Source organism: Eumetopias jubatus, unplaced genomic scaffold (genome assembly GCF_037043125.1).
Source record: "Eumetopias jubatus isolate StellerSeaLion01/CBP00866 unplaced genomic scaffold, mEumJub1_p1.0 scaffold_2, whole genome shotgun sequence".
Classification (NCBI taxonomy): Eukaryota; Metazoa; Chordata; class Mammalia; order Carnivora; family Otariidae; genus Eumetopias; species Eumetopias jubatus.
In genome coordinates, this window is record NW_028274808.1 from 38,463,617 (window position 1) to 38,749,475 (window position 285,859).

The 285,859-nt window shown below is 49.0% G+C and overlaps 4 protein-coding genes and 1 long non-coding RNA gene across 13 annotated transcripts; 3 read left to right on the top strand and 2 right to left on the bottom strand.

Annotated features, from left to right (window-relative positions):
• The first annotated feature begins 6,583 nt into the window (after positions 1-6,583).
• Positions 6,584-8,849, top strand: LOC114224823 (uncharacterized). The gene is made up of 3 exons (XM_028124077.2): positions 6,584-6,674; positions 7,319-7,480; positions 7,710-8,849. Exons 1-3 carry the CDS (start codon positions 6,584-6,586, stop codon positions 8,180-8,182), a joined length of 726 nt encoding a protein of 241 aa, XP_027979878.2. The 3' UTR covers positions 8,183-8,849.
• Positions 8,850-15,424: 6,575 nt separating this feature from the next.
• GPAT4 (glycerol-3-phosphate acyltransferase 4) lies at positions 15,425-48,821 on the top strand. 4 transcript variants are annotated; one of them, XM_028124102.1, is made up of 14 exons: positions 15,425-15,505; positions 21,182-21,347; positions 28,078-29,079; positions 37,726-37,795; positions 38,180-38,480; positions 39,267-39,341; positions 40,222-40,311; positions 40,465-40,558; positions 41,179-41,294; positions 42,131-42,186; positions 42,370-42,455; positions 45,573-45,701; positions 45,789-45,868; positions 47,828-48,821. In XM_028124102.1, the coding sequence occupies exons 3-14, from the start codon at positions 28,915-28,917 to the stop codon at positions 47,934-47,936; spliced, it is 1,371 nt and encodes a 456-aa protein (XP_027979903.1). In that variant the 5' UTR covers positions 15,425-15,505; positions 21,182-21,347; positions 28,078-28,914; the 3' UTR covers positions 47,937-48,821. The 4 variants fall into 4 exon arrangements, with proteins under 4 accessions (XP_027979903.1, XP_027979902.1, XP_027979905.1 ...); XM_028124101.1 differs by having other exon boundaries at positions 21,182-21,276; XM_028124104.1 differs by having other exon boundaries at positions 21,182-21,276; positions 38,180-38,438.
• Positions 48,822-65,194: 16,373 nt separating this feature from the next.
• On the bottom strand, positions 65,195-69,282 carry NKX6-3 (NK6 homeobox 3). Its single transcript, XM_028124114.2, has 3 exons — positions 68,870-69,282; positions 66,761-66,930; positions 65,195-65,434 (listed from the first exon to the last, which is right to left on the bottom strand). Exons 1-3 carry the CDS (start codon positions 69,249-69,251, stop codon positions 65,195-65,197), a joined length of 792 nt encoding a protein of 263 aa, XP_027979915.1. The 5' UTR covers positions 69,252-69,282.
• A 3,400-nt stretch (positions 69,283-72,682) lies between these two features.
• Positions 72,683-208,693, bottom strand: ANK1 (ankyrin 1). Of its 6 annotated transcripts, none has more exons than XM_088020968.1 (42): positions 208,560-208,693; positions 165,921-166,022; positions 144,957-145,055; positions 141,019-141,117; positions 140,356-140,454; positions 139,263-139,448; positions 138,171-138,269; positions 137,607-137,705; positions 137,213-137,311; positions 134,994-135,191; positions 133,530-133,628; positions 133,008-133,106; positions 132,372-132,470; positions 131,107-131,304; positions 130,428-130,526; positions 129,884-129,982; positions 125,675-125,872; positions 123,462-123,560; positions 121,691-121,789; positions 121,356-121,454; positions 119,983-120,075; positions 119,475-119,547; positions 117,726-117,819; positions 116,504-116,582; positions 114,395-114,492; positions 114,068-114,292; positions 112,863-113,023; positions 112,407-112,618; positions 111,654-111,858; positions 111,210-111,306; positions 110,722-110,950; positions 109,614-109,739; positions 109,395-109,514; positions 108,058-108,136; positions 107,711-107,785; positions 105,794-105,925; positions 104,815-104,961; positions 89,386-89,944; positions 86,010-86,295; positions 81,823-81,906; positions 80,755-80,820; positions 72,683-74,628 (listed from the first exon to the last, which is right to left on the bottom strand). In XM_088020968.1, the coding sequence occupies exons 1-42, from the start codon at positions 208,584-208,586 to the stop codon at positions 74,602-74,604; spliced, it is 5,562 nt and encodes a 1,853-aa protein (XP_087877094.1). In that variant the 5' UTR covers positions 208,587-208,693; the 3' UTR covers positions 72,683-74,601. The 6 variants fall into 6 exon arrangements, with proteins under 6 accessions (XP_087877094.1, XP_087877093.1, XP_027979865.1 ...); XM_088020967.1 differs by having other exon boundaries at positions 80,680-80,820; XM_088020966.1 differs by lacking the exons at positions 72,683-74,628; positions 80,755-80,820; positions 81,823-81,906 and adding an exon at positions 85,129-85,600.
• A 536-nt stretch (positions 208,694-209,229) lies between these two features.
• Positions 209,230-222,553, top strand: LOC114224808 (uncharacterized). The gene is made up of 2 exons (XR_003612462.2): positions 209,230-209,306; positions 222,251-222,553. It is a non-coding gene; the product is annotated as an uncharacterized LOC114224808 (long non-coding RNA).
• Positions 222,554-285,859: the final 63,306 nt, after the last annotated feature.

A 285,859-nucleotide genomic window follows, 5' to 3' on the forward strand; every position in this document is an offset into this window, starting at 1 on the left:
GTGTGTGTGTGTGTGTGTGTGTGTGTGTGTGTGTGTGTGTGTGTGTGTGTGTGTGTGTGTGTGTGTGTGTGTACCAGTCTCTATCTTTTCTCCTGCGTCTCCATGTCTTTTGACCTTACTCTCTCCTGCAGATGGGGTTTCTCCTGAGCAGGAAATAGAGCGCAGGCAGCTTCATGGTTACTCCACTCCAGCGTAGTGAATTCACATGTTCAAGTCCCACCCCTCCAAGGTGATGCTATTTGGAAGTGGGGTCTTTGAGAGGTAATAAGGTTAGATGAGGTCATGAGGGTGAGACTGCAATGATGGTATTAGTGCCTTTATAAGAAGAGGAGGAGATCAGAGATACCTCCCTTTCCACCATGGGAGGACACTGCAAGGAGGTAAGGAGGTAACCAACTACAAGCCAAGAAGTAGGCTCTCACTAGAATCCAACCATGCTGGCATCTTGATCTCAGACTTCCAGCCTCCAGACCTATGAGAAATAGTTGTCTGTTTTTTAAGCCACCCAGATTATGGTATTTGTTTTGGCAGCCTGAACTAAAACAGCATACAAAAGTTCCATGGACGGGCGCCTGGGTGGCTCAGTTGGGCCTTCGGCTCAGGTCATGATCCTTGGAGTCCCAGGATCGAGTCCGGCATCAGGCCCCCTGCTCAGCAGGGAGTCTGCTTCTCCCCCTGACCCTCCTCCCTCTCATGCTCTCTCTCTGTCATTCTCTCTCCCTCTCAATAAATAAATAAAAATCTTTAAAAAAAAAAAGTTCCATGGAATTTCCATCCTGGGAGTCTCTGAGAAAGATGTAGCTGTGTCCTCTGTCAATGGGAAATTGGGACTTCCTTGCTGCTTGTGATTCACAGCCAACCAAGATTCTTTAGACTCCAGTGACCTTTAAAGTGAAACTGCTTAAAAATAAACTATTGGGACTACACCAAAATAAAAAAATTCTGCACAGCAAAGGAAATAATCAAAACTAAAAGACAACCTACAGAATGGAAGATATTTTCAAATGATATCTCCAAAAAAGGGTTAGTATTCAAAATGTATAAAGAACTTGTACAAAGCAACACCAAAAAACCCCAAATAATCCAATTTAAAAATGGTCAGAAGACATGAACAGATATTTTTCCAATAAAGACATAAATGCAAATCAAAAACACAATGAGATATGACCTCACACCTGTTAGAAAGGCTAAAATTAGAACCACAAGAAACAACAAGTGTTGGCAAGGATGTGGAGAAAAAGGAATCCTCATGCACTGTTGGTGGGAATGCACACTGCTGCAGCCACTGTGAAAAACAGTGTGGAGGTTCCTCAAAAAATTAAACATAGAACTACCATATGATCCAATAATTCCACTACTGAGTATTTTCCCAAAGAATACGAAAATGCTAATTTGAAAAGATACATCCATCTTTATATTTATGGCAGCATTATTTACAATAGCCAAATTATGGAAGCATCCCAAGTGTCCATCTATAGAGGAATGGATAAAGAAGATGCGGTATATATACACAATGGAATATTACTCAGCCATAAAAAAGAATGAAATCTTGCCATTTGCAACAAAATGGATAGATCTACAGGGTATAATGCTAAGTGAAATGGTAAGTCAGAGAAAGACAAATACCATATGCTTTCACTCATATGTGGAATTTAGGAAACCAAACAAACAAAGGAAAAAAACAGACTGTTAGGGCGCCTGGGTGGCTCAGTCATTGAGCGTCTGCCTTCAGCTCAGGTCATGATCCCAGGGTCCTGGGATCAAGCCCCGAATCAGGCTCCCTGCTCAGCGGGAAGCCTGCTTCTCCCTCTCCCACTCCCCCTGCTTGTGTTTCCTCTTTCCTGTCTCTCTCTGTCAAATAAATAAATAAATCTTTAAAAAAAAAAAAAACAGACTTTTAACTACAGAGAACAAACTGATGTTTACCAGAGTGTCGGTGGATGGCAGATGGGTGAAACAGGTGAAGGGGATTAAGAGCACACCTTGATGAGCACTAAACAGTGTATAGAATCATTGAATCACTATATTGTACACCTGAAACTAATATAACACTATATGCTAATTATACTAGTATTAAAATTTTTTAAAAATGAAACTGCTTAATTTTCATGAATTAAACAAAACAGACAGGAGTCTGGACATGATGACCAATGATGAAGCCATCAATTTGTATGTGGTAATTATCATAAACTAGATCTGATGACCAATTTGATCTTGGTTTTTAAGGGATAAATTAGTTTTATGGGATAAAAAAAGCAGGAAGAAATGGCTGGGAAATTATTTAATTGAAAGGAAGAAGGAAGGAATTAAGCAGCTTTTTAAAAAAAAATGAATGTTAAAAGGCCAAAATTCTCTCGTATTATGATTAGCAGGAGGAAAACAATGGAAAAGAAATGGAGACTCATAAAAATCAAGCCGCTTTTCTAAAGTATAAGTCCGCACACTCAGGAACATGTATAAAGAACAAAAGAATCAGAAAAATGACAAGCAACAAAGACAGAACTTTTTACCAAGAGGAAAGAGACTTATATGGTATCATGAAGAAAAGGCTGTTTGTCATAACACTGGATTGGTCTACCAAAGAAGTTTGTAGAAGCTAAGATCTTGGAGATGCAAAAAAAGTCATAAATACTTTTCTGTTCCTAAAAGCTTTCAACACTTGCTTGCCTAAACCTTGCAAAGGCTTGGACCAGAAAATCTCCCAAGTTCCCTGGCAGTTTTCAGTCTGCCAGCAGCCCAGCAGTCTTCTGAAGATTTATGCCCAGACCCACACATGCCTCTTTCAGAAAATTAACACTAAACCCTTACATTTGCAAGGTGCTTTTTGTTTATCAAAATGTTTTCCCAAGGAACAGGTTACCATGAAATGATGCTGGGATTTGGAGTCAAAACTAGGCTCAAGTCCTGAATCTGCATTTTTTTTTAAGATTTTATTTATTTATTTGACAGAATGAGAGAGCACAAGCAGGGGGACTGGCAGAGGGAGAGGGAGAAGCAGGCTTCCTGCTGAGCAGGGAGCCCAACAAGGGGCTGGAGCCCAGGCCCCTGGGATCATGACCTGAGCCGAAGGCAGACGCTTAACCAACCAAGCCACCCAGGTGTCCCCCGAATCTGCATTTTTATCGACTCAGGAGCCTTGGAGAAATCACTTCCTTATATGTAAAACAGGGAGAATAGTAACGCCAACATAACAGGGTTGTCAGAAGGAAAAAGTGAGATGAGGTGTGAAAAGGTTTTAGAAAATTCTTAAATATTAATACATATATAAATTGTTCATTTATTGCTGTCTTTTTCTACAGTACCTTGATGTAGGCAGAGATCCCTATCGCATTTGTAGACTATCATGGCTGTTCGTAATTACCACTAAGTGATTTGGCCAAGACGAACCTAGCACCTCTGACACAGAAAACCAGTTATCTTTCCTTGACCCCACATCACTTGTCCAACAGAAATATGTTCTAGCCTTGTGCTCTTCAGATGGAAGTCACTACAGAAAACGCCTCCCCAGCTCCCCAATTTCCATGTTCTGTGTTAAGTAGTAAGGTTGCATATCTTGTTGTAGATCTTTTCCACTTCTAACTTTGGTTCAATATGTTCTTCCAACTCAATGTTTTTTTGTGGGTGAAGGTTTTTAAAATCTTTGAGACTTTTGCATGCCTGCATGCACATGTGTGTTTCTGTGTTTACCAGATTTGGGAAATTTAGGTGTACATGATAAATACACACAATCCTGATATTAGGAGGTCTGAATAGTGGCCAGAAACTCACCTTTCAGTCCACATTAGCTTTGAAAGCAATGCTAGGATCTCGTTGAACTAGATGTTTGGCATTAAGACAATGAGGATGGAGAAAAACCAACTCTTACACAATGTAGGTCAATTGGAAACCTAGAGCTTATTGAAAAGGACCAAGAGCAAGAGGAAAAGAAGAGAAATATAGAAAAACACAGTCCAGCTATTTCTGTTCCTCCCAAATAACCTCACACTTAAAATAACAAAAAAGTGGATTTAATAAACAGTAAATACAGCTATAACAGACTGATATTAATGAAGCAAAATAGGGGTACAGATAGAATTATCAATGTAGACTGTAAGGCAAAAAAGATTAAATAGGATAAAGAGGGTTATCATTCGTTGATATAAGAGAGACTCACTAAGAAGGTATAATAGTGCTCAGTTTTCATGCACCAAACAAGATAGTATTGCAATAATATAAAGCATAGTTATCAGAGAGTATATGAATTTGAGAAAACCACTATCATCACAGAAGATTTGAACAACTCGTTTCTCAGAATTTGAATTCAACTGAGGGAATTTTATTTTAACAAAAGAAGAAAACACTTTTTTTAAGAAAATTTGTTCACATTTTGACCAACAAAGAAAATCTCAATAAATTCCCCCCAAATAAAGGTAATAAAGACCATATTTTCTGAATGCTAAAAATTAAACCCCATGTGGTCAGCAACCTTGCCATTTCTGTTCACCTTTGTACCTCAGCACCTAACACATCCTTTACCACGTTGTAGGGATCCAGAGTATTGGTGCATAAGAAAGAAAGGAAAGGTGACCCACAATATAACTCTAAATCAACATGAAAAATATATCCTCCCCCAGGATCATCCCTTAGAAATTTCAGTAACATGCTTAAGAATAATTCTCACAGGGGCATCTGGATGGCTTAGCTCATTGAGTGTCTGCCTTCAGCTCAGGTCGTGATCTCAGGGTCCTGGGATCCAGCCCCACTTCGGCAAACTCCCTGCTCAGCAGGGAGCCTGCTTCTCCCTCTCCTCCCCCCTCGTGCTCTCTCTATCTCTGTCACTATCTCTGTCTCTCTCAAATAAATAAAATCTAAAAAAAAAAGGTAGCCCACGGCGCCAACCTTATTAACCCACCCAAGAACTACTACTTCATTTAAAAATATACAAATGGCTTACTATAAAACTTGGCAAGAGATTTGATTATGCATCTCGCTGAGAAAAAAATGGAAATGGAAGAAAATATATGAAAAAAATACTACATACCATTTTCATTTAAAAATATAATTGGGGCGCCTGGGTGGCTCAGTCGGTTAAGTGTCTGACTCTTGATTACAACTCAGGTCATGATCTCAGGGTCGTGAGATTGAGCCCCACATGGGGCTCTGCTCTGGGTAAGGAATCTGCTTAAGATTCTCTCTCTCTCTCCCTCTGCCCCTCCCCCGCCCCCCTGCCGTTTTCTCTCTCTCTCTCTCTCTCTTTCTCTAAAATAAATAAATAAATATTTAAAAAAGGAACAATCAAAACAATCATGAGAGAGGTGCCTGGGTGTTAAGCATCAGTCGTTAAGCATCTGCCTTCGGCTCAGGTCATGATCCCAGGGTCCTGGGATCAAGCCCTGCATCGGGCTCCCTGCTGTGCCGGAAGCCTGCTTCTCCCTCTCCTACTCACCCTACTTGTGTTCCTTCTCTCACTGTGTCTCTGTCAAATAAATAAATAAAATCTTTAAAAAAATCATGAGATACTGTTTTTCACCTATCATATTGGAACAGGAGAAGCAGGCTCCCCACTAAGCAGGGAGCCTAATGTGGGGCTCAATCCCAGAACCCTGGAATCATGACCCCAGCCAAAGGCAGACGCTTAACTGACTGAGCCACCCAGGGGCCCCAGTATCCAACCGTTTTAGTTGCACTATTTTATTGGCAAAAAATTTGAGAATCACTTACGGGGTGCCTGGGTGGCTCAGTCGGTTAAGCATCCAACTCTTGGTTTCAGCTCAGGTCATGATCTCAGGGTTGTGAGATTGAGCCCTACCTCAGGCTCTGCGCTCAATGGGGAGTCTGCTTCTCTCCCTCTCCCTCTACCCCTCCCCCTACTCATGCTCATGCTCTCTCTCTCTAAATTAAATAATCTTTTAAAAATATTTAGAATCACCTAAATGTGTATAGTAGAGTATGGTGGACCCATATGATAAGAATACCATGCACCATAAGGTGAAAAATAAGCCACATCTATAATATGAAAAGATGTTCACAGCTGTATATATATTAAGTGTAAAATACATATTGCCTTTATTTTTTTTTCATATTGCCTTTATATATATTCATTCTGAGGCCATTTTTGTAAGAAAAAAATCTCCAAACCTCTATATAATTAACAATTTTACCTCCTTGCTGGTTTTTTTCTTTATTTTTTTTTTAAGAGAGAGCACGCGCACGAGCAGGGGGCAGGGGCAGAGGGAGAGGGACAAGCAGACGCCCCACTGAGCAGGGAACCAGTCGTGGGACTCAATCCCGGGACCCTGGGATCATGACCTGAGCAGAAGGCAGACGCTTAACTGACTGAGCCACCCAGGCGCCCTTTTTTTTTTATTTTCCTTTAAATAAACCTTTGATTGATTGAAGTAAAACATACATACAGAAAATTACACAGGGAGCTCACCTTTGGTACCACCGCCCAGATCTAGAAGTAGAACCATCATCTAGGAGCCTGGAGTGTGATGAGAGAAAGGTCTAAGCTAGGTCCAGATGTGTGAGTTAGCATATGAAAGTCATTGAATAGTTGTCAGAATTGGATCAGGATCTCGGAGGAAAAGGTCTAAGGTGAAAAATGCAGAAGGCTGAGGACTTGGGGTGCCTTACGATTGAAGTGACAGAGAATACAGTGGTCTGCAGCAGAGACTCGGAGAAGGATGCCAGAGGTAAGAACACAGCCCCTGAGGCAATCTGATCACATCTGGCGCAGGAGCGCCATGCCCGCCGGCCCGGTGGGATTCCTTATGGAGGTACTTTGTGCCCTGTGACCCTGTCGCTCTGGCCACAACTGACTGAACCAGAGATCCAAGCCCCAGGCCCTGTAGGAGCGATATTGGTCAATGAGTGCCTCATCCAGGGACCCTCCTCTCTCTTAGGATCACACACACACACACACACACACACACACACACACACACACACACACACACACACGGCTTACAAAGTAATAAATCAACACAGAAACAGAAACATAGAAAGAAAGCAGTGGCGAAATGTGATTGGGGAGAAGATCAGCCCCAAAAGTGGGCAGCAGGTCACTGGACAGGGAAAAGCCCCAAAGCCGACTCTGTCAAGGGAGAGGCCGAGAAAAGTCTGTCTCCCCTGGAGAAAGGAGCCGCAGTGCGTGGGAAACCCTCCCCTCCCTGGAAGCCTGGGTCTGTGTCATTGCCCTGCCCCTCCTCGTCCCCGACCACAGCCACAGATAACCCCAGCGTGACCCCTAGGGCTGTCTGGTCAAGGCTGGAGTGCTGGCGGCCCAGGGCAAAGTGTCTGAGTCACACTTCTTGTCACATCCTTTCACTTCCCCAAGTGGTTCCGACGCGAAAGGCCTTTCGGATTGGCTGCCTCCAGGTGCCCGCGCCCCGCTGCGGCTGGCCGGCTGGGGGTCAGGAGCCCATAAATACTTCCGGCTGCCGAGAGCGGCCTCAGACTAGGCGAGCTGCCGCACGCGCCGCTGCCTGGAGCCGCGTGGGTAAGTGCGCCCGCCTTCAGGAATTGACAGGCTCCCCGTTGCCGCCCAGCCCACAGCCACTGCTTGCCTGTGCTTCCTTTTACCCACTTTCGTCAGACATTTGCGGGCAGGGGACCCCACGGGAGGAGAAGCGCGCGATGGGGCAGGGAGGAGGGGCAGGCTGGGCTGCAGCGGAGAATGCCAGGTCCTTCTGCCCTGTCCTCAGAACATCGTTGCCCTCTTGTCGAAGGTCCCAGTGCTGCCGGCCCGTCTCCTGTGCACCGCCCCATGCACCTCTGCCTCAGCCACAGCCCGTCCCCGCAGCAGCTCCTGCGGGCTGGCGGAGCCCAGCTGCGGCCCCTGCGGTCCTTAAGCTCCTGTCTGGCACGACCTCCTAAACCCCAGGGCCCCAAGAAGCAGGTGGTGTTTGCAGACACGAAGGGGCTCTCGTTGACATCTGTGCACCTGTTCGAGGATGCTGTGGGCGGAGACTCTGAGGAGGGCTCGTGTCACCTGTCCAGCTTCCCGCGCCCCGCACCCCCCCCAACCCTCTGCGCCCCGGGCCTCTCGGCCCCTGGGCCGGACTCGGGGTTTCCGGAGGCGCCAGCAGAGCCGGAGCGTGTGGCCGGAGCAGAGCGCGGGGCGGGGGCGCTGCCTGCGAGGCCCCGTGCGGGCGCGCACTCTGGCTTTCCAGAAGGCAGTGCAGACGCGCACGACCTTTGATGCCAGCGACTCGTTCCAAGAAGCATCCCAGCGTTGGTGGTATAGTGGTGAGCTTAGCTGCCTTCCAGAAGCGCCCTGTGTTCACACGGCCGGTCCTTGCAGAAGCGAGACTGACAGCTTCGGCTTCCAGGTGTGGCGAGGTCACTAGAGTCCCCGGGCCCTGAGGACGCCATCCGGTTCTGCATCTCTTTAGGGTGTGCTCAGCAGCTTTCGGGGAACAACAATCAAGGACAGAACTGTTGCGTGGTGCCCAGTTCACAGTCCTGCTCATCAGACTGAAATTGAACTCTCTCGAGGGCCCACAGGCTGAGCCCTCTGGGATTACTTTTCCTGCACAGGCAAAGCTTGATTTTCTTGCCCAGGTGGTCCGTGTTTCCTCTCTCTCCAGGAGCTTCCCCCAGACTGTTTTTGCTCCCGGATTCATAGTGGGAAAACCGGAATGGGGCAACTCCCAGCCACGCCCCCTCCTCGGGGGCGGGGGAGCCCAAGCCTTGAATGCCTTGCATTCTTCTTTCTGGGGGGCAGGCTCACTTCCTGACCGAAGGGATGAGATTTCCTTCCTGAAGATGCTCGGTATGGCACCTTTCTACCCTTCGCAGGGAAGGAAGCCTTTGGAATGTGGAACAGGAGAAACGTAAATAAAGCTTTTAAATGTAAATCTTTAAAAGGCCTGGCAGAAAGTGTCCCTTAGGGCTGGGTGGGTGTGTGGCAGAGGTCAGGAGGAGCTCTTTACATTGAAGATAGAGATGCAGCACAGAAATGTGCTTTTACTTTCCCCTCTATCCAGAAAGGGCTAGTTTTCTGGTAACTCAAAGTCGTCTTGCCTCTTCAACTTTTGCCAAAAAAAAAAAAAGTTTGTTAGAGCATCCTCAGGAGTTCATCTTGTATTGTCCACCAACACCTGACCTTTCCCCCTCTTCCAGCAGATAAGAGTCTGGGAAAACTCTGTCTACCTCCAATAAATGTACTTAAAAAACAAATATTTTTAACTGTTTAGCACATTCTTTTAAGTGTAATTTACCTACACCCAGAGGCCAGACCTTTGTTCCTATTTGCCCCTGCCCCCCCCCACACACACTTTCCCTGTTGTATTTATCCCCCTGTACTGAAACTGCTAATTGAACTGTTTGCTCCCCTCAGAGCCTGGGAAAGGCTGGGGCAGGCCCAACCATGTACTGTACTTTGCTGGCCCATAGGCTGGCCACCCCTGAGACACTCAAGACATATGGTTTGAAATAATGCATGAGTATTCATGCCAGGTATGCCCCCAGCTTCAATTTATAATGTTCTGAGATCCTTAGCCTTTGGAAGATCTTAACCTCTTTTCAGAGACTGTTCATTCTCTCAGATTATCCTTCATAGATGACAAATTTTTAACAAGTGTTGTTTTTGTTTTTGTTTTTTAATCTTTATCTCCTCTCATCCTTGACTTCTTGGGCTACGTTTGTTTGTGCCTGTGGTAGGCTAATACACGCAATCATAATGGTTGAGCAAGCAACATTCGCTTTATTTATTTTTGTCCCTTAGAGGGCCTGCCCCCCCGCTAACTCCCTCTGGGTGTAAAACGGCCAGGTGGTTAACAGGGTAATGATAGAAGGAGCCGAACAAGCAAGCTTCCAGGACAGGGAGAACACAGCTGCAGCTTCCTCGTCTGATAAGGGGTGCTAGGTACTGCCACTGTTTCCTCCCCGCCCCCCACTCCAGGCTTCTAGTCTTGACTCATGAAGAGATGATCGGGGAATAGGGTGGGTGGTCCCCACTGGGTAAGCTGTCTGGATTGGGAGTCGGTCTCTGAAACTAAAGCTGGTAAGAACAGAAAAAATGAGCAGTCAGCTGTAAAGGTGACTTACTCCCAGAATGTGTTGAAATATAGTTCTCATGAAACTAGGGTTTTCTGAAATCTCATTGATGAGCTTCTAAGAAAATACAGTTGAGGTCAGAGCCCGCCACTGGAGAAGGGAAGTCTTGGAAGACCACATAGGTCAGGTCTAACAGTTTGGGGGTGCTAAGGAATCTAGACTTAGGATAGTTATACTCCTGCAACCACAGAGACAACCAGCAGGATTGAAAAGAGATGCAGCTTGTTAGTCATCTTTGAATTTCACATGTTTCAATGCCAGATCACAAAGTATACTATGGAATTAATATTTGATATTTTTATAAAGCCTTATCTTATAAACAGCATAACAGTGTTTAATTGTGACTTTTGGAAATACACACATGTACTATATGCCACAGTTATATAATCCTGTAATTCGTTTTTTTCTTTTTTATAGTGATAATCTCAGAAAAACAAAAGTGGCCCAGGACTCTTGACCTTTCAAACGTCCAGACTAAGATAAACTGGTTTAATTTATGACAACCTTTCCTATGCAGGTAATTTTTCCATTCAGTGACCCCTTTCTCTGTCTTTCCCATACACACCCTGTATTATCTACCAAATTTCATGCATTAAGTACTAGTTCATTCATGATTTTATTAAATACATGCATACTTTGTCAATTTTCTGGTAGTCATCATGTAGTTTTGAGTCATTCAACAAACATTTACTGAGCAACCATACTGTGCCAGACATCATGTTAAATATTGGGGCTAGAAAGATGAATAAAACAAAATTCACAGTCCAGTGAAGGGAGCCATACATACAGATGATTGATAAAAGTAATTCTAGACACACCAGGCAGTGTGAGAAACACATGGAGGAAAAAAAAAAAAGGAAAAAAAGAAGAAAACACACACACACACACACACACACACACACACACACACACACACACACAGAATGAGCACCTAGGAAGAAATCAGAGAAAATGTCTTATAGGAGTTGCCCCCCAAAGTGAGTGCCTAAAAGATGAGTAGATGTTTGCCAGAAATTACATTTCAGTTACCTTAAGTGGCCTTATTTATATATGTGATTTCCACAAGACTTTTGAATTATTGTTCCACTTATTGGAAACTTCCCTTTTGTTCCCCTGAGGATCCCAGGAAGTCAGCCCTTGTTTTAATGGAGGTGATAATGGCCAGCAGGAGTGAATTTTGGAAAATGGAGAGCTGGGCAAAGAGGAAAGTATGGCCATATTCATCCAAGAGGACATTCTGCTCAGCCAAGTGTTTTTGGCTGTTTGGCAGGTAGAGCTCTGTATAAGCACAAGGTATATCAAATTGCCAGAGCCTTTAGAGTCATACATTTCCTTTTCTCTTTTTTTTTTTAAACTTTATCATCAACCTATTGATGCTGATTTGGTTTCCCAAGTAGACATTGCTGTAAGGGTTATGAACTGACCTATGGATTCTATTATTCCAGTTAATTTTGCATTTTCAATTATCCACCTAATTTAATAAATAAGTCCCCTTTATCAGTGTCTCCTGCAGATTTGATTACTATAAATCAGTCCCCAGAAACAGATCATCTTGCTGTGAACTGACAAAGTTGGGTCTGTGAATTTTCAAGTTGAGGACCACAGTGTGGCTGCAGACTGAAAAACTTGTCTTCTTCATTTTGTTCTTAACTACAAAGTCTCTACTTCTTAAGTCAGAGTGTTCTTGTATTGATCTGATCCAACATGCATATTAGCCATATTCTGATGACTCTCAGATTTAAATCACTGGATCTCTCCTCCCAACTTTAGACTCCTATATCAAAGAAGAGCATCACAAATGGTGGTTTCTCCCAAAATTAAAAACAGAATTACAACATGATCTGGCAATCCCACTTTGGGGAATAGATCCAAACGTACTGACGGCAGCATCTCAGATATTTGTACATTCATTTTCACAGCAGCATTTTTCATAACAGCCAAAAGAGGGAAGCAACTCAAATGCCCATCAGTGGATGAGTGGGTAAAGTAAATGTGGCATATACCTACAACACAACATTATTCAGCCTTCAAAAGGAAGGAAATTCTGACACCTTGCAACATGGATGAACCTGGAAGGCATTAGGCTAAGTGAAATATGCCAGTCCCGAAAAGACAAATATTATAGGATTTCACTTAGATATGAGTATGAGGTATGAGTAATTAAACTCAGAAACAGAAGTAGAATGGTGGTTGCCTAGGGCTGGGGGGAGAGGGAATAGGGAGTTTTTGTTTAACGGGTATACGTTTTGGTTTTTCAAGATGAAAAATTTGTAAAGACTGATTGCACAATAATGTGAATATACTTAACACCACTGAACTGTACACTTAGAAATGGTTAAGATGGTAAATTTTATGTGTATTTTGCCACAATTAAAATTTTTTTTATAAAGAACACACCTCGGGGCGCCTGGGTGGCTGTCAGTTGAGCATCTGCCTTCAGCTTGGGTCATGATCCCAGGGTCCTGGGATTGAGCCCCGGTCTAGGACTCCCTGCTCAGTGGGGAGCCTGCTTCTCCCTCTCCCTCTGCCCCTCACCCTGCTTGTGCTCCCTCTTTCTCAAATAAATAAATTCTTTAAAAAATAAAATTAAATAAATAAAAAGAATACACCTTTTCTTAATTTGTCTTTTTCTCTTGGTGCTTGGAAATGAGCATTGGTATTGCTAGTTGTTTAGTAAATAGTTGTGGTTCACCTCTTAATGTCAAAGGCTTTATACATGAAAAGGTATCTGTGGAAGGAAGCTGCAGCACACTTATGGGAATATTCTACTGGGGGAAAGAGCATCTTTTAAAAGGAATATCTTCCCATTTGCCATACACACAGCAAACACAATGATTCTAAAGGCACATTTTGGGAAATTAGCTCAAAGTCAGAATGACACGGGGGTTGTTAACACAGTGATCCCCCTTTAAAATTTTTTTATTTATATATTTTTAAAGATTTATTTATTCATTTGAGAGAGACAGAATGTGTGCGCCCAGATTGGGGGAGGGGAGAGGCTGAGGGAGAGAGAGAATCTCAAGCAGACTCCTGATTGCAGAACCCAAACGGGGCTCCATCTCATGACCTGAGATCATGACCTGAGCCCAAATCAATAGTCAGACACTTAACCGACTAAGCCACCCAGGTGCCCCAAGATCCCCCCTTCTTTTTTTTTAAAGATTTTATTTATTTGACAGAGAGAGAGAGAGAGACAGCGAGAGAGGGAACACAAGCAGAGGGAGTGGGAGAGGGAGAAGCAGGCTCCCCGTTGAGCAGGGAGCCCAATGCGGGACTCGACCCCAGGACCCCGAGATCATGACCTGAGCTGAAGGCAGACACTTAATGACTGAGCCACCCAGGCACCCCCCCTCTTTCTTAATGGACTATCAGGTTTTTAAGATTACTCACATAGCTTTTGTATTAAAAGAGTATTTTCATTTTAAAATGGGGAAATACCTCAACAAAAATCTAAAGACAGTCCAAATTCAGAGTGACAAGGAATTTAGTGTTGGATGTAAGCCTAGTCATGCTATAGGCAGTGGGCCTTCTCTATAGTTAAACCTACTTTGTGTCTAACTTTTCAAGCATTATTTGCTCATCTTCTCTCTCCCATTTGTATTCCTCTGCCTAGAAATGGGTATGACAGAGATTTGCCCATAACATTAACCTTTGAAAACAAAGTTCTGGAACCTGAGGAAACCATATTAACCCAGTTCTTTTTGGCTCCCTCTTCAAAAGGAAGTTTGATTGCCTTCGTGCACTAAAGAAGTTTAGAGAATGTGTCAAGGAGTGTGTGTGTGTGTGTGTGTCGATACCCAACAACTGAGTCTACTATTTGGCTGGGCAAAGAATCAATCAATGTCATTTGTGTTGAGTCTCTAAAATGTGTGAAACATTTTTTAATTTCAAAATTATCATATAGAAAGAACAGTAATATATGGTGGGAATTGTAAGAAAACATAAACACAAATACACAAAAGCAGAGAACAGACTACTTCTAAGTTTTGACTGGTTCTGGAGGCAGGAAAGGAGACCAGATATCAGAATCCAAAAAGCATTTAAGATGGTAGTGACCACTTTAAAACTCTAGCCCTAGCACTGAGGAGGACACAAAAATGTATGATGTCCAGTTTCCTTTATGGAATTTAATCTAGTTGAAGATTTTCCATGGCCATGAATTATTCAACTTTGTATTGCCATTGGGACAATAGCAAAAACTGGCCACATGGGAAGGACTCGGTGAAGATTTGTTAAATGAATAGATAAATGATTGAGTTTAAAATATGTGATAAGTCCCAAACAGGTGTGGTGATGAGTGGAAATGAGTGGTCCGGTGTTTTGGAGTAGAGCCGTCATTCTTAAAGTCAGATTTTGAGGCTTAAGAATGTGGACTTTACCCTGAAGATTTATTATCAAGTTATTTAGCAAGGAATGGCAATCCGACACTAGTACACAGAATAAACTGGGGGGGGGGGGGCGGGCTTGGTATTGGAGGTAAAAATGTCTTTTAAGAACAAGGAGAAGGGCTAATTTTTTTCCTAAGGAGAATCCATTTGAGGGAAGATGATAAACTTGAGTCCTTGGGTTAGGCATTTGAAGTCTGAAGTGCTGGTGAGAAATACACAGGCAAACTGCAGCAGGCACCAGCTAGAGTGATCCCTTCCGAGTTGAGGTGGACGTTGGAAATTTCCAGCTTTAAAGGAACAGGGAGATTGTCCACACAAACCCCTTGCACTCCGTGGCTTCATTAGTAAGGCAAATGACACCCAGGGATGATGACGATGGTTTCCGTGACGGTGATGGTGGTGGCAGTGACGGCGATGTAATGGCAGCTAATGTTTCTTGAGCGTGCCAGGCCTTGAGCTAGGTTCTTTACGTACAGAACCGTATCTCACCGCATTACTCACAACAGCCCCAAGACGACAAGATAATTTTGTGACTCAAGCCTTTCTCGCTGATCAGGACAGATTTCACCCTCTCTAGAACCTACACGAGTGCACCTTGGGGGAAGTAGCCAGTATTCGGGCCCGGGCACAGCTCAGAAACGTGGAGACCCCTCTTTCGGAAGCGCTCCCCTTATTGGAGCAGGAATCCCGAGGGTCGCGCGCCGCGGTGAGGGGCAGGCAACCAGTGCCCTCGAAGCACAGCATCAGCCTCCACAGCGCTCCGCCAGCCCGAGGTAACGGCTCCTCGCCCGCCAGGGAGCGCCTCGGTCCGTCCCAGGCGCCCCCGACCCCGGGCAGGTGACGCGGCTCCCCGCCCCTCGTGATCCCCGCCCGGCGCACGCCCGGCGCGCGGGTGCCAGGCGAGCGATTAAACGGCGGGAGGGGTGGGGATGGGACGCGAGGGGTCACGTCAAAACGGCGTAGACAAAGGGCGGGCGCGCGCACGTCTTTACGCACGCCTCGGCCGGCGGCGGCGGCGGCCAAGGGCGGGAGGGATCGGCCACGGAGGGATTGGGAGCCCCGGAGCCTCGCGGTCGGTGAGTATGACCGCGTTCCCGCCGGTCCTGAAGGTCACTGGCCCCAGGGGAGCCGACAGCGGGCCCCGGGGTTCGGGGCCGGCACCCCGCGAGCGGCCTGCGGTCTGGGAACCCCGTCCCTACGCCGCTCCGGCGTCAGGAGACACCATTGCCGCTTCCTGGGGTTTCCCGGCCCGTCGGAACGTTCCGCCCCCTCGGCCGCAGTGGAACAGTCCGCGCCCCTCCCCGGGCGAGCTCGCCGCGCCACCCTCGGGTCCCGCCGCAGCGCCCCGGAGGCCGGTGTCGGGTGGCTCCCGCCACTCCCCTGCTCGGTCCGGTCCCCCTCCGGCTGGGCTCTCCGGGCTTCTCCGGGCTTCTCCCCGTATCCCAGGTGCTCCGCAGCCTGCCCTCCCCAAGCGTGGAGGAGTGGAGCTTGGGAGGGCTGAGGGGGTATTAGAGATCACGAGGAGGCGCCTTCTCCTGTAATTTCTTTTCTTATGTCCTTTGGCTTCGCTGGGATGTAGATTTTCCTCGCTTGTTCTCCAGAGGGACCCATTTTTCTTTCTTTAGAATTTCTTAACCCCCGAGATCCCTTATCTTTCCGTTTTGATTTCACGCCCTGCATGGCATCCTCCTACCAGAGGGTCTTGTTTATTTACTCACTTCGTTTCACGTAGGATTTTAACTTTTGCAGTTTCAAAGTTAGAGAAAACGTACTGTAGGAAACATACGGTATTATTCTGTGGAAATAAGTTCCATACTGTACTAGATATAAGTGCCTCTCACTGCTCATGCCCTCAGTGCCATGGATCTTCTCAGTGATAACCTTCTTGACAGCATTTCCTTTCTGGTTCATTTTCCTTAATTTTGACTGAACTTTGAGTGCCTCTGCTTAGTTTCATCTCCTGTAGATTCTATCTCAACCCAAAGGAAATGGTGTGAAAGCAGTTATCCGTATGCCAGAGACTGTAGAAATGAGTCCTGTAATAATGCCAGTCTGGTATTCTCTTCTAACTTTGATAGTGTTTTTTGTTTGTTTTTTTTACAACTTTGTATTATGGAGATTTTCAGACATAGACAAATAAATAAAATAGTGAGCCAGCATGTATCCATCATCCAGCCTCAACAATTGATCTTCAGGTTAAGCCTGTCCCATCCATGTCCCCCTTCCCTAAGCTCTGGGATAAATCCTTGATGTCAAAAGGAGCTTGAGATTCAAAATAAAAATCGTACTGTTGTATAAAATCATAATGTACTTTTTTGGGACATACCTACTCTTGGAAGTTCTTCAACTAAGAAATACGTAATAGCATTGGAGAAGGGCCAGAAAAGGACACCTAAAATGATCAAAGTGCCGGAGGACAGGTTGAAACAAAAAAGTCTTCAGATGTAGATGAGAACTTCCAGGTCATCTTTCTAACTTTTTCTTTTCTTTTAATTTTTTTTATTTATTTGACAGCGAGAGAGATAGCGAGAGAGGGAACACAAGCAGGAGGAGTGGGAGAGGGAGAAGCAGGCTTCCTGCAGAGCAGGGAGCAGGACCCTGGGATCATGACCTGAGCCGAAAGCAGACACTTAACGGCTGAGCCACCCAGGCGCCCCTAACTTTTTCATTTTTAATGCACCCTCAGGGTCCATAGATGTTCAGAGACTTGTCCAGATCAACCGGGAGTAAGAGTCCAAAGAGGCTGGAAACCTCTCCCAACTCCACATTCAGTCTTTTTTCTCCTTTACCATAGTACTGCCTTTAAGTTGTTTCTTTCAGGAAAGGGAAGTGTGTGGGAGGGCTATAATGAAGACTTTTACAGTGAAAGGTTTGGATGGGTTCATAGGAACTTTCCCATCAAATTCTGGAATAATAAAACTAGGGGTTATGTCTTAAAATATTTCTTAAGCCAGATAGGGGACAAATGAGAAATTCTAATCACAGCTTTTAGTAAACATGGGAAAATTGTGACCTTAGAAGGGGAATACCAGACTGAGAAGAATTATAAACTTTAACAGATGTAGATAACATTCACAGCTATTTAAGAAAGAGTAACTAAAGATTTGGCATGCACTTCTGAAGTTTTGCTCTTGATAGCAGAGAGAATAGTAGCCTTCCATAGAACATCCTTTCTTGCCATTAAACGGATAAAAATCCTAGGCTGGATGTAACATGGATTAGGTGTTTGCTTTCTTTTTTGTTGTTGTTTTTTTTGTTTTTTTTACAAAACATAGTATGTATTTCTTAGCACATTTTGTGCTTGTTAGGTTTCCTTATCTCAGGAAAGACAGGTAAATTCAGTACTTGTACCGCAGTCTTCGCCCTTAAAATTGGAGGGGATATTGTACCTCCAAGGAATGCTGTGAGCAAAGGAATCTTTGTATATAGAGTTCATCGAGTTTGCTTTTAAGTTTGGTTTATATGATGTAACATAGTTGTTCATAAATTATTTTCAGGATGGGCTTTTGTTAACTTATGACTTAAATACAGTGGTCGACACATGCATCCAGCTTATAGAAATAACTGCTGAGATAACAGCGTCGGGGTGTCTTGGTAAATCATTACCCTACAGACATGGGTGCAGGGAGAACTTTTATATTTTGTGTGGGTTTTGTGTTTTTTTTGTTTTTTTGTTTTTTTAGAGAGAGAGGGAGAAGGGGGGGAGAGAATCTTAAGCAAGCTCCACACCAAGTGCAGAGCCTTACACTCAGGACCCTGAGATCATGACCTGAGCCGAAATCAAGAGTCAGCACTTAACCGACTGAGTCACCCACCCCTTGTGTGGGTTTTTTTTTGTGTGTTTGTGGTATCGGAAATTTCTGAGTACAGTGGTTAGCTAGGATTCTAGCCTGGTAACTGGTTTCTGCTGAAGAAATAAACCACTTATCTGTAATGCACATCACAAAATGTTACCTTTTTAAAAAATCTCTTGCTTTCTGGAGCCAGAAGCTGAGATTATTTGATCCTGGTTGAACTGTACTACAAAAGTGTTTTTTTCAAGTAAAGTAGAACCTCATTATGGAGTGGCATTTACGTCTTTCTGTATAATTATGCTCAGGGGAGGACTTGACCAAATATCATCAATTCCATGTATCACTAAACTGCAAAATACTTACGATAGCATGATGAATGCTTTTTAAAAGCACCGAGTTTTAGAGTTAGTAGGAATGTTATAAAGCTTGCAGTTTTTCCTAACTCCTTTAAAGGTACTCTCTGTCCTGTAAAACATGCATACTTTTGCACCTGCCATCCAGTCACAGGGCATTGTCTCCTTTCTTTGGGCACTCTTTTAGTTTGCCTTGTGTTTGCTTTGTACCTCCTTTTAAACTATAACCCCAAGATCTGCAATATTAGAATAATGCTTTGTAAAAAGTAGGAGCATAATAAATTTTTGTTGACCTTTTGAATTAAAATACCAAAAAACTGATGAGGAAATTGAAATCCAGGGAAGCTGAATGACTTAACAGACCAGATAGTAACAAAGCTATGCCTGAATTCTTACCTAAGGAGACTCCTGAGTTCCAATTCTAAGCTCCTTTATGGTATCATTTTCTTCACACAGCAGAGGAATGGGGAGGGAAAAAATATTTATGTATGTTTTTTTCTTTACCAGTTACACATATTTTATTTTCAGGGTCTGCTTTAAAAGTTTTTGATCAGGGGCGCCTGGGTGGCTCAGTCAGTTAAGCTTCCGGCTCTTGATCTCAGCACAGGTCTTGATCTCAGAATTGTGAATTCGAGCCCTGTGTTGGGCTCCATGCTGGGTGTGGAGCCTACTTAAATAAAATAAATAAAAAATAAACGTTTTTGATCAGTGCTGTCCAATAGAAATACAATACATACCATACATATGATTTACATTTTGTAACTAGCCACTTTTATTTTTTTTATTTTTTTTTTTCACCAAGTATTTATTTGTCAGAGAGAGCACAAGCAGGGGGAGCAGCAGGCAGAGAAAGAAGCAGGCTTCCCACTGAGCAAGGAGCCTGATGCGGAACTTGATCCTGGGACTCTGGGATCGTGACCTGAGCCGAAGGTAGATGCTTAACCAGCTGAGCCACCCAGGCATCCCGTGTAAGAGCCACTTTTTAAAAAGTACAAAGAAACACACGAAAACAATTTTAATTGTGTATTTAATCCAAATTGTCCAGAATATCACTTCAACATGTAATCAATATACAGATTATTAATGAGGTCTTTTACATTCAGTTTTTCAGAGAACATTTAAATCCAGTGTGTATCTTATTTACATTTACAGCATATTTCAATTTGGACTTCCCACATTTCAAGTGCTCAAGAGTTATATGTGGTTAGTGGCTGCTGTGTTGGACAACAGAATCACTGTCAGCTGAGCATAAAGATAAAGGAGCATTTTAGGCTCTTAGTAATAAATTCTGAGATTAAAATAGTTTGTGGTTGTATTCATTGTTTTTTTTTTGTTTCTTAGTGATTTTTCTTTGCATAGTTAGGATTGTTTCAAGTTTGTAGAAAGTTGAACAGAGAAGTCTGATGGTCCACAAATTTTTTACCTTTGTGATTAAATGCTCTCTCTCTCTCTCTCTCTTTTGGTCTGTGGGATCAATCTTCTCTCTCTCTCTCTCTCTTTTTAACCATCTTGACCATTTTTAAGTGTGTAGTCCAGTAATAATGCTTTCTCATTTTAACACTATTTAGTCATTGGGGGGAAAAAGCTTGATTTAAAAAAAAAATAGTAACAAAACTAAGTAATAAAATAACCTAATAAAAAATAGGTAAAGATTTGAACACTTCACGAAAGAAGATAGATGGATGGTGAATAAGCAAACAAGATGCTCATTATCATTGGTCATTGGGGAAATGCAAACTAAAACTATGAGATACCACTTCACATCGATTAGTGTGTCTAAAATTAAAAAGACTGATCCTATCAAGTGGCAGTAAGGTTGTAGAGCAAATGGAACTTTTATACGCTGCTGGTGAGGATGCAAAATGATGGTACAACCAGCTTAGAAAGCAGTTTGGTGGGGCGCCTGGGGGGCTCAGTCGGTTAAGCGTCTGCCTTCGGCTCAGGTCATGATCCCAGGGTCCAGGGATTGAATCCCACGTCGAGCTCCTTGCTTAGTGGGCAGCCTGCTTCTCCCTCTGCCTGCCATTCCTCTGCATGTGCTCTCTCTCTCTCAGATAAATAAAATCTTAAAAAAAAAAAGAAAGCAGTTTGGCAGGTAAACATAGACCTGCTTTAGACTCCGTCATTCCACTCCTAGGTATTTACCCAAGAGAAATTAAAATGTACGTCCATATCAAGACTTGTAGATAGCAGCTTTATTTGTAACAGTCCCAAACTGGAACAATCCAGTTGTTCATCAGTAGGTGAATGCATAAGCGAATGTGGTATATCCATACCTTGGGCTACAGCTCAGCAGTAAAAAGGAATGAACTCGTGACAGGTGCAGCAATATGAATGATTCTCAGAATAATGGTGCTGAGTGAAATAAGCCAGACAAAAGATTAAAAAAAAAAAAAAAAGGCCAGAAAGTTGCTTCCAATTACATATACAGTACTTAAATGTAAAAACACCATCTCTGAGATGGAGCTCGCAGAGCAGCATTCAGGTTGGGTAATGAAATGTCTTGGGTCTTAAAAACCCCAGAAAGTTAAATTGTCCTTTCTTAGGCTGATTGCCCCTGAATATCAAAATATCCTGTGTCCTTTGTCCTTTTTTTCTTTTTCAGCTTCGAAGACTTCATGTTGCTGTGGGGGAACTTGGTACCAGGTTTCTTACTACCCAGTTCCAACTCAAGTTAGTCCTTTGTAGGCAAGGAGAAAGGTACGTAAGGTCAGAGTGACCTTAGCTAAGATCAAGACCCCCAAACTGACCCTGTTACTGTCGTCTTTCTGGTGAGTTGAGTTACCCTTTAGCTTACTGTATCTTGACTTTGTCTTGAACCATTTATTTTATCTAGCATTGATGTCAGCTCAATGTATAGTCTTGATTTTTTAGCACTTCAGGTTCACTTCAACCTCTTAGCTCTGAGTGCTGCCCTGTTTCTTTGGAAACACTGTGTACTTCCTCCTAAGTACCAGCATTCCATTCAAGCAAATTTCTTATACTCCACTACTCTGATACACTTGACATTCAGTTCACCCAGCACTATTACCTATTCAAAATGGTAAATAAAATTTTAAAGGTAGCAAAAAAGATAAAGTGACCTGCCCTCACACTCCTAGAGGCAGCACCTGTAGCCATTCTTGTATCTTTCCAGAGATCTGTATCTTTGCAAATACATATAAACTGTATATATTTTTCCTTTTCCTCCCTCTCAATTGGTATTTACTGTGGACATTGTTCTGCATCTAACTGGTAGATTGTTTCTTTATCAGTGCACAAGTAAATGTCTTTTTTCATTTAACAGATGAATAGCATTCCATTGTGTGTTCTGTTAATTGTGGACATTGATGTTTCTTTGGATATTACAAAACAGTGCCGCAGTCAGTAACCGTGCACGTACATCGTCTTGTATGTGCATCAGTACAGGGTTCTCAGCCTCAGCACCATCGTCATTTGGGGCTGGATAATTCTTTGCCATCAGAGGTGACCTACGTATTACAGGATGTTTAGCAGTACCCCTGTCGTCTTTGTACTCGTTGCCAGTAGCCCCCCATCCCAAGTCCTGACAGCTAACAAAGTCTACAAACATTACCAAACGGTAGGGGGAGTGTTGGGGGAGAGGGGAGAGGTTGGGGGGCAAATGGCCCCTGGTTGAAAACTACTGTTCTAATTTACCTGTTTTTTGTTCGTTTGTTTTTTCTTTTTTTAGAGAGAGTGTGTGCAAGCAGGGAAGGGCAGAGAGAGAAGGAGAGAGAGAATCTTAAGCAGGCTACACGCCCATCATGGAGCCTGACGGGGGGGGGGGGGGCTCAATCTCAGGACTCTGAGATCATGACCTGAGCCGAAATCAAGAGTCGGATGGTCAACTGACTGGGCCACTCAAGCACCCCTCTAGTTTATCTTTAGGATACCTTTTTAGAGGTAGGATTGCTGGAGCTAAGGTTACGTGCATTTAAAATTCTGATGGCTGGGGCGCCTGGGTGGCTCGGTCAGTTAAGCGTCTGCCTTCGGCTCAGGTCATGATCCCAGGGTCCTGGGATCGAGCACCTGCATCCGGCTCCCTGCTCAGCAGGAAGCCTGCTTCTCCCTCTCCCACTCCCCCTGCTTGTGTTCCCTCTCTCACTGTCAAATAAATAAAATCTTAAAAAAGTAAAATAAAATTCTGATGGCCTTTACTGAGTTGTTCTCTAAAGAGGTTGTACCATTTTTATGCTCTAGCCAGCAGTATTTGAGACTATTTTCTCATTGTCACCAGTATGGTGGTTTATAAAATAATTTTTTTGCCATCTCACTAGTTTTAATTAACATTTATGTGCTTTACAACTAACCTTTTTATTGAGCACCTAGTGCTTGTTAGGCATGTAGTATTTTTTGGCCTGTGGGTTTTGTGACATACTTTGAAATGCTTTCCTCTCTATCTAGCTCTCTTAAAGTTTGGTATTTAGAACTGAAGACGGGGCCCTGGATGGCTCAGTCAGTTGAGCGGCTGACTCTTGATTTTGGCTCAGGTCATGATCTCAGGGTCCTGGGATTGAGCCCCATGTTAGACTCTGGGCTCAGCAGGGAGTCTGAGGTTCTCTCTCTCTCCCTGTGCCCCGCCCCCCACTCACAGATGTGCTCTCGCTCTCTTTTGTGCATGCGCATGCTCTCTCTAAAATCGATAAATCTTTAAAGAAAAAAACTGAAGACAATACCCTGGGTTTCTTCTGATCCCAATGGAATGATGGTACACACCATTTATTGAAATCTAATATGTGACAGACATTGTGCTTGGTGTGCTTAAAAAAATGCATTATCCCTCTGTTGCCTAAGCATTTATGTTTAATGAAATGTTTTATTTTCTTTCTTTGAGTTGGTATGTGACATCTCTCTAGACATATTCTGGTAGTCATGGTCTCCTGAAGTAGGATGTGTCACAGAGAGCTAGCTGAAAAGAAATGCAATTGGCCCTTGAACAACATAGGCTTTAAAGACTCCGATTCCCTGTACAGTCTAAAATCTGTGTGTAACTTTTTTTTTTAATTTTTTTATTCTTTTAATCACCATACATTACATCATTAGTTCTTGATGTAGTGTTCCATGATTCATTGTGCGTAACACCCAGTGCTCCACGCAGAATGTGCCCTCTTTAATACCCATCACCAGACTAACCCATCCCCCCACCCTCCTCCCCTCTAGAACCCTCAGTTTGTTTTTCAGAGTCCATCATCTCTCATGGTTTGTCTTCCCCTCCGACTTACTCCCCTTCATTCTTCCCCTCCTGCTATCTTCTTCTTTTTCTTTTTTCTTAACATATGTTGCATTATTTGTTTCAGAAGTACAGATCTGTGATTCAACAGTCTTGCACAATTCACAGTGCTCACCATAACACATACCCTCCCCAATGTCTATCACCCAGCCACCCCATCCCTCCCACCCCCCACCATTCCAGCAACACTCAGTTTGTTTCCTGAGATTAAGAATTTCTCGTATCAGTGAGGTCATATGATACATGTCTTTCTCTGATTGACTCATTTCACTCAGCATTAACACCCTCCAGTTCCATCCACGTTGTTGCAAATGGCAAGATCTCATTCCTTTTGATGGCTGCATAATATTCCATTGTGTATATATACCACATCTTCTTTTTCCATTCATCTGTCGATGGACATCTTGGCTCTTTCCACAGTTTGGCTATTGTGGACATTGCTGCTATAAACATTGGGGTGCACGTACCCCTTCGGATCCCTACATTTGTGTCTTTGTGGTAAATACCCAGTAGTGCAATTGCTGGAAAATCTGCGTGTAACTTTTAACCTTCCTGAAACTTAACTAATTGCCTACTGTTGACTGGAAGCCTTACCGATACGGACGATTAGGTTAACACGTATTTTGTGTGTATGTATCATATGCTGTGTTCTTATAAAAAAGTAAGCTAGAAAAAGAAAATGTTACTAAGAAAATCATAACAAGGGATGCCTGGGTGGCTCATTTGGTTGGTTAAGTGTCTGACTCTTAGTTTCGGCTCAGGTCATGATCTCAGGGTTGTGAGATCGAGCCCTGCATTGGACTCTGCACTGAGCATGGAGTCTGAGATTCTCTCCCTTTCCCTCTCCTTCCCCCTCTGCCCCTCTGCTCCCTTGTTTGCACATGCGTGCGTGCACGAACTCTGCCTCAAAATAAATATAATTTTTAAAAAATCATAAGGAAGAGAAAATACATTTATGGTACTGTGGTTATCAAAAAAATCCATATATAAGTGGACCTGCACAGTTAAACCTGTACTGCTGTTCAAGGGTCAACTATATTTGATTCTTCAGTTAGAATCATAGTAGTCCCTGTCTTGTGATTGGGTCAGAATTGGTTTAGATGACCTGATTTAAATGGAGTTCCCTCTGTTATTTTTTCTTCCAGGATCCTCTTTTTCTTGCTAACAATCATCAGAGTGTAAAATTATGATTTTGTGTATGCTTATTTGCTTAATGCTTGTCTCTAGGCATATTTGTTCACCACTAAATACCACCTAACATAATGTGTGGCACATAGTATGTGCCCAGTGAATATTTGTTGAATGAACGAACTCGTCACTCTGAGAACTGAGGAGCACTGGAAATTGGGTCATTTGGGGGCTTAAAGGCCCAGATGTGCCATTCAGTGGGTTGAAGAGTTTAGTTAGCTTAGTGATGGGCTCTGTCACATTCCCTTCTAAAAGGCTGAGAACGTGGGTTGAAGAGTTTAGTTAGCTTAGTGATGGGCTCTGTCACATTCCCTTCTAAAAGGCTGAGAACTCCTTGGTTCTTAGGTTTTTCTCTGGACCCTTTGGGCTGTTAGGGGAACTTTGGTCCAAGTAACTCTCCATAAGTTTGGCTGAAAGCTGTGGAAATTAAGAGAACGAGCAAATACTACCTCATGCTTATGGAGTCATGGTTATATTCACTTGAAGCAAAGTGATATCCTCTCCTAAATGAGCAGTTATCTGGAAATTGTGGTGTGGTAGAGCTCTGCTGTGACTAATCTTCTGATAATATTTCCAGAGATCAAAGTTTGTGTTAAGGAGGCCTTAAGACACCAGTCTTCTGGCTTTAATGGCCGCTCTGCTAATCCCGCAAGATGTTTGGAACTCTGATAACTGCAGTTGGCTTGCTTTTTCTCTTTACTTCTAAGAATTTATGTGAGGATTGTTTAGCATTGGCCAGATAACTTGTTTGGCTAGGTTACTGTTCTCTCTGTTCTGGAGTCTGGCACTCATGAACATGAACTCAAGGGGTGGGGCAGGACCGTAGAGGGTAGTTCAGTGCCTCTGAGGGGAGAAAGGAGTGGCTGGATCATGGGTTGGCAAACTGTAGGGTCAGATAGTAAGTATTTTAGGCTTTGCTGGCTGTGGTCTCTGTCACAAATTATTCTTTGTTTTTTACAATTCTTTAAAGATGTAAAAACCATTCCTAGCTAATGAGTCTTAGAAAAACAGGCCAAATCCAGATTTGGCCTATGGGCCATGGTTCGCCAACCCCTGAACTAAGTGAGGAAATTAGTTTATAGCAATAACATGTTTAATGTTTGGGGGACATGAACCCAGAATAACCTTGGGAATTCTCAGTTGATTGTGATTCGAAGAAAAGAGATCTAAACTCTGGCATGGGAAGTCACAGTGACCCCAGTGTCCGTCATCTTGAGAACATGGAAATCAGGGTAACCATAGCTAGTGGGACGGAGGGATTTTGCTGCTGCTTTTCCACGGGAATGCTGGACAAGGGGGATAGGAATGGAAGAGTGGGACAGAGATGTGGCCCGAGAATTAGGCTGGAATTAAACAGGTTTAAAGAATACAGTGACTCAGCAAATTAAGTCTCAGAAATATTTCTAATTTCCTCAACCTCTGCTGGGATGTCGTTAGAAATCTGGCATGTAGAGTCGGTTTGGCCAGTTTATAAAAATGAAAGGGCAGGTTTGTACCTTGGATTCTGAGAACACCAAATTCTGATACATGAATCCAGATTGGCCTTGTGGTTTTTCTCTGACCGCAAGAAGTTCTGTAGAGCAGGCCTGGCATGAAGGAAGTGTTAATTTATTTCAGGGTAGTTTGGAGTTAGGAGGCCATAGTGGTTAAAGAGCATGGGCTGTGAGACAGATCCCCTGCTCCAAATTCCTACTCTGCTACTTAGTAGCTGTGTCATTCTGGGTAATTTACTTAATCCTCTGAGCCTTGATTTCTTCATCCTGTATCAAATAGCAATGGTAGTAAGAACTCCACCATAGGCTTGTGAGACTTAGGTGAGGGTCAGATATGTAAAATGTTATGGGAGCTCAGGGTCTTTCGTGTTGTTAGTATTCAATAAACGTTAGCAGTGATGATGATCATGTGAAATTGGAAGAACTGGAGGATCCAAAATAGGAACTAGTATTTGTGACTCAGTGCCACGGAATAGCATGTCATTTTGATTTAATCACTAAATGCATGGGAATGTAATGGGAGCAATACTGGGTTAGGAGTCCGAAGAACTGGATCTGTCTCTGTCTGCCTTTGTTTCCTAATTGGTAAAACGGAAATAATACTGTTGACAGGTTATGAAAGAACCTGTGAAAGAGGCTCTACGAGTTCTAAAAAGGCACTGGACAAAATTTAAGGTAAAGGTAGTAACCTTATTTGTTCAATTTCTCAACTTTCTATAAATGTATAGGAGCGGAGCCAGAAGGTGATTGGTGTGAAGCCACAGAGTTTGCCAGAGATTTGAAAGGACGTTCCCAAGTGCAGGACTTGCATTAGTAACTTGTGGTTAGGGATAAGTAATATAAAATTGAAATACTTTTGTAAGGTATTTAAAGTAGTGTAGTTCACGAGTGGCTATGTTAATTTGAAAAAGCCAATTTGAAAATACGATTCAGACTAAGCCACCCTGGCGCCCCTATGGTATAGTCTTAAAGTTGAAACTATGCACCTATAAAGAGAGGGAGCCCTGCATGTGCTGATGAAGTACTCTTCCAAGATATGGTAAGCTAGAGACACAAACCCAAAATGCAAGTTGAAGAACAGCGTGCAGAATATGGCATTATTGTTGCCAGGGTGAGGGGGTGAGTAGTAAAGATAAGTTAGGATTTCCTCATATAAGGACAGAACAGGTTGGGGAGAATATGAAGCTGGTAACATGGCTGCATGTGCAGGCTGCAGAACTCTGGGTAGCTGGGGACAAGTAGGGAAATCTACTTTTTGTATTATAGATGAAATGTGGCATATATCCGTATATGATGGGTCTTTTGTCCAAACTTCTAAAATGTGGCATATATCCATATATTTTCTCTTCAAAAACTTGGCCACAGATGGTATCGTTGGAATCGAAAGCTATACGAAACATCTCCGTTTGCTTCCCGCCTCTGCGTCTGCCAGACGCCTACCTGTTGCTGTGCCTGTTCCCTTTGACCTTGATGACTCAAGAAGCTGGCACTGACTCTAGGCTTACTCTAAAACAGCCCCCCCCCCCAAAGCATATTGATGTTTCTCCTCCTGATTTGTGTGACTGATGGTGTTTCTGTTTCCACCCCCAGCTTTGGCAGCATGTGAGCAACTTCTTGCCAAGAACCCAGGTCACCGCTGAGAAGGGGGCCTTAGGGAGAAGACTGTCCAGAGGAAACCAATGCCAGACACGTCTGGAGTTACGCTCAGCGCAGGCAGCATGAGACATTCTGTGCCAGCCCCTGGGTCCTGCTGGCAAAGACTGTAGCTCTCCAGATTGGAGGGTCCTGGAAGCAGCATGCACCAGGAACCTCTCTAGAGGAAGAATGGGGCCAGATGTGAACTCTCTACAATGAACACAGTTTTCAGCTTATGAAGGAGTTTTAAGTAAAACAATTATTTAACTTCCACATATTCAAGTTCAATAGCCTTCTGTGTGAAGGCCAGCAGTCACCCCCCTCCACAGAAGTTATCAGGATTGTTCTGGCACCAAGTTGAACTCTTCTTGGTACTTCTGGCAATGACGGATGTTCAGGACAGATTTATTTGCTAAATGCTCTTGACCAGGAAAGAAAAAGTAAAACTTGTGGAAGGAGCGGAAGGGTAGCAGAGCAGAGATCCCTCCCTCACTACTCACTTTCACAGAAACTCTGCCTGGATTCAGATGCTTGTACTGAAGATTGGTCCCGCCTCACTCACCTCCAAAGTCCATCGGTTCTGGGGAGAGCTGGTGTTTTTGGGCTGCCCCCTGTGGCCCTTTTTACTGTCCTTCTGCCCCCAGGCAGTCGAATGATGTGAACGTGGAACGGGGTTTGCTATCCTATGGGGACTCGCTGTCTTTCCCAGGCCGGTGCTAACTGACAGGACCATCTGAAGACGGTGGTTTGTTCTTGGGGTGGAAAGCGCTGGCCTTGCCTGGATCTTCCACCATGTTCCTGTTGCTGCCTTTTGATAGCCTGATTGTCAACCTTCTGGGCATCTCCCTGACTGTCCTCTTCACCCTCCTCCTTGTTTTCATCATAGTCCCTGCCATTTTTGGAGTCTCCTTTGGCATACGAAAGCTCTACATGAAAACTTTGTTAAAAATCTTTGCGGTAAGTTGTGCTGTTTACAAATGGTTGCTGCACGGAGGATGGAAGAAATGCTGTTATTAGTAAAGAGTTTTTCTTACCTGGCAGATGATTCTCTCTTTATTGCATACAGAGAAAATTGGGAGAATGGGAAGTAGCATTTTTCGTAAAAAAAAAAAAAACTTCCCTAAATGTGTACTTGTGAAAGCCTTTAGCAGACTTTCTTTTCGAGCTAAGGTCCTTGTATGCTTGATTCTTCTGAGCAAGGGAACCTATTCCATAACTCCACACCTTGCCTATTTATAATTTCAAAGAGAGGGGCTTAGAATTTAAGAAAAAAATCACTGCCAGACTCTGCCTCTGCTTATGTAACAGATAATGAAACACGGAGCTGCTGCTCACATACTCCCTCACTAATAAGTTTGAGAGAGACTTTTCTCTTGTTTAGACATAAATATCTTAAATAGATTCTTGCATTTCAGACAGAAGAAATTAACAGGGCAGGGCATTTGGTGAATTGTTTTATCTTCTTAAAGACAGAGGAGAAGGACAATCAATTTCTTAACATGTGTCAGAACTTAGCTAATTATACCGCTGAACAAAACTGGCCACAGTGTAAAGGAACCGTTCCTGGAAGTTGATTCTTGCCACAGGACTTTTAATATCTATCCAAAGACTTGGTACTTTATTAGCAATATCTGTGTTCAGTAGTCAGCAAATCTTCAGTCATTTTTGTTCATAGCTGAGACCATTTGAGAAGTCAAAAATTTGAGAAGTTACTTATTCATATACTATCTTATGGTTCAGAATAGATTCATTCATTTTTCTTTGGTTCCTTGTAATTCTTCAGTGGACAGGGTATCTACATTTTGTCAGTGAAAAAATAGAGACTCTGAAAGATTAAGTGAGCTGTATGAAATGTTACTTTATGGTGGGAAATATTTTTTATGTGTCTTATTGAATATTGGGTTTGGGTATTTAATATTCCTGTAAGAATGTGATTTTTGTCACATTTAAGAGTGGCATTTCTTATATTCACAGTGTTGTACAGCCATCACCTCTGCCTAGTTCCCTAACGCTTTCATCACTGCAGAGGGAAACCCCACACTCATGAAGCAATTGCCCTCCATTCCCCCCCACCCCCACCACCATGAGTTTATTATGTTCCAGCTTTGGATTTGCCTATGCTGGATATTCCATGTTCGTGGAATCATATAAAATGTGCTCTCTTATGACCGTCTTCTTTCATTTAGTGTAGTTTTGAGATTCATCCACATTATAACATATTTCAGTACTTTTTTTAATGGCTGAATAGTATTGTGTGTCTGTACCATGATTTGCTTATCCATTTATCCAGTGGTGGACATGGCTGGGCTGTTTCCACCTTCTGGCTGTTGTCAGTAGTGTTGCTAGAGTGTACCTGTTTGTGTTTGAGTGCCTGTTTTCCATAGTATGATTTTTGAGCCCTACGGATGGTCTCTGAGGTTATCTAGTTCCTTGCTACTTGGGGAGTAGTATGGATGCCAGCAGCTTGAGTGTCACCTAAGAGCTGTTTAGAAATGGAAGTCTCAGGCCCACTCCACACCTGCTAAATTAGAATCTGCATTGCCGCAAGATCCAGGCAATTCATATGCACACTGAAGTTTGAGAAGTGGTGATCTAGTCAGTCTTTGGACCAGCTACTTTGCTTATGTGTAGTATTTATTTTAATTAATCAGGAAATGTAATTTTCTTAAATGTCAGTCCAAGAAAATCTTCATTAGAGCCCAGGATTCCTGTGGACGGTATAACTTACTACTCATGCCCTTTTGCCACTCTGGAAAACCAGTTAGAGGGTCAGTAGAACAGCTGGTAAACTTTTAGGAGACAACATTGAGTGTTGGCTAGCTTTCATTCAACTTTAGAAGCAAGTGGTTATTAACTCATAGATCTGTGGAAATCCTTATTTTTAAAACATAGAAATCATAGAGTTATCAGCCTTTTGAGTTATTCTGTAGTAACTAAAATTTTCTAACTTGGATCGCTTTGGGCCACAGAAGGCCTAGAATCCATGCATATTCTCTATTCCATTTTGAATATCTGCCCCCAAGTTAATATTTTAAAGTTCATAGTCAATTAAAATCCCTCTAATTGTGGCTGTATTTTTAAATGTATATTCTTGTGACTTTCATTGTAGATTATAATTGCATAGCTGAAATTCATTAAATATATATTGTTGGGCCAATCCATGGGATAGGTAATATTGGCCCGTCAGAGGCTTTCTTTGCCGACCACATCTTGAAAATCACTAGATTGAGGCACAGTGATTTAGAAGTGATTATGGAAATAATGTGTGTATATTTATGTATGTACCCATTTTTTACCCCAAGATTTAGGATTTCAAAAACTGGATTTACACTTATTTCCTAGAGATGTATACATCAGGCACTAAAAGGGTTCTGGATACTCTGGGTGCTGTCCTGTTAGCTGCATGGATAATTACAACTTGGCTATAAGCTAGAGTCAGGGGTGGGCTAGAAAGGACTGATACCATTCCAGCAAGGTTATAGGTGGCTCTGCAGGAATGTCTGGTCTTTTCTGACTCTATTACTATTCTGAGTTGACCTTTAATGGACAGTAAGAACTGAATGCTATATATATCATCATTAGTATTAGACACAAGTTGGATTTGGCCAAACTGGTTTTGTTTTATTTTATTTTATTTTTTTAAAGATTTTATTTACTTATCAGTCAGAGAGAGCACAAGCAGGGGGAGTGGCAGGTAGAGGGAGAAGCAGGCTCCCCGCTGAGCAAGGAGCCCAACGCAGGACTCCATCCCAGAAGCCTGGGATTATGACCTGAGCCGAAAGCAGACGCTCAACCAACTGAGCCACCCAGATGTCCCACTTGTGGGTGTTTTTTAATAGACTTTTATTTTACCTTTTTTAGCCTCTTCATCCTTCCTAAATCAGGCTGCTATGTATAATTTTGGAGCTGTAGAAAGCTCAGAGATCATCTTAATTCTGTGGGTCTGTCCCCCAACTACACATTTGAATTGCCTGGGGAATTCAGTAAAAGTACTTATTTGGGGGCACCTGGGTGGCCCAGTCAGTTAAGCATCTGCCTTCGGCTCAGGTCATGATCCCGGAGTCCTGGCATCGAGTCCCACATCAGGCTCCCTGCTCAGCGGGGAGTCTGCTTCTCCCTCTGCCCTTCACCCTGCTCGTGCTTGCTCACTCGCTCTCTCAAATGAGTAAATAAAATCTTAAAAAGATAAAATAAAAAATAAAAGTACTTATTTGGGAGCACTAGAATCTCCCCAGAGATTCTGACTTAATTGGTCTGGATGGGTATATTTTTAAAACTCCCGAAGTGATTCTGAGGTCTGCCATCAAAAGGTAGAGTCTGATCGACTTCCTCGTGAATAGGGGGGCCTGCTTTATGACTTGATTCTAACAAATAGAATGTAGTGGACAGGGCGCCTGGGTGGCTCAGATGGTTAAGTGTCTGCCTTCAGCTCAGGTCATGATCCCAGAGTCCTGGGATTGAGTCCCACGTCGGGCTCCCTGCTCAGCGAGGAGCCTGCTTCTCCCTCTGCCTCTGCCCCTCTCTCTCCCTCTCTCTGTCTCTCTTGAATAAATAAATAAAAATCTTAAAAAAAAATGTAGTGGACCCGAATTATACTGTGTAATAGGTGAGATTAGGTTAGAAATGGCAGTATAACTTCTGACTCTTGGGATGCTTGCCCCTGGCACCCAGCCACCATGTTGTGAGGAAGCCCGGGCTATGTGTTAGGTATTCCAACTCGCAGCTCCAGGGAGGCCCTGACAACCAGCATCAACTGCCACACACAGGAGTGAGCAAGTATGAAGAGGATCCCAGTCCTTAGCCTTTGAGCCACCCAGCCAATGTCAGACCTCATGCAACTTGCAGATTCATGAGCAAAATCAATGGTGGTGGTGTTTTAAGCGTCTAAGCTAGGGGATGGTTTGCTATGTAGCAATAGATAACCAGACAAGTAATAGAATATTAAAGAATTTTAAACATTCATTCATGTTTACACAGCTTCTAATACCTTAACATTTTGTATGTGTATTACTTTTCAGTCTTTGGCACTGCATTCATATTTTATGGTTGTGTTAATAGCATGTATATATAGTTTCGTATCCATATTTTCTTTTGGGATTTTTGTCAGCCATTTTTAATAGGTAATCTTCATAAAGATGATTAAAACTGCATATCCTCTTGGTGCATGCCATACCTATCCCTGTGCTTTCGGCAGAACTCAGCAAGCCCTGGCTTAACAGCTAGTTTCCCATAATTAGTGCATCCTGTATAGAAGAACCTCGGTATCCCTGCCAAGGGGAGAATATGGGTGGGTCCGTGTCTTCTCAGTTCCCTGTCCTGGAAGACTTGACTTCGTGTAGGTCCTCTCAGTGCTGAGTTGCAGCAGATATCCGTGTGCAGAGGGCAGCAGTGTTCTTTAAAAGTGTTTTTGTTTTCTTAATGTTTGTGCTTCAGATTTACCCTCAATACAGTGATGATGATAATATTTGGGGTAGAAGTCCTGGGAGTGGCTTTCCACTGGGTTGGGAATGATTTGGAAAAGAAGAAAGTAGAAAGCCTAGAAATAGATGGAAAGAAATGACCTGGGTGATTTTGCCTCATGGGTAGCAAGGGCTCGATCAGTTCAGAGACCGTTGTAAACGTTACAACAATTGTAAACATGATGCTGGAGAGTCCCAGAAAGTGGTAGTTTTGAGGAAATTGAAGAGGCTGTACAGTGGGAGTGGCATGAGTTTTTGAGTCAGTGGTCCTTAGCTTGAAATCCAGGGCTCTTCGATGAGCTCTGAAACTTGACCTTAGTCATCAGACTTTCCCCATGTGCTTCCTCATCTACAGAGTGGAAGTCGTAACCCCTGCTTCATGTGCTTGTAGTGAAAGCGGTCATGTCAACCAGGCATGTCCTCCCTACTCCAGCAAGAAGGGTGACTTTAACAGAACCCTGACGAGCTGAGAGTATGGACTGAAGAAGGTGAGAATATGACTCTGGCAGGGAAGGTGATGGGAAGTAGTTGTAGGTTGTATCTTTTCACATGGAGATCTTGATGGAGAGAAATACTGGGAGTTAAATTGCAGCCCTTAGCGACTGCCTGCTAAGTGCAAGACCTTCTATCAGACTCTGCTGGAGTGAGAACATGGGTACGTTCTGGCTCCTGTTCCTCAAGGTATTTACAGTCTAGTAAGAAAGACAAGTATATGCATAGGTAACTCATTCACAATTGGATGCTAATTCAGATACACCGGGAAAGATGAACTCTGCAGGAATTGGGTAGGTAACATTTCATAGAAGAGTTGGCATTTGAATTGGATCTTAAAAAGGAAAAGCCATTCTAGAAGCACGGGTGAGAAAATACAGTCTTGTTTAGTAACGGTACATAGCCTAGTGGAGCAAAAATATTGGGTGCACGGAGGGAGTGAGGTCGATTATAGAAGCAAATGTTTCTTTAGGCATCGAAAAGCCATTGAAGTTTTTTTGAGCCAGGAAGTGACATGATCAGACTGGCAGCATGTGTCTGGGTGGCTTGAAGGGAGGAAAGAGCAGTTGAATTGCCTTTGCATTAATACAGGCAAGAGAATAAGCTAGAGAGCGAAGGTTCTGACATCACCCGGGAGGCAGCTGTGAAAGAGTCCCCTTTCAGGGGAGGAGCGAGAGGACTTGGTGACAGATGGGAAGCTTGAAAGCTTGGTGAGCAGTGCCACAGGAGGAGGGCCGGAGGGAGGGGAGCACTTTCGGGGTTGGGAGGTGTGCCGCCTTTAATTTGCAACATGCTGGTGAGGGCTGGTCGGACTTGCATGGGAGATGACCAGCAGGCGCTCAGGAATGTGAGGTTGGCACTTCAGTGAAGTGAAGACTTGCAGATCTGCTAGTAGCTACTTAGTGGTCACAGCTGAGGCAGAGAGAGAAAAGAGAGTTGTTCAAAGAGGTAGTGTGTGCAGGGGAATAGAGTTACTAGATGATGAGAGCCTGAATTTTCTAAGGGTCTCGTTCTTGGGGTATACATGGTTAGTTCATGGGACAGTGCAGTGAGGGCTGACTGAGAAGGAGGCAGTTTCTGCTGAGATTAGGTTGCGAAATCCGTTAGATGTGACTTGTGATTAATTCCTAAATTGCAGTGTTCAGAAGAATGAGTAACTAGCAAAAGTACACATTGTACCCTCTGCCTTTCTTGGAGCTGGGCCTGCCTTTCACCTGCCAGGGTCTGCCTTGGTTTAATGTTACCTAAGAGTGCAGCATCGTTAATGCCCTTAACTGGGCTCTTCTCTGTCTAGGAGAAGCTGAGACGAGAATAATTGAGTAATCTGATGCTAACTAGCACGGTAAATGGCATCGCATGTCAGGGGAAGGAGAGGACGGTTATAGGAATGAACTCTGAACCTAGGATTCTCCCTTTATTCTGGATCTTCTGAAAGTAACCACTCAAGAGAAGCCAGCTGGGGAGTTACAAGACATTGCTCCTGTGCAGCGCCCCTTTCCTTCAGTCTTCTCCGCAGGGCCAAAGCAATCCGGTTCACCAATCAGGCTCTCCTCCTGAACAGGCTCTTCCCAGCTAACAGCCAGGTCCCTCCGGCCTTGCGACTGGACAGTTCTCTCCTAAACACAGAAGCATTTTGTAATGTACCTGAAGTGTGAAAAAGCGAAGCTAGATGCACAAAGCAGGAGGGCAAGGCGATGTTGATGGCAGCTCTGCGACAGAGCTAGATGTAGGGTCTCATTTACCCTGTACCTTTCCAGTTAAAACACCTCAGCCATCTTGAATTTTGCAACGAGGCAGTTCTCACAGACTTAAATTCTAGTGCTCAAGAGGCTTGATGTCATATATGAACGGCCTATTGCAGCCTCATCTGAGTATCAGACTTGTCAGTACACAACCACGTTCTTCTGATTCCGTCTATGCCTGCTGTACCAGTGTGGTCTTGGCCACAATGGAAAACCCCAAACTCCAGTTGAGTGGCCTGTGTTTGTATGTCAGGCTTGCTATAAGCTCTCTTGCCCCTATTACCCTCTTCCCTAGATGGAATTCCCAGGCGGAGTCTACCGTCCTCCATTGTAGGCATTTCTTTTACGTTTTTTTCTAGAAAAGATCATCCATGCATAGAGCCAAGAAACATCAGTGCTAAATATCCGAAGTATAGAAAATGGGCTATGTGGGTTTTCTTGCCTTAGACCTCTTCTGAGTGGGTGACTCTAAGCTGTCTTTTTTTCTTAGACAGTGGTGTTTGAAGAAATTTCCAGACGAGGTCAGGTCACTGATTAAACTCATGTCCTGCTTTTGGCTCTGCTGGACCGTCCAGAGCAGTCTTGCTGACACTTGAGTCTCTGCCAGCAGAATCTACGCCAAATGCTTTGGGCTGTGTGGGTTTTGCTGCATCACAGAATGATAGGGTTCTCTCTCACCTTGCGTAACTGTGGAAACAGGTTTGAAAAGACACCTTTTAAAATTTCTATTTCTTTGACTTGCCATGGACATAACTTTTTTTTTTTTTTTTTTTTAGATTTTATTTATTTGACAGAGAGATACACAGCGAAAGAGGAAACACAAGCAGGAGGGAGTGGGAGAGGGAGAAGCAGACTCACCACTGAGCAGGGAGCCCGATGCGGGACTCGATCCCAGGATCCCGGGATCATGACCTGAGCCGAAGGTGCTCAGACGCTTAACGACTGAGCCACCCAGGCGCCCCTGGACATAACTTTTTATGCAGTGATAACATATTCCAGTTAGGGATAAGTGAGCTCGTTTTCACCTCTCATTATGGGATAGTGGGAGAGACCCTGGCTCACTGTAGTTAGATGGGTGTTAAGGAAGAGAGTCTCTAGGAAGAGGCTTCTCTTCTAGATCTCTTCTAGAGTCCATTAGTATTTCAGTCACAGTGAGGACAATTAGGGTGTTTTGCAGTTTCCGAAGTTCTGTCACATATATGATCTCATTTGATCCTAAGCAACCCCGTGAAGCAGGAGGTTGATGTACCATCAGTCCTATTTTGTAGATAGAAAAGAGTGTTGGGATGAGTTGCTTAAGGGACTTAGCATAAGTGTTCAGTTAGATTTTTTTTTTTTTAATCTCCATATGGTGTTTTTGTTTAACACTATGCCCTTCTATATCATGTTGTGGGGTCCTCCTATTACAAGGCTACTCAGAGGTGGATGGACAGTCTAGACATGTATGTTATTTAAATACTCAAAAACTAAAACTGTTGCTTCTGGAATAATTTGGGGGGTAGGCAGCATCAGGTGGTAGGCAGTTGCTGAAAGGATGCTTGATTTTGCTGTTTGTGAATAGCTGCTGTTTGGCAGTGAAGAAGAAACACGAGAGGTCTAGTACCGTCAGCTAGTGATTTCCTTAGGTGCCCTGAAGACAGACTTAGGCAGAGAACCTAGGCCCAAGAAATTTACCCAAGCTTCTTGAGACTCTAGGCCTTTACTGTAGGTGACTCATCTTTTGTTCCTTGTCATCAAGGAGGGGGACTGCTCTAGAAGGAGAAGGCTTTGACTTTCCTTTTAGAGTGAGTGCTTTCTCAGCTACAGTCCCATCTCAGGTGACTGGGATTGAGGCTTTCTTAGAATGGAAATGGAGTCATTTGCTGTATGAAGAAGGATCCCCTTCTATGTGTTGCCGTTTCTCCCCACAGTGGGCCACCTTGAGGATGGAGAGAGGTGCCAAGGAGAAAAACCACCAACTTTACAAGCCCTATACCAATGGTAAGACCGGCTCTTCCTCCTTATCCCGAACAGTCCCTTTGAAACATGTTCCTAAGTGCTTTTAATTCCACACATACTCTTCACTATATCAAAGGGAGGATATGGACTCTGAATATTTTTTAATGATTTTTATTTATTGATTTATTTATTGAGAGAGAGAGTGTGGGCGGGGGGGAGGACCAGAGGGAGAACGAGAAGCAGACTCCGTGCTAAGCACAGAGACCAATGAGGGGTTCGATCCCAGGACCCTGAGATCATGACCTGAGCTGAAACCAAATAATTGTGTGCTTACCTGACTGAGCCACCCAGGCGCCCCTGGACTCTGAGTATTTTTAACATGCTTCCTTCCAGCATGCTGCTTGACATGGATATTCTCGTTTGCAGGAATCATTGCAAAAGATCCCACTTCACTAGAAGAAGAGATCAAAGAAATTCGTCGAAGTGGTAGTAGTAAGGCTCTGGATAATACTCCAGAGTTTGAGCTCTCTGACATTTTCTACTTTTGCCGGAAAGGAATGGAGACCATTATGGATGATGAGGTGACAAAGAGATTCTCAGCAGAGGAATTGGAGTCCTGGAACCTGCTGAGTAGAACCAACTATAACTTCCAGTACATCAGCCTTCGGCTCACCGTCTTATGGGGGTTAGGAGTGCTGATTCGCTATTGCTTCCTTCTGCCACTCAGGTGAGGGCAGGCTGGATGGGGATTAAAGGCCTGGGCTGCTGCTGCTGCCTAAGCCCAAGGCGTGGTTGGCCTCTCTGCATCGCTCTGCTTTGCTTTCCCATTTTAGAAAGGAGCATGGTTTGATTCTGTCACTGGCCAGTCCATCTGACTCTTGGAAGGGTACGCTGGGGTTATCTTTTAAAGGCCCTTGGATTCTCTGCATATCAGACAGAAGTCGTGGGGTTTCTTAAAATCAGACTGCTTGTCTAGATGGCCTAAACAGGGACAGGGAACATGGTGTACTTTCTGGCCACTCTTCCCTGGGCATGGCTGATGCTTTCCTGCAAGCTTGCCGCTCTAATACAGAGGCAATATTGAACTCTTGGTTTTTCTGTACCACGTACTATTCTGAGTATGCCTTGCCAGCTGCCGGTACCTTCAGGCTCTACTTCCTATTGCTCCACAGAGAAGCTCTGCTTCCGCCAGGGTGTGGAGCCAAAGGGAAGGGTGAGACAGCAGGACAGCAGGTGCCTGAGGGCAGAGCGGCCAACAGTAGGCTTTTCCATCTTTCTGGCTGCCTCATGGCTGAGAAGATAGCATCTGCTAAGAGCCAAATCCATAGCTCACTGTCAGTTTGGAATTAAAAGGATTTCTGCTCTCTTTTCTAGATGAAACTTACCTGGATCCTAGGTGATCAGATGGTCTTGGGGTTGGTTTTCATGACGCTCACTTTCATCTTCACATGTTCCAGTCTATCTGTAGTGCAAGGATTTGTTTGCTGTGTTTTCACGTGTCTTCCTCTTACAGGATAGCTCTTGCTTTTACTGGGATTAGCCTTCTGGTGGTAGGCACGACCGTGGTGGGATACCTGCCAAACGGGAGGTGAGTGGTTTACGAGAGTCCGTGCTGGAAGGCACTTAGTTCTGCAGTGGTGGCTCCAGCCGGGCCGCTCCTCTGCGGGCAGCCAGGCCCCCAGCATCTTATATGGATAAGTTAACCCGTTGATAACAGTGGCGTCAGCATTAAGATTGTATTTTTCACCAGTCACACACTTCCCATTTTAAAGACAAGGGAGGAACCTCACAGCCGTGGAGTCCAGGGCCAGCAGATTTTTTTTTTTTTTTTTTTAAGATTTTATCTATTTGACAGAGACACAGCAAGAGAGGGAACACAAGCAGGGGGAGTGGGAGAGGGAGAAGCGGGCTCCTTGCCCTGCGGGGCTCGATCCCAGGACCCTGGGATCATGACCTGAGCCGAAGGCAGATGCCCAATGACTGAGCCGCCCAGGCGCCCAGGTCCAACAGATTTTACAGCATTTAATTTAGTTTTGAGCATTCTGCTGTGTTGATAAATTGGTAAAAGGAAAAGAAATATAGGTAGGGTTTTTTTTGTGGAGAAATTTGTTCCTCCTGGAAGTTCTGGGGCTAGCTCTCTTCTTCCCTGGGCTGTTGAGGTTAGACTCTGTCCTTGGAAAGGAAAGGAATCGAGGAGGCTCACCTTTGCTGGAAATTTGAGGGCTATAAATTCTAAACCCAGTCACTTCAGTGAATATAAGCACTTCTTGTCATTTCTCTGTTTCCTCATTACATAGGCATAAAGGCACTTGTACACCATAGAGTTTTACCATATGCGGTAATATTTATAAAAACATCTGCAGTCGTAAAGGGCTGTAGGCAGTGATAGTTACATTGTTAGAGGCCATAACTTTTCCTGACTTCCTATGTATGAAGTAAAAATAAAAATCTTCGTCCTGTCCCACCAGGTTTAAGGAGTTCCTGAGTAAACATGTTCACTTAATGTGTTACCGGATCTGTGTGCGAGCCCTGACAGCCATCATTACCTACCACGACAGGTGAGGGCACTTTGCATGACACGGGGAAATGGCATTGGCCAGCGAGGGCTCTTCTGAGCTCTCAGAGCCCATGAGGTGGGTGAGGTAAGGGCTGAGTTCCAGATCAGTTGTTTCACATGGATTTTCTTGTTTTGCGTTCTTTTTTAAACACAGGGAAAACAGGCCTAGAAACGGTGGCATCTGTGTGGCCAATCACACCTCTCCAATTGACGTCATCATTTTGGCCAGTGATGGCTATTATGCCATGGTAAGATCATTTTCTGTTGCTTTCTTGGGTAAGTAAGAGCTTTAGAATGCTCAGGGCTGGGGGATGCTTCTGGACCCTTCAGAAAGCTCTTACTTAGGAATATAAACGTGGAAACATGTTTTTACCCACGGGCTCCAATCTAGATTGTCGCCTCTGTTTCTGTTGCTTTGAGAAATCCTTGGGACTTTGATAGGGGGTATTCTGAGCAGGGTAATAACTAAGAGTGTGGTTGGAGATTAGACTTTGGATGTTTAAGCAGACCATGGGAGGGGGTGAAGGACAGGGAAGGAGGATTTGAAAGGACTGGGTTCAAGGGCATTGGAGAATTTGCCCAGGAAAAGCATTTTTACACAAGATATTATTTCTTCATTATTTCTTTTTTGGGTTTTCAGCTATGTTTTTAATGATGTATCTTTGATATCACTGAATAATAAAAGGCAAAATTTAAGATTCAGAGAGTCTAATAATGGTTTCTTAATAGTGAGAAACCTATGCTTGTCAAAATGTTAGAGGGTGAGAGGTTGGGGTACTTTCCTTTTGGGATCTGGGGCTGTCTCCACAGAGTGGGGGATTTGTGTGAGGATGGCTTCACTCCCGGTTATTCCTTTCTGTGAGATTAGGTGGGTCAAGTGCACGGGGGACTCATGGGTGTGATTCAGAGAGCCATGGTGAAGGCCTGCCCGCACGTCTGGTTTGAGCGTTCTGAAGTGAAAGATCGCCACCTGGTGGCTAAAAGGTAAATCCACAAAATGCTGTTGCTCTGTATGACCAGTTAGAACGAATGCGTTTTAGGGGTAGTTATCCCTCCACCGTAGAATCATAGCGTCTCCTACACTGAGCCTGTACTGCTTTCATAATAAAACTTTTTTCTCCCCTAAGATATGGAATATAAGAAGGTATAGAGACCTTGGTATTATTTGCCAAGTTAGTAATCTCTCAACCTTTTTCCTTCCTTCTACTTCTTGTAATAAACCACATATGAACTTTTAAGGCTATTTGAAATATCAAGGTGAACTCATTATCACAAATAAAAACAAACTTAAGGCAGTGGAAAAAAGGTAGAGCTGGTGTACATAATGGCAAGAGCTTTGCAGAAAACCGAGAGGAATGAAGACTCAGCTGAGACCATCTTCTACAGGGACAGGTGAACCTGCCCCGGATTCCCTTTACTGCATCTCTCAGGGACAGTGCTAAGCCAGGTGGACTGGTAGGTTTAACCCAGCACGGCTGTCAGGAAGTCCAGAAATCCAGTAACAAGTGTTTATTGAGGGTGCTGTTAGCAAGGCCCTGCGGCAGGCACATCCTTTAGGTCGTCCCACGTCTGAGCAGTGTCCTCTACATAGACCTTAATACTTAACTGAACAGCTGGATTAGTTAAATAGTCATCTGATTCTCCCTGTCTGTATAAGTTTTGTCTTTATGAGATTCAGACTGTGGGTTTATAAAAGATCATATTTGTTAACTTGCTTTCATACGCCATCCGGTGTGACATCTGCATAGCTTATTTATAAGTGCATTTTGATGATGGATGTAAGGCTGTCTGAACCTTTGTTTTCTTTTTCCCTTCCAAAGGCTGACTGAGCATGTGCAGGATAAAAGCAAGCTACCCATCCTCATCTTCCCAGAGGGTAAGAAGGGGTCGATCCCTGTAGAGAGCTTCTGTGTGGGAGGTTCCAGAGGCCATGCAGGATGGTTTTATCCTGTTTGAAGAGCCATTAGAAGAATTTTTCTTAATATATTCAGTTCTTAAACTCCTAATCTCTGAGGTAAAAGGACCAAAAGAAATTGCATTTTACTCTCCTGTGTTTTAGGAACCTGCATCAATAATACATCAGTGATGATGTTCAAGAAGGGAAGTTTTGAAATTGGAGCCACGGTTTACCCCGTTGCTATCAAGGTACAAGACCTCTGAGGACGCATGTGGTCATTGTCACAGCTGCCATGAATGGGACACAGCGAGAGAAAGGGGAGGAAGAAGGGGGTGTCACCGGTCAGCGGGTCGGTCCTCCGGTGGAGCAGCTTGGGCCGGGCTAGTGTGGGTAGAGTGTGCCAGAGGAGGAGAAAGGAATTGTTCACGGTTCACAGCCCACTAGAAGGGACGGGAGTGTCCGAATGAGAACCAGCCCGTTCTGGCCCACACCTTGCTGCCATCACCAGATTCAGGAAATGGCAAACTCTTTCACAACCTTTGCATGTTGTCCCCCGCTTATGACATCTTCATAAACCTTCCAGGAGTGGAAGGTAGTCCACTTGAAGAGGAGGCTTGCTGCAGGGAGTGGGGGTATGGTCCAGCTGGATGTGTACATTTGGTGGAGAGGTGAGCATGAATGGCTACAGATGTGTCCTTGATCCTGAAGGAAGAAACAGCTCCACTGCTCTGTGGTGCGGTATCATTGTAAATACCAGGAACTATGGATGAAATGAAATGCATCTTAAGAGCTTGTCCAGGCTGTCCCCCACCATTTAGGAACTTGTACTTCAAACTCACTGGGAAGATGGGATTCAGTTAGTTTCCTCTCTCCGCCTTTACATCCATCTGGTTTTATAAATCCGTACATTGTACTATTTCTAAAAGAATGTTATGACGTTATTACTTCTAAACACTACAGGCTGTTGTCAGTGTGTTTAGTGCTTATGTTGAAATCTCAGATCAGGGTAGAACAGCAAGTACGTTTGTGCCAGTTCTACTTAAAATTTAGCCTCCACCCTTCCGCAAGGGTCTGCGTGTTGTCTGCAGAGCATTCTGTGGAAAGAATCAGCGTCACTTAGCACGGCCAGTGCAGTGTAGGAAGAGGGGTCTGTCTTGCGGAAACATGCTTACCAGCACTCCCCTTTGCCAGGGAGGCCGAGCACTGGGGCAGGAGTGGTAGATGCATGCTAGCTGGAGGAGAACTGGCTGACCCATGGGTCAGGGCTGCCCAGGCCTCCTATTGAGGGTACTGTCTCTGGGAACAGCACGAAAGAGAACAGTCTGTTAGTGGTGTCTGCCATGGGAGGAGAGCTGGGGAGTGGTGTCTGTGTCTCCTACATCCCATTCTGCATTTCAGTATCCAGTGCACCCCATACATGGGCATTAAAAACATTATTAGAAGAGGCCCTTCCTTACTGTTTGCTCCAGAACGTCAGTTCTTTGTAGCTGTATCAGCATCCCCTGGAGGGACTGGGAAAATGGTGTTTCTGAACTTGCATTTCTAACCTGTTCTGGGGTGCTCCAGATGGGCTGGTTGGGAACCACACTTGGGGAGCCCTGCTGTGAAGCAGTGGTTCTTAAACAGTTTTGAAACATGTACCCTTAGGCCAGTTATGGCTCCTCTCCAAAGAAAAAGGCATGTCAGCTTTACATATAATTTCACTCTGTCCACAGATTTATTTAAGCCCACTTAGGATTAAGAACTGCTCTACAACAACTTTGCTAGTTTTTGTAAAGCCTTCATTGGTAACCAGATTTGGATAACCTTAGCAGTTTCGAGGCTCTTAGTATATTTCCACCAAAATTAGGCCGTTATTTGATTTTGAGAAATTTATTGCAGTTTTCAGTTTCTGCCTTCTTTTTCTCTCTACGGTGTCAGCCCAGCATGGAACAGAGATTCAGCTCTAAACAAGGGCTCTCACATTTGATGTCAAATATTTTATCCATATAGTACTTTATAAAATATAACACCATTTTCTTCAAAACATAAGTATTAGTTTCAGTTTAAAACTCATTCTTCTCCCTTATTTCCCTTTGCTATTATAATGTAAGCTCACGGAACTTTCTGTAGTTAAATCTAAATTTCTTAGTTTAGTCTGTAATTTAATCTAAATGTCTTCCTTCCTGTGCGGTCAGGTCCACGGCTAGGCATAATTATCAGAAACTGTGAACAGTTTCTGTTCTGAGAATCATTAAATCTAGGCTTGAGGAGCCTGAAAGATCCTGTGGTTCACACCCAGCCCCACCCCGTCAAGGGCGACTCCCCGCAGCATCCCTGCCGGTGCTCCTCTCAGCTTCTCCAGGGAGAGGGCGTTTCTCACACCGTTAGCAGCTTGCTCCTGCGCGATCTCTCTTGCCATTCCATCTCCTTTTCTTTTTCTGGTCCTCGTCTTTGCCTGAGGTCGTGCGTGTGATAGCCCCTCAGACATTTGCTAGCAGGTTCGGGACACTCCGTTCCGGAATTCTCTTTGAGAACTCAGTTCCTTTTGTTGCTTCTTACGTAACTTCCTCACCTCTCCCCCACTGCTTACCTGCCGCTTAGATTTCTCTTCTAGTGGGTGAGATTGCGGGTCACAGCTTCAGCCATGTTGCCCACAAAATGCAGCCTTCGCTTGCATTAGAGTCACTGGCAAAAGAAAGTTTCTGGTGAGCCTGCTGCTTGTGCGTGGCGGAGGCCTCGTGAGCTGTCCTGCGCACCTGAAGTGCGCTGAAGAATGCTGGTGCCACGATCAGACCAGAGCCTCTTGCTCACAGTTAGCTTTGTTCGTGGTGTCATCACAGAAGTGTATCAGAAGCTTTGTCATTGTTTTCTCCTTGGTCAGGGGCACCAGAAATGATATTAAAAAGTTGGTATCTTTGGGTGAGGTACACGTAGAAGTATGGATGAGTGAATGAGGCAGTGTTGGAGATAGGTGAAGCACGTGTGGTGGAATGTTCTAATGGTCAAATCTGGGGAATGGTGGTAGGAGAGTATCTTCTCTCCGGTTTGGGATATGCTTCAACATGTTAATAATTACATACACCTATGAGTGAGGAAGACGTGAAAAGGGTCAAAGAGGGAGCTCATTTGTTTAAGGAAAGCAATTTGGGGAGTCCTCCCTGATGATCTACAGCAGAATCTTGAGCCCATCGGGAGGTTCATGTTGCTAGAGGTCAGAACTGCCCGGGCATAGAATTACTTCAGAAGTGTTCGTGCAGGGGTCTGAGAGCGGCTTTCTGGAACTGATACTGCCCCAGGTGATGCAGTCACAAAAGTTGCTGGCGACACCCACGTTTTGTTAGAACTACTGACTTCTTATCATCCAGTTTTCCACTGCTTTTCAGTATGATCCTCAATTTGGTGATGCCTTCTGGAACAGCAGCAAGTACGGGATGGTGACGTACCTGCTGAGAATGATGACCAGCTGGGCCATTGTCTGCAGCGTTTGGTACCTGCCTCCCATGACCAGAGAGGTGGGTACTCACACCGTGCAGAGGTCTTGGCTTCCTTCTGTGTGACTCCAGCCTGTGTTGAGTGGTCTCATTTATTCTTTCTTACAGACAGATGAAGATGCCGTCCAGTTTGCAAATAGGGTGAAATCCGCCATTGCCAGGCAGGGGGGCCTCGTGGACCTGCTGTGGTGAGTTAGAGCCAGGTTTTATCTGCAGAGTCTAGCAGGATGTGAATGTCTGAAGCAGATGCTGAATTGTCTCCTTTTACGAAGAATCTGTCTCTCCCTGGTGTGGAGAATTAAGCTCGCCAGCCTTGGAGAGTGAGCAGTGTGACTCCTTTCTCCTAGTTCCAGCTCAGAAGTGTCCCATGCTGCCTTGACCTTGGGCACACAGAGCCCAGCATGCTTGGGCTGAAGCAGTTGATTCTCTGCACCTTCTGGGGTCTGTACCCGTCTGCCAGGGCACCTAGACAGTCCTTGTCTCTTTAGGTAGGGGTGACCTGATGCTGGTCTGGAAACTGCCTAAACTGGGCTCTCTGATCTTATGTATTTGGTAAAACTGGACCATCCATAGAAAGGCAGAAGTTTCATTTATTACATTTAGTTGTTCCCTACTAGAGCAGGAGTTGGCAAGCTCTCTCTGTGAAGTCAGTAAATACTGTAGACTTTGTGGATCATGCAGCCGCTGTCATGACTGCTTCAGTCTGCCACTGTCATGTGACAGCAACCTGAGACCATATGGAAACACATGAGCATGCCTGGGTTCCAGTAAAACGTTCTCAGAACAGGTGTTAAGGCTAGCTTTGGCCCACGGGCCATAGTTGTGGACCCTTACACTAGAGTATGAGATAGTTAGACTCCAAATATCAGGAGCTGAATTGGGAGGAATGCTGGTTCAGGGAAATCATTCCATCCTCTAGGCCCCTTCGTTTTAAGCACAAGGGTCAGTTCTATGGGGCACTTAACTAAAGTGGGCATTATGGGAAAAGGATGTAGTAGAGATTCACAGTTTAAACTGACATGTGGGTTCTCAGGTGGTGGCATGGTCCTTGAGTGCTCATTGTGAGCCAGTCACTGTGCCGCTGCCGAGGATGACCTCACCCCATCCTCACAGTAAACCCATGCAGGGTCAGGATTGTTACTCCCATTTCACAGATGAGACAGCAGAACTCAAAGAGGTCCAGAAACCTTCTCAGAGTTGCAGAGGAATCAGGGCATCAGACTTTGAGCTCAGGTCTGACAGGCTGTTAGGGCTGGAATGTTTAACCACTGTTCCACATTCCCTGTCCACGGGGCCTTAGATCAGCGTGACTGCCTTTAAAAAGGCACCTTTGCTGTGGATTGAAAAGGGTGTCACACATAGAAGAGCGTTTGCTGTGAGGTCTGTCCAGTGATGGGGGCGGTGCTTCATCAGACTTTCTCTGCCGCCACCACCTGCATAACTCAGAGGGGGAAGTATAGGTGTTCCAGAAAGCCTGGAAGTGGACTGGGGTTTCCGTCAGTCACTGAAGGTAGGTGATGCTAATTCTAGGGTGTAGGCGAGCAGTTGGGGTGCCAGTTAGGAATGGGACTTTGAAGAAGCAGATCCCAGTGTAGAGGTGGTCGTCAGCCCAGGAGTCTGAGAGCGACTTGGATTTCTCTCCAGCACCATCCTTCAAGCATGGAAGAAGTAAGGATTCGCAGTTCCCCTTGTGTTCGTTGTTAGCATGCATCTCTGGGTCTGAGTCTTAACAGACTTTATTTCACAGATCAGATTTACAGCTGCATTACAGTCTCAGTAGTTCTTAAAGCTTGGCTCACCTTTCGTGATGCCAGAATACCTCCTTTATCTGTTGTCGGGTGAAGGTGAATGTTTGAGTAGAAAGCATTGTACGCTCCTTGGTCGGTAGGTTTGAGCGATTACAAAGTACCTTGACCACCTTGACCGTGAGTAGTGACTTCCGACCTCAGGGCAAGAGTGAGAGATTTAAGGTAGAAACGGTGGAATTGGAGAGTGCCTGGTCAGTATCTGAGGCCACCCTCCCAGGGCAGAGAGCCATTGAGTGCTTTTGTTTCTGACAGGCTCTGGGGTTTTGAGCAGTGTGGTGCTGTGATCTAATGGTGGGTAGGAGGCCTTCTTTGCTATTACACCACACTTTCTCTCATCAGGGATGGTGGTCTGAAGAGGGAGAAGGTGAAGGACACATTCAAAGAGGAGCAGCAGAAGCTGTACAGCAAAATGATCGTTGGGAACCACGAGGACCGGAGCCGGTCCTGAGCCTGCGCCTTGCGCTGCCTGGAGCCACCCCCCGCAGGTCTGGACCCGCGAGCCAGCTGCCGCCCCCGCCGCCTTTCCGACTCCGGGGCTCCCCAGGACTCCAGCTTCTTCAGACCCGCCCCAGAGATCCCTGGGCGCACCGCCTGAAGTGGACGCTGCTGGGGGTTGCTGCCCAGGATGAGATGCCTTCTTGTTTCTTTTACACTAAGTCCGTCGGAGGAATGCCATTAAAGTCACCTCTCCACCTGTACATGTGTGGGGCTGAGTGGTGGGGAAGAAGCGGCCACTTTCCCGTGTCCGGGACATTAGCATGTCAGTCTGTTACGGATGCCGCCTGCCAGGGACTTTGTTGGGGAAAGGGTCCCCCCATTTGTGAGGAGAGGCACTGCCGAGGCAGTGTGACTTGCTTCAGCCTAAACATCACCCCCCGAAGCCTCGGAGCTCCGCAGACTGGATAAAAGGAAAACCGCTGTCTGCAGGGGCTTTCGGCAAAATGAGGTTTTAATTCTTGTGCTCCTGCCCACGGGCAGTCACCAGACGGGATGGCAAGAAGCGAGGCGGACCGGTGACTAGGGTGTGGTGGGAACCAAGAGTCATTTTGTGTTCAAACTCCAGTGCTAACCCTGAACTCCCATGTGACTTGCTCTTTGTTAACTGCTGCCTCAGTTTCCCCATCTGTAACCTGGATCAGGAGGGGAAGGGTGGTGATACCTACCTCACAGGGTTGTTGTGGGGATTGAAGTGCTATTTTAAAGGACAAGTTGTTCAGTGTTACAAGTATAGGTCCATGAAACGTGGCAGGAAAAGGTCTGAACTCAGAGCTGCTGCAAAGGGCTTTGAGTTTGTTTTTGTGAGTAAATAAAATTGTCTTTGATGGTCAATTAATTGAGGGGCTTTCCCCTTCACTCTTTGTCCCTTGGATGTAGCCCTAGGCAGCACACTTCCTACAGCAGTTACAGTTTTCTGACTCAACCAAAGCCCCGGGACTGTAGGGAATCCACTTGACTTCTGGAATGAGGAATAATAGTGTTCAGAACAAGCTACTCCTCATATCAGATGTTTGCCTATCTCTCTGATTAACTTAGAACTTCCAGCACAGACTGAGATGTGGATTTCTCCGATGGGTGCCTGGGATTAGAGGCGTGTGAAGAGGCACCATTTGTTGGGGTGAGGGCAGGGCGGTCTGGATGTAAGGACAGTGGGAAGCAGCAAGGAAATGGGGCAAGGTAGGAACAGAGGCTCTGGAAGGGTTAGTGAGGGGTCAGGATGGGCAGGTGGCTCTTGGGTGCACTGTGGGCTTCCACACAGCCGGAGGAAAACTGTGGGCTTCCTGGGTCCCCTGCGCCCACCTACAGTCACCGTGAAGGCGGATCCAAAGCCACGCAACCCTCACCAGTTCTGGCTCCTAGGGTGTACCAGTTTCACATCCCTAACAAGAGAGAGTTGCCTTCCCCGCCCACCCACCCCCCCATTTACCCAGCTTTCCGTCCCTCCCCACTTCCACCCCTGGCTCCAGCATGGCACAGCTGTGGCCCCTTTCAGGATTTGCACCAGCCGTGGTAAGCATCACCTCTCCCAGACTGCCCTCTGGCCTGTGCCCAGGGATGAGGTGGGAGGGCAGCCCTGCTCCTGAGGCACTGACTTGATAGCACTTGGCCTTCCCTGCCCTGACTGCTTCCGCTTCCTTTGCCTCCCTTGCTAGCCTTCCATTTCCTCTTACCTGCCCTATTGCTAACCAGTGAAAAACGATTTTTCTTTCCAATAAAAACCCTGTTTTGACTGTAAGGAACAGCCTCTTATGACCTGTTTTACGAAGAGTAAACAGTGGTTTTCAGCCTTTAGGAGGAGGCAGTATATTTATAGTGCTTAAAGACCATCCAGAATGATCTTTAAAATCAGTTTTGAAGATCCAGTTCCCTTTTTTTAGAAGTTCTTTTTTAAAAAGCTCTTGTTTAGTACGTTTATATCATGATTTTCATAGGTGTGCTGAAAAGATAAAAACAGTATTAAAAATATGCCTATCTATTGATGACCTAGCAGAGGTTTGCAAGAGCCTGGGTTAGAATCAGCTGCTGTGTAAAGAAATACTTGTGGAAACTAAGCAAGGATTATTCTACTGTTTTACTAAGAGAAGAGATGTGAATTACACCCCCCAGAAAAGCAATTTCTAAAATTTTCATATAGTGCTTGTCGTAAGTATGGAGACTCATCAAACTACACGGCCATCCTTTTTATTTGGGGACCTGCAGGCCCCGCATTACCCCTAAGTCAGATGCTTGGTTTGGGATAACTGGACAGGTCTTGGGTGGTAAAGCCTTACAACATGCAGGAACGACAGAATCATGTAAAGCAATGCCAAGTACAGAATACTCTCATGCTTAGGATCCTAGCAACAATGAGGATGATTTGGGAATAAAACCAACGGCATCAATTTGGCGGGATGAGCACTGGCCAGCTTCTAATACCACTTCCAAACCTGCTGCTCATTTGCTGTTTTGACTTTTATTTCTCCATTTCCTGATCCACAATTAAGGACTTGGGCTAGATGGCCTCCAGAGCTCTTTCCACCTCAAGTGTAATTTTAAAAACCCTGGTTCAAATTTTATTTCTGGGTTCTAAAGTCATCTGGTTCCGAAGTAGTTCCGTTTGTATCGGTTTAGTTCCTCTAGAACATAGGGCTAGTGGACGCTCCAGTAGAGTCCCCTCCGTGTTTTAGGTGAAGCGGGGGGCTGCCTGGGTTTGAATGTGGATCTCGGCTAGCTGTTTCCATTCAACCGGGAGGTATTGTTCCAGCTAATTAGACAAGGAACTTTCCAGAAAGGCTAGTAAAGTTCCCCTGTCAGAGGGAGCTCAGCAGAAGGCCATCAGCCAGGCCAGAGCTCCGCAAGCTCAGCCTGATGGAGCAGTTTGAGATGATGGCCTTGTGACAGGAGAACCAACTTGAGCACTTGCTTCTTTACTCCCTGTGGCTGCCCTTCCGAGGGGAAAAGAGGCTGGCCGTGAGGGGGCAGGGAGCCCCCCGCGGATCCCCGAGTGCTCAGCCCTTGGCAGCATCACCCCGTCGACGGCGGGCGCCAACCCTGCCCACCCGCAGAGGTGTTCTGGGTCTGGAGAGCCTGCCGTTCCTTCCGGGAACTGCCCCCGAGCCCCCTGGCCCGTGGGGTAGGTGCCCCCGCGTCCGGGACACAGCGGCGACAGAGAGCCCGCCGGGGTGTGCCCCCGGGGCGCACGCGCGCTGTGTGGCCTGGGACCTGCGGGCCGGAAGGGCAGCGGCACGCACTCTGGCTCTCGAACCGGCTAGGAGACGGCCGTCCGGCCATCCATCTTCCGTGGCGCTAACACCCCCTCTCCCCCTCTCCCAGTCAATATGTCTCTCTCCGATGGGAAAGTTAATAAATTTTGCTCTAGATTAAAAGTATTGATCATTTCATTTGTAAACGATAAATAAAAAGGGGGGACTTTTCATTGCAGCCGGGGTAGCGTCTGGTGTATTTTGCCGCTGCAATCGCGCCAGGCGTGGGGGGGCGGGGGGGCTTCTCATATGCATTCCGGCCGGCCAGCTGCATTGATTTTCTATTAGTCTCCCCAGCACCACCCAGTAACACATCATTTCAGTACCTGCTATTAATGGTCTTTTGATAAATAATCACTTGTAAGTCAATAAATTTTTATTAAACAGTGTGGCTCTTTGATTTATTAAAATCCGACCGTGTTTGTCTGGGAGAAAAGGGATGCTGAATTGAAGTGGAGGCTTTCATACATCTTCCTGACGCCGAGCAGTCACCGCACACTCCAGAGAAAAACAATTGCATTTTAACAGAAACAAAACAGCCGAGTTTGGAACTTGAGCCCGGGGAAACTTTATCTTCGTCAGTCTGATCCTTTCCTCTGCAGGGAGCAGCGGCGGGCCGGAGGGCGCCGTGTCAAGAACTTTGTTTACTTCCGAGAGCGGTGAGCTACCTTGGCCGGGCCCCGCGTGCGCGCGCGCACACAACGCACACGCACACGCACCCGGGGTCAGCGCAGAGCCTGAGCCGCCCCACAGGCCACCCCACCTGCTGCACCCCCGAGTAGGCACCCTTGACAAGCAGGCATCGGGGACCCATGAGAAAAGTTGGATTGCAGGGCCTTTCGGCTTCCATCCCCACCGAATCTCCCAGGTCCCATCTTGTGGCAGGAAATGCCAAGAGATACGTTACATTTTATGTAGAGATCTGGCTGTATGGATGATTTTTTTTAAAGTGGGCCAATAGCTGAAGACTGGAGGACTTTTTTTGTGAGATGGTCATGGCATTAAAATTTGCTGTAAAGGGTTGACAAGTTTTCGTTGAGGCTAATATGGCCCCACAGGGATTGTCATGGGTACAGAGGCCCAAGTACTGAATAAAGAAGCAGAACTCCCAGCCCGGACGGAAGCAGGAGAAAGGGGGAGAATGTGGCTAGTAAAATGCTTGTATTAAAGCTCATGGGTAGAACTTCTTGACTCTGGCCCTATCCAGGCTACTACTGTGACTCTTTTTCCCTTCCTGGTCAGTGTGACAGGTGTTAACAGGAAGACGTGCAAAGTGGGGACTGCTAGTAAGTTCAGGTGAGGGCTTTAGCGTTTTTAAACATTTTAGGTTATTTAATGTTTAAATTACATTTTTAAATGTTTTTAAAATGTAATGTTTTAAACCCACTGCAAGTCTTCTCTGTTGCTTGGAGTTCCTTTTCTGTCCTGGTCTTGGTGGGGAAAGCTTCAAGGGAACCTCAAAGGGGAACAGGAAGCTGAAGAGCAGAAAACAAACAAACGCTTGGCGCTTGGCGCACCAGGCAGGTGAGTACTGATGCGGGTTCTCAGGGGCGTGGCCCATTCTGCCCTGCAGGAGGTTGGCCAAGGAGCCGGGCTTCCCCTTCCAAGGAGCTCAGAGCCTGTGCCTGAGGCTTGAGCCTCACCCCAACCCCCCTGGGGGAGGGGGGCGTGCAGTGGTGGCCCAGGCAGGAGAGCCTCAGGGCAGCATGTTCCTAGCTTTCTAGAACACGAGTAACATTGAGTATAATCTGTACTTGATATGTGCAAAATTCAAGTCCACTTTCAAGGTAAAACAGGAGACCTGTGAAATGTTTCACTTGGGGAGTTTACCTCTGGCCTCTGTTCATTGCCCCTCACTTCCCTTGACCTGTCCATGTTCTTTCCACTCTGTTTTTAGGACTCTGGTGAGGAAGGTTGGGGGAGAATCATCTTAGAGTTTCTTGAGCTCCGTGAGTTTACTTCCGGTGATTCGGAATCAAATACATTAAACTCTGGGACGGGGGTGACTCTCACTGCTGGGCAGCTGGTTGGAGGCTAGGGGTGTGAGGCTGGCCCAGAGGAGGTTACAAGGGACTTTGGGGCCATCACAGCAGGTACCTGCACACCTGTAGATACAGCCGGACAGTAGAGGCCAGGGGAAGGTGGAAGTTGGGAGGGAGTCAGGGTGGAGAGCTGAAGCTTCCAGAATGGAGGATTTGGTAATCCTAGAGAGCTATGACAATGGATTTCCCTCCCTTGACCCCACAGCTCCCCAAATGCATATTCATTGCCTTTGAACCCCTCCATGCAGCACAGATTCAGCTCTGACTGGCTGGAAGTGAGGTCAGGAGAAGGTTAGCTGGTGCTTTCCCATCTCATCCCATCCAGAGTTCCAGGCCAAGATGGTCCTCGGCTCCCCGTGCTCCCTCCTGCCCTGTTTTCACTGTTCCTCCCTTGCTGAGGAGTGGCTCCGAAGGAGCGGCCAGGGGAGGTGCCCAGCCTCTTGGGGTCTCTGGTTCCACCGCTGCTGCAGTGGGCTTGGGGAAGGGCTGCCTGCACTCCGATTGATCCACCAGCTGTGATTTGTCATTTCTCTGAGGCAGGCGCTGTTTTCTCTTGCTTCAGGAGGCCCCTTCGACACCTGCTTTATTTTTCTTCCTGCGCTGACGTGACGGGAGACAGGTGTTAAACTACTTAATCACTTTAAAATTGTTTTAATTTTCTGTTTTTTATTGATCTCTCCAGCACCAATTAATCAGCTCACTGGACCAGGCAGTTAGTACATTAAAAATTGTCAGGGAGGCCGTGCATCTTGCAAAATGTCTAAAAAATATTCGGCTAGCAAATTGCGTTTTTCTTTGGCATGCAACAGTCCTTGGCCCACAGAGCTCGCACTTGCAAAGGACCTCTGGGAGTATTCAGGGTACAGGAGGGATCCTGGCCAGAGAGGCTTCCTGTGGGGGAAATGGAAGCAGGTGCCCTTTTCGGTGCTGATTTGCCACCTTTCCTTCCACTTTTGTTTTCTGCTTCCCACACAACTGGGTCTCCTTTCCCCAAGAGCACTGGGAATTTTGGTGGAAGGGCGCACTCACCCTGCAACCGTGTGTCCTGACCCCCACAAGGGCAGGAATTCATGGTCTGTAACTGTTCTTGCAGCCGGGCACCCAGCCCACAGCCAGATTTCCTCTCCCTGGGACGTCGGCACCTTTGATTTGTCCTTCTGATGTTGCCAAAGCCACCTCCCTGCGGCAGGGGGCCTGCTAAACTTGGTAAACTCTCTCTATTGGCAGGTGGCTGTTGTGTCACACCGCCTTGTCCCTGGCACCCTGATGATGAACTGAAGCCTTTCCACAGAATGTTCTGGACAACCCCACCCCCACAGTCACCAGGTCCTGTGCTGCAAACCCTTTGCCATCTATCTTTTATCACCCCTCCAGAAAATTATTTATTAACTGCTTGGCTGTACTTTCTGAATTAAATAAAAACACGGACAGAATAATCAGGGGCTTCAGTATCACTTCTTAGGGGTAGAAATTTGGTTTCCGGTTTTCCCATTTTTGCTTGACTTTCTATCACTCTCCAAAAGCAAGTGCCTTATTTTTTATGTGGTGAACTAAACATCCAACAGCCCGTTTGCAGGCTCTGAACTGTCTGTGCCATCCCAGGGCTGAGCTCCCGAAGCATCTCCATGCCCTTCTTCCTTCCTTCTGAGCTGCTCCCAGGACTAAAGGGCAGCTCTTCTTTACCCAGCCCCCCAAGACCCCTGCACCGCTCACACAAGCTGCCCCCCAGACACCTCAGGTGAATCAGGGCTGGCAGCCCCCACCTGAGGAGGAGAAGGGCAGGAGCCCCAAGTTGTGGGGACGTTGGGGGCAAACACGGTCAGGCCCTGCATGCTGGCCGGCCAGACTTATCTTCCCCCAGCACCCAGCCCCACCCGCTCTGTATTAATTGGCATTTGATTGGGCTAGGGCATATAATCTAGTATTGATTTTCTCTCTGGACGCCACAGCTTTATTTGCTCACATCTGCCTTGTGTTTAATTGGTGCTTTGCTCTGGAAACGAGAGATCTGATCGGCTTGTTTAGTTTCTTTTCCTGGGGCACACAGGCACGCACACACCCTCGCACTCTCAAGTTGGCCGGCCCAGCCCGGCCTCTCTCTGACCCACCCCCCAATAGTGAGGCCCTCCTGGCAGATAGGAGGAACACGGAATGACCCAGAAGGCTTCCTCAGAGACTCCTGGTCTTTACACTTGACCTCACCTGCAGTGGGCTGATCCTTCCTGGTGTGAAAGTGTGTGTGACCATTCCTGGGGGGAACCACTGACTCCAGGGTCAGACCTGGGTTCAAATCCACCTTTTGCCTGTATGTGGCCTGGAGGCGAACCTATTGGATCATCTGCCCTGCAGTATCATCCTTGAGACCTTCTTTGCAGGACACTTAGGGAAGCACTGCCAATCACCACACTCCGTGCCTGGCACTTAGCGGGTGCTCAATAAGCAGCAGCCCCTTGGCCAATAACGGTGCCCCATTCAGCCTGTGCAGCTACAGCGCACTGCCCGCCTGGCGTGAAAGATTGCAGCCCTGCGTACCGGAGAGAAACAGTCACCCGAGGCCACGTCGGTCCACGCACAGGGAGGGGTGCGTGTCTCCTTGGGGCTCACAGTCCAGTGAGAACCTTGGCCCCAAGGCACTGTGGGCACCACTCACCTTGTCTGAGGCTGGCAACATCTCCCCTGCTCCCCCTGCAGCAGAGACCTCCCTCCCAGCCGGGCCTCTCCTGTCACCCGACATCCCATCCAGCACAGCCTCCCCGGGCTGGGCCCTGGGCCGGGTTGCGGGCGGGGGGGGTGTTTTTCTTTCCTCTGACTCTGGTCCTGCGTTTGGGCTGGTCCGCCCTGGGCTTTTTGTAGCAAAGGGAAGATGTAAAGGCCAGAGGCAAACACTAATTTCCTATTGACACAACATTAATTCTCTTGCTTGGACAGGTGAATGTGCTTTCACTCACTTTGCCAAGATTAATGATGTTTGTTTGCCTGCTCAGAGAGGCCCTAATGAGGGGTTTGTGAACGGCACGCCTCCTGGGTTGGCTGTGGGGAAAGAGGCTGGAAACTGCCCTACACCAAGGAGAACGGCCTTTTCCCCCACTTCCAATGTCATCGTGTCCCTATTCAGGCGCTGGGGCCTTCCCTGGAAGAAACAGGGACAAAAGCATCATTGGTTAAAGAATGTGAGCTGTTTGGGGCGCCTGGGTGGCTCAGTTGTTAAGCGTCTGCTTTTGGCTCAGGTCATGACCCCAGGGTCCTGGGATCGAGTCCCACATCGGGCTCCCTGCTCAGCGGGAAGCCTGCTTCTCCCTCTCCCACTCCCCCTGCTTGTGTTCCTGCTCTTGCTGTGTCTCTCTCCGTCAAATAAATAAAATCTTTAAAAAAAAAAATGTGAGCTGTTTGTGTCCTGCCCCCATGGGGTTATTACTGACAAGGAGACCTTCTCAACAGACCTGCACACAGGGCTGCAGCCGGCCCGCCCCTCCCCTGCCCTGCCTATCTAGCACCTGAAGCTCTCTTCCCACCTGGGGCCTTGCCCCGTTTGCACACCCGGAGTTGTCAAAAGTCGGGGCCTGAAGAGCAACAAATGCGTGTGGCCAGGCCAGGGCTTCTAAGGATGGGCCGCTTTCCGAGGAGCATCAGGAAAAGGGAGGGTGCCCACTGCCGCCAGGGGAGCAGACTCCTGTAAGTGACGGGATCACTAGACTGGTACGGAGCGGCTTCAGTGTGTGATTCTGCAGGCTCAGCACAGCCCAGGCAGATGGGCAGGGAGGGTGGTGCGGGGCCCTGGAGGTATGAAGCCATGCACTGTGGGGGGCTCTGCAGGGGGCTCTGCAGATTTCACTGGCCACCCTCCATGGAGCGCAAGTGTCATTCCCCACGAGAGTCAGGCGCTGCTCTCTTCAGGAATCTGAGCCGAACTCCGAACCAATAATCACCGAGGAGGGGAGGGATCGCTTATTACAGCCCCATTTTGTCACTAAGGATGGTCCATTCATTACAACCTGGCCATCCGAGGTGTGGGGGGAAGTGGGGGGAAGCGGGGAGTAAAGAGAGGGAAAGGGTAGGAGCCAGCTCTGGGTCCGGGCTGGGAGGGAAGGAACGCTGGGGAACTCTCGCCCAGGGCGATTCCCCTTTGTCCACGTACCCCCATGTGGCAGGCCCCCTGAAGGACCAGCCTGTAAGCAAACAACAGGGTTGTCTATTTATTTTTGCTGTTCGTGTTCTTGCTTTTATAAATTATAGAAACCCACTTCAACCAGCCTCAAGACAAAAGGGTATTATCTCCTGAAAAGGCCAGTGGTGGATTAGGCCTGGGCTGAGTTTGGGCCTGAAACAGTGTCACCCATTCAGTCGCGCTCCCCCTCCGTCTCTCAGCCCTACTTCTCCCCGGGGTTGGATCCCTTCTCAGGCGGGCGTGCCGCACCCTCCCCGAGGTAAGAGGGCCGAGGTAGCAGCCGGAAGGGCGCCCGCTAGACGGGTAAGACTGGTAGCCCTGAGGCCAACCTGGTCCTTGCTCTCTGGCTGCAATTGAGCCTCAGGCCAATCCCAGAACCAATCCATCACATGACCAGAGAGGTAGCATTCACTGATTGGCTTAGGACTGTGTCAGTCATGCAGGCCTGGGGGTGGGGTCAGCCCGCCCAAACCAGATCAATCGAATGATGCAGGAGGGTTTTTTTTCCCTAGAAAAGTCAGGGTGGCCTTACCAGAAAAAGGCAAGGATCAGTGGCAGGCCAGCCCAAACCACAGACGCGCACTGCACCCCTTTACTACTCAGTGAGTGTAGAAGCTGCCATTCACTGAGCAAGGCACTGTACTTTACAGTTATCCTGCACCTCGCCCGCAGACCCCGCTTGTGCCGGCTCCTTCCACCGTGGCATCTGATGGACCCAGCTAAAGCAGTATTAGAACTGCAAGCGCAATGTTGCTTTCTTTTCCGGAACACAGCGGCAGTGGTTTAGCAAATCTGTTAGAGCAGTGTCTCTCCCTGGAGCACTTGAAGGATTGACTATATTAGACCTCGCAAGTATCACAGCCCCAGAGCGGATTCGGCAGCAGGAGACCGGAAGCGTCCTACCATCTCCCCATCTTTCGTTGGGAAGAAGATCCAGACCCTTTGCTGCTTTGCTTCCATCCGGGCTGCCTTCCCTATTTGAATCTTTGTCACCCGAGTAAGAAGGAAGCCCTACAGAACCCACAATGCAAGTCATTGTGAACAATTCCAGAGCCGGCAGGGAGAGCCAAAATGTGGGCTTCTAAAATCACTATTTGCCAAATTTGTCCACTCCAGTGCCCTGGGCACTTTCCCCCAGACACATTCCAGGGGCAGCCCTCGTCCAGCTGAGTCCGCAGATCCGGAGGGGCCCTGGGGGTCTGTATGCCTGACAAATCATAGGTCAGGCAAGCTGGGGCAACTGCCTCAGTGAACATCTTCTCTGGCTGTGGCATATCTGCTCCTTCCAGAGACACCGGTGGTCAACGGCAAAGCAGCATAGACCACACCAAGAGAAATGCTGTTCGCCGGAGTCGTTTGCTACAACGCATTTGATCAGTGTGTCTTTGATTAGAGGACTTCATCTGGTCGTCTTGTGTCCTCTGTAGCTTTCAGGTGTTTACACGTCCACGGAGAGACACAGCCTGGACTTAGAAGACAAGGAGTTTTGAACTTGCATAGATCTTAGTTTCCACATATGCAAATTGGGGATAAAATCCAATGACCAGTCTATTGGAGAATCAAATGAAAGAATGTGCGTGAAAGTGTATGGAAGGCCATAGTGAGTATGGCATTATCGTTCAAATGAGCATTCAGTCATTGCTTTTCATTCAAGCTCTGTAAATTCTAATGTTTAGGTCATTCAGACGCAGTGATTCTTACTAATGAAGGTCACCTTTATTCTATAGTGCCCCTTCTTACACAATACAGGATATACGCTTTTGATGAGATATGGTAACGTGTGGATCAACGGGGAATTGCGTTTTTGTTAGTGTCCATTGCCATCAATTAAATTCTCTCTAATCCTAACCACTGCCTCCTGGGGGGTCCCTCTGTTCCCTGTGAAGACGTTCGTCACAATAGCATTGTGTTCCCCTTCTTTCTTGGCAGCTGGTCTCCTTCTAGACCGTGAGCATCAGGAGGGTAGGGAGCTTGTTCTCTGTTCGGATGCCCAGCAACAAGCACAGTGCCAGGCAAAAAGCAGATCTCAAATGTTGACGGCATGGATTTTAATTTATTAACACATATAATCCTAATTTTCTTTTTAAACAGTTCACAGCCCAGACCTAACTCAAATGGCCCCTCTCTCTTTCCCCTTTTATGGTAGTTAAAAATGGAAGCTCCAGAGTCAGACTGAGTTAAGCTGTGTGACGTAGGGCAAGTTACTTAACTTCTCTGTGTCCCCAGTGTCCTTGGCTATAAAATGGGTATCATAATGGTGCTTATTTCATGTAAGGTTTTTCTGACAGTGAGACGAGAGAAGCCCCTGGAACAGGGCATGGCCCCATGGGTGTTTAATGAATGCGATCAGTGCAGTTGGAGGACAGAGCATGATTCTGAAGTCAAGCAGAATCACTACTGTGTATCCATGGACTTGGGGTCAGACTCATATCAGTTGGTTTCTCTGCCTCAGTTTCTTCATCCGGAAAATGGGGATACTAAATTGTACATGGCTGTTGGAAGACAAATGAGTGGGTGTGAGTAAAGCATTTGGAAGGAGTCCCTTTCACAGAAGGCTCTGGGGTCTTCTTCTGCAGTATAGGGAACAGACGAACACCTCTTTGGCATCCTGGCCTGATGCCAAAGCTCTTGGCCTGGAGACAAGATGACCACAGGGGTTCCCTTAGCCTCATTCGCATGACCTCTGCCTCCCGAACAGCAGAAGTCCTTCCCACCACAGGTTTGTACTACATTCCTCTGTAAACTCCCAACCCACCCTCTGAACCAAGTTGAAATGACATGATCTGATAGTCAGAACAGCACATTTCTTTTATTTGGTATCGGTTGGTTTATCTGAGCATCATCAGAGAGTGAACTGTTCTAAGCAAAATAATTTCCCAATGAAAATCCTTCTAAAATACCCTCCTCTGCCATCTTACACAGAAGACAAAAGACGGGGTTTAGTCTTTCTGATGGCTCTGGGACATCGTTATGAACAGGAACCACAGTGCTGTCTTCAAAGACCTCTGACCTAAGTCAGGCTTTCGGTCCTATTGCCAAACGCCCACAGAAGGGCTCTGGAATTCCTCTTTCTCCTTGTGGACCGCTGCATACACTTGCCACCTTGCACCTAGGCTCTGGGCCTCTGCCTCTGATCTTGCAGCCGAAGGGCTCCGGCCACCTGGGAGAGCAGTCGGGCCCTGTGGTAGCTACTTTCTTGTCCTCGAGACTTTTAAAAATGTTGCTTACAATCAGGTCCCAGCTGTGTTTTCCGTGGTCACAAATGCTATGATTGTACCTACGCTCAACTGTATCCATTGAACAACTTTTTATAGAGCCAAGACTCTGTGCTCCGAGAGGAGAAGTGCTGCCCGCCCCTTCACACAGCCATACCCACCCTGGCCCCTCTCACACGGTGCTTGGTGAGCCTGGGAGCCGGAGGGGGATCTGGTTATACGCAGATTCTGGATGGGGCCTGCGGGTCTGTGTTTCCAACAAGTTCCCGGGGGAGGCCGCTGCTGGTGCCCAGATCAGGTCCCAGAGTAGCAAGGCTTCCGTGCAGAAGAGACAGATCCAGACGCCCCGGGGCAGGCAGGCCAGGCAGCCGTGTGGCGCCCAGGCAGGCAGAGGTGCCGGGAAGAGGTGGGAACCCCTCCCTGCCCCAGCTAACGTGTCTACAGAAGCAGAGTCGGCCTGGAAGAAACACATCTGCAGGCTGCACTCAGCCCTCCACGTCTGGTAGTGGCCTGCCGGGGAGTTGGGCATCTCAGGCGCTTTGTGGGTAAACGACCCGGGTCACACGCGAGTCCTTCCACCGCCGCCCAGAGAGCAGGTGACCAGCCGTGGCCGAACGCCTGACAGGAGCCGGGAGCGGGTCCGTTGTGGAGAACTGTGCAGCACTGGCTCAGGCGCTCCCTGAAGCCATGAACTTGGGGAGGAGGGAAAGGGCAGCAGCATCCTCATATTTAAGTGCCCACACCGGTCTGTTCATTGTACCCGATTTCCTTTCACCTTCCCCGTCTTGCGGAGTGCGGCGTCAGCCTCATTTTACAGATGAGGAAACTGGATTTCAAGAGGTTTACTAACTTGGTCACCTGACCCAGCTACTCGTTGGTGACGTGAGGACTCAGAGCTTCGAAGCCCTCTTCGGATAATGCAGCAGGTCGGGTGTCTGCATATGCTGGGCACACTCATTAGCTCTGATCTCACAGAGCCCCGCGAGGTCTGTGCAACTTTTCCTGTCCACAGATGGGTATACTGAGGCTCAGCGGCTGAGTAACCAGCCCAGGCCACACGGCGGTGGAGCCAGGAGGCAACTGAACACAGTCCTCCACGCTGTGCTGCGGGAAAAGGCTCGGGTCAACTGGTATCCAGCCTCAAGCCCTAGAAGGGGCCCGAGTATGGGGAGGGGTTGCCAGAAGTGGAATTCCAGTACCCTATCTCTTTAATTGTCGCGATCAGGATGTGGCCGTCCTCAAGCTGGTAAGACACTGCCATCGCCGTACTTGCCCCCAGCCCGCTGGGACGCGTCCCGTGTCCTTCTAACACTGGCAGCCACAAATACGAGGGCTGTGGCCCAGAATGTGTGCCTGCCTGTCAGAGCCTACTGGGCTGCCCATCAGCGCAGGACTCTGTGGCTATTGGGAGCATGGGATTTAATTTCTTCCCGCTCGTCTCATCCCTGAAAAGTTTGCAGTGTGCTAGGAGAGGAGTCGCAAGAAGCACAAATTTCCAAAATAACTTCGGCTTTTTGTTGAATTCAGGACATACAAGAAATTCTTTTTATAATCAGGCATAAAATGTCTAGGGCTTATGATTTCTTTACGATAGATGAAGTGGCATAGCCTTGAGCTCTCCCTGGCAACACACATACGCGTGCACACAGGTGCACACACACATACATGCACATGCACCCAGGTGCACATCTGCTGAGAACAAGACTTCTTCCAATTACCCTCGGGAATCTGGGCCGGTCACCGGGGGCTCCTCCCTCCTTGAGAGTGCAGTGAGGGCCAGGAGCTCTGGCTGGCTGGGCACCTGTGCTCAGGCTGCCCGTGAGAGCCGGAGGGAGGTAGACGAGATGGCGGGGAAGATGGAGTCTTCGAGCCACAGGTTCCAATGGCAGGTGTCCCAGAACTTGGAGACTGGAGAAGATTTTGTTTAGCTCAGCAAATGTCTCCCCAGGGAAAAACTTCCCCCAAGCTTGATTTAATACTGACCCCAAACGACTTGAATCAGACATGCAAGAGTTACAGCTATACGAGAGCAGTTGGGATTATAATACGCTTACAGAAGAAGGAAACAAGCTCAATTTGGGGGTCACTGGCCTCCTCCTCCATACCCGCTTCGTGATTTGGCACGTGGATTATGTTCCGCTGCCTCCTCCCGGCCTGCAAGCCCCATGCTCTCCTCAAAGTGCTCGGTAGACACTGGGCAGCTCCTTGCTCCCAGAGCCCACAGAGGTTTTTCATCTTGGGGGGCTGTGCTGAGTGACTCCTCGGGTGCTCCCAGGCTGTTGTCCCACCTGCTGCAGGCCCCACATGTCAGCGGAGGGCTCCTCAGTGCAGCCTGTGGCCAGGAGCTTTCAGAGATGGCGCTCTGTTCTTCGAAGTTGTCTTCTGTCTCCTTCCCACTTGCCCTCCAGAGAGACTGAGTGTGGGCATCGTTTTGGGTTGAGGGTTAGAGCTCAGAAGCATTCTATGTTTTCTTGTCAGTCACTCCTTGTCCTCTGGCTCCACTAGGGTTATTAGGAAAGGTTGGTGCCTCAGTTTCCAAGCGGCCCCAGCTGGAGTCTTGCTCCTACCCTTGCTTCCACTCCAGGCAGATTCCCCAGGCCAGAGTCTCCTGCTCTGGGGGCCCAAGGGACGAACTGAAGGACTTGGGACAGCAAAGGGGACTCAGGCCGTGCTGGTGTTTGCATGGAGCATTCAAGTTGGAAGGCTCCTAAAAGCACACCTCGTTTTGGCCTCTCATTTTACAGAAAAGGCTTTGAGGGGCTGCTCCTGGGGCAAGTGGATGTGAGAGCCTTGGAATTCACTCTCGGCTTGCTCGCCTTCCCACTTCTGGGACTTGGCTTAGGTACCTTCTGAGCCCGGGGTTCCCTCAACCAGGCGATGAGCATAACACCTACCTCTTAAGTTCCTTGTGAGGTCAAGTAAGGTCATCCAGGCCTTCCACGTGGGAGAATTTAGTTGGGGGGGGTGTTCAGTTAATGTTAGTGCTTCTATTTCTGTCCCCCCTAATCTTTTCTTTATGGTACCTAGTTCCCCAAATGGACCTTTTCCCCCACTAGGCTATGAATTCCGGGAGGTCAGGAACCCCGTTCAAGTCTTGGGTTTCTCAGCACCTATGACAGTGCCTGGCATTGACCCATGTAATTTCAAATTGACCAGTGTTAGGCAGGGTTTCCAGACTCCCTGAGCTCAGACCCCCCCCCCCCGGGAGTGGAGAGGCCTGCCCTCAGAGGGCCCCTCACAGCCCGCATGGCTGGGATTCCTCAGCCAGGTTCACAGAAAGACAGGAGCCGTGGGGAGATTTCTGGGACTTTTATTTTTACTCTTTATATTTTCAAAGCCAGTAAAGATGGGCAAATGCTTCCTCCCATTTGGGCTGCATTCCTCTAGCCAGCCCTTGCCCGCCTCCCCCGCCCCTCCCACCTGCCCACCTCTACGAGTCACCTGGGCTGAAAAATGCCACCCCACCAGTGCCAGGCTGCGGCAGTCTAAGGAAAGGAAGGACGGGGGTGGGGGGTCCCCTGCAGGGGCCTCCCCCTTCCTGTGTGGGCACCCCATTTGGAGAACCCCAGTTGGAGGTCCCCGCTGGGGCCTCCCCACTTCCGGTGTGGGCACCCCAGTCTGAGGTCCCCTCTCTCCGGGTGATCTTGTCCTTGTATCAGCACCAAGGGAAACCCAGGTGGGCGGCTCTGGGGTGTAGCAGCATCGGCCCCTGGGATTCTCTCATCTTTTCTCTGCCTCTGCCTCCAACCTCCCTCTTTCCCAGCCAGGTGGAGTTGGGTGGCGGAGGGGGGGGGGCGGGTCTTGTCTCTTCCTATTCTGGGGGAACCCCCGCTGACGGCAGAGTGGAGAAAGGGGGCCAGGAGGACTTGGCCCTCCAGGGGTGTGATCCTGGAGTTAGGGTGTCAGGAGCGTTTCTCCTTCGCTGGGACCCACTTCCCCTCCCTGAGGTGGATTTCCTCCAGCCGGGGTTCTGTAGTTAGTTCTGGCCCCTCCAGTGGGATCCTTCCTGCGCCCGGGTCAGAGAAGGGTACCTGGACATGCCCTCGTTTCTCCTGCAGTCAGCCAGGAGCCCACCTGGATCCAGCACCCCGGTCTCCCAGCTCCCAGAGCAGAAGGGCGACCTCTGCCCCGGCCAACTAGCTCCGTGGGGGTGGGGCCCCCCTGCAACAGCTGGCTCACAGTGGCACGTCCGGGACGCCACAGCCACTTTCCTGGTCGCAGAGCCTGGTCATTTTCATCTACCTGGGCACTCAGGCGTTTGCGGAGCGGGCAGGGCCAGGCCTGGGCCCCGGAGGCGCGGGACGGCCGACAGGGTGCCCGGTCTCAGGCAGCGAGGGGCCGTCCCTCCCTGCTCCCTCCTCCCTCCTCCCTCCTCCCTCAGCTGGGCTGGCCCCTCCGCCGCCGCCACCGCCCCTTGGCCTCCTCCCTCTCGCCCTCCCCCTCCCTCCACCTCCTCCTCCTCGGGTGGGGCGGGGGGGGGGACCCGGACCCCCGGGCGGGGCAGGGGAGGGGCCGCAGGCGGGGACGAGGGACGGGGGCGGGCGTCAGACGCTGTGCGCGCCCAGGCTGAGCACCGAGAAGGCGGCGCGGTGCTTGCGGAGTAGCAGGCGGATCTTCTCGTCGTCCGAGTCGGGGTCCAGCGGCTTGTTGTACTCGTCGTCCTCGTTCTCCGAGGCCGCGCACTCCCCGCCCGCGCCCGCGCCGCCCGGGGCCCGGGGCGTGGAGGACGACGGCTCCAGGGCACTCTTCTTTCGCCACTTGGTCCTTCGGTTCTGGAACCACACCTGGGTGGGAAGGGAGCTGAGGCTCGTGCGCACACCGCACACACAGGGCCCCGCTTCAGGAGGGTGACTCCACTGGGCGGCAAGGACCCTCGATCCTTATTTTTCTAGTAAAATAAATGGCTCAGTGATAGACCAGGTTGTAATATTCACACCGTTTGGGCGGCGGGGGGGTAAAATAGAAACGAATGCGTGTAAGTGAAGCAGCCCTTTCTGCTTAGCTATAAGCCCTCCTTGCGGTGGATCTTCTCTTTTGCCACCTGGGGCACTTGGATGGAAGATGCTGGAATGCTCCCGTGAGGGCACTCAGTAGGTGCTCAAGAGTTGTCCCTTCTTTAGCTTCATGGACCTTCACTGCACTTCATGAATAATTTCCCCCTAATTATAAAAATAACATATTTACATTGCTTAAGATAGTTGATGAATGCAGAGAAGTACCTAAAGAGGCAGAAAAATAGGTAAGAAGGCCCAGACACGCCCTCCACTTCCATTCAGCAGACCTGGAAGCTGCAGAGGTAGGTGGCTGGTGATGCCAGCGGAGGCCAGCCGTGGGTCCCAGCCCGCCCCTGTTGCTTGCCTCTTCTACCCTTAAACCTGTCAACATGTCACAGAGCTGGGCAGTTCGGGCATAGCTTTCTTCTGCCCACCCCCCAAAGTCTCTCAGGAGAGATCTGGCATCGCCGTGGCCTCTGGGAGCCTGGAGGGAGAAGCCTGTTCACTGACTGCAGGCTGGGTGACAGGCAGCGTGAGCATGGCCCTTGCATGCCGCTTAGAGGCTGCCTGCCCTGTATATCCCGTCCGAGCTTCATTTGGGGTGGACTTGGAAGGAGGTGTTATCTTCACCTTATCGGCAAACCAAGGCCAGCTCCTCCTGCCAGGTGAAGCAACAAGCCTATAAATCCAGTTCTAACGTGGCCCCGAGACTGCCTCCTGATCTGGGCCAGAGGCTGCCAGCAGCCCTGGAAATTTCTGGCCAACACTGTGCAGAGGAGGGTAAGGCATTAGGTGGGTGCCCCACAGATCTGGCTTTGAGCCCCAACTCTGCACTTACCAGCCAGGCGACCTTGAGCAAGAGCCTCAGCTGAGATTGTTCCTTCCAATGTAAAATGGGTAAGAATCCCCCCCTCCAGGTTGCTGGGAGGCTTACATGAGCTCCTGCACTCAAGGTTCTCAAAACAGAGAGCAGTATTGACAGCCATCTTTTTGGGTATGGTCATTATCGTCACCTCTGGGGTGCGGTGGGCAGGACAGCCTCCCGCTGAGAGCCGCCTTTCTTCCCCTGGAAGGCTGCTCCCTGCAGGGCAGACCCCTTCTGCCGCACAAACTCACCTTGACCTGTGACTCAGTCATCCCCAGCGAGTATGCCAGCCGTGCCCTCTCAGGGCCAGCCAAGTACTTGGTCTGCTCAAAGGTCTTCTCCAGGGCAAAGATCTGGTGTCCCGTGAAGGTGGGCCGGGTGTGCTTTTTCTTGTGGATGCTGTCGCTCAGGGGATCCGGGGCTGGCGGGAGGAAGAAAGTGTGTGGTTAGCGGGAGGAGTAGGGGTGCCAGCCCTGTCCTCATCTCCCACTGGGCGAGCCCCCTCCTACAGAGATGCCCCTGAGATTGTGGGGGCATCGTGACTCCGCTAACAAGCAGCATTCCTGGTGATCGGACAATAGGACTGTGACCTCTGCCACATTTGGGTGGACAGGGACCCCGAGAGGGCCCCTGCCCCAGGGGAGAGCTACTTAGGGGCAGAGGGTGCCCTGGTCTCTCTGTAATGTTTTCACTACTCAGTGATGCTGCTTTCCCTCCAGGGGCAGCAAGAGGTTCTCGGTTTTCTCACCAAGACACAGGCTAGGTACCTTCCACCAACTGTCAGGGCCCCAAGGGGTCTGGGAATTCCTCTCCTGCCTAATCCCTTGTTCTTGGGATCCCATTTTCCAGGTTTCTGAGAAAACCAGAGCTTTAGGCCCCAAGTTACTGCTCTCCCTTGTCACCAGGCCTAGAAGTCCTACGGTCTCAACCACGCGGGACAGTCTGCACACAGAGGCTCGGGGCCCTGCCCCCTGCCCAGCTAGGGCAGCCACTCAGGCAGGAGCCTGGCTGGAGAACAGCAGGGCTCCGGGGAGGCAGAAGGCCTGCCTGTTGGGCCTTTGTCAGCGCAGCCCAACAGCCCATGTCCCATCTCCTCATGTTACAGGTAAGGAAACTGAGGCACTGGGTGGGGAAGAAGCTTCTCAAGAGACTGTCATCCGCAGTCCTCTCTCCCTTTGTGTTAATTCAGCCACCGACTTGGATACTTTCCTGTGTGTGGCTGTGCACTTGGGATTGAAGAGTAGGGGCGTGGGGAGTGTGTGTGGTGGGGGGAGGGGGAGATGGAGGTGAGAGAGACAGGCCTAAAGCACCCCCAAAACCAGTTCCAAGAGATGAGGTCTTCACCCACATGGAACTCGCCATGCTTCAGGCTGAGTGAGGGGTGGGCTGTCAGGCAGTGTGACCAACCGGAACAGTGCAGCAGATGGGGAGGCAGATGTGTTTTGGGGTTTTCTTGGTGGGCGCCAAGCCCCTATTGCGGTGGGGCAGCCCCGAGGTCCGAGAGGAGCAGAAGTTCCCTCCGCCTCTGCCCCTGCCTGGTCCTGGCTGGGCCTCCGTGGCACAGGGAGGGCTCCTGCGGCCACTGTCACTTCCCTGCCTCCCAGGGGAGCCTCACGGGCCTGTGCATGTCCTGCCGCCTCCTCCGGGCCCCGACTGGCATCCTGGGGACCCCGCACCCGTTCTCTGAAAACAGGTTTGGGCATGGTAGGGTAGGGAGACCCCCCCGCTCCAACAACTAGGGCCAATTCTGACTTGACTCGGCAGCTGCTCCCGGGGGCCGGGCATTTGTCGCTGCTCCTGCTGACATGAGCCCCGAGGAGGATGGTGGATGGCCGCCCCCTTGATCGCAGGTGGACCAAGATGGGGTCGGAGTGCATTTGGTGGCCCTGAAGGGTGTCAGGGCACGAGTGGGTCTCCCTGGGAAGGTGATGCTGTGGCAGCTTCTCACTGGGGACAGCATTTGCCTGCTTTGGAGGAAGAGGTGACATGGGCTCTGAGTGGGAGAAGGAAGCTAAGCTTCAAGGCGGACCCTACATAGGGCAAATGTGGGTTATGGGGTCTTCTCCTGACCTGGAGACCCCCGGGGTTTTTAAGAGGGCAGCTGAGGCGGCCGCTGGTAAGGGTGAGGGGTGAGGGGCAAGACACCTGTCCAGGCAGAGCTGGGTGGGCCCAGGAGGGGAGAAGTCAGTCGTGCACCACGGTGAGCCATGGACCCAGGTGTCTGATGGTGGCTGAGGAGAGGTGGATGGCAGGTACGCACCACCCTGGGAGCCCTCCCCTCCCTTCCCACACCTCCTCCTCCCCTGATCCTGCAGGGGGCCGGGGGCCGGGGTGGGGATGGAGCCTTGCCCTGTACTCACTGTTGCCGCATTGCCGCCCGCCTCGCCAGTCCTGGCCCGTGTCCGCCCAGCAGTTCCGGGTCCGGGGCGGGTACTCATTGCCAGCCTTGGGAAAATTCCCCACCTGGGGTCCATAGTAGACCGCCTGGGAGCCGAGTCCACCAAAGCCTGCCACGTGGGGGTAGCTGGAGAGGAGGCTGCTGTTTGGCGTGGCCATGGGCCTGCTCAGGATGTCTGTGATCCCGTGGGGGGTCCCGGCAGCCAGCTGGGGGCCCAGCCCCGGAGGGCTGAGCTTGTAGAAGGAGTTCTGCACTGAGTACTGGCACACGGGGGCCTTCATCTCCGAGAACTGAGCCAGTGGCGTGTTGTTCAGCAGGAACGTCCCCTGCAGGTTGGACTCCATGATCCTTGGGTCAGGGTGAGGGAAGGTGAGAAGCCCAAATCTAGGCCCCTAAAGCCAGAGACCCCGAGCTCTGACCCAGAAGCCCATGGCAGGTTTGAAGGGGCAAAAGCGGCCCGAGCCCCAGACTGCCCTCCTACCTAAGGCATCCGGCCTGGCCCTGGCCCGGGGAACAGCATCTACGTCAGCGGCTCGGAAGTCAGGTGCTCCTGGGGCAGGTGAGAGGCCTCACCAGCGCCCCTTGGCTCTCTCCCTGTCTGTCCTGGAGAAGGGCGGCTCCCCACGCCTCAGCTCAGACCCCTCCTCTGCCTGTGAGTCTGGGGACCCTCCATGAGAAGTTTTAAGTTCAGAGAAGCAACATTTCCCTGATAAAGATATGGCCCATTAGAATACAGACCTGAGACTGGCTGAGCTGTGAGAGGCGCGGCGCCATTGGTCGAAACCCACACAGGCCTCACATTGGCTTTTCCAAGACAAATTGCACTTTGAAAGATTGACTGTAAAATCAGCCAGGGCGCGCGCGCGCGCCTGTGTGTGTGTGTGTGTGTGTGTGTGTGTGTGTGTGTGTGTGTATGTATGTATGTGTGTGTGTGTGTATGAGAGAGGGGCGGTGGGGGGGAGGGATGAGCTCTGGAAGCTCTCTTCATTCTCAGAGGGTCTACCAGCTCCTGGTCCCCCAAGCCCAGCATCTAGGGAAAGGTGGGTACCTGGGGCCCCCTGGAGGCTCCTGAGGCAGCTGCTCCCCTGAGGGTGAGGAGGCCAGGGTCGGGGTCGCTGCCCTGGGGTGCACAGACCCCTTTATGTGCAGATCCCCAAGCCAGTGGGGGAGTATGGCGTCTGAGTGTGGACACTTCTCTTCCTCCGAGCTGGGATGGGTAACTGGGGAGGCTGGGCTTTGGCTGGGAGGTTGGGGGGTGGGGATGTGGATCTCTGTGACTGGCCTGAGAGCCTGGGAGTGGGAGCCTGTCAGCAGACTGGGGCGGGGGGTGGGAGTGGAGCAGCTCTGCGCGCCTGCCGGGTGTGTGCTCTTCCCACCTCCGCCTCCAAGCAGACTTTCCTGATTCCCTCTCTTCTCCCATCTTCCTCCTCCGAGGAATCATTTGTGCCTCTGCTGGAGCCCATTGCCATGTTCTGTCTGGCTCGGCACCTGGGTTGGAAAGCTGTAATGGCTGAGATGGGTGTTGATTCAGTGGTGGGCCCCCCTGGCAGGCACTTGGTTGGTGCTCAGTCATTATTTGACTGAGTTGCAGAGCACCCATATGCCTTTTTTCTAATGAAAAAAAAATTTTTTTTTTTTTTTTTTTTTGCAACATACAAGGCTCTACTGGGGGCCTTCTTCCGTTTTACAAACAGGGAAGCCATGGTGAATACCCGGTTGTTTCTGCATGGGGCAACATCCTTTCTTGCAGTTCTTGTTTTTGTTTTGTTTTGTTTTTAAAAGTGGAAATCAGCGTGCCACTGGTCTGAACATGTAAAAATGACAGGACATTAGTGACTGTCAGGCAGATAGACTTCTGTCCCTCCTCTGCGGGGCAGTTCCAAAGCCTTTCCAGATGAGGCTGTGGGCTCCTTGGCTGTCTCAACAGCCCGTGGTCCCACTGTGGCAGGTGGGAGAAAAGAGGTGCCCTTCGCTGGCCTTCTCCCCAGGCTTCTGGCTAGAGGTCTGGACCCAGGACTTGAGGAGGGCTCCCCTCTCACACAGAGCCTGCCTCTCCCCACGCTGCTATCTGTTCCTAGTGGAACTGGCTGCCCCCAGCCATGTTCTCTGTAGTGTACATGATGTAGGCTAATGCAAGAAAGATCTCACACAGGCTGTGGAGGTTATTTCTCTACAAGTTTAGACTAAAAACAAGAAAAAAGGATCTTACCCCTCTGAGTTGGCTGTGCTACCAAGCTGCCCATCCCAACCATTTGGGAAATTTAATTCCGACTTCCATGTCGCTGCCTGACACCCCCCCCCCCCCCCCCGTGACTGTGATCCTGAAACTGTGCTTTTGAAACAGCTCTGGGCCATGCGGCTGCACAGCCTCGGCTGGTGCCTGGTCGAGGGTGGCTTTTCTGAGAGAGAAGTTACGGATTCCGAGTGAGGGCCGCCCGTGCTCCTCGGACCCTGCGACTGTGACTTGGTCACCCCCTAATGATGGGAACTTATGAGGAAGAAAACCTGCAGCAAATGATTTCTTATTTACTGCCAGGCGTGACAAAGGCATTCACGTTTGGGAATCCCAGGAGGACAAACTGAAGAGACTTTAGCAATTGTTTGATCCATTCCCCCATTTGACAGATGAGAAAACTGAGGCCAGCTTGGTGACCAGCCTCATGAGGTGTTAGGAACTAGTGAGGAACAGGGCAATTTTCTCAAAAGTTCTTGAACTTTGAATGACATTGAGTGCAGGGGCCAGACACCTTCACAGGGAGGGACTGGGGGGGCCACCTTAGTGTATACTGTGTGTTCAGCCATGCACCCTGAGGGAGTCTGGTGCCCCCCTCCACCACCTTGGACTTGCCCCCATCTCATGGTAATCCTTAGGAGACAGAAATCTGTCCTACTAACCCCAGCAGTTTGATGGGCTTCTCCCAGGATGGGTGGTCTGATGAAGGGGCTGTCCAGGTTTCCAGGAAGGGGACACCCCCCCACCCCGGGGGGGATGCAGGCCTCCCTGCTGACTGATCCCACCCCCAGACTCCTTCAGGCCCCAACCTAGGCTTCACTCTTGCCCCGGCACCTCAGATTGCCCCAGGCCGAGCCAAGAAGGAGAGATGGAGCCCTGTGCCGTGAGTCAATTTCTTTATTAATTTTGACATTTGTTCAGCTGGTGTAGGGAGAATGGTCTATACATCAGAGTGGGGTGGGGGGATTCTCTCCCGATAACAGAGCATTTGGGAGAGAGTCAAGAAAAGAGTCATTTCCATAACAATTAAAAAAATCAGGGTAATTCCAAAACTTCTAAAAAGCGTCTAATGTGCAGACTGCAGCATTCTCTAGGCATCGTGTGGAGACCCCAAACTCCTCCCCTAACAGCTCCTACTAGCAACTGGAGCGCGCAGCCATGCGGCCGAGGGCCTGGGGCCGGCGGGCCAAGCAGCCATGCCAGACGCAGCGGAGGGTGCCAAAGCATAGCCTGGAGCCGCGGGGCCCACGCGGGGCTCCACGTGGGGCTCCACGAGGGGCTACTGGGGGCGGCGGCGGCGGCGGCCTGCGGGGGACGGCGCGGGGGTCGAGGAGGGGAGGCGGGCCCTGCGCCTGTCTTTCCCCGGCCCGGCGGCCCGCCGCGCTCCTCCCGCCCCCGGCCGAGCCCGCCGGCTCCCGCGGTGGCCCCGGCGCCTGGCCCGCCGCGGAGGAGCGTCCCGGCGCGGGGGCCGGGGCCGCGCCTCCCGGGACGCAGCGCCGAGCGCCAGCTTGGCCTCCGGCGCCCGGGCCTGCCCCTCGGAGAGCCGAGCGCCCGCCGCCCGGTCGGAACGGTGGGAGCGGTGGGAGCGGAGCGCCTCGGCCGGCCCCGGGCTCGTGGGGACTGCGGCCTCCGCCGGGAGACGTGTGCGCTGGTGACGGGCACCAGGGCCGCGGGGGCTCGGTCGTGAGGGAGCCTCTGTGCTACTTGGAAGGTCGGATGTGTCTGAGGCCGCCTCAGAGGAGCGGCAGGGAGGAAGGTGACAGGACGTCCGCAAACAAAGGCCCTCGCGAGCGAGAAGAGCCTGCCAGTCTCTCTCCCGGCCCTAGAGGGCGCCCGCCGGGACCGGGCGGGGCAGATTGTGCTGATTCGGGCCTCGCTCCGCGGGAGGCTCCAGTGTCGCCTTAAGGCTCTTCCCTGGTGGTACCGAGGCGAGGAACAGCCCGCTGTCGGTCTCCTTCCTGCTCTGCCCGAGGGCCTGGCCCAGGAGGCGCTCCTTCCGAGCCCGGGGCCTCCCGGGGGCCGGCTGCGCTCTCCTCCGGCTCTCTTACCCCTGCGCCTGTGGTCAGGAGTGGGCCCCTCGCCCGCCTCTCCCGGTGGGGCAGAGGGGCTTGGTCAGAGTGGGGGCACTGAGGCTGTCCGGCCTAGGCCCCCCATCCTGTGGGCTGCCTGGACTTAGAGCACCAAGTTGGCTCTGGGAGACCTTTTGGGGGGGGGTGGCTGACTTCTAAGAACTGGCAGATACATTCACTAGCCCTACTCCCTTCCTTCCTCTTTCACTGAAAGACAGGCTGTAGCTCCTTCTCCTGCAGCCTGGAGAAGTCCTCAGGAGCTGAGCTCTTAGTGCTTTGTACATACTGCTAAAGTGTTTCTATTGGTTTGCATAGTATTTATTGTTTTTCATATACACAAGGCTGATTACTGTACAGTTTACACTTTGAACACAGACTATGATATAAGTGCTTGAAGATATAGGAAACCTCTTCTCTATTGAACACGCTGGTGCAATCCTGGGACAGCCACCGGCCCGCCCCCCGCTGAGAGAGAACACCTTTTCAGAGGGGGTACTGGCTCCCTTTGAGGCCTACAGCTGAGCCTGGGGGGTGTCCTCGCCTCAGATTCTTAAGTCCCTAACACAAGGAACCCCGAATGCACTCTCAAGGTAATGATTTTCCATTGGAAGATGATTAATACTGAAATTGGCAGAGAGAGAGAGAGAGAGAGAACATAAAAAAATTCCAGTTTGTCCACAGGAGATTCTCTACAGCTTTGGACATCACAGTAAAATCTGTGTGTATACTGAGAGGGGAGAGCTGCTTGTGTGTGTGTGTGTGTGTGTGTGTGTGTGTGTGCGCGCGCGCGCGTGTGCGCGCCTATGCGCATGTCCTGAATGTCATGTAGAACATTCTGGGAGGAGCGGCCCCCTGGGGAGTGGGATGGGACGGCTCGAATGGAATGGAGGCGTGTGTCGGTAGGGAAGACTGGCAGATGAGAACATGGCATTAAGGTGCCGAACTGATTTGGTGCCTAGTTTTCTTTCTTTTTTTTTTTTTTCTTTCCAGGAAGCCCACATGGATTTCCTACAGATGAGGTTGAAAAAAAAGTACCCTGTAACAAGTCAAAATTAAAATGATTTTACAAAAGATACCATCCCCAAACACAAAAAAGCCCTTGTTCACTTTCGCGTTCCGCGCTCTCGCGCTGGTTTTCTATCCCCCCCTCTCTCTCCCCACCCCCCTTCTGGAGGCGTTTGTCCTGATTCCCGACAGAGACAGAGATCCGTGGTCGCTAGAGGCAGGATTGAGGACTGTAGGTCATGCGTCTACAGTCGGTCGTTCATGCGAATAGGAGACCAAAGGAAGTCCCTTACAGAGATCATGCCGTTAGCCTAGAGGAACAGGTGCACCATTCCGTAGCCCTCTGCTCCAGCTCTCCTCCCGTGTGCATGGCAGAGTGTGTGGAGTTCAAGGGTTGGGTGTCGAGGTGTGATCCTGAGGGACACAAAGAGAGAAGGAGTTACTTAGGATCTAAAGGGGCAACTCCCAGCAAAAAACCCAACTACTGAGTTTTGTGCTGGCTGCTGAGGCAGGGTCTGATTCAGGAAAAGCATCCTCCCCAAGCCAGGCAAGGAGGTGAAAGACCTTGAGCTCAGAGCCCCCTGACCTTTGGGAACTGCCAGCCATCGTTCTCCCTCTCCCCAGCCCAGAGGCTGCCCCTCAGGGGTGGCTGCCCAAGCCTGCGTGGGTCCCCTGCCCAAGTGGACGAGCTCCCCAGAAAACCCTCGTGTGTGTGCTCTGTGCCTCAGAGAGGAGGCAGGAGGCTCCCACGCCTGCGGTCCCCTGAGGGAAAAATTCCCTCGAGTAGATCCTTGGACCTAGGAAGGGGGCCAAGTTCATAAGCCAGGGCTTGTGCTAAAGAAGGCAGCAGTGCCCTCCACTTTCTCAGTTCAGTTCAGCCAACACGCACTGATGTCTCTCAGTGCCAGCCCTGGGGACCCAGAGATGGAGCAGACATGATCACAGACAGCCTCAGGAGCTTGGGACCTCAGGGGACAGCCGCCCCTCTTTGGCTCTGGTCTACAAGCTCTTACTGTCAAGTTCCTCTGGCTCCGCTCCCCATGCCCTGGGGGTGGACAGCCTCTGCGGTGGCAAAGAGATCTCTTTTTTTAAGAGATCTTTGAAAACAAACGGGTGCATTCTCCCCAGGACATTGTCTATCTTTGGCTGGAGAAGAGCAGCTTTGCCTGCAGAGTGAAGTCCACTTTCTGCAGCTTGGGGTTCACAGGGAGACACTGCTCCTGCCACGTCTTGGTGCCTCGTCCCCCTCCTCCTTCCTGGGGCGAGAACTCTGTGTTTCCGGGACTAGCCACTCAGGATTCTGTCTGCAGGACCTTGGGATGGATGCAGGGGGAGGAGCACACTTAAATAAAGAGGAGCTGACAATCTCCGGGGCGGCGTAGGAAGTGACACAGAAAGGCAGAGACTCATTCCACGGTGGAGCTGTCCCCAGACAGGGAGCTGCCCTGGGCCCTACAAGGTGACACGGTTACGGAGGAAGCTGGAGGGGGTCAAAGTGAACTCAACTCTGAGTGGTCCTCCAGGGGTGGGAGGGCCGGGCTAGGTCCCCTGCCAGAGGCTGCCCCACAGCCAAACACCAGGCATTCTGCTGCTGTCACCCCGGAGGGCAAGACTCTTTCGTCACTGCCTGAGCTTCTCTGTTGGCCAAGCTGGCCTCCTCCAAGCCTTCTGAACCCACGGCGCACACCAGCTTCCTGCCTTGCTCGCGGCCCTCCCCTCATGGATGCTGTCCTGTCCCCTCTCTGCAGAAGCTCTGCTCACCACACTCAAGGCCTCTCCTCCAGGAAGCCTCCCTGATAACCCTGGCTCCTTGTCATTTCTCTCTTCTCAGCTCTGGAAGCTTCCCACTCCCTCCACCACCTTTCATTGAGAGCGATCACAGGGCATAGTGAGTAAAAGCAGGAACTCCGAAGCCAGCCGGGTTGCCTGAGTTCATATTCTGTCTCTGCCAATTTCCCTGGTCCCATTACTTGCACTCTCTGTGACTCAGTTTCCTCTGCTGTTAAACAAGGGCAGTAACAGGCTGCACCTCATTAGATGGTGGTGATGTTTCAAAGAGCTTCCGAGTACTCGGGACAGTGGATGTACACTCTGACTAGGCTCTCTTCCCTGTCTCACGCCTGTGGCATCTCCCCGGCTGGAGCAGAAACACTCTGAGGGCCAGGGCCCGGCCTTACCCTTCCCAAGGGTCCGCCCCCCACTCAGGGCTAAGCACGCCTCAAACAAGAGACCTCGTAAAAGTTTGAGCCTGGGGAAAACAGCCGACCACCTTCCACTTTTCTGCCCAGACGCAGCGCAGAGGAGAGAGGTCAAAGCTTAGAGATCATTCTATGGTGCCCTGCACCTCTTGTCCCAAGAGAAAGGTCTCACCCTATAAAGAACGGGGAGAAGTGGCGGTCCTGCTCCGTGCCTGTCCTGCCCCATCCCTCTGTGCGGTACCTCCTGTTCCCACCCTGCCCAGTGTCTGTGGCCCTCTCCCCTCTCCCTCAGCCCCAGACTCGCACCCCTGCAATGGCTGGCCTGTAACTTAAAACAGCAACATAAAACATGACCCCCTTGCCTCCCTGCCCCTTCCCAGGGAGATGACTAATTGCTTAACTTTTAAACTTACTAAAACAGTCCATTGTCGGAGCTAACACAAGCTCTTAGAACCACAGTGTCTGAATGGAAAGCGTCTCTTCAAAAGGAAAACAAGAAAAAGCTGCAGCCTTGTTGTGCCGCAGCTTCCTGAAATTCCAGAAGCCAGAGCCATGGCGATGCAGAGAGATGCCAAGACCCAGCGCCTGCGCAGGCTGCAGGGAGCCCAGCAGACGTCAGGGCTGCCCCTGCCACAGCCCTCCAGCAGCCCACTCCATGCCGGTGCTCCCGCACAGCACACACCCCAAGTCTTGGACCCACCTCCTGGGGCCCAGAGCAAAACCCACCAGTTGCTACCGTCACCAGCCGTCAGGCCTTGGATAAACAGCAGTATGGTAGCGTCTCAAACACCACCAGAAAGCACCCTTCCCCCCAACTTGCCAGGCCTTATATACAGAGTCCTTCCCAAGGTGGGGGTGATTGGGGGGGGATCGATGGGTGAGGGGGTCTAGTCGCTCTTCACCTGGGGTGGGGGCATTCTGCCATCTTTGAACAAACTTCTAACCTTCATTCCTGGCGGCCCGCTTTTTAAATACCAAGTGTACAACTTGCTATCAAGTCCATGTCACCTCTTGGTGGTTTGGAAGGAAAACCAAATTTGGTCGGAAGAACTCACTCTTCAATACACATAAAAATCACTTGAGGCGCTTGAGGCAGAATCCCGAGTTCCAGAATTTTAATTCAGTAGGTCAGGGGCAGGGGCTGGGAATCTGCATTTTAACCTGACTCGACTCTTGGGTGGCACTTGGAGAAACAGCGGGTGGGAATTGAACAATGTATACAGCCTTTCACAAACACGCCCCATCCATCACGAAAACCATCCTACAGGGGAAGGGAGTGATGCAGCTGAGATTTCATGGTAGGAACCCGAGGCATAGCGGGGTCGGCTGACCTGCTCCGGGTCAACCTCGGATGGACACCGACTGAGCACAGCTGTCCTGCACTCCTCACCACAGCCTGCCCAGGGACCACGACTATTTCTAAACCTCTTGACAGAATGGAAGGAACCGTCTGCAATCTCCCTCCAGGGGACGGAAACTCAGGGCAAGTGACTAGTGCAAGGCCACACCACCTGGAACAGGAGGCCAGCCTTTGCATCTAGATTCCCAAGCCCCAGCTTTGACTCTCTCTGAACCTGACACAGTAAACTCTTGCCATTCGCAGTGGTCATGTTCGAGAAAGTTGCCAACACTGCACCACTGCTCTTAAGGAAAATGCCCAGTTAGGTTCCTGTGAGCCTCCATTCAGCACATCTTTGTCAAACAATGAATACATAACCTTGTCTCATGTGTGTTTCTGTATAAAGACACCTTATTTAATACTGCTGATCCCGTAACTCCCCACCGACAGTGCCCTGACTCACGGCCAGTGACTCTTATCTAACACACGTATTTGTCCCCGTGGGGTACATCCCAGCCTTCTTGCTCTTAGGAACTTGAGACAGCACTTGGGCACTAGGCTTGGGAGCCATTTTAAACAGCAAAATCAACAAAAAGCACAAAAAATGCAAACAATGTGGCACTGAACACAGATTTTTCACCATCATGGGTGTGTGTGTCTGTGAATGACCACGAAAGCACCGTGTGTGTGTGGGTTTTGGGGTTAACATAAATTTTAGGCAGGGGGCAAATTTGCAAGTGTGCAACCCAGGAATACTGAGGGCCGACTGTACGGGCTTGCGAGTGGGTGGCAGGAAGTACTGAGAGGATGAGAGGGCCATCGGCCCCTCAGGGTCTGCTCTGCGGTCTTTGTCCTGTTGTGCGGGTGGAGCACTGCAGGCTACCCACCAGGCCCTTCGGGACCAGGCAGGAGCCTGTTCCACACTGCCTCCCTCACTGCTGTCCCCACCGCATACTTCCCCGGCCTTTTCTTGGCAGAGGCCCCGGCACCGCGCTGGAGCTGGGCTGCCCAGTGCTCCCCACACCCATGCTCAGTGGTCTGGAACCCTATCTCCTTTGGGGGTTTCAGTCACCTTGCAGAACATCCACAGAAATTAAAAAAAAAAAATTCTAGGTTCCTCCCTTCCTCCCAGCCTGGCTTCTGGGCTGCCGCTTTCCTGTTCAGGAACATGAGTCGAAGGAACCCGAGCCAAACAGAAGCAGAGATGTAGAACCCCTGCTGCTGCTAAGAAAGAATCAGGCAGAAGAGTGCATTTTTCCTTCTCCTCCCTGCTCCTTCAAATTGTTTGCACCTTTGGATTCTTTCCAGGACTCATCCCAGCTAATCTAAACCAGCAGCCTGGTGGCACCCTTGGCAATGCCGGGGTTAATACTGTGACCTCCTTAAGCTGCTGAGAAGTCAGGTCTAATTTTATCCTATAACTGGATCCGCAGTCCTTTTTTTTTTTGCCCGGTGCTGAGGTATGTTGGGAAGCCCAGAGCCAGCACTTCTGGTGGCTTGGGAGGCAGGGGTCCTGCTTTTTGCTGAATGCAGAAAGCCAGAGCCTGCTTTCCTCTTGGCCCAGAGCCAGGCCCTGGGTGGGGAGGGGGGTGTGCTGAAATGCCAAGAACCGGATTAGTACTATGCTGGGGCCACCATGCTTCCTTGCTTCCCGCCGACTCCCACCCCGATGCATCCTGTACTGAGCTGCCCCGAGCTGGGCACAGCGAACGGCCTCGGGGCAGCTCAGTACAGGATCCCTCAGGGAGGACGGAGGTCAGAGCTGGCCGCCGGAGCCCCCAGCACTGCTCGGGCCTGCTGGAGAGCCTTCGCTGCGGCGTCTTCACGGCCCTCCCTCATTGCAAATCCCCACACACCCCCACCCCTCAGCCACGCAGCCCTCATGCTCCCGCACGCATGCACCAAGCCTCGACAGCCCTCCTAGCTCGCTGGGAGGACGCCATCCGCCCCTCGGACCTGTTCACTTCACCCTTTCCTAGAAAGCAACGGAGCGACCTGTCTCCAGAAGCACCGAAGAGAATGGGCGCCTTGGTTTGATCAGGACTTTCGAAGGGTTCCAGGCTCAAGAGACAGTGCTGTTCTAAGTCTGTCACTGCTGGAGCTCTGCCGGGGGACTTGCGTTGAAGTGGCCCAGGCTAGACAGACTCCCTGTGCCCCCCTAGGCCCGTCCCCACCGTCCTCCCTCCCCATCGCTTGGCTTTCAGGAGAATATCATCAGTGAGATTTGCCGAGTATTTTCACTCATCAAAGCATTTTCTCAAATTTGTATTTCTGCGCCCCGGGGGAGGTCAATCAGCAGATACTGTCGGCTGTTTTCTTGAGGAGGAAATTGAGACTCAGAGAGACAGTTAGCAGGTTGGGAAACAATCTGGGCCTCGAGGCCACGGCACCCCTGTTCCTCCTGCATCGTGCTGGGGGTGGCGGGACCGAGAGCTCCCCCGGATGAGGGGGAGACGCGAGGAAGTGAGCAGCCATTCCCAGCACCAGCCACTCCTCGAGCACCAGGCCATGCAGAAAGGATGCAGAAAGATGGCGTTACCTCCAAAGAGGTCATTCGAGGGGAGGGGCTAGAGATCACTGCTTCCCCCTTTTTAGGCTGGCCCGCTTCACTATCTGAGCCCCCTTCCTGCTCTCTGTCAGGTCCGGCTGCAGGCTACTCCCTCGCAGCTGCACCTGGAGACAGCAGCAGAGACAGAAGGCAGGACGGATCACAGAGAGACAGGAGATAGGCAGGAGAAAGCATGGAGGCCGTGGAAACGCTGCCTGCCAGAGGGCACGGAGGCACAAGGGGAGACCGGCGGGAGGGAGTGTGGTGCCGCCTGAAGCCCAGAGTGGGCGGGCGCAGAGGTGAGCAGCCCGTAGAGGTGCTGGGCGCCCCGAGGCCCGGGAGCCTGGGGAGCCTCCAGGAGGCTGCAGCCTCCGCAGTACCTGTGCGTGTCTCATAAAGGAATCAACATCAGCTTCCATCTCACTGGGATCCTCCAGGGGCCCCTCAGCAATCACCTCCTCATGCTCCTGGGCGTCATCGGCACCGGACGAGTCTATCTGCCGAACGACTTTGCGAATGATCTGGAAAAGAGGAGAGGACGAAGGGCCCGTGAAGCCGTGGAGACAGAGGCTGGGAAGAGCAGGTCCCCTGGCAATGACATCTGGAGGAGAGGCAGCCTTTCTCCTAAGGCATCCTTCCTCCAGTGGCCAAGAGCAGGGACTGGTCTCCCGCCCCCACACCCCTGCCCCATCACGTGGCAAACAAGCTCTGCGAAGCCTCAGGGGGGCTAGAATTTGCAGCCAGTCCATCGATGGTCAGGGTTTTTGCCTCTTGATATTGTTGGAAGGTCCTGCTGTCTTCCCCACACCATGAGCTGCTGAGGGCAGAACAGCTCTTTTTCATCTATAGGGATTCCAGGCAAGTGTGTTCTCTTATTCCCTCACCCAAATATTCTAGCCCTGTCTACTCTGTGCCTACCACGTCCTGGGACCGAGAGATGAAAACACAAGGCACCGTCCCTGCCTGCATGAGGCACACTTTGCAAGAGGCAAGATGGACACCTGACGGGTCTTGCTTCAATTTACTGGGAGCAGCACACAGTGGGAGCACATACTAGGTCCCCCCTTTGGCCCTTCTTCTCTCTTCTGCCCAGACCTAGCATGGTGCCCAATACTTGACAGGCAAAATCAGGTCTAGCGAATTAAAAGCTGTGGCCAATTCAATGCATTTCCACAGCCTTTTTGCTGTTGGAGGCCCGTGGGAGTTCGGGGACCACCACCTTGCCGTCTTATAGCAGTTTCCAGGGCTAGACATCGCTGGGCTAGGTTTGGGCTGTTCCATGGAGCCTGGTCCTTCTGGAACAAAGTAGCAGGAGCTGAATTCAGGCGGAATCAGGTAAAGTGGCTATGAGGAATGTCAGACCAGACCTCAGATGACCAGAGCTCCCAGCACCTGAACCAGCCTGCCCGAGCCATCCTGACCCTCTGTTAGGGCAGCAGTGAGAAGCAAGGAGGGGAGTCCAGCACCTTTTAGCTTCTGGCCCCGCTGCCTCTTCCCAGCTCGGGGGCACTCTGTGCACCCACCTTCTTGGTGACAATGTTGCCCTGCTCATCTGTGAATTGTTCCTCTGTCACCTGCTCCCCTGGAATATTCTGAAACTCACTCCCCTAGAATTGTAGAAAAGGAGAAAACTCAAGATTAGTAAGTGGGTGGCCTGGGCGTAAGGCGGAGGATGAGGGAATTAAAGAGCACGGCCAACAGTCAGAGTCAGACAAATCCCCACCACGGCAGGCAACTCCAGCTCAGCAAGTAGCAGCGGCCAAACCCAGGGCTCTGAGCACGAGAGGTGCCCCTGGGGGCCGTGGGGCCTGAAGACAGGATGGAGCCCCACGCTTGCAAGAGCCTTGTGTGCCTGATCCCTCACCAGCACCAGGGAGCAGGCAAAACCAGGGCAGTCACGCAAGTGTTACAAAGGAGGCCCTGAGAGAGGAAGTGAGGCACCTAATTTATCTCTGGACAGCCCTTTGCAGCGTGAAAGCTCTTCCACAGACACCGGCGCCCTGAGTGTGACCTGCCTGCTTCCTGAAGCCGGCTGGAGACAGGGGCAGGCCAAGAATGGGCCTCCCAAGTCCCAGAGCGGAGCTGCCCGCGCTGCCGCAGCGCTGGCAGTCCCAGTGGGCTCCACAGCCCCTGGCTCTGGCTCCTGACTCAGGGCCCCGTCCCTTCCCCCAGCTGCTGCCCACGCACATGGCGGTGCCGTGCCCTCAGCCCTGTCTCCTGCCTGGCGGTTACCTTCAGGAAAACCCGACGCCGGACCACCCTGGTGGAGATGGTCTCCTCGTCGTCACTCACGCCCTCGCTCTCCCCCAGCTCCTTGTCCAGCTCCTGGTGGATATGTTTCAGCACAAAGCACAGGGAGCCCTTGACAATGTGCATCACGTTCTGACAGCTGACCAGAAAGAAGCCCAGGAGCACTAGGGTGACCAGGAGCTGGGTGATGAAAGTCCACATCCTCACCTCCTCAGCAGCTGGGCCCTCTGGGGACTAGCGGGGCCAGGGCTCCGGCCGCTGTGGGGGTCCAACCTCTCATTCTCCTCTCAGACTCCCACGTGCCCCTGGGACCCCTTGCATTCTCTCTCCACAGGAGACCGGACGGCCCCTCACTAGAACTGCCCGCTGAGTGCCCTCCTGCCGAGCAGCCCCAGGCTCTGCCCTCACGCCTGGGTGACATCAGGCTTCGATAATTTTAGCTCCCCAAACCAGCTGCTGGGGCTGTCCAACTGGGCTAGAAGGGAGCAGGCAGGTGCGCGTGTCCCGGGCACTGAAAGCACATGTCAAAGTCACTCTGTGGGTGACGGGTGCCCCGCCCCGCCCTCTTGCCCCACCCACCCCCGCCCCCCAGGCCTGCCCGGCCCATGCGCACTAGAAGCAGTTCTGCCCAGGGAAGTACTCTCTTTCCGGGACTCCAGGAAATAAGGTGTCCGGAGAAAGCGGCCACTTGTGTGTTTCTCTGGGCGGTTACTGCCGTGGTCAGAATGGAGCTCACCCCCACCCACAGGGATGGGACCGGCTACTACCCTGGAGAGAGAGTTAAGGGTTTACTTCAGAAATAGCCCTGGGATGAGTGATGTGCTCAGGCCTAACCAAATTAGCTCAGCGGGGGTCCAGCACAGGTTGGGGGGCACCGGGAAGCCTGTGCAATTCCCATCAGCCCTGAGGGCCCTCGGCACACGCCCCGCCCTTTCCCCCCCGGACCCAGCAACCCTAAACGGTAAGCGTGTAACTGGTGTGTCTATTTAAGGCCTGTCCTCAAAGGCTCTTCCCAGGCTGGGCCGTCAGCGCCCACCAGCAGGAACCACGCGCTCGCCTTTACAGAGCTGATTCACAAATGCAGCCGTGGCGGCTGTGGCCCACAGGAATTTCACTTTCCGGATCAGGCTGTGCCGCTCTGAGTAACAGTCCACATGGCAGAGGGAACAAAGATCTGGGGCACAGCCCAGCGACTTGCAACTCACCCACCGCGGGGGCCGGGGAACTCTGGGTGCCTTCTCTGGGAAACAGGGACGGACTGAGATGCTCCCCCTACCCCATCCGGCGAGGAGCGCCGGGGTCAGAGTACTATCATGATGAAGAGTCAGCGCAGGCCCTCATGCCCTGCGTACTCCGTAGGCATTGTGCTGTGTGTACTCCACATACGAACTCGGTGAAGCCTTCCCACAGCCCTACCATGCAGGTTCTATGACTTTTCCATTTTACACAAAGGCAATGGAGGCACAGAGTCAAAGAGTAAGTAAATGAAAGGGTCCAATTTCAAGCTCCCGTCACTACACGGTACTGCCTCGTTTCCACAAGGAAGCACCTGGAGAAATAAAAGCCCACCGCACATGCAAAGGAGCTGGGCGCCGGTGAGCACTCGGTTTGGGCCCAGCCAAGGAGAGCCCAACCTCACATATTTCCAGCTGGGGCCTCAGAGAAGAATGTACAGTCATTTCAGGCTTGCCTCCCTAGCCCCAAGTTATAGGGCATCTTTCTCTCTCTCCATCAGTGTTTTCAGAGATCCACCGGAAATACCAGTCAATGAGTGCTCTGCAAACCCTTGCCGCCCGGGGTCCTGTCAGATGATTAGGATGACAGCTCATCTATGCCATCTAATCCTGTCCTGGACCTGAAAGGCGGTAGGCCTGGTGGCCCTGCACACTCACTCGCTCTGACTGGGAAGCAGGATCCGGACTCTCCTGGCCCTCACACTGGATCTCTGTGTGACCCTGGAGAAGCCCTCAGCCTCTCTGGGGCCTCAGCTTCCTCATTTATAAACAAGGCAGTTGGACCCTATGACCTAGAAGGTTTCTCCTGTGACCCCTGGAGCGCTCCTGCTTTCTCCCCAGTCCTCCCCTCACCAAAGGCTAGCTGCGGAGGGGCCATGGATAAGAAGGCTCCTGGCATCCTTCTCTTTCCCCAGGAATCAGGAATCAGACCCAGTTAAGAGCACCTGTGCTCCCAGCCAAGTGCTTGCTATTAGGAGTACAAGTGCCAAAGAGGAGCCTGCTGGCCAAGAATGCACGGGGTGGTCTGGGGTTAAAAATGGACACAGCTGCCTGTCCTGTCCGAGGCACATCCTGGGAGGGAAGCAGTCTAAATAAAACCTTACTGGATTCCTAGCAGTTCTTTGCAGATGGGAGCCCAGGAATGTTGTGCAGCTAACCTAGTCGTGGGGGCCCCCAATGTGCCTACTAGGGCTCAGGTTCAGGTAGGGTAGAGGGAAGAGAAAGTGGCAGAAGGCAGGCGGGTGGGGGGGGGGGGCGGCGAAAACTTCCCGAATGAGGATGAACTATTAGAAACCAAATGAGATGCAGAACACATTGTTTATGTGCACACTAAAAATACACAGGCATAGAACAGCGATGCATACATTAAAAAGGCACACCTTAATGAGATGTCTGGGATTTGTTTCAAAAAATATGTTGGGGGGAGAGAAGAGAGGGGTAGGTATCAATGAAACAGGATTGACCATAATTGGGCAACTGTCGCGCCTAGGTGGTGTGTGCACGGAAATTATATGTCTTTGTATTTGTTTGTGATTTTTCATAACAAAAAAATATTCCCAAACACATTAAAATGGATGTTTATGGGAATGGGAATGGGGAGTGAAGGTAAAATGAATAGATGAAGGAAGTACAGCAGGGCAAACCCAGCGAGGGGAGGGAGGTCTGAGGGAGGCAGGGATGGCAGGTGGGGAGTGAGGTGGGGCGCCTCTCCCGGTCCACCTGCTGAACCCCACCCAGAGGATCGCAGCATTCCCAAGCCAGTGAACCTTGGCAATAATCCATGCAGTCCTCGTTTCCTGGTGAGCAAACCAAGGTGCTGAGAAGCGAGTGGGAAAAAGAAAACAAAGACCGTGGCTTTGCAATCAGCCAGACCTAACTCCAAAGCCCACCTCTGATCCTGTGACCATGGGCAACCTGCCCAACCATCCGCTGCCACATGGGAGTAACAGCTGAGAGCCGAGGGAGTGTGAGCATGACAAGCACACAGGCCCTGCCTGGGATCCACGGAGGCTCCAGGGGGCTCCGAGAATGTTAGCTCCTCCCTCCCCTCAGCAGAGACTGTGACTTTGTATCCTTACTGCTAGAGAAAGTGAGTCCCTGCCACAATTTCTAAAGAAAGGAAGCAGGCTCAGCCCGGGGCTCCCCTGAAGGAGAGGCCGCCCTCGACCTCAGGCTCCTCCAGCGCCGCTGTGGGCATCGGCAGGTGCCTCTGTGCGCGCCCTCACCTCTGCCATCTGGGAGAAAGTGCTCTGAGCCTCCTGCACCCACGCTTGGTGGCTTTGTCGTCTCCGTTCCCTGCTCTCAGCTTCTGACGGCTCTTCCCGAACGTGCTCAGTTGCAGACACCAGGACCTTCTCATACTCCTGAGACCCACTGGGCTCCAGCTCTTGGATGGTGGTGACCGTACTCCGGAAGGAGTGTGGGCCTTGGGTGACCTCCTCTGGCCAGGAACCTTGGGCAGCATCTTGCAGGTACGAGACAATGGAGCCTTCCTCATCCCAGTCCTGCAGTCTGGGGCCCAGGAAGAGAGAAAGGACACCCGGTCACCCTTCAGTCTCTGGCTGCTCAGATACCCTCCTCCCCGCCCCCGCCCAGAGCTGGAGGGATGGGCCTGCGTGAGCAAATCCCACAGCCCGCACACGGCTGCCTGTCCTGTCCAGAGAGGCGCAGATGGTCCGTCCGTGCTGTCCAGGTGGAAAGGGCCATGCGGACCAGTACCACTGGCCCCATCCCTTTAAGTGGATGGCTCTCCACCCTGGGCTCCTGAGGCACTTGGCTCACCCAGCTGGGTGTCACCGGGTCTGCACGCCCGTCACCTCACCGCCTCCCCTCCAGCCCTCCAGGCCACTTGCCCTCCACAGTCCTTATCCCGGCACTCGTCCAATAAGGTGGCCACTCTCTCCCCTGGAAACATGCTCTTCTATGGCTTCCAAGACACCACATTTGCCTCGTTTCCCCACACCCTCTCTGGCTACCACTTCTCAGTGTCCTTTGTTGGTTTCTCCTAATTTCTCTGACTCCTGAACATGGGAGCACCCCAGGGCTCCGTTCTCAGACCTCATCTCTACCTGCACCCACAGTAAGCTCATTCAGTCCACGGCTTCACACCCCATCTGTGTGCTCCGCGTGCCCCGGTGTGCACACAGCACCTCTTCCTTGACCTACAGACGTGTAGACCCAACTGCCTCCGCACATCTCTGCTTTGGGGGTCTAATAGGCCTCTCAGGGATAGCACAGTCAAGTCCACACTCATGACCTTCTCCCCAGCCTGTCCCGCCCAGCCTTCCCCCACACTGCAGTATACTATCTTCGTCCTTCCAGTGGACAGATCGAGGGTACCAGTAAGCTCTGACGTCTCTCGGTCTCTCACACTCCACGTCTTGTTTGTTCAGTGAACCTTCTGGTTTAGCTTTCAAGTATATATCCTGAGCACAATCACTTCTGGCCACCAGCACTGCTACCGTCTTGGTCCATACCAGCAGCAACGCTTGCCTCCTGGCTCATCTCCCTGCCTCGAGCCCTGGCCATGTCAGGCTGCTCTCAAGGCAACTGCCACATCACCTCACTCCTCTGCTCAAAACCCTCCGGTGGCTCCCCATTCCACCCAGTAAATGCCAAAGTCTTTCGTCTTTCTAGAGCCTCAAGGCCTGACATGTCTGGCCCCATTACCTCTCTCAATCACTCTGCTGTGATCAGTGACCTTCTCACTGTTCCTCGACTGTGCCTACTGCAAGGCCTTTGTGCTGGCTGGGCCTTCTGCTGGTTATGTGCCCTTGGTATTCACATGGCTCACCCCTCAATTTCTTCTGCTCTTTACTCCAACGTTGTGGTCTTAGGCTTCCCTCATTTCGGCCATCTCCTCTCCACACACTGTACATACGACCTATCTCCCCCCCTTTATTTTCCTTTTTAGCACCAACACCTAACTTTTCCCTTTTCTTCTGGGGGGGGAGAGGGGCAGAGGGAGGAGAGAGAGAATCTCAAGCAGGCTCTATGCCCAGCATGGAGCCCAACATGGGGCTTGATCTTACAACCCTGAGATCGTGACCTGAGCCAAAATCAAGAGTAGAATGCTTACCAACTGAGCCACCCAGGGGCCCCTAACTTCTCCCTTTCAATTACTTTCCATTTCATTGGCTTTATCTCATTTATTGTCTGTTTCCCCGCTAGAACATAAACTTCTTGCAGATGGAGGCTTTTGTCTATTCTGTTCAATGCTACATTCCCTGCACCGAGGCACGGTTCACAGGTGCCTGGCACACAGTAGGCGCTCCATACATACTGTTGGGGGAGTGAACGAAATTCACCTGTCCCCACTGGAAGGCTGACCGCGGTCAGAGAACCAAACTGTACCACACTGAGGCCTAGCACCAGGCCTTCTGGTTCCCCCCTGCGAGGCCAGGCTCCTCGTGGTGCAGTGGCTGGGCCAGCATGCAGTGTGCGCAATGCGCACCCAGTCAGTCCTCCTCAGTGACTGGCTGTCCCAGGTTGTTGGGGGTGGCCTTGGCCACAGGGATGCCACCGTTTCACTCTGAATCCCCCAGGCCCTGTCCATCTAACTCTCGCTGCTCATCGAAGGATTCGTTTGGGAAATGAAAATGAAATGACATAAATCCTTGCTCTCTCATCTTGTAAATGGTCTTCTTTCCCTCCGCCTAGGGTATTCGGGCCACACTGGATGGACCCCGGGGAAGGGCCCAGTCAGCCTGGGCTTCTGAGAGGGCCAGAGGAACTGGCGGGGGGGGGGAGGTGTGGGAAGAGGAAATGAGAACAGGTTGCCCGAGGCCTGGCCAGACCTGAGCCACGCGGGTATGGTGGGTGTGCACAGCCTTCAGGGGGCACACGGACCATCTCCTTGCTTTAGGGAAACTTTAGGAAGCAATTTTGGGGGAAAGGGCCACTGCGGCTCAGCTCCTATGCCAGCCCAGGGAGGCCAAAGTGGTCCCCCGCACTCCACCCAGCCCCGGGGGTGTGGTTCCCCCCACCCCCGCCACAGAGGTGAGTCGGGCGTGAGGCCCAAGACCCTCAGTGTCTCCCCGCGTGGCTGCCTGCTGCAGGCCCAGGAGTGGCCCAGGAGAGCACCAATCTCTCCACAGTGGAGAGCTCTGTCCTGCGCCTACTAAGCCCACCAGCCTTACACTTCCAACGGGGTAAAGCAGAAGGGCACCATTATCAGCTCTGTCACACGCAGGCTGTGTGACTGCCTGAGTCACTCCCCTGGGCCCTGGTGCCTCTAGGTTTCTAAATATGGTCTTCCCCAATAAGCACCCAATAACGACAGGGGCCCAGAGCACCTACCCTCAGCTGCACTCGAAAGAGGTGGCTGGCCTGAGCCTTATAACTTCTCTCCTCATGCCCTCCCCTGTGCCAAGCCCCCTGCCCCCAGCCTCTCTCTGGCAGGCCACACCCGGGGCGGGGGGCATCTTGGGTGACTACTGGCCTTTGCAGATCACGGCTCCACGCCCACAGGACAGAGGCCTGAGCGACGGCTCCCGGGCACTTAGGACGCAGCACCTACCAATTCCCTCTGTGCTCCCTGTCAGCCACAATCTCCCCCGAAGCCCGGGAAGACAGATCCTGCCCCGGCAGCCCAGCCCTTACCTGTCCTGGCGCAGCTCCACCGCCCGACTCCCGCTGGGGGACTCTGTGATGCGGGCTTGCGCCCTCTGCTGGCCTGAAACAAGAGACACTTCAATCTCTGAGTCCTGCCCTGCACCTGTGGAGTCCTCCTGCCTCTCATGACCTGGCAGCTTCTCTTCTGACCTCTGACCTTCTTCCTGGTCAAGCAAATCGATAAGGCCATTTATGGCATCTGAATCCACTGTGTCGTCCTCCACGAGGTCCAGAGAGCCTAGCGTGGGGCCCTGGGGTCCCTCGGAGAGCACCCCCTCCGGCTTCCACTCGTGGCCGGTGGTATCCAAGTCCTCAGCTTTGCTGCACTCCAGAGAGGAGTCCTCAGCAGTGACCAGAGAGGGTGTGAGGCCCGCAGACCACACCTGCATGTCAGACATCTCCAGCATGGCGTCATGCTCCGTGGCCGCCAAAGGGATGGCGTCTATGACGGCCACCTCGTTCCAGTACTGGTCTGCACGCAGCGGAGAGGGAAGCGCGTAGTGCAGGGAGGCAGGGGACAGCAGCTCGTCCTGCAGCGAGGAGTAACCTGGATGGGCAGACAGAGGGCAACATGCTCCAGAAGCGATTTCTGTCACACACACTTACGTGCAAATCCACGCACACGCACACGCACACACAGGCACGGCCATAGATATGCATGCACATTCCGGGTAGGGAGGCTTTCCAAGCTCAGTGTCTAATGCTCAGGCCTGTGGCCGCTGCCCAGGGCAAGGGGGCAGGAGAAACAAGGCTCTGGGGTGGGCAGGGGACAGCCAGGAAGTGGGAGCGGAGAACAGGGCTCCTTTGCTGAAATGGCAAAGAGCCTGGAATTCTTTCTTATCCAGTTCAGAGCACTAGATCAAGCAGGCTTGCTCCGAAGGATCTGTGCTCCAATCTGTCTCCAACCAGATGAAAGCCCACTTCTTGATGTCTGGGCAGAAAGAAATGTTGCTCTTTCTTTGCTCAAAACATCCCTTTAGCACAGTCCTTGGGGTAACCAGCCAGGGATGTCCCTTCAAGGGAGGGAACAGCACCCCCCTAGATCTGGGGCCAGTAACCAAGCTGCCTTGGAGGGGCCTGGTGGGGTACACCGAACGCCCACCCTCTGTGCAGTGGTCAAATGGGAAACCACTTGGTTCCAGATGAAGTCACTTTTTCTCAAGTTGCAGACTGGTTCTGGAAACTCTGAATGATCTAAAGTGGCATGAGTGAGCATCCTAAGGGTTCAGAATAGGGGGCCAGGTCAGAGGGCAGCAGGAGGTACCAGGCCCATCGTGGCTGCGTCGGTGCTGTCCCGGGAAGCTCCTGGCCCGCAGGCCCTGCCGGCCCCAGCTCAGTGGTGAGCTGGTGGGACTGTGGTCAGTGAGCTCAGGCCCCCACAGGCCTGGCCCGGGGGTCACCGTGGCCTGTTCATGCATCTGTCCCTTGCGACTGGCTCAGATACGCGTCCCTGCTAGTTTTCTGCTTGGCTCTGGCATGGGCTCCCTCATGTTCAGAAGTGACTCGGAGCCTGAGTGAGGGGCACATGTAAGTGCATGAGGAATTGAGTGCAAGCCGAATGGGCAGTGTTCCGTCAGTTGGCTCCTCCGCTCTCCTCTAGCCAGGAGTGGGGGGGGTCTGTGGGTAGGGCAAAGAGGGCCTCTGACTCCCCTTCAGAGTTCGTGCCAATCTGTGGGTGGGAGAAAGGACCGGAAGACAAGCTTCTCCATTCAGCTCAGCTTAGCTGGGGAACCGGGGCCTAAAGACCTAGTAGCGCCAAAACAGGACCCCTGGGTATGGGCAAGGCCGCCCCTACAGTCTCTAGGGAATTTCCTGTGCCCAGAGAGGCCCCTAACTTAGCATCCAGACTCTTCTTCCCGCCATTCACCGCCTCCCCGCCGCCACCGCAACCAGCTCTTCCCAGGGCTTGGCCTTTCTCCCACACAGATGGACCCTCCTCATCCCCAGGCTGGACACAGCTCCGGCTCTCTCACTGCTTCTCTACTGGAGACGAAACTGTCTGTGGCTATCCTCATTCACTCACTTGTTCAACCCAAAGATACTAACTGAGGGCCACTTACATGCCGGGGACTGTGCTAAAGGATTGAGGATTACAAACACACGAATGCACACTAACAAGGCAGGTTCTCTTCACCCTCTGCTTTCTTGACGTTTTCCCAGTGACTTCGGCTCACCTCGTTTCCCCCCCATCTTTGAACCCGTCCTGTGTTCCCTTGTTAAGCTGGTTCGTGGGACAGTGCACTCTTTGAGGGCAGGGATGTTGTCTCCCTGTCCCTCCCACTTTCCTAGAACAGGATTGGGACTCCATAGGCCCTGGTGACTACTGCAAAACTCTCCAGATGGGTGAGGAGGACATGGGAGCCAGAAGAGATGACCTCAGCCACACTTAGTAAAAACAAAATCGCTGATTTACGTATGTGTCCCAGGTGCCAGAAACCATGCTGTATGATTGACATACAACCTCTCTTCATCATCCCAGGAGAGTTTTCTTCCTGACCGATCTCTATAAGTCTCTGTGGTTCCGGGGCCCACAATGAGATGGGGGAGGAAGAGACCATCAGGTGCTGGGTGGCTGGGAGGGTAGCACTGTGCTTGCAGGCTAACAGCTCTGGCCAAATGAGGAGGAACAAAGAAGAGGTGGAAGAGTAGGAGAAATGGGTGGGCCAAATCTTCCTGTGTTAAATCCAAATCACTGTATGTGGAACCTCGACCTAAGGAATTGGGAAACCAGGGTCAATGGCCTTCAACCCCTCCATGGAAATCTCTCCAGAATATATGTGAGCCGAACATTTGAGAGTCAAGTGATTATTTTTCTTATTCCCCCCTTTTTTTTAAAAAAGATTTTATTCATTTACTTGAGAGAAAGAGCAGAGCGAGAGAGAGCACATGAGCAGGGGGGGCAGAGGGAGAGGGAGAAGCAGGCTCCTCGCTGAGCAGGGAGCCCGACTCGGGGCTCAATCCCAGAACCCTAGGATCATGACCTGAGCTGAAGGCAGATGCTTAACCGACTGAAACACCTAGGCGCCCCTCTTCTTATTCTTGAAGGCATTATTATATTGTTTCCATTACTAATTAAGCATCTATTTTGTAAAAAAAAAATACCTAATATGTTATTTTTAGTTGTCACAACAACCCTACAAGGAAAGCAGTATTTCTCCTACTCTATAGATTAGCAAACTAAAGGTTCAAGAACTGGCTCAGGGCACACAGTAAGAGTGGTCTTGTCACGAGATTTTGCCATCAGTATCTTTTAAAATTGCTTTATTGAGGTATAGTTGACATACAGTAAGTGCACATATTTTAAAGTAGATAATTGGATAAGTTCCAAGAAACCATCACCACAACGAAAAGAGGGATATTCATCGCCCTTGAAAGGTGTCCTCATGTTTCTTTGCAATCCTTCCTTCTGCGTCCCCGTTCCCATGTACCCACTGATCTGCTTCTGTCACCGTACATTAGGTTGCATTTCCCAGAACTTTCTATAAATGGACTTAGACCGTGTATACTCTTTTCTGCCTGGTTTCTTTCACCGGGCCTAGTGATTTGGGTATCACCCATGCTGTTGAATTCATCGATGATTTATCCATTGTTACCGCTGAGCTGTATTCCTTTAGGTGGATACATCACAGGTGGTTCATCCATTCACCTGTTAATGCACATGTGAGTTGCTTCCAGTTGGGGGCTGTTACAAATAAAGCTGCTTGTCCGTGTGAACATATGTTTTTTTCTTTTGGGTACACACCTAGGAACCAAGTGGCTGGATCACAGGATAGGTGTATTTTAACTTCTCAAGAAGCAGAGTCTTTTCCAAATCGGTTGTCCCGTTTTACATTCGCACCAGCAGTGGATGAGAGGGCCAGTTCCTCCCTATCCTCATTGACACCTGGTATGATTGGCCTTTTCCATTTTAGCCATTCTTACGGGGGGTGGGGGGTCGTGGGATCTCCTTGTAGTTTTAATTTGTATTTTCCTAATGACTAACAATGCTGAGCATCTTTTTATGTGCTTATTTGCCATCTGTATCTCTTCTAGGTTAACTGTTCAAATTTTCTGCTCCCCTAAAAACTGGACTGTTTGTTTTCTTACTGAGTTTTGAGAGTTCTTTATATATTCTAGATACAAGTCCTATATCAGATGATTATTTCCAATATTTTCTCCCAATCTGTGGCTTAATTTTTCACTTTCTTAACAGTGTATTTTGAATAGCAAAGATTTTTTAAATTTGATGAAGCCCGATTTATCATTTTTTACAGATTACACTTTTCGTGTCGTAGTTAAGAAATCTTTGCCTTAACCAAGATTTCTAAGGTTTTCTTTTATGTTTCCTTCTAGAAGTTGTATAGTTTTATGTTTATTTCTAGAAGTTTTTATGTTAGGTTTTACATTTAAGCTGCCATCCACTTTGAGTTAATTTTTGTGTGTGCTGATGCAAGGTATGAATCCAAGTTCAGTTTTGCTTATGAAAATCCAATTGTTCCAGCCCCACTTGTAAAAATTACCCTTTCTCCACCGAATTGCCTTTGCACTTTTGTTGAAAATCAGTTGTTCATATAGATGTGGTTCTATTTCTGGACTCCATTCTGTTCACTAATTTATCCACCTTTTGTTGTTGTTGCTGTTTTTTTTTTAAGTCAGGAATGGATATTGGATTTGTCAAATACTTTTTCTGCATCTTTTGTGATAATCATATGGTTTTTCTTTTTTAGTTTGTTAATCTGATGGATTACATTGATTTATTTCTATTCTTTTAAATTTATTAAGATGTGTTTTATGGCTCAGAATATGGTCTATCTTGGTGAATGTTCCATGTGAACTTGAGAAAAATGTGTATTCTGCTGCTGTTGGATGGAAGTAGGCTATAGACGTTAGTCACATCCAGTTGATGATGGTCTTGTTGAGTTCAACTGTGTCCTCACCCATTTTCTGCCTACTGGGTCTGTCCATTTCTGACACAGGGGTGCTAGAGTTTCCAACTCTGATACTGGATTCATCTGTTTCTCCTTGCAGTTCTCTTAGTTTTTGCCTCCCATAGTTTGATGCTCTGTTGTTAGGCACATACACGTTAAGGATTATTATGCCTTCTTGGAGAACTGACCTCTTTATCATCATGTAATGCCCCTCTTTATCCCTGATAACTTTCTTTGCTTTGAATTCTGCTCTGTCTGAAATTAATATAGTTTCTCATGCATTCTTTTTTTTTTTTAAAGATTTTATTTATTTATATGACAGAGAGAGAGAGACAGCAAGAGAGGGAACACAAGCAGGGGGAGTGGGAGAGGGAGAAGCAGGCCTCCCGCCGAGCAGGGAGCCCGATGTGGGACTCGATCCCAGGACCCTGGGATCATGACCTGAGCCGAAGGCAGTCACTTAACCGACTGAGCCACCCAGGCGCCCCTCTCATACATTCTTTTGATTAGTGTTAGCATGGTATATTTTTGTCCATCCATTTACTTTTAATCTACATGTGTCTTTATATTTAAAATGGGTTTCATGTAGACAAGATGTGTTTTTTGATGCGTTCTGAGTCTTTTAATTGGTACATTTAGACCACTGACCCCCAAAGTGATTCTTGATACAGCTGGATTGATATCTATCCTATTTGTTACTGTTTTTTATTTGTTGTGCTTGTTCTTTGTTCCTATATTTATCTTCTACTCTTTTTCTGCCTTTTGTGGTTTTAATTGAGCATTTTATATGATTCCATCTTTTCTCCTTTCTTAGCATATTAGTTATGCTTCTTTAAAAATTTTATTTTTAGTGGTTGCCCTGGTGTTTGCAATATACACTTATACAGTCCACAAATAACACTACAGCATAGGTGGTGTGAGTATCTTATAAAAAAAGAATTTCAGTTCCTCCCTCCCATTCCTTCTACCACTGCTGTGCATCACTCATCATTCATTTCACTTACACATAAGCATGTATGTATGTGTGTGTACATGCATAAGATACATACATAAGCATGCATAATCGAATACATTATTGCTATTATCATTTTGAACAAACTGTAGATCAACTAAGAGTAAGAAAATTTAAGCTTTTATTTCATTTTCACTTAATCTTTCTTTGATGATCTTCCTTACTTTATGTACATCCAGGTTCCTCACCCATACTGTCTTCCTTCTCCCAAAAGAACTTTTAATACTTTTTGCAAGGCGGGTCTGCTGGCAACAAATTCCCTCAATTTTTGGTTGTCTGAGAAGTCTTTATTCTTCTTTCACTTTTGAAATATAAAATTTTAGAGGATACGGAATTCCAGGTTGGTGTCTTTTCCTCTCAACACTTTAAATATTTCACTTCACTTCCTTCTTATCTGTAGGGCTTCTAAGAGAAGTCAGATGTAATGTTAACTTTGTTCCTCTATAGGTAAGGTATTTTTTTCCCCGTTTTGTCGCCCCCCTCCCCCCAGGATTTTTTTCTTTATCTTTGACTTTCTGTGACTTGAATATGATATGCCTAGGTGTAGTTTTCGGCATTTATCCTACTGTGTCCTCTGAGCTTTCTGAATTTGTGGGTTGGTGTCCAACATTAATTTGGGTAAATTCTCAGTCATTATTTTTTTCAAATATTTCTTCTGTTCCTTTCTTTCTTCTCCATCTGGTATTGCCATTATGTGTATGTTACACCTTCTGTTGTCGCTCCACACTCCTTGGGTATTCTATTCTTTCGGTCTTTGTTCTCTTTACTTTTTGGGTTTGGAGATTCCTGTTGACATATCCTCAAGCTCAGAGATTCTTTCCTCAGCCGTGTTCAGCATACTAGTAAGCCCATCAAAGGTGTTCTTTATTTATGCTAGTATTTCTTTCTGGTTCCTTCTTAGGATTTTCATCTCTCTGCTTATAATACCCACTGTTCCGACATGATGCCTATTTTATCCATTAGAACGCTTAGCATATTGATCATAGTTGTTTTAAATTCCCAGTCTAATAATTCCAACATCCCTTGCCATGACTGCTTCTAACGCTTGCTCTGTCTCTTCAAACTGTGTTTTTTGCCTTTTGGGATGCCTTATAAATTTTTCTTGATATCCAAATGTGATGAACTGAATAAAAGGAACTGCTGAGAATAGGCCTTTAGTAATGCAGTGGTGAGGCATGGCAGGAGGAAAAGCATTCTCTAGTCCTGTGATTAGGTCTCAGTCTTTTAGTGAGCCTCTATGCCTTTGGACTACGAGCTTCACAAGTATTAAGATTTTTTTCCCACTACCTTAGGTGGGAAAAGATAGCTAGCATGGGCTGGAGTTGGATATTTTCCTTTCTCTCATGTGGATAATTTTTAAAATTTGAGAACGTTTCTCTTTTCCCATGTAGACATTGTCCACCTCTAAGTACTGCCTTACTAGTGTAGCGTAAGCCCTGACTGTTGGGTTGTCTTTTCTTTTTCTTTTTTTACTTTCTGTAATGCAAGTGCCTGACCTAAGCTTTAATTGCCCAGGTATCCACTTCAAAGATGGCTACCTCAAATAAACATATTGCCAGGCACATGACACATTGCCGGGCCACCTCCCCTGACTGAGGCCCTTCTGTTACGGAGATCTTGGTTGATTTCAGTAACTGATCATTTGGGCCACTTGATTTTTCTTTTCTCATGCTTTAAATTCCCACTCTTATGTTTTAAATTTACCAATAGTGAGCTCATGAGGGGCACCTGGGTGGCTCATTTGGTTAAAGTGTCAGCTTTGGGCTCAGGTCATGATCTCAGGGTCCTGGGATTGAGCCCCGTGTAGGCTTCCTGCTCGGTGGGGAGTCTGCTTCTCCCACTCCCTCTCTCTCTGCCTGTCCCTCCCGCTTGTGCTCTTTCTCTCTCTCAAATAAATAAAAAAAAAAAATCTTAAAAAAAAAGTGAGCCCATGAAACCCTAGGTTCCCACTCTCAACCCCCCAAAAGCAGAACCTCAGCCCCAAGCTTGATCTCTATCTCTTTCCTCACAACCTTGCTATGTGGCCTTAAATATGCTATGTAATTTTCAAGTTCTGTAAGTAATAAACCTCCCCCACCAAACATTCCTGGTAGTTATTGCTAATGGACATCTTGCAATCATAATAAGAACCACAAGGGCTGGTCCAGCCACAATATTAACTATTGATAGGCTGAGTCCAACACACAACTGGCATCCTATAAATTGTGATGTCTTGTGTTCAACTCAGACTATATTCTAATTTCCCTTTTACTCTCTTTTTTGACCCATGGGTTATTTAGGAGTGTATTAGTTAGCTCCAAATATTTAAGATTTTCCAGATTTTCTGTTACTGTTTTCTAATTTAGTTTCACCGTGGTCAGAGAACATGCTTTGTATATCTCAAATTCTTCTAAATCTGAGACTTGCTTTTTGGTCTAGAATATGTCCCATGTTGGTATAAGTTCCAGATGCAACTAAGAAGAATGTGCATGCTGCTGTTAATGTTTATAAGTGTCAATTAGGTCAGGCTGGAGGACAGTGTTGTTCAAATCTTCCATATGCTTACTGATTTTTCTACTTGTTCTATCAATTATCAAGACAGGGATATTGAAATCTCCCACTATAACTGTGGTTTTGTCTATTTCTCATTGAAGTTTTCTCAGTTTTTGCTCCATGTATTTTAAAACTATATTACTAGGCACATAAGCATTTAGGATTGTTGTGTCCTCTTGATGAACTACTTACAAAATTATTTTCGTCCTCGCTGGTAATATTCTTTGTTCTGAAACCTACTTGTTTGATATTAATACAGCCATGCCAGTTGTTTTTTGATTAATGTTAGCAGTTTATCTTTTCTCATCCTTTTACTTTTAAGGAATTTGTGTTTTGATATTTGAAGGGCATAGTTGAGATTTACCTATATATTCAATATGACTATCTCTGCCTTTTAACTGGAGTATTTAGACCATTTATATTTAATAAGATTATTTATATGGTTAGGTTTAAATCAATCACTTGCTAATTTCTACTTTTCTATTTATCCCATCTGTTCTCTTTTTCTTCTTTATACGTCTTCTTTTGGATTAATTAAAATTTATTATAATTTCTTTTGGTCTATTTTGATGGATTATTAGGTATAATTCTGTTTTATTATTTGAGTAGTTGCTTTAAGGCTCATAATATACATCCTTGACCTATCACAGACTACTTTTTTAAAAAGACTTATTTATTTATTTTAGAGAGACAGAGAGTGTGTGAGTAGGGGGAGGGGGAGAGGGAGAGGAGAAGCAGACTCCCCACGGAGTGTGGAGCTTGAGGCAGGGCTGATCCCACGACCCTGAGACCATGACCTGAGCAGAAACCAAGAGTTAGATGCCTAACCGACTGAACCATGTGATAGGCACACCTATCACAGTCTACTTTGAAGTGAAATTGTAACACTTGGTATATAGTATAAGCACCTTATAATAGTACATCTCATTTTTCCCTCTTGACTTTTTTAACTTTTCTACTATTGTTGTCATACATTTTACTTTTACATATGTTATAAACCCAACATTACATTGTTGTTATTTTTGTTTACACCACTGATTATCTTTTAAAGAGATTTAAATAATGAGGAAATAATGTAATTAACTAGAAAATTATGTATTTATCCTTGCAGTTAACATTTTTGCACTGTTAATTCCTTCTTATAGATCCATATTTCTGTCTGGTATCATTTTACTTTGGCCTGAAAGACTTCTATTTTCTTAACCTTGCTTGAAGCATGAGTCTCCTGGTGGTGAATTCTTTCAGTTTTTGTATGTTTTGAAAAGTCTTTATTTGCCTTCATTTCTGAAAGCTATTCTTGCTAAGTACAGAATTCTAGGTTACTTTAGAAGTGTTCTTTAAAGATGTGGTCTACTGTAAAGATGTTGCTCCACTGTCTTCTGACTTGCATTGTTTCCAACAAGAAGTTTGATGTCATCCTTATCTTTGTTCTTTTGTACATGTCCCTTTCTCTTTGACTACTTTCAAGACCTTCTCTATCACTGGTTTTGACCAGTTTATTTAAAATATGCCTTGCCCTAGTTGCTCTCATGTTTCTTGTGCATGTGATTCATTGAACTTCTTAGATCTGTGTATTTATAGTTTTCATCAAAATTGGACATTTTTCAGCCCTTATTTCTTCACATGCTTTTTCACGCATTCTCTGTTGGGAACTCTATTTTCACAAATATAAGGTCACTGAGGCTTTTTAAAAATTTTCTTTTCTTTTGGGTTTTGAAGAGTTTCTACTACTATGTTATCAAATTCACTAATCTTTTCTTCCGTAATGTCTACTCCATTCAGTGTATTTTTCATCCTACACATTATAATTTCCTCTCTAGAAGATTGGCTTGAGTGTTTTAAAATGTTTTCTATGTCTCTACTTAACTTTTTTAACACCTAAAATACAGTTATAGTAACTATTTTACCATTCTTGTCTGCTAATTCTAACATCCTGTTTCAGTTTAGAGTCAGTTTTAATTGATTGATTTTTCTCTATTATGGGTCACATTTTCCTTTTTTTTTTTTAAAGATTTTATTTATTTATTTGACACACAGAAAGAGAGAGAGAGAGAGAGCACAAGTAGGCAGAGCGGCAGGCAGAGGGAGAGGGAGAAGCAGGCTCCCCACTGAGCAGGGAGCCACATGTGGGACTCAATCCTAGGACCCTGGAATCATGACCTGAATGGAAGGCAGACACTTAACCGACTGAGCCACCCAGGGGCCCCTCCTATCTCTATGTCTGGTGATCTTTAACTAGATATCAGATATTGTGAATTTTATCTTGGTGGGTGCTAGATATTGTTGTATTCCTGTGAATATTCTTGAGATTTGTTCTGTTATGCAGTTAAGTAACTTGGAAGCAATCTGATCCTTTTGAGGTTTGCTTTCAAGGTTGATTAGATAGGACTGGAGCACTGATCAACCTAGGGCTAGTTTTTTTCTTCCATTTCCAGATAAGGCCCTCTTTTGTTCCCTATGCAATGTCTCTGAATGATCAGTCTGACTGTTGGGAATTGCTGATTAATATTCAACCAAAACTTGCAGGGGACCCTCTGAAGATCTCTAGAATTCTCTAAGCAGCTATGTCTCCCCTGGTACTCTATATCTCGAGAACTCTAGCTGCCCCATTCTCTCTGGATTCTCAACAACTTCTCTTCAACCCAGGGAAACTTCTTGGATTTCTCTTCCCTATGTCATGACCTAGAAACTAGCAATTACAGAGTTTTCCTCAATTATTTCCCATGTCCCATGGATCACGGTCTTTTATTGACTAATGTCCAAAGTCGTGAGAACTGTTGTTTCATATATTTGGCCCATTTTGGGAGTGGGGGGCTGTTTTAAGCAAGAGGGTATATTCAGTCCTTATCTATTTACCTCATTTTGGCCAGAAGTGGAATGCATCTTAAACAGCCCCTTGGTTATAGCCAAGTGAATTTCTGTCACTTTTGGGAATCTCAGTAAGACCTGATAAAGACAGGAAGAGGGTAGTTCTACTGGCCACAGAATACCTGAGGCTCATTTGGGTATCCTTTGGGAACTTTCTTCCTTAAAACTTCCATGGTGTTTACTTCAATGGAATTTCACCCAAATGAAATGTGTCCATGAAAAGAACTCATGCATACCCTCTCCCAGGCTTTTCTTTATTCTGGAGCCCCTCCTCTAGTAATAGTGTTTAGGGTGTATGCCTCGCTGCTCCCTCTCAGGCTCCAGAGGACACCCACTGATCTATCCACATCCCCATAAGCTTAGATCTGAGGCTGCGGGTGGCCATACACAGTGCCAGTGGGGATTACTATTAAGTCAGAGCAATGCTCATAAGGCCTGAGCTTATCCTCATGAGGATTATCTCCCAAAATCTGGGCTGGACCAGACCATAGGAAGGTCTGCTGAGTCCCCTAGGTTGAGTTTCAGGAGTGCCCATCTTTCTAATAGTCTCATGTGGCTCTGCCACCCCTGAGTCACCAGCCCACCCCTCACTCTAGAGCTCCTCCCTCTGGGGTTGCATTTTGGGGAGATCAGGTAAGAGGCAAATACAGATACTGCTCTGGGGCAGAGCATAGGCCAGCAGTCCCTCCCCAAGTCTCTCTTCATCTCTGGTTATCCTGCTGGGTTTCTGCTGACCAAGATGTAATGATCACCCTCAGAGTTTAATGTTAGTAGCAAGCTAGACAAGGAGCGGACAGCCAGCCTGGCCTCAGACAAGAGCCACATTCACCAGTTGTATTCAGAAGTTGATAGAAGTAAAACACATTTTATTTCGACATTACCACATGTCCAACTAATCAAACAAATGGACATGACAGGTGTGGATGTGAGAGGTCCATTTTCTTCCCTCTTCTATGAGAAATCTGATTTGTTTTTAGAAACATGCTTTTCTTTTCTTTTTTTTTCTTTTTTTGCTTTATGGGCAGTTTTTTTCTTCATGTTTATTACCCAAGAGCCCAGGGCAGTCCCTCCAGTGGAGGAGAAGAAAACTGGCCTTTCAACTTAAGCCCCTTTCTGCTTTGACCAGGCCAGGCACATATGGCAAGAGGAGCCAGGACGGAAGGAAAATAGATCTCAAGTTTCTGTTTCCTTGACAGCACAGAGCACTCAAGCCCTGCCCTTCGTCCCCATCACTTCATAAGAAGGCTCAGACAAGCAAAGAAGCAAGGTAAAGTGCAAAGGAGGCAAGGTTCAACTGCAACATCTGTGTGGAGGGCTGGGCGGGCAGCAGGACAAGCCATCATGGGCCCCTGCCCAGGAGAGTGCCAGGGGAATGACGGGTGACTGCTCTCCCACCACCCTTCTACCTCTCAGTCTTCCTGCTCCTTCTTTCCAGGCTAGAATGGTACCCAGATATGGGATGGTCTTTCTGGGACAGGGAAGAGGGCAGGATAAACAGAGAGAAGCCAATTCTAGTGCCAGAAGGGCAGAGCAGACCGAGCCGGGTGTCTGTCTGCTTGGGCCGAGGTGGGGAGCACGCATGCAGGGCACAAAGCCTGTGTCCATCAGGAGGCCAGCTGGGGGGGGTGGTGGAAGGGGTGACAGGGCTAGACAGGGAAGCCAGGACGCATAGAAGCATTCAGTTTGTGATTATCTAAGAACAACAAAGCAGGGAGAGGAATCCTTTGAAACCTTAAGTTAGATCAGGCTACTCTTTCTCGCCAAAGCCTCCAGTGGCTCCCTATCTCACTTCCAGTGACCAGTGTCCTCAGGGGAGTCTGTAAGAGCTGGCCTCCTGATGCCCTCTGAGCTCTGCTCCTGCCCTGGCTTCCTCCCTCCCTCTGCTAGCGTGTTATATCATTCACTTACATACTACATTGTTGCTTGACTCGCCAAACAGAAGGTAAGCTCCCTGGAGGCAGAGTTTTAGGGGATTTCTGTGCGTGTATGTCTGAGAACCGATTTATCTCCTCTGCCTAGACCAGTGCCTGGCATGTGATGGGTGTTCAGAAAGTATTTGCCAAATGAGCAGACCCACTAAAACAGAGCCTTTTTTCACCAGTCCCGGAGCACCCAGTCCCACAGAGGGATTTCGAACTCTCTTGAGGCACTGGACTCTCTAGGCCTGACTGGGTCTGCAAGTCTGGCGGCCGATGGGGAACTCATAGATGCCTGAGTCTGGGACTCTTTTTTTTTTTTTTATTGTGGTAAGAACACTTCACATGGGACCCACCCTCTTAACATAGTTTTAATTGTCATCCTGCCTTGTTTCTGCTCACGTAATTCTATGTGCCTGCTGTCCCCTAGGTACGTAACTGGGGCACAAAGAAACAAAAACTTGCTGATTTGACTTGACTGAAACAGCACCAGGAATGTTAAGAAACCCAACCAAGGGATCAGGGATCAGAGTGAAAAGGAGAAGCATTCTGTCCCGTGGATTTCCCAAAGTTTCCAGCATCCCTCAGCTGCCCTCCCTTTCTTTCTCTGTGGAAGGGAGCTGGGCTCCTTAGCAGTCCCTGCAGTGCTCCGGCTTGGTCCCCCCGAGGTAGGTGGGAGTAGACCACTGTCTCGGAGCCTTTTTATGCCAGGCATGAAGAGCGGCGAGCAGCGCGCAGTACACAGCCTCCCCTGGAACCAGAGGACCCCCGCCCTGCCGTGCACACGCGCACACACACGCCCTCACACACAGCCGTGAGACACACGGGGAGGAAGGGCTAGAAGTCCTTCACGACATGCATCTGCGGAGGTGGACGGCTCCTGAACACCGGGTCAAGGTGGAGACAGTGGAGCCAGGCAGTGTGAGAGCATGAGCGGACGAGAGGTCCAGGTGAGGTCAGAGGCAGAAGAGAAAGACGACAGGACGTGATCAACAGAGGAGCCCTGCGCCCAGTGGCGCTAGATGGCATGTTTCAGGAGACACGGGGCACAGGAGAGAGAAACGTGTAAGGGGCTCGGCATGCGCAGGCTCCACCTGGCAAAAGGAGGCCGCCCGCCCAGACAGGCCGGGAACTTACCGGCTCGGGGCACGCCCCCGGCCGCAGGCACCTGCGCAGCCAGCACAAGCGTGTGCGGCCCCGGACGCCCGTACACTGGCAGCCTGTGGAGCGCGGCGGGAGGTAGCTGCCCCGGGTGATGACTTAGGCACCAGAGAATTAAAACGGTTCCTTCAAGTTCTGTAAGGACCCTCGGGAATAGACTCTAAGTTGCTGACTTTAAAGAAGAGGAGCTAGTCAGCCGCTCATGGAGTCGGGAGGAAAGAAGGGACTGGAACCCTAGCTTCCTGGCTCCCACCGAAGAGCAGGGCCTCTGCTCTTTCTGTGCCCAGTGGCTGGAGAGACGGCAAATGAGGGGAGGGGGTGCGGGACCCCCAGCCCGTCTCCTTCATGCAGCTGGCTACTTTCACTGCTGCTGGAAGGAAAGAGGTGCAAGGGAGGCACCCCCTTCCCCCGCCCCCAGGGGGGGTCCTAGGGGCAAAGGTCAGGGGCCTCCGGGCTTCCTCCCCTTGCCACCGGTCACCCTGGGGGTCTGCGCCATGCTTGAAGCACATTAAAAAGAGGGAGACGAAAGAGATGGGGTGAGGAAAAAAAGAGAGAGAAGGAGAGACCAGGCTCAAAAAAAGGAGCCCAGTTAGCCTCACAGAAGGGCCGCAAGAGGACTTTGAAAACACCAGCCAGCTTATCCACATCAGATCTTGGGCCCAAATCTCTACGCCCTTTCCTTCTCTATCACTGACTGTCTTACAGATGGGAACGCGAGCCCAAGAGGGTCCATTCCTGGCACAGAACTACAGAGAGGGGCGGGGGGCCCAGCCCTGCCCCGACTCCAGCTGTTGCCTGGACCACGCCAGGATCCTGTCGCTGCGGAGAGCATCAGGAAGCATCTCTGCCCAGGAGTGCACACCTGTCTCTCCTGCTTGCCTCTGCGCTCACCCCCACCAGGGAGGGAGCGTGTGGAGGTCGACCTCCCACCAAAGGGAGAGATGGTTTCATGAAGTGTCACATGCTGGTGCCTGGAAAGTGGCACCCAGGTCAGCCCCGCCTCCTTCCAGGAGACACTCACCATTCATCTGGGAGGGCGACGAAGAGTAGTCCCGGTCCGTGTGCCGTCGCTCAGGTTTCAGATTGCGGCTTTGTCTGCCAGAGCCTTCCAGCATGTTCACGATCTCACCTCGGTCAATGTTCCGCAGGGCTGCGTACAGATTCTCCACTGTGGGGGGGGGGAGGGGGGGAGAAGAGAAGGGGCGCTTGCCGAGGGGATTCTCATCATCGTGGGTGGGGCGGGAATGGGGGGGGCAGGCGGGAGGTGGGGGGTGGGGGTGATTTATCATCTCCGAATGTGGAGGCACCCCTCTTTTGTCATAATCAAAACTACCCGCCTCTTTGGGGGATATTTTGTTATCCTTCCACAGATCTTTTCCAACCCCGTAATGGTGGCCAATTTCAAAGCATGGAAAGACTTTTTTTTTGTCATCTAAGAGGAATTCCACAGGGAATGAGAGTGAGGAGAATTGGATACTGTCTTTTTGAAATCCTTGGTCCTTGCCAGTTGATTTGAGATGCAAATGCAGACACTCAATTTCCTCTTAGTGTTCCTGAGGACTGGGAATTTAGTTGAGGAAGAACTGATGAAAAGAGTGAGACAAATCTTCCCTCCAGGTTGGAGGAAAAGATACTCCCGCATCAGGCAGGATTTGCTCCCCCATGCTGTGTCCTGAGAGGACAGTCCTCATGTGTTTGAGACACTCCACAGGAAGTCATACAGCCTGCACCTATGTGGTCATCTTGGTCCCCGTGTGACTGTTCTCTTACTCAGATGGGAAAAAAGATGAGGCCAAGACTTTCCTATCTTCTTACGACAGGATTGCCTAGAGGACCCCGTGACCCTGGAGAGGTGTGTGTGTGAGAGACAGAGACAGAAACAGAGTGTAAAAGAGATTGGTTCCAAAGGCCATGATCACAACTGGAATTTGAAAGAACTGCTTGGGTGAAGAGGCCCAGGCTTTGGAAAGAGAAGGCTTCCTTAGCTTAATGGTACTGACTGTTTGCGTTTTTGCCTTCACGGATGACCCAGAGGTTCAACAAGGCTACACTCTGCTCCAACAAGGAGTTGGGGTTTTCCACGCGGATCCTGTTGATGTCTTCCACACTGAACTGCAGTTCCCGAGCCAACTCTGCAAGCAAAGACCCGAGGCCAGGGGTGAGCCACGCCAGAGCCCGGCTCCAGCTCCCCAGCTGGGCGCCATGGAGTGGGGGCGTCTGGCAGGGAGTACCATGAGTTAAAGGACAGTCTCCCCGTGGATTTGGTAGTCCTTCTTACCCAGAAGTACCTAGTGAAACAGAGACACCTGCATCTTTGTATCTCCTGAAAGTGGGGCGTAAACACGAGTGCTCAAAAAATAGGTAGTGAATGAGTAAGTGAATGAATGTCCTTTCTTTCTTTCATCACTTCAAATATGAGATGACAATACTGAGCCTCTCAGCAAGGCTAGCGCTCATGCAACGTCACAGAACAAGCCAATGCAGGAGCCGGGCGTGGGCTGAGCCGGCGGATGCCCACTCCAGGGCTGTTGAACAACACCAGGGTGCCACTTACTTTCCACCAAGAAGCAATTAGAGTGGAAATGCATTTCTGTACTTATGTTTCTTCTGGGAAAGGCATTATTTACATTGAAAATGAAAATACAAGTTCCCATCTAAATGCAAGGCAATAACACAGAACGTTAGCTTTTTCCCTGCCATTGTTTTTATTCTTATTTCTCACAGGTGCTTTGGAAGGGAGAACAGCCTCAGAGTCCAATTTCAAGGATGAGGAAGACCAGAGGACAGTGATGGTAAGAATCAGAATGTACACGAACCACCCCCCCCCACAACACACACACACAAGAAGCAGCAGCAGACATTCTTTTTTGGCTTAAGAATGAATACTCCCTGAACTTCTGTTGTAAGTTTTTGTCAGAGTCTTTCAGCAAGTTATTGTTAAGGTTTCTGAGTTTGTCTGAAGCCCCCTCTACAGGGAGGCTGAGTGAAGGAAGTCCTTTCATATGAAAGTTAACAAAAAAGGACCAGGGATGGGGCGTGGTGGTGGTGGTGGTGGTGGTGGTGGTAGTGGTGGTGGTGGTGGTGGTGGTGGTAGTGGTGGTGGTGGTGGTGGTGGATTAAGTTATAGGGCCGGTGACTGAGTAAAACACCATATTTTGAGCTTTCACCATATTTTTCCCACACACAGCCTCACTTCAAATGAGATCTGCCCTCACTGTTGATGTGACTTCTGGTAGACCTCAGTGACAGCCAGAGATTCTAAGTGAAGAATTTTGAGACTTCTTTTCTTTCTTTCCCTCAACAAAGCCAGCCTTTGAGGAAGGGCAACGTGAGAACAGGGAGCAGTGGACAGGTGGTCAGGAGACGTAGTTTTTTGTCTCTGTGTTTTTTATTTGTTTGATGGTTTTCCAGAGTTCTCTCACTAACTAGCTACAAAACTAGAGTCACTCTATTTAACTGGATCTCAGTTTTCCCATCTGTCAATTGAGGTGAACCAGATCAATTGTAAGGTCTCTTGTAACTTCAGAAGTTAATTCTTCCTGGGGTGCCTGGATGGCTCAGTTGGTTGAGCGTCTGATTCTTGGTTTCAGCTCAGGTCATGGGATCAAGCCCTGCATTGGGCTCAGCGCTCAGTGTGGAATCTGCCTCAGATTCTCTCTCCCTCTCCCTCCTGTTCATTCTCTCTTTCTTTCAAATAAATAAATAAAATCTTTTTAAAAAAAGTTAATTCTTTCTTATAAAGAAAAATCAGGCCGAAATGGAGGAGGGAGGGGCCTCACTTTTTGCACTGGTGCCCAAAGGCATTGCTGGGTCCAAGACAATCACACATCAGATGCACCAAGGATGGTGAAAAGAGGTTGCTCCTGAGGGGGAAGGAGCTGTAGGGGTTTGTGTAGACTGGCAAAGTGCCGACTCACCCGCCCAGCTGAGGCCAAGGTGTTCTGATATAATAGCCATCTTCATATCTGCTCGGTCTGTCCCACTGAGGGAACCTGGGGAGAAGCATTGGGTTGCAGTCAGTCCTCTGGGCAGGACAGGCCATCAGCAGGTGTGAGTAAATGACCTTAGATGGAGGCTCAGCTCACGGGCAGCCCTCAGCGTCCGCTGACCTGGTGGCCAAGCCTGTGCAGGCTGGGTGCAGGCCGGGGCCAAAGCCTCCACATGCTGTGCTCACAACGGGCTAAGCTACTCTAGGAGTGAGGGGGAGTGATGTCACCTACAACCTTCTGGAAAGGCGGCAACACACATTGCCAAGAGTTTATACCCAGTGAGGATTCGCTGAGAATGCTGTATCTCAGGGCCAACGGCGTCAGAGTCCTTCTCCTCTCATCAGCACCGCTCACCTGCAGAGGGAAGACAAAGAAAGGGGACTTGGGGTCTGGGGCGTCCCCCTTCTTGGAGCTGCTTCAAGCCCACAGGCCGTGTGGTGGGGCGTGATGCCCGTCCTGGCAAACGGTAAGTAGCCCTGCTTCTCTGGAGCCGCGACACGAAGAACAGACGTGTGCAAAGAGGTCGGGGCAAGAGGGAGTGATGAGATTCACATACTTTATTAAGAATAACCAGAATGGCAAGCTCGTGTGGCCCTTACCAGGTGCCAGGGCCTGTCTGATGCTCGCCACGGCCTCTGGGTAGGTATTAGTACGACTCCCATCTCATGGATGAGGGTACTGAGCCATAGAGGGGTCAAATAACTTGCCCAAAGTCACTCAGCCAGTAAGTGGTAGAGCTGGGGTTTGAACCTAAAAACCAAGTCTTTCTTTCTGGGTCCCTTTATACTCAAAAGACCCATTTTCGGTACTGGCCCGAGGCCTAGCACCCCAGCTCTGCAGAGAAGCACCCAGATGCTTGCTCAAGGCTGCAGGAAATCCTCTTTTGAAAGGGAAGTTGGTTCACACCCTCCCTGGACAGTAAAGAGAAACTAAGCCACGGACATAGGGCCAAAGCCCTGCTTTTTCCCTAGCTGGCCATGGAAGGCTCACAGCACAGCAGCAAAAGAACAACAGGAACATGGAGACGCACAAGCCCTCCAAAGTCCCTGGTGCAGCGGTGACTCTGAGGCTCTTACAGGGACGGATAAATCAACATATTTGGTCAGGACGCCTTTGCTGAGCTCAAAAATCTGGGTGTTTGCAGGGGCTGAGACACCAGGGCTCCCTTCTCTGAGGGCCTGGCACACTGGGGAAGATAAGCAAGTACATGAAAAAGAGGCTTGAAAAAACCTCGTAAATGGCCAGTAACCTCGAGCAATTCGACACCTGGTTCTAAGCCTCAGAGGCCTCAGACAAGGGGTGCCATGGTAGATGCCTGTGAGGCTCCTTCTGACCTTCGAGAAAGATCATCCTAGAGGGCTCAAGGCCCACAGTGAGGACACGCATACTGCTGTCTGATACTGGCATTGCTCCTAGCTTGCAGGAAGGCCTGGGGTGCGCTCTCCCTGCCCAGGCCAGTCAACTGTCCCGAGGACAACCAAGAGCCTTCCTGGACCTCAGGGAACTCAAAGGCAGCTTTTCAACAAGAAGTCCTTTGGAAGCACTTGACCTTGAGTCTGTACGGGGACCCCCCCCACCCCCCAGCAAGGGCCCTCCTCAGGGGGCAGCTCACCTTGGTGCAGGGGGGCATGGTGATGTTCAAGTGGCAGAGAATGTGCTGGGCATCCTCATACTTCATGGCCTTGCGCAGAAATGACAAGGACCCTGCTGGTTCTCGACTGCTGTCCCTCACCTACATTCACGCACAGAAAAGCAAGCCTCGGGGGGCTGTTCCAGAGGCTTAGAGATTTCTGCCTCCCAAACCCCCTCGACCCGGAGGATTCATCGGCACCTTCACAGGTATGGCCAGGCGGTTCTCCCGAAATGACTGGAACTGGAAACTCCGCTGCTGGGCAGCTTTTCTGACGGGTACCAGGTTCCCAAAGAGCTCTGCGAAAAGAGGCATTCCTTCCAGAACCTGCAGGAGGAGAAAAGCAAATACAGCTTGTCGGGGAGACATGCCTGCAAGTCCCGTCCTGCCTCCAGCTCTGGTCTTTCTTTCACCAGCTCACGCCCCATCTACCACACGAGGCACAGGGGCCGTGCTCTGGGAAACCCCACCATTTGTTTTGAAAAAGGTTTTGTTTCCGAGGTTATGAGCGAGGCACGCCTTCTCACTTCAAAGGATTTTATAATAGGCAAGCGTCTTTGTATATCTCTGGGTGGTTGATCAGGATTGCCATCTGAGTACTCTAGAACTCCACTGAAGGGTCATCATAGGGCTTCCCCAGGAGAGCTGGGTCTCTTTTTACACCTGTCCAGGAAGGTTTAGTTTATGGGAAGTGCTATAAGGACCACGTTATATTGGAATCTCACCCATGGATATAGGAATCCTTACTGCACATATGCACGGTTCGAAGCCATTGAACTTCATGGGTTTGATGAAATTATCATCAAACCCATTTGACAGTTGAAGAAATTGAGGCCCAAAGAGAAGAAATGTTTCATCCAGTTAGTTCCCGAACTGGGACTAGAGGTAGGGCTCCAGAGTGCCAGCCCTGTGCCCTCAGCCCCCTGGGAAGGCTCAGAACAGACTCTGAGGGCAGACGTTTGGAAGGGTCCTGGCTCCTTGCACGTCTTGACACGACAAGTCTCCTGGGGTCAGGACTAAGTTCTGATCTAGTCCCTGGTCCTTTCTCCTCACATCATTTGTCCAGCTGTCCTCCCTGCCTCATCGGGGTGCTACCAGAACCCTGGCAGAGCAGGTAAGCTCGTGTGCTCGGGGCTCAGACTGCTCAGACAAATCCTTTCTCTACCTTTTCCTCAGGTGCATGACCTTGGAGGGTGACTTCACCTCTCTGGGGCCTGGTGCCCCAGTCTGCAGATGGGGATCATAAGAGCACACCCGCTGATGAGACTCAGGGGAGATTATGCTAGCTTGGCACAGCCAGGCACGGTACCTCTATGTCCCTGCTCCGAGCCACCTCGATGAAGTTCTCATGCTGCTCCAGGGTCTTGTCCACTTTGTCATCTGTCATGCAATAACAGCGCAGACGCCCTTCACGGGGGTCATTCATCTTGGCAAAAATGACAAACTTGGCCATGTAGGGCACGGCGGTGAGCTCCTTGTACAGCAGGGAGGCGAAGTTCACAGCTTCGGCAGTCCGAGGACAGTCGGACAGCCAGAACCTAGAAAGAGGGGGCTGATCAGAAGCATGTTCCGGCATGCCCGGTGGAGAGCTTCATCTCTGTGCCCACAGAAGGAGCCCGTGCGCCACAGGGGTGGCCGCTCTGATGGCCCCGCTGGTCGGCGCGGGGCCTCTGTGTGCAAAGGGGCAGTGGAGGGCCCTCCCTCAGGTTCAAGCCCGGGATGGGTGGGTCGAGGCGGGAGGATGGGGCATGAGTGGGGGCCGCGCTGACCCCCCTCGGTGCAGGGGCTGCAGCCCACCTGGCAGAGACGTTGGTGGTGAAGGCAGCGCACTCGTTGGCATACACGAGCTTGGTTGTCCCCGTTATATCTTCCCACTGGGCTTGGTCTGTTCCTCCTGCAACAGGAGCAGAGACGGGCTGGGGGACAGCGTTCAGAGGGTAGACAGAGCTTGGCGAAATGTAAGGGCAGAGCGTGGAAGGGCAGAGCCGGGGACACCTGTGTGGCCCTGAGCGCACCTTTGTTCTCATACTCTCCTCCTCCTGGTGACCCCTTCTTCTAGGGGCCAGAGGGCTAGACCACGGAGGGGGCTCTACCCAGACGGATCGCCCCTCCCTCCATCCCCTAGGGAAGCCAAAGCAAGCTGATGGCTGGCTTCACCTTCTCCCGTTTCCCCTGAATGTGGCCACAGGGAGCCGCTGCCGCCTGGAAGATGGCACAGAGGCAAAAGGGGGCACCTCTCACCAGTGACACTGCAGAGCAGGCGAAGGCTGGTGGTGTCCCCCTCGCCGCTGTCCCTTGGGTTGTCCGTCCAGGAAGGAGGGAGCGGGATCCGAAGCCCAATGGGGCGGTAGAACTTCCGGCGCCGTGGCTCCACGGTGACAATGGGGCTGAACGTGGCCTGGTTGCCCAGCAGTTTGGTGACCAGCTCATCTGGTACGGGCTGCGCCTGTGAGGCATCAAAGGTGGACCCTCAGCCTCGAGGAGCAGAGGGGCTTGTTCACGAGGGGAAGCACACCCCCAAAGGGAGAGCAGGCTGTTTATGCAGAGGGCAAAGTCTCCCCGGGGGGACGTCGGGGGCCCTCCACCATTGGACCACGCAGATCTGTTTTGATGAGCACAAGGCCTGTGTTGGGGTTGACGTCACTGCTCAGCTGTCTTTCTGGAGCCCCCTTCTCCCCCTTTCCCTCCTGCTCCTCATTCCCGGGATGACACGGTCCTTGCTCCACATTAGTTAGCTCTCCAGAAGAATCCCCTTGCAGCTGAATGCACGATCAGGGGCTTTCTGCAGCGTAACAAGGAGCACCTGTCTTTTCCTACCCACCCGACTTTCTTTTGAGCTTTAAGGTCACACCTCTAACTGGAATTTTAAGGCATTAGACAAAAGTGGGGGGATGTCCTGGGGAAGAGGGTCATCCTCCCGGGGGCCTTGAATTCCTCCCAGCCTCTGTGAACTCTGAGTTGCTGAGTGGGGGGTGAGGAGGAGGGCTGTGTCACCTGCAGAGCCAGCTTCACTCTCTTGGTAACAGCGTTTTCCGGGAACGTTGCCTGCACCAGTGGGACCAGCTTGCTCTTCAGGAAGCCCCCTTCAGGGCCAATGGTGTCATAGTCCTGGCAGAGCCGTGACATGATCACGAAGTACAAGGGGAAGTCGGTGGTGATGATGCGGCAGACCCTCTTCTTCTCCAGCTCCTCCAGACTCCCCAGCTCTGGAATCACACAGCACGGCGCCACCCCCTGTCACGCTGGGCTCAGGCTCAACCACTGAGTCCCCAGGACCTCTGCATCCCTGGTGCCCTCCCCGGGCACCCCCTTAGATGCTCCAGAACTGGACCTGTTGGGGCCATCCCCAGTCCCTCCCACCCTCCCAAACTCCAGGCGGCCCCAACAACCGCCCCAAACGGGCAAGCTCAAATCCCACCTTCCGGAAGGAGGGTGCCTTGGGGCTGTTACCTTCGTCCATCCCATTGAGGATCTGGTCCAGATCCAGGTAGCTCTCTCCATGGCGGTTCCTATGTTCCTTCCACACGGAGCCGTTTTCACTGCGCAGCACCACAAGCTCGCGGTCCCCACGGCCATGGGAGGCAAAGTGGGGGATCTCTACGATCACGGGGCTGAGGGGACAGAGCAGATGGGGGGCAAGGGGCCTGGGTGTGGGCGTGCGTGCCTGCCGAGAGGGGGCTGGGCCCTGGGAGGAAAGCACAGGGGAAGGGGGACAGTGCGTCCCCGCCTGGAGGAAGAAGGGATCCTGCAGCCATGGCGAGGCCCCCCTGGGGCAGGGCGGACAGGGGAGCAGACCCGCCTTGGGTTCCCGAGATGTTCCGAGGGCCCCTCACTCACGGCCAGGCCCCCGAGGAACAGCGAGCACAGGATTCCACCCCATTTCACAGGGGGCCCTCCTGCCACGGCCACAGCGGAGGCTCGCACATTAACCTAGCCCTCGGACCTGAGGCCCAGAATCCCCGGACGGGGCACCAAACCTCTCCTAGCCTCAGCTGCCTTCTCTCTCCACCAGTGCCGATGACACTTCCCTCAGAGGGAGGCTTCAATGACTACATCAAAAAGGGAAAGTCAACACGAAAGCACTCTGCAGGCTATGGTGGGTGGAAACTCGGTGGCAGGGACGGCAGTGCACAAAGATGGGCGGGCAGGGCCTCCTGGGTAAGACCTGCCCCAGCATTACCATCCCTGGTGCCTGGTGCATAACAGAGCTCAAGTAGAACCCCACACTTCGCTTTGGAAAGGGAAAGGAATAGGTCTCTGAAGCCCATTAATCTTGTCCTTGGGGGCAATGCTGCAGGGCTGTCTTCTAGATATACCATTTTAGAGCTTAAAGAATTAAACCCTTGGGGGGCCCAAAGTAGCCCTGTCTTCTCAGTACCCTTCCCTAGTGTCCTACAAGGTTTGAGAGGAGTAAGCTCCCCCTGGGCTATGGTGTATCTGGGAGAAGAGGAGTCCGAGCTCCTGGTTCTGCTCCTCGGTCAGGACAGCAGAGAACTGAGATGGCTTGGGGCTCCGGGGCTCGCCTCTCCCTCTGCCCTGCGGCCGGCCTGGCTCTGGGTGGTTGCTGCTGGGGCGGCTGCGACCGACCAGGGGGGTGGGGACAGGTTAGGGACACGTGCCGCGCACATGCATGTCCAGCTCGAGTGACCTCTCACCTTAAGAACTGGGCCCCCGTGGGTCCCAGCGCAATGATCCTGCTGGCCAGGCCCTCCTCCTCAGCCAGCGGGGGCGGCGTGCTCAGCTTCTGGGGCTTGACCAGGCGGCAGGTGATGCGAGTAGGTGCGGCGCACGTCCGGGGCGGGATCACCACCCGCAGGCCATTGTGACGACTGCCCCTCATGGAGCCTCCTCGGGCATCCACCATGAAGCTCACCAGAAACCTACGGCACAGGCAGACCCGTGTCGGGCTTCTGTGCACTCTCTCTGAGACAGGGAGAGCGAGGGCCCAGAAGCCACGAGGCCCCGTCACAGGGGTCACTCACCCTGTGTGGACAGGGCTGGCCACTGGGCTGATGTTGTCTGAGGTCTCTGTGGCCGGGCTGCTGGGGATGAGTGAGTCTTCGTCATACTCCTTAGATGCCTGAGGAGGAGAGAAAGGCCAATGGCCCCATCACTTCCTGGACCACGGGAGCTAGTCCCGCCCAGCTGGTGGTGTTCCGGGCTGGGGAGGCTTGGGAGCATCTCCTTGCCAGAAAGCAAGTGACCCAGAGGAAGTATTCCCACACACACACCACTGACCCTTTTGGGACAAGGCTTTCCTGGAGTCGAAAAGGAAGCACAGACTTCTTCCTACCACCATGGCTTCTCCTTGGCTCCTTTTAGGTCCCACATCTACTGCACAAACGGCAGACCCACCCGCTCTTTCCTCCAGCCACATCCCAGTGTGAAAACCCTGTTCTAGGGAGCTTGGTTTTCGAAGACTCACCACCGGAGCCATGCACCATCACCTACTAGCTACTTAGCTCAGGCAAGTGACTTATCTTGCAGGCATCTGAGATATAGGAGGTGACCAGAGCAGACCCTACCCTTGGGGGGCTTCCTGTGGCCTCATCTGCAAATGGGATGGTCCCTGCCCCTCAGTGACGCTGTGGTGGCAGAGACATGGGGTTGCCACACATGGGGCCTTGCATATCACAAGGACTCAGGAAAGCCAGCAGGGTCTGCATCTGGCCCTCCGCCCTTTCTGGGTTTATTCCCAACTCTGCTCTCACTCCCAGGGGCCTGATGCCCTTGCCCCTCTCTGTCGCTGGTCCGGTCCACCCACCCTCACACCTTGCCTCCTACACGAAGCTTTCCCATGACTCTAATCCAGAAAGCTTCACGCGGCACGATCGAGCACCAGGACAGGGATTCTTCCTGCATTCTGGGTTAAGTAGCTTCAGATATCTGAGCCCACCCTTCCCAGTTGGCCCATCTGCTCCTAAGGGGCAGGCTTGGGTCTCACAGTTCTACGTCGAGCCCGGAACAGGGCACGGAGTAGGAATCCAGGAATACCCGCTGGCTTGAGTTCATGATTTAGCAAGAAGCTGAAGAGAATGGGTTGGTCACAGAACAACAGGACATAGGCTGACTCGGTGACTTTCTAGTCTTTGGCGGCATCCGGGGAATATGCCAGAGCTGTGCCAGGGCCATAGTTGACCCTATCTCCCAAATGCCTCCACGTGAGTGACAACAGCATCACAGCACTGTGACATACCCTAGCATGGAATGGCTGATGGGACAGCTTCCTAGCTGCCTTGTCCCTGCACGCCACCTCTGTGCGGGGCTATGGCTGCTGCCGTCACACCCGGAGTCCCGGGGTGGCGAAGGCCAAGACCGGCCATGGCTGGAGATGGGCCATGCCCGGCTTGGTTACCAGGCCTCAGGGCAATAATCTCCAATCTCCAAACGTCACACTGCTTTTTATCCTAGAAAACCCCCTCGCCGTGGGGAAAAAAAAAAAAGGGGTACCAAATAGCATACAATGAAATCAAGGGGAATTAAATTGTTTGAAACCACCCTACTGTTTTTTGGGACAAATTCAGGTGGCATCCAGGGAAGCCGCAAGTTGGGGACTATGATGACTAACAGTCCCCCTGGGAGCACTCTCTGACGCCCCTTCCTGTCTGCATTGGTCTTTTCAGCTCCCAATAATCCCTTGAGGAAGGGGAGGCAGAAACTGTCCCCCTTTACAACGGATGTGCAAGAGAGGAGGTCCGTTCCTGTGTGTGCAGCTCGGCCTCAGCTGCCTCCCCAGCACCGTGACCCGCTGCGGGGGCACCGAGCCTGTGCCCAGGGTGGGGTGGTGGTGGCTGTGGCCGGGACAGCACGGGCTTTGGAGCCAGAATTTCGGAGCCTCTCTTGTGTCTGGACGAGCGTGTTTTGCACACTCTTGGGTCCTCGGAGGCTCCTATCATTCATATCTGGGGTAAGAACTCGGGCAGCATGGGGGTCGGCAAGGGACACGTGGAAGCAAGGATCTAAGAGCTTGGTAAGCGCCACAGGCTTTAGAATTCGTAGTTGCTATTGTACTGCAGGTCATCTCAAAACCATCACTGTCCCGGGGTACCCGCTCTCTGCCGACGGGAAAAAAGAGAAAAGGTGCTTCTTACCTGTTCCGGCTCTTCCGATCTGATCACCACTGTCTCAGGTGTGACACAAGGGATCCTCGGGATGGCTGGAGATTCCACCCTATATGCCCAGAACATTGGGAAATCAAAGGGATGATCCTTCTAAGTGGCCCCCATCTACCACGGGAGGCCTAACAAAACAGCTCTGTACCCCCGTGATAACCTCTCCCACCTGCCCCCGTTGCTGCACCCCAAAGCGCCCATCACACAGGCAATACTTCACAGCCTCGCGCACAGACCAGCCTCTTCCCCTCGCCTCAGAGCCTCTCCCCGGGGCCCAGCTGACCTTCACAAGCCAGGTGAAGGGGCTGCCTCCTGCACGAAGCCCTCCCTCACACTTATCAACTCCTTCTCAGTCTCACAGCCCTTACTGGTAGGATCCTCACTCTGGCCTTAACATCTCATTCTCTAGGTGTGTGTGTTGTAACCCCACCAAATAAATCGGTCAGTTTTTTATGAACGATCAAGTCTCGTATTTCTTTCTAGCTGATGTGCAGTAAGTACTAATGATGTTGAGTTTTGGGATTTATATTTTATCCAATAAATACTAACTGATTAACTATTCTGGGGTTTCACTTCCCACTGGTCCACTGCCCTGTTTAGTAGAAGCTGTGGGACTGAGCCGGCACACGTCTATTTTTTCAGAAAACACTGAGGACTTGGTGTTTCTACAGAGTTGTCGCTTTTAGACTTATTTGCCAAACCTCCCTGTGTGCCGAGGGACCCACATGGGAATAACTCCCTGCAGGGTGAGGGAGGGATGTGTTCCAGGCAGACACAAACCCTCCGTGGGTCTCCCTAAGGTGCCATGATGACAGAGGGACATGGTCAGCGTGTGAGCTTAGCTTGGTCACCATTGTGAATGTGAACCTTCCTCAGGTGACCTTTCTGGTGGGAAACTGGGGGTGCAGGAGAGGGAAGGGCTGTGAATAGGAGACCGAGAGAGGGAGGCAGAGAGTTGGGAGCAGGTCACGGAAGACGAAGGGACACACACTGCCGGACAGCATGCCATAAGGGGGGGCCTCTGTGTCCCCATTTGGAGGTCAAGGCACAGAGCTTGCTGATCCTAAGGATGCCACAGTCTGACCACCCAGCATCCCATCCCCGTTAGTGGCACACGTGGCGCCTGGCCTTCTGCTCGGGCCTCCCTCTCCTCTGTGTCCCAGAGCTGGACCTGCACGTCCACGGTATGCCCGCTCCTTACACTTGGTCCAGCTTCGGCACGAAATCCAGCAGCTCCTTCTCTTCGTCTATATCCCTGGAATCCTGCCTCTCAGCCTTGGAGTCGAGTTCTTCCCCTGAAACCACACAAGCTGATGTGAGGGACACAATGGAGATTTCCTCTTTCTTTTTAAAAAAGTGCTCTCCCACTCCTCTCAGTGCTGGCTCCCGAGGAGTGGAGCAAGGTCCTTGCTGCTCCAAGGGGACCACTAACAGCATCTTCGGCCAGTCCTGTTCCTCCAGCGCTGGTGCCCAGAGCAGGGCAGCCAGCTCCTCACAGCTCAGTCTACGCCAGGCTTTGTGGAAGACAAAAAATACAGCCCAGAAGGGACTGTCTCGGCCTGACAAGTCGTACCTCACAATAGCCCCCGCAAGGTATGCAGACACCAAGGAAAGAGTTGTTTCTGTCCTTTGCCACAGGGCACACTGCAGAAGGGTCAACTACAGTGGGACTGAACCCATTCATTCTGAAGGGCTCTAGGCTTTTTGGCAATGACAGCAGCCGAAACCTCATGATTTCCTAAGTCCCTTCCCAAAAGGTTCAAACTAAGTCTGCAAGCCAGACTGCCTCTTTGTGTCTCTCTCCTTGCTTGGACTGGAGTGGGAGCCCTCGACCTTGCAGTGTCCTTTCCTGTCACTTGGTGGTGAGTGGCCTGGCTCTGTGATCTGAAGCTGACAGAATGGAAGAACGGCTCATGCAGTTATGATCACGAACACGGTGGCATGGGCACAGACACGAAAATGGAGAGGCGGGAGCCACCCGCCTGGGCATGGATCTTACGGGCGCACATCTCCTGTTAGAGTCAAGCTCCTGGCTCCGAACTGTTAGCCATCGGAGGAGGGTAGAAAGCAGGAATGGATTAGTGAGAGCTGGGATTGCTTAGGGTGGGGTGCACTCGTGAGAAAGGGCCACAGGGAACAGAAAGTGTTTCATACCCATGATAGTTATATGAGCGGTTCCTGGAAAGCAAAGAAGAGCCAAGTTTAAGAAAGGACAGGATTGAAGTCAGTTAAAGCAAGAGGCATATCATTAAAGGGGATACAAAGGGAGCTTGAATCATCTCGCCAACACGGTTATACCACCAGGGGCTGGAGGGAGAATCCAGACCAACCCCACCATTTTACATCACAACGGGTCCCCTCAGACTTCCGTGAAGAGATGGGCTTATGTGGGGCAGGAAAAAATACTAAAGCACTCTGTGGGTCACAGAAGCTGAAACTCTAGTCGTTTCATAATAATAGATACACTCCAAGACTTACTGACCCACGATACACTCCAAGACTTACTGACCCACGATGGGGTCAGAAGTGTAGCTTGCTAAGAAAAGATTCTTACAGAATTTAAATGAATAACTTCTTATTTGTTCAAAGCACAAGGAAAACCTCAGGCAAAACTTTATCGCAGTTTTTTACAGTCTGACAGTTGATCTGAGTAGAGTCATACTCCTTGTATTACATATGTAAACACATATATTTATGAAACTTCACGGAATTTTGTATTTTAATCTCTGAGATGTCGATTTTTCCTTCTCCTAAAATTACACTAAAGGAGTGTTTTTGATAACACACAACATCATTAAAAAGCGGGTCTCTCTGGCTTTGGTACAGACCTGCAGACTGAGGCTGTGCAGCATGGCAGGTAGCCGGAAGCCCCCAGTGAGGGAGGGCTCACCGTCCCCTGTGCTCCCTTCATCCTGACTTGCCCCCGCTTTTTGTTAATCCCAGACTTTACCTTCATCTTCAGAGACATCCAGGATCTCATCTACCGTCTCAGGGAAACTCAGCCGGTGCTTGTCACTGGTTAACTAAATTGAGAAAAAGCAGAGAATTCAACCCAACTAGAACAGTGGGCCATTTCACTGATCCAGCAGTTACCTGGTTATGACTGTGGAGGAAGGAAGTGGGAAAGGAGGTTTGTCTTTGCCCTCGGCCTGAAAGCTCAAGTCTGGCAAGGGGGCAAACAGGCAGCGCCAGCTTCCTATCGCCTTGTCTGCCCCCACCCCATCTTGCTGTTTGACCCCCCTTAGCTCTGCTCACAGCCCGAGCCTTCTCGCCACTAGGTGGCAGCACAACTCCGTGCGATGGAGAACACTCTCCCCGCGGGCCCCAGCCCCGCCTTGGCGTGGTGCTTCCTACCCCGTCTCCAGAAGGCGCTCCTCTTTTCCCTGAATAACCCACAGGGGCGCCCTGTCAGGCTATGTGTGTCGGGGGTGGTGGGTGCAGTGGAGAGGCGGACATACCACAAAACTGGGTTCATCCGTGACCACCTTGAGCACGTCTGTGACCGAAATGTAGCCCAAGCGCTTGGCTATTGCCAGAGGTGTGGTTCCATTCTGGGAGAAACGGCAGAGAGCGGATGACATCAGACAAGGAATGGACTCTGGGGGTAAAGCATTGCCCCTTTTACACAGACCAAGCTCACGTTCTAATTGTTTGGAAGGGTCTAGGTGGACACGTTGCACCTCGGAGCCCAGAGCAAGGCCCCTGCACATGCGTGAGCCCAGACGGGTGTTAGCAACGATGCTTGCAAAGACCGGGTACGGAAGAGAGGAGGGCAGTGATCCTTTAAATCTGGAGCACTGAGCACGGGAGTTTTGAAACGAGAACAGGGGAAATCCTGCCGGGACATGCCAAGAACTGCCAAGAGGGAACCAAACCGACCAGAAGGAAAGGGTCCGGAAAGCACCATATGCAATTCTGGAATAGGAAAGTGATGAGCAACGCTGCTCACTGCTCCCAACACCGGTTCTTTGGGTGTCAGTTACTGAGCGTTAAAATAGTTAAAATAATCCATACACACTTCAATGAACTATGTAGGCCAATCAGAAATCACAATCACCAGAAACAGGGGAGGGGCGTATCTTCTACTCCTATTTGAAGAGACAGAGCTACGTGGAAGTAAATTGATGTTGAGGCTTTATTTTTCTTTTGAGTTCTCCAGTCCCAGGATGTGCCCTGGACCCCGTGCAGATTTAGCTCCGACCACAGTTATAAATTTAGCAACCACATCTACAGTCAAACGTCCATATGCTTTCAGAGCTGGATGCGGCCAGGAGGAGATCTAGTAAAGCCTTCAGGGTGTCGGATGAGGAAGCCCCACTCAACCATGATCCCGATGTCAAAGACAACCCTGAAGCCCTGAAACAGCAGGAACCACCTGAGACGTTTGGTTGTGTGCACTTGTACTCTATTGACAGCAACTTCACATAGTATAGAAAGAGTTTCAAAGGTAATATTTAAATAAAGGTAAAAGGGGGAGGGTAAATGGTACTTAAAAGGATATCCTACAGGGGCACCTGGGTGGCTCAGTTGGTTAAGCGTTTGCCTTAGGCTCAGGTCATGATCTTGGGGTCCTCAGATCAAGTCTGCTTCTCCCTCTCCCTCTGCCCCTCCCCCTGCTCTTCCATTCACTCTCTCTCTCAAATAAATAAATAAAATTAAAAAAAAAAAAAAAAAGGATAACCTACAGTTCACCAGAACCTACAGTTCACTGCAGCCTGCCTAGGCCCCAGACGGGCAGTAAGGACAGGCTGAGCCTCTGTGGTCAATAGGGGTCTCACAGGGCTGCCTGTGAGAGCGGTTTTCCGAAATGAGGAAACTGGTGGGTACTTACCGAGCTGACCTCGTTTGGGGAAGCACCATTTTTGAGAAGCAGTGTCACGATGTCTGTATGTCCTTGTTGGGCCGCCTGGTGCAAGGGACTGTATCCTTGCTGTAAAGCGAGGTGACATTTTGACAGGATTAACTAGCTATGAGAGAAAGAACTGCCTACATATTACAGAGCCTGTCTTCTATGCGCAACCCACAAAAAATGCATTTTCCTCAGTTCCTCCTCCAGGGTCAAAGCTTAACATTGTGGCAGAGCCCCAGGCACACCAGAGTAACTCTGACTGCACCCTAATTTGGCACTTAGGAAGCATAGAGGTCAGCTCTCCAGTGTTCCCATACCTTCGTCTTGGCATTGACGTCTGCTTGGTGCTGTAGCAGAAACTTCACCACCTTGATATTTCCATAATGACTGGCCACGTGGAGTGGAGTATAACCCATCTGAGAAGCAAGAGGTGAGAATGAGTGAGCAGGGGGGCTGCCGGGCATCCCCAGAGCCACTGTGGCTGGGCATTGCTGCAATCCTTAGAATGGCTGTTCAAAAGGGAGGATGGCCAGGAAGCCCGTTGGAAGGCTAGCAGCTGCCACAAGGGGTGGGGTCCACTGGCTTGGGGAGGAACAGGGCTTGGTTTCAGACAAATGAAGTTTGAGATGCCTGCGAGCGCCGAGTGGAGATGCCAAGTAGGCAACTGGAAAACGGACACTGAGCCCCATGAAGAGGTCTAGGCAAGGAGACACCTATGCGAGGTGCAGGTCCTGCAGACGAGAATGAGTGTAGAGAGAAAAAGTGGGGCCCACATTCCGAGGCAGCACATAGAGGGAGAGACAAAGAAGAGGAGGTGTGAGGAGACAGCAGGCAAAGCTGGGGAGCCACAGGTTAACAGAAGCCGGGGGAGATCAGTCCAGAGGGAAAGAGCCTCCATCGCGCCGTCTGCTGGGAAGGGGGCTCCGACGGGGACTCGTTGTCGCATGGAGGTTGCTGCCAACCTGGGCAAGGGCATACTTATTTCCACTAGAAAGGTGAAATCCCACTGTCCAAAAACCCCACAAAGGCTGTCCAGGTTACTGAGCTGTAATGGAACGGAATGTATAGGAACTGGTCATTGCTTGAAACAACCAGGTTTGGGGTATTACTGACTACTTAGAGCTTAGGCTGCAAAGGAGTTCATTTTCGAGAAATCCGTTCTGCTGAATGGTTGGGTGCTTCCCTACAAGCCGACAAGCCAAGGTTCCCTGAGCCCTTTGGTCCTAAGTGTCCCTGAGGAGCTGGTGCCAGATCCCAGAAACTATCTTGAAACAGACACTGCAGGCTGGACCTCAAGCAACAGTATGGCTCTGGGACCCCCAATTCTAACTCACACTATAGGGTCTCTCATGCAGGACCCCAAAAGACCTAAGTGGGCCCAAAAAACCTCAAAGATCCAGAACATTGTTGGGTTTTAAGCAGATTCCTGGTGAAGCTGCAGACAGTTGGGGATCAAACAGTTGCTAGATTTTTCTCAAAGAGACTTCAATATCACATGGTTGATCGTCAGTCTCCCCCAGCCTCCTCCTGACCCCTCCACACTGGACTGCAAGTCCTCCAGGCAGGTCCCCCACTGTGTGCTGTGCACTCTGTTATCCTCAACTATCCCCACAGAGCTTCTTGCACACAGAAGTGGTTCACAGAAAGTTGAACTGGATTTAACTAATTGCTGGAATAAAAGGCCTGAATTTTCAAGCGAATCCACAAAAGCCTGACATTTCGACACACTGCTCACATAGACTAGGTCATAGAATCATGATTAAATGTTCCTCTTAGTTTCTCACTACAGAGGTTCAAAGGTCTAGCAAACTTTCCGAAGTTCCCCACCGGAAAGCAAGATCATTAGGACCGGTGTCTTCAAACTCCACTGCCGCCCCTAGGAAGTGGCAGAGAAGAATGGGCTGCTGAGCCCTTGGGGTTTCAAAGCTCTGCGAACAAGCCGCCTCTGAAACGGGAGGGAGTCTGGCGCCGGGCAGGACGAGGGTGCGCACAGGGGAGAAGGGAGGCCAAGCCAATGTTCTGGAATTAGATAGTGGTGATGGTGGCCTGATTCTGAAGGGAGACACAAGCACGAGCTGCCTGCCTTACCCGGGTGGTGGCGTCCACCGTGACACCGTGTTTGATGAGCACGTCTGCCACTGGAACGTGGCCTTCTTGTGCTACCAGATGGAGGGGGGTGAGTCCGCTCTGGAAACAAAAAGAAGTTCATCACCTTGTGTCCAGTAAAGAACCCTGGGCCACCGTGAAAGAGCACTGAGGCTAGGAGCCCAACCTGGCTGTGCAGCCACCAAACAGCTGTGGGACCTGGGACGAAGCTCTTCCAGCTCTGAGCCTCTATATCCTTATCTAAAAAATGAGGTGGTTTAGCTAAATTAGAGGTCAGCAACATTTTCTGCTAAGGCCCAGATGGTCAATAGTTTAGGCTTATGTCTCTGTCACAACTACCCAACTCTGTCAGTTATAGTGAGAAAGCGGCTATGGCCAACACGGAAACACACAGGCACAGCTATGTTCCGATAAAATTTTATTTATACCAACAAGTGGTGGGCCGGTTTTGGCCCACGGGCCCTAGTTTGCTAACCTCTGAACTAGATAAACTTTATGGAACTTTCCATTTTTAACATTCCCTACTTCCCTGATTTAAGATAAGCCTCAGATCCTACTTTCCTTACCTAGAACAGAGGTTATCACTGACCTATCTTGAGGGCAAAGTAAGGTTCACTTGAGAAAACACACTGGAAAGCACAATGTGCCATTTAAACGTGGCACATGACTAGCACCTCACAACCCATCCCGCGCTGCCAAAGGATGGATGAACCTGCTGGCACTGAAAATGCCATATTCTTGGGAGTTCTCACCACACCTTTCTCAGGAGGATAAGGATGCGCCAGAGATATGGCCTGGTTTGTGCACACTCACACCAAAATGTCGGAAAAGTCTTCTCTCCCCGGTACCTTACTCAGTACGCTCCCCTAACTATGGGGCAAACAGAGCTATGATTCCTCTGCAGTTGGAGTCAGGGGGCAGGGCCTGTCCCCTCTCCAGGGTGGAAGGCCCCCCTCGGCCTTCTGCACCTTCCTGCCTGCTGACCAGAGGCCCATGAGCAGTAACCCTCCCCAGCCGAGGCCTGAGCAGGCGGGCGGGTGGGGTGGAACAGTCCTACCTCAGTCACAAGTCTCTGGGTGCCTTGCCTGATTCTTGGGATAACACGGTAATTCGCTCCCTGAGGTGGTGCATGGGTGAGTGAGGATGTCTCCAGTACAGAGAATCACCATCACCCTCATGGGTCCTCACAGAGCCTGTGTGAAATGGCATGGCACAAGCAAGAAACGAAGCATCCAATCCAATATAACGGTCCTGCCCCTAACAGTTCTCTCCTGGGGGTCACCTGTCCAAACCTGTGCAAAAAGAACCAATGGATCTACAGGGTTTTAACAGATCTGCTTACCCTTAAAACGCTTGCCTTTCTGAAACCATTCCCTCATCATCTAAAGAAGTGGCTCCTTGTATTGGTTCCATGATATGAAATGTCCAGAATAGGCCAATTCAAAGAGGTAGTAGATTAGTGGTTGGTGAGGACTGAGAGATTTGGGGGACATGGGGAGTGGCTGCCAACAGGTATGAGGCTTCTTTGTGGGGTGATGAAAATGTTCTGGAATTAGATAGTGGTGATGGTGACCCGATTCTGAAATATACTAAAAATCACTGAATAGGACAGTTCAAAAGGATGAATTTTATTGTATGTAAATTATATTTGAATAAAACTATTATTTAAAAAAAATAAGTGATTCTTAGTCTTTCTGGAGTCATGCATTCCTCTGAGAAGGTGAGAAAAACTATGAAGACCTCGCCTAGAAAAATGCTCATGTGCCCGTCCTTCCAAAATGCTGTGTACAGTCTTGGAAGTACTTGTACTCCTCCACCAATAGTCCCTGGGTTGGGAACTGCTAGTTTAGTGTATGGGTGGGCATTTAAAATATTCTCCCACAGAAAAAGAATATTTAGTACCAAATTACTTACTACATTCCTGAAGGTAGACACTAGCCTATATTTGGAAAAGTGTACTATGGATTTTAATATTGATCTTTTTTGCAGACCCTTAAATCAATCTATTTTGAAAAGGCTCTGGCATCAGGTAGGCTCAGGGACATGCAACCTGGGGAATGAGCAACCTTTCTGACCCTGTTTATTCATTTATAAAACTGCACTCAGTAGGTGCTCAATATTCAAAGAGAATAACTGGTTAGCTACTACAAAAGCGTTACCGAACCGGCAGGGCAAATTTGGGAAGCCGTGTTTACCTTGTTCCCCAGGTTGCCATTGGCTTGTTTCGAAAGTAACAGAGCCACCATCTCTGCGTGACCCTCTTGGGCAGCCAGGTGAAGGGGGGTCACACCTTGCACCGACTCGGCATTCGCTGACCCCCCGTACTGCAGCAGACTGCGGGCCACCTCCATCTGGTTCTGCTTGGCAGCAATGTGCAAAGGGGTGTAGCCATTCTGAAACAGAAGAAGCATCGGGAGGCTGGTTAAGAGAATGCTGAGTGGACAGGAATGAGCAGAGGCCTTAAATGTTAAATCCTCAGAGGGAGGGTGAGGCCTGCTTCTTGGCCTGCTGGACACCCACTGAGCAGAGCTGGAGTCTCCAAGGAGAGCAATTGAAGTCAACAAACAAACCAAATCCCTTTGATTTGGAAGGATCCAACACAACGCGCCTCCCCCATCCCAGCCGGCAAACATCCTGTGCCGCTCCTCACCCCCTATTTTCTGTATTCAAGCTCTGACAGACTGCTCTGCAGGGCGTGCTCTGCCACCACAAAAGCTAGGATCCAAGCAGGCAGCTCACGGAAGAACTGGCAGGCTGGGGAAGTAAATGAAAGGCTCCTGTCTGCAAGAACCACTCTGCCCCCACCCCCCCACCCCACCCCCGATAGTTCATGAAGGAAAAGGATCCTAACCCTCGTCTTTCCCCGTGCAACAGCCCGGGCTCCCCCTGGGCTTGCGGGCAGGGACTGCTGGTGTAAGGGGACAGGTGTCCCTGGCAAGGAACTGGGGATGTGGCGTCAGTCCTCCTTCCACACTAACTAGCCAGGTGACTGGAGAGTCAGTGACCTCTAGACATCCTTATTTTTAACAGGCATTTATAGCGGATAATGACATCCAGCGTGTTCTTTTCTTGCAGCTGTTGGATGGATAAAATATGATAATATATGTGAAGGTGTTTTCCAAAATAAAGATATAAAAGTAATAAACCTGCGTACGGTTTTGCAGTGCGCTGGTTTACAAGATGTTTGAGGCCATGACAAGATGAAGGAGCCTGGCCAAAAGTAAATCGACTATGACACCATATACTGTTTATTCAGGGGCTCCTCTCTCTCTCTCTCTCTCTCTCTCTCTCTCTCTCTGGTAGGAAGACCTTTTCCGTGAAGGAAGCAGTACATGGGTTTACAAGCCAGAGTGCGCCCCTCGTCCTGCTGCAGACAGATGAAGTCTGATTTGGTCATCACTGTTAGAAACCCCTTTCACCTACATGGTCCCTTGTACAGCAAGTCAGGTAGGCATTTTTATTATTATCTCATTTTGTGGCTAAAGAAGTCAACTCTCGGCAAGGTTAAGTGCCATATCTCATGTCACCGAGTAAATGAACAACAGGAAATCCATGCCGGCCTTCAGACCCCAGAGCTGAGGTTCTATCAGCTGGAAGAGTGCTTCTCAAACCACAATGTGTACACAAAGCACGCGCGATCTCGCTCAAATGTAGACTCTGACTCGGAAGTTCTAGGGAGGCCCCAAATTCTGCATTTCCAGGTGAGGCTGAGGCTGCTGGCCCAGGGACCACACTTTGAGTAGCGAGGCCCCCACACATTCAGGGCTAGAAGAGAGGCCAGGCCTGAGGACTCTGAGCTGGACCCATACTTTCAAAGCCCACGCCTGCCAGTCCCAGAGCGCATGGCATACAACATCTGGTTTCCCCACCTTGGCCAGCATTCTTCCCGCTACCCCAGAGCACTGAACCTCCCCGCCAGTGTCTGTCAGACTGTGCAAACCAATGTTTCTGATTCTGCCGGGATCACTGATCAGGAAAAGGAAAGAGGAAAAAAGCGGTCTGACAGTATAGTAACATTCCAGTTTTATAGCATTGGAGGACAGGGAAAGAGCCACTTGGAAAGTGGACTTCGTGGGGAAATGAAAAGTTGTAATAAACCCAAAGAATTAAATTGAATTAAAAAAATCATTTCCTTTGAATAATTATGTGAGATAATTCATTTGAGTGTTCCTTTAAAAAAAAATGAGAATACGTTCTTTTTAGGCTGTGTTCCCATAACGAGATCAACATTTTGATTATAATATTAACTAAACAAATAATGTTTGGATCGTATCAACAGAAAGCAAAGAAAGAGGTGTGGCTTGCCGGATGAAGCCTGAGATTTGGAGCCATCCCCAAAGGAGATCACTCTCTGTAAGGGGAGCATCAGGGACCGCTGTCCATGGGAGGAGCGGGGATGAGGCAGCTAAACCCCTCGCCAATGCCCAGTCTGTAGCAGGTATCCACAGCATGAAAGCAATGATTATTAGGACTTCTTTGAACAGACAAAGGGCAGAAACTGGAGCGAGCTGCAGTATTCTCCTAGCGGTATAATCAGGAGTCCAGGTCACTTGGGCAACTGGGGGTGTGCACACTGGCAAAAGCAGCACCCTATCCTGGCAAAGGGCACCCTGGTGTTGGAGGCAGCTCAGGCCAGGTGACCCTTGGTTAAAACTGACATACACAGGAGAAGGTGGCCTTCTCAGAACAGAGACTAACCCTCTGCGCTTCCCTAAAAGCAGGATTAAAGGGAATGAATGACCTTCTGTAGGTGACAAGGACAGGGGCAGCCAGGTAGAGAGGTTAGGGAGGGCTGTGTGCCCCGAAAAGGTCTACTTCCCCAAGGAAATGAGCTCATCCAAAAGAATCCACTGCTGGAGAGAAATCTCCCTTAAATGTTAAAACAACATTAGCATCAAAATTAGAAGGGGGAGGGTTTGGTTTGGGTGCAGAGAGATTTGCATGTGAAATTCTACAAAATTGCCAGACTACTTGGGAAACTATTTTTTGCCATGGAAACAAACCCCATCTGTACAAGGTTTGTACTTGGATAAGGTTCTCTTTAAATACCATGAACCTGGCTCCAATTTCTTTTCTATAAAGAGGGGAGTGAGGAGGCAGGGAGTCCAGCTCTTTATTTTTAGAGGCAGGAGTAAGCCACATCTTAGCAGGGCCGCATGCTCCGTCTACACAGTGACGTGGGCTTGCTACAACAGCGGGGACAGGAGCCCAAGGAGACAGAGGTGTCTGGGAGACGCTGTTGTCTCCAGCAAAGTGATGCTGGAAAATTCAGATGAGCATCCGTTCTGAGGAGGGGAGACAAACTGAAGGCCCGCACTGATTTTCCCTGGCTCGGGCTGTGTTCCCACTGAAGTCAGCAGGTGTCAGCTGTCATCACAGACCAATCCCCCCCCCCCCCCCCGGAGGCTCCTCCTGCCACGTGGCTGAGGACTGGGGTGTGCTCTCCCCGAAATTATCCTGGTTTTCTGAGTCTTGGCTGCCCTGTAGTGAGCTCCCCGGAGTGCAGGGACCATGGGTGCATCCTTTGTGTCAGAGCCCTGCCCCCACCTCTCCCCTTCCTCCCCTGTGTGACCATCAGCCCCCTCCCCTCACAAACAAACACTGCCTGCTCTCTGGTCCCACACAGGCCAGCCTGTCTCCAAAAATGATCCTCATGACTAGCTTTATCCCTTCACCTTGTACTAGCTCCCCGCCACCCCCTCCCCCGCCCCGAAGTCAGATCTTACATAAGCAAGCCCAGTCAACTCCATTTACTTGGTTCCCCTGAGAGGCAATGAACCTGCTACTCGGGGCAGCGTCCTTCAGGGGCGGGCACACTGGCCTTATGTCCACCATGTAATATATGGGGGTGTGCCTTGTTGCAAAAACACCTTGATGTAAAAGTCTGAACTCATACGAGAAATACATTTGGGGGTGACTATTCACGTTTGAAAGAGGCCCCCCACTTCAAGGTTATGGCAGGGTCCCCCGCAACCCTGGATAGTTCTCCAAGTGGGGCCATTGTGCCAACAGGTCTCACCACCCCCGGAGATTCCTGGACATGCTGACCCTTGACAGCCGGCTGACAAAACGCAGCTGACAGAACTCAGTTGACACACAGTCGTTGGGGAACCCATTTGTTGTGTAACACGAATCCCACCTCTGTGAGGTAATCTGTTGCTGAGAAGTGGTACCCCTTTCCCACCCCACTCCTGGTCTCCAAATAGCAGCAATTACAGCAGGTAACATTTGTGTGAGCGAGGCGAGATCTCTGAGGTAAAAATAAAAGCAAAACAGGAAAACCCTCCCGCTGCTCCTGGAACAGCCCCTGCTGACGGGGCGGCGGTGGGCCTGCCTTGCAGGGGCCGTGGCCCTGAGCAGGTCTGGGGCTGGAGCCCCGGGTGTGTGGCCCAGGGCGGGCTTACCCAAGCAGGGCTGTGCGGGGAGCTGCCCCGGGGAAGCAGCAGCCGGACGATGTCCAGGTGGTTGTGATGGACAGCCACGTGCAGGGGAGTCAAGCCATTCTGCAGGGAACAAGACAACAAAGACAACCACCTTCACTCAGCTGGCTTTCCACTAGCGACCCCTCCAGCTATCTATCGACAGCACCGCTCGGGGCTCTGTATCGCTTCTTTTATATATGGTGCCCGCTGGTTAAAAGGCTTCCAAATCCAGTCTTGATCTGAAGTCACTCCAGAGCATAACCCACCAGACCCGGGGCTACCTCTTTGTTCTGCAGGGCCCCGAGGGCCGTGGGCGGACAGGCCCAGCACAATCAACACACTCGCTCAGAGAAGGCCACCAGGTTTTTCTAAGAGCACAGGGCCCTTGTCAGAAAGGGGGTCTAGCCAGAGCCCCTTCCCCCTGGATGGCCGCCCACTCAAAAGATGGACACAAGAGGCACAAGTAGCGAAGTGTGTCCTTTGCTCTGGCCTCAAAGCTGAGACAGGGCGGGAAGTTCAAGCTCACTTTTCCGGCCGCATTTGGATGCGCATCTCTTTCCAGCAGGAGCTCTGCCACCCTGACCTTGCCATACTTGGCCGCCACGTGGAGAGGGGTAAATCCTTTCTGAGGAGAGACACAGGCTGTCAGAAGCGTGGGGCGTCAGAGCTGTGCCCCCCCCCCCGCCCCCAGAGCAAGAGCCCACGGCAAAGGAGGCATCCCACCTTCACCGGCATGGAGACACCAGCCACGTAAAGGACACGATTTCTGATCCCTCCCAGAGGCTGGGGCCCAAGAATCAGCAGGTTTCCTCTCCCATTTGCCACCTGCACCTCTGGTGATGGCACATATAATAACCATCCTGTGTTGTTACTCCACTACTCGCTAGTTGAGGGCAAGGGTTGACTAAGATTCATCTTAGTCCTTCTTGTATTCCCAGACCCGATTTGTCTAGAGCTAATAGCCAGTCCATGATAAGGGGATGAAGGCTCGGTGGGTGGACGAGAAAGGACAGTTTTACCACCTTTCTGGGGAAGGACGACACATCGGGCTCACAGATGGCGGCCAGTCTGGGGTGCCGGCCCTCCTGACTGCTTTCAACATCATCCGGGCCACACAGAGAACCAGGCGGGAGTGCCCATCCCGCACCCCAGGCCCAGTGGTGACTAGCCAGGCCCCTCTCCAGAACAGGGGGAAAAGGCTGTACCTTGGTCATGCATGCCTGGGATGCTTCCTTTTCCAGAAGGGCCAGGGCCGTCTCCACATGGCCCTCTCGGGCCGCAATGTGCAGGGGGGTGTGCCCGGCCATGGTGGCCAGGTTAGGACTGGCATTATTTTCTAGCAGGAGCTTCACCATGTTCATGTGGCCGATGCGAGCCGCACAGTGAAGCGGGGTCTGGTCATCCTGGGACCCAAAGTGAAAACAAAGAACAGGGCATGATCTTAAGGTTTCTTCATCCAACTCTTCACTTTACGAAGGACGAAGGTGAGGCCCAGAGAGGGTAAGTGACTTTCTCAAGGTCACACAGCTAGGAAGATGAAGAGCTGGAATTCAAATCAAGTCTCTGAGTTATAGAAACAAATACGCTCTCTCATTTCATCCTCACAACGACCCTTCAGGTTAGCTGTTATTTCCACTGAATTGCCAAAAGGCTCAGCCTTCCCATCTGTAAAATGGGAACAATAATCTACCTCATAGGGCTCTGGTTGGGATTAAGCAGGTAGTGTATATAAAATGTTTCACACAGTGTAACAGGCACTCTTCCTGTTTCCCAAGTCACGTCTGAGCAGCAACTTGCCTTTCTGCTTGAATGGGGTCGCAGGAAAGTCTAAACTGCTGCAGGGGAAAGGTGACTTTCTTCCCACCCTTGCTCCTCCTCCTCCCCTGATACTGAAGGGGTTCAAGGCTAGGGTCTCTGTGCTGTCGGGCCCAGCTGGGGGCCTCTGTGCGTGGCCCAAACACAAACCACAGTTCTAACTCTAAACAGAGCCTCTGTCATCAGTAGAGTAGGAAAACCCAATCTTGGGCAAAGCCCATCGCCTTGCACATTCAGTAGCAATTCTTACTGTTCCCTCGCCCAATCCCTGGAGAACACTTTTTACAACAAGGAGGCATCTTCCATTTTTTAGGTCAAGTAATTCCTGACTGGTTTTCATTGGTAACATATTCTCCAAAAAAGTTGCCTCTCTTCTTACACCAGGACTGTAACCACCATGAAACCCTTTCAGCCCCCAAACCCTGCAGGCCAGCCATGCTCTTTGGGCTTTCATTATCCCAATGAATAGGATAGCTCTGATACAAACATATCTCCGGCCTTCTCAGAACCCCTGCAAAGCAGAATCTGAGCGTTCAGGGCAACCACCGTGGGAATGATGAGGAACCTTTGTGCCAGGCCTCTAATAAGGATGGATTTCTCCTCATTGTGCTTGAATCGCTTACATCCCAGGATCCTTCTGGCCTCCAGAACTCACCTTGGCCTTGGCATTGACTTTGGCTTTGTTCTGGAGCAAATATTTGGCCACTTCCGTGTGTCCTGCTCTGGCTGCCATATGTAGTGGGGTCTCCACTTTCTGTAAAACCACAGAATTATAGAAATGTTAATCCATGCCGAGTTTCCAAAAGGACACACGCAGAGTTCCAAAGTGCCAGCCTGGAGTAACTTGGTGGGTTTTCGTCCAAGAGGTGGAGTTGTCCCAACAAGCAGCTACTTTAGCCTTTAGCCTGCTGACACCTAGTGTGTGTGTGTGTGTGTGTGTGTGTGTGTGTGTGTGCGCGCGCGCGCGCACGCACACATATGTACATGTTTTAGGTATACTTAAAAGTAAACCTCAGAGCTAATGAATGCTAAAAACTATAAATGAATTCCCAGATAACACAGAAGTTCCCAAATTATCCTCTAAAAGAAAACTCCTAGGACTGACAGATGTGTGATGAATTTAATTGGGAAAGGCTCAATATATACACATATTCTCCCCAAACCTGCAGTCTCTCCTATTGCGAGAATTCTCGTTCTCTCCCCAGAGAAGAGACCTTAGGATCGGTAGCTCATCTCCCCTCTGAGCTCTCAGTCGAGAGGACAGAGCGCTTGCTCTCCCCAATGGGCTTACCACATTGGAGACATTGGGTGATGCCCCCCGCTGTAGGAGGTTCTTCACGATGGGCAGGTGCCCCATGAAGGAGGCCACGTGGAGAGGTGTCAAACCAGACTGGAACACACAAGAGAGGAATGAGAACAGAGGAGCCTTTTCCTGCTCCTACAAAGAAGAGAGAGCCAGATGAATCTAGTGCTTTCTTGTTTCTAGGGGCTCCAGAATGGTTTTCTAAGCAAAGGGAGTTAAATGAGATGCGTTTTTCTTCCAGGAAAATGGGTGGAGGAAAAAAGAAATCACTGCAGGGTGATTCTGTGTGCTTTACAACTCAAAAACTTGCATCTGGTCTTGGAAAGCTTCCTGAAACTTGACCCATGTCCCCCTGTCTCGGTCACCCAGTTTATTCCTTCAAGCAGTCTGGACTTGCATACACACACGCAGTCCTGCAGCCACATGGAGCTAAAAAGAACAACTGTCCAGAAAGCTTTTGGAGGAAGACCCCGGGCAGGGACCATTGGTCTGTCTGTGGAGTTCTCCTACCTCAGTGACAGCGTCAATGGAGGCCCCCGTCTTCAGTAGCAGCTCCATGACACGGATGTGGTTCTTCTTGCAGGCGATATGTAAGGGGGTAAAGCCATTCTGCAGCCCCACACATAGGGAGACAGACAAGCAGGAACTTACAACACTAGGCCGAGGGTCCCCCAGACCCCCCTGCTGATGAAAAGGCAACCTCTGCCCACTGCCTGGACTCCGGTTACTGTCAGTCGCCCGAGAGGCAGCTGGCTCCCACTTTAGGCACCAAGCACGTTCCTGAACGAGTTGTTTATAAACCTTTTTTAAAAATTTAATCATATTTTTGGATGCACAAAAAGGGCCTGCTGTTTTAAGTTTCCTTCAGGGGAAACTGACAGTAAAAAGCACTTTTTGTGAAGCGAATCATGTTCCCTCTCCCCTGAAACCACTGATCATTTTTAGTAAAGTGGATTTCGGGATAGCAGCTCTGCTGTGTACGTCAACTCCACAGGGGCTAGGGAGTTTTATTTGTTTGTTTTTGTCTGTTTTTCCAGGGCTTTACTCTGATAGGCAGTGATTCTCCAAGTGGGGGGAGGGGATTTTGTCCCACCCGACCCCTGGGGGACACTGCTGATTGTCACCACCAGGGGAGGAGGGTATCAGCACCTGGGGGGGGGGGCAAGGATGCTGCTAAACATCCTACCAGGCACAAGCCAGACCCCCACAACAAGGAATGTCAGACCCAAAATGTCAGTAGTGCTGAGGCTGAGAAATGCCCCAGCTACCCCAGAATAGTCCCTGGCACGTGGCAAGAGCTCAGTGAAAGCTTTCTGAATGAATGAAGGAGCCATCCTTGCGAGACCTGGAAGCTCTCCTGCCTTCTAAATTCTCCCCTGTGGGAGCAGGCAGAGAGGAGATGGTGGTCAAGGGCATGCTCTGTGCAGAACTCTGACCCCACCACACCCCTGACACTGTCCTGGGAATGCCTGGCCTGGGGCAAGAGTGAGAGGAGCCAGAGACTCTAGGCAAGAACTCACTTCTACACCAGCACTAGGAAAACTCTAAGTCCATGAGCAGAGGAAGGATACTTAGCTCAGCCCATTTCACTCACCCCCCCAAAGCAGATACAAAAGTCAGGCAGCCTATAAGGAATCACTGTTCTGCAGCACCAGGCTGGCTTAGATGGAATGGCACCCCAACCCACACACATACCGCGGAACCGCTTCTTAGTGAGGTCTCCTGGGCCCAATCCCCCCCTCCATGACCTCAGCCTGTCATCGGGGTGCAGAATGGGGAGTGTGAAGGTCACCATCCTGCCTGTGTGTTGCCATGCCTCTTGGGCCCTAGCCAGTGCCACCACTTTCCAGGTCCCAAGTCTCGGGGGTACCTCCAGGCACCCTGGCCCTTCCCACCAGGCTCAGCCAATGCAGCTCTGGTCCTGCTTCCCTTCCTTTGCCCCTCTGGTGCCCTCTCTAGTGGCCTCCCACTCACCAGGGCTCTGGAATTCGGTTTGGCTCCTTTATCCAAAAGGACCTTGGCTACTCTGTGATGGCCACAGTGGGCTGCCACGTGGAGTGGGGTCAGATGGTCCAGGGTGATGTCGTCTATCTCTGCGTTGTATTGCAATAGAAGTCGGACACAGTCAAGGTGGTCTCCCTGAGCCGCCATGTGAATGGGGGATAAGCCATTCTGGAAGAAGAGGGAGAAACAAGCGGTTGCAAAGGAAATTCAAGGCGATGACTCCAACCTCGCTTCCTACTTCTTCCTTACACGATGCTTCCACATCTGGCCCCTGTGCTCATGCTGGTCTCTGACTCTGCTCTCCTTTCCACCTCATCAAATCCTCTAAGCCAGCTCCAGCCAGGCCCACCTCTTCCGGGAAGCCTTCCCTGACCACCCTAGACTTCTGTGGGCTTTTCTTTCTCTGTCCCACTCACTCGGACTTCCTCACAGATTTGCTGAATTGTGTCTGTAATTAACTTGTTGGGTGTGTGTCTCCATACTTAGCAGCCTCTTAAGATCAGTGACTGTGCGTCCTGTCTCTCATATGCCCCACAAGCTCCACACGAGCACGAAACACACAACTGCGCTTTTGCATGAATGAATGACCACAATTTGGAACTCAGATCTAAATCCCTCTGTTCTTTGCTCCTAACAAACACACATCACTTGAACAACTTCCTTAAGGACTCTGTTTCTTAGGTAGCAATCTCTTTTTAAAAAATAAACGAACAAACATTAAAAACAGAGGAGACTCTTTACTCGATCCTTCACACATTAATTCAACAAATATTTATTAAGCGATTAATGAGCACCACGTATGGGTTAAGCTCTGGGGAAACAAAAGAGAACAGACATAATCCCTGGTGGAAGGAAGCTTGTGGACCCATAGGCAAAGGAGGTAGAAACAGATAACATTGTTGCCATTCAGTGTGGTAATATCAGGGAAGGCAAGTTCAAAGCACAGGAAGGTAGAGCTTCCAGGAGGGAGGATGGGGGAGAAGGCTTTCAGAAGGAGGTGGCCGGGAGCTAGAACTTCTCTAGGAAGACAGAGGGGAGGAACCTCCCAGCGAAGGGAGCAGTGTGTGCTGTACCACAGAGGCAGAGATCCTTTGGGAACTCGGGGAGCTCTATCTTTGCATTTAAAGCTGCAGGAGGGCCAAGCCTGATGGGGGCGTGGAGCTGAGCTCTGGACAGGCAGGAGCAGCATCATGACAGTTTGTGAGCTCAGGAACTGGGATGTTAGCTTTCAGAAAGGGACCATGAAAAGATTCTCAGCAAGGGAGACACACAGTCAGGCTGCGTGACAGCTAGTATCCGTGTTATGGGTGGAATTGTGTCACCTCAAAATTCACATGTTCAAGTCCTAACCCCAGGAGCTCAGAATGTGACCTTATTTGGAAATCAGGTCACTGCCGATGTCCTTAGTTACGATGAGGTCTTCAGGGGGGCCCTGAAACCAGTATGACTGCTGTCCTCATAAAAAGGTGAAGTTTGGACACAGACACTCACACACAGAGACCATGCCATGTGAACATGAAGGCAGAGGTCAGGGTAATGACAAAGGAATGCCAAAGATTGTGAGCAACCACTGGACGCCAGGAGAGAGGCTTGGAACAGATCCTCCCCCGCCCCCAGCCTCTGAAGGTACCAGCCCTGCTGACTCTGATCTCAGATTTCCAGCCCCCAGAACTGTGGGGTAATGGGCCGCTGTGGTTCACGCCACCCAGTGAGGCAGTTTGCTACTGCAGCCCCGGCAAACTAATACAGGTAGTTGCCACTCAGAATTTCACAAAGGTCACACCATACTTCCCAACTGAAAAGTGGGAAGTCCTCAGTGAAGAACCTGGCCTGCCGCCTGTATTTGTAAATAAAGTTTTATTGGAACACAACTGCTAGTTTGCATATCATCCGTGGCTGCTTTCCTACTACAATGGCCGAGTTGAATCGTTGCAACAGAGATCGTGGCTTGCAAAGTCTAAAAATACTGACTACCTGACCCTTTAGAGAAAAAGTGTGCCGCGCCTGATCTAGCTAATAATTAGAGCTATACCAAGGGTCTCCCGTGTGACAGGCATTGGGGTACACATCACACTGGTTCAGTTAGTAGTATCAGCATCCCCGTTTTTTAGAGATGGGATTTGATCCTGGGTTGGCCCAACCTGAAGCCCTGCCGAAAGGATGCTCCTCGTGGAAAGGAAGCTACGAACCTTGGTTTTGGCTTGGATGGGTGCCCCGTGGTCCAGCAGGATCTCTGAGATTCGCACGTGCCCATTCCGAGCTGCACAGTGGAGAGGTGTCAATTCATCCTTTAAAAGACAGAGTCCAAAAGAGAAAGCCCCAAAGGCACCTATCAGAGCCACCGAAGGGAAGACTGCCCGCAGTACCCCTGAAACCACCGAAGCGAGGATGCTTCCTTAAGGACCAGCCCGACTCCAACCCATCTCGTTGTGTCTCCTGCTGCCTCCTGGCTCCCACTGCAGGCTGTTCTAGGATAATGGAGGCCCAGCACCAGCCCATCACAGAGAGCCCGCCACACCAGCAGGGTCTCTGGAAGGCAGAATTCCCTCCCCTGGCCCCGCCGCGGAGCTCACTGGCACCCACCTTGGTCCTTGTTTCTATCTGGGCCCCGCGGTCCAGCAGGAGCCGCACCATGATCACGTTTCCCCTGCGGGAGGCGATGTGCAGTGGCGTGATGCCGTTCTGGAAGAGGAGGCATAGACACCTGTCAGGCTGTGGCATCTTCCTCTCGAATGCAGCTGCTCTGCCCCCCATGCCCGTGTCCCCCCAGCCTTGCAGTGGCAGCAATGCAAGAAGCCACTTTCAGCCTACTCTTTAGGACACTTCTCACTTAAGAACAATCTCAAAACCTATGAGGACAGGACGGCATCCTGGTTAATCGCAGCAATCTGGCCGAGCCCTGTCTCCCAGCGTCATCACAACAGACTGGCAGAAAGCCCTGCCCTCCAGGCTTCCCACCTTGAGAGCGGGCAAATGGAAACTGATGGGTAGATGATCAGATACCCATTAAGGAGGAGCCTTAAGAGACACCAGGGCTGTCTCCCCCAAGGGCACTCGTGCCATAAGGAGGAACCCCGTGGTGTCACAGTGAGGGGCAGACAAGCCCAGAGCCCAGGCCCGAGAGTGGGGCCTGCCGGAGGGCCTTACCTGGGGCGTGAAGTTGACACTGGCACCCCTGTTGAGGAGTAACTGGGCCACATTGAGGTTCTCGTAGTGAGCTGCGATGTGGAGGGGGGTGAATCCCGTCTGGGGCACAACAGAGGGGGACAACTTGTCACAAGCCATGCTCTGCCATTTCCACCTCAGAATAAGGACAGGGATTCTGGAAATGTTGGCAGGGCCCAAGGACCCGAGACGGAGAGGTTTGCTGAAGGGGTCGAGAAAGGCTTTGCGGCAAGTCATATTCAAAGCTGGGTCCCACCTCCAAGGGCCCCCCATTGTTTGTTTTGTGGTTCCTGTGGACAAACCACAGACTAGCATTACCTCAAACTCGGCAGGGCCCACTTATGTGAACGGTTACTTACGAAGAAATGTTAATTAATGAACAAAAAGTGTTACTGGGGCCATGATCTTCACTCTAGAGATTGTTTCAGCCCCCTAAAAGGGCGTGGCGACTCAGCTGGCTGGCCAAAGTGGTCCTTTGGGCCCCTTGGTGGGTCGTCATCATTCTGTCCCATAACCTGAGACCATGCCTAATCCAGTCAACAGCCTCCCAGATAAAACCCAGCAACCGTGGGGTGGAGGGACCATGTGAATAGCTCAGGGCAATCCACTCCCACTATAGAAGAAGTCATCAACAAAACAGCCTAACTTACAGATAATGGATCGGCAGTGACTCAGAACATCTGACAGCTAGAGGTCCAAGCCCCTGGGGAGCCCTCCCCATTCTCACCTCCCCACGTAGGGACACCTCCCTTCCTCCACCAGGGGCCAGCCAGGAAAAGAGGGGCATACATTCTAGAACACCACCTGCCAGATCCCAAAGCCAGCCTGCCCTGGATACTTTTCTGGATGACCAGGAGCAACAAGAACATTCCCTGCTCCACACCAAGCACATTTTCCTGGGTGTTCACTAGGGCGTTTAAAACTCCTCCAGGTCACTAGTGGGAACCTGGAGGCCCCATGGGGGCTGGTGGTGCTCCGAGTGCATGGCTGGTGCCGCCTCCAGCCACGGTGCATTCTCAGGGAACGGCTGGGGGTCAGCCCTATGGCTCCGCGGCCAGGGAAGGCCGCCCTCACCTTGGAAAGCACGTCAGGGTTGGGGTCATTCTGCAGCAGCACTGCGGCTGTCCGCGTATCGTCGTTGCGCGCCGCGATGTGCAGGGCGGGCAGGCGCACCTTCCCTTTCGTCCCATAGTTGATGAGGTGGGCCACCACGTTCTCGTGACCCTGCTGCAGAGCCACTGCTAGAGGAGTGAAGCCGTCCTGGCCACAGGAAAGGAGGAAAGATCCATTTGCTCCGACCCTACCCGACCACTGTCTTCCAGGCAGGACGCACGCTTTCACACCTCAGGGCTCTTGCTTGTGACGGGCCCTCAGCCTGCAATGACTTTCTTACCATTCAGAGCCCTCTTTATCTGTCAAGCTCAGATTAAATGCCACCTCTGCCTTAAAGCCTCTCTTGGCCCCACTGTCTTTCTCTGCAATCTCCCTGAGCGCAGAGCCATTCATTTTCCTTTATGACTTGTTCCCAGTCTGACTGCTTGGAGTGCTCCTTGCCTACCCTCCCTTGCACCCTTCAACATGGCAAAGGATCATTCATTTCTTCATTGCACGAGTATTAGTAGCACCTACCAAATGCTAGAAACTATGCCAGGACCTGAGGATTCGATTGTGAGCTACTGTGATTAATATCCTCGGTTATATGCCGAGGGGCACAGGAGCCCACGAACTGGCGAAGCAGAATGAGCACAAAGTCACCTAACTGCTGAGTGTTATAATGTTAGTAGTCAAGAGAAGCTTTGGCTCTATCTAGTTCAATTTCATCCTTTCATCAATGACAAAACTCAGGACCAGAGTTGACGTGACTCATGGCTTATGGCAGGATCCTTTCTCATTAGGGTCCGGCCTTCAGTGGTGCTTAGTGTGGGAAGAACAAGCTTGAGTCTGATGTCGTTTCTCTGGTATGTGTCTGGGCATTCCTCAAGACCCATGACTCTGTCTCTTCTTCCCTCGCATAGCCTGGCAGCACCCGGAATTAGTGCAGTGATCAGAAGGTAGAGAGCACGCAACGACACTCTACACTGCGACAAAGGAAGTCTTTCAAGCCACGTCCCAGGTGTCCTGCACCCGGGGGCGTCCAGTAGTGAGGACATTTGCCCCAGGTACTTACTTCTGTGGCTACATTCTGATTAGCTCCATTTTCCAGTAAAAACTTAACCACTTCCAAGTGATTCTCTTGTGCTGCCATGTACAGGGGTGTAAAGCCTTTCTGTAGACCAAGAGCAAAAGTCATTAACATTCACCCACAAAAGGAGAGATGCTAAACCCGGTGCACAATCCTCTCAACTTGAGGACAGCTGTCTCTTCATCCTATTTTCACCTAGCCCACAGGGCCATGTCCCCACCAATATCTCCTGTTGGAAAAACAGGCTTTGAAACGGCTTAGTGGGATTATTACAAAAGGCCACCAGGTGGGGGCGACAGTCCATGGACAACAGCATCTTGCAGGATACACACACACACACACACCCTCTATTTTCACTCCCTTCCTCGTGAACCCCCCATGTCCCACCCACCCCTAAACAGGCTTTCTCTCCCCAAGTGAGCCATAGCTAGATATATTGTTTGGCTGGTTTAACTGAACAGAGATGGGGCCCTCAATGATCAACCACATCATTCATAGAATATGCAATAGAAGCATGAAAACATAGTAAGGATGCCTTCATTACTGCTTAGAGACACACTGCCGATTAATCTAGACCATGCGCCCGCAATATTACAGAAATGCAGGTGGAGAAGAAGGGCAATGCCTGGGACCCCAGAGGACCATTACCTGTGACTGGGCGTTGACATTGGCGCCATAGTTGACCAGCTCCCGGACCACCTCATCCTGACCGGCGAGGGCGGCGATGTGCAGAGCTGTGTTCCCTTTCTGAAACACATGGGGGAGAAGAAGCAGACGAGGTTTCCCACTGGGCTGTCAACGGTACCGTGACGGTCAAAGGTAAAGTCACCATTAAGGGTACACTAACAAGGCTGCGGGTTGGGGTGGGGGACAGTGGGCTTTCTTTAGGGCCAAAAGGGGTAGACAACACCCATGAGTGTGCCTGACCCATTATACACCTTGAAATAATACCAAAAGCCCAAGGAGGAAAAGCCTTCCTGTTTTCCACACAAAAAATCACGCTAAAGAATAAAGAAGCCACTTTTCAACATCGAATCTGCTGCCTGCAGACATAGCGTTCTGTCATCGGCTGACAGTCAGCATTCCTCAGGACACACACTGAAAGGTTTGCCAGGCAAGCCGGCCTTCCGTGGACTTCCAGCTCCTCACAAGCTGCAACTGCAGGACGACGCAGAGTCCCCGAGAGGCCCAGAGCCCTGGGGAAGGAGGCCGGCTGAGGCCGTGGGCTCGGTGCCCTTCACCCGAAGCTGGGCCAAGGGGGGACAGAGGACTGAGAGCCGAAGAGAGGAAAGGGCAGAAATATGTAAAGGGACTGGGGGCAGGTTCTGAGGAGGTGACTAGAACACTCAGATTTTCTTGTCCAGATCCATTCTGGGTATTTAGCAATTGGTAGACGGGGTTCAGGTCTGGCAGGCTGCTTGTGATCAGGATGCTGGACTTCCTGCCAGTCTTCCTCCTGCCTCCCAGATGTCCTGGGGCTGGAACACAGGCACATTCTCTGACTCACCTATGTGACCCCACTGGCACCCCTGCTCAGTGAGAGGCAGGCAGGACAGCCCCCCTGCCTCGCCGACAGCTTCTGTCCATAGGGCAGGCAGGAGAAAATGGGACCCATCTGGGCCCATCTGTCCCTCTGCTACTTAAGGAGCAGAGATCTCAAATGAACTCATCTTTTTATAGTTCAGATGGTATATAATTTACCTAAACTACATAAACCCTTGCTAATCCATCTCAGGCAACTCAAGCCCCGATAAGTAGGGACTTCAAACTCAGTCCATGCACTGGGGCCATCTGCCACTGGGAGAAGAGTGTCCTCACCCGGGCAGAACAGAGCAGCGCGGGCGCCAAGTTCTGTGGCCCCTCAGCCAGCACGGCCCCAGGCGCCCGCAGGTGGGAGAAGTAGCCCCACTGAGGGCTCCTGGGGGCTGGAGGGGGCTCAGGTCTTTGTTTCTTTTAAAATGTGGCCCATATCAGGCCAGAGGGCCCTGCTTGTCACCTCCTAAGGGTGTCTTTTTGATTTCTCCTTAAGTTCCATTTGATAAACCAAAGGGTTCTTCCTCAAATATCTGTCAGAGAATAAGTGCCAGAAATGAAGGTATAGATGCTAATTAATCATTTTTCATAGAAGTCCAAAGAGCTTACATTTAGAGGCCTTGGCACCTGGGTCCGACTCACTCACTGTACCAAGTGGGACACGACTGTTGGCACCAGAACCTTCTCTAGAAATCAGGACTCCGATCTCCAAGTCTCCTCATTTAGAAGGAAGTGTGCTGTGCCCATCCATGCGAATGCTGCACACTGAGCACATGCGGGTCAGGTGCTAGTCCAGGCGTGGGCGTATAGGAATGACGGACACTCAGCCTTCTTGCCCTCAAGAAGCAATGTCAGATGTTGCTTCCCACCTGCCCCTTTCTGCCTGAAATCACAGGACATCCAAGGTCTCCCCACAGAAACCCATGCGGGCGGCAGCGGAGGGGGACAGCTGGGCCCACGTGGAACCCTGACTATGGATCCTGGCCCACCTTCTGGATCTGGGCTGAGGGCAGCACGGGTGATGGGTAAGAGCAAAGGGGAGACTGTGGGAAACAGACCCCCACCTACACATACGTGCACACTGTGCAAAGTGCAAGAGGGCCCTGACCTGGGGTGAGGGTCACAGGGCAAGGAGGTAGGGCTTCTGTTTCCTCCACCCTTCCCTCTGCATGAAGGAACATGCCCTCGAAGAAGCAAAAAAAATTCTTAGCTACGTGTGATCCACAAAGACCCACTTTGTCCACTGGCAGGGGGTCCCGGAGCTCCTGGAAGGGAGGCGGCTGGGGCAGGTGCGGGGTAGACACGAGCAGGGAGATTAGGGCTTTCTCCCTCACCACCAGCCTAGAGGCTGAGCATGGGCCTCTGAGAGGCAGAGACGGGAGGATGGGGACACGGATGCTTTTGTTTTGTGCTTTTAACATTTCTAAGCACAGCTTAGGAAACTATATTGGTTTTGGCTTTTTTACTCTTTTCTTTTTTTAATCTTTCTCCTGCTTGCGAGACCCATTAGAATTCCCCAATCTGCTAGGACTCTTGCTCAGCCCACGGTTTCTGCTTCACCTTTTTTCCTCCCTCTGTGTGGCATTCAGAAACCACGTTGGCTCACAAAAATGCCTATAAATAACAAAGACACACCAAGCGCTCGCTTGCAAAATAACAATCAAAGGGGGAAATTCGGCAAGAGCAAAAACGCTGAAGCGCACTATTGGCACCACTCGCCCGGAGCCCGCAGATGGCGCGCTGCAGGCAGCCAGGTACGTGGGAGCACCAGAAGGAAAACTAATCGCATCCCCTTTGTCCACAGAAGAAGGGTGGAAACCACTGGTGCCTGTCAGGGAAAAAACAAAAACAAAAACAAAAAACGCCGCACAGACGTCCAGGAAGAACAACTCTTGTCTATTTCACCGGTGCGATCTCTTCACCTTCGGGAAATGGCATGAAAATTCCAGGATTTGACTGCCAGGGATGACTGTAGCTTCATAATATTCGGGTAATACTCTTCATAACCACTGTATCTGCTGTCTACCTAGTGTTCTTCTGGTTCTCCGCTCGAGAGGGGGCAAACACACTTGCCGCCCGGAACTGAAATTGGGGCTGGGTGTGAGAGCACCCCGGGTAAGAAACAGCAAATGGGAAGAAAGAGGCCGGCGGGACAAAGCCAGGAGGAAAACCGCGGGAAGCAACAGGGAAGGAGGAGAAGAGGAAGCAGTCCTCGAGTCAGCAGAGAGATGTGATTTTTGTGTGTAGCTCTGTTTTGAAATGCCGGCAGCAGCATCTTGCTCACTAAGCAAACAGGATGGATGGACGTAAGAAATAAAACCGATTTTGCAACCTCTAGGTGCATAATTCTGTGACATGGTTTCTGGGCTCGCGTCCCTGGGGCTACGGGGAAGAGTGTGATGGTGTGGGGGCTGGGACCGCAGCCTTCGCCCAGTGCCTCCTAATAGGAGCTGAGAACGCTGTTCAGGGTAATCAGGGAGGGGAGGAAGGAAGTGTGGAGCTGCCCAAGGAGATTGCTGGAGAAGGCTAACTGCGACAGTCTGGCCCTCTCCTCCTGACCTCAGTAGCAACACAGCCACCAATATTTGCTGATGCCTGTTCGTTTGTCATCTGAATCCTGAAACCAAGTATTATCATCCCCATTTTATAGAGGAGGGAGGGAACTGAGACTTCTCACTAGCTACCTGCCCACAATCACAGAGCATGAAGTATCCCTGCTGGGATTTGGACCCCGGGCACCTGACTGTGGGGCTTCTGGTGCTCTTAGCCCCTGCGCTGGAATCAAAGACCCCAAGAAAACAGAAAGCCAAAAAAAGGGTTCTATTTCTAGGTTTCTAATCTAACGAGGAGGATAAAGAAAAGCCCACTCTTTTGTGGAAATAGGGTCCTGTGCTTTTCAGGTGACTTCAGGGATGCCTAGAACTAGGAAGCAATGGGAAAGACAAGAGAAATTCAGAGGCACGCTTGGGTTTCTCTCAAGTTTGGGACAAGACATGAGGGACCCCCACACTTGAATTATCAATGAAAAGCTCCCTGCTCCCTAAGAGACGTACCTTGGTTGTCGTTTCTAGAATGATTTCTTTGTGCAGAAGTTCAACCACCATCTTCACATGGCCTTCTTTAGAGGCCAGGTGCAAGCCGTTCAGCCCATTCTGTAAAGAGCAGAGAGGCAGGAAGAGTGTGGTTAGGGGACTATGCATTCTGCTGTTCCAGTGGTTGGGATGAGGCCATTTCCCTGTGAAGAGATGTGTGACAGGCCAGAAGGAAGAACGGGAGGGGCCCTGAGTGGTGCTGGCCCAGCCTCTCCAAGTTCTTTTCCGCAGAAGTGCCAGATAATAGGAAAGCAGGGCGATAACAAGACCACCACTGCCCGGATTCATCTCCATCTTAAGTGTGGAGAAGCTCTCACTAAGGCAGTGGGTGACCCTGAAATTCAGATCTTGGCCAGGCTTTTGGCAATCACTTCATGGAAGTGCTATAGCTTCAACACCCTGGTTAATTTTCACGGCAGCAACCAGTAAAAGCAAAGGGGCAACACCAGTGTATCCTAAACATTTGTAGAGCTAGATGCATATTTAGTAAAAAAAAAAAAAAAAAAAACATTCTGAAATAAGGTCTTTTGAGAATTAAATACCACCAGCCACCCAGCTATAAGATTTCTCTGACAGAAGAATCAGTATTAAAATAGCCCCTTGGCCACCTTGCCATTTCAAATGTGGTCATAGCGTGTCTGACAGTTCGATTGTGGGGTATAGGGTGGGAAGAACCAACACTATCCATGCCTGCTCGGCAGTCCAGGGGAGCAGAACTCTCCCTGACCACAGAAACTTCCAGCCATACGTGACGAGGTACGAGAGAAGGCTTTACTCGGCACTTTTGCATGTCCCGTCTTCTGATCCTTGCACTTAAGATGCCTGGAAACTTCCTGGCAAAAGCTGACTTCAAAGAGTGCGACTTAGAGCCACACATAATTCCGACAATATGTTGGAACTCATTTCGCTTCCAGTGATGAGCAGATCTTGGCTCCGTAAGGAAGATGACTGTAGTCAATCAGCACTCCCCATGCCCTACTGTTGTGTTTTCCTCCTCCGCCTCCTTGCCCACCAGCCATTTCCCCTTCTTCTCCCATTCCTTCCTGTCTCCTGTTTCAGTTAACGCCGTTCTAGCATGTTCCCTTTCAGGGGATGCCCTGCAGCCACCGCAGGCTCTGGCTAATAAGAAAGACCCTTGCCACCACAGCAGAGGGGCTTGGCTCCTGACGGTGTGCCTCCTGCAGCCCCACCTAGCACGGGCCCCTGAAATCCCCACTTTCCCTTTGTGTCCGGGCATTCAGAACCCAAATGCTCATGGCCAGGGACTGTCCTGCCCACGGGAGCACCAGAACGCCAGCAGTCAGCATCAGGAGATTCCTGTTAAAGCGCAAATATTCTATCTGGGAGTGGCAGCGCATTAACCTTTAACAGGTACGTTCTGTTGCTTTGCTAATACTGGCAGAGGAAGTAATGAGGGAACACTGCAATAAGGAGAGGGAGGGCAGGTACCTCGGGATGGGAGAATGGAAGGTATCTAAAACTCTCTTTACACTGGTGCCTTGAACAGGGAAAATAAAACGGGTGCCTGGGGTGTCAGAGCAAAGAGGAAGTGGGCTCCGAAGGGAACTTCATCTCATTTCTATTTAATCGGGCCCTCCCTGCACCCCAAAACACGCAGAGTGCAGTGGGCCAAATCTTTGCATGTCAGCACTGCCAGCTTGGCTAGGGAATGTGTGGGGGTTGGGGGGCGATGGAAGGGCTGTCTCATGTAACATTTCCTCATGCAAGTGCCTAGAAATCACCGTAAGATGTTTTCCTCTTGCAGATTGTGCACACCATTACATGCAGCGTCCCAAGTAGTGTGAATTATTCACACCCCGGTGTGAACGGGCTTATCCAATAAAGGCTGGGTTCCCGTCAGGTTTGATAACAGAAAGGGAGACAGTGATCTGTGAGAACAGGAATCTGGGGGAGGGAGAAGAACACTGGGTGGCAGTAAACCAGTTCCCCTCAAATCAATCTGCAAAACACAAATTCACTGAAAAGCAGTCTGTCCAGGGACTGGGGCTCTGGAAGCCTGGAGCCCCTCCCTGCAGCTTCGGGCCCTGGGCTCTACCCCAGGGCAGGTCTGCCCAGGAGCCCCTCCTCCCTCCCAGTGCACTGCGTTCTGCCATCCCCTCTTGAAACCCAGCAGTGTTCTGGAAGGCTCCCTGCGAGCACGCTGGTGTCTGCAGCTGCTGCAGTGTGCTTCCCGCAGGGGACTCGGCTGTGGCGACAGGGAGAGTGGCACGGTGCTGACTGCTGTGGGTTTCGTGCTTACTTGGGCAGCACGGTCCCTTCCCATCAGCGGTCGCGGCTCCTGAATGCCTCAAAGCTGGGGAGTTGGCAAGTCAAAAAGGAAAACACCCAAGTTGACTGCTGATGCTCCAGGGTATCTGTCCCTGCTCTTTGGAGCCCGTGTCAGCATCTCCATCCAGAGGGATTCTAGACGTCCTGTCTGCCCAGAGGATGGAGTGGAATGGGAGGTTGGGATCCCTGAATGAATGCTGAGGAAATCAAGGTCTGGGGTAGTCAAACGAGTAGCCAAGGTCACACATCTTTTCTAGGGCACAGCCACATAGAAAACAAATCTGGATTTCCCAAGAAAAAAAGGGCTTGGGGTTTTTTGTTGGTGGTGGTTTTTGTTGTTGTTTTTGCCCCTAGGAACTAGTAGGTTTCCATCAGAGGATAAAAGCCTATTTCTCCTTGTTTTGCTCACCAGGCAGCTCAGAACAAAGCTTCAGTCACGATCACTCACACGGGTCCGGTCATGGCCATTATAGTTTGACATACAGGATTTTATTCCTTGCTCTGGTCCACAGAAAGCCCTTCTGCTTTCCTCCCTGCATCACAGGCCTCCCTCCAACAGCTACACTCCTGGCAGAAGGTGGCCACTTATAAAAGGGACCATCCGAATAGATCTGCAGTCAAATGCTCTACCCCTGAGCTATACCCCCTCATCCGAATAGATCTGTATCTTAAATTGTGTTACTCAGCTTCCATCCCAGATCCTGGATCAATGTTCTCTTTCTTCTTTATGACTTTGTATTTTTCTGACTCTATTTTTAATTTGTTTTCAACACAGTCACCCTAAGTCACTTCGGAGTCTATCACTGCAGTGATCTGAATGCAATGCCCTCCTCAGAGCCACAGAACCGAGCCCCATTTGACGTGCATAGGAGATCTGCAAGAAGGCCCGGAACTTATCGTAGAACAAGATCACCTATGGAACACGGCTGGACCGAACACTTATTTCAGCTACACTCGGAGTCACGGCAGTTACCTAAGGTGAGCATTTCTTTAATCCAATTCAGACAAAATTTACTGAGAACCTGTTCCGTGCCTGGCACCATGCTAGAGATAAATAAGACGCAGACCCCTTATCCTTAAAGATCTCAATTTAACAGAGGCAACAGATGTGTAATAAATAAGTGCAAGACAATGTTAAAATGCCCCAAATGGCACGCATGAGATTAGAAGGAACACAGAGGAGGAAGGAGTGCTCCGCCCAGAGGGCCATGACATCTTCCTGGAGGCCTTTTTCAAGGCAGCCTGTGTGCAGGCAGGGTTACAAGTTCATTAACAATGGCAAGATGAGTTGTTTCTGAGTTTAAATTCTAAACCCATGAGCTAAAATTGCAGAGACTATGCTCCCAGCCCTTCTCATCAAGTGCCATCCCTTTCCATCCAGGAAGCCTCTGAATTTAAGAGATACACAAACACTCAGACCCCCAGCAGCAAGTGTTCTCCAGCAACTGGCCTCGGCAGGTAGACAGCTGGTCACCATCTAGGAGCTAAAGTCGCCGAATGCCTGAAAACTAATTTACGGCACATAAACAGTAAGGAACTTATACAACTGTCTTATTAAATGCATTACTAGGGGCGCCTGGGTGGCTCAGCTGGTTAAGTGTCAGACTCTAAATTTTGTCTCAGGTCGGGGTCTCAGGGTTGTGAGATCGAGCCCCATGTCGGGCTCCACATGTAGTCTGCTTGAGATTCTTTCCCTCTCTCTCTCTCCCTTCTCCTCTGCTTCTCCCCCTGCGTGATCTCTCTCTCTCAAATAAATATAAATAAAATCTTTTAAGAAATGCATGACTAGCCAATAGAGGAGATCACTTCCAGTATTTCAAAGATGAAATGAACCACAGAGATGAACAATAACCTACCACCTCTTCAAAACCAGGATCCATTTGTTTTATTTTAGTTAAGTCAAGTTTAAGTTGTTTGCTGAAAGGGAAAGGTAAGCTGCTGAACCTTGCCTTGCATCTTTTCACCACTCCAGCTACCTTTCCAAGCCCCTCCTCTTGATGTCGAATGACAGACAGACTGCTGAGGGGATCATGGGGAAAGTCACATATTCCATATCCCAAATAACTGGGTGTAGAAGATAAGCAAGAAGGAGGTGGAAGAGTATGAGAGTAAATGCTTCAGTTAAATTAGAAGCTGGAGAGCAAAGCAGTAACTACTTTTGGCCATTTTTTAACCACATGCCTTCCTTGGGAAAACACCAGCTTGCCAGATTCCTCTTCCTAAAGATTCCTCCTTCTGGGTCTCTAATTACATGTACATTCAGTTAACTGACATTGTCCCACAGTGCTTGGCTGCTCATTTCTGTTTTCTCTTTGCCTATTCTTTTTTCTCTGTTGTGTCAATTTTGATCATTTCTATGGACTTATCTTCAAGTTCTTTGATGCCTTCCTCATCTGTGTCCAATCTACCAATGAGCCTATTAAAGAAATTCCTTATTGCCAAAAAACTGGTTTTTTAAAAATTTCTAGCATTTCATTTGATTCTTTCTTATACTTTCCATCTCTCTGCTGAAATTCTTCAACTATTCATGAACGTTGTCCATCTTTCCTACTAGATCCTTTAACACTTTAATCACAGTTATTTTAAACACCATCTGATAGTTTCAACACCCAGGTCATCTCTGAGTCTGCTTCTGTTGATTGTTTTGCCTCCTGACAATGGTTTTGTTTTTTTCTTACGTGTGTGTGTGTGTGTGTGTGTTTATGTGTATGTGTGTGTGTTTGTATGTTGACTTAGGTCTGAGTTTTTTTACCTTCAGTGCACTACAGCCTTCAAATTCCTCTAGATGGAGGCTGCTGTTACTGTAAGCTTAGAGTAGGAGCAAGGGTGCTGGAGGGATTCCTGTGTTCCTGATCTCCCCTCAGCTATCAGCCAGCCCCGCATGCCTGTACCTCAGCTGAGGTCCTTCTCCATGCTTCTGCCCCCCTTCCAGCAGTAAATGCTCTTCCTTGTCATGGGGCAGGGGGGCAGCAGGAAAGCTCTCCTTTGTCTTGACCCAGACTTAGTCTTACAAACGATACCGCGAAAGGTCCTGCACCTGGACCTTGCGGGGGGGGTGGTGGGGGGACTCTTGTTTTAAGCATTCTTTCCCCTTGTCTCTGTGGCAGCAAGACCTGCCTTATCTTTATACTTGGTCTTGGGTGGGAATTTCTTGCTCCTCTTCCAGCAGTAGTAGACCTCTGTTCATTATTGGTACAAGACCCTTTGGGGCCAGGACAGTCTCCTGCCCTCCCCCGGGTGAACGGGGGTTTTGCCTCTACCTTTCCTGCAGCACCACTGGAGTTTTACTGTGTCCTGGGGGCAGAGGTAGTTTGTTTCTATTCCTTCCCCTCAAGAATGGGTTTTTGCCTAAGGTTTGAAGGTGAGAGGATTTGTTTTTGCTTCACATGAGGGAGGAATCTGGGGAAGCAGCCAAGGCTTTTTCTGTTCCTGCCTCTACCTCTGCCTCCAAAGCCACCAAGTGCCTCCTGTATTCCTTTGCCATCCTGGGAGACTCTCTCTTATCTCCTGACTTATCCCAATATTTTTCATGAACACCTACAGGAGGCCTGTGGTTCCAGACACACTGCAGTTCACACTGACCTTGTTAAGATTTTGGCTTGTACAATAGCTGCTTCTTTCTCCTGTACTCTGCCTCAGCTGACACAGTGGCCCCCTCTTCAGAGGGGCTTACCCCACTTCGGAATTCAGTTAACTTGGTTGCACAGTGTGATCTCAGCCCTCGGAAGGGCTCAGGATGAATTATAATTTTGTAGATTGTCCAGGTCTTTCTCATTGTTAGGGTAGGAACAATGTTCTTGGAAGCTCTTTACATCCTACATACTCCCTATACTAAGCCTCTAAGGACACCTGACCTCATATGATCTCATTTCACATGGTCTTAATAGAGCAGACAACCCTTTTATGATCATGTTTGGCAGAAGTGTTCATGCCAAGCACATACACCTGGAGTTTTTCATCTGCCTTTGCTCTTTTTCAGGTAAAATGTCAATTTAGAGGATTTTTCTGAGAAGCAATCTGTCCAACAGGAGGGGGAGGAGATCTCAGCCAGGCTGTGTTTCTTTTAACATTTTTAAGAAGGGAAAAAAAGTCACATTCAGCCTGAATGATTTAATTTGGAGTATTTTCTTGTACCAACTGTGAGAAATTCCATTGGCAAAATATACAATTCCAGACATTTGTTCTCAGTAAATTGCTCCTCTGTTTAGCATCTCTGATTGCCCCAATTACACTAATTGATTTCTAAATGTACAAATACAGTAGACATGTCACAAGGAATTTAACTCTTCTCCTGTCCAATGCAGAGGATGGTTTCAAATAGAAAAGCTATGGTGTCCTGAGAAGCTACCATCTCTTTGGAAACTGCAGGAACATCTCAAAAGTTGCTGCTTACCATCCCATGTGGACACACAACCCTTCCACCTCCTTTTCTCACAGCTGTTTATTTTACCCACAAACATGGCTGGCCCCCACCCCCACAGAGCAGGCAGCCCCAGGTTGTGCCCTGAGGACCTTGAGGCCCACCTCCTCCTCCCACCCCCACCCTGTGTTCTGAAATTTATTATTTCCTCTTTCTTTGAGCCAAGCAGTGTGTTTCTAGAGGACTTAAGCTAACATGCTAATGTAGTATCCAGGAAGCATGACTTTTTTATTCATGAATACCTACTGGTTCAGCTCATCAAATTAGTTAGCTGCCATCCAGTCAGGCCCAGAGGCAAAGGAGCACTGGCCAGGGGAAATTGTGATGGGGAGGAAAGAACTGGGATCTTGGGAAGAATAAGCCAAGAGCAGTGGCAGAGAAAGGCAAGAAGTCTGAGGACCCCAGAATAAAGAAAAAGAGGGGTGGGGGAGAGGGGCTTCTAAGTAACATTGTCTTCATGCAATATTCCGCTTTACTCATGCAATCAGTAAAGGTTAATTGGTTAATTGGCCAATTGGTTAATCAGAAGATCTTGCCCATAATAAGGATAAGGATGTAGACAGAGAGGGTCATATACCTAGGTCTTCATATTACTGTCCCATTTTCCTACTCAATCTGGATTCTCTATAAGTTTGTTCTATCTGTCCAGAGAAGATCAGGATTTGACTCTATGTTACAGAAGTTTAATTCTCCAAATAACACACAGCCTGTACACTTGTGACTGCTAACTGCTCTATTATTTATTCCTATTTGTGGAGCAAGATCATGGACATTATATATTTGGAAGTCTGCAGCCGTGAAACAGAACAGGAAGTAAGAATCTAAACAGGGCTTATGGAGACAAAAAAAGGATCACCGTTCCTACTCCAAATCCCGAGACTGATGAGAAAGAAAGAGGAAGGGAAGAAAGGAAGGCAGACTATGGAAAGCAGAGGCAGAGAGGATGAGAACCAAACGAGGTGCTAGAAAAGGAAAGAGGGGGTGACTATCACTACAGTCTGACTACATGAGGAAGTGAATGAAGCTGCCAGCCAAAAAAAAATCACTGGAACACTATAAATTTTGATTCCTTTCCCCAAATTGCCTGCATTAAATTTTCAGCCAAAACAGAAATGAGATAAATGAAAGGGAGTTTTTCCACCTTCCCTTCTGTTCCTTTCCCTTTCCCTCCCCTCCTAGCTCAGAGATGTCAGCTTCTGAGGAAGCAGAGCCGTGAACCAGAAGGGGTGCCCTGCAGAGGTGTGGGCAGCAGTGTGTCTGCTCTAAGAGGAGGGGGCTGCTCCAGTGGTTGGGAGATTGATACCCTGAGCAAACAAGTCAATACACTGAGGATGATGAATATCGGTGGGAGTCAGGTCCCTCACTGTCTGAAGGGATTTACAAATGGGGAAAGAGGAAGGCCTAGAAAGAAGCCCGAGGTGTTGGACTAGACCTGAAAGTATTGGCACAATCTCATGGATTTAAAAAGTAGATAGATGCAGAACTAGATCTCAACGTATGGACACACATGTGACAACCAGTAGCAACGAGCACATCAAGTGACCAGATTTTGGTGTCTAAATACCATCCTACACTAAAATGAACCTTGGAGAAATGGCTGATCCAAGGCTGGGGCAGAGAAAGTACAAAATCACCCTGGGACAACATGCTCCAAAAAGGAAGGAAATGCCCAAAGAGTGACGAGGGCATGTTGAAGAACAAAGAAGCCAGCCTAATGAGAGTGCTTCCACTGGCCTCATTTAGACCTGAACATCAAAATAAATCACGAGAGTATTGGTTTATAACCCATCAAATAAAATAGGACCCCATGAGTCTGAATAGGTATAAACAAAGAATGAAAAAAAAAATCAATGAGGGAGGAGGAAAAGCTCATCCTTTGGTAGAATGCCAGCTAATAAATGTACTAGAAATGACAGAGATGGAGAATCATTGTCTGGAACCATCATAGTGGCAGCTGATACAGGCAGACAGTATCAATGTTTGCCAAGGTTGGTGGTTGGAACTTTAACGAAAAACAGGATATTGGCATTATATCAGAATATCCACCCCCACCCATATACACACAAAACACTGATCAATGACAAAGGGAAAAATCAATGACACCAACAGATGACCAAGGTTAACATCACCAGGGGTGGAAAGGGGGCATGATTTCTAGGGTGTTCCTACCAAGACTGCACTGCCTTGGTCTGGCCATAAGGAAACATCAGCAGACACACAGCTGAGGTTCAAACTACAAATGGAAACTGTAGGAAACATGCAAGACAGGCAAAGACTTGAGGAAGCATTCCAGACTGAAGGAGACTGATGAGAAATGACAATTAAATACAGTCTGGAGAGACCCTAAGAATAGAGGAAGAGAGAGAGAAGGGGGAAGGAGCATGCAGGAAGGGAGGGAGGAGGGAGAGAAAGGTAGGGAAGGAGGGAGAGGTAGAACAATTTCTCATTATCTGGACAGTTAGCAAAATTTTAATGGAGTCTGTAGACGGCTGTGTTGCATCAATGCTGATTTCCTGCTTTGGAGGCCTGCAGGGTGGTTATGTGGGAAAGTGTCCTTACTTTGGGGTGGTACACACTGGAATGTTTAGGGGTGATGGGGAATTACATCATACATGTATATATTATAGATAAATAGACAGACAGGAAGAGCAAAGGCAGTAAAATGGTAATCGAGAGTCTAGATGACAGAGATGTGAAAACTCTTTGTATTGTTCTTGCAACTTTTTTATAGGATCAAAAGTATTTACCATTTCAGCAAAGAAAGCGGGAGCGAGGAGGGACTAGCAAGAGAGGAGAAGAGGCTGTGGGAGGAGGGACGAGCGTGGTGGGGGACTCTGGGCTCTGGCTGTGGTGGGAGGGGATAGGGTTCCTGCATGCCTACAGACTGAGAGCCAGAAAGGAGCTGAGCACACAGACCCTCCTGTTTCTAAAGGATCTGTGAGGTACCAGTTTTCCTGGAAGTCTGAGCTTATTCCAAGATGGAAGCCCCAGAGAGCCACCGCACCGGACTGCCCAGCGTGGGCACCAGCGGATGGGGAAGCCTCTCGCAGAGGCCAGGGCCCTCCCACTGCTGCCTCTGTCTCACCCAGCTATCCGAGGGCTCCCCAGAGACTGCTTGGTGGGAAAGGTCTGCTAAAAATATAGGATCCTGGAATCCAATCAACCAGAAGCCAGGACAAGCTGAAGCAATTACCATAATCTTGGTGGAAAATCACCCCAATCCCCTTTGTCAACCCATCCTTGTCCTGGGACCAGGGAGGTAGAAGAGGAGTAGAAATCGAGGGATGGCACACACTCAGAAGCGGGTGGCACAAAGGGAAAGGAACAAGACCGGCCCTGAGCACTCGGCCCTCCTCGGCTTCATTCCAACGCAGATTTAGCTCTCCTACCCAGGTAGGTAAGATCCAGTGTATGAGGTATTCACAAGGAGGGAAAACACTTGAATGGTTTTTATTATCTTGAAAAAAAAAAAAAGAAAAGAAACCCACACTAGTCAGAGGCCTGAGAGGAGATGAGTCAACCTGGATCACCTTCTCTCTACTCCGGGGACACAAGGTGCACAACCCTCCCCACCCCCACACCGAGCAGCGCCCCGGCTCCGTGGCAGATCCGATCTGCTGCAGGGGCTGAAGGCCCCCTGGGAGCCTGGAGCAGGAAGTGCGAGCTCAAGTTAATGAGAGACAGGGACTCTGAAATTCAGCTCAGCAGCTAAGAATATCTCCTGTGGACTAGAAAGAGTTTCTATGTCCAAGACCTTGGCATTCCTTTAAAAAGATAAAAAGAGCCAGACCTTCAGAAGAAGGGCAGTAGGGGGGTCAGAGGACAGAGCACTGGAGAAGGAGGTGAGGCCTCTGAACTGTCTTCCTGCTGCGTCCCCTTACCTCTCGGGCCTCACTCTCTGTATTTTCAAAATGATAGAATTGCCCTGATCCCCTGGCTTCCCTTTAATTCCACAATTCCACAGTAAAACAATGCAACAGCTCTCAGAAAACATTTAAGATATGCATGTAGAGATGCACAGAAGAAGGTATGACAAGATTCACACCTCATCGTTCACAGTGATTTTGGGGAGTAGGAACTTACAGAAGACTTTACATATTTTTGTATAGTGTAAATTTTTTATTTTTTAAATTTTTTAAAAAAGATTTTATTTATTTGAGAGAGGGAGAGAGAGAAGGAGCTGAGGGAGAGGGAGAAGCAGACTCCTCCTTGAGCAGGGAGCCCAATGTGGGGCTCGATCCCAGGACGCTGGGATCATGACCTGAGCTGAAGGCAGATGCTTAACTGACTAAGCCACCCAGACTCTCCTAGTGTAAGCTTTTAAATAACTACCATGAAGTCATTTTGTTGCTAAATTAAAAATCACAAAACAGTTAAAATCAAGGACACAATTGTCAAAAACAACAAAAACATCTATAGCAAAAAATGCATAACACATGAGAATAATCCCAGGCAAATTCACATGCATAGTCTATTCCAATGAGAAAGAACTGGAATTGTAAATTGAGTTTAGCATTCCTATAATAACCAGAGAGGCAAATCTTCCTTCAAGGCCCAGATCAAATGGCATTTTCCTCTGGGACTTTTCCTGTCCCTTTCTCTTTGCCACACTGTGCTGTTTCCAGCCTCCCCGAAGTGAATTGCTCTCTCAACCGTGTCCCCCAGGCACTTGGAGATAATCTATCAAGGCCCTCATCTCGTGAAATTGCTTTTATCTGTTCTTGTGTCTGTGTCTCTCAAAGTAGGACTTTCTGTGGTTCCTATGTGTTCCTCACCTTTGGATCGTAGGTCTTAGCATGGGGCCTGGCCCATCGCACACACTCCATAAGGGTTTGTGGAATCAAATGCACCTCCGTGCAACCTGACACTGCACAGAGTTACCTGGTTTTCTCAGTCTGGCCAGACTAAGAATATCACATCTGCTCTTCATATTGTAAATCCATAGCAGTCAAAGCCTAAAGTGGAGCATGGAAGGTGTACTCTCCTTAAAATACGTTCCCGATCATTCTTCACTATGCCATTCACCCTTTTCCCGGTCCCTAGGATCCCAGAGACATCCCTGCTCATGTCACTGAACTGGTGAGTCAACTCTTCCTTAACAGAGAAGGAATGAAAACTGAAAATGAAAGCAGCTCAGGGAGGGCCTCCCAGGAGAGTAACCGGCCCCGCGCCACGGCTCAGCTCCAAGGCTGACATGCGGGACACAGAGACCTGGGTTGGGAGCTGGGAGCTGGGAGCCCCTGGCCCTTGTTCTGGAAGAGTCTTGTCCTCTTTGCCTCTCACAAGGGTGAAATGAGGTCATGCTGGGGAAAGCAAAGACACTGCAGAGCTGGGATCCGTGATTATTAAACACCGTGGGTCACTCTGACTCATGACAAGTCATCAACTTACTTTAAAACTACAAATTGGTCATGACAGTCACCCAGACGAACATCAAATAGCTTATTTCTGCTGAGACACAAAAGCAGTTTACCTATTTAAATTAATTCAGGGGATGGGGGTTTTCAGTCCCATCTTTTTCCCTTTTGCCTTTTCTCAGAGGAACCAGAACTTCTGAAGAATCCATAGTACCCGGCCCAGGGGAATCTGGTTGCTTCTCTTGTTCGACTGCACACGGCAGAATGCCACTGTTCCACATGGGGGCTGCAATCATACATTCTTTCCCTTCCTTCATTGCTATTCCAGAGCTGCACCATGGGAGCAAGTCTCAAGAGGCTCGATATTCCCATACTATCCTTTGGTGAGGCTTTCTGTGTGAGTTGGGGGTGGTTCCAGGCAGAGTCAAGGGATGGAGTGCCATCTCTGTCTGTCAACAGTTCCTATGAAAATGATGACAGAGAAAAGTAACAGCCTCCAAATCCACACTGATCTAGAGGTAACCTCCTTGGCCTGATCGACCACCACCCTCACCTTGTTGTTACTGGTTTTTTTTAATATATTATGTATTTATTTATTGGAGAGAGAGCGCACAAGCAGGGGGAGTAGTAGGCAGAGGGAGAAGCTCACTCCCCGCTGAGCAGGGAGCCCAATGTTGGACTCGATCATGACCTGAGCCAACGGCAGACGCTTAACCGACTGAGCCACCCAGGAGTCCCGCATCCTCACCTTCTTTCACTTCATTTATCCCAACATCACCGATCTCCCTGCTGCCCGTGCCCTCCGCCGCTCCTGCATTTGCCTGGCTCTTCCTTCCCACGGCAACTCCACGTTCCCATTTCTCTACCTGTCAAATTCCTACTCTTCCTTCAAAGCTTCTCTGACTCCTTGGCATTTTAGCCACGCCCCAGACCAGCAGCAATGTGAGAGCTGTAACTTGGACTTACTCCCCTCCGAGCAGCCAGCACATGGCCTATAGCTCCACAAACATTTGTTCAGTGAATGCATCACTGAATGGAAACATCCTGTGCCCGTTCTGGCTGGCACATGTGACACTCCATTTGTAACCTCCTATTTACAAGTTGGACTTGCTTTGCTGGCCTCTGAGTTCTCCAAGAGAAGGGGATGCATGAAGTTAGTCTCTAGCAAGGAGCTTGGGTAGTTCCTTGCAAGTGCCTGATACATGTTGTGGAATAAATGAAGTTGCCGAAAAACTTAAGATGGTCATGTTACCACCAGCTCACCAAATCCAAACTCATAAAGCCCTGAAGATATTCCAAGTAACCTCTAGACCTCAGCTTTCTGAGTTATAGAGTGATAGTGGAATGACATGACCTCCTCCTGGCTCTAAGGCTCTTTAATTTAGAAAGGTAGCAATCAACACAATCGCCAGTGCCCAACAAATCCTGATCAAAAGACTTGGCATGTGGCCACCGCAGAAAAAATTCGTCTGGAGCAGAAACTATTGGTACAGGTGCTCCATTTATTTGAAATAACTAAAACCCTTTACCTTCAAGATAAACCAGTACCCAGCAGTGATGGGGTTCATGTGGAAGGTACATGTGAAAATTCAGAGAACATCAATGGAACACACATGGTTTCACATGCTTTTGTTGGTTGTGTGTTAGCACTGGAAACCACTTACGTTTTTGTGATCATTCAGATGGTCAAGCTTCTGAGGTTTCAGCAAATATGAACACATACTTGACTGTTGGGGCTGGTGCCAGCATCAGAACCACCAGCAGGCAAGAGAGTCATTGCCCCTAAGAATGATTATTTCACAATGCTCTTAAAAGTGACAGCACTCAGGGGCACCTGGGTGGCTCAGTCGGCTAAGCGTCCGACTCTTGATTTCAGCTCAGGTCACGATCTCAGGCTCTGTGCTGGGCATGGAGCCTGCTTAAGATTCTCTCTCAAAAAAATTTAATTTAATTTAATTTTTTAAAAAAGTGACAGCACTCAGATGGGCTAAGTGTCAAACACATAGCTTGAATCATCGGTGGGTACAATAGGCATAGTATCTACTGATTGGATTTACAGAGCACATACTATATGCCATGCAAAATCCTGATAAGGAGCACCAAATTAAAACAAAGTCCTCTCTCCTCGAGGGCCTACATTTTAGTGGAGGAGACAAGGACAAATGGAGAGACATGTAGAGGCGTAGCAAGTCTCATGGTACTCAGTACTGTGGAGATACATAAGACAGGTCAAGGGGACAGAGGACGCCTGGGATGCTCCAGGAAACCTCTCTTCTAACTCTCGGCCTTATGACAGTACTGTAGACATCAAGGCTTCTCTTTAGGGCGTGAACTATATCTTCACTTAGATTCCTGAAAGATTCCTTAGCAGGATCTCTGCACAGCCCACAAGTAACTGTCCTTCCTATCAGGAAGGCCGATTGAGACAGTGTTTGTTAGATTTATAAGAAGAATGGGGTGCATGGGTGGCTCAGTGGGTTAAGTGTCTGACTCTTGATTTCGTCTCAGGTCCTGATCTCAGGGTTGTGGGATCAAGCCCCACATGGGGCTCCGTGCTCAGTACAGAGTCTGCTTCTCCATCTCTGCCCCTCCCCCTGCTCTCTAATAAATAAAATAATTTTATTTTTTTTTAAAGATTTTATTTATTTATTTAAGAGAGAGAGAATGAGAGATAGAAAGCACGAGAGGGAAGAGGGTCAGAGGGAGAAGCAGACCCCCTGCTGAGCAGGAAGCCCGATGCGGGACTCGATCCTGGGACTCCAGGATCATGACCTGAGCCGAAGGCAGTCACTTAACCAACTGTGCCACCCAGGCGCCCAATAAAATAATTTTAAAGAATTAAAAAAAGAATAGAAGAGAAAACTAAAACAGTGAGGGTTTTTGCCCATGGAATTACAGCTCGTGATTCCCAGTGGAGCATCTGTGTTCACCCGACAATTCTAGGAATTCAGGAGAACAGAGACTCTGACTTACTCTCCTCTACTTTTCTTTTTATTTGGCCAGCTGGTGAATATGTAAAGTCAATTGGATCATCCCAGAAAATGTTTTTTTTTTACTGCTGCAGCCTCCATAATAAAATATTTTGATTTGATGTAAGTAATAATTCTGGAAATTGGACATACGAAGCTGATATTGGTATGCGACATAGCCCCGGGCTGAGCAGGTGGACCCTGGTTCCTACATGCCCCTGTGTGGTGTGTGCTGAGACCTCAAACCAGGGTGGCAACACTCCAAAAGGCTAGGGAGACCCATCCTCGGGTGTCACCACTCTGCTGTCTCCCCGTTATTCCAAGCCACCGTGTGGATTGACCTGGTCCATCGCTTCAACCTCCTAACCAGCCTCCTTGCTTCAGTCTCTGTGTCTTAAGTTGACCCTCCACCCAGCAGCCAGGGCTGGCGATCATTTAAAAACCTAAATCGGGTTGAGCATCTCTCGTGTAATACCTTTCAATGGCTTCTCATCATCCTCGGAGTAAAACCCGAGTCCTCACCATGGCCTGCGGGCCTTTCACCATTTGGCCTCGGCAATTTCACCTACCTCCTTGCCTAGCACTTTTCCCTTTGATCATTCCACTGCAGCTGCACTGTCCTTCTTGCTGTTCCCCGAACACCAAGCTTACTCTTGATCCCAGGGCCTTTGCACCTGTTTCCCCCTCTTCTAGGACTGCTCTTCCCCAGAAACCATGTGGTTCTCCCTTACTTCTTTTGAGTCTCTCAACAGTCATCTCCTAGAGAGGTCTTGCTTCCCTAACCCATCTGCAACAGGCACCTTTACTTTTCTCCTCCATGCTGCCTCTCATTAGCTGACCTTATACATTTGCTCATTTTCTTGGTTATGGACGGTCTTTTCTACCAGCATATAAATGCCACAAGAGCACAGGCTTTGTCTATTTGGTCTATCTGGTTTAGTGCCTAGAATAGTAGCTGGCACAAAGTAGGTGTTTAATAAATACTCGTGGACTAACCCCCACAAAAACACTGGTGGGACGGTGTTCAACATGTCTCTCATCCCTGTTTTCAACAGCCAACGCCAACATCGGACTTCCTCGCATGCTCAGTGACTTCCAAATAGCTATCTTTGGGTTGGACCTCTTATCTGCACGACAGGCTTAAATATCCAGTTGCTTACTATATATCTTCACGTAGATTCCTGATCTCTGCACAGCCCTGTCCTCCCCTTTCCACACACTGAGTCCACCCCAATGCTCCTCGTCTCAGTGAGCGGTGCCACCCTCCACCACCCTGCACAAGGCAGACATCTGAGGGTCATTCTCGAAGTCTCCTTCCCTGCTTTCCCCCATGCCATTCACCACCCAGGCCTGTTCACCTCGCTCCATCTCTGCAGTCACGACCCTTATCCCAGCTACCGCCATTTCTCTCCCGCACTGGGGTGACTGTCCGTAACTGGCCTCCCCATTTCTACCCCTGGGCCCTTCCATCTGTCTTCCACGCAGTGGCCAGTGCGCACGCTCCTTCAAAGCACACCTCTGATCATGTCACTCCTGAGCTTGAGTCTGTGGCCCGCTTCCCTCTGCTCTTGAGATAAAGATCAGAAGCCTTACCATGGCTTCTGCAAGCAGGGTGGATATTCCAGGACACGCAGAAACAGCTGTACCCATTGCTAAAAGCTGAACTGCCTCCATTCCTCCGAGATACCTGGAATACCTCCAAGAGCTGCTGCCTCGAGCTCTTACGTACCCTCCATCCCTGCTGCTCTGGCCACTCTGTCCCTTCCCCTGGATTCTTCCCCCCAGTCAGCAACTGCAGTGTGGCACAGCAGGTGAACACCCCCCAGACACACACACACAATGCGTGTACACGTGCATGCACACACATGGCTCTGGCCCTGGGACACGCTATCCCAGCTGACTGTGGTGACAATCACCCCTGCCTAGAGGGCCCAGCAAAATCCCAAATTCACCTCTGCAGCCTCATCCACAGCCCCTTGCCTCTGCACTGCAGCCTTCCTTAAACTTTCCGTGCTTTTTGCTGCCTCAGGGACTTCGCACAGGCTGTTCTCTATGATTGGAATTTTTTTCAAGATTTATTTATTTATTTGAGAGAGAGAGTGTGTGCATGTGTACACGAGAACAGGGGGAGGGGCAGAGGGAGAGAATCTTCAAGCAGATTCTCAGCTGAGCGCCGAGCCCACGGGGCTCAATCTCATGACTTGAGATCATGACCTGACCCCAAATCAAGAGTCAGATGCCTAACTGACTGAGCCACCCAGGCACCCCTACGATGGGAATGTTCTTCCCTTCCTTCGCATCATTAACTTCTCCTTATCCCCTACTTCAAATATCTCTTCCTCCTGGTAGCCTTCTCTGCCTTCAGTTTTAGGGCAAGTCTCATAGATGCTCAAAAAATCCTACGCCTTTCCTTCACATTTCCAAACACACTTCTGTTTGCCTACTATTTATGTGCTTATTTGATGAATAGCCCTCACTACCAATAGACTACAGTTCAGAGAGGATGAGGACTGGGACTTTTCTTCGTACTATCAAATCCCTAAGGCCTAGCACTCCATCCACATGTGGACATATACCGGAAGACACTGGCTACATGGGTCTAAAGCCTGCCTATGCCTTGGCTAAATGAAAGCATCAGGCATTCATATAAAGATACTGGTGCGTGCATGTGTATGTCCTTATGTGTGAATTTGTCCTTTTCTATAAATATAATAATGATGACAATCAAAATTAGTAGACATAATCCATGCATTAAGGAGACTGCCCTGAATATTCAGATGTCTCTTACATAAGCCGAGAGAGTTCCTCTTTTCACACTACTTAGCGTAATTACTTCCCATCATGGCAAGCAGCCCTTATTCTTTCCACAAAACGTACTATTTGAAAGGGTGTTACTTATATAAGGATTAGCATTTGCTGTATTCCTGCTATCACAGTCCACCAGCTCAAAAGATTCAAGCCAAAGCACCTCCTCAGGCCATGGCCCCGGGACAGGAGCCCGTTTTCAGCATCTCAAAACAATGAAGGCATGTTCTGAGGAGAAGCAAGCTCTAGTCCCCTCGTGACGTCAGCCCTGTGCACGCTATAAAGCACCAGCACTGTCCCCATGGCCGCACTAATGTGTTTAAAGAGGGCGTCAGAACCACGAGAGACGAAGGACTCTGAAAAACAAACCGAGGGTTCCGGGGGGCGGGATAGGTTAGCCTGGTGATGGGTATTAAAGAGGGCACGTTCTGCGTGGAGCACTGGGTGTTATACGCAAACAATGAATCATGGATCACTACATCAAAAACTAGTGATGTAATGTATGGTGATTAACATAACATAATTTAAAAAAAATAAAATAAAGAGGGCATCAGTTCAGCTACCGTTGTCCCTCCCGCCCTGCCCATTCTTCACTGCGGAGCCCAAGGCCAGCCGCCCTAGGGGCCGGCATGAGCTTGGCACCACAGGCTCTTCCCAGAGGCCTCTGTCTTCAGCTCCTGCTCCTTCCCCTGCAGCAGCCACGAGCAGGAGACCTGCGTGGCCCAAGATCTGGGGAGCCAGGGAAGGGGCCCTGGGCATAAGCCAGCCCCAAGGGGCTTTGCAGCACCCGAATCCTTCCCTTTCCTCCTCCCTGACATTCATGCCAGTGCTTGCAGCCGTGTCCTCTCAGAAAGGAGGCCGGGCTTAGCCAGGACCGCAGACACCCTTCTGGGACTGGAGCATCCCTTTGGTGCTCGCAGGGCTCAGCGCTACCTGCCCCTGGCACCAAGCCCACCGGAAATAGTGTCATAAAGTACAAAAATGCTGCTCGCCGAGCCCAAGATGAACCCCGGAGGTGCCCTGAGGAGAGATGGCAGGGGGACGAGCCAGTGACACCCGGGGCCTCACCAACAGGAGACCAATCAGTACAAAGCCATTTCCCCGGTGTCATCAAAATCTTCCAATTTCACACCGAAAATAAGCCCTGGCTCATGGCTTATGGGCATCCAGTTGTCCCTATTTCTGCCAAATGGATTCCTCTGAGAGCTGGCATCTTAACCCTTGGAAGGCCTCCGAAGGCTCGCTGCTCCGCGGGCGGAACTACACTGCGGAGAAGCCCTCCTCTGCATTTCTGCTGCGGAAGCCTCAGAACTTTCCAGGTGGGCAGAGAGAGCCATCCCCTCGCCTGTGGGGGGCTGGGACAACACAACCACAGCTGCTGTCAGGGTGCAGTGTTGAAGCAGGGAGCCCCTCTCCTGAGCCACTCCGATCCCAGGACTTGCTCCCTGCCCCATACTTTGCTCCCACATCCTCATCCCTTGAAAGCAATGGGTTCACAGGTTCAATCTGTTTTCCAGAGGCCACGCCTGGGCTCTGTGTGTTTGCTGAGTCGCCACAGATGTCCTCACACTTGGGTGGAGGGGTGGGAGAAAGGGAGGAGGGCTTGCTGCCTCTACCCCGTCCACAGACTCGAGCCAGGGCACATGCTTGTCCCCCGTCCGAAGCTCACTGCCATGGGCTTCATACCACACACCTGCTTTTATTTCCTACCACACACCACCTGCTTCAACCTCTCTCATCTTTGAGCTATGAATTTACACCACAGAGGACCAACTGAATCCAAATGGGGTCTTGCCCTGAGAGAAAGAGCAAGTGGTATGTTGCATTTTAAGCAGGGTGGCGGGGACAGGGAGGGGATGGGTGGTGAGAAGGCGGGGGTACAGAGGCACATTGCCTCCCGGGAATTGGCCCCAGCTGGCTTGTAAAAGCAGTCTAGTGTGCTACAACACGGAGGAACCTTGAAGACACCACACTAAACGAAAAGGACAAAGCCTGTGTGATTCCACTTAGAGGAGGGGCCTAGAGCAGTCGGATTCATAGAGACAGAAGGTAGAGTTGTGATGGTCGGGGTGGGGCGGGGGGGCGGCAGGAATGGGGAGTTACCGCCTAAGAGATGCAGAGTTTCAGCTCTGCAAGATGAACAGCATTCTGGAGATGGATGGTGGTCATAGTTATTCCACAACATGAATGTACTTTATCCCACTGAACTGGACACTTAACAACAGTTTAAGATGGTAAATTCCATGTCATGTGTATTTCACCACAATTAAAAGTAATTTAATGGTTAAAATGGTAAAAAAAGAAAAAGTTATGATTGGTAAATGTATTCTAAATTAGAAACTGATTTAGCACATGTACCCAACGATTTAACTGGCTGGCCAAACCAAACAAACCAAACCAAGGTCATCCATCCATGAGCCCAAGCTACACCCCCGTTCTCTTTCTAGACGATAATTTCCTCTCTGTTCAGTCAGTTCCTAGATCTTTGGCCCCAAACCTGACTCTTTGCCCTCCGATCTGACCTGAACACACGAAATTTCCTTACTACCCCCACCTGACACCAAACCCACCGCTTAGCACCGGGAACCTCCAGAAAAGCAGTTCGAGCCACGGCGGCTCTCAGCCTGAGCCAGACTCGCTTTCATCAACACCTGACAGAGCAAGGGAGGCATCATCACGATTTCCTTCTCAGCACAGCGAGAACACACAAAGGCTGCTAGTGGACAAAGGAGATTTAATGTCACCACTGACACAACATTCTTCAAAGGCCCTTCCTCCTGCCCCCTTTCAAAGGCCACATGTTCTAAGACCACAGCGGGAACCAAGGCAACTTCTGAGGGAAGAGGCAGCAGGGGAGGGAGCCTGGGCCCAGTCCACACGATTCAGGCATCAGTCCTTCTCCGTGGGGCCCCGAACCGCGTCTGGGATGTGAACACCAAGGTTAGGGTCTTCAGCAGGCAGAAGCCCTTGGGGAGTTTTGAGGCCACTGGGAAAAGGTTAATAGAGGCGGATTAAAGCTGTCAGGAAAAGGCACCAGGCAAGAACCTCTCTTCAGAGACCATATGCCTGTCCCGACCCCACGTACCTGGTTACAGGTGTTAATGTCTACGCCATTCCGCAGGTGATCCAAAGCTTTGTCCAAGTTGCCTGATCTTGCTGCCCTCAGAAAGCTGGTAGCAGCATCGGCCTGTGAGGAGAAACGGCAGGCTGTGTGAGTGCGCTCTGTGGTAATGACTTCAAGACCCCATTCAAGCCCAGGGCTGCCAAAAAGGGCTAAAGTCACAGCGGCAGCCACTGCAGCCTCCTGTAAGGCACCCTGGTGCCCCCTACCGTGGCATCCAGGCATGGGACGGGCCTAGAGTCCCATCTAGACGGCTCTCAGGCCTGTACTGTGAGGCACCTTCTTCTTGGTATCTTTATAAGCAAACCCCCTTGGCTAGGGCCTAGGATGCACCAGTCTTTGAGAGGGACCCTGTTCCAACTGCAAACACTCAGCACTGCCTGGCATCCTACCGCTTCGATGTTTCCAAGGGCTCCCCATTCTTACAGAGGACCCTATAGCACATAGCCCCTGACCCCAGGGGGTCACGGATACAGGCATCAGAGGAACCTAACAGGTGCTTCTGGGTCCTGTTTTGTGGTTTGGTTTTTTAAGTACACAGCACATAGCACTGACTTACTATGCACTAAGATTATCAGCACTTCACAGTTACTATCTGTTCACATACCCACAGAGATATGCATTGAATACTCATTTTTGAAAACCCCAAGAAGTATGTAGTATTGTGGTCCCCCTCTTACAGATGAGGAGCCAAGGCGCAGAGAGCTAAGGTGACTTGTGCAGAGTCACACAGTGGGCAAGAAGCGTAGCCTGGACTCAAACACACACAGCCCTCCTCTGAAATCCATGAACTTGCCCTCCTTGCTCTGCTGCCAAGTTAACGTGAGGTTTCGCCGGCAGGTGCCCCTCACCAGCTCTCGTGAATGAGAGTAAAGCTGTTCCTTTCCAAAGCCGTTGCTCTGCCACCCACACCATGGCCATCAAGACCCTGCCACCAAATAATATAGGCCATTACAATTATTATAGCAGGACAAGGGCTGAGCCCTGTGCTCGGCCCGGGGTGCGCAACCGGGTGGGTGAGGGTCGTCAAGTGACACGCCATGCATGAAGTGCTCCGGAAGACCCACCCATACCTTGTGTTTCCCTCTCCTTTCAAGGGTACTCTGTCTCCTGCCTTCATGCTCCCTCCTCAGAGAACATGCCATAGTGGGCGGAATGGTGGCCCCCACAGATCCGTCTGTGCCTGAATCCCTGGAATCTGGCAATGTCACCTTATTTGGAAAAAGAGCCTTTGCAGATGTAATTAAGTTATGGGTCTTGAGATGAGACCCATCTAGATTACCTAGGTTGGTCCTAAATCCACTGACAAGTATCCTTAAACCCCGATCCCCTCCCCAGAGCAGGGCTACATGCCTTTGCCCATCAAACAGTCAATCCATGGCAGCAAAGACTTTCCAGCCTCATAGACACTACCTTCACCTGTCCCTCCTTCTTGCCACCTCCAGCCTCCAGTACCGCACTAGAAGAGCTGCTTCCTTCCTCTGCCTCCCAGCCAACCCCACTCCACCCCTGCCTCGCTGATCTTCCAAAAATCCAGATTTCCTGCCAACCCTCTCATATTCCAGACCCCACATGCCCCCACCCCCACCCCCGGCCCCGTTATATAAGCTCAAACCTAAGCTTTCGTCCACTTGTTCACAATATACACACACTTGGGGGCTGCCTAGAGGGGGCGCCTGGGGGACACAGTTGGCTTTGTGTCCCACTCTTGGTTTCGGCTCAGGTAGTGATCTCAGGGTCCTGGTATAGAGCCCCGGTTGGGCTCTGCACTCAGTGTGCAGTCTGCTTAAGACTCTCTCTCCCTGTCCCTCTGCCCCTCCCCCTGCTCTCAAATAAATAAACAAATCTTTAAAAACAAAAAACAAAAACACCATACACACACTTGGCTCTCCCTGCCCCCAACAGAGCTGGCAGAAGAGCCCCTTCCTCCTTCCTTCTCTGTCCTCCCGTGGCATTCCCAGGCTGTCTGCCTCCAGGCCCACACCCAGATTATTCGTGGGACCTTGAAGCCCTCTGACGCTTGCATTTGCTAATTCCAATCCAGGTCCACTCAGCTCCTATCTCCTCTATGATGCGGTCCTGGGATACTCAATATTTACCATTTTTAAATCTAGAAACAGGAGCTTGATTTTTTATTTAAAAAATGTATTTTAAATACATCTTTGTCTCCCCAGCCAAACTGTTTCCTTCTTGGGGCAGGGACCAAATCTTCCACCTCTTTGGAAATCCTTCAAAGCTTGAAATGGCTGCTAGGCCACGATCCCCCTTGGCTGAAAACACAAGGCCCCTAATGTCCCCTTAAGTTCCTCCGCTAGGCATCTATGGGGGCGGGGGGGAAATACCTCAGAAATGAGGATCGCTCTGTTGGTTCCCCATGAGCTAGATTCCCAGAGAAATCAGACTCAAAGCTTAGTTCCTCAGAGAAATATCTGTTTGTACCTGCTGAATCAGAAAGTCTGTCTGCATTTAACTATTGGGAAAAATATTAAAGTATTCCCCAAGAATGAGAGTGTTTGAGAAACCTATCTCTCACCTATCCCACCTACCCAAACTACCTTCTGTAGCACAATAATAAGATTCAGGACAAAAAGCTGAGCATGGCGGGTAAAAACAGTGCAGCGTGACACGGCTTGACTCGTCAGGGTACTGCATCCAGGTACTGAGGCAGAATATTTATGATAGACAGACAAGCAAATAAATAGAGGGTAAGGAAAGCCCAATCGAGAGTAGGCTACAAAGGGCGAAATAGTTGGTGTGGTTTGTGTGCTATAAGAATGAAATTACAACAGTAATACCAGTCATTGGGCAGGTGTCTTACCAACATGGTATCTTTCCATCCTTATTGCAACCAGTGAGGTAGGTACAATTATCACCCCCATCCCCATGTGATGAAGCTGAGGTTTGGAGAGGTTAATAACTTGTCCAGGTTCTGCAGTTAAGTTAGGTTAAACTCAGGGATTCAGCCCAAGACTCCCTGATGAAAGCCCTTCCACTGCCCTTGACCCCGAGATGCATCCCCAGCAATTTCAAACCAGGGGCAGCCCTGACAGATTGTGGGGGCTGGGAGGAGCCACATGCCTTTGCCAATCAAACAGTTAATTCATGGCAGGGAAAGGGTCCCAGGCTGGTCCCAGCTCTAACCCTGAGGGCTATGTTAAGTCCAAGACATACCTCAAGAATGGGACCATCTCATCCCAGTCCTTCCTTTTGGGGATAATAAAACCAGCAGTAAGGATAAAGTGATTGGCTAAAGTCACCTATAGAGTTAGAGGTGAAGTTCAATTGCTAAGGCGCCTTTTCATTTTCTGTTTGGTCTTCTCTGGCATAGAGTAGTCAGGACATTAGCAGGATCCTCAGGGTATCTTACAGGTGAATTATAGATAATGGTGTCACTCCCACTGTGTATCACTCAGTTTAATTGTACAATATATTTGCTGAGGTCCTATTTCAAGTCCAGGATTCTGCTAGGGCAAAAAGAAATAGAATAAAAATTGAGAATATAGGTCCCTGCCCTCATGATTTGAAAAACAAAGTGACAGAGTTATAAAGGGGTCATTTGTGCATGCATTGATTCATTCCACTAGCATTCAGTGAGCACCTCCTAGGTGCCAGGGAATATTTAAGTTCTCAAGCAAATGACCCTGGTAGGAATATGAGACCCATTCTCACCATCTTGTTCTTCCGAGCCTAAGCTGCCCATCTATCTAATTCAATTATCTCCAAGTCAATGACCTGTCCCAGGTGCAATTTCCTGGTGCATCCCAGAATGGTCTGTGTAATCCAATAGGGCAGAAAGAGAGTCAAATGAATCCAACATGTTCCATTTAGAACAATTACCTGAGTAGACACCAACCAGAAAAACAATAATGGCAATAGTGACAAAATGCTAACCAGACTATCTCTGGGCTCTGATAAATTGGAGCAGAATTCGTGGCCCTCCCCGAGTTCCACCTGTCCCTGGGATGTGGGGCAGCCTCAGAGAGGCCTCTCTGTTAGAGGAAACTAGATAGACGGCCTGAAGGAGGCTGTTCACTGTGTTCCAGAAAACCAGTCCACAAGGGCCCTGAACCCTGCATCACACGGAGGAGCTACCCGCCCCTCTGAGCACCCACCAAGGCTGCCTGCTTGTGTCTTTGCCCCTTCTTCATCTTGAGCTTCATTTTAATCTAATTTTACCTGTGAGAAAATTGCCCGCACCTGTGTTGAGGGCAAGAAGGTGTATATATGTTTTGTTGCGTCCTCGACCCACATCCCTGCTGGTTAATCCATGTGATATCTCTGAATTTCCTTCCATAACAAAATAAGTTTGCCTTTTTTTTAACATTTTATTTATTTATTTATTATTTATTTATTAAATAAATAAAATTTGTTTAACATTTTATTTATTTAACAATTTATTTATTTATTTATATAGAGATCATGAGTAGGGGTGTCGGGGCAGAGGGAGAAGCAGGCTCCCCAGAGAGCAGGGAACCCGTGGCAGGGCTCGATCCCAGGACCCTGGGATCACGACATGAGTTGAAGGCAGATGCTCAAGTGACTGAGCCACCCAGGTGCCCCAAGTTTGCCTTTCTAAATCCCTTACTATGTTTTAGACACTTTACATAAATTAACTCATTTGCTCCTCCCAATAATCCCGTGAGGCAGGTGCACTTATTGTCTCTTCCGCAGAGATGAGTTGAATGAGTCACAGAGAAGTAACTTGTCCAAAGTCACACAGCGAATACGTGGCTTGGCCAGGATTTGAATCCAAGTAGCCTAACTCCAGGGTCTTTCTCTTCACCCCTGTGCTACGCTTCCCCGTGGGCCAATCCCTTTTAGTGCTCATAATGTTCCTCTCAAGTTCAGCTCTGGGAGGAAGCCTTCCACCCGCGCTCAGAGGCCGTGCCCACTTTGGCCCTTACTTCAGGAGGAAGTAAGGGAGGGGAAAGGAAGGCCCTCGAGTTCTCATCAGGACTGCTTGGAAAAGGGAGGTGAACCCTTGGTTACCTGAGACACCCAGACTATTATTAAACTTGCACTTCCTGAGTGGGGTGATATGAATATAGCAATAGAGAAGTAGCCCAGGGGGCTCCAGTGTCCTGGGAGGGAGAGGCCGGAAGCACACTATGAAATGTCAGCATGCCTGAACACATGAGCACAGAAGGCTCCACAAACCCTAGAGGCCAAGCACAGTTGAGTTTCAGGCCGAGTAAGAGAATCCCGGGGCCTCTTTGTACCATCTCTGGGGCTTGAGCCGGTCCAAGTTTGCCTAGGACAAATCATGAATTACTTTCTCAAGGTCTTTCAGTACAAATTCATGTCTAAAAAGGTGAATGGAAACAGCTATTATCAGTAAACAGTGATAAGATAATAGAGATAAGATAATATCTCTTTCCCTAGGGGTCTTGTTTGAGCAAAATGCAGTTTCTTTAACAAGGCCATTGTCAGGACTCCCAGGAAGAGATTCTAGATCTTTCTAGGGGGGTGCTGAGGCACATCCAGCGGACTAAGGCAGACCATGGTTCTAGACGCGGAGCTGCCTGCTTGTGTTTGGGGGTGGCCCTCCACGGCAGACTCAGCACCTTGCTCTTCCTAGGAGCCCCCGTCAGGTCTCGCAGGAAGAACAGACAGTGCTAGCCAGCATGCCCACCTGTGTGGCCCCTGCCTTTATCCCACAGACTACAGAGAAACAGAAGTGAACCCTGGGCCACAGCGTGTGTTTTCATTAAGTTTTTCATCTTTCTTTCCAGAAAGTTGTGCTGGGAAATCTTCCCAACCTGTCTCCAGGAGCCCCAGTCAGACTACCACTGGCAAAGGTAGAAGGGACATATTAAAAGTGTCATTAAGGTCATAAAAGGTGCAAGCAGGAGTCCCGGGTTCCCTTCTAATCTCCCAACACAACTGCCAGGCCTTGGGAAAAACCCTGCCCAAGCCTGCGTCTGGCCTTAAAGGCTGGGTGATGCAGTGATGTGTGAGGAGTCCACCCTGATGCTGGGAAGACCTGGAAAGATCCCGCTCTGCCACTTGATGCTCTGCCTCCTACAAGTTCCCAAACCTCAATTTCCCCATTGCCCAAACGGGGATGATACACGGCTGGCGGGGGGTGCGGGGGGGGGGGCGTGAGGATGACAGGGTACGGAAAGCACCTGCTCCCCAGCACACAACAGGTCTGCCTTCCTCTCATCCCCATTCATTTCCCGCTAGCTCCAGGACCTCCGGGCACTAGTGTTTCTAAGGTTGAGGGGTCAGATGTGCGGCGGGCGAGGCGGCCCCCTCCCCGGGCAAGGCCAGGGCAGTGGCATCCCCGCGGGTGCGGGTGGGTCCCCAGCAACAAACCCGCTCGGCGGGACAGTCCTCCGCGCCGAGGGGACGCGGCCTCGAAGAGGGCCCCCGCGCGCCCCGGTCTCCTCACCCGCGCTCCCGCGTGCGGCCGCCTCACCCGGGCCGGCCACAGGTCGGGCCGCCTCCCACCACCGGCCCCTTCGCGGCGGCAGCCTCCAGGCCAAAGGAATTTTCCTCTGGATCCTGCTAGAAGCCTCGGCGCCCGGCCGGCGTGAGGCAGCAGAAGGGCCGCCCGGCGCGCGTCCCCGCACCCGCCGGGAAAGTTGGCGCCAGCCGAGCCCGGCGGGACCCGCAGCCCGCGGCCAGGGGCGCTGCGGCCCGGACCCCGCACGGCGGCGGTCCAACGCGCGCCGAGCTCCCCGCCCGAGCGCCCGCGAGCAGGCCGTGCACTCACTCACCGCAGGGTCTGGACCGGACCTGCCCTGTCTCGCTGCCATCGTCCGGCGCCCGCGCTGAAATCCGAGCCTGGCTCCCTGCTCCCCCTCCCCCGTTATCTGCTCGGCGGCGCGGGAAGCGCCAGCAAGTTACGCGGCATCTGGCTAAAAATACAGGCTCCCTCAGCTCGGCTCGGGCTCGGGCTTCAGCTCCGGCGCGGGCTCCGGCGCCCGGACCCTGAGCTCACCCGCCCGCCGCCCGCCCGCCCTCCAGCCAGCTAGCCAGCCGCTAATGGCATCTCTTCATTTTCTCTCCATTATTATGTCAGATGGGAAAGTTAATGCGAAGCGATCTCCGGAGAGAAGGCACCTGCTGCCAAGCCCAGCGGAGGGGGTGCGTGGAGCGTGCGGGTGGGGGTGCGGCCCGAGCTGCAGGTGCCGGTCGGCCGGGCGGGGAGCAAGCGTCTTGCCGCTGCAGAAGGGAGGCACACACGTCCAATGGAGGTGAGGAGCTCCAAGCTGCATGGCGCTCCCGTCCTGCCCCTGCCACCCTGACTGCCCTAGTGAACGGCTCCGGAGCCTGCAAAGATGGCCAGAGTGAGCTCAGCAAAGTCTATTTATGCCCCATAACTAATTTGCATGTTTTGAGCTCTTACACCGTGTCCTGAGATACCAGCTAATCAGCCTAATCCAGATTCGGCCAGAGAGCTGCGATGCGAACTGAAGCTGAGAGGCAGGACACAGATCTGTTACTACCATCTCCCTCATCCCTCAAGTCTGAGGGTTAATGAAACATCACCCGAGGAGGCTGGAGTAACCTCCCAGTTTTCTGTTCCGGGACCACCCTCACCTTTTCCTGAGGTCATTTCAGGGGCAGATGTCAAAAGCATTTGGGGGGGGGGTGGCCAAGCCTTGAGGTGATGCCAGATTGTTAACAACAGGTGATGACAAGTAATCAGCAAAAGCAATGCCAGGTAACTAGGCCCCTCGCAAAACTGCTTGTTCAGACCATGGATGTTTTATATCATGAGCCCGGCTTCACCTTCTCTTCAAATAGCAGCCTAGACACAATCCCAAATGCTCTTTTTCCACCCTCCTCCTCTGACACATAGGTATGGTAGAGCTGTGTGTGTTGGTGAGGTGAGGAATTAATGCACTGAGCACCTGTTAGGTGATGGACATACTGCCTTACCTCAATTAACCCTCACAGCCATCCCATAAGGTAGACATGCTATTATGGTTGTATGGACCAAGAAACTGAGCCCAAGAGAGGTAAAGGGTCAGGACCATGGTCACCACTAGTAAATGGAGGGTCCGGCGGATCCAAAGCCCTTCCATTAACAGCCCTGGCAAGATTCCTAACAAAAGTGTACTCGGGGCCAGGAATAGATAATGTGGAGCAAGCTCCTGAAGGTTAGAAAAAACTCTGGGTGTTTTCCAAAGTGAAGTGCTCTTCAAAGCCATTCAACAATTAAGGCAAAGTCCCAAATAAGTGGGATAAATAAAGATCAAGAGAAGAGGCCAGTATGTTGTCAAAAAAAAGTTATCTGAAGTATATAATGCAACTAACTCCGCCCCATGGGGGTAAAAAACCTGGTATTTGAAGACTGCAGCATCAGAATGTTCCGGGTCCAAGACTTTCAACATCATCAGAGGATGAACTTCAGGCCAGGCCACCTCTGCAAGGGTGCTGGAAAGCACCTGCCCTGCTGTATCAAAGGGCAAGGTGTCTGGGTATGGGAAGTCACCCCAACCCCCCCCTCACTGTGTAAATGTTGTTAAAACACACACCCCTACAGGTCTTTTGCCCAGCACCTCTTAAAACTGCCTCTCAGATTTGCTAAAATCCTCTACAAAGAGAGCTTCAATTAATAAATTATGGTTACTGGAACAGCCCTGATCATAGCCCAGTGGAATATCTCCAGGGATTCTAAAGCAGCGTTCCAACATTAATATTTAGAGAGAGAGAAAACGCCCTACTCAAATGGAAGATGAATAATATGCACAATACTTTCAGAAACACTGATAGAACTGACTCACAGTAGAAGATCGACTATTTTTTTTAACAGCTATATTGAAGTTTAATTGACATACCATAAACAGCATATTTAAAATATACAGTTTGGTAAGTTTTGGTTTATGCATACCCCCCATAAAACCATCACTACAGTCCAGATAATGAACCTCCAAAATCATCTCTAAAAGTTTTCTCCTGCATCATAATCCCTCCCTCCTGCTGATCTACATGGCCGCCAATACTTGGGATGGTCAGTCTTAATTTAGACATTCTAATAGATGTGTAGTAGTATTTCACTGTGGCTTTCATTTGCTTTTCTCTAATAATAATGGTGTTAAACATCTTTTCAGGGGATTACTCACCATCCACATATCTTCTTTAATGATATATCTGTTCAAATCTTTTGCCCGTTTTGAAATCGGGTTGTTCATTTTCTTATTATTGAATTTTAAGAGTTCTTTATATACAGAATATCTGTTTTAAAGGTGAGATAAACTAAGACCTTGCAAGTAAAGTGATTCAAAGTTAAATATCAAAACATTCCCAGTCTAATTTTGGTACCCAGATCTTATAACTCTTAAGCCCAGTGTCCTTTGTACCATACAATGCTATGGGTTATACACAATCACAAAGAAAAAGGACGACATAGTTATAGTGGACCAGAAGCTAACTACAATCAGAGAAGAGTACTCTCACAGAAACTGTGAGAGTAGTGGAAAAGATGCTGAGGTATAATCAGAGAACCTGAGTATTCAAGACTGCCAAGAATTCTTGACATTAGCCGTGATGACCTCATTAGGGTTGAGGCTTTGCAACTTAAATATGCAAAGAGGCAAGGCCCAAGAGAAGAAAAGAAACAATTTCATACATGTTGTTCAGTAAGACCCGAGGTTATAGGAGCTAAAGAAGAGAAGGCTAAAGGATGTGGCCCTTCAGATGTAAAGTCCTCTAGCACTAGAGCCCGGAACCCCAGGACGGGCCTAATTATATGGTGTCTTTCCCAGGTGTGGTAGCCTGGTCACCATGATGCCATTATAAGCTTCCCCTAGGCAGAAGCAGCTTGGTTCAAATGTTCTGTATTCCCAGCCCTTCCCCCTCCCCTCCCCCACCTGCTCCCCTATGGACAGTAGTGCCCCATAAATGCTTGCTGACTGATGTTTGAAGAGGCCATACCCACCACCATAAGGAAATAGGAAGTCATGGGATTAAACTGATGTAGAGAAGATTTCCATTAGACATTTAGACACAAAGAACTTTCCAGCTGTTGGGTATGTGACTTAATAGAACTCATTATTCAGAAAGGGCTGAATCTTTGCTGGTATCCTTCAGGAGAGCAGAGACAGATAGCTCACCATTCGATAAGGTGTACAGCCCCACAGGATAATCTACATGATTTACCGCGGTGTCTTTGGGCTCTAGGCATTCAGAAAGATAAGGGATTATTTTTTCCCCATGAACTGTCCCTACCCCCCCCATCACGACCACACCCTTAGACAACAAATAACCATCCTGCTCCTTGCTCATTTCCTTTCCTTTCCAAACCCAAGGGCTGCACTTTTTACTGCAGGAATTTAGTGTGTCCATGAGATCTGTCAGTGCATGTCACTGAAACCAAAGTAAAGCGACAGAAAGGAATTGATGGGCGAGAGAATAAAACGGGGCTTCTCAGGAAGGACACAGGACCACTTGTTCTAACCTGTAGGCTCAGGGTGTCTACACCTTTTTTCTAAACTTGCTAAATATTTTACCCGCTGTCTCCACAGGTCCCTTTGCAGACAAGCCTGATGAGGTGCTAGACTCCAGCTGGGGAGCGCGTTCCTGGGTCCCTTGCTGCTCGGTCAGGAGAAGAAAACAAAGCTATTCACTGTGCGACACGGAAACCTGTGGGGGCACTGGGAGCCCAGGACAGTTTACAGGGCCCCTGCCGCGGATTCCTCCATGAATCTAGCTCTTCCAGAAACAGGGAGAATATGTCTTTTTGCTCAAAAGCCTGGAGCAAAGAATCTCAGGTGCATGGGATTCTCAGATGACTGGGCACCCCCAGAACATTCCGGGGGGACAGGAACAGGCAGCTTCAGGCGGCAGCCAACCTGGACCGCAGCTGGCTCCTCTCTAAAGGAACACGAGAGCTGACAAATTTGTTGCAGACCCAGGATTCCAGAGAAGGGCCTCCGGGCACCTCAGGCCCTGGGCAACAAGGTTCTCCCCCTGCCGTTCACTGAGGGACACCCGTGCCTTCCTGCGCCTCTGGTTTAATTCTCTGCAGTCAACTCAGACATGGAACTAACTTAATGACAACAGCACTGTTTGAATTTCTGGGCAGCCTTAAAACACTCCAAGTCGGTTAGGCCCACTCCACTGCGGTTGAGCTGCGTAACTTTTGATAAGGGAAATAACTTTTCGGAGTGTTGGTTTCTTCCTCAGTAAAATGGAAATAAGGTGACTCACTTCTCCAGGTATTATGAAAATCACGTAAAAATGCCCAGTACCACTATGGGGCACAAAGCAGGTACTCAGTTAAATGACAATTGACCCTCTTTTCCCCTCCTTCTCAACTAAAGCTTTTGTCAAAGGTGAACCCTCCCCACCCCCAGAGGTATGGGGTGTTGCTGATCTTGTTTCTGTTGTGGAAAATTAAGGTCTAGGGACAGCTTCCCCAAGGCCCACCATCCATGGCTGAGAACAGGATGCCCAAGAACCCCCAGCACTCTGCTACAGCGACAAGACTCCCTTGGGCTTATCATGCACCATTTCAGTGTCCATTTCCTCTGCAGTGAAGAAAAGTCTCCAGGCGTGTGTCTAGCTGGAGCCCCACTCCCAAGCCTGCATCTGACATTCTCCGTGTGGCATCCCTGTCTCTGGCTGCCCCATGGCCTTCTGACAAATACAGCTTTGCCCTCAACCATTCTTCTATCTGGCCGAGCCCTCATCCACGCAGGGAGTTGCCCCAGCTCCCGGAGCTTCTGGGCACAGTGGATAAGGGTGGGTACCAGAAACTCCACCCTTTACCGAGAAAGACAGGCTCCTTTATCGCCAACAGAGCCAGCCATCAACCACCCCGGGGAGTTTGTAAACCATCAAGAGCATGGCTGCTGGGAAGATGTTATTCTTCAGAGACATGGTTGCACCCTCCTGCACTACCCCCCACTCCCCTTTCCAATAATTAATTAGGAAGGCACTTGGCAGAATATATGCTGTAGCTATTATGCCGAATGGACTAAGAAATCCACTCCGACTCCCTTCAGACCTTGTAATTCCTTCTTAAGCTTTTCAATAGTGAGGGAAGAAAGGAAAAGGAGAAAAGACGGTCTTGGTTGTTTTGCTATTTAATTTTGTGTGGTGCTCACCAGTGCTCACTCAGTGGCCAACTGGGTAGCCCCGGGTGCCCTGCCTCACCGGAGGAAGGGATTGCAAGTGTGGACTCTATTTAAGGAGGTGATCAGAGCCGGGTATCAGGTCCCATAGTGCTGGCACTGATCTCTATCGTGTTCCTTTTAAGAGGGTTGGTAGTCACGGAGTCTATTTTTAAACCCATGAGAAAGGTGCTACATGGAATCCAGAGAGGAACAACATTAAACCTGAGAACGCTGCAGGGGGGCACAGCTGAATCTAGGATTTTCTCTTCACAAACATCCAGGGGTTCCCCTTACTCATGGGACCAGATAATGACTGTCCTTCCATAGGGATCTTTTTAGTTGTAAGCCCACTTTTGGTGGAATTTGACCCTTCATGAGCCCTCAATTTGGAAAAGGGTTTTATATTCTGGGTCCATTTTTCAGTATTGAGATTTTTTTTTTTTTTTTGGCATATCCCCACTCCTGGTATGAAAAATCAATGTGCTTTTGAATCTATTTGTCATCTCCCTCTCTGATTTTCAATCATGTGCTCTGGACCTCCCTCCCCACCCAAAGCATGGCTGAGCTCATAGCCAAGATTTTGCCAATGGGAGGGGCCAACAAAGGCTGACCTCTCCAGTGGTCTCTGTGCCCAGCACCCCAGAAATTCTGCCCTTTTGCTGGAGAAAAAGGAGGGGAGTGGACCCCAGTGGCAAGTCTACAGGGGACAGGATTATTTTCCCAACAGCGAGAAGCAAAGAGGCATCCAAACGTCACTGTTTTGCATCTAATAACCAGATGAAGAGAGCAGAATGTTTTATGTACAATAACAAATTTCAACTTCAGTATCCATTTCTGTTTTTGGATAAGAAATAGAACCAGAATTCCTAAAGAACTCAATGCCTTGAGAATAAGCAAAAGCTTTTGCCTGCTGAGCAGTTCTAGAACCACCCAGGACTACTCAGGCAGAGAACTAAGTATGAGATGAGGGATCTTCTGATATTCGTTCATCTTGGCATCTCCATGCCCAGCACAGAAGCAGCACGACTACGTGTCTCTCGAGTTGAACAGGATTATGTTCCTCAAGTCAGCCAAATGGGAGCTTCAGCCAGGCGGGGGCAAAACAACATACGTCAGTGTTAGCATGATACAGACTACACACCAGAGGCTCAGGAAATGTTAGCTGAACTGGAATCCAAAGAAATTCATTCACTTCAGATTTTAAAATGAGTCACATCCATGAAAAAAAAATCAGATGTTCTGAGCTGGTTGGCCAGATGGTTCATTTCCCCAGACGCTGTGATGGCCCCTGAGGAAACAGCCTGGAAACCCCTGTAATTTCCGAGGTGGGGCAGAGCCCTGGGCTGTGCGGCAGGAAAGGATCATGCACACCAGGGCTCACCTCCAGCTTTTCCCCACAAGTCTCCGTTAGCACGAAATTGCCAGCCCAGCCCCGACAAAGCCAGTGTGCTTCCTCACTCCCCAGGCAATGAGGCAGACGGGTCCTTAATGGTTCATATCTGTCTGCTGCGGGCAGGAGGATGGTGACAGGTCACAGGGTGCATAAACAGACATCTAAAGGCATCCCCCACCATCAAGCGTGCTGGCCCGTGTCCCGTTGCCATGTTCCGTTCTCACCACTGTGTGAGGGCCTGGCTAGGTTCAGAACATACTGCCTGACCGCCAATGGGGGGAGCCCAGACTCAGGGTGCAAATCAAACACGTTCTGGAAAACACGTATGAGCCGCACTGCCAAAATGGCCCGATTTACTACACTCTGTCCAGTGCTCACACACATTACGGAAACCTTCCTCTGCAGCCTGCTGCTACAGGGAGAAACTGCAAAATCAAACTCACTTCACACTTGGACATGCTAACATGCACAACTGTTTTTTTTCAAACTGCCAAATGGGCTTGACTCTTGGCAGTGAATCCTACGGCTCACTTTCCAAAGGATGTCCACGTATTCCTTCAGACGGCCCTACATGGCTGACCAGGAGATCTGCTCAGGCCTCTCCTTTATTTGAACAATTCTCCCTAAAGAGAGAGAGCTGGAATGGGTGGCCCATGGCCAGCCTGACCTGCCGAAAGAATTCCAGAGGGGCCTGTGTTCCCCGAAGTTCATCCAGTCTCTGGAGCAAGGCTTCCCCAGCTTGGGGGAGGCAGTGTGGTGACACCCACTAGGAACTGGGGCCTCAGAAGATCATGCCCTGTGACCCCCTTCCCTGCCCCCTGGCCCATAATACTTCACTCTGGTGCCAATGAGGTACAGATACAAGAGCAGGAAGGGGAAAGATGCTGAAAATAATGTAGCTAAGATTTAAGAGCCAGGCGCTGTCCTAAGCATTTTATATGTCAACACATTTGATCCTTACAACCACCCTAGGAAGTAGCTGCCATTAGTATTTGCATCTCACAGAAGACAAGCTGTGGCATAAAAACATGAAGTAATTTGCCCAAAGTCACCCAAGAGCACGACGGTGCTCTGGGCAGGGCATGAAGCAGAGGGAAGAGAGCTGCTCTAGGTCTTGCTTGATTATATGAACTAAGGTATTTGGGGGGTAGATGAGAAAAATGAAATTCTGTTGTTCTCCAGGAAGAATGGATCCGTCTTGGAAATCTGAATGCAACTCAGGACCTCTTTATTAATTTGGGATTCCCGTTGGTCAGAGGAGACCCCAGCCACCGATCAGATGTAGGTTCGACGCAGAAATGTTGACATGACCCTAGGCCCTAAAGGGTTTAATGAGAGGGGACCGAGCCAAGACTGTCTCTTCCCAAAGGGTTGGGAAAATGGAGAGTCTTGAAACAATAAGGTGGGTTTTAATCCCAGTCCAACTGAGTTCTCTAGAATTATCACAGCAACTTTGGTAATACCCCCTCTGGAGCCAGGTGCAAACAGCTCCAGGAAGCAGGTGCTAAGCCTCCACAGCGGGCCCTGGTCCTCAACCCCAGGGAGGGATAATGAGGTAGTGGAGTCCTTAGGGACCCTCTGCTGTGGAACTGTCTTCTTTCCCCTTCACTGGGGCCCTGATGGTCAGAGCAGGCCCAGCTGGCCAAATGCTGACTGAAGGAGTTTCTTCTCTCTTCCCGGAGCCAAAACATTTCAAAGCAATTAAGCCCAATTAAACCAGTACCTGGCCTACCTACCATCTCCTGAATTTTGCCATTTCTCACAACCTGACAACAGGAGGATAGGCTCTTTCCTTTGAGATCCTCTTAAGCTCCTTTCAACAGCGTACTTAGCAGTTACCACTGAAGAACACCTTGGTATCTGCCTTTTACTTCCCAGGCCTATTTTCTCTTTACTACCAAGCCAACAAGAGCAGGTGCCACACATAATATTTCACACGGGGCTCATCATATTATTCTTAATAATTGAATAGAGACCATTATCTTTCTGTTTAATCCCCTTGTGAATTCTGGCTGGCTTCTCCTCGAGATATCATTTCATACAGTATTTATATCACCCCTTTTATAATTACTTAAATAAAAGGTGAGGAAATAAGTTATAAATCATCAGCCACATCTGCATTTCTCTCTGTCCCGCTCATCTGCAGAAATCCCCACCTACAATGGGTGAATCCTAAGATGTGTTACTCATTTGGACATTTCTAATCTGTACAATGATGAGGCATATCTAGATGGCCTCTTTTTTAAACCTTGGCTTCATATCTTTTTAAAGAAATAAAATGTTATAGAAGTATTGATGTTCTTTCCATATCTAAAATTTTCTGACTTTATGAGTATCTTCCTTGTACTCTAAAATCAACCTTGACAAGTACTTCTACAAGCTGTTTTTCACAATGACCTTTCTCAGCACGCCTGACCTTGAACTCCTAAATAAAAGTATGTTAAGTATTGGAGAAAGAACAAGAGAAATGGACAGTGAACCAAGTATCACTAAAAAACCCATTATCGTTTCTATAATGACTGAGCTGGTTCTTGCCTCCAGAGAGAGAGACATTTCCAGGATTTTTGAAATAAGATACAAAGATGTCAATCAACATTTCCAAAGGAAAATCATTGCCAATATCCATATGGACCTTTGGTCCCTCAGATGCTTTTAAGGTGAGGGTAACAGAAATAAATTATCTGCATAAGACTTGGTGGTGCTCATAGGTCTGCTTCTCATTCGTTTATTCTTCCATTCAGACATGAACTGTTGAATTGCCATGTGCAGTCCAAGAACCGGATGGAAGACATAAATAAGCAGACTCCAAGGTTGCCACCCTTGGGAAGATTGCAAACTAGCAGACGTAAAGATACAGCTGTATGGAAAATAAATAGAACAATAAAAGGCTGAAATGTTCAGTAAGAGATGCCCCATGGCCCAGTTAAAACCAAATGAGAGGGCGCCTGGGTGGCTCAGTCGTTAAGCGTCTGCCTTCGGCTCAGGTCATGATCCCAGGATCCCGGGATCGAGTCCCACATCGGGCTCCCTGCTCAGCGGGAAGCCTGCTTCTCCCTCTCCCACTCCCCCTGCTTGTGTTCCTGCTCTCGCTGTGTCTCTCTGTCAAATAAATAAATAAAATCTTTAAAAAAAAAACAAACAAATGAGAGGTTCCCATAAGGCGTGCCAGTAGTTCAAAGGAGAGGCTGAGGTCAGATGGGGTGACAGTTCTCGAGGCAATCTTTTATTGAACAGTAAGATTTGAACCAAACCTTAAGGACTGACTGCCAATCTTTAGGAAGTCATGGGGATCAGTTTCAGTTTGCACCCCCAGGCCCCATGCTCCAAGAGTTTGGTTATAGAAGACAAAACACACGGATCCAGAAACAAACACTTGTAAATACACATATATATGTATGCCAACAAAAGAAATATGTCTACTCTAGGGAACTGTGTGAATATTATGTAAAAGAATAATTCATTCCAAATGATAGTACAGCATTTAACGTTTTAAATGTTTCCTGTGATGAGGTTGCATAAAACCCTCACAAAGGTTTTATGCAAACAGGAAAATGAGTTGATGGTTGTTCGATTTATTCATTTGTCCAAAAAATATCTGCACTGGGGCACCTGGATGGCTCAGTCGGCAGAGTACGTGACTCTTGATCTCAGGGTCGTGAGTTCAAGCCCCATGTTAGGCATAGAGTTTACTTTAAAAAATGTATATATCTGTATACTTGTTAGGTTCTAGACACTCTTCAGGATCCAGCACTGAACAGAGAGACAAAAATCCTGCCCTCAAAGAGCTTGCATTCTAATGGGAGAGAAAGGAAGTGGATGGATGAGCAACAAGATAGTGACCCTATAGGGAAGTGAGAAGTGCCATAAAAGATGATCGCACGGGGAAAGGGACAGAGAATGAGGTGGGATGCAGTGGTAGACACAGAAGGCCTCTCTGAAGAGGTGATGCTGGAGCAGAGGCCTGAATGCAGGCAGAGATGGAGTGCATGGTATCTAGAAATGCATAGGTTGTGAGAGGTATGCTTGATGTGGTCAAGGAACATTCTAGGGCTCTACCCCATCCCTCTGCCAACACTAAAACATGCCTCGTACTGGGTCTGGAGTGCCCTGCTCTACACCCACAGATTCTATGCATCTTTTGATGCCCATGGGACAAGAAGGTAGAAGCACTCACTGGTGAGGAACCAAAAGAAAGAGACAGTAACAGGTAACATTTGGGGGGGTGCTTACTATGGAGTAGGCACTGTTCTAAGCAGCCTGTAAGTGCTAACTCATTCTTTTCTTAGTCAAAGGTTTTTCTTTTTCTTTTTTTTAAAGATGTATTATTTATTTGAGAGAGAGAGCATGCACACACATAGAGGGTGGGTAGGGGGAGAGGGACAGAAGGAGAGGGAGAGAGGGAGAATCTCAAGCAAACTCCCTGCTGAGCACAGAGCCTGACCCAGGGCTCCATCTCATGACTCAGATCATGACCTGAGCCAAAATCGAAAGAATTGGATGCTCAACCAACTGAGCCACCCAGGTGCCCCTTCTTTAAAATAACTAATAAAATTGATAAGTCCCTGGGAAGATGGATCAAGAAAAAAGAGAAAAAGCACAAGGACCTAGGTCAGGAATGAAGTAAGGGACATCACTACAGATCCTTTGGATATGAAGAAGATAATAAAAACATGAACAATTAATGTCCACAAATTTGAAAATTCAAAAATAACTAAAGAATTCCTTGAAAAAATGCAACTTACTGAGACTTTAATAAAAATATAAACTCATAATTAAACCTTTCCACAAAGAAATATATAAGCCCAGATGGCTTTGTTAGTGAGGGATTTATACACAGGAAAAATAACTCCAACCTTACACAAATTTCCAGAAAAGAGAAAAAAATGAGTGTAAACTTCCATTGTTTTATAAGGCCAACATAATCTTGATATCAAGACCTGATAAGGATATTATTGAAAAGGAAATGTTATAGTCCATTTACTCTTATGAATGAAAATGCAAAAAACCTAAATACAATAGTAGTGGTAACTCATTTAATCCTCACAGCAACTTTAGAAGGTACATGCTCTAATGGTCCTTATTTTACGAGTGGAAAACAGAGGCACAGGAAGGTTAACAAATTTGCCCAGGGTCACACAGCATATACGTGGTAGAGCCAGGATTTGAACTCCGCAATCTGGAGCCAATCCTGCTCTTTCAAGCTTTCGGCTCTTGTGGACACCGAGACTGTGGAAGGATAGAAAGCCCAGGAACTCTGAGGATGCCATAAATAAACAAGACGTCAGTTCTGTCTGGGAAAGCGACAAGAGAACACCAGGGAAGGTCTCTGTTCTCTAATGGGAGCTTGGTGTGTTCTACAGCAGTGCTTTGTCCAGGCCACTTACTCTAATTATTATTTAGCATTTGCTAAGGGCCTACCCTGTCCCGAGGCCAATCAGGGAAGCTGAAGTCACAGACAGCTGAAACAGACCCCAGGGGCCTCCCCGGGGCTCCCGGGAATGCAGCTGGCTAATCACACCGGATAGGAGGCCCAAGTTCACCTCTCTCGATTTTCAACCAGTAACTTCCAATTATTTCCTCTTGGACACTGACTGAATTCATAAATAGCATTAGCATTTTTCAAATGCCTGTAGGAGTTTGTTGAGTTAACCTGAGTGACTCATTATTATAGTGTTCAGCTTATTCTCCTCTCCTCCTGGGGGGAATGAGCATCCTCCTACACCCCACCCAGAGAGAGGGGAGAGGAGCAGACTCCTCTCCTTCACTAGATTCTTAGCATCCAAGTGGGTCAATGCTTGTTGGGCCCACAGGCTCCTGGTTTTCCTGGAGCCCAAGGCCTGAGTGGCTCCAGAACCTGCCCAGGCCACTTTGAGGAAGAGCGTGTGTGTGTGTGTGTGTGTGTGTGTGTGTGTGTGTGTGTGTCCGCGTGTGTCTATGTGCGTGTGCTCAGCCTCAGACATGGAGACAAACAGCGTGTGTGTGTGTGTGTGTGTGTGTGTGTGTGTCCGCGTGTGTCTATGTGCGTGTGCTCAGCCTCAGACATGGAGACAAACAGCGGGTCCCAGGGCATTAGACTCTGGGGCTGGGGGCCGGGAAGGGGAGAGGATGGTGAGGAGGGCAGGGGGCTGCTAGAGGCACTGTCTTTTCTGTGGGCAGGTGTACGGTTCACCGGACAGATTACTTCAAGATGGCAGTGGGGGTGGGGAGAGAATATGCCACATACAAAAAATCACATGCTCTTCAGCATTTAACTTGCAATCATGCCTCACTATGAAACTGGTGAAATCCCTAACCAGAGATGTTACAGAGAAATATCTCTGCCCTCTGCTTCTGTCTGTGGCAAGTCTCCCTCTCTGGGAAAAAAAGCACCACTTTCTGTTGGAACTGGGGGCTCTATTTGGAAGGCTTGAGAGAGGAGGTAAAACCCAGTCAGAGGTCTTGTCAGTGATGAGGAGTGGGTTTCATCTGTGGCCTTGCAACTCACCCCGAAATCTCCTTGACCCCCTCTGCGTCCCCCGCCCTCTGCAGTTTTCCCAGCCAGTCAGCCAGCTTTGGACCATCCACAGACCCCGCAGCCTGGCCTCCCGCCTCGGGGCTCCTCCCTATTTGAAAAGACACCGTGTTGTGCAATTCAAGAGACGCCTTTCAAGCAGGTACCACAGGAACCACACCCACCAGCAGTTGTGTCAAGCGTCTTCCACTTGGTGGGGGGGCACATCCCAGGGATCATAGGTGTGGAGGACTCAGCAGGACCCACCTTCCGAGGCTCCCAAGCCCTGGGTGCTCAAGCTCTGATCTCACCACACTTCCTACCTCTCTGCCCTCTTTTGATTTCCCCTCACACACCGCTGCTGTCTTCTGCAAAAGAAGAAGCATGCAGTCATTCCCAAACCCAACAAAAGTTGAAATCAAAACCTGCACTCAGAGCTGCATGTTCTGATTACAGCTGGAGAAGCAGAGATTTCAGGGCCTGGAGACAGCCTGGAAGGACGAAATGACTGGCTCGAGGTCACAGGTCATGGCAGAAATGGGGCCAGAGACCAAGTCCTCTGTCTTCTAGCCCAGCATGTTCCACAAACTCACCCCTGGATCTGCTCGGGTGACCTCTTCTCCCTGTCCCTACTGGGATAGGACACAGACAGCAAGAACCAATGGAGCAAGGAGAGTGGAGGGCTGGGGGAGGGGAAGGCAGACGGTCTCCAAGGCCAAGAGGGGCTGGGGGCAGAGGTCAGCTTCAGGTCTGATCTCAGAGCCCAGGGTTAGGGAGGTGAGAACACATGTTGGGGGGTAAGGAGCCAACTCCGGAGGGGCTGAGGGATCCAAGGCTGTTTAGAGGAAGCAGCCGCCTGGGGCCTGGTGGCTGGCCCCATCTAAATTAAGACCAAGGGCAGAGCAGTCAAAACAACTCCTAGCCAAACTGGGAACGCAGCTGGTAAACCCGGGGATTTAAATGGCTAGGTACAAAACAGGAGTGTAGTCACTACTTGCTGAGTCCTGGGTTTAGAGAGATTGGGCCATTCACATGCCTGCCCACCCCCCCACCCCTTTCCCTGGCACCAGTCTAAGGGTGTAGGAGCCCTTCACCAAGGAGACCTGCCTGTCATGCCCTCTTTCTCATTCCCGATATTAAGTAGTCCCCCCCACGCACCCTAGGTCCGTGACTGTGTACCTCTGCCATGGGACCGATGCTCAATGGAAGAGGGAATATTTCCACAGCCAGCTGTTAAATCAAACCCTCAAAGCCAAGACGTAGGCCCAGAAAGAAATTGGGTGTGTTGTGGGCAAGTCATCCGTGATAGCTGAGCATGTGCCTGCCATTTCTTGGGTAGCTGTTTCAAACCGGGAGAAAAAAGCTGCTAGCTACCCTTCAGGCTTCCTCCGTGAATCTCTCCTTATTTGTTTGCCACGGACCAGTGAGTGACTGCAAGCCAATCGCCTAACCTCCCATTCCCCAGTTTCCACCTCCACCAAATGAGATCGTGTTTCCAGTGGGGGCATCACACTGAATGAGTCAGTTCTGCAGCCTGCAGGCCTGTCTCAAGAAAGCTGTAAGGCCCTCCTCACCCCCCAGCAATTTCCTAACACCTTACGAGAACCACCTCAGGTGGTCTGGGATCCTGTTGAGTCAAACAATAAGCCTTTTATTTGCATCAGAATATAGTACACTGCATATATTCATTTTTATTTCGTCTTACACACTTGGAGTTTGGGTCTCTCTAATCACCTATGCAAATCTAAGTAAACAAAATGCAAATCTGGGTCCCAAATTAGATGAAAGAATTCCATCCTATTTGGCTTATAAAATTTCAAGTATTTCATTGCCTTGATCATTAGACACCAGCTGATCAGAAAGCCCCAAGACTTCCAACTGTTGTATATACTGGATGGTATAGGCGTTCCTAAAATATCCACACCGGAAAAAGCTCCTTTGCTCATCCCAAATCCATTTCCCCTGATTGAATGATTTTCTCATTTCCACAGAGAGCTATTAAACCGACCAGGCAAATTATCAAGGCCCTACAGACCCAGGAGGAGAAAGAAAGAAATTAGAAGATAACATAAGGTAGTCAACCTCAGCAAAGGGAATACGGCACCAAACCCCATTTCCTCTTTGTGTTGTTTATCTTATAATCACATCATTCAAGGCTCTCCTTTCCAAGGACATCTAAGTCCTAGGCCTGGTCCATGCCACTGTCCTTCCTTGGAAGTTTTTGACAGGCCTCTGATCAGACACTTTCCTCTCTACTTGTTGGTAAGTTCTTCCTCAACATTCAATTGGAATCTGCCTTCCTCTGACTTCTACCCCACCTTTCACCTGGTAATGACCTTGAGAACACCATGGGATGACTCTCCGCTCTTGCCAGTGGCACCCTCATGACAATTAGGGACTTTCTTCCAGACTCTATTCTTTTTCTGCCCCTTGTTCCTTCAAGGTTTCCCCCAGATGCCATTCCAGACCCCTTTCCTTGGTAATTTCCTGCCTAAATCTGTGCTCCAATTACCAAGGTCAATCCTAAAATGAAAATCTGAACACCACCCTCTCAGTGTAGACTGATACTACGTTTCCCAAAGTATGTTCCTGGGACCACCAGCCCTGTGCACTGTCACCCACCCCACCCCGAAGGGTGCACTGGGCTAGGAAGTGTGGGAGACACAAACTCTATCCTTAGAGATTCTCAGAGCAAGGGAGCACGGGAGAGCTCTGAGTGGTCTTGGAGAAACCTGACCAGCGGGTGGAAGCCACTGTTTCCCAGTGCTTGACTCTAAAACTCTTTATTTCCCTACCCAACATAGGGCAGGAGGGGCTGGTCATTTTCACACTGATCTCCAGCTAGCTCAGCTCTACAGACCTCCTCCTGTTTTTCTGCCCTACTCTTCTTCACTCCATGAACTTCAATGCAATAGCTAACTGTATTTACTGAATTCCTTCTTAAAGCAGTACACTGTTTTAGGCTATAATTAGCCAGTTCCAGGGGATCCTGGGTGGCTCAGTCGGTTAGGCGTCTGCCTTCAGCTCAGGTCATGATCTCTGGGTCCTGGGATGGAGCCCCGAATCAGGCTTCCTGCTCAGCAGGGAGTCTGCTTCTCCCTCTCTCCCTCTGACCCTCCCAACTGCTCGTTCTCTCTCTCTAATAAATAAATAAATAAAATCTTTAAAAAAAAGTAGCCAGTTCCATAATTTTCCTGTTTTGTACATGTGAACTTTGGTATCTTACATTTTCACCTCTTCAGTAAGTTTTTTAATACAATTCAAGCTACCAGCTACCACATGAATATTTTTTTAGGTGATTGATATTTGTCATTAAATTCACTGAGAAATACAAAAGGCAAGGAGGAAACTGGAAACATTCTGAAATACTTTACCATGTATGGTGTATCTGAATCTAGGCAAAGCATTTTGTTGCCTTCAGTGAAAGTTTTTATATATAAAATAATTTTCCAATGCACTTGAGAGCTAACTACTTAAAAAAAAACCCATGGTGATGTTTTTTGCAAATTAAGTGAACATCCTGTTACACATCTGTTTTGGGGGTACACACTTACTGAGGCGGTTCGACTTCGTGTTTTAAAGTATGGGGGAGAGCCTGTCCATGGTGAGTCCAATGAGGCTTTGCTGAAGGAATGGGCAGAGTGGTATGCATCTTTTTTTTTAAGATTTTATTTATTTATCAGAGAGAGAGAGACTGAGAGAGTGAGCACAAGCAGGGGCAATGGCAGAGGGAGAGGGAGAAGCAGGCTCCCCACTGAGCAGGGAGCCTGATGCAGGGCTCAATCCCAGGACCCTGGGATCATGATCTGAGCTGAAGGAAGACACTTAAGCGACTGAGCCACCCAGGCGTCCCTGGGCAGAGTGGTATGATATGAAGGATTCAAAAGGTGATCTGCCAGGATCCCACCACAGAGCCAGCGTCTGGGGAGTGGGCTCCCGGGAGTCTCACAAGAAATGCCACCACGTGGTCAGGGAGGAGAGAGGCCAGCCCCTGCTTCTCTTCCCGAGTCGTCTGCTTCTACCACTCAGATGACAGCAGAATAAGGTACAGGTTAAGGAGTCGGACTCTGGGCCCAGCTTTCCTGGCTTCATATCACAGTTCCAACAACTCCTGGCTACATGGCCTTGAGCAAATTATAATCTCCCTGTGCCTCAGTTTCCTGATCTGTGACATACACTGACTTTGTAGAGCCACCCCAGGGATGAAATGAGGGAATACGCGTAGGGCTCTTAGAACAGGGCCTGGCACGGGGCTCAGGAGGTGTTAATGAGGCTCTTTCGCTTTCTTTTTCTTAGTTTGTTCTCTCCCATCCATGCACTGCTTTCCATTTTAACTCGAGCACCTGAGCCGGGCACTTCAGTCCTTCTCACCTGGTGACTCAGCAGCTCCCCACTGCATTCCGGTGCTTTGACTACCCTGGCAGGTCATTCCCAGGTCCTTCTTTATCTACTTTCCAGCTCACTTTCCAACCTGATTTCATACCCTTCTTTTTTCCCTGCACGAGTTAACATGAACACACACTGACCACTCAGGGTCTTTCCCCAAGGTGGACCATCCACCTTCCCATCTTCCTCCATTCTCGACTATCTGCAACAAAGCTGTCCCTTACAGCCAACCCGGAGGCACTATCTTCATGGACCTTCCCTTGATTTCCTCTGCTTGCAATGTCCCTTGCAATGGATTCCTTTCTTCTTTGGGATCACAGTGGTTTGTGTTCACGCCTCACACCCCCTTCCAGGCTGAGGGGGCTTGAAGGGCAGCCACCACAGGGCACTTCACGTCGGCACCCCCACAGGACCCTGCCCCTCTTGGGTGCTCAGTCATTACTCATCAGCTTGGAAAATGCTCTGGAGTACGACTCTGAAGGAACGGGAGTGAGAGCAAGCCATGATGGGGATAAGGGAATTAAGAACATTTCAGAGGAAGGCCTCCACGTGTGAAAGGCATGGTAGAAGACCGTCTTCAGGCAGCCCTCCTGCTGCCCCCGGGCCCAGAAAGAGCTGCCTGAGGGCGTGCTAAACCATGGAGACCCTGGAGACAGAGGCCCCCCACTCCCCGCCACTGCCCAGTTCAGTTATCAGCAACGTCCCAAAGGGGGACGCACTTTTATTGTGACATAAACAAAATTAGACGCAAACAAAGTCTTAATCAAGAACTTAAAGCTGCACCAGGCACTTCTTGCTCCAAATATCTCATCTATTCAAAGGCTAGGAACAAAGTTACTGACAGCCATGTTGCAAATGAATGGAGTAGGGAAAGAGGGTTTAGTACAGTTGTCCTAATCCTAGAGCACCCATTTCTTTTTATTTTTAAAAAGATTTTATTTACATGAGAGACAGAGAGAGAGAGAGGATACAAGCAAGGGGAGGGGCAGGCAGAGAGAGAGAGACAAGCAGACTGCTTGCTGAGAAGAGAGCCAAGCAGAATGCTTGCTGAGAAGAGAGCCCAATACAGGGCTCGATCCCAGGACCCTGAGATCATGACCCCAGCCAAAGTCAACCACTTCATGAGTGAGCCTCCCAGGGCCCCCTGGGGCACCCATTTAAATATCACTGTGTGCCTGAGACATTCAGAACAACCTGCTAATACTAACTCAGCACGTGACACCGAACTCCTGCGGTTGTCAATGTCAAGTGCTAGTATCTGCATTTCCCAGGTGGAGAAACAAGGACCTTCACAAGTGATTTTTCAAAACCCCAAAGGAAGACAATTTAGATGGAGACTAAAAATCCAAAGCTCCCCACCAGTCAGTTCATCACTCCACCTGCAAATGTGTTTTAACCAAATCCGAGAAAGACCAATTAAAATAAAAGGCTGTTTCTATGAGGATTTCATAAGGAGAAGAATAAAGGTAGTGCTGGAGCAGGTTCCATTTAACCAATCATTCAGAGCAACCACCTTGCCACATTTTCGAGTTTCAACACACACACCGGAGTCAGAGTTCAAAGGTCATTCATTTTTTTTTTTTTTAAGCTCCACAGTATTTATTTTGTACCAGAGACATCCTGAAGCAGAGATGGGACAAGGGCTAGATGAGTGCCACGGCCTTACGGGGCGCCGAGGATGGAGGGAGCTCTGAAATCTGCAGAGGACAGCGGACCTTCTCCAGCTCAAGGGATGGGTGGTGTTTGGATTGGTGCAGAGAGCTAGGGGTGGAGGGGCAGGCCCGGCCTGGGGGCCAAGGGTCCTGGTTTGTTGGTGATTCTATCAAAAGCCTGGAGAGGTTGGGTTGGAAAGCTCCATTCCAACAGTTGATACCGACTGGCAATTCACACTCATTAGGCAAAGAAAAGACCAACAATGCCCTTTGCTTCAGTGTGAGGGGGGCAGCTGGGCTCTGCGCTCCTACAGGTGTCAGTCTGGATGGAGACTCTGACCTGAACCTGACCCCCGGGAACCTGAGAGTGATAGCTATCAGAGATAAGGAGCATTCTCATCGGCGGTGTTATAATACCTTCTTGAGGGATAGCCAGCAAAATCAGCACATGATGCAGAACACGAGTTAGCTTGAGAAGCCTCCTTGAAAGACTGGGTGTCTCTCAAATAAATAACTGTTAGAACATGGTTCATCTGATTCGGCTCCATTGGGGGGAAAAAAAGAAAGAAGAAAAACAGTACTGGTCCAGAAATGGCTCCGATAACACCCACCAATACAGCCGCCCTCCCCCACCTGGCGCCCTGGCAGAGGCTGCTAATTTATCACAAAGTCTTGCCCATCAGCCTAAAAGTGGCTTCAGAATCTTTCTGAACACAGCATTTCAGGCAGCTGCTTCCAATCAGATTGGCATCACACAGGCAACGAGACTCATTTTCTATTCCAATGTTGTTTAATCAGCAATTTATAACAAACATGATGCTCTCGGCTGTGGGGCATGAATGGTTCATCAGTCTTGATGACATATTCTTCAAGATTACTCCCCCCCCCGCCCCCGTTTCTCTGATTGCATGCTTTCCAGAACACGGTTATAACTGACTGCCAGTTAGATTTTCTTAATGGGCTGGAATCTACTAACCAGAGAACACAAGTGAGTAAGGGCACAAGAGCACCAGATGGCCAGAGAAGTCATACCTCTCGTTGTGAAGTTGGCAGGCTGGTGTCAACACCAGACTCTGGTGAGTCAGATTGGTGGTAAGTCAAGTTCCCAAACCTGCTGCTCTGATGGTGCCTCCAAATCAAGTTATCTGGCCTACAAGCTGAGGACTAGCCCCCTGACCATGGAGCACCCCTATGAGCAGCCTGTCGAACCCCCGGACAACCTGATTTCTTCACGTTTTCTGACTGCAACAAGACTCAGTTTCCTCATCTGTAACATGGGTGTCTGCTGTGAGCATCAAATGAGCTGAGGCGTGTAAATCACATAGCACCGTGATTGATACACAGCAGTTACTAAGTACTATAAATTGTCTGCCACTCCCCTTAATTAGGATGTCATCAATGCTCACCTGGAGACTGGCAGTGTTTCCCTAACTGATTTCCACTCCCTGCCACTCCAATGACCCCTCTTCCTCAACAGTGCCACAGTGAGCATTCTGAGCATGACACTTTCCTGCTTGAAAGCTTTTGCTGGATCTCCAACGTCTGCAGAATCAAGTTCACAGTCTTAGGCTGATGTTCGGAAACTCACAATCTAGCCTCTGCCCAATTCTTCATCCTCCTCTCCCACCACCCACCTGCACACCACCCACCTGTCCCTGAACACCTGGACCATGCACCTTTCCCAGACCCACGAGGCACTTCTATGCCTTCCATAATATGTTTGATCATGCTTTCTCTGCCCCCGGCCTCCTCCCAGTCCCTGATTTGTGAAATTCTACGGATTCTTCAAGGCCATTCAGAGTCCTCTTCCTCTACGAAGTTTCCCTGACAAACCCCCTTGTTCAGCTGACAAGCAGAATTAATTCGTCCCCATTCCAGCGTCCTACTAATGAGCACTCACCCCTTCCTGAGGGTCATTTACCCTTGTTTCCTACTCAGTAGACTCTGTTGACCTGAACTGAAGTTATGTTGAAGGTAGGAAGGTATTTTTTAAATTTCCAAAGTTCTTAGCATGTTGAGAGCTATTGATCCACAGAAGAACTTGTGATTCGATATATATATGTATACATATATACATATATATAAAACAAATATTTGCTGATACTCCAGGCTCTATCTCGTGTACTCCTCACCACAACCATAGGACAACCACTATTGCCTCCAGTTTACAGATGAGGAAGCGGAGGTATGGGGAAGGTCTACAGTTGGCCCAAGGGCACCAGCTAGAAAGTGGATTGAAACCCAAGTGGTCTGGCTGCAGATCCCACAGGTCTTCAGAGTTGCTTGGGTGAGTTCACCCACACCACGCAGTTTGGGCACTGGGAAGGGCAGACTAGGGGAGTCAGGCACATAAAGTAATAATTTCAGTGTGACCGGTCCTTGAGGTGAGGAAGATGCACACCTGCCAGCATCCATCTATAGAGAGTCAGGGGACAGACAAAAGTTGGCAACCCAGCTGTGGGACGTGGACCAGTTAATTCGCTGCTCAGCCTCTGTTTCCTCATCGGAAAAGTGACAGTAATAATACCTCCATTGCAGGGTGATTTCAACATCCCATTAAGACAAAGTATGTAAAGAAAATGCTATACTCGATACACTATCAAACTATATTGTTCTCGAGGCCCGTCCCAAAACCCTAATGCAAAGTGACTGTCCCATAAAGGAAAAACTCCCTAAAAGAAAACTCATGAGTCTGTGTTTCTTGAGCAATATATCTTACAGGAATGCAGAAAACAGGACATCAACTTAAAGGAGGGAGCCAGCCACTTGAAAGAACTAGTGAGAAACAGACCTAACCAGCCTGCAGCAGATGGACCCCCATGCTGGCCTTGCCGTGTGCACAGTGACTGCCGGGACCACCTTCAAGTTACCTTTCCTTCATTTAAATGTTAAAAATCACGTGCAGGGATGCAGATTTCACATGCTAATGAGACGTGCAACGTATAGAAAAGCATGTTCTCTAAAGTACGCAAGCGCCAAGAAAAACCTCACCTCTCCATGCTTAAACATCATCCTTTTCCGATATGCTTGAGGGCACCTCTGAGATTCTCCGTTCACTATCTTCCGGGTGCCATTTTAGACAGAAATCCTTTGGTGCTAGAAATACAGTGTCTGCTTCGTGGCTTCATAGTGCAGAGCTTTTAGCCCTCACTAACAGGGCCAGGGCAAAAGACTAGTCAGCTGTGGGCCATTTTCCACTTTGTGAGGGAGATGAGCGGCTCCGCACCTGAGGGAAGCCCTTCCAGCTGCCCCTCGTCCCATGGAAGCCGGACGGGAAGGAATTTGGCATCCATCCTCACCACTCGGTGATCCCTTTGGAAATCATTTAGAAGTTGAACCTCAAGATATTGGCCATCGAGCAAGTGAGCTGCTCAGTTTAAGAAACCATCCCTGAGGGGCGGAGCAAGATGGCGGAGGAGTAGGAGACCTGGATTTCGTCTGGTCTCAGGAATTCAGCTGAATAGGGATCAAACCATTCTGAACACCTACGAACTCAACAGGAGATCGAAGATAAGAAGAGTAACAACACTCTGAACAGAAAAGCGACCACTTTCTGGAAGGTAGGACGTGCGGAGAAGTGAATCCGAGGCGATATTCGGGAGGACAGACGGCGGGGGGGGGGGGCCTCCATCGGCCGCTTCTGGCAAGTGCTAGAGCCGGAGCACAAAATCGGACCTTTTAGAAGCCGGCTCCACTGAGGGACGTCGCTGCAGTGGCTAAGCGGGGGGTGGAACCCTCGCGGGACAGTGTGGTCTCAGGACCCTCGGGGTCACAGAAAGACGGGGGGAGCCTGAGTGCGCCAAAGCTCCCAGGTATCGGAGCGGGGAAGCCCGCTGCAGAGACAGAGCCGAGGCACGGGCTCTCGGCTTGGGGTCGCCATAAACTGTGATCCGCGGCCCAGTCGGGCCACTGCTCCTCCAGCAGGGACCCAACAAGCGGCAGAGCTGGGGAGACTCCCCTTCCTCCCCCGGGAGGAGCGGCGTGGGAGCACACCGCAGGGATCTGCTCAGTTTGGAGACTCCACACGGGGTCAGGTGCCAGAGATAGAAACGCTCGGTCACAGGCCGGGTGAGCACGGAGTGCGGCCAGAGACCGGGGACAAGGGAGTGACTGCTTTTCTCTGGGGGCGCACTGAGGAGCGGGGCCCCGAGTTCTCAGCTCCTCCGGGTGGAGTTTGGGAGGCCACCATTTTCGCCCTGGTCCTCCAAAGCTGTACCGAGAGCTTGCAGGGAACAAAAGCTTCTGAGAGCAAACCGGAGCAGCTTGCTTAGCCCGGACCGACAAGGGCGGGGCAATTCAGCCTCCGGCAAAGACATCTGGAAACCACAGCAACAGGCCCCTCCCCCAGAAGATAAGCACGAAGAGCCAGCAAGCCAAGACCAAGTTTACCGATCAAGGAGAACAGGAGAACTCCAGCGCTAGGGGAATACTGCACATAGAATTCATGGCTTTTTTTTTTACCATGATTCATTAGTTCATCAAAGTTAATTTTTTTAACTGTTTTTTTTTTAATTTTACTTTTTCCCTTTTTCAACCAACATCTTATCAATCCCTTTTTTAAAAAAAATTTTTTTATTTTTCATTTTTAGAGTCATTTTATCCCTTCATAGGAGTTACCCTTATTTTTGGCATATATATATAAGTTGTTCTCTCTTTAAAATTTTGAGATACAGTTTCTTCTAACAGATCAAAATATACCCTAAATCACTAGTGTATGGCTTTGTTCTAGTCTCTTGCCTGATCACATTCTCTCCCTTTTTTCTTTTTTTTTTAAATTTTCTTTCTTTTTTCAAACAACTTATCAATTCCTTTTATAAAATCTTCTAATTTTCATCTTTACAGTCATCTTCCATCCCTTCATTGTAACAACCCTTATTTTGTACATATATGTCTTTCTTCCTTTAAAATTTTCGGAGGCACTTTTTTCTAACAGACCAAAGTATGCCCAAAATCTAGTGTGTGGCACTGATCTATGCACTAGCCTGATCATATTTGATCATATTCTGCTTTTTTTGTATTGTTCTGTTTTTTTTTAATCTTTTTTTTTCTCTTTCTTTTTTCTTTCCCTTTCTTTTCCCCTGGTTTCAGGTCTTTTCTGATTTGTATACAGTATATTTGCTGGCGACGTGGTTAACCTGTTAGCATTTTGTTCTCTCATTCATCTATTCTCCTCTGGACAAAATGACAAGACGAAAAAAGTCACCTCAGCAAAAAGAACAAGAGGTAGTACTGTCAGCCAGGGACCTACTCAATATGGACATTAGTACGATGTCGGACCTAGAGTTCAGAATCATGACTTTAAAGATACTAGCTGGGCTTGAAAAAAGCATGGAAGTTATTAGAGAAACCCTTTCTGGAGAAATAAAAGAACTAAAATCTAACCAAGTTGAAATAAAAAAGGCTATTGATGAGGTGCAATCAAAAATGGGGGCACTAACTGCTAGGATGAGGCAGAAGAGAGAATCAGTGATATAGAAGACCAAATGATGGAAAATAAAGAGGCTGAGAAAAAGAGAGATAAACAACTACAGGATCACGAGGGCAGAATTCGAGAGATAAGTGATACGATAAGACGAAACAACATTAGAACAATTGGGATCCCAGAAGAAGAAGAAAGAGAGAGGGGGTAGAAGGTATATTGGAGCAAATAATAGCAGAGAACTTCCCTAATGTGGGGAAGGAAACAGGCATCAAAATCCAGGAGGCACAGAGAACCCCTCTCAAAATCAATAATAATAGGTCAACACCCCGACATCTAATAGTAAAACTTACGAGTCTCAGAGACAAAGAGAAAATCCTGAAAGCAGCTCGGGAGAAGAGATATGTAACCTACAATGGTAGAAATATTAGATTGGCAACAGACCTATCCACAGAGACCTGGCAGGCCAGAAAGGACTGGCAAGATATCTTCAGAGCATTAATGAGAAAAATATGCAGCCAAGAATACTATATCCAGCTAGGCTGTCATTGAAAATAGAAGGAGAGATAAAAAGCTTCCAGAACAAACAAAAACTAAAGGAATTTGTAAACACGAAATCAGCCCTCCAAGAAATATTGAAAGGGGTCCTCTAAGCAAAGAGAGAGCCTAAAAGCAGCATAGATCAGAAAGGAACACAGACAATATACAGTAACAGTCACCTTACAGGCAAAACAATGGCACTAAATTCATACCTTTCAATAGTTACCCTGAATGTAAATGGGCTAAATGCCCCAATCAAAAGACACAGGCTATCAGATTGGATTAAAAAACAAGACCCATCCATATGCTGTCTGCAAGAGACTCATTTTAGACCCAAAGACACCCCCAGATTGAAAGTGAGGGGGTGGAAAACCATTTACCATGCTAATGGACACCAAAAGAAAGCTGGGGTGGCAATCCTTATATCAGACAAATTAGATTTTAAACCAAAGACTGTAATCAGAGATGAGGAAGGACACTATATCCTACTTAAAGGGTCTATCCAACAAGAAGATCTAACAATTATAAATATCTATGCCCCTAACATGGGAGCAGCCAATTATATAAGGCAATTAATAACAAAAACGAAGAAACACATTGACAACAATACAATAATAGTGGGGGACTTTAACACCCTCCTGACTGAAATGGACAGATCATCTAAGCAAAAGATCAACAAGGAAATAAAGACTTTAAATGAAACACTGGACCAAATGGACTTCACAGACATATTCAGAACATTCCATCCCAAAGCAACGGAATACACATTCTTCTCTAGTGCCCATGGAACATTCTCCAGAATAGATCACATCCTAGGTCACAAATCAGGTCTCAACTGGTACCAAAAGATTGGGATCATTCCCTGCATATTTTCAGACCACAATGCTTTGAAACTAGAACTCAATCACAAGAGGAAAGTCGGAAAGAACTCAAATACATGGAGGCTAAAGAGCATCCTACTAAAGAATGAATGGGTCAACCAGGAAATTAAAGAAGAATTAAAAAAATTCATGGAAACCAATGAAAATGAAAACACAACTGTTCAAAATCTTTGGGATACAGCAAAGGCAGTCCTGAGAGGAAAGTATATAGCAATACAAGCCTTTCTCAAGAAATAAGAAAGGTCTCAAATACACAACCTAACCCTATACCTAAAGGAGCTAGAGAATAAACAGCAAATAAAGCCTAAACCCAGCAGGAGAAGAGAAATAATAAAGATCAGAGCAGAAATCAATGAACTAGAAACCAAAAGAACAGTAGAACAGATCAACGAAACTAGGAGCTGGTTCTTTGAAAGAATTAACAAGATTGATAAACCCCTGGCCAGGCTTATCAAAAAGAAAAGAGAAATGACCCAAATCAACAAAATCATGAATGAAAGAGGAGAGATCGCAACCAACACCAAAGAAATACAAACAATTATAAGAACATATTATGAGCAACTCTATGCCAGCAAATTAGATAACCTGGAAGAAATGGGTGCATTCCTAGAGATGTATCAACTACCAAAATTGAACCAGGAAGAAATAGAAAACCTGAACAGACCTATAGCCACTAAGGAAATTGAAGCAGTCATCAAAAATCTCCCAACAAACAAAAGCCCAGGGCCAGATGGCTTCCCAGGGGAATTCTATCAGACATTTCAAGAAGAATTACTACCTATTCTCCTGAAACTGTTCCAAAAAATAGAAATGGAAGGAAAACTTCCAAACTCATTTTATGAGGCCAGGTTTACCTTGATCCCAAAACCAGACAAAGACCCCATCAAAAAGGAGAATTACAGACCAATATCCTTGATGAACATGGATGCAAAAATTCTCACCAAAATACTAGCCAATAGGATCCAACAGTACATTAAAAGGATTATTCACCATGACCAAGTGGGATTTATCCCTGGGCTGCAAGGATGGTTCAACATCTGCAAATCAATCAACGTGATACAATCCATTAACAAAAGAAAGAACAAGAATCATATGATCCTTTCAATAGATGCAGAAAAAGCATTTGACAAAGTACAGCATCCTTTCTTGATCAAAACTCTTCAGAGTATAGGCATAGAGGGTACATACCTCAACATCATAAAAGCCATCTATGGAAAACCTACAGCGAATATCATTCTCAATGGGGAAAAGCTGAGAGCTTTTCCCCTAAGGTCAGGAACGCGGCAGGGATGTCCACACTCACCACTGCTATTCAACATAGTATTAGAAGTCCTAGCCACAGCAATCAGACAACAAAAAGAAATCAAAGGCATCCAAATCGGCAAAGAGGAAGTCAAACTCTCCCTCTTTGCAGATGATATGATACTGTATGTGGAAAACCCAAAAGACTCCACCCCAAAACTGCTAGAACTCATACAGGAATTCAGTAAAGTAGCAGGCTATAAAATCAATGCACAGAAATCAGTGGCATTCCTATACACCAAAAACAAGACAGAAGAGAGACAAATCAAGGAGTTGATGCCATTTACAATTGCACCCAAAACCATAAGATACCTGGGAATAAATTTAACCAAAGAGGCAAAGGATCTGTACTCAGAAAACTATAAAATACTCATGAAAGAAATTGAAGAAGACACAAAGAAATGGAAAAACGTTCCATGCTCATGGATTGGGAGAACCAACATCGTGAAGATGTCAGTGCTACCTAGAGCAATCTACACATTCAATGCAATCCCCATCAAAATACCATCTGCTTTTTTCAAAGAAATGGAACAAATAATCCTAAAATGTGTATGGAACCAGAAGAGACCCCGAATAGCCAGACGAATGTTGAAAAAGAAAAGCAAAGCTGGTGGCATCACAATTCCGGACTTCCAGCTCTATTACAAAGCTGTCATCATCAAGACAGTATGGTACTGGCACAAAAACAGACACATAGATCAATGGAACAGAATCGAGAGCCCAGAAATGGACCCTCAACTCTGTGGTCAACTTATCTTTGACAAAGCAGGAAAGAATGTCCAATGGCAAAAAGACAGTCTCTTCAACAAATGGTGTTGGGAAAATTGGACAGCCACATGCAGAAGAATGAAAATGGACATTTCCTTACACCACACACAAAAATAAGACTCCAAATGGTTGAAAGACCTAAACGTGAGACAGGAGTCCATCAAAATCCTAAAGGAGAACACAGGTAGCAACCACTTCGACCTAGCCGCAGCAACTTCTTCCTAGAAACATTGCGAAAGGCAAGGGAAGCAAGGGCAAAAATGAACTATTGGGATTTCATCAAGATAAAAAGCTTTTGCACAGCAAAAGAAACAGTCCACAAAACCAAAAGACAACCGACAGAATGGGAGAAAATATTTGCAAATGACATATCAGATAAAGGGCTAGTATCCAAAATCTAGAAAGAACTTATCAAACTCAACACCCAAAGAACAAATAATCCAATCAAGAAATGGGCAAAAGACATGAACAGACATTTTTCCAAAGAAGACATCCAAATGGCCAACAGACCCATGAAAAAGTGCTCAACATCGCTCGGCATCAAGGAAATCCAAATCAAAACCTCAATGAGATACCACCTCACACCCGTCAGAATGGCTAAAATTAACAAGTCAGGAAACGACAGATGTTGGCGGGGATGTGGAGAAAGGGGAACCCTCCTACACTGTTGGTGGGAATGCAAGCTGGTGCAACCACCCTGGAAAACAGTATGGAGGTTCCTCAAACAGTTGAAAATAGAGCTACCATATGATCCAGCAATTGCACTACTGGGTATTTACCCCAAAGATACAAATGTAGGGATCCGAAGGGGTACGTGCACCCCAATGTTTATAGCAGCAATGTCCACAATAGCCAAGCTGTGGAAAGAGCCAAGATGTTCATCGACAGATGAATGGATAAAGAAGAAGTGGTATATATACACAATGGAATATTATGCAGCCATCACAAGGAATGAGATCTTGCCATTTGCAATGACGTGGATGGAACTGGAGGGTGTTATGCTGAGTGAAATAAGTCAATCAGAGAAAGACATGTATCATATGACCTCACTGATATGAGGAAATCTTAATCTCAGGAAACAAACTGAGGGTTGCTGGAGTGGTGGGGGGTGGGAGGGAGGGGGTGGCTGGGTGATAGACATTGGGTTGGGTATGTGCTACGGTGAGCGCTGTGAATTGTGCAAGACTGTTGAATCACAGATCTGTACTTCTGAAACAAATAATGCAACATACGTTAAGAAAAAAGAAAAAGAAGAAGATAGCAGGAGGGGAAGAATGAAGGGGAGTAAGTCAGAGGGGGAGACGAACCATGAGAGACGATGGACTCTGAAAAACAAACTGAGGGTTCTAGAGGGGAGGAGGGTAGGGGGATGGGTTAGCCCGGTGATGGGTATTAAAGAGGGCACATTCTGCATGGAGCACTGGGTGTTATGCACAAACAATGAATCATGGAACACTACATCAAAAACTAATGATGTAATATATGATGATTAACATAACAATAAAAAATTTTTTAAAAAATCATCCTTTTCCCACCTTTCTTTTTAAAAAATAGATTTATTTATCCATTTTAGAGAGAGAGTGTGAGCGGGGTGGGGTGGGGATGTTGGAGAGAATCCTGAAGCAGATTCCCCACTGAGTGTGGAGCCCAGTGCGGGGCTAGATCTCACAACCCAGGAGATCACGACCTGAGCTGAAACCAAGAGTCGGATGCCCAACTGATTGAGCCACCCAGGCGCCCCTCCCACCTAACTTTCTTTAAGAAACTCTTCCTGACCTTGCCTCGGGGAGTCAGCCTGAGGACACTGTGTTGCCTCCATTCTACTCGAGCACAGACCCCAATGAAGCCTTGTCTGGAACGCCCCTTTGGCCTCTTGTCAACTTCTGTTGGGGAGAGAGCCCAACGGCCTGGTGAATCAACTCCACACAGTGTTTTCAAAGGTCTAGTGGAAGGGCACAGTTTGATCAACTCTGGCACTGGAGCCAAGAAGCCCAGCTAGCTACAGGGCTGACCCCATGGCGTGTGCATGAAAAGGGTATTCACAATCTGTCAACTCCATCACCAGTCCTTATTGCCACTTCCAGCCCAGCATCGCTCATCGACTTGCACACTCCACATCGTGACAGGTAGATTGCCTGGGATCCAGATCTTGGGATAGATATATAGCTAGGACGGAATCTTAGGCCCAGCCACTGTCCTAGGCAAGAGAGTGAGCCTTTCTTTCCTTTCTCCCCTCTGTGCCAGCACCTCACCCCTCTCTGCATCCCTATTTCATGAACCTGCCCTAAATCCCACTCCTTGCTTTTGCCGAAATCCTCAACTAATCCCATGCAAATGAGAATTATTTCCTTGCATCTGTACAATTCAAGATCCTATTATAAAGGCTTAAGTGTATGCCCTTAATAGAAGATGTTTAGAGATCAAAACCCCTTTAAGAACCTAAGGAATAATCTCTAATGGTGTAACTTCAGGCTTCACTTTGGACCCAGGGTGATCGTTTTGGAGGGTGGGGATTCTACTGGTACCTTTGGATCACACCACTAGACAGAAATATTAGCCTGCCCCTAGCCACTCCCTTCCCTAGGAGAAAAGGAAAGCCACGGTATACACCATGACCGCCCCCCCCCGACCCCACTGGAAGGATAGGTTGCCAGAGTGGGCAAGGGAGTGCGGCCCAGAAAGGCTTTTCCGAGTAGCTGGAACCTGTTCCATTGTCAGCAAATCATCATCACCCTTGATCGATGGCCGGGCCATCAGAGAACAGGACTGGACCAAAGCCAGCTTCTTTTCAGCTTTTCTAGGCACGAGCTTCCCAAAAGAAATTGAAACCAGGTACTCTCTCTTACAAAATAATGCTTCACAATCCACTCCTGGAAAGGGCAGAGCAGTTTTCTGACCATTATTGTCCCGGGAAGGGCCAGACAGGCTTCCCCCTGACTCCTTCTGTCTCCTAGAGACAGCTGGTGCCTACAGCTTTCTCAGGAGGGAGCTTGGGTTCCAGGCCCTGGGTAGGAGAGCGGGGGCTGTTTGATGGTTGTGTTGGTCTTAATCTGCCCTTCAGCAAATTCTCCCTTCCGGCAATGCAGGCTGCCCCCGTCCCCGCCCCACCTTCCACTCCAAGCAGATTTCAGCAGCTGGTTGGCCAGGCGTGGGAGCTGTGGGACCGCTTCCGCCCTTAATGTGCCTGCCTTCCAGAGCCGTGACAGTAAATTCAGGAGATAAATCAGTCTCTACTCAGAGAGCCAGCCGCAGAGGGATGGTGTGGTCAAGGGTGAGCGGGAGGCAGGGGAGGAAACGATTCTGTTTCTCACCAGATCTCTAATTGGTTGTCACTGCCTGTCAGACAATGATGACAAACTTCGAATGTGGCCTGAGCAGTCACACGGGCCTCAGTCCACACTGCGCAACCAGAGAAAGCAGGTCGGTCGGCCAGCTTGGGCCTTAGGTTGTGACGGCCCCCACCCCGCAGGGCCTGTTGATTTATTTTCCAAATAAACCACCCAACATATTCCTAACACTCAGTCAATGCTCAGGGTTCGGACAAGTTCAGCCCCACGTTCAAGACGTGGTTGATGCCGGGGAAAACAGGAGGAGTGACTCAAATGTGAGTCAGCTGGAGCTGCAGCTCTCCTCCTGCCACCCCCGGCTTGGAGGAGGAGACCGATGTGTAAATAAGTGTAAAGAGAGAGACAATGAGAAGGCTCTTAAGGGAGGTTCCGAGAAAGTGCAAGGAGAGCTCTGAGGAAGGAGAAATTATCTTGTGAATTTTTAAAAAATCCCAACAGCAAAGTATCTTAAAGGTCAACATAGAAACCACCAGGGCAGTGATTTCTGATTGCAGGTTTGTGACCAAACTAGTGAGCAGGAACTGGTCGTGAGGTGTTTTTGCAAGCAGTCTGTTGTTCATTCATGAACGCAACCAACACTTCATGAGCGCCTGCTACTGGCCGGGCACCATGCGACGTGCCTAGGATACAACAGCGAACCAGACAAGCACATGGCCCCCCAGGTGGAGCTTACAAATATAATATAAAAATTTCCAAGTGCGGCCTGTTTGGTGTGCCCGAAGCAATTCTCATGGAGCCAGAGGTAGGAAGCAAGGTGGGAAAGATGGGCAGGCCAGGGCAGGAGGGGTCTCGTTAAGGAGTCTGGATTCTATCCTAAAGAACGTGAAGCCACTGAATATTTGATTTATGTATTTCTGAGAGAGAGAGTGAGCGCAAGTGGGGGTTGGGGCAGAGAGAGAGGGAGAAGCTCCAGCCGACTCCCCGCTGAGCACGAAGCCCAAATACGACACAGGGCTGGATCTCACAACCCTGAGATCATAACCTGAGCTGAAATCAAGAGTCCAACACTCAACCCACTGAGCCACCCAGGTGCCCCAAGTCACTGAATATTCGAAGTTGGGGAGTGATATGGCGAGACTTGCCTTTCTACAAAATCACCGTGGTTGTGTGTAAAGGAGGGGTCCTGGAGGGCCAGATGCCCTGTAGGAAGACCATTCGTACTTTTTGAAACTTAGAGCAGATGCAAGGCTTCCCCTCTGTGGCAACTCTGCCATCACATGCTTACACCCGATAAGCTTTCCTGACCGCTCGTGTTCCAGAACCATAGTCCGCTTTATCCATGTGGAGGTCCAAAGGAAGCAGCGAAGGATCAGCCGCTGTGATTACACATCACTGTACTGCATATGAATCGTGATTGTATAGTGGCTTCTGTTTTCTATTTAATTTTACCCGTGACAATTTTTTTAAGTAAAGAGCATCTGTGGCACTATTTATTTTCTCATTAAATTGGAGAGTGTAAGGGAGAAGGGGATTATCAATACCCAGGTATGACCATGAAATATATCATGCAGAACCATGTCAACAATCAGTCCTGTGTATCCCAGAGGAAAAAAGGCTAAGAACAAATGCACCAGAGGTCAGTGATTACTGCGTTGCCACACTCTAGTAGGTGGGTTTTTTTTTTTTTTTTTGGTAGCCCATTCCTGGGAGTTTGGTTTCAAAGGCATTAGGAAGTCAGAAGTAGAGGAAGAAGTCAAATCATACCATGTGTCTAATCCCCAGATCGTGTAATGCTTCTTGTCTCTCAGGGTAAAAATAATGTTCTTACAATGGTATACAAGACCCTAGATGTTCTGTACCCCTGCCCCCTCCCCATTCTCCCTCCTACCACCTCTCTGACCTCAGGCTTTTGGACTCTGCCCTCTTCCCTCTGCCCCAGCCACACTGGTCTCCTGGTTCTTCCCACAACTCACACCTGCCTCCGGACATTTGCATGTGCTGTTTCCGCCAAAGTTGTGCGTGGCTCCCTCTCCCACCTCCTTGACGTCTTTGCTCAGCTGCTTTTTTTTTTAAGGGAGGTACAAAAAACAATATTCTTTATTTTTAAGAATGCTGCTAACCAAGATCATCATGTTTGTCAGTGCCCATTCAACTGGTCATCTTACAAATTTTCTCCCCAAAATCATAATGGATAAATACAATCATCAGCAGTTTGACATTAGAAATGCTAGCCACAGACAGCAGAGGCCTGATTAAAATGTTATCGAACCAGGTGGGCCAGCCAGAAAGAAAAGCCTCCAACTCAATACCCTAAGAACCTGACACAGATAACTGCATTCCCAAGTATCACGAGTTCTCTTGGATTCTACGGGTAATCCATCTCAACAGTGAGAATGTAACTGAAAAATATGTAGCTTCTCATAATCGACAGTCTCCTATTTAAGATTCTTGACATCAAATTGTAATCCTTATTAACAGTCACGTGGAATCTAAGTTTGAAACACAACAGCTGACGTGAACTTCACTGAGGCTCTCTCTGAGTGCCTTATTGACACTGTGAATGCCCCAAGCTTCCTAAGACCCTTTGCATGTTCCCCGCCCCCTGCACTTCTCATCTTTCAGCAAATGAGTACTCATTTATTTTGTTTCCAGTCTGTCTCCTTGCCCTGCTGGAGGGTAAGCTCTGGAGGGCAGGGATCTGTGCCTGCTCTGTTCCCTGCCTGTATTCCCAGTGCCTACAACAGGACCTGACAGACACAGGTACTTGATGAATGTTTATTAAACGTTGAACAGACCTTGAGGACAAAGATTTTCAGTGCCTTTACCATCTTTCTTACTTTCTCTCTTTTATTTTTTTGGCAACAGCAACAACAGTCTTTCTCAATATGCTTCCCTTTGATTAAATTCAAAATAAGTCAGCTGATTTTTCAAAGACACTGGCCAAATCATTTGGGGGGAAGGGGTGACAACCTGAATTTAGAAACTAATTGCAACTGGCCCCTGAAGTCTAGGGTCAGCTGAGTTTATACGACGCTGCTTATAAAAACAACCTTCTATACTTGTGCTTCCTTTTCTACTGTTTCCATGTTCAGCTGCACAGGACCAGTAGCCAGAAAGAAACACACACACAAAATGAGGCTCTCCCGAGGCTATTTGGTTGGTGAAAGTCATCACGCTCATTTGAAACATTTGTCATAATGCATTCCTTATTCCTGCAAGACGCTGGGCTTGTCTTTGGGTCTGGAGACGCTCTTGCGCCTCCTGCACCACTCACGGTCTCCTCCCCGAGCTCTGAGGTCTGTTACGAACAGCCTCCAAGACTCCGTTTGAAACCGTGGCCTAGGGTTACCCGGTGAAAGGAAAAGCCTCAGCTGCACATAACCTGCTTCCTACTTGCTGCTGGTGAGGCTCAAAGCCAGAGTCCCCAGGTTCCTGCACAGACCCTCCCTTCCTGGGGAAGAAAATTAGTCATCAGGAAGGCGAGTTGTGAAGATGTGAAACTGCTAAAAAGAAATTCCCACTTCATATGGTTTCCCTTGTACCCACACACTTTTACACAGGTCCGAAGGGTGCATGCTCTCCCAGGTGACTCCACTAGGGTCCCTCTGAGCATGTGGCCTGGGGTCCACCTCTGGCCTCTGAATCCCCCACCAAAACCAACAACCACACCCTGACACAAGACACTTAAAAAACAGTCCAGCAGTGGTGCTGCTACATTGTGATATGTCCTATCACCACAGGAGAATTGGGGGTGGGGTGGGGTGACCCCCTGTGATGCTCTGTTGCCCCTTAAAGAATATCCGTCAGACCCTAGCTCCCACTCTGGAGCTTTTGCCCCTCTGTCTTAGACTTTTCTCCCTCTAGTAAGTTAGCAACAGAAATCCAAAGTTCAGTGTTTCGAGAACAGGGAAGGTGTGACCATGAGGTAACTGACTTTTGTGGGTCATTGAGTAAACAAGCAAGCCCCCTTCCAAATGAGGCTGACCCAGGCCCCCTGTCAGAGCAGCCCGAATTCTCAGGGCCACTGGCCTGTGAAAACACACCGGAAATACACACTGCTCCGTGGACTCAAAGGAAAGCTTCTAGAATCCCAATAGACCAAAGAAGGGATATAATCCAAAGATTATTCTTCCCAACCCCTAATGCAGACAGAACATAATTCAGAGAACCAGGTAGGTGGAACTCAATTTGACAGATCTCGGGCTGTAAAACATATGAACTGGACTAATTGAGCCAAGCAGAGGCCACCTGCCGCCTTCAGCGCCCAAGCGAATGAGTGCTGACGCTACTACAAAGCCTGGAGCCCAGGGGGTGCACGCAGGTGAGCCGACAGACAGCTGCGCTGCTTGCCGCCCTCGCCGGCTCCTCGCCCTTCCCAAGCACCCCGCCTCCGAGCAGCTGCTGGAGCACTCACTTTGAAGAAGCCCCTCGGGAAGGGCATGCCGGTCCCTCACCAGGATCCCGCCGGGGGTCCGCTGTGGTCCGTCGCGGTCCGCTGTGGGAGCAGCTGGGGCTGCGGGACGCGCCGCGCCTGTGCCGGGCCGGGGCCGTCTGGGGCTAGGCGGCCGCGGCGCGCGGCCCTCCGACGGCCTTATCGGCGGCAGAGGCGCGCTATCGGGCGGCCCCCGGGAGCTCAGCGCGCGGGCGGAGGGGAGGCGCCCGCCTGGGGCGGGCAGATTACAGCGGCGCCCTCGCCGCCTCCCGCTCCCCAGGCCGCGGCCGGCGCAGTCCCTGCCGAGGGCCCCCGGGGGCCGCGACCAGGCCGGCCAGCCCCTCACAGAGCTGCGCCGCGGGGAGGCGAGGGGAGCGCCGGCCCGCCGCTTCTCCCCCTCGGCCGGCTGCGGGCTTGGGGTGCGGGCGGCGGTGGGGGGGGGGGCGTCTTCCAGAGCCGGGGCTGCCCGGAGGAGGCTCCAGGAGGAGACGAAGCCCCCACATGGGGGCGGCATGCCTTGCACGGGCAGAGGACTGTGGGGGAGTCGCTGGCCTTCTGTGCTAACCGGCCCTGGGTCTGCAGGGACCTGTGGCTCTGGCCCTGCTTTTCACATGTTTTCACGGGGGTGGGGGTGGGGGGCTGTGTTCCTTAATTGCTGATTTGCAGGGAATCTGGGCACAACCTTAATAACATCGGGGCCAAAAATAACAGCGTTCCTGGGAACCAGAGGTGAGTCACCACCAACAGCGGCCACGAGGGGGGGGGGCCCAGGCCGCTCCCCACACCACAGCTGCCAGGAGGTGGGGGCTGCCCAGAGAGCCCCGGCTGGGCCCATTCCGGGCCGAGCGGTTGCGGGCCTGCCTTGGGAAGCCTCCTTTCCCGGCATCTGTCCCTCACACAGCCAGATGAGGTGGCATCTGCCCAGATGAGAACACTGCGCCCCTGGAGTAGCAGTTGGTGGCTGGCAGAGGGGACGGATGACCCAAAGGAGCTGAGCTGTAAGGCCGGCAGAACGGCAGGCTCCCTGGGGCCTGAAGTGGCTTCGGCTGGATGGAGCTTCTCCGTCTGTGCGGTGGGTCCTCGTTTTCTTTTCTAGAGGCACATGGTCGCACTGAGGTAGTCCAGCCTGAGAAGGGTCCCTCCGGCCTTGTCACATGCCTCTCAGCCTGCCGCTAGACTGAGACTGGTCCAGGTCCCCTGACAGGCAGCCATCTGGCTTCGGAGCTTCTCTGCAGATCCAAACGGGTCCTGCTGTGAGGGCACAGCTGTTGTGGAAAACGCCACCGAGGGCGCTGTGGGAGCCCCTGTTTGCCACACCAGCTAGAAAGCCCTCCAGTGGAGGCCAAGGCCATCTCCAAGCAGACCAGCACCTGACATGGTGTGGGGAGGGCGAAAGCAGGTTCTGGGCCGCATCTAGACTAAAAATAACCACCACAATCATTACAGCACAAGTCCTTACAGATGTCTGTTGAAGCATGTAATTCCAAAGAATGGCTTGCTTTTTTTAAGGGGCCCAGAAGGCTAAAAGATGTAAAAGCAGGTCCTGTTAGGCATGACTTCAAACAACTCTACCACAGGACAAATGGTCTTCCTTGGCAACAACTATTGGGCTAGGCTAGCCGGTGATGAAGAGTGCTGGCCTGCACCCCACTCGGGTGCAGGAATGGGTTTGGAGTCAATTGTAGAGGAATCGGTACATAGCAAGCACTCAGTAAATGTTTCTGGAATGGATCCATGGTTGTCACCAGCAGCATGATAAGAGCAAGAGGCCATTTCACCATCCAGGAAAGAGAAGAGACTAGTTTCCCGTCTCTGAGGAGAAAATGTCAGCAAGTAAACATAGCGTGTAACACGATTTAGAAAATGCCCTGTAAATAGAAACTCATTTCAAATCTTTGGCAAGGGTAGACGTCAGGCAGCCTTGATTCTTTGTGTGAGGTCCTTGTGTGGTGCTTCCTGCAGCAAGACAGTCCCTCACAGGTCCCCGAGCCCCAGGCTCCAGCAGCTGAGCAGCTCCGAGAATCAGGGCGCCTCAAACTTATCCCCAGAATGGGGCCCCCCTTGGCAACGCAAGGCTCCTCTCCCGTGGATACATCAAGGGGGGAAAGTGGCCCGGCACATGTGGGGTCGACCAAACAACCAGGCTAAAGGGAATGGGACCTGCAAGCAAGCAGCTGGGTCTCGGATAACTGGACCCACGGTGTGTTTGAGATCCCCGAATTCCTCCCTGGAGCAGGGTTCCCGGGACAGTCAGGTGTTGTGTGGTGTTGCATGCATTTTGTGATGTGGGTTGAAGTGATATCTGTCACTCTCTAGTCAGCAGGCAGCTCTCCAGAGCTTTCATAAGCTCTCTGCCACAAAATACCTTTCTCCTTTCTTAATCTCTAAAAGGGAGACACAAAGCTGTCTCAGTGTGCAAAGTTCAGGCCCAGGCTATTTCAGGATTGTGAGGATGCCTTGAAAATTCAGCAGCCCCTCCACCCCAGTCCTTCACAAGCCCCTCTGCTCTTTGTTTGGTTTATTTATTTACATGCAAGCTTATACCCAGTGCTTCGTGTGTGTGTAAGCTTATGCCCAGTGCTTACTGTGTGTACTGTTCTTTTTTTTAAAATGTTTTTTTTTAAGATTTTATTTATTTATTTGAGAGAGAGAGAGAGAGAGAGAGAATGAGAGATAGCACGAGAGGGAAGAGGGTCAGAGGGAGAAGCAGACTCCCTGCTGAGCAGGGAGCCCGATGTGGGACTCGATCCTGGGACTCCAGGATCATGACCTGAGCCGAAGGCAGTCGCTTAACCAACTGAGCCACCCAGGCGCCCCTGTGTGTGCTGTTCTAAGCACTTGACATTCACTCATATAATCCTGAAAATTCCCCTATGAGGGATTCACTATCATTAGGCCCAGTTTACAGATGAGGAAACTGAGGAACGAAGTGATCAAAAAACTACTTAAGAACAGGCAGAGAGCCAGTTTCTATCCCAGGCAGCCTGGATCTAGTGTCTGGAGGCCAGCTCGGTCATTTTGCTTTGGGATCGACACTCTAATTTTGTTCACAGTTAACCAATCCATTTTCCTTAATATTAATTATCAGTTAATTGATTTTCCTTAATATGAACTTATTCACTCCATGAATGATAAGCACAGAATTCAACAACTGTTGAATGTTTCAAGTACTCGTTTCAGGTTCTATTTTTCAGAGATGATAAATAAGTCAATAAAAGAAGTTTTTAATAGGTTTTTATTATAAAACTAATAAGACATCCCCATTGAAAAACATGTGAAAAATGGAAGGTAGTGCATATAGTCTTTCATCTGATTCCTTCTACCTCATGTCCCCACCGTCCCCAGACAGATGTAAACACCATCCTGAACTTTGTGTCTGTCATTCCCTTGCTTCTCTTTATAGTTTTACCACTTCTGTAGGTATTGTTTAGTTTTGCATGTTTCTCTAACTTCGCATAAGTGGAATTATACTGTACAGATTCTTCTGCTTATTTGCACTTTCTATGCAACATGATGTTCCTGAGATTCAGCCAGGAGTCATTTATTAATTTTCACTGCTGTACGGTATTCCATTGTATGCAAACAACACAAATTATTTATCCATTTTACTGCTAATGGAATCTGAGCTGTCTTCAGCTTTTTGCTATTAAAACATTACCGCTATGAGCTTTCTTATAAGAGCTTCGTGCTGCACATTGCAAGATTTGTCTAGTGTGAATGCCAGCAGGAGCAGAATTACTTAACCGAGTCGTACATACGTCTTCAGCTTTACTGGATAACGCTGAGTTGTTTTGAACCTGGCAGTTCAATCTGTACTCCCAATAGCAGGGTATGCAGTTGCTCCTCAAGCTTGTCACACTTTTAAACTTTTGTCAAACTGGCAGGTGTAAAATGGTAAGGCATTACTGTTTAATTTGCATTTCTCTAATTACTAACAGAGTTGAGCATCTTTTCACATGTTTATAGGCCACTTATTTTTCATCTTCTGTGAAATTACTGTTAAGCCCTTTGCACATGTTTCTGTTCTGTTGTTTGTCTTTCTCTTATTGAGCTGTAGGAGTTCTTTATGTAGTCTGGATAGGAATCATTTACCAATTACGTGCATTGCAAATACCTTCTCCCAGTGTATGGCTCATCTTTTTCCTTTTTAAAATATTATCTTTCCGGGCGCCTGGGCAGCTTAATTAGTTAAGCATCCAACTCTTGGTTTTGGCTAAGGTCATGATCTTGGGATGGTGGGATCGAACCCCACATTGGGTTCTGCTCAGCCCAGAGTCGGCTTGTCCCTTTCCCTTCCCCATGTGTTCTCTCGCTCTCAAATAAATAAATAAATAAATAAAATCTTTTAAAAAATAAATAAGATAGTATCATTTGATGAACAGAAGTTGTCAATTTTAGTGTAGTTAAATATATCAATCATTTCCTTTGTGATTGGTGCTTTTTCTGTCATGTTTAAGAACTCCTTCCCTAACCTGAGCTCATAAGTACATTTTCCTGTATTATAAATACTTTATAGTTTTGATCATTATATTTAGATCTTTAAATCCACAGGCTTATTTTTATGCACAGTGTGAAGGAAGAGTTCTATTTTTTTCTATATAGATCCTTGATTAACCTAGCACCGTTTACTGAATAGCCCATCCTTTCTCCATTGAAGTGCAGGGCCATCCCCATCATATACGCAGGCTCCGCGTACAGGAGTCCATTGGGAGCTCTCTCCTGTTACCCATTGGCCTGTGCATCTATCTCGCTGCCAATATCACAGTGTCTTTATTGCTATTGCTTGTTCATAAGCTTAATATTGTTTGTAATGAGTCTTAATACCTCCTTGCTCTAGTCCTCTTTAAAAGTATCAAAGTTTTTCACCTTAAACAACTAGAAAAAGAAGAGTGTAAGAAACCCAAGAAGAAGAAGATAATTAAAAGATCAGAAACCAATGAAATTGGAAACAGAAAACAATAAAGAAAATCAGTAGACTGGCGTAGACACAAAACTAGACAAAAGAGAACTGGGGTCTATTTATGCCTTGCATTGAAATACTTGATTTTAGTTTTTGATTGGTACGTTCGAAAATCCATTTTTAGGAACTTAATATAATATTAGCCCTTGTACTGAATCATCATATCTAGTTATTGTATTTATGAACTACTTAGTAGTTTATATTATAAGCTTGAGAGTGTTTCTTTTATAGCCCATCAATTTCACACTTACATAAAAAACGTGTTTTGAATATGTAAAAAAAAAAGTATCAAAGCTTTTCTTGGCCCTTTGCTCTTCCGTGTACATTTAGGAAAATGCCACATACACACACAAAAAAAACTCTAGGGATTTTGATTGCAATTATGTAGAATTCATTTATCAATGTCAAGAGAATTGACTTTATGATATTGAATATTTCAATTGTATGTACATAGTACTGTGTTATCTGTATATACCTTTAGATCTTTCATGTTTTATAATCTTATAATTTTCTCCATAAAAGATCTTACCCATATTTTTTAGGTTTATTCCTTGGGACCTGAAACAAGATCTTTTATTTGATTATATTTTTGTTTGGTTATTGCAGTGTATAGGAATATTATTAATTTTTATATCTTGAACTTGTAGCCACCAGTTGGGTTGAGCTTTTTTATTAGTCCAAATAGTTTGTGTCTATAATTCTCTTTGATTTTTCTCTACAGACAATTATTAATCACAATTGAGGACGTTTTGATTTCTTTTGCAGTTTTTGTACCCCCTATTTTCTTTCCTTGTCCTATTACATTGGGTAAGACATCCAGTACACTGTTGAATGGAAGCAGTGATATCAACATATTTATCTAGTCACTGACTTAAATGGGGCTGCTTTTTTAAAGCTCCATCAGTAAGTATGATGCTGTGTAAGTTTTTGTGGGTACCATTTATTAGTTAAGGAGGGTACCTTCCGGTCTCAGTTTATTAAAAGTTTTTAATCAGGAAAGAATGTTGAAATTAAAGTCTTTGTTTTCCATTTCTGTGAAGGTGTTGCATTGCATTAATAGATTTTTCCAAGGCCAAACTATCCTTGCATTCCTGAATTAGACTCTTCTCGGCCACCCTGTAGTACCGTTGATGTAGCACCACCGAATTAGAGTTGCAACGTTTTATGTAGGATTTTTGCATTCATAAATCATATTGGTTGTATTACTTTGGTACTGCTGCATGACACATTACTCCAAACTTTTAGGAATTTAAAATACACGCAGACTTCTTACTTCACAGCTTCTGAGCATCAGCAGCTCAGGACCAGCTTATCTGGGAGTTCTGGCTCAGGGTATTTCATGAAGTGGCAGTCAAGATGTCAGCTAGGGTTGCGGTCATCCCCCCACTTCATTGGGGCTGCAGATTCCACTTTCACAGTCCTCAAATGCCTATTGGTAGAAAGCTTCAATTCATCATCTCACGGACGTATTCTTGCGTATCCTCATGACGTGGCAGCTGGCTTCCCCCAGAGTCATCCAAGAGAACACAACAGAAGCCACAAGCCTTTCAGTGACCTAGTCTGGACATCATGCATCTTCACTTCTACCATATCCTATGTGCTAGAAGCAAACCACTAAAATCCAGCCCACACTTGAGGGTGAGGGCATTGTCAAAAGAAGTGTGTCGAAGAATCTGTAAACCTATTGTAAAACTATGATATTGGCTGATTATTTTATTTTATCTTTTGGTTGCCTCATCATGCTATAATAAACTCATAAATGAGCTGGGGGTCACCTCTCCTTCCTTCTCTAGTGTCTGCAATGGTTATGAGGGGTGTTCATTGTTGCCTGCAAAATCATCTAGTCCTCATGTCTTATCCAAAGAGACGGTGACTATAGGAGAGGGAGGCTACTGATTTGCTCTATTTAATGCTATATGTGTATACAAATTTGTTAAGAGATCAAAATTTGGGGAACATATTCCAGATTCGGAAAACTTGGCTCTCATTCTCTTCAACCTTACACATCTTCATTCACTCAGCACTGGCCTAAAGTGCTGCAAAATTCTTACATTCAGGCAAAACGTAAAATAGAGAAGTGACCTCATTCTTTTAAAAAAGCATTTCATCATGAAAAGTTGGAGAAATTAAAAGCTTAAAGAGGTTTAACCATAGGCACTTAGTTAATAAAAAAAAATAATCCAATGGTAGACTCCCACTTATTCTGGTAAATGTAAGATAGTGGCCCATAAACTTTTTGGTCTTAGGACCCCTTTACCTGCTAAACATAATTGAGGACCCCATAGAGCTTTTTTGTAAATATTATCTTTATCAATATTTACTGTGTTAGAACTGAAAACTGCAAATTTTAAAAACCAGTATGTACTATTTCATTTGGACATAGCATAATAAGCCTGTTTTGCATTAACACAGATAAAATTTTCATGAAAAATAATTATATTTTCCAAAATAAAACAAAAATTTACCCAGCAGGGGATTGTTGCTTTACACTTTGCAAATCTGTTTATAATGTCTGGTTTAAGAAAAGACAGCTGAATTGTCATAACTGTTTCTGCATTCAAGGGGTTGCAATATGTTGTTTTGGTGGAGGTACCCGACGACCTGGCCTCAGTCGGGGAAGGCGGGGTGTTTTCACCTGTGTTCCATTAGTGGAGTACGTTCTTGTTAGCACACCAGAACTCCGCAAGCAGTCCTCACTTAAAGGTTAGTTGCGGTGTGAATCTCGTCAAATGTCCATCAACTTTTCCTGTTCTTTACACTGTGAGAGAATGAGAAGGAAAGGCCAAATGACATTTAGTGTGGTGAGAACAGGCTTGGCCTCAGAAGCTCCAGAAAGGGTTGGGGGGCTCCCTGAGTCCTTTGAAACTGCAGATTGAGGTAGTCGAATAGTCTCTGAGGGCTGAGACTCCTGGCACCAGAGGATGAGAGACTGGACAGGGACTCCTGGGTCCTTGTTGTGAAAAGGAAACTGCGGCCTGGGGCAGAATGTGATTTGTCCAGGGTTTTTGCAGAGCAGAGGCCCCCGTCCCCGGCTCTTTCCACTACTGGGTGAAAAAAAGGGGAAGGAAGATCAACAGAAGAAAGAGGAAGAGCAGTAAGGCAAAGTTCCAAGGCAGCAGACCATGACCGACTCCACTTGTTGCATGTGTAATGAATCAACTGATGGATCTTTTAGGCCCTTCTTTGCCTCAGGAGTCCCTTGTTTATGCCTGCATTTTGCCATTCTCTTGGTTGGACAATCCCATCATCAAGAGACATGAGAAAAAGGTCATCAAATTCAAATCAATAAAACTACTTCCTATCTTTTTTTCCTTTTTTTAAAGATTAATTTATTTGAGAGAGAAAGAGAGAGAGCGCATGAGCAGGGGGAGAGAGGAGGGAGAGGGAGAGGGAGAATCTCAAGCAGACTCCCGGCTGAGTGAGGAGCCCTACTCGGGGCTTGATCTCACGACCCTGAGATCATGAGGGAGAGGTACTTACCAAGGTCACAGAGCTAGAGAAGGAGGCCAGGTCTTACTCTGGAGCTGTTCCCTCGTAACCACAATAGCATATTGCCTCCAGAGTGGCAGTGGGTCACCGGTAGCTTCTCTGAACTTATGCTCCCCTGGAGTCCAGCGTGGAAAATCTAGTCATCATTGTCCCACCCCTTTTGACTGACGCACCTCCTTTCACTGAACATCTAAGCCAACACTGGAGCCTTGTATCCCAGAGCAGGGACGTGGCTTCATCAGCTTGACAGGAATGGTGGTTAAGAGCTGGCTGTGTACTAAGACGGGTCACGCATGAGGGCGGGGGTGGTCATGAGGTCAATGACAGCCATGGCGCGGGGGAGTGCCAGTAACATCTCTGATCATCTCTAAGAGACTCTGAGGTAAGAGGTGGAAATCTAAGGACATTAATTTCCTCTTATTTTTAAATTTGAGGGTAAAATACTGGTCTTCCAGGGGCCCTCGCTGAGGAAAGTCAGATTTATGTCATTGAATTCTCTTCCCTACATGTGTCTACAAGGGGGAGGAAAAGAAAGGGGCGCACTGGAGAAAGTGGGGTGGGGGGAGAAGGAGAAGGGGGGAAAAGGAGAAGGGAGAGTAAAAGGACTGCTTTTCTGGAGGAAGAGCCTGTTGGGCCTGTCCCCAGGTCTGCATCTATCTGCTCGGAAGCTAGACCCACAGAGGCGCTTCTGCTGCAGAGGCTCACAGAGCACAGCACATCGTGACTATCTGCTGCACCAACTCAGACGTCTCTGCTGCCCACCCACCCTGCAACTTCCAGTCCCACCCAGCTCCCATGGGGTATGTCCACTCTGAACAACTTCTCCTAAAAGCCCCTTGTCATGGTAAATCCCTGGACTAGGAGTCAGACGGTCTCAGTTTGAACTGAGTCTTTGTTACTTTAGGCTCTAGAACCTGGGACCTGCTACTTACCCTTTCTGGACCTCAGTTCTCCTCATCTGTAAAATGGGTACAAAAATACCTTCTCTTCTTGTTTCACAGGATGTTTATAAGGATGTCAACAAGTGCTTCATCTAAAAGCACTTTATTATTATCAACTGAAATAATAATCATTCTTCTAGATAATACATGCCAAGAATGATAAATGACCGATTTTGTGCATTTCCCTGTGCCTGACAATTCAACAAGCTGGGGGCTTTTTCAGCAGTATCCAAAATGCCAGTAGCCTCTGGTGGCCATTCACCTCCTTGGGCATCCATAGATTTCTCCAAGTTGAATTCCCCATCCTATCCAATTGGGAGGAACACACTTATTTCCTTAAATACCCAGTCAATGGGAATTTGTCATAAGATGAAAGTTTTTTTAAAATAATCAGATAGTTTGGGAAAATGATAAAATAGCTCATCATCTCACTGTCTGAATATAACCACTATTGTGACTGGAAGACTATAGAAACAGGGTCATGAACCCAGGCTTTGGAGTCAGAGAGACCCGGGTTCTGCCACTTAGCAGCTGCAAGACCTTGGGACACCTTACTAACAGCTCTCAGTCCCTGAATTACCTCTGCCCTGAGATAAGAATAGGGATGCTCCTTCCGGTGGGGGGGGGGCTGCTGAGAGGAGTAAGTGGGGGTAACACGTGTGTAGAGCCCCACCCCACAGCCAGGGCTCAGGAAATGCTAGCTGCTGTTATTAATCTAGTGACTATCCCCGCAGACTTTAAAAAAATGCATACATAGTACATGTAAACATACATATGGTTTCAAAAATAGGAGTCATGATGTTTTATAACCTGCTTTTGGTAACAACATATCAAAAATGTTTTTTCACATGAGGAAAATGCACATCTTTTCTGTGTCATCTTTTTTTTTAAAAGATTTTACTTATTTATTTGAGAGAGAGCATGAGAGAGAGATAGCATGAGCAGTGGGGGAAGGACAGAGGCAGAGGGAGAAGCAGGCTCCCCGCTGAGCAGGGAGCCCGATGCGGGACTCAATCCCAGGACCCCGGGATCATGACCTGAGCCGAAGGCAGACACTTAACTGACTGAACCACCCAGGTGCCCATCTGTGTCGTCTTTTAACGCCTGCAGGGTAAGGCGTCCTCAGGATATTTGTGACCTCATTTAACCCGCCCCCTATTGCTAAACACTTAGATTCTTCCCCCATTTTTTTTTTTTGCCAACTTAAACAATGTTACAATTAGTATCTCTGTGCTCTTACATGTGATAATTTCTTTAGGATCTTTCCCAGATATTTTTCTAGACTGGCTAGAGTCAAAGGTTGTGAACATTTTTGAGGCTTTGAAGGGCTGTGTTAATTTTCCCCCAGAAAAATGTAACTGTTTTCTGCCCTGGCTAGACATGCGTGTTTGTTTGTTTGTTTGTTTGTTTGAACTCTTTGAAAAATGGACTTCTTACTGTAGGATTATCATTCCACAATACTGACCGCACTGCAGGCCTGTCTGCGTCTTGCTTGGGGGCCTGACATGGACAGCCAGGCCCATGCGATCATACCAATGTGGCCTGGTGACACGTTTTCAAGAACTGTCCTTGGCCAGGGAGTTGTTCTTAATCCCCACTGTGATCTCATTCCTTACAGTTTTTACTGTATCTTCTTTGTGCATCTTGCCAGTTAAAGACCACCTGGTTTGGCCATTACATATGCTGCCTTAGCAGAGATTTATTTACCTAATTATCCCAACCCTTCGAGGATCCATAAAACAAACACTGCATTTACAGCAAATACACACCTCTGTAAAAAAACCTCTAAACCAGCGGGAAGTTTCCATCTTATAATAATCATGGTAATAATGTACATTTGTAGAGCAATTCGCAGTTTGCAAGCATAATGATATACACTATGATGTGTAATACTTAAAACAATCCGGGGGTTTTTATTATCATTAAAAGTTATTATTATTTCTGTTTTACAAAAGGAGAAACTGCAACTCAGAACATCATACTGAGTTGCCCATGGTCCTACAGCTAATTAGTGACTGAGGCTGGAATCTGTTCTTCTGACTAAATCCTAGTCTCTCACACCACACTGCTTCTCCTACTTTGTGAACATAAATTAATCATGTTGTTGAGGGTTAATTGATCACTGGTATTCTCCTACAGGGTATCCAATGGATGGGGGGGTTGGGGGGTGGTTAGAGATGAGGAGGAAGGAAAAGAGAGAGACAGAGAGAAGGAGGGGGGAGAGAGAATTTCACTTTGAGTTTCCTAAATTTTAGCTTTACCTCTGATCAAACGATAATAACGTTTAAAGTTGAATATTCTGGGGGCGTCTGGGTGGCTCAGTTGGTTAAGCATCCAGCAGACTCTTGATTTCCGCTCAGGTCATGATCTCAGGGTCCTGCAATCCAGCCCCTAGCCGCGAGTCCCCAGTCCCACTCTGCACTGGGTGTGGGTTCTGCTGGAGAGTCTTCCTCTCCCTCTACGCTCTCTCTCTCTCTCAAATAAATAAATAAATCTTAAAAAAAAAAAAGGCAGAATATTCTGTCTCAGGATCATTCTGCAACCCGGAGGGCATTTAGACTCCTAAAATCTTCAGTTTATGCTTTCAGATGTGGCACAGATAGTCTGTTTATTTATAGTCTGGCATTTCCTAAACTAGGCAGTGTTTGGGGAGGAAGTCAGCCATCCTGACAAATGCTGAATGTTCACAATTCAGCTGAATAATCAGTGAATCTAAAGTTTCATGGTAGAAGGTATAAAGGTGGAATGCTCTTTTTTATTCTCCTCAGAAAGGTAGATCCCAGGCCTAGCGGCTCAGACTTGCTCCTCCCTTCCCTCGGGGCAGGGATCTGGCCTGCCTGGAAAGGAGCTGGGCTCCCACAGGGAAGCCATCTGTGGCTCCATGAAGGCTGCCCAAAAGCCAGATCAGTGTCTCTTTTAATGGCCCACACACCCACCGTCTATGGGCCAGGGACTGCGGGTCCTTCATTTCACACAGGTTCATTGAACTCAAAGTGCAAACAGACCTTAAAGATCATCTAGTGCCCGAATCCTTCTTCTGATCTCCCCAGCAGGGAGTGGGGCCACCTCCCCTTGACCTTCCAGAACCACGTGCCCCAGAGGCTCAGAAGGTCCCTCGCACACAGGGGCTCCCCCACTTCGGTCCGGGTTCTGCCCACCACATCCTTCCTCCCAGGTCTAATCCCCACATCGCTCAGACTGCCTCCCTTCTGGGCCCCAAGCCCAGGTCCTGCCCAGGGTGGGAATAACCACGGTGTCCACATCATGGGGCTTCTGTAAGGACCAAACGAGATCGCGCATGGCCAGCGCTCCCCAGGGCGCCTGTGCATAGCAGGTGCTCAGTAAATGCAGCCGTTATTATGCGACTTCATTTTCTCCAACCCAACTTTCAGTCTGTCCACGCTTCTCAGGGTCTTTCACCTGGGCATCCTGACCAAACACTCAAGAGAGCAGTTGTGATTTCTGTCCGTCCGAATACTTGTAATGCTCCACCTCCCCCAGAGGTCAGTGAACCTGCTGGCCAGGTCTGCAAATGGGAAACTGGTAGGTTAAATAGTCCCCGGCTGAGGACCATTTGTCTCTCTGGGCTGATCTTGCTCCATTAAGTAGCCTACTTTGGGTAGAGTTGTTCAACTAGTTAAGCTGTTCAAGTCACCTAACTGTTATCATCCGACGCAAATGTCTTCAACGACATTAGCAGAGACTCTGCCAATATGAAACATATCCAAAATAGAAAATCAAAATTTTATATTAAAAAATAAATATATGGAGAGCTCTAATGTTTTTTTTTCCTTGCTGAAACGGCTGGTCTTGCTGCTAGGAGTCCCGGTCTCTACAGTATTCTCCTTTTGCTGAATGCCAGGCACATTTGTTGGTAATATAATCACTTTGTTTATGATATAACCACCATGTGGCATTTAAGAAATACTTCATTTCATTGTTGTTATGTGTGTACATGTTTGTCTCCTTTATTAAAAGGAGAGCTCTTTGGGGACAGAGATTGCAGTATATCCATCGCTAGATGTCATCCGCACAGGGCTTTAAACATAATAGATGCTCAGTGATTAACCGTCAAGTGGACCATGAATGTATGCATGCATGAAAAAAATGAGTGAATGAATGATTTCTCCCAATAAATTATTGTTGAGTATCATAAAGTAAATGAGTTTATTTAGGCAGGACTCATTCCTGGTGAACCCATGCTAGCTGCCAGAGACCATGATTTTCCCCTAACTGGTCATATACCATCTGTTTAATAATCCATTCTAAATTTTTTTTTCCAGGAATTTGGCATTGTGAAACCTGCTTTCTTGAGAAGTGAGACATCTACCTGCTTCCAGTCTCCTCTGCAGTTCTTCAGGACTTCACCAATATTCCCAAGAGTGTCTCTGTGGCCACATGCCCATTTACTGGACACCGGGAAGGACCTGCTCCAGACAAGGAGACCCGAGGCCATTCAACACTTGTGTACTAACGTAACGGCTGGTCTGAAACAAGGTGGATCAGTTCAGTTGAGCAGACTCTGCAAAGTCTCCAAACTTTTTAAATCGTACACTCTCATCAATAAAAATATTTTTGAGCATAAACCTTCAACATAACAAATATTTATTTATCTATAAATCATATACAAGTAATACTGCAGCAACCTATTTTATACAGTGTAAAACATACAATGAAATAGAAAATTTTAAAAAAGATGAGATATTGTCTTGCCACATCTTCTTGCACAGTGCTGGGGTACCATGGACCCCACTTTGTAGACCACAGGACCAGAGCTTACCATCAGGGTAATGAACCAATTCCCCTGTAGGACACTGCCCTCTGGAGCCACCACGGGCTCATATCCTTAGCTCTCCAAGCACCTCCCAAATGTGTGCCACTGGTCACACATTGACCAGGAGCACAGAGCAAGAGCATGGGCAGGACAGGACCGTCTGGGTGTGAGCTCCTTCCTGCCACAGACTCCCATGGGCCCCTAATCCTGGGCAAGTTGCTGAGTACCACAGAGCCTCCATTGCTCGTATCATAGAGGAAAGCTACTACCTACATTTTGGGCTGTTACGAGGATTATGAGGTGATATGTGGAATGAGTGGGATGTGGGCACAGAACTTGTGTCCAACCAACGTCTATCTCCTCTCATGTAGGGTGCATGCTCTTTTACTTAGAAGATAGTGACTACAAGAAATAAAGTCACTTGGAACTCATCAAGAGCCTCCATATTGATGCATGGAAGTATTTCTTTTCTAGCCGGTAGCTGAAGATATAATTACTTAGAAACGCTGGAAGGGACAATCTAGGGAGAGGGAATGGTTGGTGGAGATAAGAAAGGGAGTGGGTGTTAATGAGCAACACGAGAAAAAAGGCGCCCAACTTGGGAAGGAAACAGACATATTAACTCAACTTTTCCGCCCTCCACTTTTTCCTCCGGCGAAGCGATCTTTATATTAGAGATATTTTTTAAATGTAGTTTTATTTAGATTTAAAATGTATCGTGCAATATTTAAGACATACAGAAAAGGACAAAGAAAAATGCAATGCACAGCTGTGTGTCTAATACTCAGCTCAAGAAATAAAACATTGAAAACAGTTAAATCCACCCTCTGCACCTCCTTCCCAACCCAATTATATTATTTTGATATTTATCACTCCACACACTGCTATACACCTTTATAACATACGTATGTATCCCTAAGCAGAATAGAGTATCGTTTTGAGTATTTTTAAACTTAAAAACTATGTCTTGGGGCACCTGGGTGGCTCAGTTGATTAAGCATGTCTGCCTTCAGCTCAGGTCATGATCTCAGGGTCCTGGGATTGAGCCCCACTTCAGGCTGTCTGCTCAGCTGGGGAGTCTGTTTCGCCCTCTCCCTCTGCCCTCCCCCACTCCCATCCCCCCCCACTCATGCTCTCTCTCTCTCTCTCTCTCAAATAAATAAATGAAATCTTAAAAAAAATCAAACTGTGTCTTATTATTACATTATTAGTATCACTTTGGTTCATTAACTCATCCATGCAACACATATTTATGAAGTGCCTACTATACTCTCTGTGTAGTGATTAATTGTAATATAAAAGAAAATCCCTTCCCTTCCTGGTCCTAAAAGATGTCAGCACAAACTACATGAAAAATGATTCCTTCGCAAAATCATTTTCAGGCTTGCAAATTCTTACTGCTTTCATTTCACTATTTCCACAGAAAACTCAGAGATCTGTTAGCAGGCAGAGCGATGATGGACTGTGATTCTAGAAGTGGGGCGTAAAGACATGTCAGGAAGGCCTGAGTCCTCCCTCAGAGAAAGTGGGTGGAATGTCTTGGAGAGGCGGGAAATTCAATGCCACCTTCACAGGTCTTATTTTTCTAGACAACAGCGTTCAGCATAGAGCTCTTGAATCCCATCCAAGGGAGTTTAGTTATCCAGGCATCTGTGTAGGAGTTTATGCTAAAGAGACTGCTAGCCTTCCCTGTTCTATCCACACACAGCTGTTAGGTGGGGAAAGCTGGCTCCAGACCGTTCCATCTGGCTCTAGGGCCTGCGTTCCCCTCACAGGCTGTGTGTCTCCTCAAGGCTGAGGACTTTGTGGGCCTCCCTTCTTGCCTCCCCCTGGTTACAGTGGGTACAGCAAGAAAGCGAGGCCAATTTCGCAAATCACCAGCAGAGTAACCCAATGTGACAGTTCAACCCTTCCAGTTTTCTGTCACACAGGCTTCTGGCTAAAAAGATTTTCCAGGTCATGGTCTTCTTGTCCTTTGGATTAAGTAAACAAAACTTCTACAAATATGAATCATCAATACTCTATTCATCTTTCACTGCAATTTTTGGTAAGTTGCAAAGCTCCTCCAGCCTCTGTTCCCCACCCCCCCCCACCCCCGGACCGGTCTCTGGGTCACACTTTCACTTTGATCACACTCATGCCAATGACGCGCATTGATCGCACACCTACGTTGTGGGCGGGAGAACCGCCCTTCAGCACCCACTGTACAGAAGTCAGAGTGATTTTTACCAGTGAAAATGCAGTGTTTCTTAGGTCTTTAGATGGATGCAGAGTCAGGTGAGCAGTGGTGTTAGTACTGATCCTGCCCTAAGCAAAATGCGGCCAAGGCCGAGGCTCCTCTTTCCTGCCTGTAAGTAGCCATGCAATGCTCAACAGGGCCCCCGCTTGACGCAGCCCCCCATGCTCAGGGTCCCCCGTGCAGCAGCTGCCTCTGAGAACTGGGTCCTGCTGGCTGAGGTGAGCTTCAGAGAGCACGCTCAGCACTGGAGGCCAGCCCCCCCCCCTTACAGGTGGAGATTTCAGACAGGGTCATGGGGTCTCACTTCCGCCCCACTCCCATTCCTATCCACTAGTGAATATACACAGGAGATCACCAACTGGTCCCCCAAAGTCCCCCTCCAAAGAGGCCTGCCACCTTGGGAACTCCCACCACATGCTGATGAAGGGCACCCAATCCTAGAGACAGGAAAGGTCATTTCAGGGCCTCTCAGGGCCCCCGAGATGTCACCGGTTAGATTCTTTGTCCTCCCTTTCCTGCCTGTGTGTTGCCCAGGACAGGTTTCTCGGGTCCATCTCACTGTCTGTGACCCTGCGGGTGCCCAGGGTCTCATTCCCTGGGGTCTGAATCATTCACTCTCGTAAGAGCCTCGGAGCCTCCCCAGATCCCCCTGCTCACTCGTGCTGGATGGGACTCAACGGCAGAGCCCACCTCCTGCCGCTTGGAGTCACCTTTCCGGGCCTCCAAGTGGGCCCAGCGCTGGTCTGTGAATCTCCCCAGGCACACCCTACCCAGGGCCCCTGCGAACTCAGTGTGTCACCAGCACCCGGGCGCATCCCTTTCTTAATAAGGGACGATGGCTTTGTTTTTTTGTCTGGTTATACTAATAAATCATTTCATTGTAAACAGAAGATACCAAGTGAAAAAAAGAAACTGAAAATTACCCATAAACCCCTTTGCCATGTGATAAACATTATGTATATTTTGATACATTTGCTTAGAGTCCTTTTTCTTGGCATATGAATAAAACATATTTTTTCCAAATTGGATTTACACCATGTATCATGGTTTGTACCCCGTCATTTTTTCAAGCCTTGCTGTAACAATAAACACATCCCTCTCATTCTTGTCTCTGTACCCCAGGCATGCTGTTCTCAATTCCCTGTCCTGCAAAGCCTTGCCTAATAATCGCAGTCTGTACTAATTTCGTTCCTGTCAGTATGTTCAGCCTTTGTCGTACATTTTGCATAATTCAGTGCTTGATATATTGTCTTGTCCTTTCTAATAACTTGGAGAATTGGTCTTAGGTTCCTGCAATTAATGGAAGTCCCTAAAGGTCAGCAACCATACTTCACACAGTATTTGCTAATTTTCAGATCACTTCCTATTTTGCAGATTCTGTGACACCCCGCCCCCACCCCGGCCACAACTTTTGGTGTTTCTGCACAAAAGTGGAAATCCTCACATAAAACCACCAGAAGCCAGGAATGAAGACCAAACTCATGGTGAGAACACTTTTGTCAAGCTCACCCTAGAAAAGCATGAGGCTCACATCTTGTATTCTCATAACTCAACCCTGCCCTTGGCTGGTGTTGACATAGCATCGTTCCTTCAAGAGCATGGGTGAAAGACTAGAACCATCCTGGACCCCAGCTGGAGTTGTACGGAGGCTGGGCCCCCCTGAAGCCGAATGACTGGAGTGTCAAAGCAAAGCTAGAGTAAGAGGCAAACTCTCCTCACCCTCCTCATAATTTAAAAATAAATAAAATTAAAAAGGTCTCTAGAAGAACATTTAGGTTAAAAAGGACTGCAAATTAATGAGTTATGGTCTAACATGAAAATAGCATTTCTCTGACCCATTCTACAAAGGTAATTCCCTCTGCTCCCAAACATAAATACACACGCACACACACACACACACACACTCACACTCACACATACACCCTGCTGGAGCAAGAAAGACTAACTTCCTGTTATTAATAACAGAGTGAGATCATTCACAAGTCCAATTTAGCCCAGGGGCCACAGAAACTAGTAAGGACACTTTATATCTGGCTTGTTGGGGGCATTTTAATTCCAGCCCCTCAGCATCCACTTAGGGTTACCAGTCCTCCATCACCTCACATCTAATGCTTCACCACAGAGCAAAGGAGGAGGAGGGGGCACAGCAAGTCTGGGGGCTGCTCCCTCTTCCTTCCAAACGCCCCACCGTCCCTTCCTCCTCCCCAGCCCTGACCCTGCGCTTGCTTAGCTGTGTGACTTTGACAAATCACTTTACCTCTCTGGGCCACTTCTCCCCATTGGTACCCGCACTGTGGTCTCTTCCAGCCCATGGCCCAACATTCTCTGAAATACCTTCTTCACCTGCACCATCTCCATATTCCAGATCTGAAAGTGCTGGTCTAGGGCGTGTGACGGGGGTAGGGGACAGTAGGTGCCAGCGGTGTGGCCCTTAACCTCTATCTCCTGCCTGACCCCCCTTTCCTTGGGCAGGGGCTCAGGGACACCTCAGGTGTCACCTCCTCCATGAAGCCTTTCTTTCCTTGTAATTCTCATCATTATCATCACCACCACCAGTTGGAGGGAGTCTTCTCCTCCTCCATGCTCCATGTATGTCTTGTTTCTTCCTCTGTGGTGAGTCTGATACAGAGGGCTCTCATGTCCTTGGACCAGTAGCACAGTCGTGCCCTTGGGTGCCACTGTTAACTGGATTATTCCCGCTCACACTGCACCAACAGGGCCTGGGAGAGGGCACTGGCAACAAAAACAGGCATTGTTCCTCCTGCATGCTTCACAGTCCTTAGTCTTTGCCGGGAAGTTACCTTTCACTTCCCTGAAGATGTTCCACAGAAGGTTTGAGAAGACGATGCATCCGAGTGTTGGCGGACAGGATAAAAGGGGTGAGGGGAGGAAAGGTGTTGGCAGGCTGCTAATCCCCTGGGGAGCCCCGAAGACAGAGGGGCAAGGACAGGTTCCAGCAGAAGCTCCTCCTGTTGGCTTCCCGCCAAGACCCAGGGGGACACTCCCTCCCTACTCGGGTCCAAGGGCAGAGCTCCCCACCCACCCCCACACCGCCTGTCCTCCCCAGAATGCCCCCTGGCAACCGCTGGGCCATCTGGGTCCCAGCGGCCTCAAACCTGGGGTGCCTCACTGTTTAAAATAAAATAGAATAAATCCTATTCTGACCCAATTTTAGAACAGTTAGTGAGGAGTCAGTGTGGGGAGGGCCCCCTGCTCAGTGCACAGCCTGCCACCGACCTGTGATGCCACTTCCCCACCCCCGCTCCACCTTCAATGGGGACCACTGTTTACACAGCAGGGGTATTTGGGGAAGCACCTTCCTAGATCTGTGAGTTGGTTTTCAGAAGCTTCCTCCCCAAGGCTTCAAGGGGAAACCTCAACTGTGGCATTTCCGAGAAAAAAACAATCTGAGGTTTCTTCTTGTGGCTTTGCGATCTTAGCTGATGTTTCTGAGGGGCTGCAGATATATCACCTATTGCTCCTTACAACCTCATGAGTGCAGCCATCACTACCCCCATTTGGCAGATGTAGAAACTGAGGCCCAGAGAGGCTAAGTGCTACTTGCTCAAGCCTTCGCTGCAATGACCAGAGCTGGACTGGAACCCAGGCAATCTGACTCTAGAGTCCAAATCCTCACCACCAGAATCCACTTTCTTCTTGTCTAACCCGTTCTGTAAGATCTGGCATTTATAGTTTCCTGGGGCAGAGTAAATAGTCTTCCAAAATTCAGATTCTCCTTTGGATTCTCCATTTGAAGTGCACCAGAGGACCTCATTGTTTAAAAGACTCTCGTCCCCTGGGGCACCTGGGTGGCACAGTAGGTTAAGCATTGGACTCTTGGTTCCGGCTCAGGTCATGATCTCGGGGGTTCATGGGATCAAGTCCTGCATTGGTCTCCACGCTCAGCCCTGAGTGTGCTTGAGATTCTCTCTCCCCTCTCCCTCTGCCCCTTCCCCTGCATGCTCTCTCTCTTTCTCTCTCTCTAAAAGAAATAAAATAGGGGCACGTGGGTGGCTCAGTTGGTTAAGCGTCTGCCTTCGGCTCAGGTCATGATCCCGAGGTCCTGGGATCAAACCCCACATCGGGCTCCCTGCTCGGCGGGGAGCCTGTTTCTCCCTCTCCCTTAGCTGTTCCCCCTGCTTGTGCTTTCTCTCTCTCTCTCTCTCTCTGTCAAATAAATAAATAAAATCTTTTTTCAAAATAATAAATAAATAAATAAATAAATAAAATCTTAAAAAAAAAAAAAAAAACTCTCATCTCCTAACTGGTCTTTTACAAGAAAAATCTGACATGAAAAGTTATTTCGTTTTTCTAAGTGAGGTTTCCCTATCCTTGCCTAGAGAGTCGCCAGCCAGTATCAATGAATGTATCTAGTGCATTTTGCCTGGCACACAGTGAGCCCTAAATAATTATTTGTTGAATCTAATTTTGGGCCTGCATGAATCCAACTGAAAACGTCCAGTCAGCCATTGCTTGACCCCTCTCCAGCCATTTGCCTGTCAAACTGGGACTGCCCAATATATGCCCCCACGGTAGACATCTAGACCCAAGAAAAGACCCTTCTCCTTTTCTTCAAAATACACACACTTCTACAAAGTACACGGGCCACCAGAGAAGCATGCAGTTCCTCTCTGGGGTCATCTGCTCCTGATGAGGCTTATTAAAATAGGAAACTATTTTAAAGCTAAATCATCAATCAAAAGCATTCTCCATTCTGGTGTGGCTGCTTTCCACAGATAATAAAACCCCATCACTTGCTCCAAAGAAAAAGTGACCTATATAACAATGACTGCATGAATAACAATTAATCCTCCATTGAAATGTTCAAAAGCTGGAATTGTGGTAAAGCCAAGATTCCCAGGGAGTATCAGGAGCTGGTGTTTTGATTGTAAACTTGGAGCAGATAAAGGAAGGGCTATCTGAGATCAGAACTTTCAGGGATAGGACTCAAATCCCAAATGGCAGGTACATGGGGGATGATGTGGTCAGACCAGAACAAGAAAAAGCAAACGGTACCTGGTGCCCAAGGAAAAACACAGGAAACCAGCTGTGTGTCAGTTCTGCTTGAGATGCCCCCTGAAGAATAATTTTGTAGCTGAATCATACAAGAATAAGGTTGGCAATGACTTCACCATGCCAAATAACCAAGGCGAGGGCTGTGTCTAAAGTACTCTCATAACCCGTGAAGAGCAATTCACCTCAGCCAATGGCTGTGGGTACAGAGCCACTTGGTTTTCCTCACCAAATGGATTAATCCTTTTGGTCACATTCTTTATCACTGGATGTAGAAGCTCAATGGTGGTGCCTAATGTGTCCCCAAAACGGTCTCCCAGGAAAATAAAGTTGCACCAAACGATGGTGAAGGAAACTGTAAGATACAAAACAGTGACCTGAGAGCTAGGAGACCCTGGTTTTGGCTTGGACCCCAACATTGACTCTCTTTGAAGCTCTGGATGAGTCCTCTGACCTCTCTGGATCTCCACTTTCACTCTCCCAGCTGTAAAAAAGCCGAGCAGCTCTCATCTGGAAAGTGTGGGAGGCTGTGGTACCCATCAGTTCCCCTGATAACAATTAAGCCCAGAGAGTTTCTTATAACATTTCACATAAACTTAGCCCATGACCTGGCAATCTCACTGCTGGGTGTGTATCCAAGATAAATGAAGTCTACGTTCACACAAAAACCTGAACACCAATGTTTACAGCAGCTTTATTTATAATTGTCCCATACTGGAAGCAACTCAAATATCCTTGGGTGAGGGAATAAACATGGACACGACCATATGGTGGATCACTGCTCAGGAATGAAGCATTTATACAACATGAGTGGATTTCAAATGCATTATGCTAAGTAGAAGAAGCGTGAAGCAAAGTCTACATACTGCATGATCCCATTAAATGACATTCTGGAAAAGGCAAAACTAGAGGGGTGGAGAACGGAATTGTGGTTGCAGGGGAGGGGATGAGGGAGAACTTGACTACAAAGGGGCAGCACAGGAAAATTTGGTGGGAGAGTGATAGAACTGTTTTGTGTCTAGATTGCTGCAATGATTCTACACATTTGTCACAACTCAGGACTGAGCAAAAAGAAAAGTGAACTTTATCGTAATTAAATTTAAAAAATAAATATTAAAAATTATTTTAAAGCTCAAGCCCAGATCCTCCAAGACTGAAAAGAGAGGAAGACTCCCCAAGGAAGAGAGAGAGAGAGACAGTTTATTAAAGAGAAGTGTCCCCAGAGTCAACTCCAGTTCCCAAGAAGCCACCCACCCACTGCCACTTCCCAGTGGCCTCACGGGGCCCTGCTGCCCACACACCAACCATGCCCTTGTTCAAAGCTCCCAGCCCATCAGACGCCAGACCAGAACATGTCACGTGACTTGACTAAAAGCCCAGGGCCAACAAAGGGGAAATAAACCCAGAGAGTAAAGCCCAATTCATTGGCTACCTGCCTAGTTCCTGCTCCACGTCAATGAACCAAAGGCCACTTCTCCTACGACCAGGCTGGCCAAAGACCTGTAGACCCCAAAACGCAAAACCAAAAGCAGCGACCTTGGTACAAAGGCCCAGTTTCCCAGCCCCTTCTCCTGAATGAGAACCCACTTCTTCTTGATTGATTGACACTGGGAATGCCCACCCCCTTGGAGGAACTTTTCTCCAGCAGGATTGCCAGAGAAAATACAGGATGCCCAATAAAGTTGAATTTCTGATAAACAATGAATAACGTTTGATATAAGTATGTCCCCTGCAATATTTGCATGTATTTTTATTTGCTAACTCTGACAACCCTATCCTCCATCCATAGGGGTATGGCCTCACCTCCCACACATCAGAAGGTAATTTGTTGTACCCCCATCAATCTAGATTCACACACCCCATGTTGTTCATCCTAGCACATCCCCTGGGGATTCGAGAACTGGCTCTGTCAGGCAAACCTCTCTAGAAACATGACCCCAAAGCAGACCAAGGTGCCAAGGAAGGGGGAGGTAAGTTCATGCAAATAGCATGCCCTCTCCAACATCTACTCCCTACCAGAAGCTGGACTCCAAGGCCAAATGTGGATGGGGTAGATGGGAAAAGGCAAACCTAGCCTGAGAATCCATTCACGAGCAGGCTGCAGAGAGGGCACCCAAGCCCTCCCAAGCCTCCCCCCACGATACATCAGATCCTCTCAAAGGATATCATGGGTCACCCCTAGAAGACTCCCACAGAGGGACTCTGCAACCAGTCCCCCTCTAGGTCTTCCCCAGTTACCCCTGGGTGATTCACAGTGGTCTTTTTTTTTTTTTTTTTAAGGGGCGGGGAGGGGCACAGGGAGAGAGAATCTTAAGCAGGCTCCATGCCCAGCACAGAGCCCAATGTGGGGCTCAATCTCACCACCCTGAAATCATGGCCTGAGCCGAAATCAAGAGTTGGACACTTCACTGACTGAGCCACCCAGGTGCCCGAGTCACAGTGGTCTTACACTTTCCAAAGCCCTGTGATTACAGCAGGTGTCTGGGGAAGGTGCCACCCACAGGCCCCCACAACATATGAACGTGGGTGATGCTTCCTTTCTGGGGCTTTTTATTTTGCCATTGACAAAGGGAAAATCTGTCCAGAATTTATATTAAAGCCTCCAGCAGATGCTAAGCAGCTGCTCTGTGAGGGTGACGAAACAAGGTTAAACTGAAGCCTGGGCTTGGGGTTAGCTGGGTTAGCAGGAAGGGATTTGTGAAAAGAAAGATGGCCAAGGGTGGGAGGGTCAGATCATGCCCTGCTCCGGGGGTTCTACAATATGGGTTAGAGTTCTCAGCAGGGGCCCAGATGGCGTCTCAAGTCCTCGTCTCGTCCCACGGTTCACCACTCACACCGTTACCGAACATTCCTCGAGCCCTTCTGTGTTCCAGGCACCGGGCTAGTGCTGTGGTTACAAAGATACAAAACAGTGCTGGCACTCAAGGAGCTCACAGCCCGGGGACCACCACCACCACAACAGGCCAAGATGAAAACAGAGCTGAGTCTGGGGAGAGGGGCTGCCGTGGGCAGGCGGGCTGGGTTTCCTGGAGGCCATGTGTGAGCTGGGTCTCAAAGGAGGAGGAGGGGCACGGCTTGGAGATTGGAGAGGGATGGCACTCCAGGCAGAGGCCTCAGCCTGGACAAAGTCATGGAGGTGAGAAGCTGAGAGTGTGCAGGATGTACTCGGCAGGACATGGGAGCATGAAATCAGAGCGGCGAGAGATAAGAATGGAGGGCCTGGGGGGCCTGGCAGGACAAGTTGAGGGTTTTTCACTCTCTCCTGAGCAGCCATGAGGGCTTTTCATGCGTCAGAGTACCATGTCCCAGGCGCATCTCAGAAAGGCTACTCCAGGTATGTCCAGGGTTGGGGTACCCACATTTGCGGAGGCCAGGGCAGTAGGGGTAGAGAGCAGGAGACAGATCTGAAAAGCACTCAGTAGGCCATTCATCAGCAGAGCCGGAGATTAACAGGAGGCGCGCGGTGAGGGGGGGCAGAGGAAGTGAACTCCCCGTTTCCAGGTCCCATGATTGTTCAGCATCACCTAAATAAACTGACTTTCGACACCAGGGGGCAGCACTGTGGTTTCGTTCTGGCAAACTCCATCTAGCACACCTCCAGGCTCCCTGGCGCCACCAATCAAACTCTATCCTCAAACCCCAGGACACAAGTTCCAACAAAAGCAGCTCTCCAATCCGCAGCCCATCCCAGCCTCTCCCTGATCATTTCAGCCATAGCTGCGTGGCTGCGGCCAGGCCCGGATCTATCTGCGGAAACACGGTATCAGGGTCCCACTGGATTTTTAGTGGTCACCATGGCGATGTTCTGAAGGCATCAAGGATGTCACACAAGGTACAAGAATGCGGCCCAATCACAGCGGAAGCAACGTGGAGCACGAAGCCCCTGATAAGGATTCGGGAGCACTGCCCCGACTGGAGCTCCGCAACCTTGCTGTCCAGTAACGAGCATGCAAAGGCCACAGTCCTACTGGGTCTCGGGATCCTGCGGAGGATGAAGGGGAGTACCTACAGCTCAGTGCTGCCGCCTACTGTTCTCGTCCTGACATTACACTCAGCGCCCCTGGACACCCCCCCACTTCGCAGAGGAGCCTCTCAGGGCAGGGCTCTGACCTAGGGCGGTCACCTCACCCCAGGGCGGGGGGTGCTAAGACCCAGCAGCTGAACATGTGAGCAGAAGGCAGCGAGAAGGCAGCTAGGAATTGGGTCAGAGCAACCACAGGGGGGTGGCTAGAAGGACGGAGGTGCGCTAGAGACGCAGGGCTCTTCACATCCAGTGGAGGGAGTGATGGGTGCCGGGCTGTTGCAGAGCCGTTGCCCATTCTCGTGTCGTGGGGAGGCTTGAGGAGGCGAGAGGAGGACTACACAGCCGGCCAGACGTCGGGCTGCGGTACCCTGCAAGCCAGACCCAGCCACTGGCTCTTTCTGTACAGCTCACAAGCCAAGACTGGTTTTTATCTTTTTAAATGGTTGAAAAAAAAATCAAAGGGAAAATAATAGTTGTGGCAGAAGCCATAGCATCTGCAAAATCTAGACTATCTTCTGTCTGGCCTTTTTACAGAAGTTTGCCAACTCCTGGACTAGCTGAGGTGTCTCCACGCCGAGATGTTGATGGGGGGTCAGGCCGCCCTGCCACACTGTCCCTGAGAGGTCTGCGGCTCCTCCAGCCCCCAGAAGCCTCACCTGCCCACCCTGGGACCCCCACAGCCAGCACGAGACCTGGCTGGTCTCCTCACTGCCGCCACCGGGGAGAGGGGACAGAACATGCTGTTTAACAAGGGTCGGGGAGAGTCAGAAGGAGCAGGAAGGAGAGCAGCTTTTCTCAAATGTGCTGATTTCCAAGGCTCTCTCTGGGCCTGTGCCTGGCACAGCTGTTTGACTGGGGGGCCGATGCTCCCCCTTGGAACTCAGTCAGGGATGACACGACTCTCTGAGGCCTCGGAAAAATACTTCAGCAGTTCTGGCAGGCCCTGATTTGCCAGAAAGTTCCCCTGTGCCCAGCGCAACTCACAGGACTTGTCAAAATGACCTCCTTTCATGCTGCACGTCCCTTCTCAACAAGGAAAACCTGCTGACGGTTCAGTTCTTTTGTTAACAACCAAAATTTAAAAAAAAAGAAAGAAGGAAAGAAGAAAAAAAATCCTCAGTTCTTGCTCCTCCTGAGAGGAGAGGAAGTCATTCGTAACATAAATAAATGAAGCAAGATGTTCACCCTCCAGTAATTTCTTGCTCTGTCTCCTGTCTCCGATAGCAGGTACCATGTGACTAAAGAACAAGAATGCCTAATGACAAGACACAAGCCATGCCAGACACTGTGCCTGCAGGCCCTTTCCCCACATCATCACTGCAGTGTGGGCAGGGCTCCTACCCTCCCCAGGATAGCAGTGGTCTTGGGAGCCTGAGGATCACGGCGTCCTAGGCAAAGTTCTGTCCTCAGCGCCTGGAGGCCGCTCGCCTGCACTAAGGGCCCCGGAGGCAGCAGCCTCCAAAAAGGAGGCCAAGAGGTAGCAGAAGCCATGGGTAGCATGTGGAGGCCATCGTCCTGACTCTGAACTTCGGCTGCTGCGTGGCACCTCCTCGAAGCCTACATGCAGGGATTCAATGAGATAACCTGGGCAAAATGTCTGCCTGTAGAATGCCCTCAATAAGTGTTTGTTTCCCTCACATTTCCTTGGCCCCCCAAATGGAAGTCATTCCATCAACTCCTTTCTCACAGGGCAGCTTTAAGCCTTGGATGGGTAAGGGTGCAGTGAAGCCCCTGTGATCGTGCATTCAGCAAACATTTCTTAAACACCTGCTAGGTGCCACTTCCTGGACTAGGTTCTGGGGTGCAGGTGAACAAGAAAGACTCCTTGCCCTGATGGAGATGTAAGTCTACTTTTCATAAATAAAGATGGTGTGCTTTTCATTACTCGAGGCCGGGATCCTTGTGTTCAAGAGGTGGAGAGCAAACATGCTGGCCAGTGGGCTTCCTATTCCACTGTTAACAGTTTCATGACCTGAGAATGGTTATTGGAGCCTTCATTTCTTCACCTGTAAAATGGGATACTGTTAGTGAAAATCAAATGAAATAATGTGAATGGAAGAAAGCACTTGACCTGGTTTGTGCCATATGGTAGACATTACACATGTTAATCAGATAAATGATGTGAGGAAGCATAAGCATATTCACCTTAAAGACTGAGGCTGTAGGGAAAGCTCTGGTAACCTGACTCTGGAGCTTTCCCTACAGTCTGGGGACGGGGGATTGGGGAGGGGAGACTGGGGCCTCAGATGTTGCCTCTTTCACACATCCACCCCCTTCTGTCATTGGTCCTCCCTGACCCCCTAAACAATGCCTTCCACAAAGGCAGTGCCTGTGGATATGTTAATAATGTTAATCACTCCCATTTGTTGAGCACTTACTATATGCTGATACCCAGCACCCCATTGAATTTTCAATATAAGCCTGTAAGGAGGCACTATTTTCATCTCCCTCTTACAGATGGGAAAGGTGAGGCACAGAGTTTTGGTACACTGCCCAAGATCACATAGCTGGTGGTGATCCGGGATTTGAACCCTAGTGCATCTGACTACAGGGCCCACAGGTTAACCGCTGGGCTATATGATCTGAATCGTGGGTGGGGCTGGGCAATGGCAATGAGCCCAGGGTGCTGTGCAACACACTATCCTAATAATAGCACAATAGCACTGTCTGTGCCACACACCCCTGCACTGTGTCTTAAAGAGATCTTAAAAATATAACAACCGGGGGGCACCTGGGTGGCTCAGTCGGTTAAGCCTCCAGCTCTTGATTTTGGCTCAGGTCATGATCTCATGGGTCATGAGATCAAGCCCTGCCTCGGGGTCTGTGCTGGGCTGGAGCCTGCTTAAGATTCTCCCTCTCCCTCTCCTTCTGCCCCTTTCCCCCTCACCACATGTGCATGTGCTCTCTCTCTCTCACTCTAAATATATATATATATCAACACCGTTATTACCTGCATCAGCTAGGAACAGTGCCATGAAAGAGGAACTCACCTCTCTTCTCTGTGTGCGTGATTTCCAGAGTTATAATTGGTGCTTTTATATAAGAATAATAGTGCTGACTCTGTGCCAGGCAGGCATGCTCTAAGCACTTTGCAGATATTAAGACGGCTACCACTGTTAGCCTCACTTGGAGGAAACAGGGTCACTTGGCCAGAGTTACCTGGGCTATAGGTGGCAGGGCCTGATCCAAACCCAGGCAGTGGGGCTCTACAGCCTCTGTTCACAGCCCAGCACGCTCCCTCCTTGAGCTGCACTGGGGTTCCGCATGCTGTGGAGAAGCAGGGCCCCTTCTCCCTAGACAACTGTGATTCAGCAGACAATGGGCTCAGTTTCCCTCGCACCCTCAAGAAAGCTTTGCATCTCTGGTTTGCACACATGGGTGGAATGAGAATTCCCTTGATTGAAATATTGCCCAGGAAAGTGGTGTGTTTAGCCCCAAATTCTCACCCACAGTGGGCTCTCCCTAACATTAACGTTTGGGCACCCCTGGCTGAGGCCTCACCTTTGCCAATGACTGACAACATCCAAACTAGTCAAAATGAAACCCTGGAAAACCAGGGGCCACCAGCACTCCTCAAAACTGTCATGGTCACCAGAAACAAGGGGACACTGTCTGGGAAACAGTCACAGCCAAGAGGAGCCTAAGGACACATGATGACGAAATGTAGTGTGGCATCCTGGGATGGCCTCCTGGAAGACAGGAAGGCTATTAAGAACAGATTAAGGAAATCTGAATAAAGTACAGACTTGTAGTTAATAAAACTCTCAACACTGGGTCATTAATTGTAACAAAAGTACCATACTAATGTAAGATGGTAATTATAGGGGAGACTGGATATGGGGTATATGGGAACTCTCTATACTACCTCTGCAGTTTTTCTGGAAATCTAAAACTGTTCTAAAAATAAAGCTTATTATAAAAAATACATACTCATTAACGATACTACTTAATTTTACTGCTGTGTCTGCTTTTTCACATCTCAATTTTCTCGGTCAGCTTGGGCTATAACAAAATCACATAGATCTGGTGGCTTAAAAAACAGACTTCTAGTTCTTACAGTTCTAAAGGGTAGAAAGTCCAAGATCAAGGTGCCTGCAGATTTGGTTCTTGGTGAGGCCCCCTCCTGGCCTTCAGATGGCTGCCTTCTCCCTGTGTCTTCACCTGGCTGAACCTCTGGTGTCTTTTCCTTTCCTTACAGGGACACTGATCCCATCATGTGGGCTCCACCCTCATCACCTCTCCTAAACCCAGCCACCTCCCCAAAGCTAATACCGTTACGTTGGGGGTTAGGGCTTCAACATATAGATTTTGGGAGGACACATTCAATCCATAACACAGTTGAGGTCAACAAGAATGGAAGAGTGCCCTCCTTTTTTAAAGGGAGGATATCCTCCCTCTTGTGACAACATGGATGACCCAGAAGACATTACATTAAGTGAAATAAGCCAGTCACAGGACAAATACTGCATGATTCCTCTCATATGAGGAATCTGAGACAGTCAAACATACAGAAGCAGACACTAGAATGGTGGCTACCAGGGGTTGGGGGGGCAGGGAAGGGGGCAAGTGTTGTCCAATGGGTATGAAGTTACCATTACACCTGATGAGTAAGTTCTGAGGCTCTGCTGCACAGCTTCACGCCTCTAGTTAACAGTGCACTACTGCGCACTTAAAAGTGTGTTAAGAGGGTAGACCTCGTGTTAGTATTCTTACCACAAAACCAAAACAAACCAAACAACAACAACAAAAACAAAAACAAAAGCCACAACAACAACAACAAAATAAAAGGGACACAAAGGACCTTTTGGAGGTGATGGATATGTTCATTACCTTGATTGTAGTAATGCTATCATGGGTATATACCTAAGCCCAAATGCATCTAATCATATACATCAAATATGTGCAATGGTTTGTAAGTCAGTTATGCTTCAATAAAACTGTGGAAGAAAGAAGAAAGAAAGGGAGAAGGAGAATGTGATCTCTCCTGCCTCATTGCAAGGCGCCTTCCCCCCAGCAGGCACAGGGAGGCCCGCCCTGTGGGACCGGAGGAACACACTTCCCTGGGCACGGGCCGCCCCCAGCCAGTCCCGCCCCGTCTTTACTGGGAGCATCACTTCCAGAAGAAATAACCTGTGTTCCCAGAGTTGAGGTTACAAGTGGTTTCTTCAAACCCAGGGATGGCGGGGGTCTGGGATACGAGGGCAGCCTCTGTCGGGCAGGTGGGAAGCCCCTCTCCGAGCTGGGTGGCCGCTAGGAGGCGCTGTGCCGATCACTAGTCAGGCTCGCCTGGGAGCCAGAGAACGACGCCGGGGGCGGATCCAGGGGCTGCTGGGGGCGGACAAGCAGGTGAGCGCCCCGCCGCTGATTGCACGGCATGGTGGCTTCCAAGTAAACGTGTGTCATCAAGCCTCAGCTGGGCCATTTCCCAGCTCAAGCGGCCCCAGGCAAACCACATGTCCCCTTTAAGACTCAGTTTCTTCAACTGAAAAATGGAGATGATAAGACACCTACCTCATGTGATTGCTGTCGAGATGAAAGAAAAACACATGTTACTGTTTAGATACGAAGGTAACCGCCCGAGACCTAAACAGAGAAACAGCTCAAGTAGCTCCATTTGGGATGGGGGCCGGGGGTCGGAAAGGATGAGGGAAGGGACTGTTGCTTTGATTTAACCATGGGTATCCGTTATTTGGATAGAATGACGCAAAACACGTTTAAAAGGGAGATCGTGCACATGAAGCTCTCAGCCCTGTGTCCGCACCCAGAGCAAACACAGGGCAAATGATGCAGATGGTGCCACTGGGAGTCAGAAGATTCTCGCTGTGGCTTGAGGCATTCATTCCCTGGGGCTTCCTGGGAAGGCCGAAGGGATGGTGATGATGGGAGTCTAGAAAATCTCAACAAGCGGGACTGACGGACACTAACTTGACCAAACGTTAGCACACCACAGCAAGCAGATCTGTCTTGAAGTTTGCAGGTGATTTGAGAACAAATTTATAGCAGCTTGTAAGTGTATGGAGCTGGTTAACCCAAGTTAGGGTGCAGGCTAGAAATCATAGAGAGGTAGGTCAGAAAGGGCTGCCATAAATCTCATATCATGAAACCATATATTTGTGACTGAAAGGAGCCCAGGAGGCTTGGCAGTGTCCCTGGCCATTTTGAAGTTGATGTCTTGAAAGGCGGCTGTGCCCCAATCTTGTCAACCCCTCCTCCTGCCAGACCTCGGTACCACCTAGGGACATCCTTAAGTGAACTGTGGCTGTAACCTGGCGTGGTTTCGGAGCTGTGGTTACACAGGCAGACCCAGATCAGGAAAGTCCCACAGACATCTGCACCTGCCAGCTCAGGACGAGCCCGTACAGATGACAGTCTCCCCGACCTTCATCAGCACCACAAACCTTGTGCCTCACCCCCATACACGCAGACACAGGCCACTGCATACACCCTGCATCCCACCCTACACATGCACACAGACGCGCATTGACACGTGCACACACGCAAGCACACGCTCCTATGGAGGGGCAAGCACAGGATACGGAGTCCGAGGCTCTTGCCACCCATCAGTAATGACTTTGCCATAATTTAACTGAGCTGAGATTTCCACACCTACAAGCACAGACCTACCTCCAAAGAGCCATGGCAAAGACAAACAGGAAACAAAAAGTCTGTGAAAGAGCTGTATAAATTACAAATCAGTTTATGAAATTGTAAGCTGTTGTTGTTATTAATTAAGTGGTCAGTTCTGCTTTAGATTACAGTTGACCCCTAAACAACAGAGGGTTAGGAGCACCAATCCTCCAGCACAGTCGAAAATCCATGAATAATTTTGACTCCCCCAAAATGTAACTACTAATAGCTACTGTTGATTGGAAGCCTGACTGAGAACATAAACAGTTGATTAAACAGATTTTGCATGCCAAATGTCTTATGCATGTATTCTTATGGTAATTTAAATTAGAGAAAAGAAAACGTTTTTAAGAAAATCCTAAGAAAGAGAAAATACATTTACAGCACTGTACCGTATTCATCAAAAAAAATTCACGTACAAGGCGACCCACGCAGGTCAAACCCGTGTTGTACAAGGGTCAACTGTATATAAAATGTGATTTCTTCATCCAGGGAACTAGGAAGGAGGAGTGGCTAGGGGCAGGCCCAGAGTAGGGAGAGAAAAGGTCAGAAGCAAGAGCCTCAACAGCAGCCCCTGCGCAGAACTTTCTGGACCGGCCTGCACCTTGGGCAGGACCAAAAACTGAAGAGTGAATCTGCACCAGCCACAGGATGCAAGGAAGGAAAAAGTTGTCTTTACTCAGCTAATTGACCAAGTTCATTTTTATTCTTAAAGAGACACCCACCCCCCCAAAGAGCACGGCAGCCAGTGGGGTCCCACAAGGATGTGCATTCCCGACCAGTGGGCAGGAGAGCTCCTCATTCAGTTCCTGTCCCATTTCTTCCGTGGCCTCCTGGCGGGACACCTGTGCCTGGGAAATTCTGTGCTCCAGGAGGCGGAGGGGAAGCTGATGGAAAGCAGTGAGCCTTTGAAGAGAGGGCTCTGAGACCTGGGGGGGGGGGGGTTCGATTGTGAAACAGTGAGTCACTCCCTTCCTGCTATGGTCCCACTCATTTCGTGAGTGGGGAAAGGAGACAGGTTTAACTCTAGGAAACAAGCTCATTTGCATGAACATTTGCATAGATGTACATAAATTATGCCTTCCTACGAAATAATCTGAGCTTGAGTAAAGGCAAAAAGGAAATGTGCCTTTCTGTTCCTCTTCCCCATCTGCTTTTCTTCCTCCCCTTTCACTACTTTCTTTCTTTTTTTTTTTTTTTTAATGAGAGAGAGAGAGGGAACAAGAGCAGGGGAGGGGAGGGGAGGGGCAGTGGAGAGGGAGAAGCAGACTCCCCACTGAGCAGGGAGCCGATCCTGGGACTCCAGGATCATGACCCAAGCTGAAGGCAGACACTTAACCAACTGAGCCACCCAGGGGCCCCACTTTCTTAAACATACCAAAACAATCTGAAGCTTCCATCAGCAAAAAGTACATGCCCGTGCCTCTATTACACAGAGATTTGTGGACTGCTGGAAGTCCTGCTTTCTTCCCTGTTTACCCCTACCTCATCCACAAGTTCATTCACACATTGTCCACAGAAGTGAAGAATTCGTGAGCTCCAAGGGCATGGTATGGTGAAGCAGACTGGAAGCTTGAGGAGGGGGGCGTGTTTTATGTGCTGCACTGTCTCCCAGGGCTTACGGCTAGACAGACAAGACCGCCTTGACTGCTGTAGAAAGGAGGAAACTGAGGCTCACAGCATGGCTGTTGTGTGGCTGGGTTCAGGCAGCTTGCTCTGGACACCACCAAAGCCCTACCCAGGGTCCAGAGCTCTCTCCACAGGACCGCGCTGATGCGTTATACTGGCAAAATGGCACGTTGGGCAGACTCACCTTGTGCCCTAAATGCCCCTTTCCAGCAGTGGTCACCCATGGAAGCAGAGCACAAAGATGAGTCAGGCCTGGAGCTGGGACAGAGTTGTGCCAAGGCCTCCACGGGCCGCAGTGCATACAGGCGTGTGTCACCTGTCCCCATCTGAGCTGCTCCTGAAGCCGGCAGCACGGAAGGCTCGTGGGGACTGGCATTTGTCCCAGGAACAGAGGCCAAGGGCAAATTGCTTCTTAATTACTGCTTACAGTGCAAGTTTTTGCTCTGGCCTGGACAATGGCCAATCCCCCAAAATACACTGAATCTCTTTTCAGCCTGCAGTCAGTTGATCCTGGGAATTGAGGCTTGTCTGACCCATGAATTCTACTGTAACTGGAGAAGCTGCAGCAAAGCACCCCAGCCACAGGCTCCTCTCTGCAGCTTGAAGCTGCCCAAAGGCCCTTCTCCCACCTGCTCTCCCCCGACCCCAGCCACCCCAGCCATTCAGATGGTCTGTGGCCAGGCCCTCCTTCTCAGGGGCCTCTCCCACTAGCGTGGACTCTATCACATGCCTGAAGGCTCCAAAAGGCACAGTTCCTAGGGGCCCCCCAATCCGCCACCGCCTTTGCAGCCACAGAGTATTCACCATCAATCTCTCATCTCATTTTAATGCACAGCCCTCTGAGGCAGGCAAAAAAGCTCCCCCCCCAAAAAAATAGTGACTTTCCCCATCTTACAGTAAAGAAACTGAGATTTAGAGAGTATAACAGACACCCAGCATTGACAATAAATAACCCCAAATCTCAGTGGCTTGACACGATCACTTCACTTCTTGCTCCTACTACACTGTCTAATGTGGGCTGGGTGGCTTTCTGGGTGGCTGTGCTCTAAGGGGACACTCAGGGATGGAGACTCCTTTCATGCTGGGACACCACTTATCTCTAACGTTTACCTGGAGAGGTAAATGTGACGAGGATGACACAGGTGGATTTGTGGCGAGGCCAGAAATGGCATATGTCACTTCTGCACATGGCCAGAACTAGTCACGGGACTGCTAGCTGCAGGGGAGCTTGGGGAACATCAGCTTTCTGTGGGTCCCAGAAGAGGAAATGGACAGGGAGCATCCGATCACTCTGCCACAGAGGGGACAGTGATGCTAACTTTCATCCACGGAGTTCCCTGTGGTAAGCATGGCTCTAGCAGCTATATAATCATCTCATTCAATCCCCATGACAACTCAATGAATATTACTCATCTTTTTTCACATGCAGAGATTCAAATAATCCAGAGCTCTGAGTCCAAATCCCCTGCTCACATATGAATACACTTTCCTTGGACAAAGATGAACATAAAGAAGACTATAATCCTTTTCGGCCATCCTATCTCCCACCCCAGATCCCTCCCCAGTTCACCATTGTTATCAATTTGATGTATATCTTTCTGGATCTTTTTGTACATGTGTTTATATGCATGTGTGTACTCACAGTGATTATCCAATTGATTTATCATTTTCTTGAAAAAGTAGAACTATATTATATACATAATAATGCAACAAAATCAAACACACACCTCCCATAATCATCTGGTGATTTTTCTACCAGATCATACAGCCTCTCAGATTTCCACCACACAGTACTTCCTTTGGAATAAGGTACAGTCTCTAGAAGGTTTTGGCTACAATGCAGGTACCTCGCAAGGCCAGTGTAAATCATGAGGAGCCAACAGACATTTACACCCTAGCACCACATCATTTGTCTCTGTAGAGCCAGACCTAGCAGGGCTATGCACAGGCCTGATGCCTTCTCTTCTCCAGCAGCCCAGCCCTTGGCCCATTGCCCAGTTAGAGGACATGCTCATCTGTACCCTTAGACTCTGTTGGATGTGGACAATCTCTCATCAAACCACCCAGAATATTGGGGGCTGAGGGAATGGATTTCTGAGGTTGAAGAAATACCCTTTTTGAAAGGAGGACTATAGGAAGCCAACTCAAAAAACAGCCCGAGTCTGGACAAGCTGGGTATACCGTACCCTAAGGGGTATCCCATGTAATCCTAGCAATCCCCGCTGTGCAGAAAGGTGGGTTTGGCTAGCGTCATTTTACAGTTGGGTACCCCAAATCCGAGGTGGGGAGGTAGACTGATCAAAGTGGGCATGCAAAACCATTCCCTTACTTGCATGGATCCTGCCTTCCAAGTCTGGGACCATCATCCTGAGTGGGGCCTGTCTTTAAAGCCCCTAAAACCTGGGGCTTTATTTATTAAGCTTCTACTTTCTCATGCCAAATAGGGCACCAGGGATTTGCACCAAACCTAAAAATGATTCAAAATTCACCAAACTATGTGAACTTTGAACCAAGCTTGAACATTATTTCATTGGCCTCTGAATCACATTTAGAGGAACCTGCTTTATATCTCCTACCCATTCTCAAAGACCTAATGGAAACCCTATCTCCTAGGTGAAGCTGCTTTGATGTCTTCATTTGAGGTGACCTGAACTCTTGAGCACTTAATGTCTGTACAATTAATGGATCAATCAATCAGCTTCACCTTGTACCAGCTCTTCTTTGGGGCTGGGCTGTTATTTAAATAATTTGCTTTCATAATTTATCAGGAGCTTCTATCTTATCTCCTCAAATAGAGGATAATCTCTTTGAGGGCAAAGGCTCTCCTGACTATGGCCGTGAGCCCCCGAGAACTCAGCCCAACGCCTTGCACACAGAAGGTGCTCAACACACACTAGGGGGCGTAGATCATTTTCTTGTTTTAATACTTTCATATTTGATACTTTCTTATGCTCACCTAACAGGATAATGAGGTTTCTAAATGATCTCATCTCCTTTCATTAGCACACGTCAATCACAATTTGCTCTCTTAACTCTCAACTCTTTTTCACCAACTGTGTTGAAATTTGAGAAACTTATCTCATCGCCATCATCTTCATCATCATCTCCATCACCATCACCACCAACACCACCACTATCATCGTCATCACCTTCATCACCATCATCATCACCACCACCATCATCACCATCATCATCTCCATCACCATCACCATCAACACCACCATCATCGTCATCACCTTCCTTACCATCATCACCACCACCACTATCATCACCACCACTATCGTCATCATCACCTTCATCACCATCATCTCCATCACCATCACCACCAACACCACCACTATCATCGTCATCACCTTCATCACCATCATCATCACCACCACCATCATCACCACCACCACCACCACCATCATCATCATCATCATCTAGCAGGTGTCTGCCATTGGCCAGGCACTTGGTATAAGCAGCCAGCATGACAACAGTGATCCTCACGTTCCCTTATCCCACTGTTTCCATCACACCATCATCACCCCACCCCAGTGGCTCCCCAGACATTCTCTCACTGAATCCTCCCAACAGCTCTACAACTGCTTACATGTATGAGGTCCCCACCATTCTTCGGGCACTGTCTGATGTTCATGACAGGAAGTACATCATTTAATCCTCTAGACTGCCCTACAAGGTAAGTGCATTTTTCCATTTTGCAGATGAAGAAACTGAAGCTTAGAGAGGTTTAGTAACTCACTTAAGATCTCACAGCAACTTCCCTGAACACTTAGTAATTATCGAAACTGGGTGATTAAGTGGTGGCTTAGTGAAAACCCTTCTTCTGCGTGAATTTGACATTTTTCTTAATAAACGTTTAAAGTAAAAAGTTATTTCAAGCAAAAAAATAAAAAAGAACTCTATCAAAACAGCCCCCAGCTCTAACTCACTCACAGGTACATCCTAAGAACCCTGTATACAGTAGGTGTTCAATAGTTATTGAATGAAAACCAAATGAATAAAGAGCTTATGCAGTACGTCCGAGGTCCCACAGCAAGTAAAGTCAGTGGCTGAGCCAGGAGGGCCTTAGATGTGCCTCACTCCAAAGCCCACGTTGCCTCTGGCCATACGAAGCTGCCTTCTCCTCTTTCTCAGGGAGGGGAAAGGAATTGCCACCACCTGGGAATTCCTTTGAAAGGATTTCAACAGTCTCTGGAAAAGAAGTCCCCTCCACAGGAATTTTACCCATGTCCTCTCACTCTAAATGCACTCCAGGATCTGAGCTGGCCAAAGCACCTGACTTCTGACAGTAAGATGCCTTCCTATTCAATTTCAGTGCTGAGATCGATACTGGGGCTGCCGAGTTCACAGAGAGAAATTGATTAAATCTTGATCAATATGAACAACACGGCATGGTCACCTGACTCAGCTACTTCTCTTTCTGTCTCCCACTCCCTCTCTCTTCCTTTCTATGTCTTGCTCAAAAGTTTCACCAGGCCCAAGAACAGCAAGGAACATGGGAGCGGTGAAGCAATGGCATGTTGCAGGTCAGCTGGAAAGCGGGAGCCCACCGTGCCACCTGCTGGGTCTAAGTCTCCTAGATTTAGACCCAGGAGAACCAGAGGCAGGGCAAGGGTTCTCCACATGGAGGGGCTCACACCTTGGCCGGCACAGAGCAGGCACTGGATAACGTGCACTCCCTCAGGCCCTCCTGCCTACCGGCCAGACCTTCTGCAACACAACTGTGCCTCTGGAGACGCCTCCTTCACATGCTAAGTTGCAAACGTGTTACCTGGCTCAGCTATTCCATTCTTCCGCCATTGGCCCCCCAGTCCTTCACTCAAATGAGCTCATGGTAATAACCCAGGACAAGGGGCTTTCTGTATAGTATCCTTGATCTTCAGAACTTTTTCAGTCAGATATCATCATCCCCCTTTTATAGCTAAGGAAGCAGAGGCTTTAGGATGAAAAGTAGCATATCAGGATCATACAGCTGGTAGGTGGTTGAGCCCCAGCCACCTACTACCTGGGGGGTGGGGGGGAACTCGGGTGGGGGCAAGGAGAGCAAAGTTAGGGGTTCTGGGCCCTGAAGGGGAAGCAGGAAGGCACAAGGATGCCATGGGGAGGCATCTAGGGTGGAAGGGAGGAGGCAGAAGTACACAGGAAGGCCAGGGGCTGTTCAAGTCACTAGCCAAGAAACAGATCAGGTCAGGAAGAGGGACTGGCCCACCCTAAGATTCTGCCAGTTGTCTGGGTGTTTGGTGTCAGGGACCATGGGGGCAGTAGCTTGGTCTAAAACTAGATGGCAGCTGTGACATTTAGATGTCACCGCTCGCATCTCCTGCACACGAGAGACTCGGCTAACTGATCATGGTGCTCTCTACCATTAACTGGGAAAAAAAAATCACCTGTAGTCCGTAAGAGCAGCCCAAAGTAGGGTCAAGAACGGCAAACACAAGAAAAACTACAGGCTATTCCAGTTTGGTCAAGGAGCTCTTCATCCAAAGGCCCTCCCCAGCCCAGCCTCACACTGAGTGTAATAAATGGTTGCTATTTATTGAGCATCTCCTATTTGCATGGCATGATCGTGTTTCATTCCTCAAGCAGCTTCTAAGGGCAACAGCCTCAGCCTTATCACAGAGGTGAGGAAGGGCAGCACACTGAGGTCCAGTGGCTTATCTCAGATGGCGTGATGGTGGGGGAGGGAGTCAGGAGCCAGACCCAGGCCGGTCTGGCCCCAAAGCATCCATCTCCCCCTTCCTCATGCCCTGGGCTCCGCAGCACGTGGATCTGTCCCGCTCCTGAAGGTCTTCCAAAAAGATGGCTGCTCTGAGGCTTCCCAACACTTGGCCCAACTCTCGAAATGTTCTCCCAGCCCTCAGCCCAAACCCTGCAGTCTGTGATCCGGACAACTTATCCTCCTCTCCTTCCCTTTGTTGGCAGGTGGTCCCTGCTTTAAGCAGATGAAATATACAAAAACCCAGACTTGGAAAAATCTTACAAATTGTGAAACAAGAGAGAGAGAAAGCATTCACTTAACCAAAAGTCTTCTTTGATTTTATGGGATTCCCCTAGTGCATTCAAAAAAAAAAAAAAAAAGAATCAATTTACAAAATCCATTTGAAGCTCAACTTTTCAGGAACATGACTATTGTCAATTTATAAGAGAACAAAATGGTTCTCTTTCCTGGCTTTCCTCCTGATACTGCATGCCAAAGAGAGTCAGGGTTTGCTAAAAAATTATTTACTCTACAAAAATGTTCTGGCAACTTTGCTTACAGTGTCTCTTTAGTGCAATGTTCAAATAAACTTTTGGAATTTCTGCGTTGCAAAGGCAAAATAGAGAGGGAAAAACAAACTTAAAAATGTTCTGACAAAGGGTGCCTGGGTGGCTCAGTCGTTAAGCATCTGCCTTTGGCTCGGGTCATGATCCCAGGGTCCTGGGATCGAGCCCCACATCGCGCTCCCTGCTCCGTGGGAAGGCTGCTTCTCCCTCTCCCACTCCCCCTGCTTGAGTTCCTTCTCTTGCTGTCTCTCTCTCTCTCTCTCTGTCAAATAAATAAATAAAATCTTTTTTTAAAAAATGCTCTGACAAGATCAATGAAAAATATTTTAGACTTTACCTTCATCTGGGGTCTGAACACTTCATGTTTTTCTTCCTCGGGATCATTTTTCAACTTGAAATTTTATTACTGATTTTGTTCTAGGCTATATCGATGTACCACTCCTTTTAAAAATTGAATTTTAATTTTTATCTCTCACAGATGGCCAAACAATGAGACAAGAATAAACTGCTTCTTGACTTCTCTTAATTCAATCCCCTCACCCCACTGCCTTGTAATAGACACCTATAGAGGATGAGAGTTCATGAAATGCAAGGTCACCTTCCCTTGGATTGTACTGGCCAATTAGAGGCTGCTATGCTCATCCTAGGCATAATATACAATATGGCCATTTTCACATGAAGGGGACAAATGCTTTCCCCTTGTCAGGCTCATAGTATTTATTTAGTACTTAATCTTGGATTAAATACTTGGCTATTTATGATGGCTTCCAATCTTGCCAATTACTTAAGTGGCAGAACCACATCTCCCTGCAGAGGGTCACTGCTTCCCACTGGGCCATGCCAGGCTCTAGGCAATCTCAGGAGAAAGAGAATATTTTTCATAGAAAAGCTCACATGAAATGGAAGGAGAGGAAGGAGGGGAGAGGGGCCTTAGTTTATATAACTGCCTGATCTAACTCTGACTCTTCTGGGACCCATCTAGCTCAGCATGGCCCCCAATTCCACTGGTCCAGCCCGGAGGCCAAATAACACTGCCCGCAGAAACCATCTACTTGTCTGGAACCCCAGAAAGGACACATTGCAAAAATAAGCATTCTGTTTGACAAGTACCTTCTGTGTTTCTAACATATCTTTATCTACGTGAACCCACTGGATCATCACAGCAATGCAGAGAAGATGGGGGGACATGGCAAGGACTTGGAGCCACTTGCTCCTCAAAGTGTGATCTTTGGGCCAGCAGCATCAGCACCACCTGGAGCATCTTTAAAATGCAGAATTCTGAGCCCTATCCTGGACCTCCAGGTCAGAATCTGCATTTTAACAATGGCATCTGTGTGCATTTTAACACCGAGAAACTCTGCACTGGTCTCCAGAGCTCAAGGACTATGGGTTGTTCACCTCAGTATTTCCAAATTGCAGTGCTGGTTAGCAGCTGATACTCCAGAAATGTTAGTTGAATAGATAGATAGATAGATAGATACATGAATAATTGGTTAAATAAATGAGATACATTGTGATAAAACACAAAAGTGTTAAGCGACTAAAGTCACAAAGATCTGGACCAATTAGAATCCAGATCCTCTTTAGACTCATTCACTTTCTTTCTCTACATTTCAAGGTAAAGAAAGTGGCTGCAAACCCTGATATGAGTCCTCCCCTTTAGAATGTACTAGAGTGGAGGAAATATAACAAAGCCCCCAGCACAGAAGCCATTCATCCTCCTTTGGCCAACATTTCCGATCACTGGGGCATGTTTCGAGAGTATTTTTCACAGTCCAATTCAATGAAAGAAGCCACATTGTGTATGGAGGAACCAACAGATTCACTGCGATGTGTTTGTTTTTCAACCATGTTGGAAATCAAATAATTCTAAGTAAAGAAGTCAGGAGGAAGATCTCTGCCTACCCAAGATAACCTACTCTATTTTTATAAAAGTGAACACGACAACACTTTGGATTATCTGAATCTAGACTTTGCTGTGAGTGCATTCTGCTGCCTGGACACATCCTTCCCCTCCTTTCCCCTGGCATCAGCAAGAATGCCGGAATGCATTAACCCAAGAGGGCAGAGCTTCGCTCAGAACCTGCCCTTGCCAAGTGAAAAGTCCTACAGCTTCTGGCTCCCGTACCATCCACCTTCTAGCACATCCAACTCATCACCTACGATAGGATAGGCCCGGAGACTGCAGTCACCATGGATTCAGAGCCAGGACATTCTAAACCTAGAGCTTCAAAAGGGCTTTGAGACATTTTCTGACTCTGATTCCCTCTTGAATGCACGTGAATTTCTAAGCCAACAACCCAGGACAAAGCCTTCTCCGCGAGAAGTCCATGGATAGAATTTCCTACAGGAATCTCTTTTCTGTCCCTCTAAATTGGAAGCCATTAACCTTTTTCTGAGTCAATGGACACCTTTGAGAAATTGACGAAACCTAGGGTCCCTCTTCCTCTCCCAGAGAAAAACACACATAAACACACTTTTTGCTTTCAATTTCAAGGGAACTTCTTGAGAGCTATTTGTAGAATCTCTAGGGTCCAGAAATTCTAGGTTAATAATCCCTGATAGAAATGACAGCTTTAAGCCTTTTGCTCTGGTCTTCTAAACATGATTGTGTCTCATCTCATGTTACCACCGCCAAGAGTTGTTTTAAATCTTTTGCCTTAATGTGCCTTAGAAATTAGAGAAGAGAGGCTTTATGTAGAGTGGAAACTACACAGGTTATGATTAGAAGAACCTGGGTTTGTCCCAATTCTTCATTTAATAGCTGTGCCCTTGACGAAGCCAATTCATCTCTCTGAGTATCATTTTCTCATCTGAGAGACAGCAATGATAATCCTACCTCATGGAGTTCTCAGACAAGGCCTGAAAAGTGATTGCTACGTATTGTGCCTTGTTGCTTAATACATATTATTTCATTATCCTTCCTTCTTTTTTCCTTTCCCTTAATGAAAATGGACAGACTTCCCAAGAAAGCTTCTTACCCATTCAAATACTTTGAATCTCCTCTGTGACTCATTTCTTTGTGCTAAGACTTTGATGGACTCTGTTAAAAACCTGCCTCGCCAAGAGGGGTAACACCTAAATTATCTGTCAAGAAACATTTGTTTAGCACATCTTCCCATGCGCGAGCCACCAGGAGAGGTAGTGGGGGATGTTCCTCAAGTTGTTTGGGGTCCCGCTGGAGAAATAAGCATAATCCCACAGAAAGATAGTTACACACCGGCCATGGATACTGAGTGCGGGCTAAGTCATTCACACAATGAGTATAGATGTTGAGGGGCATCTGAGGTTTGGTGATCAAGAGCCAGGGCTCAGATGTCAGGCAGATCTAGCTTTGAATTCTAGTCCTTCTACTTATCACCTCTGAAATACAGGGCAAGTTCATCTTAGTCTTTTTGTCTGAAAAAAACAAAACAAAACAAAACAAAGAACAGCCACGATAAAACCTACTTCACAGGGTTGCCCTGGGGATGAAATGACACGTGTGTGTAAAATGCCTAATATAGGCATAGGACGCAACTTAAAGAGCATTTAATGAATTAAGGCCATTCTCATTACTTGTGTAGGGTGCGGCTGATGGAGGCTTCCAGAGGAAAGTGGATAATGGGCATTGAAGAATGGAGAGAATTCAGGACAGGGCGGAAGGTAGGGAGTGAGAACAGGAATAGGAGCAGAGGGGGTCCCATCAACCTCTCCCACTGTCATCACTGACACCACCATGTTCAGAGATGGTGCCCTAGGGGAGAAGGACATTGAACAGGGAACCAAGGGAATCAGTTATCCATTCAAAGGGGGCAGACCTGGGTGGCCCCACGTGGGGGTCTCTGAGGCCTCAAAATGCACAGATAGAGCCTAGAACCATGGAGCAGGCATGGGCACCCAATGGGAAAGCAAGCTCTCTTGAGCTGGAAGGTAGGAAAACGAGTTCCAACAGCACCTACAGGAATTTTCCTGGTGCTTGGCCCTCTGACAAGAGTTGAGTTTCTTAGATCCATATTGCTTTAGTGGCTACTTTTTTGACAGTTACAGACTATGTGCTCAATAAATACTTATTGATTGATTGATCTCTCCCTTGGCTGATGTTGCCAGGAATGATGGCAGTGTCTCAAGCACAGGGTTATGAACTGCCTGTCTCTCTACCTCTAAGGACCTAGAGCATTACAAGTCCAAGCAGGGGCTCGGTGGTGGCGGCCAAAACAACAAGTGACTCTGACCCCAGACAACTAGAAAAATAGAGGTGTTCACAGTCCAGATTCTCTAGAAAATTGCCAAGCCTCTGACTGACCCCTGCCTCCAAGGACTTCATCTCATAAACAAGGGAAAATGAGGAGGTACAGTTGGTCAGAGAGAAGGATCTGCAGCAAGGACACCTCTCTCCGGACACCTCCCATCAGCAAATAAGACAGAGACAGACAGAACCTGCTCAAACATTTATGACATAAAAGAGGGAGGAGACAACTGGGGCAGGGGAGGGCGGGGGGAAGCCTATATTCTAGATGGACACTTTAACATTCTGCTAAGTCCAAAGCCCAGAGGAGCCAGATCATTAAAATCCTGTCTTCGTGCACCAAGAATAGCTCAAGATTTATGCTCCACGTTGGATAGTCCAGCCCTGCCTGGATGCTGCCTCCGAGCAAGCAGTGCTCTGTCGCTGGGGTTCACTGGAAAAAGCATCCCAATTTATAAAAGGGCCAGATCAGCCCTAGCTAAGAAAATGGGACAGTAAAGGAAAAGTCCAAGCCAAATCAAACACCCTTTGTAAAAGGGTGTGGTCAGTACAAAACAATGAACCCCTAAGAATACATTCATGAGACACTCAGATGCTAGGCCATGGGCTGTGGTGGAATTCTGTGTGACATGAGCAGGTGACTTAACCTCTCTGGTCCTCAGGTTCCTCATCTGCAAAATGGGAGTAATAAAAGCACCTACCTCAGATGACTAATGTGAGGATTAATGGCAGGAACATTCACAGGATGGTGTTTGGACTGAACAAGCATTCAAGAGGAATTGTTGCTTTTAAGGAAGGCATCTCTCTCAAATATGGGGACCCTAAATTAAGTGGAGGAATCTGCAATTAAGTAAGAACATTCTCCAGGAGGTGGAGAACCCCTCTTAGGGTTGCTGTGGAGGCCAAATGAGACACTGGAGGGCGTGAAGCAGGCCCTTACAGCACATGTCCTGACGAGCCTACAGCCACACCTAAGGTCAAATGAACAGATTTCCAAAACCGGGCTGCAAAGCTGCCAGCAAAACTCTGGAAAGCGAGGCAAATATTCTCAAGCAGTTGGTGGACTGAGCAACTGCTGCTTCCAGAACACCCCTCTGCCATTTTAACAACCTCAGAAGGCTTCATCTCAGAAACCCTGGCAGGAGTGAGTGAAATACTAGCGAGATCCCCTGAACCACAGCTTGGAGGAAACATCAACAGGAGGCAGGGCCCTGAGCACGGCTGAGGAAGAGGGCTGTCTGGGAGACAGATTCCTGAAAGAGACAGACAGACACGTACCAACCCTTGGTTGGAATCTGTTCCCAAGCAGCACAACAATGTGCACTGGATGAAGCTCTCCTTCCAATGCGGCAGTGACTGATGATCACGTGTTACAGGATGCAGAGTTTGACGGAGTCGTTCCCGTAATCCTAGAAAGTAGCATTTCCCAGTGTATTCTGTGGAAACTAGTACTACCACATGTTCCACTGTTACAGGACTCCACGTCAAAGTGTTTGGGAACACTGCAGAATATAACCCCTACTGTACACTTGCAACGCACAGAGTAAAGGCACCAGGTCCTGCAGTAAAGAAATGCCAGACTTGTTTGAGCATGGAACTGTTTTGTTTTTTGGTAGAACACCATGGAACACCCCTTGGTGACATCACATCAGGGCTCTGCCATAGAAGAAGCCTGGTTGGGAGTCCCCACTCTGCTGCTAACTCAACTGCTAGTTCTTACTCAGTGCCTTACTTTTCTTGTCTGCAGGACTCCATGTTCATAGTCTGCCATGGACCAGGACATTCATGGTCTACCATCAGAGACAGCCAGGCCTATGCCCTCAAGACAACAGCCACGCAGAGGAGATGCTCAAGAACGGGCATCTTGAAGGACAGGAGGGAAAGGGGGTTTCTCAGCCTCTTCCTGGGTTGGAGTACTGCTTTCCTTGCTAAATCTTTTTTTTTTTTTAAGATTTTATTTATTTGTCAGAGAGAGAGAGAGAGAGAGAGCACAAGCAGGAAAAGCAGCCGGCAGAGGGAGAAGCAGGCCCCCCACTGAGCAGGGAGCCCGACACAGGACTCAACTTGATCCCAGGACCCTGGGATGATGACCCAGGCCGAAGGCAGTTGCTTAATCAACTGAGCCACCCAGGCGTCCCTCCTTGCTAAATCTTAGGAACTCCTATTCTACTTTACTAGCAAGCCTTCTTAGAAAAATCATTATCACCTCACCAGCTAAAGGTAATTTCAAAACTCTGTACAACTCAGTGACTGTCCTGCCAGCCATTTTTGGTAGGCAAAGATTTATTTTCTGATCAAAATGAAATAATACAATATGTACCGCTTGGTAATTTGTTTTATTAATGCATATTAATACATGCATTTTATTTTGCATGTTAATATATAATGGACATGAACATTGTGTGCTTTTGATAACATTTATAGAATCTTAGCTTTGGGTGGATTAAGGCCCTGGCTGGACTAATCGATAAATATTCTGAACATCACCCTTGTCAATGAGGTATTATCAACCCATTTTGCAGATAGAGCAACTGAGGCCCAGAAAGTTGCCTGACAAGTATCATACAAGTTGTAAGAGGTCAACTAGGGCCTAGAGCTGAGATCTCCTATCTCCTGGAATAGTGAACATTCTCTCTTTCAGGCTGTTCCTATGAGTCCTGGGACTAAAAAAGCGCTAAAGGTCAGTCATACTTGGTTCTGATTACATAACATTAGGTATAAAGAATGAGTTGGTTTTGTGTTAAGTGCTTCCTTTAAATTTAGGTATCATTTCCTACAGAAGCCAAATGGAATATTATTTCTCCCATTGGACCATATAGGGAAAAACCTATCCTAGAGTTTCCTTATTTAAATGCCTGGGACACTCTTCAGTGGCCATCTGGGGCTGTGGACAGTCTCTCCAGCAAAGGTGAGTTGCTAGCGCAGGTGCACGCAGAGCTATTGGAGCCAATTAGCTCCCGTGGCTCTGGAGGAACCCGCCTCATCCTCCATGGCTCTCCTCCACCCGCAGCTCCTGGTTGCGTGGAGCACAGGATTTACGGGCTGGTAACCATGCTCGGCCTCCATTGTAAACAACAGCAAACCACAACTGCTTCCGCCCAAGTTATTGCACCATAAATAACATAAATGGAAGAATTCAAGGAACATTAAGCCCTACAGAGAGGTTAACACAGAGAGGATGAAGCCGAAGGGGAAAATGATCAGTCTGACCACCTCATCAACATAACTATGGTCAGTCACGGAGCACATGCTTCGAGAAGTGTGTGCAGAACAATGCAGGACTGGTAACCTGCACATTGCTCTTTCTGTCTTCTTCCAGGGCCCCCTGGCTCCCGGGCACAGCCGTGTGCCCAGGAGCCCAATGCTGGGAGTTTCACAAAGTGTTTCCTAATGCACATTCTGCACCCCGAGCAGCTTGGCCTCTCCCCGCAGGAAAGGTGCGTCTCCAGTGTGGAGTGTGGGTCAGCTTGATAACAAGACAACAAGAAGAGAGTCCTCCCTCAGTCTGTAAGCTCTTTAGGAAGGCTTGCGCCCTCAGGGACCCAGGACATCATCCCCAGAGCTGCCAATCCAAACGCAGCCGTCCCTGAGCTCTCACACTGTGACCGGCTGCATTCGTGAGCAGGGCTGTGCTCCTGACATCCTCTGGCCTCCCAGACACTCCCGAGCTCCAGCCCAATGGACACAGGCAGCCTGATGCCTCCGACGTGGCTTCACGAGCACAAACAGCTGAGTTAGCGTGATTTGCAGCAAACTTTCCATTTTAGTCTTGGCAAAAAGACCCAACTCATGAGGCAACTGAACGCCGTGCTTGGGAGGGTTAGCAGATTTCATTCCCTTAGATTAAAACATTAGAAATTTGGCCAAGAGCCCCATAAGATTTTGCTATTTTTATAGGAACAATATCGCCTATTAGGAAGGAGCCATTCAATGAGTTGCCATAAACCCCACATTTTCAGGGGCTCTGCTGACTCCACAGGGGCCCCAGGCCTATCTTGTCTGAGAGAGGCTCAGGAGGGTATTGAAGGAATTGTCTAAAGTCGATGGTCCCCCTTGTAGCAACTGCGTTTGCAGGGTCTGCTCTGGGCTGAGCGGAGCCTTCCTCCATCTTTCCTCCCAGCGAGGTGCCCAGCCCATACAAGGCACTGCAAAAATGGCACGTGAGCATATACCAAGTGCAAGTTTGCACCCCGCTGTGCCTGGTATGTGTTAACTCTAAATGGGGCTCAGCAAATACTTACTGAAGAAATAAATGAATGGCTGCCTCACTTACTGCTCCGGCTATGATCTGCACCTCCACATCTCCCAGAAGCGTGTCTCTGGCCCTGCCCTTCCTCCTCAGGGCCAAATCCAGTACCCTCCCGGCTCCCACAGCCCATGACCTCGGGCACCTGAGGCTGGATACGTCTGAAACTAGGAGCCTGTTAGCAACAGCTCCTCATTCTTCCCTCCCTCCAGCTCCTGGCGACCACCATTCCACTTTCTATGAATGTAACTACTCTCGATGCCTCATGGAAGTGGAATCATACAGCATTGGTCCTTTTGTGTCTGGCTTATTTCACGAAGCACAATATCCTCAAGGTTCATCTAGTTGCAGCGAGAGTCAGAATTGCCTTCCTTTTTAAGGCTGAATACAATTCCGTTGTATGGCTAGACCACATTCCGTGTACCCACTCATCCATCCATGAACACTGGAGTTGCCACCGCATTTTCGTTATGTACATGGGTGGACAGATACCTGCTTGAGTCCCTCCTTTCGATTCTTTTGGGTGTGTACCCAGACGTGGGATTGCTGGGTCATACAGCAATTCTATTTAAGCTTTTGTGGAACCACCATACTGTTTTCCATCCTAATGTCAATGTTACATCCATCTTACTAATGGACTCCAAGCGTGAGGGAGGACAGACCCCAGCCCTGGGAGAAGGAGCTAAGGTACTAGCCGCTGAAAGCTCATTTAGAGGCCCTAGAAAGAGACCTCTGAGGACAAGGGTCTCTGAGAGAAGGGTGAGTGCTGGCCTAGCCGCATATGTCTGATCATGCTCCTCTGCCTTCTTGTCTTAGGATGGGCTTCTTCCTGCTGAAGGAGGCAGCATCTGGGGGGTGGCCATCAAGTACCACAAAGGGAGAAGACATTTTCTCATAAATAAGCCACTTGAGGGCTAAGTGGAAGATGTTCATGCCTGTTTCTCACAGTGTCTAGCGGACATCATACCATCAACAAAAAAATCTCTTGAAATGCTAAAAGCCAGGCCTAAGGAACAAAGTTTCTGGAAAGGGGGTTCCGGCCATGGCAATGCCCCGTTCCTAGCGTGCTCCATGCCAGCCACAGCGAACGCCTCGAGGCCCCCCAGACAGGCCCTGTCCTCTCTCCAGGCCTTTGCATGCACTGTTCCCCCTGCCTGGAACACTCTACCCCCCACCCCCACAGCCACCCATCAGTCTCTTACTTCTGCTAGAGGATTCCACACAAGCACCGCCTCCTCGGGGGAGCCCTCCTGGCCTGCAGGCTAGGTTATGGCCTCCTCTATGCCCCAAGCGGCTCGGCACATCTCCATCATGATGCTGCTCGGTCTTCTTTCTCATCACCCCACTCATCTGCGTAGGCCTTTGTTGAAATGCCAATGATTCTCATCCGGGATCCCCAACTCCTAGCCCGGGAATGGGCACATGGCTGAAGCTCTGAGATAATTTTGGATGGGTGATGATATTTCTAAAGCAGGTTTTGATGACCACGGCAGTGGCGGGAGTACTAAGAGAGGGCTCCTTAACCTCGTCACCACTGACACTGGGGCCAGCTAGTCTTCCGTGGGACATTGGCCTGCACGCTGGAGGACGCTTAGCAGCACCCCGGCCTCTACCCCCCGGATGCCAGGAGCAGGCTTCCTGCCAGGTGCAGCAATCTCAATGTTCCTCGATTTGGCCAAACAGCCACAGGTGGGCAGGGCAGGGAGAACCCCGCCCAGAACCACCACACCGAGACGCCATACAATCATTTCGGCAGGGTTCATCCTCTCAGAGCTTTGTGCAAGGCCTGAATGCGGATTCCACACAATGTATGAAACCTCATCAGAAACATTCACAGCATTTATTATCATCTCATGGATGATTGATAACTTTATACATCTTGTGAATAATTAAGAAATGTACCTGGGAACCTCTTCCAACAGATCATCTGGTAGGAATCTTCAATCATTTGCCGTAAGATATTGACGCCAGTCTGATTCATTATTTACAAACTTCACTAAACCCTGAGGGGAGGAAATGCTGCATCAAAACTGTTCTGTTCAAAATAATGTTTAGAGAGCTTAGAAAGAAGACTGTTGTTCTGGAACTTTGCCAAGCAGAGAATCATCAGGGATCTTGCTTAAAATGCAGCTGTGAGGACCCCACCCGCCAGAGATCTTAATTCGGCCATCCCGAGGCAGGCCCTGGATGCTGCACTGTCTACACGGGGCCCTGTGCACTAACAGAGCCCACTGAGGAGTGCTGCCCTATGAGGAAAAGCAGTCAAGAACTTGTGGAGGCTGCACCCATGGAGGTCTGGGAGTGCCTTCTAACACCCGGAGGCTGTGTGGGCCCCAGTCAGCTCACACAAGATTTTGACTTGGTGATACCACACATCGTAAAAGCTGATATTCAGTCAAGATGGTAATGAGGAGTAACATGTATTTTCCATATTGCTACAAGTCCAAATGTTCAATAATTTTGCAATAATGTTGGTCTCTTAGAGTAGTAGCTCCCAAATTTCAGTGTATGGAAAACTTACCTAAGAAGAGAGGTTCAAAAAAATTTCTTGGGATGCCTGGGTGGCTCAGTGGGCTAAGCGTCCGCCTTCAGCTCAGGTCATGATCTCAGGGTCCTGGGCTCCCTGCTCAGCAGGGAGTCTGCTTCTCCCTCTGCCCCTCCCCCCTGCTTCCCCTACTCATGCGCTCTCTTGTTCTCTCTCTCTCTCAAATAAAAACAAAACCTTAAAAAAAAAATTTCTTGAAGTCCACCCCAAGAGAATCTGACTCAGTTGGCTGAGGAGTGCAAGACTCTGTATTAATGGAGCTCTCTAGATCACAAGGGTGCAGTTGTCCAAAAGCTGCACTGCAAAGAACAGAAGCACAGCCACATGAGAGGGTCATCTCTTCATGCCCTGCATTAAAGGAGGAGGCTGAGAGATCCAGTCAGACAAGGGGAGTCACTCCAACCCTTTGAGGCCTGGTTCCCAAATGCCCGAGTCCCTTCTGAAAATGAGGTAGAATCACCTTCTCCACCACTGACTCACCTTTATTCATTCAAATCCCATGTACTCAGTTCCAGTCGCGTGTCATGCCCTGTGCTAGGCCCCGGGGACAGAGTGTCACTCCCATCCTAAAGAGTTCCCTGTGCCTTCACTGGTGTTCTCCGGGGATTCTCTACCCCATGATATCAGTGGCCCCTCTCAAACCCCTAGTTCCAGGGGCCATGGAAAGAGCTGCACGAGAAATTTTAGGTCTTCAGCAAGGCTGCCAGGGGCCAGAGAAGCATGTGGCCTTGAGCAAGAGCTCTGTTGGGAGGCCCATTTCTTGGGATGATGAACAGACACAAGTTCTAGAGAAAGACAATGAAATGAGTTCTGAGCCCACCCAGAGCTGAGCGGGCAGAGGCGGGGCAGGTGTGGGCTGGCCCACACACACCAGCTGGGTCCCAGGGCTTCAGCAGCAGTGGCCCAAGCTCACACCCACAGAGCCTTTGGTCGTGTGGGTGATCCTCCGACCTGAGCACCCGAGTTCTGCATCCCAGTGTGCACATGGAAAGGGCACAGCTGGCGGCAATGGGTCGGCGCCTCCACGTGATAAAAGCGCCTTCCAGAATCAAGGACAAGCTGCTTCCCCAGCCCACCTAGGTCTTATGTGATCATGTGGCTTATCTGTCCCTTCCCATCCCATTCTCTCACTGTCCTGCAAACTCGTGCTCCATCTAGTCACTGTCCTCAAGAAGTGGGCCTCTCTGCAGCTTCCATGTCCATCTTCTTCCTCCCAGACCACACACCCAACAAAGTCAGCCTCTCCCACCAGGCAGGGCACTGGTCTAAGAGGCCCCCTGCGGTCATCATTCTCTCTCCAGGAACTTCAGTCCAGACCCCCACTTGTCCACTCAGACCAATATGGACCTTTACATAACTCTTGTATTGTTCTCTGGTTCATTTATGAGTCTGGATCTTCTCTCCCCAGGGAAATTAGAAGCCAGTGAGAGACAAGGCTATGGATATGCTTTCCTGACCTCCCCATGGAATCTAGTAGGGTTGGGTCCACAGTAGGTACTTCAGCAAATCTGTATTGATTTGACTTCCTCATCTTCCCCTCTTTCCAACCAATCATGGGTACAAGCAGTCACTGCTGAGGTAGCACCCGGTGGGAAGGGGAAAGCGTGGGAACTTTATGTGGACTGACTGGGGTCCTAACTCCAGCTATACCACTAGCTGGGCAGTGCAATCTCTGACCAATTTCCTCACTTCTCAGAGCCTTGATTTTCTTGTCATTAAATAAGGATGGAAATTCAATAACAAAATACAAAGAGCCCAATTCAAAAATAAGCAAAGGACACGAATAGACATTTCTCCAAAGAAGATACAGGAATATGGCCAATAAGCACATGAAAAGATGCTCAACATCACTAATTATTAGGGAAATGCAAATTGAAAGTACAATGAGAAACTACCTCACACCCATTCAGATGGCTTCTATCAAAAAAAGTAGAAAACAGCAAGTGTTGGCCAGGATGTGGAAAAACTGGAACGCTTGGGCAATGCTGGTGGGAATGGCACACCCACTGTGGAAAACAATATGGCGGTTCCTCAAAAATTTAAAAATAGAAATGCCATATGATCCAGCAATTCCACTTCTGGATACATAAAGGAATTGAAAGCAAAGACTTGAACAGATGTTTGTATTCCATTACATAGCAGCATTATCCACAACAGCCAAAATATGGAAGCAACCCATGCATCCTCAGCAGAAGAATGAATAAACAAGATGTGGTGTAGACATACAATGGATTATTCCTCAGCCTTGAAAAGGAAGGAAAGTGTGACACATGCTACAACATGGATGCACCTTGAGGGCATTCTACTAGGTAGAATAAGGCAGACACAGAAGACAAATTTACTGTAGGATTCCACTTCTAAGAAGTAACTGGAGTAGTCAAGTCCATAGATACAGACAGTAAAATGGTGTTTGTTGGGGGCTGGAGGAAGGAGAATGGGGCATTATTGTTTAATGGTTGCAGATTTCAGTTTTGCAAGATGAAAAGAATTCTGTGGATGATGGTGGTGATGGGTGCACAACGAGAATGTACTTAAACTGTACACTTAAAAATGGGTAAGACAGTAATTTTGATGTTATGCATTTTTTCCCCACAACAACAGAAGGGAAAAATGAGAATGGTCATATCCAGCATAGATGTTCCTATAAAAATTAAATGAGATGTGAAAGTATCTGGCACACACTGGATGTTTCCATCCCCCTTCCTTCCCGTCCCTTCCTCTGCTCCAGGAAATATATGGACTCACACCTAACTGTCCCCGGAGAGGCACGGAGGGGGATGGGAAAGCACACTGGCCTGGGCTTCAGGCAGCTGGTCTTCTGCCACAGGGGCTCCCCCTTTCAGAGAGGGTTTCCTCCTTGGTGAATAAGAAGAGGCCCCTAACAGCTGAGAGTCCTGAGATTCCAGAGCCCAGAGGCCCTCCCCAAGGACAGTCAGTCAAGGGTTTCCAGGTGGCGCTGTCCCCAGCTTGCGACCCTCCAGGCACACAAGTTAGGCCCATGCCTACCCGTGGGTTATGGGCTGAATTGTTCCCTCCCACTAAAAAAGAGACGTTGAAGTCCTAACCTCCAGTACGATAGAATGTGACCTTATTTTGAAACAGGATCTTTACAAAGATAATGAAGTTAAAATGAGATCATTAGGGTGGGCTCGAATCTAATATGACAGGTGTCCTTATACAAAGGGGAATTATAGACACAGAGATGCACATGGGGAAACACCATGTAAACATGAAGGCAGAGATCGGGGTGAGGCATCTAGAAAGCAAGGAACACAAAAGATGGTGAGCAAGCCACAAGAAGCCAGCAAAGAGGCCTGGAACACAGTGTCCCTCAGAGCCCTCCTGACAAACCAACCCTGCCAACACCTTGATCTCAGACTCTCAGCCTCAAGAACTGCAAGACAATTGGTCTCTGTTGTCTAAGCCCCCCCGTGGGCAGCAGAACTGTGTTCAGGCTGCACCAGCAAGCTTGTACACCATGCAGCAGAGAGCCCTGATAGGAACATGTGTTCGAAATCTGTGAAGTTCCACGGAGCCACAGCAGTGGCCACGGAGCCGGGGGTTGGAGGTTGTGCTGGCCCTGCATCCACGGATCCGGGAAAGCCCAGTGCACGTGGTCCTTGGAAGCCCTTTCTGACGACCCTGGCTTGGGAGAAGAGGCCCCCGTGCTCCAGACGACAGGGCCTCAGCAGCCCATGATGGGTTTATTATTTATAAGCTGCTGTCATCACTTTGGTCTAACTCACTCGAAAGAGTTTTTAATATTTCAGAAACAGACAAGCCTAGCATTGCCCAAGCTGATTCGCAGTCTTAGTCATATAAACCCTGCCTCCAAAATGAGGCTGCAAGATGACTTCATGCTTAATGTCTCCATGGGCACGCAGAGGGAAGGAACTGACCCCCCCCAGGGCTTTCGTGCCCCCCACGTGGAGCCCCAACAGGGTATTCAAGAGCGGCGTGGCCTCCTTGAGCCCAAACCCAGCCCCTCCCGGCCCCTCCCAGCCCGGCCCACCCGGCCCACCCCTGCCCCACGCCAGGCACTGGACCAAGGCCTCCGGGCACATTATCCTACCGGCCCCTCCAATGTTGTTCTTCCCCCACTTCAGATGAAAAGAAACAGGGTCTGAAGAAGTCCAACAACGTGCCAGAAGCCACACGGGGAGTGCTCCAAAGCCAGGATTCTAATCTAGCTCGAATTCCACACAAACGAATTCGATTTCCCCATTAACTAAGCCGTATTTCTGGAAGTCATTCCAGGTAAAGGTGAGAGTGAGAGCCAAGCTCCTGGGTCACAGACCTGAGGGCCATGGGGGGCACAGCCAGCTGTGGATGTGTGATTGGTGCACCTGGGGTGTGTGCCAAGCAGGGTGGGGGCACTCGCTTCATGATCCTCAACATGGATTACAAAGGGAGTTTAACGTTAAAAAAAAAAAAGGTGAAATATGTGCAGAAAGGCTCTCAGAGACAGGAGGTCTGCCCAGGTCTTTCTCTGCAACGTCTTTAAGAGACTAGCCAGGCTCTCCCTTCCCACATGGCTCCCACCACCCTGACCTGAGGAACACTGAGACCCCAAGTCTCAGGGCACGTCCTCCCCTGGATCCACCCCCAGCAGCAGGGACCCTCACTCCTGCCCACAGCGCTGGTGGCAAAGGCAGAGATTTGGTGGCAGAACCACGGGTAACATGGTGTATGGAAACACAGTATTAAAGTCTCAAGCCTCTTCTCCTGAACAGAGTTCTCTCGAAGGAGCACATTTCCACTGGGCAGAAGTCTAAAGCCATCAATGTGAAAGAGCTTTGCTTTCTGTGACTGTTCCTTCTACCCAAAGACTTTCCTACTCTGTTGTAGTTCATTTCCTTGGGGGAGGAAAAATCACTATTCTATTTTAAAGAGTTGATTGATTTTGTCTATAAAGAAATAAATGACTAAATTTTCCTCCTTGCTGCCTTGAAGTTTCATTTAATCCCATCATCTCTGGCCATGTCTTGAGCACCTCCTTGTAAGAAGGGTTTCTTAAGTCTTATTTGATCCACCACAGCCTGGCGATGCCACTCTCTCTCTCTGGGATAGCTTCTCTCTCCAGGGCTCATTTTCCCATTTCTAAAATGAAGATGAGAATATCAAGTCCAGAAGTTACACCCTGAGCACTTTCCATGAACCAGGCACGTTATATTCACAATCTCACTTCATCCCCATAGTGATCCGACAAGACAGGTATTATTAGTCCCATCCCCATTTTCCAGATAAGAAACTGAGGCTTAGAGAGGTTAACTGGCCCATAGTTACAAGTGGTAGAGCCCGGGTTTGTATTCAAGCTAGCCTTATTCCAAAACCCAGGCTGGAACCACGATGCCCCCAGAGGGGATTAGATTAAATAAGATGGCTCAGAGCTTTGTTGCCTGGTTCACTGAGGGTTCTAGGGGTGAGGAGGGGCTCCTACCAGCTCAGGCAGCTCTAGGAGCTTCGTGCCTTGCTCTGTGCGAGCTGAACCATGCTGGACCTTGAGGCCCTGGACACTGCAGCCACCTCCTCCTGAAGCACCTCATGTCCCTCTGGGGGAAAGGAGGCCACCAGCACAGAAGTGATCTGCCTCTGCCTCATATGCTGAGCCAAGGGGTGGTGGGAAGAGCATGGCCAGAGACCTTGGTTGGACGTGTTCCTCTAGGAGCCAAGTAGATCCAGCCAAGTTTAACATCAACACCCTCCCCCTACGCGCACAAGTGTTCGCGCACACACACACACACACACACACACACACACACACACACACACACAGAGGCGAGTATGTACTAAGAGACCCTTTGACACAAAGCGAAACAGCCCAGGTTTGGGGGCATCTCCTGGGGAAGTGGTAGGGCAGCTGCATGGAGAGGAGGACGCGTCCTGGGACCTGCACCCGGAACTGTCCAGGGAACAACCCCCCATGAAACCACGGCTCTTGCAGAGACTGAGCGTGCGGCACTGCTTTCAGAGAAAGGCCCGCGGGCACGATCCAGGGCCAGACACTTGGAAAGGCCGCTCTTTCAGGTCTTGTTTTTGCTCACAGCCATCATCATTTGTTTCTCCTAAGTGAAATTGCATTCGAACGGTTGCACTGGGCCCAGGAGAAGGCCAATGAGCTAGGGCAAGCATTGTCTGGCAAAGGAAGTGTTTCCCAAAGTTCAGCAGCCCCAGGTAGCGGCCTCCAGGTGGCCCACGGCCGAGCAGGCTGAGCGCGTCTCTCCCAGACTGTCCCAGAGAGGGGCCGTGCGGTGCGGCTGGGCCCCCTCTGCTTCTCCCTCTATCTCCAGGCGGGCTCCCAAGGCGGGGACAACAAATGCTTCTATCGGACCCTCACTGGCCTATAACTGAGAAGGCCCTGGAACACCTCTGTCTCAGCCACCCCACTCTTCAAAAAAAAAAAAAAACTGAGAATTTCACTTTCTGGCTCTGGCCTCAGCTCACTCTGTTTTCCCTTCGAGGTCCCGACTTCCTGCCTTTAACTGTCCCATTTCTCCAGTGAGACAGAGCCTTCGGGGGGCACTTTAACCACGATGTCTAACTATGAGATGAGAGGCTTCGTCCCAGCTCCGAGACGCGCAGGACCGGCTGGTGGGAGTCCATGGCAGTCCGGAGAGGGGGCGTCTTTCATCCCTGCTGTGGGCCCTTGGGACAATCTACTTCAGTCTATTTATGGAGCCCAGGATGGCGGATGAGAGGACAAGGAACTGGGCTAGAAGGGATGGGGGGATGACCAGGTTCTTCTCTTCCTGCTCCCTCTCTCGCCCGACCTTACGCCAAGCCCTCCACTCCCGTTTCTCCAGACCATGGCTGCCCAGAAGCTAGGGTCTTGCAGCCCCGTGGCACACAGTGTCAGCTGTGCCAGGCTCCCAGTGTCAGGTCCCAGCTCAGAGGCCTCCACTTACCTACGGGGGGCCCACAGGTAAGCACCCACCCACCTCCTTTCACCCCTCTCCCCCCAGCTGTCCTCATCACATGGCATTTCTTCCTGAAATGCCACCTGCCGTGCACATGGCCCCGACCCCACCCAGGAAAGGGGCTGACCTTGAGCCTACATGTGGGGAGGGGGCGCATTTAACGGTTCCTTTCAACTTCGCTGCCTCACAGAGATGTCGAGGAGGGAATTGATGACCTATTTTACAGGTAAGAAAACTGAGGCTCAGATGTGCACCAAGGCGTAACACCAAAACCTCTGCACTTTCCTTTACACGATGAAAAGGCTTGACTTTCAACCTCAACGCTGAAGAATGCCAAAAGGACGCTTCTAAAATCCCCTTACCAGACCCTCGTTGGATTGATTGATTTTACGAAGAAATGAAGGCAGCGTTTTTGGTGGATAGTGCTAATCCCTCACATTTCTGTACCATTTTTAACCTTTCCCAGTCATGCATAGGCTATCTCATGTTTACAGGGAATGATCCATGGAGGTTCAGACAGGTTTCATGGATTTTTTTTTCCTTTCCAATAGAGGCCATTCGATCAATGTAAAACTAAATGTGATTTAATGGAAAGACTTGTGTTTAAAATTTTGCAAATCAAAATCATTTCTGTGTCCGATTTTTTAGACATACCAAGCTATTGTATGGAACTTTCATGCTGTCACGGAAGGATCCCAGGAAAGGAGTCAGCGGGCCTGGAACTGCTGTAGATGCCCACACCCCCTCCTGCTCAGTGAGCTCCAGGCTGGGGCCGGCAGCAGGGTCACGGAGAGGCAGGAGAGCTGGGTCCTGGTGGCTCGTCTCGGCTGCAGAGCCAGCAAAAGCCCTCCTTGCTAAACTGGGAGACTTTGGGCAAGTCACTGAATTGCTCTAGGGTCTCAATCTCCCCATCTATCAAATGAGGCTACTGGTGCCTAACTTATAAGAGTGTGGTGATGATTCATCATGTTGTTCAATATATATTCACTAAGCACCTACTGTGTGCCATGGATTCTTCTAGATGCTGGAAATACAGTAGTGAATGAGACAGACAAGGTCCCTGTCCTCATAGAATTTATTTTTTAATGCGGACAGGGGGAGACAGATAGTAAACCAGAAATAGGAGCATTCCAGCTGATGAAGACAAACAGAATGAGGTCACAGAGTGGGTGGGCGGGCAGCTGAGGGTGAGGTTGTGTGGGCAAAGGGTGAGCTGGGACAAACGAAAAGGAGCCAGCTAGCTCTGGCGAGAACAGGGAAGACAGAGAAAACTTGAAACGCAAGGGCCCCAAGTGGGACAGGTTAGGTGTGTCTGAGGAAGAGAGCACAGGCGAGCGCAGGGGCCACAGCCACGGGAGGGAGAGGGCAGAGCCCGGCGAGCCTCGGCACCCGGCCCTGCAGCCAGCTGGCAGTCAGCGTCCATGGAGACCATCACTCCTGGTAGACACGGTCCACGGAAAGCACGTAAACTGGCATTCTGGAAGGTGAGTGTCCAACAGCAGTACCAAACCCCCACGCCCCTCAAGCCCATCATGAGACCTATAAAATCATCCCGAACGCCACCTGCAGCCATGACAAAAACTAACAGAGAACTTAGTTTGCACCAGACCTGGGGAGTAAGAGTGGCTCTGAGTGCTTAATCCTCTGGGAAGACAGTACCCAAAGACTGGGTGGTGCTCCAGCCACAGACAGGGGAGGGGCCCTTCTCACATCTTTAGCCTCACCTCTGATGTGAGAACCGTCCCCTGCACGCACCTGCACACAATCCCGTCCCACAGCCTGGAGGCAAAGGTGAAAGGAAGAGGAGTTGAAGGCTGACCTGCTGGCTTTCTCAACAGAGGCCACGTGGAAGCTCATCTTCAGACAGGTTTGGGGGCAGTTATTTATAAAAAGAAGCACCCCCAGATATCCCAGCTGCCATGGCCAAGATCAACTCACACTCAAGGTTAATTAGATAGAACAATCCAAGTGCTAGCCCACAAAAACAATCTTATGGCCAGGCCTGGCTACATAATTTGCATAGCCCAGTGCAAAATGAAAATGCAGTGTTAAAAAACGATGAACAATTTTTTTAAAGATTTTACTTACTCACTTATTTATTTATTTGGAAAGCACGAGCAGGGGGAGGGGCAGAGGGAGAGGGAGAAAGAGAATCTTAAGCAGACTCCCCGCTGAGCGTGGAGCCCGACATGGGGCTCGATCCCACAACCCTGAGATCATGACCTGAGCCAAAACCGAGAGTCAGATACTTAATTGACTGAGCCACCCAGGCGCCCCAATAAAATGACGAACAACTTCAAAAAGTCACAGCAGAGCACTAAAACAAGCATAAGTCCCTTCTAGGAGCTGGACCGTGAGCCACTGCCCTGGTTGTCCGCACAGGAAGAAGCCAGCCTCAATAAGGGTAGGGGGTGGGGGGGTTGTTTTTAAGCTCTAGCACTAGTAGAAAGGAATCCGCCCAGAAATCAGACCTGTGTGACCTGCTGTGACCTGGGGAATGGAACCTTACCCCCGCCCCCACAGCCTCAGCCTTCCTTGTCCCGAACAATGGGGTTCACGGGATCACATCCTCTGGGCTACTGTCCTGCCGGTAAGGAGGGCAGTGTGAGGCCAGTGAGCTCAGGAAGGTGGAGGTGCTGGGAATGGGGAGGCCCCGCACCACTCGAAGGATCCTGAGTGTTCACCAAGACCGGCAGAGTGCTTGGATTTCTGAAGAACAGTGACATTCCCCAGCCATTAAGTCAAATTAACATAATTCAAACAAAACACCTAATTTTAGCTCTGTGTAACAATTCCTCCTCACCAGAACAGACACCCCTGCCTCCCCTCGCAGGAGCTCAGTGCCCGAGAGAGAGAGAGGCAGGAGGAAACCAAACCACTCCGACACAGGCCTCTCACTGAGGCAGGCACCAGATTGTTCCTAGCTTCACAGCCAAGAGACGTGCTCCTGGCTGGCTTCTGCTGCATCCAGCAGCTGAGCATCCTGCTGGCCCAGCTCCTCGGCGCTTCGCTCGGCAACTGAGCAGGGCTCAGCACTCAGAGCAGCCCCTCTAGGACCAGAGACACCGTGACAGCCCGGCCCAAGTGGGAAGCAGGCGCCCCGAGGCTCTCCCAGGGCACCGGGTCCCACAGCCTCAGCTGTCCTGCCTGTGAAATCAGAGCAGTGTCTCCTGATTGGCCTCCTTCCCTCAAAGAGTTGTTTAAGACATTAAGGATTGTTATTCCGTGCGTCTGTGTTGAATGAACATCACCAGATTCATTCAATCAACCCACAGGTTCCGGGGACGCAGAGATGACCAGCTACAACCCTGTGCACCATCTAAGGAGGAAAACAAGCATTTAACCCCGGGATTGGCAAGTGGTACAAGGTCAGATCCAGCCCCCACAAGTGAAGAATGATTTTCACATTTTTAATGTGAAATGGCGGGGGGAGAAAAAGAATAACATTTGTAACACATGAAAATAAATGCCATTCAAGTTACAGTGTCCATAAATAAAGTTGTATTGGAACATAGCCATGATCATTCATTTGCGGCTGCCTTCGTGCCACAGGGGCAGAAGTGAATGCCTGCAGCAGAGACTAAAAAATATTGGCTCTCTGGCCTTTTACAGCAAAAGTTCGCCTTACCTCTGATTTTAACAAAACACTTAGTGCCCTGACACTGAGATTAGCAGTGCTCATGGAACACAGAAGAGGTTATTTCTACTTAATAAAGTCAGGGAAGCCTTCCTGGAAGGGGTGATACTTTTTTCTGCATTTGAAAGATGAAGAGGAGTTCATTTTGTAGCCCAGGGGAGAGGAGTTTCAGACTTAGGTGGACAGCACTGCCAGTATGAACAAGGCCTGCGGGGCATGGCAGCCTATAGGAAAAGACCAGCACATTATTTACAGGAAAAGGAAGGAAGAATATAAAGCTGAAAGAAGACTTAGGCCAAGTGTGAAGAGTGCAGTGTACCTGCAAAGGCGCTTTTCTTGTGCCCCTTTGCCCCAAGAAAGAAGCACAGTGCAAGAGTAGGTATCTAAGATAGATAGATGGATGGATAGATAGACAGATAGGCAGGCCGACTCAGTAACTCAAAGGGGCAACAAGACCTTGCATCCAAATAGTACTCAGAAGTGTCCGGCTCGGGGCCTGCTCAGCCAGGAGCCTTGGGGAGGTCACTGCCTGCATCCAGGCCTCAGGTCCCATCTGTAGAATGAGCAGGTTGTATTTGATGAATGTGCCTCGAAGGCCAGGGATGCACAGAACAAACTAAGTGTCCACCCCAGGCCACGGCTGGCAGCGCATCGGGCCCTGAACCTACCCGGGGCTGCACATGGCACCAAAAAGCATTAATTAGGGCAGTGGGACAAGGACCAGTTTGGAATAATCTAACCAGGGCACATCTCCTTCCACCAGGCCCGGAGAGGGCTCAGGCTTTTGTGCCCAAATTGGGCTCCCTGCAGCCTCCTTCTAGCAGAGGCACCCAGGGGCTCCCGAAAGGACATAGCCCCTCCACCCACGGTGCAGAAATGCACACTGATTTCTGCATGTTCTTGTTGTGCCGCCTTTATGTGGTAGGGCTGTTTCTACATGGAACAGAAGAACCCCAATCCCCCTTTCCTTCTCTGAGTTCCCCCCACCATGTTGTGCTCAAAGAATCACAGCTTGTGATTTCTCGCCAGAGCACAGAAGACAGAATCCTGGAGAGCTGGTTCTGGTATTTGCTTGGCCAATAAAGACAGCTGCGTACTCTGGACACATTTCCTTTCTCTGGACCATAGTTTCCCCAGGAAGGGTTGGGGTATGAGATCTCCAGGGTCCCTTCCAATCTGCTATATCAGCTAGCCCACTCCGAGCCCTCCGTTCTACAGGTGAGAAGACAGAGGCCCAGAGAGGTGAAGTGATTTTCCCAAGGTCACCCAGCCACTTCCTGAGGGGCACAGTCAGGACCAGCATCCTTGGCTCCTCCTGTTCCCATTCTCTGGCACTGGGCACGCCCTGCCTGTGTGTCTGTTTGTCTGGATGCCTGTGTCCAGCCATAGCCCTGGGTCTCTCTGCATCCACATCTGCACCTGCATCTCCATCCTCACCTCCACCTCGTGTCTGTGTCTCCATTGCTAGACCCATATCTGCGGTGTTGGCTCTGCTTCAGGGAAGGCACGCCTTCTCTTCCCACTTGCTCTGGAGGACCATGGAGGGCGGCGGGGGTGGTATTTTATCTCCGAGTCAAGGGTAGCATTCTCACCAAGCCCTGGGCTCTGTGTTAGTGCTTACACGCATCCTCCCCTGAGGTACTTACTTTCATTTCATTCCCTTGATCCTCAGAACAGCCCTAGAGGCAGGAAGGTGAAGGTTTCCAAATCGGGTAGCTGGTGTGAACTTCGGCCCTCGCTCTCATCAGATGTATGACCTTGGGCAAGTTACTTAACCTTCCTGAGCCCTCCAAGGTCCTCATTGGGCTGTTGTGCCAGTCCCTCGGGCTAAGTGGGCTCAAGTAAGGGGTGTGCAGGTCAGAGGTGCCTCTTGCCTTCCCTCCTCTCCTTCAGTGGAGGGAACATCAGCCACCTACGGCTGGGCCTCACTGTTCTTCTCCTGGAAGCTGGGTAGGCAACGGATAGATAAAAAAAAAAAAGAAAGAAAGAAAGAAAAGAAAAAAAACAGAAGGCGACATGGCTTGGTCCACAACTTCCCACATCTGCTACCGCCTGCTTGTTATAAAAAACCAGGACTTTATCGAGACATGTCCAACATTTCAGTCCCAGCTCCAGTGCTCACTAGCATGTGAAACGCACTTAATCTTCCTGAACCTCACCTTCCTCCCATGCAAAATGGAAAAGCTGCTCCCTGCTTCTCCAAAGGGCCATCGGGAGGACAAGGGAAACAAGGCACTGGGTGCTGTAACCACGGCTACTGTCCTCGAGGCGCTGGCTCCCTGGCTCCTGGGGCTCTCTGAGGCCTGAATATTCAGGGGCTCATCTCCCGAAAGATGCGACCACTGGAGAAGTTTCCAGTTCAACAGCAGCCTGGACTGGACTCCCCCTTTCTGGGACACTTCTCTCCTGCCTCTCTCCAGTCCCAGCCAAGCAGCCACTGGAGAAAATGTGACAGGTTCTCGGCGCCAGGGGCTTCCATTAAAACCAGTGAGCCCTGCATTCCAGACAGAAGGACAGGGCCACTGGGGCACAGGCCTGAAATCGGAAAAGACCTTCAGCTGGGGCTGAACGGGAATACTGACCTCTCCTGATAATACTCACTCCTTGGAAACTCAGTCAGTGATGAAGCTGGGATTTTCCAAAAATGCGCAATTCATCTCTAAAAGGGAGCCTCTAAAAAAGCCATGATTGTCTGGCAAACCACATCGTGTATCCAACAGCAAACTGCCTGTGCTTTGGGCCATGGGTTTGCCTGAGTCTGCTTTCCAGGAAAACACAGGCAGCAAGGGCTGCTTGAGCCCCCTCCCCCACTGGAGTCAGGGCCTCCCGGGCTCCACCAAGCTCCACGGGAGGACGAGTCTCGCTTTGCTCATGACCTTGAAAGCAACGCAGCGTGTGACAGATCCAGTCACCTTCCACTGAAAATAGAAGGTGCTCTGCCTCCTGAATTCTCTGTTCACCTGCGGCAGGTACTCTCTGCCCTCCCAGAGGTTACACTTTGTTGCAAACATAGAAGGAGGCACCTTACTGGCCTCAGCAGGAGGTTTATGGAGCCACAGGGGGTCTGATTATTCAGGCTCTCCAAAAACATACACCCCCAAGGACGGGATCTGTTCACCTTGAGCATGGAGACCTTCCAACAGCCCAAGTAACTCACACGTTTTATCAGCACACCTTCTCTCCTTGACCCGTCCACAGGAACAGCAGGGTCGTGGGAGTAACAGACTGGATGGGATGAGGGTCAGCCAGCTGAACCAGAACCCTACGCTGAGTGCTCTTTCACACTTCTGCTAACATTCCTATGCCCTGAAGCCTCATAGCCATTAGAGCTGGACCACAACACAAGACAGCCTCCCCCGCCCCCAGATTTCTCTGCCAGCACACCTGAGGCTGGCTTTGTAAATTCACAGAATCTCAGAATCACTGTACGACCCCCGCCCCCCCCCAGAAGCCCTCTAAATCAATCCCCTTATTTTAGAGGAAGGAAAACTGAGGGTCAAAGAAGCATCCAAAGCTACACAAGAGAGTGGAAAAGAAGCAGAACTCGGCTCTCTTAACTCCAAGTCTGTTCTTTTCATCCACAACCACAAGTAGTTAATGCTCACAAATCAGAGAGGTGGTATGGAAGGAAGGAGAGGTTCCATTATTTTATTATTTATTTATTTGAGAGGGGGAGGGGCAGAAGGAGAGAGTTTTAAGCAGACTCCACGCTGAGTGTGGAGCCTGCACGGGACTCGATCTCACGACCCTGTTATTATGACCTGAGCCAAACCAAGCGTCAAAGGCTCAACCGACTGTGCCACCAGGTGCCCCAGGAGAGGCTCCATTAATTGAGAAATGCCAGGTAATGATTTAGTTTCATTTCCTGACTGGGTCCATAATCCTGATTTGTCCTGGGACTTAGTTGAAAGTGCCATTAGCTTTAAAAGGCTTGGGAAACTCCCTGGACCCATACATAGTGGCTGAGTGGGAAGGGATCCTGGACACCACCTCCCCAGCCTCCCTTCAGGGCTGGCACCCCTTCTATCGCATCTCTGACCCTGAATCAGGAAAGCTGCTTAGAGGAAGCGAAGCTGGGCCCTAAGAGAGAGTAAGGAGTAGGCTGAGTTCCAGAGTGGGTGCGGCATGTGAAGGTGCAGGGCTGGGAGCACCACAGGCCCTGGGAGCACAGTGACGGGGGTGATGAGGGATAAGACCCCAGTGGCAGGCAGATCACGAGTGGCCTCGGGAGCTGTGGGAAAGAGTCTGACTTTATCCTAAAGGCGATGGGAAGTACCGAAGGGTCCTTGTGAGGAAAGGGGATGCCTATCACACAGTGTTTGTAAAAGCATGACTCTTGCTCTAAGGTAAAGACTGGATTGGAAAGGCAAAGCCTAGAGGAGGTTATTGCAGGAATGATACATGAGCAAGAGCATTGGAGACACGGGCTGGGGCAGAGAACGGCGGATTCATGGGCAACATCCTTAAACGTCCTACCGGCTGATGGTAGAGCTTCACCCTGGTACAGAATCATAACGTTTTTTCCAACCCCCTTTCTAGGTCCTGTCGGGCGTGGGGTGCTACCCACGTGGAGTATAAGTGTCAAGATTCATCCACACGGCTTGCAGTCCAGATGTCCCCCCAATGCAGGTCTGCTCAAGAACAAGGTCAAAGGCTGAGGCGCATGGGACAGGCAAAGTTTTATTTAGAGTCAAAGAGGAAAAGGCCAGTGGTCACATTTTTTAAAATCTTCATTGATTTATCCATTTGGTGGTCAAAATGCAGACGTGTTTCTCCCTGCCACCCGACCCCCACATCCACAGGCTGTTTATGCTCGTGTTTTAGATTTATCGGTTGCTCTGTGGGAGATAGGTGTGTGTGGTGATGGAGATCCTAGAGCAAACATTTATTGGGTGCTTTACATATATTAACTCACTCAATCCTTTTTTTTAAAGATTTTATTTATTTATTTGACAGAGAGAGACAGCGAGAGAGTGAACACAAGTGGGGGGGGGCGATCAGAGGGAGAAGCAGGCTTCCCGCCAAGCAGGGAGCCCAATGCGGGGCTCGATCCCAGGACCCTGGGATCATGACCTGAGCTGAAGGCAAACGCTAAACGACTGAGCCACCCAGGCGCCCCTCACTCAATCCTTGCAACAACCCTGCATGGTTGAGCAGTACATATTACTTTCTCTACCTTATAAATACCACTGATACTCAGGGAGGGTAACTGAGCAACTTGCCCAAAGTCCCCAGCTAATAAACATCTGAGCCAGGACACCAACGCATGGCCATCTGAATCCATCTCACTCCAAAGCTCGCATCTCTTCATTGCTGCTTCAACAGCACAATCAAAGATGACCCCCTGACACGCACTGAAGTCCTCTGACTTTTCTGGTCACCTTGCAACATGAGCATAGTGGAATATGGGACAGGGCAATCTAACCTCGTTGAGGACTTGGGAGGCCATGTTCACACTGAATTCTGCCAGAAGAGTTGGCATTAGTGTGTGAGGCAAAAGATGCTGCAGACAGAGGCGCCTGGCTGGCTCAGTGGGTAGAGCATGCAATTCTTGATCTCAGGGTCATGAGTTCAAGCCCCACGTTGAGTGTAGCACTTACTTAAAAAAAAAAAAGACTCAACAAATAGCAAGATCTAAAGGCAGAGAAAGCATACATATCTGAAGTACTAGAAGCTCAGAGTCCAGCTGAGTGCAGCATGCAGAAAAGAGATGAAATGGGAAAGGTAGTTATGGGCTAGTCTGGTGGGGGTGGGGGGTTTAAGGAGCCCAGAGTAATGAGCCTGGACTATATTCTAAGGGCAATTAGGAAGCCACTGAAGGATTTAAAAGAGGGAGTGTCAAAATCTGATTTGCATTTTGGAAGCTCACTCTGGCTGCAGAACGGAGGATTAGACCCAACACACACACATTTTCAAGTTGGTTTACAATGGATGGCTTCACATGCCAAGACCCAACTGCCCAGACTTTTGGGACCACACTCCAGCTCCACTTTGAGCCAGTACATTCTGTTACCTACTTGGCTCTAGTCCACATCACCTTGGAATTCTTTATTGGGGGTGTGACATCATCTATAAATTCCAAGCTTTCAAGCCAGACACAGAGGCAGAGAAGGCTGGCTATCCTTTCTGACAAGCAGGGCACCCTCTGCCTTTTCTTTTAATTATATTACATTGCAGTTTTAATTATATTACATCTTAAACATATTCTTACCTTTTTATTAGAAACATATTCTTAAAAACAAATTCTTTTAAGCAGCATTTGTAGTGAATGCATAGCATTTTGCCATATGGGCGATGGTGCTGAAGTCCTTCATTGAAAAGTCAGTTAGTCCTGCCTCCCCACAGCCCACCCCAAGCCCCGGGACTTGCCTTCCCTGCAGGCAGGAGCATCCACCAGTCAGATTTCTTAGTTTCACATGGCCGGTAGGCTTTGTCACGTGCATGTGCCCTAGTTAAAGCAATCACTCGGAAGATCTGCGCTCCAGGGCCTTGCTGGAAAGCGCGGACTGGAACCGACACCTCTCCTTTCCACCACCAGCCCAACAGACTCCCGGATATTTAAGAACCTTTTCTATTAGCTCTCTCCCTCTCTCAACCGAGAGCTCCAGGAAGCTACCTGACAATCTATGCTCCCAAAAGGACTCATCATTTTCTTCCTAAGCTGTTCCCCTCCTCTTTCCTGGTTCAATGAAAGGCATCGCCAACTAACTAGCCCAACACCAAATCAGAAATGAGGTCGCGTGGACTTTTTTTTTTTTTAACCAATGAGCCACCCAGGTGCCCCTGAGCCATATATTTTTTTTTTGATGTAGTGTTCCATGATTCATTGTTTGTGCATAACACCCAGTGCTCCACACAGAATGTGCCCTCTTTAATACCCATCACCAGGCTAACCCATCCCCCCACCCCCCTCTCCTCTAGAACCCTCAGTTTGTTTTTCAGAGTCCATCGTCTCTCATGGTTCGTTTCCCCCTCCGATTTACTCCCCTTCATTCTTCCCCTCCTGCTATCTTCTTCTTTTTCTTTTTTTTTTTTTAACATATGTTGCATTATTTGTTTCAGAAGTACAGATCTGTGATTCAACAGTCTTGCACAATTCACAGAGCTCACCATAGCACATACCCTCCCCAATGTCTATCACCCAGCCACCCCATCCCTCCCACCCCCCACCACTCCAGCAACACTCAGATTGTTTCCTGAGATTAAGAATTCCTCATATTAGTGAGGTCATATGATACATGTCTTTCTCCGATTGACTTATTTCACTCAGCATAACACCCTCCAGTTCCGTCCACGTCATTGCAAATGGCAAGATCTCATTCCTTTTGATGGCTGCATAATATTCCATTGTGTATGTATGTGTGTGTGTGTGTATATATATATATATATATATATATATATATATATATATATATACCACATCTTCTTTATCCATTCATCTGTCGATGGACATCTTGGCTCTTTCCACAGTTTGGCTATTGTAGACATTACTGCTACAAACATTGGGGTGCATGTACCCCTTCGAATCCCTACATTTGTATCTTTGTGGTAAATACCCAGTAGTGCAACTGCTGGATCTTATGGTAGCTCTATTTCCAACTGTTTAAGGAACCTCCATACTGTTTTCCAGAGGGGTTGCACCAGCTTGCATTCCCACCAACAGTGTAGGAGGGTTCCCCTTTCTCCACATACGTGGACATTTAATCGTACACACATACACACACACACAGGCAAATAGGTTAATATAAGTCAAAGTGAAACCTACTACAGATCAGCCTTGACTACTTATTGGTACCCACTCTACTACAACAAAGACCAATTTTCTCCACCACCCAAATAGCTCATTGGCCACATGCTCTCTTGTCCCCAGGAGCCACCCCAGCTCAAACCAGCCTGCCCCTTAGCTGCATTATCCCTCAGCATGTCACAGAGTTTCTGTGCCAAGGCACAGGAACCTTTCAGACTTCTGCCTGGAGCCCCTCAGGTTGCCTCTGCCCTGTGGACACAGCTGGGCCCCTGCCTTAGCTCTCTCTGCTGCCCCTTCCAGGACTCGCTCACCCCGCTCTCTTTGTTCCCACTGTTGGGCCCATGGTTCCCAGCCTACCGCCCCCTCCAGACCTTCTTGCCCACCCTCCACACACGCTATTGCCTCAGCTGAATGGCCCGGCCCACTGAAGACCCAGCCTCGACCTCCAGAAGCCTCCCGGGCCCCCTCCCCAGGCCACCCCTCTCTTGACCCTGACCAGGCTTACTTCCCGCATGGGACTGGCCATAGCGCTTAAGCCAACCCTTTACTTGCCCCCTTCCTATGGGGAATTGGAGTCTGATGCTGGGTGGAGGGAGGGGCCAGGCACCTGCATGTCTGGCAAGCTCCCCTCGGGTGAGGCTTGCGCAGAGCTAACCAGAGAGCATTTGTTCTAGCAGAGCTATGGGAATAAGCTGACGGATTATGACAAGACTAAGGGAAGATCAAACCAGGAGATGAAGGAAAGAAGTGAGGAGTAGAGGCTTTGTATTTACTTATTCTTTTATTCTATATCTAACTCCCCAAAGGAAGTGGGCAAGTAAAGGGTTGACTTTAGCATTGTGGCCAGTCCCAGGAGAAGGAAGCCTATCGCTCTACTAGAACAAAGGCTCTCTGGTTAGCTCTGTGCAAGCCTCACCGGAGGGAAGCTTGCAGGACATGCAGGTGCCGGGCCCCACCTGCACCCAGTGTCGGACTCTGCAGGTGGAGATGGGGCAGGTCTGTGGATAACAAGCCCTCTCCCCCAGCTGCTCTGATACTAGCAAAGTTGAGGGGCCATGGGGCCCATTATCCCATCTCTTTTCTGGTGGGTCTCACCCTGGGTGTTTGGGGGCTGCCCTTTCAATCTCAGAACCGAGTGGAGGAATCACGGACCTCCTTCCTTTTCCCTATAGGGCTTCCTGTTGCTCGGTCCCTACCTGTCCCAATTCTACTTTAATAACATTCACTGCCTTCTGACTTCCTGTTCCTGTCTTCTTCCTGACTGTACCCTGCTCCCTCGGCCGTACTTAGACCACTTGACTTCTTCGGGGCAGCAGATGAAAACATGGGCATCCAAGCGAGGGATGGGCATGGGCAAGAGCTGGGCCACCCTCCCCTCCTGTTCCTGCCATGCCTCGCGGCCCTAAACACCAAGTCCAGCTGTCGACAAGCACTTCATATGAAGGCCCAGGACCCCAGAGGGCCAGGGATTCCTCCACATAACAAGCAAAAGTGCCAGGTAGGAGGAAAGAATAGAGGACAATGGCAGAAATGCTAGTACTCCAGAGCTACACATTATTAAACAATTCATGGACAAGATGCTGACTTGGTAGGCAGAGAAATCTCCACAACAGAAAGTAAAGAGGAAATAACCATTTTGTGAGGCAGAAGAGCCAGAAATAGAGCAGGTAATCTCCAGGATTCAGTTTTCAGCCACTCTTTCATTTGGCCTGTTGTCTTAACCCAAGTGCCTGGGCAGACCCCTCAGGGTCACGCGGGCTGCTCCTGAGACCTACAGAGGAGCCTCTGAACACGCATGTTCCAAAGGGAATCAGAGGCCAGCACTTCGGTCCTAAGCCCAACTCACCGGCCTCCATTCTGCCCTGGGTTACTTCCTCCTCTGGCAAGCTTCCCAAGAATTTGCAAGTCCTTCTGGTGAAGGCAGCAGAAGTACGTCTGTGCTGTCTCCCCTCTGGGTGCCTCACACAACCTTGACTGCCCTGGGGGTGCGTCATATACCTAAGCAGGCAGCCTCGTGCCGAGGTCTGCGAATAAGCTCGGAAACCAGGCTGGGCATGAGCCCCGCTCTGCGAGGCTCCAGGGAGACAATGCCTGTAGGACACACAGGCTCTCGATAAATACAGACCCCTCCTTTGATAAACAAAGCAGCTTGCTTTGCAGTAGCATGGTCAACAATGCTCTGAAATGGACAAAAGTGTACTAACGGAAACGGAATATGTATTATCGCCTTAGCAAAGACACGGAGAAATTCTCTTTGAAGGGAACCATCCAGTCACATTGGAAGCAAAGGAAAAAAGTTTTGTTTTGTTTTTTTTAATTGGCTGACATTAAATCTTCTTTGCTTTAGCTTTGAGCGACCATAATGCACATTTTCCTTTCTTGGTGCATGTGTTACGCTTGCACAGAGTCTCCCTGGAGGGGTCTGGTCTGCCCATAACACCATGTGTTCCATTATCTGTGATATCACACACCCTGGATTTATCAGCCATGGTTCTACCGGTGATGGTATTCTAAGAAAATTTAGGAACCACTTTCATGTTCCCCTTTTGATTTACAGCTACAATTGCCATGCAGGACTTTAATAAAGCCCATCTCAAAGTTTTAGACTGGACCCATGGAGATAACTAAGTCTGCAATAATAAATCTTGTCAAAATGGGAAATTCATTCCTTTCCTGAAAATGAAATGAAGATATGATTTGAAGTACCCTTTTCTCATTTACCAGCACTGAAATAATAATGTGCTGGTCTTCCCAGGCACACATCAAAATTTCACACCACCAACTGGAAGGTCAGGCAAGAGCTCTGGTATTGGATTCATTAGAAAGAATAGTTTAATTAATAATCATTATGTTATTTAAAAAATAATCATTATGTTATTAACTATAGCCTTTTGAATATCATGGGAGTTTTAAAGTTTACAAAGCACATTCGTTTGATTCTCATCCCTATTTTGCAGATGAGCAAACTGAGGCTCAGAGAAATTCAGAAGCATATGCACGCACATGTAGCTGGAACTGTAATCCAGGATGGACTCCTAGCCTAGCATGCTGTAAAAGAGAGGTTTTGAGCTGTTTTTCCAGAACCAGAAATGGAGATATGGAGCCAAGGAAAGCTTATTTGCTTTTTTTCAAAAACCAAACATTGATGACTTTGCTTTAGTCAGAATAATTCAGGGAAAAAATAGATTTAGTTGGTTCCAATTCTGTAGGGCCAACTCTTCCAAAATCAGTTTAGTAGAAAGGATAAAACAAGAATGCACATTGCACACACACACCCTAGGACAAAGGTTGACAAGGTGGAGAAGGAACAGTGGGGTGGAGGTGAGGAGGGCATTCAGGAAGGGTTCCCTGAAGAATGGAGTGATGGGCTCGGACACTGAAGGGGAAGAAGTGATGAGAGGTCTGCCTCTACAAAGGCATTATGGAGGCAAAGCATGGGGATGAAAAGTGCCTGCACATGGTCCCCATTCACTAGTGTCCGTTCATTTTTGTTGAAAGGAGGAGGAAGAAGCCTCAGACTGGGGTTAAGAAAAAGCCATAGTGAAAGGAGATAAGCAGAACCAGTGAGCCAGCACTTTGCTAAGCTGAACAAAAGAAGGGACAGGTCACAGGGGCTGCCGCACGGTCCCCTTCACGGGGAGGCCATTTGCTTCAGGTTCTGAGTTTTGGCTGCCGACCCACTTACTTTGAGCAGCGGCTGTGAGGAGCAAAAGATGTGCAAACTAAAGAGTGCTGGACATCACTGAGGATGTAGTGTCTGTGCTCACAAGACCCTGCTCTCCTGGTCTGGCAAAGGGCTGGGGTGTCGGGAGCAGCCAGGGAACAGCCCCAATGCCACTGTCCCTGCAGCTGGGCTGGAAGCACTGGGTTGGGAGAGGAACCTAGAGCAGGCTGGGAAAGTTCGCACAACTTCAGCCACTGCCGGTAGCTCCCAGAGCTCCAGAAAGGCAGGGCTATGGCCGTTTTTGGAGGATCCCAAGGCACTAAAATAAGAAGAGATGCCAAAGCAGGGTTGTGGTATATTTTAAAGGCTCGCAACTAATAAATTAACATGTTTAAATAATGAACGTGCAATGTACCATGATTATGCTATTCAAAAGCCAGAGACTTTATATACAAATATTAATTCATACTGCAAAATATACTCGTGATGTGATGTGGCAACGGGACCTAGAGTTAAAGACGTCTGCGGAACACCCTTCTCTTTCCATCCCGTCTGCTATATCTCAGATTGAAAGGATAAACTCATTTGCAGACAACAGCAGAAGTTTACATCTGAGACCCTTACAATCAGAAGACGTGGGCCCACATGACACTCGGGCTTAACTTCCTTCCCTTCACCCCACTCTTGCTCACCCCTCCCCCACCTCACCCCATCACACTCCTGGCCTCGACCTACTCCGGACTCGTGCAAGTCACCCCAAGTCTCCCCTGCGAGTCCAGTCACAGGATCACACAAAGACAGGTCCGCAGTCTGGGAGTGGGGCCTTGTCCCGCTGTGCGAGGGGGGCCGAGCACTCCCCGGGGAGCCCTGTCTGGTCTGGAAAGACCAATGGGCACAGCTGCACAGCAGAGTGGTGAAGACCACGTTCCCACTCCTCTGCTCGCTTGGCTTGTTCTCTGCTCTCTTCTTCTTGGCTCCTTGAGGCCCTGTGCAAACACTGTTGTTCCAAATGGCTAAAACCACTTGACATTTAGTGCAGCAGAGACCCTGCAAGGAACTAACTACATGCTCTGTGGTGGAATTCACTGCACCAAAAAATTAGATCGTTCCACTGCTTGCCTGTGAATCTCTATTGCCTTGCCAATGATTAGAAAAGAAAGAAATGTCAGACTTTCTTCGGATGCCCCCAAAAGACAGTCAAAGAGTATATTGTTCACCTGAACCCGTGTCTATGACAAGACAACATCGGAGCAAACAGAGACAAATATATTAATCTGCTCATTCAACCAATCATCCCATACATGTTCACTGCACACCCATTATGTGTCAGGCGCCAGGGCTACAGCCAGGAATAGGGTATGATCCCTTCCTTCAACAAAAGCAGAAGATGAAGCAGGGGGACAGAAGCAGGGACAAGGAGAGAGCTTAGCGAACACCATGCCAGGGTACTGACAGGTATGGCAGGGAGCAGGATTAGCGGGACCCCTTAAAGCAGGGCCGAGCTGCCAGACCCTCTTCTCCCTAGCTATCTCCCTCACGCCTTCATCCTCTCCTCCTTTATTTAATTGTGACCCTCCTCCCATGCTGGGCCTTACTTTCTCTCCAACCTCCCTGTCCTCCTCCCCCAACCTCAAGCCCTGGGTAAACATAAAAAGCACACATATTCCTGTGCCCAAGGCATCCTCAGCCTTAGAAAGCTTTCATTCTTCATGCAAATGCCTGCTTTACACATGCTTTGCGATTTATTTATTTCCATCCCAACCTTCAGAAGCAGGGGGACTTATCAGTAAATGTCATAAATTCCGGATTTTTTTTTCTTTAAAGCTGCAGCTCCAACAGCCAGCATCTGACAAGGATGCATGCTACACAAACAGAAACCTGAATGAAGCCCCAGAAGAATGCAGGCATTTTTAGAGCTCCAGAGTTTTAGCTCAATTCCCTGTGTCGAGGTGGTTTCTATCTGTGTCAGTCAGTGCGTCACAACACCAGCCTCCATCCCCCGTTGCACAGCACCCCCTTAGCAAGCACCTTCCCACACAATATCATCAACCATAAAAACTGCAACCAGTGTTGAAGTTACAACCACGATTCTTTCTACAAACGGGGAGGGATTCGGTCTGCTCAGTCAGTCCCCGCTAAGCAGGTTACCCATGGGACAAACACCTTTCCTTTCCGTAAATTCAGCGTGCCCTTGGCTCAGCTATATATTCCTATGAATTACCAATTCACTGGAATAAAATGTTCGCTTGCATCTGTGAAGTTCTTTCTTCGTGCTGATGACAAGGATGGTTCCACGGCAGCCCCAATCTGTGGTGACCAACGGTAAAGTCCTCACCTGCTTGATTTTAATCATCTTTCCCTTCAAACATTCCTTCATTGGCCCAAGTTAGACTTCACCTCAGATGAACCTTCAACCCTGGCCATCTGCTTCCCCAGCCCCTACAGGAGCGTCCTCTGCCTCCTCTAAATATCTCTTTCTGCATGGTTCTGTCCCCCTCACCTTTCCCTCCAGGGCCCTCCACCTTCTTATGATTTTGCATTTTGCTATAAATTTTAACTCTAGTCTCTGAGATGGCCCTCTAGACTATGCCCATAGCTAAGAGACCTCACAGTTATTATGGAATACAAACAAAGCACCCCATATCATACCCTCCTCGCCCCAAGAATTGGCTCTGCGAGTTTATGTCACCACTATCACTTTGACTTAAGATTTCCCTACTATTGTTGTATCAGTCCTAGCACCCAGGGTACTGCATACAATAATGAATATCTGTATGGGAGATTTCTGAATGCTTATTGACGCAGTATGCTATGACCAGCTATAAAACAAAATAACACAACTCAGGGGGAGGAAAATCTATTTTCATCTAGCACTCAAAATGGACATAAAGTTCATAAGAAGGTAAAGATTAAGACCAAAGAGATAAAAGGAATATTGAGATTGCCACTCTTATGTGTGTGTATTATATGCAGTTGGGATGCAGAGTTATATTGAAGGGAGCTTCATAGGATGGAAAGAAACCAAAGAAGAGAAGAAGGGAGAGTTCTGTTTTGACTATTGCTCAAAAAAATTATTTAAGGTATCAGGAGCATCAAGGAAGAAGCTCCAGAGCAAGAAGTGGGATAAAAACACCGAGTGAGCAGTTTGGGAGAGGATGGGCTTGGCTCCTAAAGCAATAGGCAGGAATGGAAATAGAGAGCACGCTTTTCTAACAAGAAATTTACATGCATGCCAAGAAAGTGGGTGAACACTGTCAGATATAACCAGACTTCCCCCTGCCTGACTCACAGGATGGGCTCTGGTATTTCAGACCCTAGCAGAAGGACTTGAGATTCTCTAAGTGGCACCAACCCAAACTCTGATTCACCATAGGTTTGGGAAAGGCCTCTTTTTCCGTCCTGCTAAAGGGGTGGTGCCTTTGGGAAACTACTATTTACACACACCATGGAAATCCCTTGAGGGAGGAGGGGCTGGCTCTTGAAGGGGTGCAGGAAAGCCTAGAGTGGGCTGGTTAATTCGGTTACAGTCAGAGAACATCTCTGCCCCTGTGTCTCATCTCTAGGAAAAAGCCTGATGTTGGTCTTGCTGACCAACTGCTAAGTGGAGTGTGACCCACAAGCTGTCTTTTCTGCTGTCAACCAAGGCTCCAAACTTCTTTCTCAGCGTGAGACAATTTCGGGGGGGGGACCCAAAACCAAAAACATTTCCTTCTCAATCAAGACCAGTGCCTCTGCCTGGAACCCTGAGGGGTCCCATTCCCTGGTGAGTAAGCTTGCAGGCTGTGCCACACACGGACTTCTTTGGGTTAAAATGGCTCTCCTGACGTTGGAGTTCAGTCCTACCTCCACTTCCCAGAACTGCATCCATGTACTGCTGGCCTCCTCCATGGGGGGAAGGTGGGCTCTAAAACACCTCTTAGCTGGAGCCTTCTGCCCAATTAACCACACCCTCCCTTTGCAATGAAAGATATTTCAGACTAAGAGGTGTTTCTCACCAAAGGTGTTTCTAGAGGTGCTTTGAGTCAGGGGTAGGGAGACCTCAGACCCAGAAGAAAATGCTCAACACACCAACAGCTGCTTTAAGGGGTCTGGGTCACGGGGTGGGGGCAGGGAGATACCTTGTCTCGGCACCCCTCCACAAAAAGGCAGACCTGTTCTCTGACCAGGCCCTTGGGCCAAGCTGGACAGCACCCTGTCTGGCTTCCAAAGGAACTTCCCCTCCTGGCCATCAGTCGCTCATCTTGAGTGACCCAAACATAGGATGCTGCCAAATGCCCCGGGGGCATGCCTTTCTGCATCTGGACTCGGGAGGGTTAGGAAAGGCACTTCCTGGGC

Bases quoted from the DNA above. Each gene is read 5' to 3' on its own strand.
- GPAT4 (XM_028124102.1), top strand. From the start codon at position 28,915: ATGTTCCTGTTGCTGCCTTTTGATAGCCTGATTGTCAACCTTCTGGGC. The intron at 40,559-41,178 runs GTAAGATCATTT...CTGTGAGATTAG, and splicing joins GTGATGGCTATTATGCCATG to GTGGGTCAAGTGCACGGGGG. The intron at 45,702-45,788 runs GTGGGTACTCAC...TCTTTCTTACAG, and splicing joins TGCCTCCCATGACCAGAGAG to ACAGATGAAGATGCCGTCCA.
- LOC114224823 (XM_028124077.2), top strand. From the start codon at position 6,584: ATGCAGAAGGCTGAGGACTTGGGGTGCCTTACGATTGAAGTGACAGAG. The intron at 6,675-7,318 runs GTAAGAACACAG...CACTTCCCCAAG, and splicing joins CTCGGAGAAGGATGCCAGAG to TGGTTCCGACGCGAAAGGCC. The intron at 7,481-7,709 runs GTAAGTGCGCCC...CTCTTGTCGAAG, and splicing joins CGCTGCCTGGAGCCGCGTGG to GTCCCAGTGCTGCCGGCCCG.
- ANK1 (XM_088020966.1), bottom strand. From the start codon at position 208,586: ATGCCCTTCCCGAGGGGCTTCTTCAAA. The intron at 116,583-117,725 runs GTAAGGAGCGGG...CTGGGCATATAG, and splicing joins GTGCCGAAGCTGGACCAAGT to GGTGGAATCTCCAGCCATCC. The intron at 111,307-111,653 runs GTGAGAGGTGCC...CTCCTGTTGCAG, and splicing joins CCTGCTCTGCAGTGTCACTG to GAGGAACAGACCAAGCCCAG.
- NKX6-3 (XM_028124114.2), bottom strand. From the start codon at position 69,251: ATGGAGTCCAACCTGCAGGGGACGTTCCTGCTGAACAACACGCCACTG. The intron at 66,931-68,869 runs GTGAGTACAGGG...TCCTCCCGCCAG, and splicing joins CGGGCGGCAATGCGGCAACA to CCCCGGATCCCCTGAGCGAC. The intron at 65,435-66,760 runs GTGAGTTTGTGC...CTTCCCACCCAG, and splicing joins TGACTGAGTCACAGGTCAAG to GTGTGGTTCCAGAACCGAAG.